Raw genomic sequence first — 288,358 nt, forward strand, 5'->3', positions numbered from 1 at the left:
TCTCTCTTAAAAACTTAATTTGTGGGGGGCTTGTGTGCGGGTACGACAGCGCAACTTTCGTAAAGTCGACTTTTGTAGTTTTTTTTTTAAATTTAAGGTTTTCGTTTCGATTCGATTCATCAAAATTGCAATTGTAAACTCTTTGAGAACACAAAACATATAAGGAAATAAACATTTGAACTATGAGCGCGCGCCTTTTCGTTTTTTTTTTTTCAACTTTTTTTTCGCTTCCAAAGAATGTTGACTCTTTTTTTTGGGGGGTTATTTTTTGAATGCTGTGTTTTACGTATTGCAATTTTCCTGTTTCTTTTTAAAATTACTTGTTTGTTCCAATCTTGATTTTTCTTACTGGATTATTAATGTTTTCTTTAATAATTTATATTCTGCTTGTATAAAATTCACATTCCTAGCTATTTTCGTTTTAAATCAAACAATTTGATTGTTTTTTTCTTTATCATAATGTGTAATTTTTAATAAGAATTTCTTACACTTTCCTCACCACGAACCAACTTTTTGCAGGTTAATTCCTAGGGGAAAATCATCGCGTCAGAAAAGAAATGTTTAAGAAACCCAATTTACGCTATACAATTTAACGTTTGTTTTTGTTTTTATTTTTGCAAGGACTGTGGTTCCTTTATCTCTTTTCTTTCTGCGTTTTTTCACACTTAATTATGGATGATTTCAAATGTGTGTGAATTGAGTAAGATTTCTTTGTTCGTTTTGTTAAAATTCTGAATAAATACTAGACCTTTGTTCCATTAAATTCGGATATGCGTTCATCTTCGGGGCGAGAAAAATAAACAATTTTCTCAATTTTCTTGTTCTTTTTCTTTTTGCTCGGGGGCTAAATTCATGTTTTGTTTGTTTTCTTCCGCCTTCAAAATTAATGCTGCATAAGTTTTACTTTTAAATACGCATTTTTTTTTGTTTTCATCTAAACTGAGGAAAATATATATGTACAAAAGAGATTCACACCTTTGCGACAAAGCGCGCCATTTTAGCAAATTCTTCAGCTGTCACAAAAAGAGGCGAAGAATTTGCCGCGCAGCGGCGCGCTCGTCTAAAACGAGTTTGGAAATTCGATTACTGACTTTTTACTGACAATCTTATTTGCTTAACGGAGATTTTGCTGCTTCTCCCACTTTTATTTTGTTTGTTTGTGTTTAAATATATTTGGTTGGTTTTGAGATCGTTTCTTTATTTGTTAATTTTTTTTGTTGTGTTAGCTTGTTCAAAGTGTTTTTTTTTTTTGTATAATCATGCAAATATTAAAGGGAAGGAGTTTTACTTTTTTTCATTCTAAAATCCTGTAACGTTTTGCTCTAATTGTGTTTTAATTTCAGCTCTCAGCAGGCTATGGAAACTAAAGTTTCTAAAATTTGAACGCAAACAAAAAGGTCAATCAAACCCTCCTGGTTTGCTGTGATGCTGTGCTAAAAGCCAAACCCATATTGGTGTAAAGGATCGCGACGTTTAAATTAATCATAAAATTTTATCTATTTTCCCACGACGGTTTTTACTACCAGCTAAATATTTGGCCATTTTCATCTTATTTGTGTAGGTTCGTGTGTGTTCAACTCGGGAATCTATTCACATTGTTTATCTATGTACAAAATAAGCTTCCCAAGAATATAAGTTTGCTGAATCTCCTCCACCCTTTTGTTTTTGATTTTCTGTTCGCGATTTGCCCACTTTTTTGATTATTTTAACTTTTATGCGAAAAAGTGTGTTTTTCTTTAAACTTTTTCGATGGAGACATTTATCGCTATTTATTCACCTATAAGTACGTTCATGTTATTATTTTCATCATCAATTGTGTGTGTGTGTTCGTGTTGGTTGAGTTCAAAATGGGGTAGAAGTAAATGCAATTTGAGGGGAAAACTTATCATGTTTCCCGTGGTTTTACAGCTAAAAACAGAAAAATATAGAAGGTTCTCGGGTCATCCCTATATAAAAAGTGTGTGTGTTTGTGTGTGTGTTTATTCGACTTAGAAGTTAGGCTAGCGGCTTAAAATCTACTAATTATTTTACCTTTCTCGTCAATATTATATTTAAAACTTGCTGTAACAGTCTTCTTATATTGATAGTTCAAAAGAAGGAAAAAAGAGTAAACTTAGCGGTTTGTAAGTTACGTAAAAACGAAGTATTTACAGGAAAATAATTGTTTTTTTTTGTAAGAAATATTTATAAACATGTACGTTTACAACTGAGGAAGTTGGATCGCAGTCAGACAGTTTTTCATTATTTACTTTCTATACACTTAAAAAGAATAGTACGAGCTTTCCTACACGCGGTAAAACATGGATAACAACTTAAAAAAGGTAGAAGAGTTGCGGGAAACATTCTTCTGTAATCACATTTTCGTCTGCAAACTGGCCACTTTCGCCACTTCTTGAAAGCTCGCGGAAGCGCGTTCAGACTTTACTCTGTTTTATTTTGTTTTTTTTATCTGTTATTGTTTACCTCTCTCTCATTCTTTGTTTTAGCTATTTTTGTTTTCGATTGCACTGACCTTGCCATTTTGTTTCCCGATCGCAGCATGCCGGGCGCGCCTCGTGTTTTGGTTCATAACCTGTCACCTGGCGCGCGCGCGCCTAATACTCCCACCGTTCACCTCCACCCTCCTCCATCAGTTCCGTCTTGACCTGGACCTCCTTCTCGGAGTTGTCACCACTGTTTTCCACCGTGGTCGCAGCCGCCGCCGCCGACTCGGAAGCGTCCTTTTCCGCACGACCCTCCTCCTCACCAGCCTCTCGCTGCTCCTCCCCCGATTGCCTCGAGTGCGTCGATCTGGCATCGTCCTGATCGTCGTGATCGCTGCCGGACGCAGCCGCTGCTACGGCCGCAGCCGCCGCCGCCATCGCCGCAACAAACCGTTGCTGCACCGATGGCACGTTGTCCGGCTGGAGCACGCACACGCCGTTGATGATGTCGGCGGCGTCCTTCTTTTCACCGCCTGGAATGTTGGATTTCTTGTCGTCGGCCTGCCAGTCCGGGTTGACCCACTGCGGCGCCGCCGGCTTCCTCCGGCTGATCCGCGACATGGCGTGCAGGCTCGCCAGCGAAAGGCCCGACACCGAGTGCTGGTCGTCCGTTCCGTCACCGCCCCGGTTGTCGTTCATCGATTCCGAGTCCGAAACGTGACTCTCCCCGTCGTGGTCACCGTCCTCTTCGTAATCCTCTTCGCCCTCTCGCTTCACCGACGACGGCATCGACAGGTCCAGCCCGCTCATCTGCTCGCTGACGGCTTTGTTGAGCGCGGCCAGGTCCACATCGCCGGGGATGAACCCTCGCCCGATGAGCGCCGCCAGGTTCGGGTTGGCGGCAAAGTATGGCGGGTACGGCAGCGGAACCCCACTCAGTCCCAGCCGCTCCTTCTGGATCTCCATCAACCGTTGGCTCAGCAGCACGCGGAACTGAACCGGATCGAACGGCGCTCCGGTTTGGTTCTCCCGCGAGGGAATCGGCTCCGAGGGCTGCCCGTGCGGGACCTGCTGCTTCAGTCGCATCCGGTGGTTGTGGAACCAGTTGGTGATGGTTCGCGTCGAAAGACCCAGCTCCGTCGCCAAAAACTCGATCGTCTGCACGTTCGGGTACGGATCCAGCGCAAACGCCAACCGCAACGCTTCCTTCTGCTCTTCGGAGAACAGCACGCGTTGTTTCTTGTTGGGAGGAGCCGCGGCCGATCCGACCGAGCCTGGTCCGGGTGAGTTTGAGTGGTAAAACTCGGACGTGTCGTTGCTGCTGGTGTCCGAGCTATTGTCTTGCGCTCCGGGGCCCGTTGACCTTCGCCGTTTGCTGGCTTCGCGTCGCTCGTTCTTGAGCATTTGCAGCCGCTCGACGTTGTTGGAATCGCTGAGCCACAGCTGCATCCGGATGAACGGTTCCCGGCCCTTGATGCTCAACATGTGCCAGGGTTTAGGCTTGGAGAGCAGTTCCGAGACGGATCCCTGCGAAAGACCGAGAACGGCTTCGCCGAAGATCTGTAAGAGATTGAGAGAAAGTTGGGTTAGTTTCTGATCGCATTCTGCCTGATTTGATGACATTTTTCTCGACTGGGTGTTGATTTACAAGAACGCAGCCCAAGTGTCAAAAAAGCACAACGTAAACGATTTGATCGCAGTTGGTCGTGCAAAAAGTTCTTGAAAGTCATTTTTTCAGTGATTAAGTCAAACTGGGTGAAAATTGCTGAAGTTTCCGGATTTTTAATCAAATTATCGTCGATTTAAAAGGTAAATGCGACAATTCCAGTTCATTTTGTGATTCGTTCTTGTTCGTCCAAATCTTGTTCTGTGTGAAAATTTCGTAGAATCAAAACCCAAAAAGAAAAAAAAAACCCTCACCTTCTGCCCGATGTTGTTCGCGAGCAGCGCCTCCTTGATCTTCGTCGTGATGACCTGGGTGTCCAGGTCCTGGGTGAGCGCCGCCATCTCGTACACGGTCGGCGAGATGTGCTGGTGCAGCGCTCCGCGCATCGAGTTCACCCCCGGCGGCGGTCCGGGCTGGCCGGACGAAGGCGGGGTGTGCTGCTGCTGCTGCTGCTGGGGCGAGTGGATACCCATCATGATGGAGGAGGACTTTTTGTCCGAGGGGGCACCTCCACCGCCTCCGTGGGGCGTTTGGAGCGTGATGGCGTGTTGCGGGGGAATTCCGGGCGGGGTTAGCAGCATCGTTTGCGGCGATGGTTGCTGCCGGCTGGATTGGGAGGTTTGACTGGGGACGGGGGATGGTTGGGAGGAGGGGGGTTGGCGAACGGCGGCTGCCGCTGCTGCCGCAGCGGCTTCTTGTTGGGCTTGATGCTGGGCAGCGGCGGCGGCTGCGAGTTGTTGTTGGTGGAGTTGCTGCTGGTGCTGTTGCATTTGCTGCGCTTGGGAAGTGGGTGGCATTTGCTGCATCTGGGACATTTGCAGCTGGAGGAGCGTCTTTTGGTCTTGCTGGAGCTTGTTGATGGAGTCGCTGAGCATCTTGGGCATCGGGGGCATGTTTTTGACCATCATGCCGGGGATTTGGGGCGTTCCGCTGTAGTTGCCGGTTCGCATGAGCTTTTCCGGCGCGATCTTGTACTGGCTGGCGACTAGCTTGTGCACGGCGTTGTCATCCTCGAGGAACATCTTCATGCGGATGAACGGTTCGCGGCCCTTTTGGGTCAGCATGTGCCAGGGTTTGGGCCGGGCGAGCAGGTCGCTCACGGATCCCTGGGACAGGCCGAGCACGGACTCGCCGAAGAGGCGTTGGCTGATGGAGTACTGGGAGAGGGATTCCTTGACCCGGCGCACAATGTCCTCGGTGTTTAGGCTGTTGTAGAGATCAAACTGTTGCTGAGTGATCGGAGGCAGGATGGCTTTGAGCGGTCGCTGCTGCGAAGAGTGGTGCGGCGTGACCGGAGGTTGCGTGATGAGCGAGTTGGTGATGGAGGCCATCCGCTGGAGCGGGCTGGCCGACACGGAGAACTCCTCGGACGGGGCGATCACCGGTGGCAGGATGCTGTTGCTGATGGGGCTCGGGGCGGACGAAGCCGTGGTGGTGGGAGTGCACGTGCCCGGTTCGGGTTTGGGCTTGACCATGCTGAACGCGCTGTGCTTCATGGCGTCGTCCACCTCCTTGTTTGCGGCGTCGATTTCGCTCTCGAGGTCGGTCATCGAGCCGTTCAGCTTGCCGCCGGCGGCAGCCATCTGCTTCTCCTTTGGGAGGGAGAGATCCTGAACGGAGCCGTTGAGTCCGGTCGGATGGTGAGGGGGTTGTTGCTGTTGAGCTGCGGCTTGTTGCTGCTGCTGCTGCTGTTGTTGTTGGTGTTGCTGGTGCAACGCCAGGAAGTTGGGCAGGTTGGAGATGTTTGGCATGCTGGGGATGCCGGCTCCAGCTGCGGCATTCTGCTGCAGCTTGGCCAGCTCGCGATGGTACGCCTCCAGCGCCATCCGGATGTTGTCGTCCTGGGCTGGGCGCTCCATGGGTGGCATGCCACCGCCGAGGAAGTGCGGGAAGAGGAAACTGAGGGAAGATTCGATTAGTATACGGGTCGAATAGGGTCCTTCAAAATAAACTTACTTTGGAAACTCGCGCGGACTCCTGATCAGCTTCGAAAACTCCTCCTGGTAGATCTTGGCGATCTTGTCCTGGGGGATGTCGTCGTTGTTGTCGCTGAACTTCTTCATCGCGGCCCGTCGGTTCAGGTAATCTTTGGCAAACGGCGACTGGACGTCCCGGCTGTGCGGCGACTTGGAGTCGTTATCACTGTGCTGGGAGTCGTCCAGCGAGTTGAGCTGCAGTTGCTGCTGCAGCTGGAGCTGCTGGTGCAGCTGCGGGTGCGGATGCGGGTGGTGCGGACCCGGCGGCGGGTCCCGCTTGATCATCGATTGGGCCTCCGAGAGAATGTGCTGGATTCGGTCGTCGTTCATGTCGGAGCCCTCGGGCCGGCCAAACGATGGCATTCCGGGTTCTTTACCTGTAATTAGTACATATCCGTCATAAAACAAAAAACGAGGCATCTCAGAACCGCAGTTCGGAGGGGGCGGTCAAAGATGGGGGGGGGGGGGCATGTCCTGAGGCGTGGAGTCGATTCAACGATGGGCGTCGTCGCTTTTATCTTTCTCCACTCTCTGGGTGCACATGCACACTTGGTCTCTCATTCGTCGGTGGCGCGGCACCAGAAATGGATAAAAACCACTACTTGAAATCTACATTTTATACGAGCAACGAGCATATCATCATCATCAAGCTCGTCGACTCGTCGTCGTTGTTGTCGAGCTTGGCAGATGAGGCATCGAAGGAGGCTGTGCGAAAGCGCGCCGCGCTGAAGAAAATAACAAAAAAAGAGAGCCCGACGATGTGCAATCTCAAGTCTCGATCTATATTTATATGTTTCAGCTTTTATAAAATTTATATAAAACGACTTTACATCTTTCTTTTTGCTTCTTTTGACTCGCCACCGCCCTCTCTGAGCGATGGCGGCGGGGACGCGCGCATAAAGGGCCCACAAACAAATGGCGTAGCACTTGGGCCCTCCATCATAGCAGGCCGCGACGAGAAGGGAGGGGGGTCCTCTTCCAGAAAAAAAAGATACAGAAAACCGTGCGGAACTAATTGGCATTTAAAGGGGCAACCACGGCGAGATGTCACACGGTGAAGGAGACACCTTTTGACAGTTGGGCGTAAAAATTGTAATAAAAATGTAAACAAACCACGTTTTCGTAATCGTTCGAATTGGGTACTAAAGCCCTATGTCAATTTTTATGTACAACGGTAAAAAACACGATTAAAAACCATTTCTGATCACTTTTTTTCATTTTAATGCAAAATTTTTTTTGACTAGACAACATTTTTTCGATGGATCAACTGTGGTCCCCTTGGAACGAGCTGTCAAGTAGGAGCTTTTCTGTCAAGAAGGACCGCGAGGTTTATTTTTCAAAATTGATTTAAAAATCCATTTTCAACTCTTTGTGGTCGTACAAAGAGTCATTGTACTCAGAAAAATAAGCTTTATCGCTGTAAACAATAATATCTGCAATCTAAGCTCCATTTTAGGACCCAATTGTTTACATACCAAGTTTACAAGAAATGTCAGTCGCCTTGATCGAAGAAGGCCACCGCCGGACAAGAAGACAAGTCGCCTTCGCGGAATCAATCAGCCTGCTGCGATAGAACCTCGAAATTTAGTCATTAGTGCACGCGACCCGACGAAATCTAGCGGATCACGCAACCCCCGTGCATCCGTCATTAACCGGTAGCCGGTTCAATCCCAGAAGCTGTCACGTAGGTTTTTTTTCTTCTGTTTGATTGGAAGTTTGCGTTTTTATCTGCTCGATATGGGCGCGAAAGAGGGGGGGATTTCTGAAGAATCGTTCGTGCGAGGACACGAGCAGAGAAAGAAGAAGTAAGATTCCGGTATTTCACAAGAAGTGAGGTTATGTTGAGTGGTGGTTTCCATTCAAAAGCGGTTGCGTTTTTTTGTTTGTTTTTGTTGCTGGAAATGATTGAAGGACAATCTCGAGCCGATTTTGGTTTTGGAGAGGGCCAGTGGCGTTGGGAAGAAGAAAGGGTGGGGGGACCCGATTGTGGGAGGAAGTAATTACTACAAATGTCTGTCATTTGTGGGATGCTCTTTTTTCCTCTCTCTCTCTATTCTTTTTGCTGGTCGCTTTGCTATTGATCCGTAACCGAATGGTTGAGCAGTGTGGGGTTCGGTTCCCATTGTTGGCTGTCAAGTTGGGTTCAAGTTGTGATCTGCTTGGCGTGGTTTTGTGACGATGCCTCGTTCAATTCTTTTGATTGATTGCGAGGGCCGGGGTTGTGCTTTTTTTGGTTCACGATGGAATGATGAAAATTGAGAATATTTTTGAGTGGACGCTCGATATTCTGCAAAATCTGCTCGACGCCGACCTAACTAGATCAGTTTTTCACTGGGTGAAAAAGTGACAGCTCTGTGTTTACAGGCGTGCACGCTAACGAGGATCTTGTCAATTTCATTTAAAATCTCGTAAAAGGTTGTAAACAACTAATTATATCCAAACGCCGCGAGTGTTTGTACTGCGAAGCAGTGCATTTATTTACCATCAATACAACCCGAGGGCGTTTGACAGATCCTTTTTTCGCCGTCTGTTCGCGGTTCAACGCGTCGTTTGCGGTAGAACTTTTTTTTCGCAAGGGGGTGTTCAATCAATTTCGACAGAGGGAAATGCCGAAACGCCTCCGGCGTCGATGTTTGGACACGTGGCGCAACTTGGCGCACCGTGATTCGATTCTAATTAACAAATCGTCAAATTCTTGAATCGAGGGGCGCACCACTCGGCGCCGAATTAGCCCGCCAATTGACAGCTCGTGCGGGCGCGAGCTTAATGAGACGCGTCCGGACGAATTTCGCTCCAAATTTCTCCGCGGAGCAGAGTGATATTTATAAAATCTAAATTTTAAACGCGCTCTCGCTGGAGGACCATTCCAAATTGACACTTCATTAAGTTTTATCGCGGGGTTCCGTTTGGTGCAGCGCGTTGCACTCTCTTCACGTACGCGAAATGTGATTATTACTAAATTATTTTTATGGCCCCGCCCTCGGCGCAAACCCGGGTCGGGGTCAGCCGCTGGGCTGCGCCAAGCGGCGCAGCGGTACGTCACTATTTATTCAAAATTTCAAATTTAGTGAAAACGAGGTGTCGGAGAGAACGCTCACCTATTAATAATGGGGTTTTTCGGGACGCGGGAAAGTAGCGGGCAATCATCATCATCACCAACGCCGCCGTCGCCGAGCTTTAATTATAGCGATGATGAAATAATTTAGAATTTTGTAATAATTAAAACTGATTTTCGGACCGCACACACACTCTGGGCGCGAGGGGGGCGCCTAATGGGTCGTATCGAATGTCGGTAGCAATTAAACGCCCCGTCGAAACTAGAGAGCGCCCGGGTGAGTGTCAACCTGGACATGGGCGCAAATTTGCCACTAATTAAAGAGGGAAAAATTAGTGGCGCACGATTTGGATGCAATTTGCGCGGAATGCGCTGGCTACTTAAGGAGGTATTACACTGCGGCTAACCTTAAAACGAGCACTTTTTGTGTTTAACAGTTTGTCTATCCGTCAAACTAGAATTGAGCAAACTGTCAAACAATAAAGTGTTTGTTTTGAAAATTTGATGTAGTGTAATACCTTCTTCAGTCCAACTTGATCAAAGTTGGCTGACAAATGTTAGATTGGTTGTCTTTATTGTCAAACAAAGCGCATAAAAAACGTAATAAATATCTTATTGGCATCGCGACAAATCCTTCAGGTTAATCCAACCAAAACGTTCCAGGGGGTGTGAGGAAACCGAATTAAATTTCTCCTCATTCTATTTATCATATTTATCCACTTTCTTTGATATTGCAATTTTCCTGGATTCTTTCCATTCCCTCGGTAAACCAAACCCCGAAGGGGGAAGGAGGCTGGGAATATTATTATTAATCTTGTACCGAGAGGCAGACTGTTTATTACCTTCGAAACTTTTCCACGCGGTGGTGGTAATGCACCTTTCACCCGGAAAAATCCCCGCGCCAAAGACACACAGCTCATATATGCTAATATTCGCCTTTCATCGGCAATAAAACCCCGGGGTCGGGGAAAAAATTTCGAGGCTCCTTCCAAAATCTAATAAAGGCGCAAGGCGTGTCGCAAGAGACAGGAAGTTATAAATATCGCGCAGGAATCCACCTACACACGTTATTTATTTTGTACTTTGGTTTTGCGGGCAACCCCCTGCCAATAATAGGGTCGCGAGATGTGTCACCCCCCTCGCGCGAACCAAAAATTGACGAAAATGAAATATTTCCAATATTTGCGAACCCCTCGTCGCAGACGAGGGGTCGGGCACACTTTATTGAAATGTAAACAACCTTTCTTTCACTGATAAATGTCGCGCAATCAATTATCATTACGGGACCAGGTTTTTGATCTCCAAAACTCCGTTTGGGCTATCTTTGATTTATGGAGTGTGCCAATGGCGCTAGTGTATGTCATATTTCAGCGCGCCGCCGTTTGACAGGTGAGCGGAGGGGAATGACACTCGCGCGTCAGTCGTTGACATCTCAGAAGGTCGATCTCGGCTTTAATTAGTGCGAAACCGGGAGTGCGCGTTGCGTGCGGCAGATTTCATCGAAATGTTATTAACCTATTCGGCGAGGCCGCCGAAAGAACATGTGTCAAGAAGCGCGCGGTTCGCGCGCAGATCGAGAAATTAATATCGAATTCTGCCCGTTGCGCCTGTCACGGGTAAACAAGCCGAGAAAACAGACTAAATCGAATGTATAAATATGTCGAGAATAATTAATTCGACTGCGACTGCAGTCGCAGTAGGCACTTGCTTTGACGTTCGACGTTCGACGGCTGTCAGTTTGGAGAAAGGGAGGGGGCCCGAGGGGGGCGACACTCTGAAGTGCAAGACGATGGATTCATCTCTTGGGGGAACAAAGAATCGGACTGGAAGCAGTCCAAGTTGACATCGGGGTGACAAATTTGAACGACTGACAGCTGTCAAACGTGCGAAAGCACGTGGAGTCGGAAGTCGACAAACAATTGGTTTCAAATGTAAACATCAGTTTGACAACTAGTCTCGAGAAGCAAGTGCCATTTTCGAATCCCGCGCTGACATTTTCGCCACTTGGCCAAATTATTTTCGATCTTTTATGTGATCTCCGCGCCCCACCGAACATCAAATGTCACTCTCGGGGCACTCCAATCTCTAAGGCAGCGTCGTCGTACGCCCATTACATTGAAGTCTATTATAAATTTTGTATCAATGTTATAAATAAATTCGCTCTCGTTCGAGCGCGCAAAAACGGTGCGCGTTCGAAATTTATGTCCTATGTGCAGAAGAAGCAAAATGTCACTCGAGGAGGTAGAGGAGGAGGAGGCTGGTGTGACATGTGAGTGTGTGCGATAAAAGTATTTACAATGGAATGTTTTCTTCTGACACTTGGAAGCTAGGGCAGGGTTAGGCCTGCGGGAAGGTGATGAGGGATCACATTCTGCGGCTTTGCTGCTGCGGTAGCAGCAGCAGCAGCAGCTAGTGCTACAAGCTAAGATCAAAGATTAAAAATCTGTCCTTTCACATTATTGCTGTTAATTAAAATGAGTTACATTTTCTTTTCTTGTAGATCGACGCGACGCGTCGCGGTGAAATGGCAAAAAGTAGCAAGCGCAGCTTGCCACGATCTGAACTTTTCCTATTTGTAGGACTTTCTTGCCAATTAATTTGTTTGCCAACAGGTTGCACACATGTCTGTAAGTGTGACCCCAAACCGAAATTCGAGCGAGTGACTGCTCCCTCGCGCAATGTTGTCATCGAACCCAATCTGACAGCTAGCGTCAATTAGGGCTGGAAAACGATCCGATTCCGTTACAGGACGTCATTAGTGGGCGGGCAGGGTTGCCAGACTGACGCTATTTAAATATGTCGGGCGAGGTCCGAAAGTCGTAAGGCTGAATAAATAAACAACAAATAAAACAATAATCGCGTGACAGCGAGCGATGAGAGTTGACCACTCTCGCTGGCCATAATTTGGCCTTGGAGTGGATTTTCGCCGATTTTTCCTTTTTTTCCTGCGGGTGGACAACGGAGTCACCTTTTGGAGCATTATCGGAAATCCCACAAGATGGCGCCCGGCGACGACGACGACGTCGCCGCCCCTAATTGGACCATTGTTTATTTTGACATGTGGCGTGGTGGCAATTTGATGGAATGATTAATACTGCGGGGACACGCCTTTTGTCGTCGGTCGACGCCGATTGTCTCGGCAGTGTAGCAGGCTCTGATTATCGATATGACTTTTTTTTCGCTTGTGGTGACCCACCCCCCGGTTTGACAGTTGGCCCAAGCAAATAATCATCGCAGTAGGCGAGACATCAAGTCGAGGTTCTACACTGCAGTACCATAAACCATAATTACGATAGCAAAAGGAAAGCGATAGCTGATTGGTCGTAAATCACGGGGAGGGACCTCACCGTTTGACGGGGGGCGGCGGGACGCCCGCAAAGAAATTGGGAATAATGAGCACAATAAACAGATTAATAACCATTTCCAGCGGTCCGACGTCGGCCCGATACGTGAGACAAACGACCGCGCAGCGGGTCGAACGTGGAGAAGTGTATTAATATGCAAATTGTTTTCGCTAAAAACCTATATCGCACAATTGCCTTCGCTGTAAGTCCACCTCGGAACCGTTTCCCTGCCCCGGGAAGCACTAAATTAAGTATTATTACACATTTATGGAAATTATTTATTACAACTGTTGTGGCGGTTCCAGTCGGCGAAGCCGAGTGAGTGCACTTTGTTCTGGATATCGAGTTCCGAGTTTTTTGTCGCGGAAAATTAATTTATTAACAAGCGGGTTCGAATCGAACTTCGTCACGCACCCTTCTAGTAGTGTGACGCCCCTCGATTTTGACAGGTCGGGCTAAACTGTCACCCCGGGTGTCATCTTCCGCTTCCGATCTGTGCAGTTGCACACTTTTCCGGCTTTACAATTACACGCTCACGGAAAAATGAAGATTTCCAGGTGGAAATCTTGGAAGAAACTTTTAATTAGCGTCCTCAGGCGAAAGGAAGTCCTACTGTTGCCGTCATTCCGGTTTCTTTCTCCTGGCAAGACCCAGATGCAACCGTAGAAGGACACCTCGATAGAGCAGGGTAGAAACAATTTCGAAATTGTTAAATTAAGCCCCGCTGCACAGAGTGCAGCTGTCAGTCGCCTTTCGCTTGACTTTCTCTCGACGCCCCGTCGAAATAATTACACATTAGAGTTGATCTTTAATCTAATTAATACATTCTTTGCACCGCCCAACTATGTGATTACAATTCGTATAAAATATGTCGCCGCGCGATTCTAAATTTAAGCCCTCACAGCGCGTTTTGTTTTCTTTTCCGCGCGCTCTCGCGAAATAACGTGCCGCACCCGTAAATAATGTCGAATAAAACAAACACCAGGCGGCTCCCCGTCTTCCTCTTCAAGAAATCGCTCCCCCGAGGACGATTTGGGCCTATGGCCAAAAACCCCGCATTGGTCACCGATAATTTAATCACAATGTGTGCAAACCGCAGTTGGCGTCGACGGCGTAAATGTCACTTTGACATTTGGCGAACCAACCTCGCGCGCGAATCTAAACAACCGTGACGACGCGCGACCAGAGGCAAACTAATTGGGTCGAATGGAATTGGGTGCCTTTTTTTGGCTTTCTTAACCCACCTCACCCTAGCTAGTTGGTGTGCTTGGTTTTTCTTTTTGTTTTGATTATGACAAAAAGAAAACAAAAGCAGAAACAGCGCCTCCTAACCCAGTGAAGGCGGAGGCCGCGGCCGGAAGCCGATTCGATGGTATTTAAAATAAATATATACATTTTTCTTCAGATTGGGAAATGAGTTGTCTATAAATTGTGCCCGCTGCGCGGCGTGGCTCGTAGCGAGCCGGAGTTTGAGTTTTCGTGGAATTTTTTTTCGTTAAATTTGCTAAGTGTCATGCCCCTTGTTTCTTTAAACTTTAATTTTTTTGTGAATTTGTATAGAAATCGCGTAGAACTTGTTAAGTGTCCTACCCCCTGTTTGACCATTCAGAAAAAATGAAGCAAGGGGGTAACCACTTGTAACAAATTCCGAATTTTAATTTTTGTAAATCAAAAGCTTCTTAAAAAAATTGTTAGGTGTAGTCCCCCTTGTTTGACAATAAAAAATAAAATTAAGTTAAGGGATTCAGAAACTTCAGCGTCAATAACAGAGCATTTTAGTTTTTTTTAAATAAAAAGCTATGTTTTTAATGATTTTAAAGAATTGCGTTTAATTCGTAAAATGTCTTCCCCCTTGTTTGACAGTTGAGAATTTTTGAAGCAAGGGGGTAACCACTAATGATTTTTTTGTTTCAACGGAGAAATTTTTAAAGTCAAATTCCGTAATATTTTCCGTGAAAAAATGCTTCTCAAAAAATTTCTCGGTGTCTCACCCCTTGTTTGACGTCTTAAAAAACAATTGAAGCAAGGGGGTGGCCATTTCTGAAACTTTCGTTTCAATAACAACGTATTTTTGTTTTTGGTCGAAGGCTCTGATTTTTTGTGAAAATTTTTCAAGAATCACGTAATATTCGTAAAGTGTCTTACCCCTTGTTTGACAGTTAAGAAATAATAAAGATAGGGGGTGGCCACTTCAAAATTTTCGTTTCAAAACAAAACAAAGCAGATTTTGAGGGGTCGCTCGGCGTTCGCCCGAGAACAAGGTGGCGTGGTGGGAGCAAAACTTTCAAAGTCATTTGATTTGAAGCAAAAATCAATTGCCTTCGTGTAGCGGCGCCCAATCGATTACCTAGTTTCTTCGGAAAATCACCCCCTCTCGAATATTTCTTTTTTTCCGGTTGCCTATTTTGCGCGAGTTCGGGTTAATGGGAGATTCTTTTGACAGGTTTTATTTTTATTCCAGTTCTGGTCGAGATTTATAGGCGAACGCTGTCCCAATCAAGGACGGCCGGATCGCAACCTCTGAGTGTAATGACGAAACCGCGAGGGGGTTGCCACTGAGTGAGCCATAATTACACTCTGTGTTTTTTGTTGGTGATGCCAACAATGCCATAAAAAATCGGAGACACTTCAAAGGCGAGATCCGAACCTTGGAGCAACGACGTCGACTTTAAACGGTTTATTTCGGTTTGATTTAGGCTAATGTCCGCGCGCGGCATCGTGACAATATAAAAATCATCATCGCGCGGACGCGGAACAAAAATGTCGCGTGGAGGTCACGCCGAAGATCGCCCACGCCACCCTCGGCTCCAGACCGCGCGATCACTTTCATTTTCATTATTTACTATTATTAAAAATGGCACCTCCGCGAGCAATAATCATCCTCGGTCGAAAACCACGCCGTGATTTACGGTGACACTTTGGAGTGTTGTCTTTTCATTCTAGTCAAATAAATGTTGAAATTTAATAACACCAGCGCCAGCTTGGACGGCGGCAGCCATCTTTGAACATTTTGACAGTTCCGAGGGGGCACCTGCTCCGGCGATCATCGCGCGGCCTACTATGCGTGGATGAAGAGTGATGATGGTTTCCAGAGGCGCACCGCGCGCAACAAAGAAAGAGGTTATGAGTAATTGGTCATAATTCGAGAGCCCTCCGGGGGCAAGGAACGATTTTTTTGTGTGTTGCGGCGGTGAGTTCGGGAACCGGTTCCCGGGAACCATTCAAGGGGAAAACAAATGTGGAATGATTAATCAGCGTATGAGAGCGCAAAAAAGGAAGCCGCAGGAGCTGGCGTGTGTGTGTGAGAGCGTACTCACCGGGGAATGAGTTTAATAAAAATCAAATAAATCCATTTTTGCCGAACGGCTGGGTTGCGTCAAAGAAGGGGGCGAAAGCCAAATTTTCATTGAACTCGAAAATTGTTTGATCACGAGTTGCTTCTTTCCCTTTTTTCGGGGGGAGGTGAATAATGCACGAAAAATTTAAATTTTTCCTCCAGAAATCAAAGCAATCGATGAGCAGCCCCCCGTCACGTACACGAGGGGTAGGACACTCGATGTCGAGCATTAACGTGCAATTAACTCTGCCGGACTGGAGCCAGACTAAACGGTTTAACCTCGTCCTCCTGCCGACAAGTCGGGCCAATATCTTGCTCCGAGAAAGGTCAGATGCCAAAGTGACCAACACTCCTACCCCTCCCCGTCAAATTCCGACTCAAAGAGGGATAGGAAACATCATCGTCATTATGAAAATGACACTGAAGAGTGGGGGCCCGTAACCTTGACTCCTGTGCCTGTGTTCTGAAAGTGACCAGTCCGGGGAAAAAGGAGCAACTTTTTAAACTGCCACCTCCGACCCGTGCCCTACCCCCCTTAAAAAGGGGAACCGTTGTCTGTGCGACTCAAGACATGTCTTTATCTGCCAGGGATCCCCACTGGGATTCGAGCGATAGTTTGGGTGAAAGGGTTAACCTGGCTACCGGGTCGTAAATTGCTCCGGATCCCCCCGTCCGGTAATTACACCGAACCCCCGCTCACTAGAAAAATTATCGAACGCAATTAATTTTGAATTATCGGAAGATAAATTTGCAACTTTTGCCGGAGATTTCCGAGTGTTTGGGCTTAAGAGGTTCAACTATTACCGCAATTAACGACCCCAAACAAAATGGAGTTGAGCTGTCAAATTGATCGACAAATTAAACTCGCCTCGCAGAGGCGCTGATCCGCCCTAATCGGATTAAACTAGTTTGACAGATGGCTCCGCTTATTTATCTATTCCTCCATCCCTACTAGTTTGCCAACCGAACTAAAAGGAGGGGGGAGGGGGGTTCAAAATGGCGAACCTTCAGCGATGGCCGCGCGATCAGCGAGATAAATGACGGAATCATGCAATTATTGTGTGATCTTGTCATGTTTTACTCTCTTTCGCTGCGCGTTTTGCTCTCTTTCTCCGGGTTGCTTTGTTCAATCGCCAAGAGTGGTATCTCCATTTGAATAAATGACATTTTAGCTCATTTTCCAGCTGGCAGCACTGGAAAGGTAATACTCTTGGGAATGGGTTTTATTCGCTCTTTTTTTTCATAGTTGGCTATTGTTCTCGCGATAGTTTCGATTGAACGTCGTGCGGTTGCTGTGGCAACTACCACCACGAGCTGTCAGTGTGTGCAAAACTGGCAACCTGTCAGAGCGGAGGGGTGGCCTGCCACCGGTCAGGGTTGCAGACAAGCAGCGCGCAAAAAAGAACATGACGAGAAGCGAGCAGTAATGATAGTAATCTGATTATGAAAATTTTCGCATTTTTCTTTCTGCTTTTAAAGTTCTGTTGCACCTTCGGTTTTAAGCACCCGGCAGACTATCGTGATGAACTCGTTCGCTGTGTTCCCAGCACATATTTCAGGAAAATTTACGTCTTTTTAAAAGTCTTCTCCGTTGCACAAAACGATTCCTGATTAACCAAAAAACCTAGGGGTGGGACACTCAAACTGTCAAATCCACTACCGATCTAGCAATCCGAGAGGAGTTGGGGGTCGCCCAAACTTTTTCCCGATTCTTTTCACCACCACACAAAACGGCGTCATTAAAATTCTGATACATTCGCATTAATTTTCTGCTTGTGAAAGCTTACACAAACACTGTAACCCCCTCGCGGGCGCGCCGGGGGTACGACAGTCTCGTCGTAGGAAAGAATAAAAATATTTACTAATCATTAAACGACTCGTTTGAGTTTTCCCGATTCAGCCCTTTTCTTGTACGGCGAGCTCACACTCTTTTTAAAAGTTAGTGTATTTCGTCAGGTGAAAAGGAGGGGGGGCGTTCCCCAAATTCCGTCTTAAACGATTCATTTGGCATTTTTCGAAAACGAGTGCGGTGGGGAATGATTTTGGAAAAATCAACCCCTTACCGAACATCTCCTACCCCTTGAAGTAATTAGATTCATCCCGAAACGTCAGAATTTGTTTACGTTTCGCATGACGTGTCATGTGTGGCGCGAGGGGTAGGACACCCCACACATTAATTGATGGCGCACGGCCTACTTGGTTCCTTAATTCTGGAAAAAGGAAAAGTTTTTAATCTTGCAGCGAACCAAGGGCGGCGTGAAATCAGCTTTTTTTCGAACACAGGAATGGGAGTTGAGCTCATTTTCATATGTAAACAGGGGCGTAGGGAGGGGGTGGGGGGCGAAAGAAAATGTTTGAGTTTTTATTCTCGAAACCGTTTCGGAGATGCGGAGAAGGGGTTACAAGTTTAATGAGCGGATTAGGGGTAATCGATTTTTTGTGCTTCTTATTTTCTTGAAGGGTGGGAGGGAGGGGGGGAGGAGGTTCTGAAAAAGTTGCCAAAGGATTCGGAACCAAAGTTCCGGAGCGTCTTGATTGCGCTATAAATTGCCTTTATCTATAATTTATTCAAGACAATAATTATCGCTCCTCCAGACGCGCAGCGCCGAGGGAGTAGACAGTGACGAGTAGCACATGTGAAAAGGTTTCGAGGAGGGGGGCGGGGGCGGTTTGCGGTTTCTTCCTTTGTTTTCCGTGAATAATAGATGAGTTTGATTGTAGTCTATGCTGAGCAGAGCGCACGAACATACACGGAGTAGGCTTTGGCTGGTGTGAATATTTAATCGAAGAAGGTGTGAAAATATGGCACTTTTCTTCGATTGAACAAAACGACTGATTAATTTGACAGTTCGGGGGCAGGTTGCCTGATTAAAAGCCAATTTATCAGCGATTCGGTACGAATAATTAATTCTGTTGGTAAGTTAATCCCATTACAAAAAAAGTTTTAATATTAACTAAGTATGTTTTTTCAATCGGTCGTTTTAATTCAACTTCTAACTCTTACATTCCAATAAAACAAATATATGAATAATTAATGTTCACTCCACATCGCTGTAAGAGTTTAAAATCACAAGTTCAATTAAGCGTTAAATCATTTATAACCCGAATTTCGCTAAAACACATAATTATTTAAAGAAAAATATATTTTTTGTACTCTTACAGTCGGTAGCATGAGTTTAATAGCTGACTTGTTAAAACTGTGTTTAATCAGCATTGCTTTCACCAGAGAAAATGGTTGGTTTAGTAATACTACAGTCGATTTAATCATGCACGGCTTCGTCGCGTTGTTTCTGCCGTGGTTTAAAATATGAAACCTATAAATCATGCATCTTTTACACTATACAGTCAAAAGTATACGTTTAATAATAAAAAACTAACTCTACTTGATTCGCCCGCAATACCTTTCGGGGTATATCCTAGGGTTCTACCTCTCCTACTAACATTGAGTCCAAAACCTCCCTACAAACATCTATACCACTAAGGTGACGTAGGGGTCCCTGCGCACTTTAGATAGGTGTTTACTAACATTCCTTCATTTCCCCGAGGATAGCTTGGACCCGGCGTGGACCCCCTTATGCCCTGGGCTGTATTACACACTCATCAAAAGATGAAGACATGGTATCTCCCGTGTTGGAGTATTGTTCCGGATGAGGGTCTAACACAACCAGACCAAACAGTGGGATAAGCGTTGTGGAGCCTTCCGGTGGTGGGGCGTCCTCCAAATGCTAATGCTAATGCTAATAATTAATTCTGTTGGTAAGTCGAAAATCCGATCTTTTTTTAAATTGACGTCCCACTCACTGTATCAAAGTGACATTTCTGGAAACAATGCCAAGGGGCAAGCCACTTGACTATATTTCAAGCCGCTCGATTGTTTGTCGCGCATACGCGCGGGAAAGGGAACCCAACGAGCTGGAACCGATTTTTATGATTAATCAAATACGACGTCAACGGCCCACCGCCGAGTCTCGGATTGATGGATTTCAACCTGACCATCATCCAATCCAAGTCGGCGTGGGAAACGAAAACAATGAAATTTTAATTATGAATCAATAGCGGTTCCGGCTGGAGGGGGGTTTGCGGAGCGTTTGCTGGGATTTTCCATTACGAAAAAAAAAGAGTCGGGCTAGATTCTCGATTTTGCCCCGGCAGTCAAGTGGCGTTCTTTTGTGCGAGCACCGGGATCAAAGTGGCGTAGCACTTCCGAACCCGACTTTTGCACTTGCTCGCTGCTCTCTGTGCAATCGCTGAAGTAGCTCGCAAGACTCACTCATTAGAGCCGGGTCTGTTTTTGCACTTTTGCGCCGGGAAGAAATCTGCCAATTTGGTGAAATTTTGATATTAATCTTTGCCAGCGCATCGTGTTTCGAGCACTGCAATTGAAGGTTCTTTGGCGAAAGATAAATATCAGAGAGGAACCCCTTCTCTTTCCGGTTTGATCTCCGGGGGCCAAACCCCCGAAACGGAAAGTGCAACGTTAGCGCTTAAAGTGTGCTCGTTTTTCTCGAAAAAGGCAAAAAAATAGGACGAAGTTTTCACCCGAAAAAAAAGAACGCGGCATCGCCTGCTACGACGATGCACACAAGCTACTTTGTACCGCGCGACTACTGCGATTCTCGAAGGTTCGTCTTCTTCCCGATAGATGGAGTATCACCAGCGCCCGAATCCCTGGCAGAAACTTTTTTAATAAAATATTATTTATGCTTCCGAGCGCGCATTTTCATCTCATTTCTCGAAACCGGGAGATGCAGCAATCTCCGCGCCTCTTCCCCCTGCGCCCCCAAATTGAGCTTCGAATATTAAAATCGTCTTTTGCAATAGTTGCCACCACCCCCCGCTCGCAAACCTCTTGACGTTTGCTTCACCTGCCATGCTCAATACTGCAGGTGATAAAGCTCGAAACGAAAAAAATTGTGAATTTTTAATTGCGCGAGGGGTAAGACACTCGCAAACTGCAACACAATTCGGGCGAGGTGGCCCCCTCGGGGCCCATTCCTAATGAAGATAATAATAAAAATTGTATAATAACAATACTCGGGACTGGTGCCCCGAAGGGCACCGAAGTCGGAGGGATGGCCGATTGGACGAATGAGAGACGAGAGTTTTTCTTTCTTTTTTTAGGGGGGGTTGAGGAGGGGCCCTAACGATCTTAAGCTTAGTTTGGACTAGCGATACCTAGATGGCGTTGTTTTGGCGAGCTGTCATCGAGGTATCGAGGTCCTAGTGGAGGGCTCAACTGGAAGCCCCGATGACTTACCTTTTTTCGGGATCAGCGACTTGAGCAGCAGGACGGCGTTCTCGTCGCAGGCCCAGGCGTGCATCTTCCGGTAGCTGTCGCGGCCCTTTTCGGTCAGCTTGTCCCACGGTTTGGGCTTCGAGAGCAGCTCGGAGACGGTGCCCTGGGACAGGCCGAGCACGTACTTGGCGAAGAGGCGCTGGCCGATGTTGTGCACCGACAGGAGCTCCCGGACGCGCCGCGAGATGTGCAGCGTGTCCAGGTTCTGGTTGGCGTACTTGTCCATGTTGTAGCGGAGCATTTCCTGCAGTTTGGCCTCCATGGGGTCACCCTTGGGGATGAGCGAGTCGCCGAGGCGGCCGACCATCGCGCCGGGCGGCAGCTGGAGGTCTTCGGCGAACCGGAAGTGACCGCGCTCCTGGAACTGGAACGGCAGACCCTGTATCAGGCTTGGGCCGGTGTTTGGCAGGGGTAGCAGGGTGTTGTTGTTGTCCTCCAGCGGGCTCTTGGACATCCGCATCGGGGTCAGGCCACCGCCGTTCATGAGCTCGTCGTGGCGGGAGCTCTCCTGCAGGATCGGTGTACTCGCACTCGAGGAGTTGTTATCATGGTGGGAGCTAGCCTTGTCCTGCTCGTGGTGAATCAGATCTGTGGGAGGTGGAGGAGGAGGATGATGGTTGTGGTTCATTAGTAACTGTTGCGAATGGTTGCGTGCGGCGGCGGCGACTGCTGCCGCGGCCAGGCCCGGTGGTGGAGGGGGTAGTTCCAGACCGTGCCGCCAGGTGCTGACAATCTCCTCACCCAGAAACGAGCCAAACTGTTCAACGTTTTGCAACGGAGGCGGAAGGAAGGAGCTGAGCTGGGCTAGGCTATTGCTACCGGAGATCACGTGGGCCGGAGGGCCCACCAGCGGACCAATGGCCGACGGTGACGGCGTCACGCTGGGCCTCCGACTCGAGACAAAGCTGTTGCTGATGCTGTTGATGTTGTTGTTGTTACTTGCAGCCGTTGTGCTGATTGCTGCGGGCGTGCTAATGCTAATGCTACTAGTGCTAACGGCGTTGCCATTACTGCTGCTGCCGCTGCTGTTGTTGACAGGCAGGAGGTCGTTACTAGCGTTACAAGCGTTAGCAGCGTGAGTGGGGATGGTGGTCGTGGCGGTGCTGCAGCTGCTCGTCGCTGCTGGCGACGAAGCGGGCTTCGGCTGGCCGCTCGACGGAGATCCTGTAACGAGGTAAGTTGGAGGAATGAGCTCCACGATCTTCCCTCGAACTCTCTTTGCTAGAGTGTGTATTGATGTTTGTGTAATGACAGTAAGTTTGAGCAAAAAGAAAACAACAACAGCTACCAGAAGAAGCAGAAGAAGAAGAAGCGCAGAAAACAAAACGATGTTAAACATGTTTATTTTCCCATGAAATCGAACTGAATAGAGTGAGCCCCAGCGGGAATAACAATAACAGAAGCCATAAATTTCAATAATTCCATCATCGACGGCGATGCAAGAAGTAAGTCGAGTCGTTGATGATCTAGGCAGGCAAACGCCCACGCATGAGGCCCTAACACATCAAGTAGGCGATGCCACCGTCTTCTTGGTGTAATTTGAATTCAATAAACTCCGCGGAAGACGTGATCGCGTTTGTTCCCACCGCGTCAAAGTGTGAAAAAAAGCCGAGGGGTCGTACACTTCAACGGCCGAAAAAACGCATCAAAGATAAGATTTTTAATTTTGATTTTAATTAAAAATTGCCCGCAAATCGATGCGGCTGGCGGGGTCAGGTCAGGGAAATCCGATTTTTTTCGGCAACGATTTTTTTTTGCTCGAAACAATCATCAGCTAGCCGTAAAATTTGATTTTATTATTATTGGAGTTTGGTTTCGGGGGGTCCGATCATGGTTGTAGAGAGGGGGGCGCGCGCGCGTGGGAGTTTTTCTGGGTTTAATTTAAAAGTTTTTATTTTTATGAATGTGAGAATGGATATGTGTGCGTGTATTTGTGTTACTGAAAGTGTGGGTGGGCGCGCGCGTGGGGAAAATCTGAAAACTAATAAAAATGATACTCCAGTTTTTGATGCCTAGGTGGAAGAGTGACGAAAGAGAACTACAATAGCTCAGCTTGGGAGTTTGAGAAACAAAAACGAGGTCAATCGTGCGATTGTCAAACTTTGACGAGGGGTAGGAAAGTAAGAGGGGGGCTCGAGAACAGTTTGGTTTTCCCAGCTTGGCCGGTAGAGGCGCGCGTCGCGCGTAAAAAGTGCAACTTCTCAACTCCGCACAGCTGTTCGGGATTGATCTGCGTGTGTTGGTGCGTTTGGCGCTCCACGCACAGAGTGTGGAAAGATACACGTCATTAACATGTAAACATAATTACGTCTAACGGCGCGCGGTTCCTCTTCTCAGCAAGAGAAAATTTATTGGCCGTTCGCGCGCGCTCGCAGTGCTGCCAACTGTGACTCGGACTGGACCTCCGACGCAGTTTGTTTACCGGCACGAGTCGTCCCATAAAAAAGAAACGAAAAGGCAGTCACTTAAACGGTTTGTTTGGAATTTTCTTCGCGTCCGAAAGTACATAAGTAATTTGTTATTCATATCCGAAGCGGCTCCGCAGGGCTGGCTGGCACACACAAGTAGATCAATACCGGGCCCGATTGAAGGCATTTATTTAACAGCTGTAAAAATTGTCGGCGCCATCCAAGTTGCACTTTTATTGCTGTCAGTGCGTTCTTTTCTTCACATTTTTGTAACGATATCGGGTTATCGTGCAGTGGGGTGACTTTGAACTCGTTTTAAATCTTATTTCAACGTAAAGATCTAGTTTTCTCGATTGATTTTACCCAAAAATTTCACAAGTTCCTTTAAAGGTGTATCTGTCACTAAAGGTAAACAAACGAGCAAGGGGTAGGACACTTAAACTAATGTTTAGATATCAAGACTAAAATTGTCTGTAAGGGGAAAAAATGTTTCAATTTAACAAATTCTTTTTATTTTGCTGCGAGAGTTTAGCTGTCATTCTAAGTAAACAAACTTGCAAGGGGTAGGACACTAAAAAAATTGTTAATTCTAAATGCTCAAAATATTTTTTTTAAGGGGAAGATTTTTTTTTTAATTTACCAAATTTGGGGTGTTATCTGTCATTCTATGTAAAAAAGCTTGCAAGGGGTAGGACAGTTAAAACATCGACTCAAAGTTTTCGCGATATTCTAAAAAAAATCAACCTGCCCAAAGTCACCCCGCTGCACGATCCCTTATCAAAAACAGAGTGTATTTGGATTGTCTGTGATTGTTTACACCCCTCCCCCACCATGCAAGTGTCAAAGCCACGCTTACCTTCGGAGTTGGACGACTTGATCGCCTCGGTTTGGGCCGCCAGGGCTTTGGTGCGTTCGAGCAGCAGTTCCTGGAACTGCTTCGAGTCGTGCGACGTGCTCAGGTCGACCGATCGGAGAATGCTGGAAAATTTAGGAAAAACGAAAATTAGAGGGTTGGCAACACTGTTTTTAAGGGAAGCAGGGGGGGACATCGTTTGACCTAGTGGCGAAACCCAAATTCGTTTGAAAATAGGGAAAAAAAAGCAAAATTGGAGGAACCCTTGCCGGAATTTTTGATGAATGCTGCGGAAGGGGATTTTCCCGCGGATGTTTCACATGCGTATGGTTTGGAGTTTTTTTTTTTTGAGAGAAGGGTAATTTTTTCCGCGATTGAGGGTGTTTTTTTCCGGAGTGGGAGTGAGGATTTTATGTTTGGCAACAGGCAGGAAAAAAACTACGTAACCGTTTGGCGGTGGTTCAACTTTACGATTTGGAATCACGGCGCCAACGGTCTTCTAATGAGATGCAAAAACGTGTCGGCCGTAAACGCAAACCCCGGGAATCGATAGACGATGTATACACTTACTTGTTTTCCTTCTTCAGATCGTCAAAGTCCTGCTGCTTCTCGATGCGAGATTCTAACCGCACGATGTGCTGCCGCTTCTCCTCGAGGCGGTCCTCTAGCCGCTGGATCTGCACGTTGTGCGACTCCTGGATGTTGGCGATGGCCGTCCGCAGGCGGGCCACTTCCTCGAACAGGGCCGATATCTGCCGGGGGGAGGAAAGCAAGGAATAAGCTTGATTAATTATCGTTGACATACTGTCATATTCGCTCTAAGTCCCTCTAACGTTGGCGCCAAAAGACGACCGAGAGGGTGGTTGCAGCAATTGACAGCGCACATACGCCCCGTTTGCACTCACATGCTGCACGTAGGACGCCACCTCGAAAATTAATTAATTTGCCCCGTCATGTCGTCTTATTGTAAATCTATTAAACACTTATAAATATATAAATTGTCTGTTTATTTGTGACTTTCTTGAACGTTTGCGAAGGTCGCCGTCCTACCCCCCCAAAAATCTCCACCAAGAAGAGCTGTCAAATCGGAATTCAAATCACAACCGACACCCCACTCCTTACCAATTTACTGAATCGAATGTCAGGAATGCTAAATAAATCTTCCCTCTCTTCCCAGGAGGAGTTTGTCGTCGTCTTCGTTCAATGACTTGGCTTTAGTTTCCTACCCCCCCACCCATCGTCACCGATCTTCTTCTGTAAATTGGCGTGTGTGCGTCTGATGACTACTGTAACTATTCATGTTTGAGTGAGAATGGCATCGGTAACAGATTCCCCGCTTCCGATTCGATTCTCCGATCTGTTTCATCAATTTTCCCAGCCGATGCACCCAAACGAGGAACATTTGATGGATTTCATCTCATCTAGTAGGCGTTTGACGTTTGGTTTGATTTTGTGAGGGGTAGGACAGTTAGCAAAACTGTTATTCAAGAAAAATAAAGAGCCACACTTTTGTCTAAAATCACTCAGATATCATAAATACAAGCAAAAACAACCACAAATTGCCAGTTGACGCTTGTGTTTACTTTTGCTAGGGGTAGGACAGTTAGCAAAAAAAGTATTCAGAGAAAAAAAAATAATTTACATTAGTGTCATGCAATTTCTGACGTTCAGATTACTTATGCAGTGGGTAGGAATGATTTTGATCAATATCGGTTATGTTTTCTTTTGCAAGGGGTAGGACAGTTAAATATTTGAAAATTCTAAAATCACTAATATTTCGGTCCTGCAAAACTAATGAAACTCATCATTTTTTTTTTTTGGTTGATTTAGTTTAAAATTTCCTAAATTCCCTTTTTTGGGTGCTCCGAAAAGGCGCACCCATCCGGGCTTGGGAAGGAGGCGATAAATCAAAATTCTAAATACGATACCGCAAATCCTTTCGCTCGAACTGCTTCGAGTGGTGGTGGTGGCATCAAATCGTCAGCCAGTCACCCCGGAATCGGAATGGCGTAAATTTCGTTTAAATCTTTGCTCATTTTCAGAACATCGACGACGACGACGACAAAGTCGTCTTCAACTATTCACAACTAGCTCGAGTTTTCCAGTCGGTAAGATGTATGATGAGAAATTAATATCTCCTTCCCCCTGAAACCCTGAAACCCCTGAAAGGGGGAAGGCAAAAGAACGAGGAAAACCTCTGTTTTCAGTCGAATTCCTTCAAATTGTGGAAAACAAAGCACCATCGATTTGCCTTCGCAGGAAAGTTGCGAGGGGTAGGACGGGGGGAAATAAGAATTTCACCGCAGTCTCCCAGGCTCAATCAAAGCGCTGTGCTTTTCCGAAGCCGGCTTGTTCCCATCTACACTCAATCAAAAGAAAGTTTCCTGTGTAAAAGTATTCCATTCTCGCAACAATTGGTCTTCCTATCCCCCTCCAAACTGACAGTTCAGGTGGGGGGATAGGAAACTAATTTCGACAATTTTCAACCCGAAATCAGACGAAACATAGAAAACTCATCAAATTTATTAATAACTGTCTTGATGCTCAACCTCCTTTTTATGCGAAAATTTCCGTGTGGGGGGTAGGACACCAAAGTGCGAGTTCTGCCAGGTGGGGGGGTAGGAAAATCGATGTTTGAGACGGGCAAAAAGCAACGCAGATTTTTTTTTGACAAATGACTATAATGGTAAAAGCGTGGAATTGTTCTCTTTTTCGGTGGTTCTAACAAAAACGACGAGGAGAACAAGCAAAATAATAGTAATCATGCGAAAGCATGGTGAATGGCGAAAAAAAGGCGAATATTTTTGGTAAAGTGCGCGCACGCCGGGGGGTAAGACACTGACCGGAGAGAGCTAATGACGACCGCAGTAATGGCCGGGACGGGACGGGGGTCATACAGAAAAAAAGGAGGACATAATTTTTCAATTTTGGGCGATCGTCCTTTTGGGCGGTACGCGAGGGGTAGGACACTCCGGCAACAATGGTCACTCTGTCGAGGAATCTACATATTCATAAATAGGGTATAGATTATTTTTTTGGTCCCTTTTTTGGTTGTTGCGCGAGTGAAAAAGTTTATTGTTCAAAACGTTGCGAGGGTTGCATACTTTTAGGCGAATTGTAGACTTATGTATCGACAGCGCAACCTGGTGGAGATTAATCGACTTGAAGTGCATACTTACAGGGGTAGAAAAAAATATAAATTCGAGGTTGTGCATCTGAATTAATCAGGGTAATGACACCGCGGGTTGAGCATCCGGAGTCGCGTCGTTAATGAGTGTGGATCAATTTCTATAGATTGGTGTGACACGCCTGGGGCGGGTAGAAAAATTATGACAAGTCGCGTTCGTCATTTCCCTGGCTGCCGTCGATGAATAGAATATGACGACGACGTCAGGGAATCGTTAAAATTCAAGTGGTGGCAAACTTTCAAGTGCTGTCTCTGCTTTTAATTACGACCTGGAACCCGGTTTTTCCGAGCGCCGCGTCTCTTCCGGTTCGAACGCAATTACATTACCGTGGTTGTAAATGTACAAATAAATAATATTTTTCAATATTTTTCCCTCGTGGTCGTCATCGTTGTCGTCGCGCTCGTTTGACGCCGAGTTTTTTCCCGGGCCGGGGAAAAAAAGGATGAGTGCTTGTCGTTGCCCGGAATCGGTCCCGTCACAAGTCGGGAGGTTGAGGTAACCACGAATTCGAGAATAATGTGATAGATAATCTTGATGATGCTGGCAGCGCGGTAGTGGCGGGACAGACATCATATTGTAGACCGAGCCTGGATACATGAAACAGAACGTAACGGTCGACCGATTCGAAATGGTAATACTCTAAGAGGTATATATCATTTTTCGGCGACCAGCATCTGTCCCGGGCACGAAAAAACCATCAAGACTCATCAAGTAATATCTCTCGAAGCGTCCCGTCCCAGCGTCGACGACCGACCCGGGGGTTGTATATTTATAAAATTTATATCTATTTACATACATCTAGGCGTTGGCGAGTCACTTTCCGAGGGATATGACACCGGAAGTGCGGACTTCCGAAGCCAAGCAAATTTCGGTCCAGCGAAAAAAAGAGACTGAAGGCGAAATCCCTCCAGAAAAGGATTATTTTTTTGCCCGCAAGTAGACTTCCCGCAAAGAGACCGGACCACATCACCCTTCCTCATGAATTATGACCGATACAACTGGTCTTTCTCGTCCTCTCTCGGTTGACGGTTCGCGTGCGCGCCCCCAGAACTCTGATCTGGATTAGAAACCTCAGGCTTACGTAACCGTCAAAGTCGAACTAAAAGGAATCCTGTGTCCTGCGACGTGTCGTGTCGTGTCCGGCAGGACGACACCGACCACCATTCGGCAATAGTAATGAAAATAAATCGACGCCGCAAAGCATCATTCTCCGGCGACACCGCGCCGTAGATTCATATTTACATTCGGCCCGGATCATAAATTAGTCAATATTTGGTTCACTCTCGCGAAAGAGTCGTCGCCGTCGTCGTCGTCGCCCACTCAATGATTAATCAAAAGTTACACTCTTCGCTAGGCGAAACGAGCGAACGAAAAAAGGTCGTCAAAGAGAAAGCAGTCATTTGACAAATAATGAAAAATTGACATTTCGCATGGCGGCGGTGGCGGTGCCCCCCCTGGATCGAATTCTCCCGCGCGCTCGCTACCCGCAATAATCATCATAATCGTAATAAATGGCATAAAAATTAGGTGTGGCGACCCCCTCGCGTCTCACCCCAAACCTGTCACATTGTATTTGTCATCATTTGTCATTGGGCGAGAGACGTCAAATAAAACCAAAATCCTCACACCCCAGAAGCGAAAAAAAGGTGCGGACCACTCGAATCGGTAATTAATATCGATTTTTTAGCGTTCAGCGCGAAAAATTGCCCTTTTTCAAGGCTACATGTGTTTGCTCTTCGTTAGAATCGCGCACGCTTTTAACCTAATAATCTCCAAATATTATTTCGAAAAACAAACCGAACAACTGTCCTACCCCCCGCGTCGCACCACAAACGTCAAACGAACTCATGGCCAACTCGCGAGACTGACCGGCGTCGTCGTCGACGACGATTTGAAAAACATCAAATTTATGTTACAATTTCATATCTTTCTCGTTCCACTCCAGAATAAAAAAAGAGCTTGTAAGGTTCGATTTCATACAGTAGAACAGTAGTGGTAAGGGAGCATAATCCAAACATCGCGTAAAATCCGGTCGTCGCCGGGATCGACATGATTTGAATAAAGATAAAGCAAGAAACCCGTTCTTTGGCGAGTGGACGCGAGGTTTTTTTTCGCCATTTTTTTTTTGTTATGGAGAAATTCTAGCGAAAAGAGACGTGTGTTCACACCACTGTTGGTTGAGAATGGCTTGGCTGAATTGATGTTCCACTTTTGATTTCGATTACGGACGTCACACTTGATATGGGGAAATGTTCTACCGGGGAGCGATTGAAGTTGTTCCGGAGTTCGGCGATGCGGGGTAAGTACAAGTGATAGTGGATAAGAGTAGAACGGTAAGTAATTTGTGTTTAACGTGAGTGAACGAGAAATAAATCAGTCTTGTAGTATGTTTTGGACACAAGTGTTTTGGAAAAGTGTCAATCTCTGCCAACATCTGTCAACTGTCAAACTTGAAATATTTCATCAAATCCTAAAAAAGATTCGATGATTTTTTTTCAAGTTCTGCGGTCACGCAAGCCCTTTTATCCTCGCGGGATCGCCGAAGCGAGCGCAATTGAAGGGACTTGGCCGTAATCCCACCAAATTTGGTGGGTGGACCGCGCGCGCGATCCTGGGAAAGGATGAAACACGATACGGCGAATATATATCATCTTTTTTACAACGGCAAACAAAAACCGACATGCAAATGGGATGGGTTCAACGCAAGGACGAGTAGCCAACAAAAAAAAAGTTGAAAATATATAAGTAATAATCATTAGAAAGGGAGGGTTTCTTCTATTGTCTTTTTTGTGCGATTTTTTGTTTTGTATGTATGTATGTATGTATGATCCCCATACCCGCAGGCAACTTGGTCCTGAAACACATGTGAGCGCTAGGTGAACAATTCGATCATCTTTTACTCCGTAATCTGTACACCCACGTGCATAAGTTTTTTTGCACGAATTTTAATGCTACAAATACCGGCGCATAAAATAAAATGGTTTCCCTCTTCCCTCCCCAAGCGCCGGAAATTTGTAGCGGGTGTAGGGACACTTTGCATAGACGCCCTTGCTCCCATCACGTCACTGAGGGTATGGAGCGACGAGAAATTAATAAGCATGCCCCCCCAGTCGAACCTTCATTAGAGAAGCAGGCAATCCACAACTCACAGCGAACGACCAAGGGAACACCCTACCGCGTATATAATATGGTTGGCGTAGTTGTCTTCAGTGAAATGTATGAATGTTAGAGTGGATGTAAGAGTTTTTTGAAAATAATAATGGAAAGCTCTCACCAAATAAATAATCCAAGGCTTAGGACATTTTGCGACATTCTCAAACTTGATGAAACTTGCGATCAGGTTGCCGAATTCTTGCACCACACGAACGACAGCAAGCGGCTTGACCTTAGAAGTTCCCGGGCGATGGCCATCACTCAGCACAGTCAATCAGTAAGCAATTGTTTGAACCCGTTGCAAATGTTGAAGCAAATTCTCGTCCACATCCAGCAGTATTTGAATGGCGTTGGTTCAGTAAGGACATTTCTGGTACACGGGGCTGGAACAACAGGAACGTATCATCGATGGCCACTTCGTAATTGCCGAAAAGGACACCTAAGTCTCCAAGTGATACAAATTTTACTCTTTTTAAGCGAAATTTAGGGACCAAAAAATGACAGAGGAAAAAAACGCGTCCGGTTGCGCGCACAGTTTACTTCGATCTCCTTTTGTGCGATTTTTTGTTTTGTGTATGGGAAAAAGGCGAATCCTTTTTTTCCTCCTCAACGCGAATGTGTGTTGTTTTCCGGCGAACAAAACACAGAAAAAAACGTGAAGTGCCTTCGTAAAGCATAAATTTATGCTCGCAGCATCAAACACACGTCGCGACGCGCCTGTCGGTATGCAAAAGTAAAAAAAAGGTTTGAGTCCCGGGATTTGAAAGGGGCGAGCTGCGCTGCGCCGCGCACCGCCTGGAGATAATATCTTAGATCCGTCATTGTGTCATATCAAGATCGGTGAAAAATTGCCTTCCCCGCAAACCCCCGTTCCGAGTGTCGCCGGTTGAAGCCGTTCCATTAGCGAAAATGCTCTCTGTGGCTTTCTTTATTCTTGCCAAGATGGAGCGCGCTCCGCAGGAGCGAATGAGAGGACTCATTATTGAAATGCATTTCCGTAATGGATTTATAGACGTTCGGTGAATGAAAATAGATAATAGCGATTTTTCTTGTTGTCTCTCGGCGAGGTTCGCCGACGTCGTTAAGTGATATGAAAATTATCCCTCTCTGCTTGGTCGAGGGGTGATTACGAAGGGAGAAAAGGCTAAGGGGTAGCTACCTTGCAGTCGTCATCGTCATCGCTCCCGCTGCTGTTGTTGTTGTTGTTGTTGTTGTTTACTTTTACGTTTGCCATGGAGTTTACTATACATACCTGCAAAAAAAAAGAGAGGGAGAGAGAAAACACATTTGTTAGATTTTTGGCTCGACTCGGTTGCATGCATGCAGGCGTTAGCCCAACTATAAATCATAATCAAATTATTTTTTGGGCAAAAAGGACCCCTCAATTAGGGGACCAGGAAACCGGTTATCCGATGCTCTGTGGAGTGTGTAATTTATGTAAAAGTCAGAACAATTTTTAAACCGAAATTAAATGTAACTGTCTTTGTGTCCGACACGGACACGTACGAACGGATTAGGGCGAACTTTTGCCGATCGAGGGTGGGAAATCTACTTCGGGTCTCCAAGCTGATTTGAGCGCCATCCCAGCGGAATTACATTACAAAATTATTTGAAATTATTTGATGTTGAAGTCATCTCAATCACGGACGTCAGAAATGATAAAACAAATCCATGTTCGAGTTGAATTTTGGAAGTGTTCAGTGTTCATCTCGATTATGGACGTCAAAGGTGATATACCAAATTCTTGTTTGACCCAAATTTTTGAAAAAGGTGAGTACAAGGGACTTCATTGTTAAGGGTAAGTACAAGTGTTTCATTTCTAAGGGGTAAGTACGAACTTTTTTTATAAATTTTGTCAATGATGTCAACTGTCAATTTTGTCAAATCGCTGTCAACTTTTCGAAAAGCGTCACAGCGCTTTTCTAAAATTTGACTTCGAAATGTCAAGAGCTTAGGTTAGTCAAGACGCGAACCCCAAACGTGTCTTGGCTAATTTTAGTTCAATTCACACCAATCAGATGGCGCTTTTCCAGATCCTCGAAGGGGGTCGCTCTTACTCAAATGAGAAATGGTCGTAAAAATCAAATGAAGCAAATGAGCGAAAAAATCTCCACCATAAATTCGTGTGCGGCTGAATTTAATTAGCCTGCAGTCGGTCCTTAATCGGGACCGACTCAAGTCTTTCTTTTCGTCCGTTTAATTTACCATTAAAATACAGTCGCTTTCGCTCGAAAAATCTCTGCAATGAAGTGTCCCCAGTCGCTCCATCCCCTGCGCGATTCGATAATAATCTCTAATCCAATAATCATTATCTTGGCGAAATTGGACTGCCCTCGTCGGAGGGAGGCCGGACCAGAGGACAATGTTTTTCCTTCGGCCAAGGATATAAACTTCGGCTTCGGTCACGCTCGACGTCCATCGACGTCCTTTCCGGAGGAAAAAAATCTCTTCCCGAGACTAGATATACATAAATTTCCTCTGATCTCGCTTCCTTTTTAGCCGATTTAAAAAATCGCTCAAGCTTGTCATTGAGATTGCCGTTTTGCAGGCTCGAAAAAAAACGGTTACTTAATTCACCATCAAAGCCATTCAATTAATTCCCCTGGACGAGCTCAAGAAAGAAAAAATAAGAACATTCAATTAGACCAACCGGGGCACATCCGTCACACCAGTAATCCCAATTACCGGAAAACGGTTCCTCACCATCGCCACCTCCCAAGCTAGCATGATTCAATCGAATTAATTTTTATGCTCCTTCGTAACCCACCCCAAAACAGAAAAAAAAAATCCTCATTATTTACACTCACTTTGGCGGCCTGCCCCGCGATCAAATTCCCTGCCCCCGCAAGGTAGGCAGCACGGAAGTCACGTCGTCAATCGAGAAGCAAGCTTGAAAAAACCCCAAGAAAGTAAACACTAGCGCTACTTCCTTCCCACTTTTAACGGTAAAACGAACCCCGAAAAAAAAAAACGCCGACTGTTACGACCTATCAATTCCCGGAAGAGGAGATCCTTGGTTCGCCCTGCGGGCGAAACAATAATAATGATATTAAGTGTCTTTAATTGTTTAATTAGAGCGGCGAAGCGAAGAAATTACGTCGCCGACGAAAAAATCCCCCGGCTCTATCGCTTTTCAATTAATATTCAAATTCGGCGGGGCGGCGACGCAAATTTTAACGGGCCGTATCGGGAAAAGTCGGGCGCGCGCTCCGGACGATTGGTAATCTGGGCTTGAAGGGGGTGGGTGAATTGATTTTTAACTTAATTATTGGGTTTTTTGGAAAATCGAACGCGTCACTTTGAAGTGAGAACGAAGTAGGCTTCGCAATAGCAAAGGTAGACCCGTTTGGCGAAGCGTTTGAAAATTGCGGGAATAGCTCAGTTGGTAAAGGCGCGCGTCCGATTTGACCCGGACGTCTGGGTTCGAACCCAGTCAGCGTCAGATTTTTTTTCAAAACCCAAATTTCTCCTTAATGAACCTTCAGGCAGCAGTCCATCAAGAGTTCCATTCATCACTTGGAAAAACATTATTCCAAGCGCTCCTCCCCCAACTTGACCAGTTTGATAGTTTTTCGGACGTCAGACGAACCCTTCAAAAATGAAAGATGATTTTGGGTGCTGGTCCATCCTTCCGGTCCGACCGAGCAACCTCAACCGTTCGTCGTCAATGTCGACTACCCCCACTCTCTCAAACTACTCACTTTGACGCAATCCACTCGCTTTCTGATTTATAATATTTAATAATAAAATAAATATCAAAAATGCAGAAAGGACCCTCTCCCCTTCAAGACACTTGTTCCGTTAGCGATGCAAGAGACGGGGTGAGCAATCGAGGAAAAATGTCACTCTCTCGGGTTTCGGCTGCTCCTTTGGCTGCCCGTCGCCGCCTCCTTCGATAAGTGACTAGTTGTGTCCATGGGATAGTGTGCGGAGCACACTGACAAACACACACACACACCCCAAAAAAAGGGAAATGAAAAGTGGAGGTTATGTTTTGGGACGTCATAATCAAAGTTGATTTTTGGAATACAAATTTCTCGGAATTTTGATTAAAAATATCCAGTGTTCGCTTGGGGTTTGCTATTTCTGCTGCTGCTCCCTCAAAGGTTTGAGGCGTTCCGTTGAAGGATGATAGTTGTCTGTGCCATTTTTCTCGCAGTCAATACTTGCGGGGGAGGTTGGGTGCCAAATTTTATGAATACAAAATTAATATCCTTCCGCTCCGAGAGATGACGTCGACCTCTCCCTCCTCCACCTTCTACGATTTCGAACGACAGAAAAAGATGCAAATTCCGAGCTGTTTTCGCACACACAGGAAACGGGTAAGGTGCAAAAATATCTTCGAGGCAAGTTTTCGGGGAGAATCGAATAAAATTATCCCTGTCCCTCCAACCAGCTTTTTTCGTCGCAAGCAGCTTAACCGACACACAATGTGAGGTAATTAATGCAATTACGGGTCGGGAAAAGTTCTACCTTTTACACGTCGTCGTCGTCGTCGTCGTCGGGAAAAAAGCGAAGAATGCCATGCCGATGCAAGTGTGAGAGTGAATTTGATTTTAATAAATTTTTAGCCGCTTTTTTGTGTGCTGCGGTTAATTCCGGTGGATTGGCAGGCTTTTCCAGGTGACACTGTTCACCGACACAATGGGTTTTCGAGGACTACTCGAGCATAAATATGAATATTAACTGACGGTTTGTGGGTTGCGAAAGAATTTTTGGGGTTCGCCTTCCCGATTACGGACGTCAGAGGTGATATACCTAATTTGTGGAGAAGGTTTTTTTTGAAGAGGTAAGTACAAGTGATTAGTTTGTAATTGTGTTGTAGCCAATTTTTTAAGAAGGTAAGTGCAAGTGATAACATTGTTATGGTATGTACCATCTGTCAATTCTGTCAACTATCAATATTGTCAAAACGACATTTCCAATAGCGCTATGTTCGACAAAGCGCTTCTAATATTGAAATCGAAAAGTCAACTCCGTCCAAGACTTGAATTAAGTTGATGTCTTCTCAATTACGGACTTCATAGGTGATATACCAAATCCGCATTGGTTATACATTTTGAAAAAGGTAAGTGCAAGTGTTTTTTTGACTTATTAATAAATGAAGTCTTCTAAATTACGGACTTCAGAGGTGATATATCAAATCCGTGTTGGAGCTTAATTTTGAAAAAAGGTAAGTACAAGTGATAATATTTGAAGTGTTCACTTTTAAATGGGTAAGTACAAAAAAATCTGTCAACTGTCAATTTTGTCAAATCGACTCAACATTTCAAATAACGCCAAGCGTGATTTGAAATGTAGTCGTCTAACATTCAACTCCGTTCAAGACTGTGTTGAAAGTTGCCAATCAATGCAAAGCCAACTCCATTTCCATAATAGGCAGTGTAATGCTTGGCTTAACCTGCAACAAACTTTCAATCAGTCTTGGGAGTCGGAATCGAACCCAGCCCCAATTCATTAAACATTCATAAAATTTCATCGTTCCATTTCATCTTCAACACCTCATCAACATCATCGTCGGTTCTAGAGCAGACACTTGAGATTAGGGCGCCCCCTCCCCCCTTTTCATCAGCCATTCAATCGAATTCAATAAATTAATTCAAGAGTATGTGATGTATCTGTTATAATTTATTAATAGAATTATTAAGTGAGTCGAGACCTCCTTTCCGCACACACACTGAAGTCGTCGTCTCCAGATAAGATTGGGAATGTGTGTAATTTCTCACTAACCCCCTCCCCCCCATCACGCTTGCCACCAAACTTATTGAAAGCCAGGAAATACTTCCGCTTCATGTATCGCACACACCAGTGAGAGTGGCTGCTTCCCTTGCTCGAATTCGGGAGCCGAGATAAGTGGTGGACCATATTCACCATGTTCAGCACAGCCGAAAATCGAACGCACTAGCTGGAAGACGACGACGTCGTCGTCTTGGAGCTTTTTGTTGTTAGAAATTCAAAGATAACACAATAAAATTGAATATTAATTGAATGATAAATAATACTCCAATTGCCGGTGAAGCTGCTGCCCGGGCTGGAAATTCTGTGGGAGCCTTTACAATTTGAATCTCAATACCGACCAAGCGAGAGCGGGTCTTTTCGGGGCACAGCACACAGTGCTGTGAGTTTGAATTGAAATGAATTACTAAACCAATTTATGAAATATATGCACAAACGTCCCTTTTCTGCACTCGCACAGTAGTGTGTGGCTGCCGTGAAAATAGTTCAACCCAGCGTCACTCGGTGTGAGTGTGCCGAGCGCGCTGGAGAATATGGAATTGAATACTAAATTGATCGTTTCCTTTTTTCGATAACTTGTTATATATTATTACACATATAAATTATGAGTGGCGAAGCCGGAGCTGGCTCATCTCTCGGGTCGTTCGCTCTGAACCGACGACGACACTGACTTCCCACTGAAGAGGGAGGGCTGTGCCACTGATGAAGCTCTGATGCAGATGATGAGAACGATGATATACAGTAACGGCTCACACACAGAGTCGTCGTATACGTGTAGTACGTATGGAGATTATCATTCAAACTGAATTGGTTCAGCGGCAGCACAGTCAGGCCATGGTGGGAAAATGCATTTATGTAAATTCGAATCCCGGGCCTCAGCAAACACCAACAGTTTGTGGAAAATTATGTCGCAATTCACTGACGGGGTTGGATGCACTTTTGAACTGAACGTAGCAATCTATCTCACGTATTGGTAATAAACTGCACAGTTTTGAAATCACTTTGAGCACGGTTTCCCGAACACGGACTTCAGCGTTGATATACCAAAGTTCATTTTTTTACACTCTTGATGTGGTTCCAGATCAACGGTAAGTACTAGTTGTGAGTTGCAGGTTCCCGATCACTTGGTAAGTACATTCTAGCTTTAACTGTCAATTCTGTCACTGTCACTAAAAAATATGTAGTTTGAGCACTAAGATCACTGTTCCCGAACACGGACTTCAACATCAATATACCAAAAATAACTTTTGGAAAACACTTGGACAGTTCCCTAACACGGACTTCAACATTGGTATACCAAAGTTATTATTTTACAAACTTGACGTAGTTCCAGATCAAACGGTAAGTACTCGTGGTGCGTGGCAGCGTTCCTGTTCACCTGGTTAGTACTATTCAGACTAAGCTGTCACTTTTGTCACTGTCACTATTTTTTAACACTCTAATGTGGTAGCTATAGATCACGGTTCACTAACACGGATTTCAACATCGATATACCAAAGTTAGTTTTTTGCATAACTTGATGTGGTTCCAGTTCAAACGGTAAGTACTTGTTGTGAGTTGCAGATTCCTGATCACTTGGTAAGTACATCTTAGGCTAAACTGTCACTTCTGTCACTGTCACTAATTCATAACGCTCTGGTCCATTTTCGAAAAAAAATGGAGCAGCTGTCCTTTATCTTCACTGATCACGCCACACACGCACACTGTCTTCTTTGTCCCACAATCACACTGAGTCATCTCGCAACGATTTCCATCGATCACCCATTTCCCATCAAAAGGACCACGAACAAAAAAAGTCCCCCTCGCATCCCAATCATCGCAGATGTATTCAAATTTTTCCGTTCCCTTCCACTAATGATACACACGTCAAAACCCTTTTCTCCAAAGATAATAAAAAGTGGCATTCAAATGAAAAATTGAATTCAAAGACTGCAGTAGGGCACACACAACAGACAGACACTGGAGAAGAAAAAAAAAACTCCAACCGGATGTCATAAATTATTGCACCGAACCGAATTCAGTACGGAACGCGGGAATCGTCATCGTCGTCGACGAAGTCGACGTCGCCCGAGAAGTGCACATATAAATCCAATAATAATGACAAAAACCGATCTACTGAACCTCGGCAGCAGCAGCAAAAAATCGCCTCATTTAAGAAACCGAAAAGGGGTTCGAGCGACTCCAAAGAAAATCACAAACCCCCGGCTCTGCAAGTGACAGAAGCACGCTCTGCGGAAAATGCGTAATGACGGGGGTCCCCAATGTTGGGTGCGACGCAGAGCGATGGGGGGAAAAACTGGAAAATGCATACAATAATTCATTTTCCAGTCGTGACGGCGTACTCCACGGTCTTGATACAGTTTTTCTTTTGCTGGATATAAAAAATCGTATCAAACGTGGTGAAGAGGGGGGAGCCCAAACAAATTCGCATCAAGTGCAGCATAATTCAGCGTAACTTGGAGGTTGGCTGCTACTGCACTCGTTTCGTTGCGTTGCGAAGAGGGTAATTGATTTATGTGCAATTTTAAAGTAACATAAATTATTTTCTTAAACAGTGCACAGTGCATGCTCGGGCGGTTCCAGGAATCGGCGCGCAGCAGTATCGCTCGTACCTCCATGACAAATTCTCGATCCCGGGCTCTCCACCGCAGCTTGCGTTTCTGGCCGCGTCGTGTAGATGGCGCTGTCCCGCACACACCCGACACGATCGTACGCGCGATCTCTCGCCAAGAATCGTTCGCGAGCGCGAACCCTTCGTCGTCTTCTTCGCAGACGAATCACTTATCAAAACACTTCTCTTCCTCCACCACTCTGCTTGTGTTCTGCACTCCACTGTTTCTTCACCGCTCCTTCTACACTGTTGTTGTCGTCGCGATGCCCACCATCGTCAAACGTACGAATTGCACTTGTTTTCTTCTTCACCACCACGCGCGCGCCTTCGTGCAACCATCTAGTTAGCCGGCACAGCTCTTTTTTTTTCGTTTCCACTTCTCGAATCCGCCGAACAAGAGACGAGCGCGTCGTGTGATCGCAGTAGGCGCAACCACTATCGTTACTGAGGAGCGCTGTTTATCTTCGATGCGTCAGAACCCTCCTGACTTCTGCTTCTGCCTTCTGCCTTCTCTCTCACTTGTCGGGGCTCTGTGTGTGTGTTTACACACTGACTGACTGTTGTGTTGCTGCGTTCTCTCAAACGGTGCGAGCGAGTTAGAATTATGCGGTGGGTCGAGAAGGGAAGAGAGAAGGTGCGCGCGGACGCGCACGCACACTTCCGCGCACCCCTCGCCACGTCAATCCCAGGAGATGTTTGAATTAGAGTGTGAGAGAGATCGAACTCGGTGGACGCGATTGCACGGCCTACTCGGAGGGCGACTGCGGTGGTATTGGTGGGTGAGGTGAGTGATTGAGGCGGCACTCACTCTCCCGGATTGCGTTTAGATCTATTGGCACCATTAGATCGGGGGCCCCTTCAATAAAACGACTATGGAACGGGAAGAGAGCGAGTGCGGTGGAGGGGATGAAGGCGAGTTCGTCCCTTTTTTTTCTTCTCGGAAGTTTATCGCCGTGTGTGCGTGTTTGTGAGTGTGCGGCCCCTGGTGGATCGTAAACCGGACCAGGATCGAGACGAATCAAAAATTAAGAGAAAGCAATAAAAAAAGCACAGTGCTGGCGGCTAGAATAAAATGGAGTTCGGGATTGTTCCGGGAAATTGCGATCGTTAACGCTAGATCGCCGTCATTGGTTCGAGAAGCTTCGAAGAAGTGCCGCGGAGCATTCCAGGGAAAGTTGATCGTTACCGCGGGGGAAGGTGTAGTAAAATTTAACAAGCGATCTCGTTAGGGAAGGTTTCCCGAACACGGACCTCAGCATCGAGGTATCGAAATTCGATGCTTGATGGTTTGAAGCGGTTCCAGCGTTCCGGAGTGTTTCAACTGGTAAGTACTTAGACAATTGGTAAGTACTGAGTAGTTTAAGCTGTCAACCTGTCAATCTGTCAAACTGTCAATCTGTCAAACTAGACTCATCTTGAGAGAGGTGCTGTGCATTTTTTTTTTCTATGAAAGACTTGCAAATAGCTTCCCGAACACGGACTTCAACATCGAGGTACCGAAATTCGATGCTCGCAACTTTGAAGTGGTTCCAGCGTTCCAGAGCGTTTCAACTCGTAAGTACTGAGTAGTTTAAGCTGTCAATCTGTCAAATAGTCATTCTGTCAAACTAGATTAAAATAGTCATCTTGAGAGGGGTGCTGTGCATTTTCTTTCAATCAAAGACTTGCACATTTCTTCCAAATCATTCGATGAAAAGTTGACAGATTAAGATGTCAATCTGTCAAATTAGGGCGATCCCGCTCATTGTTGTTTATCAGTGAAAGTTCGACCAGTCTAATGCACCGCCATAAATCACGGTCGATTCGAGAAATAATCACTGTTTGTCCCAATCGAGGCAGGCTCGAGTGCGCCATTAAAATATTTTAAACCACCTCGCGCTCGGATACTTTATACCTCGTGGACACGCGAACCCCGTACAAAATACGTAGCCCAAGAAGTTGTAAATTAATAAAGATCTCCTCGCCGGCGTCAGTTGATTAAAACACACACGAGGTGTACCTTTTAAAACAAAATCAACGCGCGAGATGGACAAAAGTGGCGAATATGTCACCGTTGATGAGGAGGGACAATAAAATTTATCATTTGAAAAACAATTATTCAGAGTTTTGTGCCCGCGAGAGAGAGAGGGCACTTTATCTCTAACGAAAGGCGATCGTAAAATCCGGAAAGATTACACAGCGAAACCTACTACGTGTCGCGGCGCGACCATAAACCTCGGGGATGGGTTATACCTACTAAAGTTGCAATAAATTTTTCTTAATCAATGTCATTGCACGCGGCTGCCTGCGGCAGCTAGATGAGGTCCAAGATGGCGGCGACTAATTAAACGCAATCACAGTGGTGTTGAAGAAGCGACTCTTTTTTTTCGTCAGTGTTTGTCTGCATAAGATCTGTATGTCACTTTTTTTTCGACGTAGTTTTATTTTCGGGGTAAGATCTTTTATGGTACGTTACACAACAATCGTCGTCATGATTTGAGCTCGATTTCACGAGAATTAAGCCACTCACACTGAAATGAAACTGCTGCTTACTTACTAACCTTTTTTTGTTTGGTTGGTTTTTTGATGAAGAGACGATGTCGTCTGAATAAATCAAAACGACTGTTTGACTGGCGAGGCAGAGCCCGTCGAGTCGACAAAGTCGACACACCACAATCTTCGAAATCACAAAACGTCGAGCTTCTTGGAAATGTAAACATGGGCACTTGCCGTGAGTATTATTACCTTTTTGTACTGTACCAAGCTGCTGTTGCTGGAGGGCAATTAAAATTATTACTCTATACCCCGCTAGATGAGGTACTATCGTTGGAGACAAGACGATGTTTTTGCCTGATGGACAAAAACAATGTGTGGAACGTTTTGCCAATCGGGCACTTGAGGCCGCTCAAGGATCCTTCCTCACGCTGCGCGTGAGTTGACAGATCTTGGGCGAGTAATTTAATAAGTGGATCGTTAAAATTCAATTAAATCTGGCTGAAAATGACCACGCGCACTAAGTGTCCGATGGCGCGACAATTAGCTGCGACGATTATGGCCTCCCGAATGATTCAGCAACTTCTCTATTACGGACTTCAACATCGAGGTACCTGAATAACTTGGCCGTTAATTTGAAGTGGTTCCAGCGTTGCAGAGCGTCTCAACCGGTAAGTACAAACTAGTTTTGAGCTGTCAACACTGTCAATTTGTCAATCTGTCAAAACCAAAAATAAGAAAAATCTCAAAATTTTGATTTATTCCAAAAAAGCAATCCCAACTCTCAAACGATTGAAGTCAGTCAAACGAAAAATAATCTGGCCCCGGGAAAAGTTTTTCCACGCGCGGGTATAGATTTCTATAATTTATTTTATAATTGATATGCAAATCCACAGCTCCGCAGCAGCTACAGCTTCAGCCAACTGTTCCGGGGGACTTTTCCGGAAGTCACCGCGTGGAAAACAATTGCGCTGGCTGGCTCGAACGACGAAGACGACGACGCCGGAAAAGTAATTTTCAATTCAATTCCTCTCCATCGGGAAAACGAAATGTTTCTGGATTCTCGCGGTCGCTCGCTCGTTGGTGTGGTAGACTTTCTTGTTCTGTGGAAAGGATGACCCGAAGAGGTCGATGTATCGAAGTTTGATTAGATTGGTGAAATTTGATGGGTTTTTGGTAAGGTCGATATAATAATTTCAAACATTCACTCAAATTTAAAATTAAAAGAAAAGAGCTCCCAAAAAAATGATGATTTTTTTTTAATTTTGTTTAATCCATTTTTTGTCAAATTAATTATTTGGTACTGAATTTGTACCTAACAATTATACAAAAATATTGGAAGGCTCTTGACAAATTTTTTTTCAAGGATCACTGCGGGTTCTAAAAAATGACGAATTTATGAATTTCAGCTAATTGGATATTTCAGTTGAAAAAAATTGTTGAAATTTTATGGGTCATTGTTAAGGTCAATTTATTTATTTTAAACATTCACTCAAACTAAAAATAAAGAGAAAGAGCACCCACTATTTTGTTTGACAAAAGTTTGTAAATTTAGTAATCCAGAGGTCACCGGTTCGAATCCCGGGGCGGACGCAAAAAATTCTAAGTGTAAATATAGGTATTCGATGCCCTCTCCCCGTGCCATACCTTCACACTTAGGAAACCCGGGAGGCGGAGTCTTGTCGCAAAAAGAACGATACACGCCTGTGGATTCGTTGACGAAACCGCATGGTTTAAGAGGGCCACATTATAAGGTGTTACGTCGATTCCGTTCCGTTTATTTTTTTAAAAGTATTTCAAGTATTTTAAATATTTTAAGTATTCGAAAATTCGATGAATAGAAATTTCGTCCAATGGAAAAATCGACAGACGATAATTTGCATGAACGAATCAGAAGTTTAATAATGAATAAATCAATTAGTTTCGTGACTTAATTCTTTCAAACATGAGCATACCATTGGACTATTTTGAAGATGAATCAAATTAATTTCTGTGTGTTCTCGCATTATTTTAAACCAGAGTAGTTCTTTATAAATAAGTTGAGTTTTAAAAATGTATTTCTATTGGTTTATGCCTTCTTTTAAACTTAAGAAGTCCTCAGAAAATTGTTTAAAAATGACCAGTAATTTATTTATATTCAACACGATCAATTTTAGAATTGTTTAGCTTTTATTGAGGCAGTTGATTTTTATTTATTTCTGTTAGTTTTGCATTCTTACGAAAGTGTGCTATAATTTGTAAATAAATAGGTTAAAAAAGTTCTGTGAATTTTTGCAGTTGCAGATATTGTTAAACATTAGAAGATCTTGAATTTGAATCTTTTTATTTTATGCATTCATTAGAAGATTACAGTTTCTTTTTTTTTAGATAAAAAAAATAAAAATAATAAAAATAATTCTGTAAGTTTTCTAAAAAAACATTTGTTTTCCAGCAACACAGTAAAAAGTAAATCATGGTAATATTAAACCTGGGAAGATACATCTTTTATGTCAGAAAAATGTGTAATTTCACCTCTGAAAATGTGTAATTCTACCACTTTTCTGGTATGATGTCACTTTTTCAGTAAAAATTGAGGCAAAATTACATCTTTATAGAGGTTGTTACAATGTTACTGTGGAAACAAGTAATTTTGAATTTTAATTATTGCATGTGGATAAGCAAGTGTATGCCATGTCTGGGTTTTTTTTTGTGTAAAGGTCCAATAAACCAAATTTCCAGTTTTTGCTTTTTGGGTGTATTTTGCAACGCGCTTTGAGTGTCTGGGGTATTAAAAAAACACGCCGAAACAAGTCGAAAAACTGAAAATCTGGTTTATTGGACCCTTTTTGGAAAAACAACTCGCTTGGGCAGAATTGTTTACATGTTTCATTTGAACATGGCCATGAAGGCGATTGTGTATATAAGTTTTTCATGAGTTATTTACATTAATTTTATAAATAATTCAGCTCAGTTCAGAATATGATTTTGCAGAATTTTAGCAGCCAAACAATTTTAGTTTATGGCAGTTATTGCCATAGAGGAATACAATGCTTCTTTTATGATTTTTAGAGCAATCAAAAATCGATATTTGCCAAATATTTTGCAAAAAAACAACAACAAAAAATAATCGATTTCCTTTTTTTTTGGCACAAAAATTAATTCAAAGCTTTTTTATGATTTTTTAAGGCACAAAAAAAACTTTTGGCGAAACGACTCGTTCACCGAATTGTCCATTCGTCAAAACGACTTTTGTCAAATATTTTGCAAAAAAAAAAACAAAACAAAACAGAATTATCGATTTCGGCGATACGAATTTCGGCAAATATGTTTCAAATAACAAAAAAAAAATGATTTGCCGTTTAAAAAAAATTCGGCGAAACGTCCCATTCGGCGAAATGTTTTCATTCGGCAAAGCGACTGTTGCTTAATTTTTTTTGTATATTTAGGCCGATGCAAATATTTTTAAAAGTTTTTGTCCCTCGGCTCTGGCCGGAGTCGAGGGGCCGGAGTCGAGGGGGGGGGGGGCAAAAAAATAAAAAAATATAAATATTAAAATAACATGTCATAGTTTCAACATTTGCATGGAAAAAGTGTTTTAAAATGTATTTTACACTAGTTCAGTTGTTTTGCAATAAAAGTTTTCAAAAAATGTAAAATTTGACGAAAACAAAAATTTTAGCGAAAAAAAAACTTTAGCGATAGTAGACATCGAAAATTTTCAAAAATTCAAAAGATTAAATCAACCCAAACATGCTAAAAATGATTCTAAACGCAGGGGAATTCATTTTAAATTGATTTTAACTAATTGCACTTAAATTTTCATAAAAATATTGAAGTTTTTTGAAAAAATATTTTTTTGCCCCCTGATTTTTCGAGCCAACATTGAGGGGGGGGGGGGGGACAAAAACTTTAAATAAAATTTGTACCAGCCTTAGCAAAAAAATATATACAGAGCTTTGCCCATGATTATTTCAGCAAAAAAAAATATTTTTTTTGATGAAACATCCTTCAGTGAAACGTCTCATTCAGCGAAACAACGTTTGGCGAAATGTCCATTCGGTGAAATGTCCAGTAGATTGAATTTTTATCAAGACTCCAAAATATCTTAAGTATTTTTTCCAGTATTTATTGTATTTTAATGCTATTTTAAATTTATAAAGTATTTCAAGAGAGCCGCAGCGTTTTTATTTTGATAAAATATAAAAAATGAGAAGATCAGAAAACTAGTTTAATTCATCAAAATTTCTAGCCAGATTTAGAAGAAAATAAGTAAAATATACAAATTTTATCAGTTTAAGAAGTTATTTAAAACTGCAAATACAATATTTTTTCTAGGAGTATTAACTTTTTTTTTGCAAATTTCGTAATCAATTGGGTTAATTTGATATTTGGATCAAAATATTCTTGATTTTTTATTTTTTTGAAAGAAATAATTGCGAGATTTTTTTTCTATTGAAGATAAGAAAACTGATTTTTGTATTATGTTGTGCTAATTTATAATTTACTTGCACAGAAAAAAAATCATGGTAATATTACATCTGGGAAGGGGTTATGTCAGAAAAAAGGTGTAATTTTACCACTGGAAATGTGTAATTTTACCACTTTTCTAGTGAAATGTCACTTTTTCAGTCTAAATTGAGGTAAAATTACATCATAAAAGAGGTAATATTCAACCTTCCAAAATTACAGCTTCCAAATTTACATTATTTTTTTCTGTGTGGATGAAGATGTAACCCGGATAAGTTATTGAAAAGCTTATTTGTAAATCCATATTGTTTTCATTTGTGTTACCTCCTCTAGATTTTTCATTTTCATTTCAATGGAGTCTCCGAAAGAAATTGATCATATCATAAATTTTAGTTATTTTGCTCAAAAATTGTAAATTTGAAAAACAACATTTTCGTGGCATTTTCTAATATTCATCCACTCTGAAATCATAACTCACATCAAACTCGAGAACGGGTTATCCCTTTCCCTGCTGTGTATCTCGAGAGAGAGATCGAGCAAGTACATTTAATTTTCTAATGAAAAATATAAACAAAAATATGTATGGATTTTGCGTTTCGTTCCGGCGAAAGCTTCGCGCGGAGGAGTGCGGTTTTCCCTCCTCATTCTCCCAACAGGGAAAACCGAGGAAAACCGGGGTTTCCACACACACACAGTTCCAGTGTTATCCCGCAGATATCGAAGCAACAAAATCTGCATATCTATGGATCTGAGTCGCTCCTCCTCGCAGTCGTCGTTAGAAGTTTGGGTGGAAAACTGGTTTTCCGCACTTCACAATCAGAACGGTTCCAATTTTTGAAATGCGGTATATGAAAACTCATTCATATATTTATTGTATAAAATAATCAAACGACAAACGCGCGATGTCTCGTACCCCCTTCTAGGTTGGTTGGTTGGAAGGTTGAATTTTCACAAAGCAGGGGGTGGTGTGAGGAAAATTGGAAATAATACCAAAACCGTGAGTGAGGACACATAAAAAAGAAGCATTCCAGCAAAAACAATGGGATAATATACAAATGAGGAAAAGTGCCGCAAAAGACGACGACGACGTGCAGGAGTGGAAAATATGACAAACAATCAAATACAAAATTTGAGCTCTCTGGAGAAGAGGCTTTTGTCTCATTTCATCCCTCGAAGGCATCAACCCTCAACCATTCTACACACACGTTAGGAGATGAAAACGCCGTCGTGGTTCGATTTTTAATCATTTTCCTTGTGTGTGAGGGCGACGACGACGACGACGACTGTTCCAGCGTGTCAGCGTTTGAAAAAAAGAGGGTAAGAGGTTATTATTCCCGAATTCAAATGAAAAATCAAACCCTCACCACCCACCCACTCTTTCCACCCGAGCGACGCAGAAAAGGGTTAATTTGTGGGGTTGTTTCTCTTGCTGTCTCCGAGAATTTTTAAGGGGTTGGAAAAAATCGACAGCGCCTTCCAGCACACACACACATGTGCGGGCTAAAATAACACACACGCACGCTTCAAAAGTCGTAATTCGAAATAATAAACATAAAAAGTCACTCACTCATTTCAATAATATCCCTTTTTTCGGCACAGGCGCCAGCGGCAAGCAAACCCTTTCTGCTTGCCCGGGAAATCCCTCCCCCCGCCCCCCACTTCCTCCGGAAAAAAGGCTCGCACTCGTTTTTATCTACAGACCGTACTCGCATGTGTGAGCAGAGGACACCCTCACACATCAAACCCACTTGGCCCAATTAATAACGGAGAAATTTGAATATATAATTCATGTCAGCCAAAAATTGATGGAAAATTTGGCTGATGGAAGCGAAATTTTTACCCGGAAAAGTCCCCCCCCCCCCCTCCAACCCAGCAACGCTTGACTGCACAGCCAAACGACGACTCAAGGATCACCTCAGCAGCGGAGCAGCTGCTGGGAGTGACAAAAGTCCTGCCTGTCATCCGACTACTCATCATCAGCCAAAAACGTCCTGGGCGCCACATTAGCTTCCAAAAGGACACACGCACGCACTCATGAGGAGTGACACACGTGGAAAGGAAGGAAGGATGCTTTTGGGATTCGTCATTGGAGCAGATCGATCGAAAATGCGGGACACGTTTCGGGTGTTTGATTATTAAAATTAAAGTTGGGTTGGATTTGAAATTATGTTCTTACATGATGTTTTTTTAATGAAAATTTGATCAACTTGATAAATTAGAACATTATATAACCAAAAAACAAAACAAACAATCTTTTTTTCAGATAAACGTTAAGTACTAGATATGTCCTTCGAATTTAAAACATTTTCAATTAAAAACATTTTTATAAAACCAACTACATAGAAATATCACACAGCAGTGTTGCCAGATCTTTAAAAAATCAAGTGTCCAGAATGGTCTTGTTAATACTATTAAACGGAATACAATGGGTTGTTTCAAAAAACGTTTGAATTATTGATGTCGAATAACCACTTTTTGGTTAACGTCACTTAAATGAAATAACCCGAGCAGACGGTAATAACTTGGGAATAACATTTTTTGATATTTGAAAATACTAGGCCAATAACATTTTATGTTATTTATAACAAGATTTGTTATTCGCCGTTATGATTTTTTTGTTATTGGATTGTTATTGAAATAACAGACAAATAACATTTTAAATTATTCTTCGAACAAATCTTCGTTATTATTTTTTGTTATTTTAACAACTAATCCGATCATCCTAATAACAGTTGGAGGTATTCTTCCATAACAAAAAATGTTATTCCCAAGTTGTTCTGGCTTTCAATCAATTTCAGACCAATAACAAATTTTGTTATGATAACATAAACTGTTATTGATATCTTATGCAAAAATGGATTTTGCAAGAATATTCCATAACACTTTCTGTTATTTTAACAGTATTTGTTATTGAAATGGCATGAATTTAGTTATTACCGTCTGTTCGGGAAAGAATAATATTTGAATTGCAGATTTGAGAAATAACAATATTTTGTTTTCTCTTTTTCGTCATTTTTTAGTTTTTGCGCGCGGTGCGTCAAATACACCAGATTTTTTTTTTCACTGTCTAGATTTTTTGAGCATCAAGTTTTTTTTTCCTTAAAATCCCAACAAATGGCCTTTCATTTGCGTCCAAGAGGGTAGAAAAGCGCGAAGTAATGATTATTCGAAATAGTGCTCTTTTCAAGTTGAACTGCTGCATAAATACGCTATTTTTTTACTCGATTATCCGAAGCCTCCATTATCCGAAGTTTCGATTATCCGAAGTTCGATTATCCGAAAGTTTGGGACTTCAGATAATCGAACCACGAACAAAAATTTGTTTTCGTATTTTTTTGTTTTCTTACTTTTAACAAGAAATTGGAGTTCTGCGTGGTTTAGAGTAGTTAAGGGGTCATAGTTGAGCGTAACAATAAAAAATAAGACATCGAAAAAAAAATCGAATCGTGAGATTATCCGAAGTTTTGAATCAAAACTTTTGATTATCCTAAGTGAAATTTTGCCAAAGCCTTCGGATAATCAAGTCTGGACTGTACTCTAATTTAATAAATATTTTTTTTTACATTTCGTGATAGTTTTGGCCAAAAACTGAAATTTTGACAACAAATGTAAATTTATTGTTGTTGTATAAAGTACTTTTATTTTTATAAGATAGAATTTTATATTTTGGAATGTAGAATTTTAAATGTTTTAAAATATTAAATGTAAAAATGTGCAAAAATCTAAAAAACATCGATTTAGAACTAATTTTTAAATTTAATCTATAGATATTGCAAATACTAACAAAATGACGTTTGAAAAGATTTTTTGAACATTTTAAGTTTTTTTTATCTAAAATTATTAATTTTCCATGAAAAACCCTGATTTTACATATTCAAATAACAAATTACAATTTTCAAACAATCTTTAAAAAAATCTTTTTGAAATGCTGTGCAAATTGAAAAAAAAACGATTCAATGTATTTGAAAAAAAAAATAAAAAACGTATTAAACGATTCAAAATAAAAAAAAAACACAACATTTAAATTTATGTGCAAAATTCAGTTTTTTACTAAATACCGATTTTAAAAACACTTTTTTTGATAATTTGCAATTGAAATTTCATACTTGGAATTTTAAAATGAGTTGTTCAACAGAAAAGTTCGTTTCTAAAAAACATAAAATTTACATAAAATTCCTTATTTTTGAATACTTAAATTTGTATATAATCCAATAAAGGTGCCAAACAAAATAAAATTTTGAAAAAAAATCACAATTTTTTATATTTTTTTAAAGTTCTTACATTTTTACAAACTACCGAATAAATATTGGGAGTGTTGCTCAACATAAAAAATTGAAAAGTATCTTCAAAGCAAGATTTCAAATTTAAAACTAGAAAAATTTCAATATTAGAAAAGCATTTTATTTATACTTTGCAATTAAGATATCGAACCAAGTGAAATTTTGAAAGCATTTTCTCAAATTTACAAAATGATTCTTTTTTCGTAAAATGACATGTTTTTAAGTATAAAACATACAAAATAATAATTATTTATTTGTTACAAATTCTAATTTATTTATGAAGTACCGTGGTCTTCGAAAATACTAAAATGTTCATATTTTTCATAACTGGGTACCGTCATCAGGGGTGATATTGGGTCTGGGGGGTGAGAGAGGGTCATACAAAAAAGCAGAAATTTATGTGACCCAATCTCATCACCAGACCCAATGTCGGTATCAAAAGACGCAAAATAAAAAAACACGAAATTGAAGATTTATGTGCTGAATTCCGATTTTTTGTTCCAAAATACCTTTAAAACAAAAGTTCTTGAAATGTTTTTTTACAAAATTATACTTTTAGGTTAAAAAAAATTAAAAAAAATATTGGAGTGAAGAGTGAACGAACCGAGATTATTTTCCGATTCAAGAAAAACTCTTTAAATTTTAAGCACGACCAAACTTCTGATTGATCCCCTTCGGACCAATTTCAACTCGCTATTGATTCACAATTTAAGCCAAAACTTTACCCAATAATCCATCAATCAAGAAGCGCGCTCAACCCTCCGCCCTCCGGTCACGAGCTCAAAACTTCTTTATCGTGATCGAAACCATGAAAAACTCTGTCCGTGTCTCGTCAAACATCAAACATTTTGCCGATATTTAATCAATATAATTACCGACTACGGGGACAAAGTTTTATCATGAAAGTCATCATCGGAGCACCAGGTCTGTCTTCGGCGGCGGCGTTCATTTCTTCAAGTTCCCCCCGAAAAAAGCAAGGGCGAAGCTAATTATAAATTCTATATTTGCCGGGGAAATTATCTTTTTCGATGTCGTGTTTTTCGGGGAAAATTTATGTCCCTGAGCGAACCCACCCTCTCCCTCCCCCCTTCTCATTGCTGTTTGCCGAAAGGATGAGCGGATCCTTTAATTCGTCGTCGTCGGCAGCTGGTTCTTGGTTCTGAGGGTGGAATGTTGCTCGAAAGATAAAAGCAGCAGCAGCATTAATCCCAATGTCATTGATTTCTGATGGTGCTCCGCAGCGCCGGAGTTTTTCACCCCCTCCGACTGTCGGAAAGGGTTATGGCGAGAAGAATTCCATCGGGAGGAGATGCAAATGTGGCAGCGCACCCCTTTCGACGTCGTCGATCAGCTCTTTTTAAATTTTGCTGTTGGTGCTGCTGGCTGCTGGCTGCTGTTCTTCGAGTGATGTACATAATATTTAATTTACGTTCCGTAATCCCATTCCATATGCAAAACAGACGAAATTTTCGGGAGGAAAGGGTTAAAAGAAGAAGCTCGATTCGATCCACCTAGTTGGGTGGAGAAACTGAGGGTGAGCTGCACTTTTGTCTTGAAATCACGAAATTCTCGAGGAATTTTAAAAGTTTTGGTTGTATTTATAACAGTTTTGCAAAATTAGCTAAATAACTCAAAATGTCTCATACGTAAAGTTTATTTGAAATCTTTTTTAGTTAATTAATTTTAGTTAAAATTAAGTAAAATATCCGAAAAATTATAGCTCAAGAAATGAAATTCACCAAAATTAATTAATCTAACGCTAATATTTTACCTAAAATATTTCTCACAAAAAAGTTAAACTGCAGCTATTTTGAGGCAAAAAATGGTGGGTAGAATGTTTTAATTTGTTTCCATCCAAAAATTACTCACGTTTTTTGCGTATTTCAAATTCATTTATATATTAACAAAAAATAACTCAATTTGGCAAAATATGGAGACTGGTTACTAACTCTCGTCGTTTGTTAAACTCTCTGCTGTATAAACTTTGTTTTTAAATTTTTGGTTAATTTTAAGGAGGTTATTTCGAGCAACCGTTGTTTCAAATACATCAAACTTTTCATTTTTTGTTGTTTGTTTTTTTTCTATTATAATTTTTGTATCATCCTCCAAAAAATTTGCCTTTTTCTTTATTGCGAATTCTTTTAATTATTTATTAACTTTTTTGATTCTTTAACTTTTTTATTTTTTTCATATTTAACAATTACTTTTTATTGTTTACTTTGTTTGACTTAAAATATTGGGAATATTAGTCAAATACACAACCAAAGTTGTTCCCTGAAATTTTTCAATACATTGGCGAAATTGCTTAAAACAAGTGAAATCATAAAACCTGTTTTTTTTTCTTTAAAAAATTAGAGGAGTTCTTTCCAATGCTTATTGAAGATCAAACATTGGTTGAAAAAAATGTTTCTTGTGAATTGTAGAGGTTTTATAAAAATAAAGCTATTTTTTCTTAAAATAACGATCCACCTAAACTGCTTAAAAATAAAAAATAAAAAAAATTAACTTAATAAGAATTATTTTCATCCTATTTTTTAACTTTGCCGAAAAATAACAAATTTTGAAGTACTATTTTTTGTGATGTTTTTTCAAAAATAATTTTTTCATGAGACAATTTTGAACTTGTTAAAAATGTATGCGAGAGTTTGATAAATAAATCGAAATTTTTACATTCACATTCTTTACTTTAAATTTAATCCGTTGCTTTTGTGTTTCACTTAATTGTGATTAGTGGAAGTTTAGGATATAGCAAATCACTTTGCACACTTATGTTGTCCTTAAAACAAAAGAGAAAATTGTTAATCCATTGCAATAAAACTGGCAATAGAGAAACCATGAATCGTGAAATGTTTTGAGATTAAGAGAGTTCTACCTAATACTTTATTAAAAATCTTACATTATTAAACAAAAAAATGACATTTGTTCAATGATTTTTACTCTTTTATTGAATGCAACTAAATCGATTTCAATCAGTTATCAGGTTAACTCATCAGAAATTGTATATTGAACTCAAATAAAAAGTTTTGCAATTTTTATTCTTCAAATCTAATCAGATTTGATTATTTTTATTTTTTTTAGATAAATCATCTTGATTTTAATTGCAATTCAATAGCCAATAGCGTGCAAAGTTCGTAAATTCAAGAACTAAAATAAATACTTTCAGCAAATGACTCATACAAGAGCCAAATTTTCATATTTTTTTTCAAATCACAAAAAATAATCAAATAAATTGAATTTTTGCCCCCTTCAAAATTTCTCAAAAAAGGGGGCAAGAAAAAAACTTATTGGGGTAATTCTCCGCCAACTCACACAGCAGTTGCCCCGACCCCTCTTCGATTTGCGTGAAACTTTGTCCTAAGGGGTAACTTTTGTCCCTGATCACGAATCCGAGGTCCGTTTTTTGATATCTCGTGAAGGAGGGGCGGTACGACCCCTTCCATTTTTGAACATGCGAAAAAAGAGGTGTTTTTCAATAATTTGCAGCCTGAAACGGTGATGAGATAGAAATTTGGTGTCAAAGGGACTTTTATGTAAAATTAGACGCCCGATTTGATGGCGTACTCAGAATTCCGAAAAAACGTATTTTTCATCGAAAAAAACACTAAAAAAGTTTTAAAAATTCTCCCATTTTCCGTAACTCGACTGTAAAAAATTTTGGAACATGTCATTTTATGGGAAATTTAATGTACTTTTCGAATCTACATTGTCCCAGAAGGGTCATTTTTTCATTTAGAACAAAATTTTTCATTTTAAAATTTCGTGTTTTTTCTAACTTTGCAGGGTTATTTTTTAGAGTGTAACAATGTTCTACAAAGTTGTAGAGCAGACAATTACAAAATTTTTGATATATATACATAAGGGGTTTGCTTATAAACATCACAAGTTATCACGATTTTACGAAAAAAAAGTTTTAAAAAAGTTGGTCGTCATCGATCATGGCCGTTCATGGTCACCCGCGACAGACACGGACGACGAAACAAAGTGAAACGCAAAAAGTAACTTTTTCAAAACTTTTTTTCGTAAAATCGCGATAACTTGTGATGTTTATAAGCAAACCCCTTATGTCTATATATCAAAATTTTTGTAATTGTCTGCTGTACAACTTTGTAGAACATTTGTTACACTCTAAAAAATAACCCTGCAAAGTTAGAAAAAACACGAAATTTTAAAATAAAAAATTTTGTTCTAAATGAAAAAATGACCCTTCTGGGACAATGTAGATTCGAAAAGTACATTAAATTTCCCATAAAATGACATGTTCCAAAATTTTTTACAGTCGAGTAACGGAAAATGGGAGAATTTTTAAAACTTTTTTAGTGTTTTTTCGATGAAAAATACGTTTTTTCGGAATTCTGAGTACGCCATCAAATCGGGCGTCTAATTTTACATAAAAGTCCCTTTGACACCAAATTTCTATCTCATCACCGTTTCAGGCTGCAAATTATTGAAAAACACCTGTTTTTTCGCATGTTCAAAAATGGAAGGGGTCGTACCGCCCCTCCGTCACGAGATATCAAAAAACGGACCTCGGATTCGTGATCAGGGACAAAAGTTACCCCTTAGGACAAAGTTTCACGCAAATCGAAGAGGGGTCGGGGCAACTTTTCCCGATTTCGTGTGAGTTGGTAGAGAATTACCCATTGACAAAATTGACTTTTCGTAGAAAAAAAATTAAAATCGATTGCAAACTATTCAAAATAATTTTGTAATGCTTTATTATGTTTTTTTTTAAATCAAATAAAGACTTTTTTAGATTTAAAAAAAATTATTGATATTTTGCCTTTTTTATGGTAGCATAATTATTAAGATGTTTAAAACATTTTTTGGTATTTTGACTTTATTTGTATTTTCTAAATTCATATGCAGCAGTTCCATGTGAAATAAAAAAAAATAATAATAATAATTAGACCCGTATTTTTTGTTTAGTCAATAGGACGACCTACGCCGTGCTAGGTTGGTTCGAAAAATTGCCATTTTCGTCAATTTTCACAAAAACCACCTTAAAAAAAAAAAAACAAACTAATGATAAGTTTCACTATCATGTTAGACAACGTCAAAACGACATTAGAAGTTTTCATAAGACTTTTTCTAATTTTAGCCTAGATTTTTGAAATTCCATTCATTTTTTTTTCTTGAAAGTCAAACATATCATATTTCATTTGCGCTCAAGACAGCAAAAATCAGTTATAACGGCGAGGAGTTAAAAAAATGGATTTTGTGAAAATCGCCCTTAAATTTTTTTCAGCTTTTAAAGTTATCGTCTAATTCTCGGGTGAGTTTTCAAAAAGCCGTAAGAGCCACTGTGACCTCTGACACTAATTTTCGTTTTTCTCGAAAATGAAACAAAATTTCATTTTTTTCAAGTATGGGGCACTTGAAGGACGTGTAGATGAACAATCTCGAGCATGATTGATATTGGTTTTTCATAAGTAGGTCGAATATCGATGCAAAAAGGACTTTGTTTACCAATGGCTCTTACGGCATTTTGAAAACTAATCCGAGAATTGAAAACAGCTCAAAATTCTATTTCTATGACTAAAAGTTTACATATTTATGTGGAAGATACTAAACATATGCAACTCAAAATGACTTCGATTCTTTATAGATTTCCATTTTATTATGTCAAAAATTCTCAAAATCCAATACCAGTCGATTTTTTTCAAACTCAAAAAAAGAAAGAAATCAAACAGCACTCTAACAAAACACAAATACATCGACTGCTGCAGCTCGGCTGTTCGTTCACTGCCTGCCATCGCAGAGAGACATAATTAAGTCCTTTTCATTCCAAAGTCGTCCTCGAAACGTTTCTTCAAGTGTCTGCCTTTTGGCTCGGCAACTCTTTCTGTGTTTGGCCTCCCCCCGAAAAATCGGCTCCAACAAAACAGAGAGACCGACACACCGACGAATGTTGCGAACGCAAATAAATACCCTCGGAAAAACAATGGAAAGAGATACATCTTTTGGCTTGCGTGTGAGGAGGGGGTGGCAGAGTCTCGTCGATAAATACACAATACACACACACACACACACCCTCACTCACGCAAAGCTAAAAAGCATACATAAATGCACACACACAGTCACTCACTCACATTTATTCAGAGGGAAGTGATGGAACACAGCAGCGAGGAAAAACCCGCATCATCTTTTGCCGAAAAATGAAAAATTTCCAAATTTACCAATATATTCCATCATCGTCGTCGTCGTCGTCGTCCTTTTTGTACGTTGTAAGCCAGAGGACTAAAAAGGGGAGAGTGGTTTGTGGGTGGGGGTGAGTTCCAACCCTTCATCTGTATGACAGTCCCGAACGAGGAATTATAAATCTAAATCCTAAATTAATGCTAGAGTGGAGCTGGCTGCTGCTGCTCATCGAGCTGGAAAGTGGCATTGGCGTAGGAGGGAGGGGGCGGTTGGACAAGGATCGGTTGAGATGGGCTGCTGCTGCTGGTTGGTGGTGGGTGGCTTTTGTCGATACAAACGACGACGACAAACACCCTGGGACAGAAGTGACGGTGATGTCAACCCTTTTTCCAGCGAGATCGAACCGTCTTCGGAGTCATCCATCTGGATCTCTCTGTGTGAGGATGTGGGTGAACCTGGTAGAAGGGGGTGGTGTTCTGTTTCGGGAGGAGTTGTGGGAATGTTTCTGTTTTTGGAGTGGATGCTGGGAAAGGGTTTGGGAAGAAGGAGGCTGGTTTTGAGTGACAATTGGTGCGTGTAGGGAAGTTTGATGGAAGATAATGATTTTTGGTGGAACATTTGTCGTATTGATTTCTGTGGACAGAGCTTTTAGGTAAATTGAAATAATAAAACTCTTAGGAATTGTTTCCTTGCGTTTCTTCTTTGATAACAAAATCTTTCAAAACTAAAATAGTTTTCTTTTCTTTGTTTAGACTAAGACAGTTTATATAATTTAAACTCAAGTATGATTTCAACGAAACCACATATCTAATGATCAGAATTTCGGAATGTTCTTAGATTATTTTTTCCATATTTCCTTCAACGAATTAAAAATCTGATGCAAATAACAAATTGTTGGAATATTATTTGCAAAAGCATAGCAACACTTGCTTTGTCGTAGATCAGAGGTTGTCTTTTCTTGATTCTCTATTACATATCAAAAATCTCAATTTCAAATTATCAAGAATTAATAATTTTAATTAATTGAATAATTATTTTTTGACAGTTTTATGATTTTAAAAAAAATCAGGTTATGAAATTCTTTTGCCATTCTTTTGCTATTTTTCTGCATTCATAAATATACCCATTTATAAAATAAACACGGTTTTTTGCGATAATTCAAAGATATAAGCACACAAATCATCACATTGTAAAAAAGTAAATGATATGCAAATCATAAAAAATGAGTATTTTTATATAGAAAATCTTAAGGAAATCTTTTCAAAATTCAATTTTTGTGATATCAATTGTTAAATATGAGCAATTCTCGCTGAAACCGTCCCACTAGATGCACATGTTCTCAAATCGTTACGGCAATGTTCTCATTCGATTCAGCGCACCAAAAAACCATTAAAACAACCTTCGAACCAATGAAAATGTCAGCCGTTAGCCACCTGTAAATAAAAACTTGTATTGAACTATGGATTTTTTCGAAAAAATGGCCTAATTTGGAGAAATGATATCTCCCAAAATACATTACCAAACATCAAAAAGTTATATATCGTTGGAAAGGTAATCGCGAGGGCTTTCTATCGCACTTTGAAAAACTTTTCAAAAATTATTTTTTCAAGGGAAATTTCAAGGGTTTTTGAGAAACTTACTCTTAATTTTGAATTTTGACCGTGTTCGCAACCACTTATCGTTACGCAACCATTTTCATTCGAAAGATGTATGTATGTATGTATGTATATGTATGTATGATCCCCATACCCGCAGGCAACTTGGTCCTGGAACACATGTGAGCGCTAGGTGAACAATTCGATCATCTTTTACTCCGTAATCTGTACACCCACGTGCATAAGTTTTTTTGCACGAATTTTAGTGCTACAAATACCGGCGCATAGATCAAAATGGGTTCCCTCTTCCCTCCCCAAGCGCCGGAAATTTGTAGCGGGTGTAGGGACACTTCGCATAGACGCCCTTGCTCCCATCACGTCACTGAGGGTATGGAGCGACGAGAAATTAATAAGCATGCCCCCTCAGTCGAACCTTCATTAGAGAAGCAGGCAATCCACAACTCACAGCGAACGACCAAAGGAACACCCTACCGCGTATTTAGTAAATTGGCGTAGTTGTCTTCATTGGAATGTATGAATGTTAGAATTGATGAAAGGGTTATTTGAAAAAAATAATGGAAAGCTCTCACCAAAAACACGAAATCTTCAAAAACAGCTTCACTCCCTCGTTCACTCCAATCGTTTCGCCACGTTCCACATGAATCTTTAGATTTCTTGAGTTCTTGTCTTGAATCTGCTTTGATCAGCAGAATTTCCGGCAGTAGACCTGATCCACCACGATATACAGCAAGCACCACACGACTTTGAAGTGCTTGGACGATGATCATCACCCCTACCTTTGTCAGTTATTCTTGATTGACGTTGTTGTCGGTAAGGATCAGCCATCAAACACGTCCCCAACGCCGTCCTGGATGTTATGTTGCAGGAACTTGACCCACAGGAACGCTTGAGTTAATGGCCACTTCGCAATTATTGTTCCTGCGGCCTGCCTTTCTTGTTCCGTTGTCGTAGGACCAAATTTCTCATGCTCCATCAAAAAAAAAAGCTTCCAAATTGGTTCCACCACTTCCACTGTAAATGACTGGCACCCGAGAAGTATCGAGATCTTCGTATTTTAACTTATTTCACTCATTTTAAAGAAAATTTAAAAATTATCTAGGGTCGAAAATGACAGCAAACGAAAAATGCGTCCGACCACAGGCACAGATTGCTTCGATCAACAAGATAAATGCAAATTCAACCATTTTCATTCGAAAGATTGGAAGATTTTGCATAAAATCAATTTGAGAAAAGTAGTGTAATGAAATAGTTTTCGTATAGTTATTAACGGATGAAAGAAATTGGTAAAATTTCAGTTAAAAATAACCAAAGCTCAGACTTCAGAAATGAGCCTAATTTACAGTCAAAACAAAGCAGGATTGTATTTGAGCCGAATGTACAGTCATATGAGGCAAATCTGGACATATAGGATGAATAGGGACAGCTATTTGAACAATACTTTCACTCATAAGATCATATTTTTAAATTATTTATGTAAAAACATACATATACAAACAAGTTTCTAAGTTATAAGCTTTTAAGTACTCTGAAAACTAATGTCCTTACTTAGACTCGATTCGCCACATTTCACTGAAGTAATATTTTATGTACAGAATTTTTTTTGGAAAGATCTGCTTTATTTGTATAACCTCAATCATGCACAAAAAAGTGCAAATTTGAAATCAATATTTTTTGATCAAGTTAAAATTTTATGGGGCTCTTGATACCATAAAAACAAGCAAAAAACTCGATTTTCGTCCAATTTGGACTACGCCCTTTCATTAGACACAAGTTAATTAACGATAAATTTACTTTAATTTGAGATTAAAAACTACCCCCAATTGAAACTTGAATGAAAAAATAACTAAAATTAAAACAAAACAAAAAATTAAAAATCCTTTACCCCACACACGGGGCAAAGCTACGCACTTATTTTTTAGGGTAATTGCCTGGTTCTCGACATAAAAGCAATTTGAGGTGAATTCTAGTACTACGTTTTGAAAGCAAGTGATAAGGAATCAAAAATATTTTATGGTCATCGGTGACAGAATGATTATCACTAGGTGCGTACCTTTGCCCCACTCTTCTCTATTCTATGTAAATTAAATTGGGATTCATTTAACTTTAATTTTAATTACTCTCAATATAAATACCAAATTTAAAATTTTCATTTGTGCAACATAAATACATTGAAAAAAGTTTTAATTGAAAAACAGACTACACTTATTAATTCCACGTCTAATTATCTTTCTAGTGAGTTCAGACTCGACATTGTACGGCGTGCGGTTTCAGAGATATCGCAGTTTGTCAATGAAGGTTTTAACATTGTTTGCAGAAAAGTGAAACTTTGGGGTGGTGTCAAATAAAAGGACCTAGTCCGATTTGGACGAAAATCGAGTTTTTTGCTTGTTTTTATGGTATCAACAGCTCCATAAAATTTTAACTTGATAAAAAAATATTGATTTCAAAATTGCACTTTTTTGTGCATGATTGAGGTTATACAAAAAAGGCAGATCTTCCGAAAACAAATTCTGTACATAAAATATTACTTCAGTGAAATGTGGCGAATCGAGTCTAAGTAAGGACATTAGTTTTCAGAGTATTCAAAAGCTTATAACTTAGAAACTTGTTTGTTTATGTATGTTTTTACATAAATAATTTAAAAATATGATCTTATGAGTGAAAGTATTGTTCAAATAGCTGTCCCTATTCATCCTATATGTCCAGATTTGCCTCATATGACTGTACATTCGGCTCAAATACAATCCTGCTTTGTTTTGACTGTAAATTAGGCTCATTTCTGAAGTCTGAGCTTTGGTTATTTTTAACTGAAATTTTACCAATTTCTTTCATCCGTTAATAACTATACGAAAACTATTTCATTACACTACTTTTCTCAAGTTGATTTTATGCAAAATCTTCCAATCTTTCGAATGAAAATGGTTGTGTAACGATAAGTGGTTGCGAACACGGTCAAAATTCAAAATTAAGAGTAAGTTTCTCAAAAACCCTTGAAATTTCCCTTGAAAAAATAATTTTTGAAAAGTTTTTCAAAGTGCGATAGAAAGCCCTCGCGATTACCTTTCCAACGATATATAACTTTTTGATGTTTGGTAATGTATTTTGGGAGATATCATTTCTCCAAATTAGGCCATTTTTTCGAAAAAATCCATAGTTCAATACAAGTTTTTATTTACAGGTGGCTAACGGCTGACATTTTCATTGGTTCGAAGGTTGTTTTAATAGTTTTTTGGTGCGCTGAATCGAATGAGAACATTGCCGTAACGATTTGAGAACATGTGCATCTAGTGGGACGGTTTCAGCGAGAATTGCTCATATTATAAAATAGGTGAGGAAGGCAAAAGTGTTTAAAGAAATTGATATTTGGTAAAAAAAACTGAACTTTGCACATTAATCTACAATTTAGGATTTGTTTACTATTTGCATTGTTTGATACAAATATTGCTTTATATTAGACATTTTTTCGTATTTTGTAAAAACTAATGTATCTAAAAAAATAAAAATATCAAAAAATTTAGAATTTTGATTTTGAATTTTGAAAATTTATTTTTATAAGTTTGAAAAAATTAACAAATGTACATAATGAAAAATTCATTTAAATAAAAAACCTGTATTTACATTTTTCAATTAAACTTTGCAGATTATTAAAAATATTGTGTTTTAAAAATTGTTTTTTTTTAAACATTACAAAATTTAAAAGAAATTTTTTTTTGCAAACGATGAAAAATTTATAAGGGATTTTCAAAACGTTACAGATTTTTTTGGGAAAAGTAAGTTAATCTTAAGATTTGTAAGAAAATTTCGGTATTTTCCAAAACATCATGTTTCATGAAAATTTTTGTATTTTGCACAGAAATTATTACATAACAAAATTAAACGATTTTTTTGATTATTTTAGCATTTTACAAAACATATTAAATCATTAAGTTTTTGCGAAAAAATAACTTGATTTTTTTTCCAAAAAAAAGGATTTTGTATAGTTTGATAACTTTTTCAGATAATTGATTGCTTACAGGAAAAAATCTAAGTCATCATAGTCCAAATCAGTTTACTGTAAGGCTATGTAATCCAATAAATAATAAATTAAAATTCTTAAGAGTAACTTCATAATACTCATAATTTTCCTGTAGTAAGCTGAACTCACAATCTTATTGAAAACCAGGAAATTTTTGTTTGAGCGAAAAAAATATTAACGGAAAAGTTTTATATTTTAAAAAAAATATATAAAAAATATTATTCCAAAAAAAACGAAATTTTGTGAAATTTCTTTATTTTGCTCAAAACCAATAATATTCCGGGTAATATTATCAATTAAACAAACAAATGTTAGAAATAAGCAATAATATTATCGTTCAACAAGGTTTTATTTTCTCAAGATTAAATCCAGTCAATACAATGAAAGAACTTTGCAATCGAAGCATGCGTCATTGTTGGAAATACCAAACTCGATCCTAGGTTATCAGTTTATTTGCCAGAGCTGCAAAACAACCCTGCGCAACATCGCGATTACTAACACAAGTGTCAACAATTAGGCTCAAATAAATGCAAATATCCAAGCGCACTCATCATTTCTGACTTTATCAACTGCGCTGGTCATCCTATCAAGTCAAATGATTTATGACAATTTTAAATAAGCTGTGCAAGGATTCGTGCCAAGGTCTTAAAATTTTAAGGTTAGATAGATTTTGAAAAATAAAAATTTTAGCTGAGATTTGCGGATTTTTTCATCATTTAAATTTGACATTAAAGTATCAACAAATTGAATAAAATGTATCGTACCTTATAATTTTAACCATCTTGAACCTCGCTCAAACTGCGACAATTAGCTCAATCCCCAATAAAGAAATAAATTCTGCACCATCTTCACCGAGCAGCTAAGCCAGCCAGTTTAAGTCAAATTTAAATATATCAATGTCGTCCTCGTGTTGACAGCCCCCATCCTTCCTTCAACCCTTAAAACAAAAAAAAAAAGCAAAAATCCGTCACGAAAAGCGAACTTCGATCAGGCAACAAAAAAAAAGTCAAAGGGACCAACAAAAAAATTAACTGTCTCAAAAATATGGATGGAAAAGTTTTGCCTTGTGCTAATTACCATTCTCTGCATGTCACTTCACCAAACGATGTCGCCGCCGACGACGAATGACTGGATTGCAAAAGTCACTGTGACAGCGGAAGGGGTAAGGAATAGGAAGGGAGTTGGGGCAGGGAAAACTTATCCTGCCGCGCGCAAAATTTTTGCCGGTTTCCCCTCATTTTCCGGCTGGGTTCGCTTTCGTCGCCAGTGGTGGGAAATTTGAGAAGAAAGATTAAGCGAAATTTGCTTCAGATTTTGACAAAAATATGCTTCTGTCAAAAAGCTTTATTCTTTTAAGCATCCTTTTGCTAAAGGTGCTCACCAAGGCTTCTTAATCAAAGGTAGGTTGTATTTTTAAGAGTAAGTTCGTGTAATTTTTTTTGATAAAATTTGCTTGCTAAATTTTTTTTTTTTTAAATATGTATCAAAATTTGCTGGTGATGAGAAACTTGATTCATTAAAGTTTCTTTTTTCTTACTCACCAAAGCTTCTAAATAAAAGGTAGGTTGAGTTTTGAAGAGACAATTAAATGTCAATAAAGTTATGACAAGTCTGATCTCAAATCTAATCGATCCTAACTGAATCAATTTCTCACAGCCTCCTTCAATTTCCCTTCTTCTTCTCATTGGCCAGCCCCACTTTTGCTAAGTTAATCGCAAGGATGATTCGTTGAGTTTGACCAATTTGCTCAGAAGGGGGTGATTAAACTGGTTGCGATTTTCGCAGCACCGATCTCGGCGCCGTCAAGCAGCTGTGGACACAGTGACAGGCCCCCCTCACTATTGAGTCAATCGAACAGATGCTTTTATGATTTTATGAATTTATGATTGATAATTCGTCGTCGGTCGAAATCGTCGGAGTGCCGCGCGCGCGAGCTTTGATTTCGTTTATCGAGCAAACATCGATAAATTGCACCGTTTTATGGTGGGCTGGCGCCACCACCGCCAAGGGGTTGTTGCTCCAAGCCTGGAGTTGGGGATAAACAGCGACAATTAGTCGATTATTACCTCGTTACAGTTACGGCTCGCGAGAGGTGGGCTTTTTATCGCCCTCCCAATCACAGCAGGCCGTGGCGGCACCAATTTTCTTATCACCGACTGCCGAGGTTGGTGTTGGTGAGGGAAGAAGGTGGGCAAGACTGTTTCTGATTTATTGTTTGTTAATTTGTACCTCATCTCACTGTCACTGGCAGTCCTGCTCCTCCTCCGTGGGCCAGAAGTGCCCGGGATGATAAGATGTTGTGGTGACAAATGCGCAATCAGCGCCATTATTAGTGGACAGAAAAAGTCACGCCAAGTGTGTGACAATTATGAAGCAATAAATTAATACCACATGATCAGAGCAGGCGTTGACGGCGCTCTGCGGTATTAATTTATGACAGCTCGGCACACAGTGCCGACATCTACCGCGTGTGCAGGTAAGTGAGGCTGGACGTCACGTGGAGGAGGTAGGTAATGACAAGCAGTTCTGTCAATCTGTCAACCAGTCAATCTGTCAAACTTCGATCCGTACTAACCAGTAGGCGGTTCGTCACCCTTCAAGGACAAATTTATGACATCGCAACGCCTACTCCGCGCTCCGTCATCTTGACACGTTGCAAATCCCGCTCGTAACACTACCAGCAAGAGGAAGAAGACGACGACGAGGAGTTATCACCGCGGTGTCATCTGCGCTCTTCCGGAGCGCGTAAGACCTACTTTTATCCCCGGCGTAATCCCATCGATTGCAGCGGCGAAGCCGCTTCTGCTCACCCAAACCGGAAACAATAGCCTGGAAGCCCAGCGCTGCGTCACTGGGACGATGGAAGAAAAACTCCCGAAAAACACGAGAATTAAATGTAGCGAATGATTGGATAATTTGATTGGAATTATTTATGTACGGAACAAGCTGAGAGAGAGAGGGGGAGGGGGACCCCCAAGTAGGCGAAGCCGACGAGGTGACAGTTCCCCACGGTTTGTGTTTGTCTTGGTCGGTGGAAAAATGTGGGGGGGGGCTCCAGAGAGGACTAAGACAATGGGCGCTCTCTCGCACTCGGATTCAGCCGCTCTGAACTGATACAATGAATAATTACGAAAAGGATATTAATTTGATTTATATCTTACGTCATGTTTCATTAAACACTTCAGCAGAGCTGCGCTCCGGAGCGTAATGGCGGTGGCGGGAGCTGAGCCAAAGAAAAGCGGAACGGGATTTGTTTCCTATTTTTTCCTTGAATTTTCATTACAATTGAATTAATTTTTGCGTACTGCTACTGCTAAGGCGTACAGTGCAACCTCGGTGGTGCGACACACTGCGTTTAAAATGACGAACTGTCACTTTAAGGTGGCATGCTGTCAGTTTTTGCTTCCACTCACGCTATCGAGGACGATAATATTTCGAGCAGTCATAGTCAAGCTGTATTCGTCTAGCACAGCAAAACCACATCGGCTCTAATGTCAAAAAAGGTAAATATTATGATAGGATTACCTACTAGACGAATATCATAGGTATGCGTCATCTTGGTTTGCATTAGTGTGAGTGCATCAATTTTTGCCACTAAAATCAAACCAATAACAAAAGTCAAAGAGACCGTCCCAGGAAAATCAATCGCGAGTATGTTTGTTTATGTTTTGGTTTTCTTGCCACGTTTCATTGATCTTTTGTTATTGTTTTGTTTTAATGGCACAGAGTGATGCACTTACTAAACTAATATGCTGCTGAAACTTTTCCGGCAACGAATGGCAACAAAATTGTAGCGGTTTTACGTTTGCCGGGAGAGTCGAAAAATGTCAACAAATCACTTTGTGCATGGAACAATAGGACTCACTTTTGATCCTACCCACGCTATCGAGTGAAAACCAAAACAAACCTTTGAAAGTGTGCGTGAGGGCTAGAAATTTGTGAGCTTCAGTCCGGAAGCCATCCCCTGCCTACTGCGTTATGTTTACCGCGAAAAGGATTCTAAGAACGAGTCACATTTCACAGAATCTACAGGGGAGGAAGGATGCGTGGACATATCGTTCCAAATTCGAAGTCAGAATATGCCAATTTCGAGGCAACTTTGTATAGAAGTTGTTGTGAGAATCGAAACCGAATCTTTTGAAGATCTGGACATCTGGACGATAAATCCTGAGATGTCGGACTTGGAAATGAAGTATTTTCAGGTGTGGAAGTTGTTGTTAGAGTAGGAGATTATTTTTAAGAAGACGTTAAAGACGGAAAAAATCAACCAGGATTAAAAAAGGACAGTTCGTATGTATTGTCGAACCACCGCAGTCCTACCGTACCCAGCGTGTAATGACATTGTGTGCAGAAGACTAAATTCGTCGTCTCGCACCATCTCGCAGGACGGGCACTACTCTAGTTTATAGAGGCGCTCAGGAGGAGGAAATCCTATTCCTTGGCGACGACGACGATGGCATCGTTCGCAGCATCCACGCAGATTGCGATGCTGTACAACCCGGGATAGACGATGAGATTTGCGCCGGATTAAAATTTCAAAACTGATGCAAGCTGGCTCGATGCTGGCACCAGAAATGACTTTGTGTTTCGAGACATTCCTCGAGCGCGCAGGAATGTGCAGCGGCGTGACCTTTTGCGAGTGAGGTTAAATTTTAAGCAAATTGTATATTGAAGGATGCTTTCGCACCGGATGCTGTCTCAAAACGGTGTTTGCAACAAACTCCGAGATCGAAGCAATCCGACAAGATTGAGAAATTCCACCGAGCTCCAGCTAATCAGCCTAACCCAATCATTTCACTTCCGTCGATTCCATTGAGCAGTCCCCTCCCCTTCAAAACACAATTAATCCGTCCATCCGTAAGAATACTCTCTTAATTTGCTAATTGAATTTGCCTTCAGATTAAATTAATTTACTCCGGGCGCGAACTCCGCGCTAGCGCGCGCTCCAAAAATTTCAAGTGTCCTACCCCTCGAAAATCGATACTTCACCACTTGGCGCCATTCGATCCGGTCAAAAATGTTTACATTGTTTCGGCGCCCAAACACATCCAAGGCCCACTTGTCAAAAGTTCAGAAACACACATGTGCTGTCAGTCAACGCCGCATTTCTTGGGCGCAAATCTTTCAATAGCGTTTCAAATCAAAGAAAACGCCGAAAAATGCCCGTAAAGAAAAGTTTGATTTCTTACTTCCTAACCCCACTTCCGGCAACAATGGAAGTTCTCCAACCCCGTTTGAGGGCGAATGACACACGGGCCGAAATTTACATGCGAGTTTTTCGGAACGCGCGCGAAAAGTTTTGACAATACGCAATACTCGCACATTAGGCGCCGCAAACTGACTTATGAATATTGAACCGGGCGATGAATGACAGATAGAGGTGAACGCGGGGGGAGGGCCGTTTGACATTGACAGCTCTCTGACGTTCGAATCTGAACGCGGCGCGCGAGGGATGTGTCAAAGTTGGCGAAAAGTTGGATTACAGCGTGCCCTTTGTTATGCTTATGTGACAGCTTGCTGCGATGCAAGTTTTCCGGGTAAGTTCCAATCAGCGTGTAAGCAAGTAAATTGAATATTTTCCTTGAAAGAAACCCAATTTGCAGACGAATCAAATTTCGCATCACATCCGATTAGAGGGGGGCAGATTTGTTTAATCATCCGTGTACGGAACACCTCCTCCTCCTCCAGCAATAAAGCCGGGAATTGCTTCGGAATGGCTCGCAATTTCTTGAAAATCGTTCAGCTGAAGCTTGATTTCGGGCCCCGAAGCGATGAACTCGCTTAATGATGTTGCTTCTCGGGAAGAGAACCGTCCGGGAATCGACGCAATCGATTGCGGATTAGCATTTCTTGGCCAGCAGTTGTAGAGGGGGAGCGGGCAAATTTTTAATTACCCCCTCTCGAGCAGGAGTTTGCCAAGACGGATCCCGAGGCCATCTCAGCGACGACGAAGACGTAATCGAAAGTAATCAAAATTCGAAATACGTTCCCCGCAAAGTTTTATCTAGTTTCTTCAAATACAAGCAAGCAAGAAGCCGCCCGGTACTTGCACTCGGAAATGGGTAGTGCTACACGATTCATCTCTTCCGGAGACTCGGCCAAATGTTTACGATTTTAATTCTATTTGCTCGTCAATTGCGGCCCCGGGCTTCGGAAGCACAGACAAGCGAATCAGATTTGTTGACCTTGAAGAAGATCAGAATCGAAACGTCAATCCAAAATACAACTGAGCGCTCGTGGACTACTTAGTTTGATCAAGGTAAACAATGCGCAAGGTGCGTAACTGTCAAATTACCCAAGCTACACGCCTAACCAAAGTTACCTACATTGTGAAATCTTTTAACCCGATGTTTTTAAATCTGTGCCCTTTCGGGCCGTTCGAAAAACTCAAAGAAATCAATAAATTTAATTAGATTCAATTTTGATGGGCCGAGGGGCGCGCCACTCGGCGGGGCGTATGTGCAATTCGAGCTCGGCAAAAGCTGTTTATTTTACGTTTTTAGTGAGACGATGTACGCACGTAATGGCGCTCGTAAAACGGTCAAGTAAGTTATGGAACCTGGCTCTCTTCATCATCAGCGTCCGGGGTTTTCGCAGTAGTTGAAGCGATTGATGTTTTAAGGTTTTTTGATTTCGGTGTAGTTCTCGTTAATCATTTATGACCCCCTCGGCTAGCGTTTTGTGGCGCTTGTTACTCCCCTCATCGGTCGGTAATGGGTCGGTTAATTGAATTTCAATTAAGATCGCGCTGGTTGAGATTTTTGGCAGAAATAACGGTAAATTTTTACTGATTTTACCGGAGCAAATCTTGTTCTTGAAACGTTGACTAAGAAAATAATCATTACTTCTCTTCTCTTACTTAGCGGATTGCAGTCTGGATTTCGCCATGTAGATAAGACAATTTTCCAGGACTAAATTTTCCTAGGAACTAATAATTGGGAATAAAACGGATTCCACCTTAACACCATGCACTTGGGACAAGGAAAATGATTTGGAAGACAGGACGAGCTGATGATCCACTTTTTAAAGGGGATAAGGGAAAATCTCCACGGTATCCCCCAAAAAAAGTTACGCTTGAAATTGGAAGGCTTCAAATTTAAAGAAAAAAAAACCTCAGAACAACGACCTTTTCCCCAAAACTACACCCAACATCTTGATCGCAACGGCTCACTACTTTCGGCCCACAATTCATCCACTCAGACAGTCTTACAACAAGCTTTACAGCCCGACCACGTGAGGTGATCAACCGGCCGCACTCGATTAAGCCGGCCGGTTCTTGGTCAACCGGAACAATCAGAACCCGCGGCGAAAGAATCGCTCATTACCGGCTGGCCGGTTTGATCAATAAAACTCCTATTAATCTATAACCATCGGTGCGTGGAGGAAGTAACGCGAGAGCTGCTCGTACACTGGAGAGTCCATTAAGGAAAGGGAGCTGCTCGCTACTTAAAGTTTTAATTTATTTGCACGATGAATCTATCGATGCGGAGATTCGATCAATTATCGCGGGGTGATTTGACAGTTGTAGTACAACGAAAAAAAACTGACGTGAGCGGGGTTTAAACCACGTTCGCGCGACAAAAGGTTGCGCGCCCTTACCAACTGAGCCGTGACCGCTGTTGGCAAACGTCTCGCTTCTTGGCGTCATTCGGGGCTCAAAACGAGGCTCGATTAATTTATACGTGCGTAGTAATGTTTATACCACATTGCGCGATACTGTTTCGGTACGCATTTGCGGCGGCGGCAGTTCTCGGAACAGCATTCCTGGCGTTCCCGGCGCCGGACCCTCCGGTTTGTGGGCAAAATTCATCGGATTAAATGAATTGTGAAGCATAAATCGAAGCGAAAGCGCCCTCCCTTGGTTGGTGAGGTATAATGGCGCGAAGGAATCTCTCTCCCGAGGAAAGAGGATGGTTCGTGGAGCGTGAAGTTCGCGCCGATGGTTATTGCTAAGGAGTAGGGTATTTTTAGAGGGGGTTTGGACTGACCAGCACACGTACGAAATGATGAGCAAAGATCGATCGGGTGCCCTCAAAAAAAAAGTAGAGGAGTAAAAAATAAAGCTTCTTACCTGAGGTAAAAAGAGCTGATCTATCAGAAAAGTCAGTCGAATGAATCGAAATAAAACGATCATCATCATCAACGTGATCATTCGAACATAATTCTGTAATGAGGCTTCCTCTTCGTTTTTTTCGCTGTTGTTCAACCTGTCCAAAGGGGGCAATAATTTATGCGCGCACTATCGAATGAAATTTAATTCTGATCGTGCGGTTTTCCCTTTACACTGACTGTGTCGCCGCGAGATACAATAGGGCAGGTAGACCCCTCGGATCCAGGGAAGACCAATTTCGACTCTGTGTGTATGTTCCGTAATAAAAACACATCCGACACGGTTCGTCAACTCATCTAAATGAGAATAATATGCTGGCGGTTTGCGTCGTTGTTGTCCCGTTTTGCCCCAAAACCGAACACGATCTCGTCGTCGTTGAGTTTTGAGTTGCAAATCATCGTATGATCGGGAAGGTTTGACGGGGAAACCGAGGGGGAAGTCACTTTCACACAGGAAGCTCTCTTTTTGAAGGCAGGGTTCCCATGAATTCAAAATTCTTCATTTTTTTTAAATTGAATTTCTTAAATAAATCTGGAGGAGTTGGCCATCTTGATTATTAAGACTCTTTGCTATAAGTTGTCACCAATACATCTTTATTTCAGGCGCGTCGTGATTATTTTAAGTTTTCTGTCAATATTTCACGAATATTATTTATAAACATTAACATCAATCGTAAAGTAATGTCAGAAAACCAACAAAAAAATCTACGACGCGTCGGAAATAAAGATGTATTGGTGACATCTTACACCAAAGATGCTAAATAATCAAGATGGCCAACCCCTAAAATCTTAAAACAACTGATCGGTAAAAATGCAAAGTAGGATGTAAAATGAAACATTTAACAACATTTCAAAACAGAATAAAATCAAATGACAGTTGCGTAGTTCAATGTAACGCCGCTCACAGCGCCGATGGCACCACTGTTTTAACGTTAGATTTTTTGCAAAGATTAAAAAATATAGAGGTTTATTCAAAATTGCTTAGTGGCCACCCTAAACCACCCCATGTTTGACACAGATTGCACCAGATATTCATACGTTCGAACATCGGGTGCATCAATCACATCTCGCACTACACCCAAATGACAAGAGAGAGAAAAAAAAGTGCGCAAACATGTGCCCCTCATCAAAATCGAACACATTTTTTCCTGCGTCTCTCTTTGTCTCTATCTCGTCAATGGTTCAAATTATATTGTTTCAACCGGTGGGGAATGACACGGATCCCGAAGGGGGAAACACAACACGACATTATTGAATAATACAAAGCAAATGTTGTAACAAAAAAAAAAAAAAACACCGGCAGCTCGATCGAGAACAACCGAAAACAAAAGCCCAAAATGACATGATGTGCGGTTTTTGATCTACCTGTTGTGTGCGTAAAACTGTGTGTGTGTGATGTGAACCAATGTGTGACGTTTCCAATGAATACGGAATAAGTGGCCCGGTTTGTGGTAATTTAAAATGCAGCAACAGTTCGAGACAGACACTCAAAATAGTATCAATAGGGGAGGGTGGTCAATTTTGAGGTTTGAAACTACAAGTCACATTATAAATCCTTGTCAAATTCAGCTCACCTGTCAAACATTTATAAGATTTTTATAACTTTTTTATAATAATCAAAATTTTAAATTTCATCAATCACAAAATCTCACAAAACCCCACACACACTCTCACAAACTTTTACACAGTCACACAAACCCACACACACTCAAACAAACTCTCACACACAATCTCACACTAACTCACACAAACATTGAGTCGTTTTGTGAGTTAGACCTGTCAAAAGGTTCAAGCCGAGGGGGTCGTCACTCTCGATATCCCCACTTTTTATATTTTGAAATGCAATTCAATTTGCAATTTTTTGGAAAAATATTTTTTTCAGCTTTAAAACAGATATTCAAATCAAAAAAAATCAACGACTCATAAAACATATGGATGATTTTGAGAACTCAATAAATAAAATTATCGTAAAATTTACACACAAACTCACACACATTCACACAAAATCACACACACTCGCACAAACCCACACATACTCACAAAACCGCACGAAAACTCACACAAATACTGATCTGATCTTTGTTAGAGTTAGACCTGTCAAAAGCATCATGCCGAGGGGGTCGTCACTCTCGATATTTTAACTTATTTTTAAAAATATTCTTAACTGTCATTTGAATTTGCACTATTTTCAAATAATTAAAAAAAACTAAAACACCAACACAAACTCACACGTACTGACTCAAGCCTTAAGTCAGTATTTTTTGAGTTGGACCTGTCAAAAGCTTCATGCCAGGTTCACTCTCGATATTTATATTCTTTTTTGATTTCATTAAAAGTTCACACACCAAGTCACATACACTCCTAAAAAAACCCACACAAACTCACACAAATACTGGTGATCTATGTAAGAGGTAGACCTGTCAAAAGCTTCATGCCGCGGGGGTAGTCACTATCATTATTTTCGATTTTTTTAAAAAATATTTTTTAAATATTTTTTAAATTTGCAGTTGTTCCAAATACATTAAAGGAGAAACCAGTAAACAAATTGACAACTCTCCCCTACCCCTAACCGATGACTCGGACTCATCCAACAGACGGGGGGCACCAGTTCGTCCGTATCGATATGCGGTCTTCGTCATATCGTCGGCTGTTGACTGACTGGTTGGCTTTTCACCACTATGTGTGTGTCGGGCCGGTTCAATTGTTGGCGAATTATGTATGTGTCAATGTTGCGCTTCCTTTCCAAACCCCCCCCCCCCCCCACTCTCTGGTGGTTCAGGGTATCGAATGATTTTGTTTCTGTTTTGTTGTTGTAACCGAGGGGTAGGGGGATGGGAAAATTGAGATTTTTTTTTCTTCTCTCCCCTCGACTGTTGGTCGAAGGGGAAAGGGACGATTGGCGAAATTGAATACCTGTAGCTTCCTCTATTGTCTATAGTTTCCGCACGTCGTTGTCGTCGAACAATCACCCAGCGCGCAACAAATGGCAAGCTATCGATGTCATTCACAACTGTGTTCTTTTGCACTTGACTCTGTTGTCACAATACACGACAATTCACGGCAAAGGACGTCTCGGATTTCCTTGGTCGGATGACGCAAACTGCCCTTTTTCAGTATCTCTCACACACAGGAAGGGGTAATTGCAAATTGGCGACCTTTTTTGTTGAGTTTTTTTTTTGTGAAAGAGTAGCAGAACTTCACGTGGCTCTACACGACCGGCGTCAGCAACGTTCGACCGGTTCCGCGCGCTATCAGTAACTAATAACCGATTCTAACAAAATTCATCATTTTTTTTCGGCTGGTTAACCGCGCGCGTCATGGCCAGTTCAAGTCCGCACCAGTACATACAGAGGGGTTGGTGAGGCGCGAAAAGTGGTGTAGAGCACAGAAAGTTCAAAACAAGTCGCGACTTTCCTTCTCTTTGATTGTACGAGGTTGGTGTTTTTTTGGTGGTTGTAGTAGATTGGTCAGTGTTCAATATGCGTACCAACGAAATTTCATTGATAGGTTCTTGGTGATACGATTCTTAACAAAGAATTTGACAAGAAAATAAAAAACGATCGGGAACGTCACAAACGTCACAGCGAGTCACGCACAAGCTCGAGCACTTTGCTCATAAATCGCGCAGCGATCGATCGAGCTCGTATTCACCATAGAATTGATAACCCAATAAAGTTAGAGTCGTAATTTTTGGTCTCTAATCAAATTCCCGATTGAAAAATGAATGACGATGAAGTCGTCGATCGATTTGGAGCGGTCTCAGGTCAAAGGCGCTTCAACCAAATTTGATTAGCGCGCCCCTCGATCGAATCTCGATCGAGGGCTGACGTCACGCACTCGACGTGAGGGGGTTATCATTCGAAACAGGAAGCCGCAACGTATTGAAATGATGTGCAACAATTAGAATTCGGTTGAGTTATTGCGTCTCAATTCTGGGTTGTAAAAAGATGCGGGCTCTTAAAAAGGCAGCTGCGCTGCCGAGGGATAAGACAGTCGCTGCGGCCGCCGCCATATTGGATCCATTACCGCTAATGACATCTTTCATTAAAAAATAATATTCAAAATTGCGATAATATATCAACTCTAATGGCGCTGCAGCGCCAGGAGTCGCGCGCGTCCTGTCAGCTTCAGCGGTGCTGGGGGTTCTTCATTGTTTACAGTGTACTTTTTATTCCATTTCTTCCGTGGAAAAAAGGGAAAAAGAGAGGAAAAAAACACACTCCGGCACGGCAATCTGCAACCACCCCAAATAACGGGCCGCAGCCGCCTCGAAATTAAAGGTATTATTTGAAAATCACCTGATATTGCCCTAAAGGTTTTCCCGACCCCCTCCGGAGGGACCCCTTTGTTTCCGGTTGGCGCCTGATGTTTCGACTTACCTGAAAGAGAGAGGAAAAAAAGAGAAAAAAAAATATTATTATCGCTCCACAAGGGGTAAGACACTTCGCGCGCGACGCGAAAATAGGAAGCAATTTTCCCGATTGCTTTTCGAAAAGGGAAAAACAAAACATGGTACACGTAGTAGGCAACCCGGCAATCCTCTCATTGGGACCAAGTGATTGAAAAGAAATTCTGCGACAAAAACAAAGCAGGCTCCGCCGCCGTAGGTGGCATAACCGTCTACCCTTTTCCCCCGCGAATCCGAACTTCATTCATTACCAATCTCTGAAATTTGAAAAGTGCACTTCTGGTGCCGCCTCGAGAGAGCTCGAATAGCAATTACAGCAAAACAACAACAACAACGTCAACCCCGCCATCTGTCAAAAGCGAGTGGCGGAACGTGCTCAGGAAGTGCATGGCCTACCACCTCACAGCAGTAGTGTGACAGTCTCGGAGGAGCCCTTAAAAATCTATGGAGAAAAATCAAAACAACAACAAGAAGAGGGCACACGCGCGCGCTGACAAGAAGAACTAGCGAAAATCAAGAGGTCTCAAGTGACAGGTGTCATCGCGCGCGCAAGGCGCGCACCGAGGGGTAGGACACAAACGTCATTGACTTTGTATTTCACGGAGCGCGCGCGCTCCGTATTGTGAATTGTGCATCGCCTGCTATTGTGTGCCGGTTTCGGAAAGAAGAAGCTCGCCGAGATGAAAGGGTTTTCCCTCTTCTGCTCGCTCGCACAAAAAGAAGAAGAGTTGGGATCTGTGCACGCAAGCGTGAAAATGTGAAGGCAAAAAAAAGAAACACAACACACGGCGTGAATGACACAATATCTGTCATCGTGTGTGCGCGCGCTCATCATCCAATTTGACGCGAGTGCTTCTCATTTCTTTTCAATAAAAATCAACCGCGTCACGCGGTTCAAGCGCCAGTAATCGTTAATTAGATGAGCCTTCTGTGAAAGGGAAAAAGTGACGTTCGCGGGCTCCTTCCGGAGCCATGTCCCTTCAAGATGGCCCCCACACAGTTTTAATTAAGGTACGGTTCTCTTTTCTACTTGGTTTTGTCGCAAATTTGCAACCGGGAAGTGCTGCTCCCCACCGTTGTGTCAGTCGAATTGAATTGAAAACCAAAGATCAACTCTCGCGGGCACAGTGAAAAGAGGCAGACCAATATCGGCGCCCACCACGCCAAACTGTAGATTTCGCGCTTTTTCTCCGTGCTGCGCGATGTTGTTTTTTTAATTACCGTTGGCCGTGTGAGAAGTGAGTGTGCGAATGGAATATCCTTTCGAGTGGGGGGGTTGGCGGCTGCATCCTTTGGCATTGAGGATGTCACGTTGGCGGTGTAGATTTTTTTTTTCGCAACCCATTCATTCGTACACACTTATTGAAATTTTACTGCATTCAGTTGTTTTGTTTTGGGAGATGTGAAGGTGGGGTACGGGGGAGAACGCTCGTTCAAATTAATTAATTAAGAAAAATCTGTTTTCTCGCGACGCTTGGCGAGGCTCTCTGAAAGTGTGAACAAAAGGTCCATAGGGCATGTGACGGGGGCGTGTGGAGAGTGCGTGAGTTTTGTGAATGAAAAGGATTTTTTCGTTGCTGAAGTAGCAACACTTGAACGATGTGTCAACACTTGAGGGAGTTGGTGTGATTGCGAGAAACATTGAGATTCTTGTGATTAACAACAAAATTTATGATACAAATTCAATTTCAAATAATAAAAAAAAATCCCATTAGTTAAATTAGAGTTTGAAAAAGATAAAAACAATGTAATTTTGAAAGAACCTGCCATCTTTTTCCATACAAGTCTCCATACAGGTTTCAGGGCTAGTCATACAAAATGGGCATGTGAGTGCTCAATCTGTTCCTTGAAAAGGGGTATTCCGATCGATTTGGTGTCTTCGGTAAAATAGCAATGAAAAAATAAATTACCAATGTACACTCTCATTTCACTTGTTTATGATTGTATGTTATACAAAGGACAATTCAGAAAAAATACACGGAAAAATTCAGTTTTTTATCACTTAAGTTGAATTTCCAAAACTTGTATTTTTTAATTTTTATTTTTACCGAAAAACCCCTGATACCGAAGTTTTTTAATTGAATTTTGGAAAAAAACATATATTGTCAAGCTAAATTTCGAAAATCATTTTTAAAAGCAAAATCATATTTGAAATCGAAATTGTCCTGACAAATTTCGATAAACAGCAACGTTCTTAGGTTATAGACGTTTTCAGCGTTTTTTTTTGAAAAATGTTCATTTTTTGCAATTTTAAAATAATTTATGAAGAAAACGCAAAAAAAAATGCTGACGTTGCTGACCGGTATGCTGGTTGTTGAGATACACAGCTACTTAATGTTTAAATTTTGTGAATTTTTTTTTCGCTGTGTCATATTTGGTTGATTTTCAATGTAAAAAGGTAAAATTTTAATGAAATTATCTGCTCTTTTATAAAAATATTATTTAAATTTAAAATTCAGCCCAACATTTGAAGATGCAAAGAAAGCTTTTAAGCCCTTTCAAAAGGTAACTCTTAATTTAAAACAAAACTTGTTTGAGGATGGCCGCAAAGGCAAGATTTTTACATTTTTTTGGATTGAGATAAATCCAGACTGACAGGTACTGGCAGCTTTTCTGTCGTAATACGGGTAAGTGATAAAGGCCAAATCGTATACTTTACATAATGTCATATCACTATGTTTTTAAAATGCCACTTATGTTACTTAGTCATAGCAGGGCAGTTTTGTCAGCAAGTTAGGCCGTTGCAAATGTTTACCCCCCCCACCCCCCCCCCCCCCACCCTTCAAATTTTTTTTTGCAGAAATTTTTTTTTGTCGATACTCAGGTACTTTTGAAACTAATGATTGCAAAACAACTGAGCAGGTGTAAAATGCATTTTTAAACACTTTGTTCATTCAAATGTTGAAACCATGGCCATGGCTCAATGTTTAAACTTTTTTACTTGACTTTGGTCAGAGTCGAGGGACATAAACTTCAAAAAATATTTGCAACGGCCATACGAAAAAAATTAAAAAAAAATTGAGAAATCATTGAAATCTGACAGGAAAAAATATTATCAATGAATTAGGATTATTTTAAATCGTTAAACATTTCTTTCTACAATATTCGTAAAATGGTCTTTAATTACCAAATATTTTGAAGGTTTTTAGTACCAATTTTTTTAAATATGTAAAGATCTAAACAATACATCAAATATTGAAAATTTAACCTTTTCTCTTCCTTGCATCATCCACCACATAATTCCCCGCCTGCAAACACAAGTATCAGTTCCACGGCCCCAGAATCATACCCTGGAGACCGCATTACCACCAACTCTTCCCTCTCCCCTATTTCAGGTCCCTTCAACGACCAAACCACAAACATTGTGCGCACGCGGTGATCAATGACTGTAAAACGGGTTGTTTTTTGCCTCCCCTCCCCCAAAAACCTTACGCTTCATCTTTCCTGGAGTGAAAACCCAGCAGCAAAAAAGTATTGTCCCCAGGAGAAACCAAACAACAACAACAACAACAGCAACTACACAGGAGATATGAATTATGCGTCCGATCCTTTTATGGTTTCGAAGTCGTCGTCGTCGTCCGCAAAAAAAAACAACACACAAACTCACAAAGCGGGAAAGGGTTACCTCCGCTTGCGTTAAATTATTAAAATTATTTAAAACAAATTACAATTAACGATCGGAGATGCTGCTAACCCGGCAATCCTTTCCGTTTATTTTACTTTTTTCGGGTTTTTCGGAAATTATCCCCCCGAAAATGACCCACCCAAAAATGTGCGTGTAATTTATATAAAAACAAGCGGAACGCAAAATAAATAAAAACGTACGACGACCACACCACACTCACGCACATAAAATTCGTCGTAACTTCCGCTTCCGACCCCCTACACAGCCCCAACCCCCACCCTATGGTGAGAGGAAATTTTTTAATTGAAGTCCCGAGATATGAAAATCCTCAGGCCAGGTCATTTATCTACGCACCCAACGCAGCCAACAATACATATATCCGATAAATATTTTATTATAATAAATTTCCTCACAGTCACTCCATCTCTCTCGCTGGCTCGCCTACCCTGAAGATTTTTATATTTTCTAAAATTGTTTCGCCAAACGAACGACCCTCACCTGTCAGTGTGAGCCTCCCCCCTCCCCACAGAACAAACCGGTAATTTAGCATTTTTCGAATGGTCATCACATATAATATGTATAAAATATGTACGCGCCATCGCTGCCGCCCAGAAGAACAGTCGAGGATTTTTCTATTTTTGCTTGATTCATAAATTTATTATTATATTCGACCACTTTGGACCACCCCCGCCCACCGAGAAACCCCCTCTCGGCACATTCACAAAAAGGTTTCTCCATTGTTGTTGTTACCGAGCTGGCCCCGAAAAATAATCCTTTCCTTGCATTCCATTTTGGTCATGCTGGAAAAACACACACACCGTCGTCGTCATTTCGCCAGCACAAAAGGAATATCGAAGCCGAGAAACAAATGAAAAATCATTTTTCCTCGCTGCGAAAATCTAAAACTCCTAATTCAGGTTTTCCCTTCGACCACACCACGCGCCGCCCTCCAGGGGCAAACCGAACCGGACTTGGGCGACGGATTCATAACATATATTATGTAAATTCAAGCGGGGGCTAACCCCACTGCCTCGAGCCAACCCAACCCAACCACCCTCTCGCACACACGTATGCAAATACGATAAAAAGTTTGAACTCTTTTTTTTTCTGGGTGGGAAATTCGAAGGGTCGCGCGGCTTTTCCGAACACATACGGAGAAAGTCAATCCATCAAAAGAGTAAGTAGTAAAAACGACCCGCCCACCCCCAGCCTCCCCCTCGGGCGAACCCGAGATAGTGTTCCGGCGAATCCTTGCTCGGGGGCTAATTGGGATCGGTGGTGGTGGTGCCGCGGTTGGACCCCTCTCGCTCTCTTGGTATTGTCCAAAACCTGGCAGGGAGGGGAAATTTTGACCTCGGTTTTTCGGGTCATTTTCAGATTGAAGTCCAAATTAGTCGCATTACTTCATCGGCTTCTTCGCCTTACATTTAGTTTTATTTGCACTACAAATTCTTTACTGTTAATTGTATTTAAAAAAAACTACATTCAGTTGTTAAACTAGTGATTTTAGAAGACTGTTTACGAAAAAATCTGTTAAATGTATTTTGGACCCAATAAAAGAAAACAGCTGTCAAACAAGCGTGCCCAGTCACGACGTTCTAGCAGAATTCTAGCAGAATTCTTATAGAGCTGGATATTCATAGAGCATTCTAGCAGAAATGTTCCACCGTTCTAGCAGGATTCTGACAGAACCAGTTCTGCTAGAATATTTCGTGACTGGGTGTGAGCATGTCGTTTTTTTTGGTGCGAAATTCACTTGTATTGGTTAACCTTCAGCTGCTCTATAGACCAGGCCTGCCCAACGTCCGGCCCGCGGGCCGGATCCGGCTCTTTAAGCCATTTCATCCGGCCCGCGACGGCTTTTCAAAATAATTCTATGACCGGCCCTTAAGGCTGTTCATAAAATATTAAATAAATTGATTGTCTGAGTTAAAAAAATAATCTTAAGATCACATTTTATAATATTATAACAACATTCTTCATGTTAGAATTTAATTCTTGTAATTTCTACATCGGTATTTCCAAACTAAAAAACTTTGCAAGAAAACAAAATGATTCATTTCGTAAAATTGTGAAATTTAAATTTCTTTCGGTTTTTACTGTGTTTACTTCAAATCGAAGTTTGTTTTCTATTTTCTATATTTTTAAATAAATAAGTAAGCAAAAGCTAATGAATTTTTCCAGAACAACTTTTCAGTGATAAAGTTTTTTTTAATGAAGCTTCAAAAGGCAAATTATTCATACTGAGAATAGATCGCGGCCAATATTTTAAAAATATAAAAATAATGTCTCAATGGGGCATGAAATTAGAGAGCAAAAATATATTTTTTCATAATCCTTGAAATTGGAAAATAACGAATTTAAAAATGATTTAATACATATTTTTTACACTTTTTAAATTTAGCTTGTGTTTAAAACCATTTTAAAATATTTGAAAAGGTGCACAAAAACGCAAAAAAGTTTGTTTTTTAAAAGGGATATATGAATCCAAATTTCGTTTGAATAAATTTTATCATGTCTCATTGATTTTTTATATCGTAGTGTTGAGGAAATTAAACATAAAAAGTTGCAACGACCATTGAAATTTGAATGTTTTTTTTAAATAAAAATTGCAATCGTTAAAAACAATAACTATACAATTTAAACAAACAAAAACTAAAATAACTCAAATCAACTCATTTTTGAATGCTATCCTTGTTTTCCATTCTTAAAATCAAGATTTAGGAATCTTATTTGCAACACTAGTTTTTTTTATTTATTTTCTTTAAAAGAACACAATAATAAAAATTGAACAAAAATGTGTTAACTTCTTCAACTTTTATCAAATATTAGTTCCGGCCCGCCACAGCTTCAGAAACATCAGATCTGGCCCGCAGGGCCAAAAGGTTGAGCACCCCTACTATAGACTTTTTAAAGATTTTTTATTTTCAGGATGTCATTTGGAATAACTTTGTTCAACAAAAAAAAGTTTATTGCCTTCTTCACCTTACTGAGGAAAGGCTCTAAAATCACTCGGAAGAGAACTTTTTAATTAGACCTCCTAGACCTACCTTCACTTGTAATTATCGACTCAGAATCACCAGCTGAGCAAATGTCTGTGTGTTTGGCTGTATGTAGACAAGTGTACCAAATCAATGTCACTGGAATATCTCGTCACAGGCTCAACCAATTTTGGCCGGAATGGTTTTAATCGACCCGTCTTAACGTCCCCTAAGTTGCTATTTAAATTCATGCAGTTTTATCATGTATTTAAAAAGTTATGTTTAAAAAACTGTTTTATATTAAATTAAAATTATGGTAAAAAGGGTGGTTTTTTCATGAAACCCTCACATATTATATATTTTTAGAAAGCATATGAGAAGATCTTTTAGGTGGAGTGAGAATTTTCAAGATCTGACTTACCTATCTTAAATTACAAGCAGTTTAAAAAATGGTCTGAATTCACATAACCTCAACTGGTCGGGTCTGATCGCCACGAAAAAGCCGTGTAGAGGGATGCCATTTTCCTCAAAGGCCGTGTCTGTATAATCTTGACAAAAAGTCTGTAGGTAGTCTGTTTTATTACTCATCACTTATATTTATTAGGTCCTCTTAGGTGCTGTGAACGTTAGGGGAGATCCTTAAACATGTGGACACTTTAGGCGAGTTGGAATCACTATAAATGAGAGGAAGGCACCAACCACCTAAAGGTGGATTAAGTAACTTTTTTTCAATATAGTTACTTACTTTGTTCAGTTTTTTTAAGAATCCAGAAAAATACATTTGAGTTTTCAGTAGACTTCTGTATTCACTAAATTTTGATGTTTTTTGAAAAAAAATATTATTATCTAATGGTTTATAGTAAAAAAATGATTTGATGCAACTGATTAGTAATTAACTTTAAATTAAATTCAAAATCATAACCACGAATAAATCGAATAATTTGCGAGAAAAAAAACTTTGCCAAACTCCTCTTTAGGGATTCAACAGTTTGATTTGCGAAAATACTCCAAAAAATATTTGACAAAATGTACGACAAAAGTCGAGCAACAGATATTAATAAAGGTCGAATGGACAATTGGTCGAATGTACAAAAGATTGAATGGATGAAACATCAAACAGATTAGCGTTCAAATGAGAAAAAATCGAATGAACAGAAGGTCGAATAGATAAAATGTCGAATGGACAATATTTTAAATAGGAAAAGGTCAAATGTAAAAAGGTCGAAAATATAAAAAGTCGGATGGATAAAATATTGAATGGATTAAATTTCGATCGGAAAAAAGTACCAATGGAAATATAATAAATGGAAAATCGAAAAATCTGCTCAGATCATTGATACTGTGAGATTCCAATCACTGGCCAAAGCTACCTGTACCTTATCTGCTTGAAATGCTGCTGCTAAAAAGCCGACCCCAACCCCTCGCCGTCCATCGCCCTCGTTGTAATAAAAAGGCTAATTATCTCGTCGTACCTATCGCCCTCTTCTCGCAAGCATCTCCAAATTTTCCGAGTACGATTCCTCGATGCCATAAAACATAAAGCACTCACACACATGGTTTCTGCTCGGTGAAGACTCCCGCAAAACCCCCGGCAGGCTTGGCTTTTTGAAATATTCTCCGCAGAACCCGTCTTTTTGATCTAGCAATCCATTGCCCGCCGTCGCCTGCTTCGTCCTTACTTCTCAGGACTCATATTTCCACCCTTGGACTGGCGAAATAAATATTTTCTCCGTATATATTTTTGACGAAAAACCAAAAAACCGGTAAAAATTTGGCCCACCCCTCTCTCGTTCACTTCCCGACTTCAAAAATATTCAAGCACTGATGATGATGATGCTAAAATATTAATTCCCGTCCAGGTACGGAGATATTACGACCTTTTTCGGCATGGTCCGGTACTCGCTTTCTAATCCTTTTTGCTGACCACCACACTCGTCGTAACCGTGTGCGGGTTGGTTGGCGGAAACCGTGGCTTTTTTCGGGGGGACAGGGGGTGGGGCAATAGATATAGATTCGGGATAACTGTGCGGTACGGTGAGCTGCTCCGGCAGTCCCTCTCTTCAAATGGAGAGGAATGACCGACCGCAGATAAGTTGAACATAGTTGAGTTGCTTTTTTTTGGGTATTTTGTAAGGGTTGTAAAATGCTGGAACGAGCCTTCAATAAATAAGATTCTAATCCAAGTATGCTAGAATTATAGTCATGGCTAGCTTCTATTGAGCACCACTAACCATATAAATGAAGAAATCAACTTTTTTGCACAATTTTAATTTGATATTTACGAATACTTAATCAAAATTTATCCAATTTGGTCAAGTTAGTAATTTATCAGGGGATAATTGCACTACTTACGCTACCAGATTGTTCAACGAAATTTACCTGGAATGAAAAAGAAAAGGAAAAAAGTTAGTTTTACATTGAACAAAACTATACAAACTGAATATAATATCAATGTCCATCACTCAGAAAAATCATCGTCTCTTTCTATTATTACATAAAGTATTATAAAGTGTCCAACCAAAGGAACAAACCCTCAGTTCCTTTGGCTCCAGTCAGCTTGGTCCGGCCAACCGTACAAAAGCCCCGGTGTACATTATTAACCTTCTCATCTGCTTGTTCTACAACGAGTCTAATGGTCTTCAACTCTTTTGCGAACAAACAAAACAAAAACAGACACACACACGTCTTCCCTCCTCATCTGCGCTGCATGACAGCCAACTAGTGTCATGACAATCAAAAAACGACAGGATATAAAACAAATCCCCGGTAGTGGGGACCCTGGTCCAACCAGCAGAATCCTGCTGGTTTTGAACTGCAACTATCCCCCTTTCCCCCTCTTGGCCACAAGATAGTTCTGACTGATCAATTGTTGGACACGAGAATCTTTTCTTTTGACTCACCCCTCGGAGGGTTCCGGAAGTTTGAGGACGGGGGGACACACATCTCTTTGATTAAGGGATTTCTGATAGTGTCCGTTCTTGCTCTTCTTTTCTCTTACAACCAGGTTTTTGTTGCTCCTCCGATTGGCAAATATTTGCAGCCCCCCTAAGCTGCTGTCATTCCGGGTTGTCCTGGAACTGTCCCGGGCTATCGAGTGAGAGGTAGAGCTTTGGTTTCGGCTGAAAGTGAAGCTTGGATCGGCAAAGCGGGGTGGGAGGTTATGATGTCTCCATATGCAAATGAAAGCGGTATCCTTCATTGAACAGTGTTGCCAGCGTCAGGGCAGAACCTGGAGGGCATCCCCCACACCCCTTCTTTGCTGGGGACACTTGATTGGGTGTTTGAAATGTGTGTTTTTGTTGTGTAATATGGGCAAATATGGTGCTGGGGGTCCTTCCCGACCGGTTATTGGAATCGAAATCCAGAGTGTCACAACGGCAGAGGAGGGAACAGGTCAGGAAACAAGATATGGTCAAGATTGAAACGGGCAGAGGGCCTGGAACCGACACTTGCCAGGGCGTTCGAAGGGAAGGGAAAGCAAACTTCTAATAAATATTGTTTCACTTTTTGGTTTCTGCCTGTTTGCGATTGTTCAAATATTGAACAATGGCTTATTCCCTTGGAGAGTGGCTGCTGAGCACACACTCTGGAACGGTCAGCTTTGGTTGATTTTGATGGGTGATTAAATTTGCGGTTTTTCGGTTTGGTTGTGCTTTTTTCTGAATCACCCCTCGCCTCTCTGTCACAGTTGTCTTTTAGTGGCTTCCGATACGAAGGTGATTATGGTTTCGGTGGTCGGACCAACTGAAGCTGACTGGGGCTCAAAATTGGCACCGGACATTGGGTTTCGTTGTAAATTTTGATTTACAAATTTTTATTTCGCACTGTCTCTGATATCGCACTGAAGTAATTGTATACAACCAATTTATCCTATTCACAGTAATTTGTAACTGAAATCCCCCGAAACAAACCTAACTTTCAAACGTCCCCCCCAAAAGAACATGTTTCCACCGCAGAATAATCCCGTAAATTACCTCCACCTCCACAAACGCGTGCGGTGGCCAAAAAACCAATCGTTCTGATCCCTCATCACGAAACCCGGCAAGTCGCAGGAGTTCCCGTATTCCCAAACCCCGGGAAAGCGCGCGCGTGTCGTTTCGCACATTTCACGCCTCACGTGAAAATTCCTCAAAAATCTCCCTCCCCACCTCTTGCGTTCTTACGCAACACCACATTAGCGTGTCTCGTCTAGTTTGTTGTTACTTTCGAAAGAGAGAAGGTAAGAGACGCGCAGTTGGTACAAGAACGCGACATAAATCAATCTTTAATCCCATTTTCCCCCCAAATTTAGATTCTAGTTGGAAGGTAACGTCATGATTCGAAATCCGGACACTTAGTACCATATTATTTTTGTTTTAGCTGGCAAAAAATCATGTAATAAGTTGGAAATGTAGAAATATCATCAGGATTTAGTATAAACAGTCAGTTTTAAGAGAATGCATGCAAAATATGTCTTTTCTAACAATTTTTCATCAGAATTTGAAAATTTAAATGACTTGTTGTGCTTCGAATCCCGGACACTGTTAAAAACTGATTCGAAATCCGGACACTTTTGCTTCGAATTCCGGACACTCGATTTTGCTTATGAATCGCACAAATTTGGACTGAATTGTTAGTGAATGGCATTCTTTAGGTCTCAAATAAGCTGTTAACATCAAAACAATCGATAGTTTATATAAAAAATGGCTAGAATTTAAGGAAATCAAAAACATAAATTTCTGCTTTGCCTTCCCGGTGCTTCGGATGCCTATGAAATATTTCCGTTGAAATGTTTCGCATTTTTGGTAAACTTATAATTTTATTTTATTTAATTGTGTTGGCATTACCTACAGCGTTCAAACAAACTTTAAATGAAAGTTGATGTTAGAATTTATCAAAAAACTCAGTTTTGACATTCATAATGCGAACTTATATCCAAATAATTGATAAAACAAGTTGAAGTGTCCGGGTTTCGAAGCGTCCGGGAATTCGAATCATGACGTTAGGTTGGTAGCAGATGAGAGAGAGCTGAACACCTACGCACAGCAAGAACCAACCTCGCAGCCTATCGATACCGTGTTTGTTTTCGCGCCCAAGTGACACCACTGAACGCAAGAATGGGGATAAATCACAATTCAGCAGCCATGAATCACAACACAAGGTTGATGCGCCTCACTCGAGATCACGACTCCCCCCTTGGTATGTGTGTATCAATAGCTGGGGAGTTCACATTCCAACTCTCTCCGGAGGCAACACACAAACCCAAGACAAATGGAGTCGAAACCGATACAAATTCTATATTTTTATTAGATTATTTTCGGGTTGGGATTTCACTCCAGGTCCAACTCGACGTGCAGTGAAAGTGACACGAGGAAAGAAGAGTTCTTTCTCGCTGGGCGAAATCGTTATTTATGGACCCTGAACAGAGAAGACTGCGTTGCAACTCTACCGAAACCGCACTCAACGCAGTGGTGTCGCTATTGATGAGAGGTAATGTGACAACAAATGCCTTTCTCTGTTTTGGGTTTTGCTCACTTTGAGCAAGACTTGGAGTGTGGATGACGAGGGGTTTGTCGATGGTAGTTTTGTTCGAAAAACTACTCTTCCTAAAAAATACTTAGAAATATTGACATTTGACAGATAACGACAGTGGTACTTACCTGACGATACCAGATTAAAATGCACAAAACACTGGTACTTACCTGAAGAAGACACACTTCAAGTTTTACGTTTCGTCAGTCGTAGGTATATCATTTCTGACGTCCGTAATAGAGAAGCGCAGCAGTGATTTGACGTCCGTAATAGAGGGAAGCAACAGAAATGTGAAGTGCATCTCTGTTAGGGAGGTTGAATCGTCTAGAACTAACCAGCTTCAGCGCTTAGGTCAATTTCAATAATTTTCCCTATCACGGACTTCAATTGTGATATACCAAATACCACGCTAGAGTGAACCGAAATGTGTTTCCCACAGGTAAGTACCTATGTTTCATGTATCAAATTCTTAATTTTTAAGTACATTTGGTAGATGAAGATGCATTTCCCAATCACGGACTTCAAATCTGATACACCAAAAACCAGTCCAGCGTTCTTCGAAGTGCATCTCCTCCAGGTAAGTACCAATGTGTTCCAAGCAGCAGTCCCCGCAATCCCCAGGTAAGTACCCCTGTCAAACTCTGTCAAACGCTGTCAACTGTCAGTCCAAGTGGACCACCCCTCGCCTACTGCCGCATGTTCACGCCGTGCACTTGCAGCCCCTGGCAGAGACGAATTAGGCTGAGCGCTAATAATCCGTTACGGAGTCTGGTGCTGCTCCAACGGGAGCGTCGTCTGGTGAAGAGGTTTTTCGCGGTTGCAACCCACTCCTGAGATGTGGAAGGAAAAACTCACAACACAACAAAAAGGAAACAAATGAATGCTCTTGTTTTTCCTCCCGCGCGAGGAGAGAGTAGGTGAGGCGCGGTTTTGCGTGTATTTTTAGAGACAGAAAATCTGTCCTCTCATCTATAATTTATTGCTGTTTTACATATTATTATTGTTTTTATTGCCCCAAGAGAGAGAGAGAGTCCCCCACACCCCGTTCGCTTAGTCAGACTGCAGCAGCGTGAAAGATCGAGTGTCGAAGACTTATCTCACTCGTTAGACGGAGGGTGAGGGAGAGGGTTCTCGAGACACTGCCAAACTGGTCAATTTGCAAAGGTCTGGAGTGTCTGTCTATGACTAAGTCAATTAAGGAGTGTGTTTATGGTCGTCTATGTGCGCAAATTGGAGTCTGCAGAACGCACACGTGGTTTTATGGACTGTTGCAAACATTTTTAGAGTGTAACCGATCGGGATCCGTCGGGGTTCGGCTTTAATTGCAATATTAATGATGTTGCCTCTAATCTGCCGCGGCAGCTGTTGTTTTGTGATTCTGTTGGCAGTGTAGCAAAATTTGTGGGACACACATTGTTCGGCTTTTCCCGGGGACACCAACCAACGTTCGCCGCCGATCTAGTGGCGATTTTTACGAGTGGGATTTTATTGGGCGGGTTTCGCTACAAGGCGAATAATTTGTCTTTCTGATTCTGTTACGATCGAATGGGTTTGCGAACTGTTCGGCGGGGTTATTTTTAACTGTAGATCATCGCGCTAATCTTGATCGCTCGTTGAAATTCGAATGATGTTGCGAGAGTCGAAATTACGCGAAAGTTTAAGTGATTTTTCCTGGGATCGTTAAGTTCATTTAAACGATCGATTTCACCCCAAACCCGCCGTCTAGACACACAACAGATTAATCCATAATGCACCATTCCGTCAGGCAGGCCTTAAAAACCCGCCAGCCCAAACAACGGTTCGATAAGTGCATTTGCAACACAAAACTTTGCCAAAGAGCCATTACCGAAAAAATTTACTGCCCGCGTCCGTGAAGAAACCAACGAACGAACGAAAAAAAAAAACGAGTACACATCAACCCATCACCCGTTCAACCGACTAAAACTACACCATAAACTATGGCGGGGCTTGTTCCGAAAAAAATATCTTTTATCAAATTAAATGATCTTCTTTTTTCGACCCCCCTCCCTCGCGCCAAAGTTTGGCAGTTTTCCACCCATCGGGTTAAAATTAACAATATTCAAATAGCGCGGCGGAGTGCGCGACTCCCCCTTCTCGACTGACTGAAAAACAAAAGCAAAAAAAAAAACACGACACGAGGTTTAGGCCAACAAATCAAACAATGTGCCGATTTTTCTTTTGCCACCCCCACCCCCGCAGACAGAGGCCGCCGCCGCATCAATTAATTCGTTGCATTTCGTGGAAAGTGCAGCCAAAAAACAAGGAAGAAGGGAAAACCGGCACCGAATTTGCACTCAAATACAAGAGGGGTAGGGTGACCCTCTTAAAATGATGTTTTAAGGGAATTACGACTAATTAGCTCTTCTATTACGGACTTCAACTTTGAGATACTAAACTTTGGAGGCAGTGTAAGTTTCGATAAAAGGTAAGTACTCAAAATTGTTACAAGTGTTGTGTGCAGTGTTTTGGAGGTAAGTACCAAACTCCAGGAAAGAAGTGAATAATTCCAAATTACCCAATTTCACGGAAATTTTATGGAACGTGAAAAATGTAAAATTACCTTAAAAAATAACATGTTGAATGTACAGAGAGCGTTTTCTATAATCGTCATCCTCACTGATTTTCAAATACTTTTTTTTTTAATTGGCACTGTCTTTTGTCAAAAAAGAATCTCAAAAAAGAATTAGTTGAAAAAATGCAAATCTTAATTTCATCATTTTAATGCAAACTGCCCATAATCATTAGGCTTTTTGGCAAATTTTAAAGGGAGCGACATGAACATCAATTATGTTTGAGACGGCCTAATTTCATTTGATACAAAAAAATAAAGCAATGTTTTTATAAACTCAGTAAACAATCTATTGAGACTTTTGACATTTTTTTTTATTTGAGTGATACATTGAATGTACTTTTCCTATATCAAATAAAACCCAAAGGACTTTTTGAAATTTTTGAACTTATAAAAAACGTAAAGATTTCGTTAGTTCAAATTATAAATCTGGTCGGACAAATAAAAGTTATTAAGTATAGATTTTCAAATTAAATTTTAAAAAATGATTTGCTTTAATTCTTTTTAATTCTTGTATCTGCAAGTGTTCAAATGGTAAATATAACATTTTTCAATTCAATATGTATTGATTTAAGAAAATCCTTGAATTTACAGAAATTTTGCGTGAATTACGGAATTTTACGAAGATTACGCTGTCCGAGAACCTGTGAACATCCATTAAGGGATCATTCATAAAGTATTGCATTCAATTTCTTGATCACGAACTTCAACTTTGATGTTCCAACAGTCTTTAATCTTTAAGATTTCTATTGATTTTTCGCGTATTCCGTGAAATTTACTCTTGGCCGTGAAATATGGTCAAAACCGTGAAATGGCGCGAAATTGGAAAAAAACTAATTAAAATTGATCCTCCAGTACATTTAAACTTTCATTTTACTACAATTTTTTCATGAATATTATAGATTTGTAGTTGAATAATTGTCTAGCCACATCAATATCAAAAGTCACAAAAACTAGCACAAATTTGCGTTTTTTTAAAGGTTCAATAAAAAAATTCAAAATTTTGTTTTTTGGGTGTTTTGAAACCGCTTGGATTCAGGAGTATTCTAAAACACAAAAAAGCTGAAAATTTAAAATTTTGTTTGCTGGGTCTTTTTTTTAACTCATAGATTGGAATTTAGTCTAAATTTGTTTTTAATTTTTGGAAATATTTCATTTTTGTTTGTTAAAAAATGGTTTAAAATTATCTTTTGAAAACCTTTTCGTAAGTTATGTTAGATTTAAAAAAAATGATATAATTTTTATTGAAGAGATCACTAAGTTTCACAAAATTTTGAATTTTCAGCATTGAGAAACGAGACAAAAAGTTTCCGAAGTATCGTCAGTTGAAAATTACAGGCTTATAAGGTGACACCTAGAAAAGAAAAAAACTAATTTGCATCGTTTTGAATTCTTTGAGAGGCTTTATCTCACAAACAAATTTTTCAAAATCTCAGAGAAAAAAATTTAGGACATTTCTCAGTTTTTCAAAAATATTTGTAATAGTCACCCCTTAGTGTTAAAATTTCCGAAAACTTTAACCTAACGGTACATTTTTTTCAAAATTTTTCTGTGTTTTTTCGGTTACATGTTTGATTTTGCTTTTAAAAATATTTATATATTTTTACCACATTTTCAATTATTTTTTTTACAAAAAATCATCACTCTGCACTATTGCTCAAAAGATGTATTTTCAATTCCTCTAAAACTCAAAAAAAATGAAAATAGTTAAGTTTAAAATTCTGATATTTTTTCCATGTACACATTTTTCCGAAAGTCTTAACCATAACCTTCAACCCTGTCCAAGACACCAAATCGATCAGAAAATTCCATCCCAAATTGCAGATTTTTATACGTTTACGTACCCAGTTGTTATGATCAGCCTGCAGATTGGTATTGAGACTTGTAAAGCAGGTATTAGACAATGACAAACAAACTCGCACCTTTTTATGTTTGACAGTTTGCAGGCTGACGTTTCTACAAACAAATGCAGGCAAACTGTCAAAAAGTGCCGGTTTGTTTGTTTGTTTGTCATAGTCCAATACCTGCTTGAGGAAAAACTAATGCTGCATTTTAGAAAAATCGATTTGCGAAATAGTAGAAAACTACTCAACTATCAAACTAATTGCTACAGTCACAACATTTGAGCTAAAACAGGATTGATACAATTCCTCTTCTTTTCAGGACTTCAGCAACTCTCAATTACGGACTTCAACTTTAAGGTACCTAATCCAAAAAGGACCAATCTTGGAGAAGGTAAGTACAATTTTTTAAGTGCAAAAATTAGGTAAAATTGTTGAATATAGTGCAAGTGGAATCATCAAGCTCCAGTAAATTGTGATTATAAGCAGAAAAAACTAAATCTCTAGCAAAAAGTGTCAATTTCGTTAGCTACCAATTTATAGCTAAATTAATGTTCATTCAATGGCTCTTCTATTACGGACTTCAGAACTTAGTAAATTAAAAGAAGTGAAAATTTGACTGCTCAATTATGGACTTCAACTTTGAGGTACCAAACCTGGAAGCCAGTGGGAAGGTCAAATCAAGGTAAGTACTCAAATATAATGCAAGTGTTGATTGCATTTCAGTTCAAACGGTAAGTACAAATCTCCTGAAAATCAATGATTACAAATAGTGAAAAGTGATTATGAATTCTGTCAATGTCACCCCTACCGTAAATACTACCACTAGTAACCCTACCCTGCACTTCGTGTTCTTATCCTAATGACATTAAAGCATGCCGCCCAAAAAAACGCAAGAAGTCACTCACAGACAATCAGAGCCCCGAGTTTTCGCTCGTCTCTTTCCCTTCCGGAGATTTCGTCCATCCCAAAACAACGCTTTCGAGCAGGGGGGCGTTTCTGCTACAAATTTGAGCTAATCGCTTTATGCGAGAGAGAGAGACACTCCGAGTCCATCAGCGCAGTACAAGGTGAAGGCGCGCTCGCCGCGCCGCGTACGAATTAATGTGAATTTTGAACTCGCCCGTTGATGCGTCCCGACTCGGATTTCAGACGAAACATTGTCGGTACTTTACAAAAATTGCGAATGCAATCGGTGCACGCGCTCCGGTCAAAGCAACCCGCGCGCCGACGACTCTATTGATTAATTGCTACGATTTGGCGATTAATGTGAGAAATTGGCGATTTTCGGCGCAGTTGGCTTTGATGTGCTGGAGACGCGTGGTGGTTCGCCAAAGCGGACTCTCCAAGGCTGACTTGATGTGTTGAGGAAAAGGAAGGAGGTAGACGGTCGGGGTAGGAAAAAAAAGGGAGCGCAAAACATAAAAATGAGCCGTTGCATGAGCTTTATTGCAGTTTTATTTTAATGCTTTCTGGGGTTATTTTTCGGGACTCGCGTTTTCTTCGCTATAGATCTGTATGAGATATGGGCCGTTTTAATTAAGAATTTGCAAATATATTTTTATATTAAACCGTGCCGATCCCGGGGGTAACCTCCCCGCACTGGAAAAAAATAAAGAGTACGGAGAAGTTGTGCAACGTGGAGGTGGGTGAGGTATCATCATGCAAATCTTTGTGTTCGGAATACTTTTTTTGCGAAACGGGGTAAGGAACTGCAGCGAGCGGAAACAAACGGAAACTGTTAATTACTTTCCACACAACATTAAAATAATGCTGCCACAGTTCGATGGGAGGGGAGGGACACTGACGCGGCAAACGGGTTTCAACTTTGGCAATAACATTAATTCAATGCAGACTGTTGATTTCGGTGGAAATTGATGGCTCGTCGGAGTGTAATTTGAATTAAAGAGTATTTACAATTTTGCAATCCGGATAAAACGAAAAACTATTTCGAATATTAACCCACTTTCACCACACTCGTGCAATAAATTACTCTTCCCTTGAAGGCAAATCCAAACCGCGCAAAAAAAATCCCAAAAATTGCGATATTAAAAATCTGTCTTTCCCACGCCCAGCCCACCACAGGCGCACACATTTCCGACCGGATATCAAGGAAAAACTATTTGCTCCGGTTCTAATTTTTCCAACGCCGCGAAAAAACCACGCGCGCACATTTTCCACACCCAATCAGAGCTCGTTGCCGGGGTCAGAAACCCGCGCGCTGCTTTAGCCAATGATTTATAAGCCAAATTTATGATTTATTCCGACTCCTCGTGATGCTCGTTTTTTTTTTCTCTCTCTTTCTGGGATTTGAATCCAAGCTCCCCCCGCCTCTCCGAAAAAGCGCATAAATTACGCGAGTGCATAGCTGCTGTTCTGGAAGGTGTAGGGTAGGAGGTATTAGCTTCGGACTAAGCATAGAGTTTCAAATCTTAAAAATTGGTTGAGTTTTTCAGGATATCTTCTAAATTAACATTAAGATGGTATGTGTGGGGGTATGCGGTCATTTAATTTAAACTTTTTTTGTTTAATTTTCCGGATAAATCATACAATTTATGGTCATATCTTCGAATGACCCTTATAATGGTAAGTGTGGGGGTATGCAGCGGTTTCAAGATTGGACTTTTCGCATTTTGTATTTTGATACACTCTCATAATATTTTGTTGAGTTATTTGAAAAAGGATTGAAATCTGTATGGTAAGTGTGGGGGTATGAAGGGATTCACCCGTAAAATACAAGCTTATCTTCACCTCAGTATTGTTGAACAATCTCCTCTAATTTTGTTGAGTTATTCAGTCCAAAACTCACTGAATATGACCATATTTACTAGCTTAACCATATGATGGTAAGTGTGGGGGTATGCAGTGATTTCCTGTTTGACCATTCAAAATCTTTCACTTTCATACAATCCAACAAAATTTAGCTGTTTTATTCAAAACCGCAGTGAAATCTTGCTCAGATCCTTCATATCTTCAGGATGGACATTTGTATGCTAAAAGTGGGGGTATGATGCGATTCACCCCCAAAATACAAGCTTAGCTTCACCTTAGTATTGTTGAACAATCTCCTGTAATTTTGTTGAGTTATTCAACCCAAAGCACACTGAATATAACCATATCTTCTAGCTTGCCTATATGATGGTAAGTGTGGGGGTATGCAGTGATTTCATGTCTGACCAGTCCTAATCCTGCATTTTCATACAATCCAACAAAATTTAGTTGTTTTATTCGAAAAACGCAGTGTAATCTTGTTGATTTCCTCCATACCTTCAAGATGAACACCTAACTGGTGAGTTCGGGGGTATGAAGGGATTCCCACGCAAATTTCGCTCATTTTACAAAACCCAAAAAAGGGCCAACCCCCCTCCAAACGAGCATCTCGTGTGTGTGGTGGGAAAAAAGGAGTGCAATCTCACCGAGCGCGTCCGAGCCCCAACACGTGGAACGGAAGAAAAATTCGTTGCGGTTTTCCGCGGGTTTTCCCGGGCAGGGTGCGATTTTTTTTTTGCTCGCGTGTGTCGGAATGGCCACAGCCTGGAGCGAGTGCATCAGCTGGAAGGTAATTTGGACGTGTCGAGGGAGAAGATTTTTTCTTCGGACTTGGGCTTGGCTTGCACCGTCATCATTAATGAATGAAAGTGTGGAGATTTTTTTTTTTTCGAGCGCTCTCTCCAGTGGGGTTTTCGGGGACGGGGACTGGAAGCACATGTTTTGCATCCTTGGTGATCTTTTTTTTTGGTGCGGTGGATTTATTCATTCGAGAGCGCTCGCGAATGCATCCAGCGGGAGATGAGCGACACAAGAAAACTGCTCAACGAAGCGGGTTTCCAAATGCGATATTTATATCCTTTATCCAAGCCATTAAATAAAATGTCCATAAAGATTTTTCGCTGGCTGCTGCTGGTGCTGCAGATTTTTTCCTCCACCATTCTTCCCAACCCACCAGAGTAAAAGATTCAAATCGAAATTAGCTCCGCTTTCCCGGCTTTTGACGGCTCGGGGCTCTAATTTTTTTAATTTCTTTTGCTGCAAGCGCGGCCAGTATATTGTGTTTTTTCGCGGAGATAAATCGGAAAATAAGAATCGTAAAAAATGTCCCTCGACGTCGTTGGGGTCCCGGGAAAATGTGCGTGACAGACGACGGAGTTGCCGTGCTCTAATGAGTCGTTTCTTGGGCCGCCGTACCGTTTGTCACCCATGTGCGATAACTTTGGCACCGCATGTGTGCTGCGGGGTGCATTTTTGTGTATTGTTGCGGAGATTGCGGAGGATATTTTTGCACTGATTTGTGACGTGAAGTTGGCACAGTTGGTAAATCATGTGCTTGAGAAATACTTTAAAACAAAATATTATGCGCATCTCTTTTCGATGACCATGGTTCTGGTAAGTCTTGGGGTATGAAACAATTGCTCTTAATTTTTAACAAATTTTACCTTTCTTCAGTTGAGGAAAATTTGATCAGAGCTAACAGAATATGGCCATCTCTTCTCGATTACTATCTTGCTGGTAAGTCTGGGGGTATACAAAAAACGCTTCTAATTTTCACACAAATTTTCTCTTTTGTAGGATGACTTCGGATGACTAAAACTGCTAAGAGATGTATAATGTATAATGTCATCTCTTCTAGATGACCATCTTACTGGTAAGTCTGGAAGTATGCATAGAAAACTTTAAATTTTTAGTCAAATTTTACTTTTTGTCAGATGACAAAAATCTGATCAGAGCTTGCAGAGTATGGTCATCTCCTTGTGGATGACCATCTTACTGGTAAGTCTTAGGGTATGCACCAATCACTCTGATTTTTGGTCAAATTTTGTTTTTGTCGGATGACGAACAACCACTCAGAATTTACTAAATATTGTAATCTCTTCTAGTTACTATCTTGCTAGTAAGTCTGGGGGTATGAAAAAATCGCTTCTAATTTTAACACAAATTTTATCTTTTTTAAGATGACTACAACTGCTCAAACCTTACTAAATATTGTCATCTCTTCTAGATGATCATCTTGGTGCTAAGTCCGGGGGTATGCACCGATTGCTCTAAATTTCTATCAAATTTTAACTTTTGTCAGATGACAAATAAATGATCAGAGCTTGCAGATTATAGTCATCTCCTCTGGATGACCATCTTGCTGGTAAGTCTTGGGGTATGCACCAATCACTCTGATTTTTGGTCAAATTTAGTTTTTGTCGGATGACGAACAACCACTCAGAATTTACTAAATATTGTGATCTCTTCTAGATTACTATCTTGCTAGTAAGTCTAGGGGTATGAAAAAATCGCTTCTAATTTTAACACAAATTTTATCTTTTTTAAGATGACTACAACTGCTCAAACCTTACTAAATATTGTCATCTCTTCTAGATGATCATCTTGGTGCAAAGTCTGGGGGTATGCACCGATTGCTCTAAATTTCTATCAAATTTTACCTTTTGTCAGATGACAAATAAATGATCAGAGCTTGCAGATTATAGTCATCTCTTCTGAATGACCATCTTGCTGGTTAAGTCTGGGGGTATGCACCGATCGTTCTGAATTTTGGTCAAATTTTTCGTTTCTTCGGATGACGAAAAACCACTTAAAATTTACTGAATATAGCCATCTCTTCTAGATTACTATCTTCTTGGTAAGTGTGAATGTATGCAAAAAATGCTTCTAATTTTCACACAAATTTTATCTCTTGTTGGATGACAAAAATTGCTCAGAGTTTCCATAATATGGTCATCTCTTCTGAATTACCATTTTGCTGGCAAGTCTGGGGGTATGCACGAATCGCTCTGAATTTTGTTCAAATTTTACCTTTAGAGAATGCCAAACAACCACTCAGAATCATCTGAATATGGTCATCTCTTCTGCATGACTATTTTGATGGTAAGTCTGGAGGTATGCAAAAAACGCTTCCAATTTTCATACAAATTTTGTCTTTCGAAAGATGCCTTTAGATTACAAAAACTGCTCAGAGCTTACTGAATATAGTCATCTCTCCTAGATGACCATCTTGCTGGTAAGTCTAAGGGTATGCACCGATCGTTCTGAATTTTGGTAATTCGGATCGGATGACGAACAACCACTCAGAATTTACTAAATATGGTTATCTCTTCTAGATTACTGTCTTCTTGGTAAGTGCGGAGGTATGCAAAAAATGTTTTTGGGTATAGAAAACTGCTCAGAGTTTACTGAATATAGTCATCTCTTCTGGATGACCATCTTGCTGGTAAGTCTGGAGGTATGCAGCAAATTGAAAAAAATGTAATTTTCTGTAATGTAATTTTTGTTTTAATGAAAAAATGTTGATAAAATTTAGTGAAAATAAAAATTTGATCATCTTTTCTTGCTAAATATGATGCTGGTAAGACTGGGGGTATGATTAAACAAAATTCTTAATTTAAGCTGATATGTTTCGATCGGCGTCGTTCTAAACGACGTCGCCAATGACTAATTCAAACTCATCATGGGTTTTGCTCAAAATCCATATGACGACTTCCACAAAACAGCCTGTCGCCACCGTCGATGACTAATTAGTCCCGGCGACCCCTTTTCCCTGGGAGCTGAACCGGCGCCACCAATCGCGCAAAATCAACCCAAAGCCCAATTCCAAATGTGTCATTTAATCCTGGCAACGCAATAAAACACGGCACGGCAACATGGGCCAAGGTGAAATGGCTGGAAATAAATCAAATTGCATGCAATTGGAAAGAAAATTATATTTCCGTCCCCCTCCCGCCCCTCCTTGGTTGGTTCAGTTTTAAAACACCACAAACTACTCGATAGCCGATTTAAAAGGCCTCTCTTTTGCATACACCCACGTGGGTTCGTACGCCAGGGCGCGCTCACATTCGCCGTTCGATAATTTATTCCTTATTATTATTAGGACCAAACGGCTTGTAGAACGCGGCAGCAAACGAGTGGTATTATTTGTTAATCACCTTCTACGACGACGACGACCCGCCAGCTGAGGCCACCCCTCCAACGGGATAGAACCACACACCAACTTGAGCCATGAAATTAAAGAAAACACAAAACGCCAACCACACCACCTCAACCACCCCCTGCTGATGCCACCGCTTCCCAAGAAAGAAACATTTGCATATAAATTTTCAACTTTTCTGATAAGAACTTTTTATTTTTATTACCTTTCATTTCTCCCGCTGAGGAGCTCCGGGAGCTCGTGTGCGCCGCGATTGAACCTCGAAAGTTCGAGCCTCGTTCATTTTTCTTCCACCCCGGTGGGCGATGACTTTTCCCTGGGTTCGATTTTTCCCCGAGAACCGACCGAGGCACGAAACATCAAAGCAGCCAAGAACACACGCTCCGACTGTATTTTATCAATAAAACAATTTTCACCCATATCATATGGTTGTTTACGAGCGTGGCAGCGCAGTAGGCCGCGAGCGCGAGTTTTAATTCGATCACACGGCGAATAAATTAAATCAAGCGGCAAAGTTTGTGCCGTGCCATCCAAGTCGGCGGCGACGACAAGTTGTCGTTGGAAAGAAAACGGGACCAGATTTTCATCAAGTCATCCATTAGCGAACGGTTTAAGTTGTTTGGAAAAATTCCACCCGCGCCCACCTTCCAAACCGCACCGCGGATGAATGCAAACAAATCGAGAAACAATTCCTTCCAGAAAACCACCACGTCAAGAAATGGTTTTCTCGGCTCGGCTCGGTGTGTGGGTAGTTGTTTGATTTTCTTTCTCGGTAAGCGATACGGTGAAGGCGAAAAACCCGGTTGGAAAAGTGCCACCACGGTACGGTGGGACTGTGGTGGTTTGACACTTTTGATTGAAAAAAATCGTTTTAATCCTGCTGAATAAGGTCATCTCTTCTAGATGGACACCTTGCTGGTAAGAGTGGGGGTATGCATCGAATTCATCTAAATTTGAGCTGAAACGCACGTGTTTAATCATGAAATTATCTTACGTAGAAATAGTAGTTAAAATCTGTAGTTTAAGATCATCTCTTGAAGCTTAACATGTTACTGGTAAGTGTGGGGGTATGCATCGATCATCACCAAAGTTTGGGCTTGAACCGAGTTTCTTGTAAGAAGAATCACCTAGTAGGTCATCTCTTAAAAATTATCACTTTTCTAGTAAGTGTGGGGGTATGAAGAAATTTCATCTGAATTTAAGCTGATACACTTGGGTATGCATATGAAATCATTTTCTAAGCAAACGAGCTTGTATGCTACAAATTATAGGTCATCTCTTTGAGCCCAACACTCAACAACGTGCAAGTGTGGGGGTATGCATCTGTTCCAGTTGAACATCTAACTGAAAAGTGTGGGGGTATGCATTTTGAGCATCTATTGATCTACGAAGAACTTTACTTCTCTTGTTTTATAATTTTCTTGTTCATTGTTTAGTATTTACATTTGCATCTTGTTTATGTTTGTTTCTGATAGTATTTGGCTTTCTTTACCACCTTCTATCATTACCATTTGCTTATCTAGTTTTGTTTAAAATGTTTTTACAGTCCATTTATCATTTCTTACCTTGTTTCTGACATTTTCTACTATAGATTATTATTAGGGTTAGTGAAATTTCACCATTTCGTGGACAGCGTGAAATCCATGAAATTTGGCTTTTACCGCGAAATCTCGTAAAATTTTATGTTTGTGTGAAACTGTAACGATTTTTCTCAACATAATTTATCAAACTTAAATAGAAATTAAAATTATTATATTAACTACTGTAGAATTTAAGCGAATGAATACCCTTATTTAATTACTAATATAGGGTTAGTGATTTTTTACGATTTCGCGGACGTCGTGAAATTCGTGAAATTTATCAATTTTTCAAATATTTTTTTTTATAGCATCATCAAAACAACATAATAAATATTTCATCCCTAAAGAATATTTAAGAAAATTTTATTTGTTTTCTATGATGAAGAATCTGGAGTTTTTTTTTTAAAAGGTCGAATAAACCAAATTTCCAGTTTTTGCTTCTTGGGTGTTTTCGAAACCGCCTTGAGTCAAAGGTATTAAAAAACACCCAAAAAGCAAAAACTGAAAAATTGGTTTATTGGACCTTTTCAAAAAAATCTCCAGATATTGCTCTGATTTCTCAGTTTTTTTTAATGAAACTAACTAAATTTAGTAATATTTTCATTCGCTGTAATAAAAATTTTACCGCTATTTTATTTGAAAGGTAAAGTTTTAAAACAAATTAAAAGAATCAAGGTATGTTTGATTCAAAATAAAATGATGAGTATTTTTTATCTTTGAAATCTCGTTTTAAAAAAAATTCAGAATTTTTCTGAGTCCTGCTAAATATTTAAATATGGATGATTCCTATGAAAGTTAAAAAAATACTACGTGTTTAGTTTTCTGTTCTTATTTTGAATAAAAATTTCGATTTTGGTACAAATTAAATTATATTTGCCTCATTTTGGCTGGTCTAGATTGTTAAATCATGCTTTGATATGAAATTTAATAAAAATATAAAATGATAAAACAGAATCAAATCAGAAAAAACTTTTTAGCTTAATTAATCGGAAAAGCAGTACAATAAATAAGAATACGCATGCCTTACATGTTGTTTCAAAATATCTATAGGAGGAAACTTTTTTGAAAATTTGAAGATTTTTTTGTGTCACATTCAAATTTAGTGAAGATTTTTTTTCGTTTATGAAAGAATAATTAATAATGAAGCATAAAAAGCAGTTTCTGTGATTTTAACGTTAGATTTTCAAAGTTATTTAAAAAAAATCACATTCCGCGAAATTTGCGTGAAATTTGGAGTTATAAAATTGAGGTCCCCGTTAAATTTGCAATTTTCGAGCGTGAAAAATCACTATGCCTAATTATTATCATTAATATTGTAAAAAAAAAATCTAAGAGACATACTCTGGTACACTATAAAAATTACTGCATATTTATTTTCACATAATATAGAAAAAAATGTATGAAACACAGCCAAAATCACATAACACTTCCAATCTTAGAATTTTCTGAAATTTTGTCAGTTCGTCTTTCCTTTTAAAGATCAAAAATTGATTGAAAATGGATTTTTGACGGCTTTTTAGATCAAAGCCCGTCTAGAGGCGGGGTTGGGTTGTAAAGGGTTAATTTGTACAGAAATAGTACTCAATTTCTACAAAATGAAGCCAGCTCTTCTAGATGAAGAACTAACTGGTAAGTGTGGGGGTATGCAACGATTTACATCAAAATTTGTGTTCTTACTCTGTATTTTACAAATAAAATTGTCTTATAGAGAAGAAGTCCTCAAATCCTGTAAAAATGGGTAGTAAGGGTAGTAAGAGTGGGGATATGAAGCAATTCCATTTAAAATTTTGCTGATATCCGTTAGTTAGTGGCAGTGCGTGGCCGAATGGCTACGCTGTCCGCTTTGTAAGCGGATGATTCTGGGTTCGATTCCCATCTGCTGCAACCTTCCATCGGATGAGGAAGTAAAATGTTGGTCCCGGCCTTGGTTGTCAGGTCGTTAAGTCATTCCAGGTGTAGGAGTTGTCTCCATGCCATAAGTACAAACAACACACCAAACCAAGCCTACTCCGGTGGAATCGCTGGCGGCGGTTGGACTCGCAATCCAAAGGTCGTCAGTTCAAACACTGGGGTGGAAGGTTCCTTGGAGTAAAAGAGGTTTGGGTGCTCTCCCCATTCAAGCCTTCGGACACCTAGGTTCGAGCAGAAACTTGCAATAGAGACCACAAAAGACCCGGGGGTCGTTAATGTGGATGGTTTGATTTTTGAGTTCACATGTGCATTTTGTAAAAAAGTGCTTCAATTCTACAGACTAAGGTCATCTTTGATAGCTTAACACTCTACTGGTAAGTGCGGAGGTATAGAGCGATCCTCCCCAAAATTTGAGCTCCAACATATTTTACTATTTTCTTCGTCTTATTAAGAAGTTGTGCAATTGATCTGCAGTAGAAGGTCATCTTCTTCCCTGCTTACTGGAAAATGTGGGAGTATGCAACGTTTTTAAGCTGAATTTGAGTTTATTCAAAAAACAGTGCATCAAATCTGTAGAAAAAAGTCATCTCTTCTAGATAACCCCTTACTGTTAAGTTTGGGGGTATGAAACGATCAAGTTTGATTATCAAATAGCAAAAGTGCATTGTTAACAAATTTAATAGTTAATTTAATAAATAGGAATTAAATCCTACAAAATAAACTCATCTCTTCTAGATTAACACTCTAATGGCAAGTGTGGAGGTATGAAGCGATCCACATTTAAATTTAAGTTAATAGACTTTTGATTATAAATGATATCACTTTCTGATGATACAGATACTGTTGTTATAATGCAAAAAAATATCTCTTCTAGATAAACTCCTTATTGGTAAGGGTGAAGGTATGCAGTAAAGCATATCTAAATTTAAGTTAAAACTCTTTTATTAATTTTTTTTTAAGGTCTGTGAAGGACATATCTTCTAGACCAACTCTCAACTGGTAAGTGCGAAGGTATGCAGCGTTCTTTACCTCATTTTAAGCTTATGAAAAACTGTCCAACCACCAGTGTTCTACCCTACCAACAGAACCCAAACCCCTCCTTGCCAAGCCGAGGTGGGCGCAGAACAACCGACAATCGCTATAAATATAGTGAAAGTATGTTTTGTTTTGACACTTTCGAAATTTAGACTATTCTTGCAGTAGTACGAACAGCCAGCCATCGTCGTCGTCGTCCGCTTCCACGCGATTCGATACCATCTTAAACGCATACCAGAGAGCGCAATAGGGTTGACCGGGGGGACACCCTATGGAGCACACGCTATCTTTCCGAAATCTCCCATGTGGCGAAGCCACCCTGCTTTTCCCGAAATTCACCCGGTGAGGGAGAGACCGTGTGTGTGTGGGGGGTTAAGGAATTTATGATCTCGATCTCCGTTGGAGTAAGGGTACGTATGTTTTTCCTTGTACGGAACGACGACGGCGACGCCGTCGTCTTGGGCTTAGTCCTGGTCTTAGTTGGCGTCGCCGCCACCAAAGACGCGAGTGTATGCAAATGGGTTTTCAATGTTTTATTGTTCCATTTGCAAATAAACGCGTGTAGTTTACCGTACACAACCTTGTTTGGAGAATGGAATTCGGAGTCTTTATCACTTCATCTTGGTGCCACGCGAGCGAGTTTGCGGGTTGCGGGGAAGGTGCCCTCTATTACGGACGTCAACATTGAAGGTTGAGCGTGCGATTTGGGAAAGAATGCAAGTGGAAGCTGTCAATCTGTCAAACTGTCAATCAAAGTAGCTCAGTTACACAATTTTACCTGTTTGTAAAATTGTGTCTGACGCTCGTCAATCTGTCAAACTTCAGTCACACAATTGTACCTGTTTGTACCGTTGTGTCTGAAGAACGAATCTTCTGTTGATCCGTCAGTTACACAATGGTTCTAGAGACCGCTGTGTCTGGCAACCCTTCCGGGGGTCATCGATCCAGTGCCAAATTCACCACCCCGTAATTGTGTAACTTTCTGCGGGCGCAAAACTTTCGGCCCCCCCGAAACTTGTTCCCTCTGTTGTAAATTAGTAGCAGAATCGAACCGAAAAAAAAGCATGCAGAAGCAACTCTTTCAACCGGGTCGGCAAAATTTACATGTTAATGCCGCGCAAGTTCCGTGTTCGGACTTTGGAAAAATTCACGCCAACTTGGATCGGGGAGCGCGAACGGGGGGTACTGCACCAAAAAAATAAATAACCAATATATCGCGTCGTCCCTCGGGCGCGGAGGCCGACCCAACTTGTGGCCAAACTTCCTTGTGTGTGCAAGGACTTCCCCGTTGCTCCAATGTGTGAACTCGGGGAGAAAATTAATGAAATAAATACACTGCAGCAGCAGGTTCAGCTGGTGTTCCCCCCGCCCGGTCTTCTTCGACTAATTTTTCGGGAGTTCTACCCCCCGGTCCAGAAGTTCGGAAGTGTTCCCAGGAGATGGGGTCGAGACCGTCGTAGCAGCAGCAGGGAAGAAGTTATGGATTGCAGTAAACATACACGGGGAATGTGGCACCAGGCAGGCAGGCAGCAGACGGCCAGTGTCTGGTGGCTTCTATTATTTATGGTGGCCACTGGGTAAGAACGGCTAGAGCTAGAGTAATGGTTCTCTTGGAGGTGTGATTCTTAGTTGGTTGTTTTTGGTGGGGGGTAGGACACGACACCACGAGGTTTTCTGTTTGGCGTCGAAACGATTGTCGATATCCGATCCGTTTAGTAGGCTGTGCCATAATTATAGCGATAAAATTCAATAGGCAATAACCTCGAAAGATCATTAATACCCAGTTCGACGGCAGTTAATACCCCGATGAAAATCAATACCGCAGCTATCAAACCGCAAGACTCGGGCATCAAATTTCCCGACTTTAAACCAATAAAATTCCCAAAACACTTGCCCAAAATTCCGCCAGAAACAGCGCATAACTTTTTATGGATCAATTTCGGATTTACGCCCCCCTCTGAAACGTCGTTATTGTTTTCGCCCTTTCACCAAACAAGCCCCAAAATCAATAGTAATCACCTCCCCGAAATCGTTCAAGATCCGTCCGGAAGGACGCCACCGGAAGGCGTGTTACTTTCTCACGTCAATAAATCCGACCTCGAGCAACAACAACACGAGCAAACAGCTTATAGAGTTATTAATTTTTTATGGCAAACCCGGCGCAGCCTACTTCGATCAGCCGGTTGTAAACAAGATAATCACCTATCAGAGTGGGTCGAATTCGAATTTTCCCCAACCCCAAACCGCAGTAGGCGCCGCCAGTATCGCTTCACGCCCTAACCTAACCTCTTTCTTTCCGAGACTTTTCTTCGTTTTTTTTTCTTCTTTCTCTTGGGGGGAGCAAATTTGGCAGGAAATTTGATACTGTTTATTTATTTTTCCTCCTTCGCTTCTTTTCCTTTTCCTGCGGGTGTGAAAATTCTACCGTCAACAAATCAAGTGGAAACTTTTTCACTTTTCCTTCGGAAACCAATAACAATAAAATCCTTTTTTTCAGCAGCCTTCGGCTGCTTAGGCCGCTTAGGAAAAAAGGAAAATAAACAGAAATTTTCCGTAAACATCCTGACCTGAAACTTTGACCTTTTGAAAAGTGCAGCGATGGGGGTGGGTAGGACGCTCCATCTTCCTTTGAACAACTTTTATTTACATCAAGGACCGAAAAAAGAATCTCTGCTCAATAGAGACAACTTTTTTTTCGAGGGGTCGAACAATTTATCGCTTTCGTACCCCCCGGTTTCTCGACAAACCGTCATTGTACGCACGACTGGTCACCATTTAATAGCGGGGGGAAAGGTGATTGGAAAATTGAGCTGAAAAGTGATCCCGAACCTGTTCGGAATATTTATTCTGACGCCTCCACCGGAAGACCGTCGCAAGACGTTCGATGCAAATGAGTTTCCTACCCCCCGACCAAAACGTCAAAGCGGCCGAGGGACCGGTCAGATTTTCAATTTTCCCAATGGCTGCTTTGATCCTCGCACTCGCAAGAAGTTGCCCGGGCGATAAATCAAAGCGAATCGAGGAGGCGCCCTAAACAAACAGAACCTGGGCGAGGGTGGGGCTGGCCAAGAAAGTCGTTGAAAAGGGCAACGTCGTCCAGAAGGAGCGAGGTCACTAAGTGGATTTGGGAGTGTATCTAGCTAATTCCTCAAGTGTTCAAGAGCAACCTGCCCTGAACTATGACTTTCTCCGGACCAAAGGAAGGGCAGAATCTTCCGGGGAGGAGGTGCGAAAAAGCAGGCTTGGGGCCTGCTCAAGGAGTCGAATCAACAAGCGATGTTTTTTCTGCTTCTTCCAAGAAGAAAAAGAAACCCTCGTCATTGATGATTTGACGTTTTTCCCTCTTTTTTTCTTTCTTTTTTAGGCTGGGAAAAAAGAGCAAAAGAACACCACAACAAACGATTCGATTTGTAGCGAAGGGCAGATTACTCAATAGGGGAAATATGCCCATTTTAAGCCTAATAAGCGGTCGTGTTTGAATGATGCTGGATAATCTGGATTGTTTCTTGAAATTCACTAAAACCAAGTACACCAACGAGTAGAGCAACTTTTTGTGAACATTTCTGTTTATTTTCACTTTTATTAAAAGTTATGCTATTCCTTTTACAAGCATTAAAAAAAAAATATTTCCCAAATGCATTCTAATCAGTCGAGTGCATTGGGCCACGCCCATTTTTCTATTTTCAGCTTAGTTCTTTTTTTCTTCCAGCGCTCTTTTGGGTCTGCTTAGTGCTGCCAAAATTGATGAAATTTTAAGCGAACACTCACGAAAAGTAGCATTTATAGAGAAATTCCCTGGCATCACTGGCTCACTCCAACAGGCGCTGCACCAGCATGTTGGTGGTGTTGGTTTTCTTCAGCCTTCGATTGGAATGGGTATTCAAAATTCAAACGTCAGATGACTTAGCGCGTTTGTTTTTTTGATGGCGCTTGCTAATTATTTACATGTTTCGGGATTATTTTTCAAGTGAGTGACTAAGTAACGGTCAAAAGAACATGTAGCCGGTAGTTGGAAGCAATTTTATATCTTAAGCGCTTTGAAATCGTTAGCGCAAGTGAAAAGATATTGATGGCGACTTTCGTTAAGCAGTTAACCTCTGATCTTGCGTGTGGATGTGTGTGCCACCAAAATGATGAGAAATAGTCTCGCAAAATAGAAATTATGATCAAAAGTGCATTTAATTTGATCTTTTTGGTCAGTAAATGGCATACATTTGCGTGCTTACTCGAGGCGGTGCTGTTGCTGGTAAGTTTATAGCCTGAATAGTATTTTTGGAGCTTTAATCGAGCATCAAACTCTCCATATGACGAAGATAGGTGTTTGATTAGAAAGGGTATATTTCCCCTATTTGGACGCGGCAAACAAAGCGATAAAAGAATCGGAAAGTAAGTTGTTTCGTACGCCTACTTGGATCCTCCCCCCCTCTCGGATGTTTTTTGGGGGAAGAAACGTCAATTGGGCGGTGAAAAACAGGGCTGGGAAGAAAGGAAAATCAACGCAGGGGTGGATTCTTTTTCCTTGTGCGAGGGATGGCACGTGGTAAGAAAAGCGAAATTCAATGAATTGTGGATAAATGACGTAATAAAAAAGCGATTGTATTGTGTTTGGAAACATTCGCCCCACCAACAGGCACTTTCCGTACTTTGTCGTTTATGTTTTTTTTTCTTCCTTTTCTCAGAACAAGGGATTTTCTCAGCAACATTTTTTTCTTCGAATTGAGGTGAAGAAAAAAACTCTTTTTTTTTCTTTGGGCGCTTCAAGGATAACAAAGAAAAGAAAAGTTTTCCATTATTTTTCAGTAAATATAAATCAAAAGCTTGTTTTTTTTGTACTGCACACAGTGTCTGTGTTCTTCGGCATCGATCCAGAGGAAGAAGAATCGCCGAAGGAGCTGTAAAAGTGCACGCGGAATGTCCTGCCCCCCTGACCGCCACGCCGAACATGGGATTTAATTAAAAAATGTGGTGAAATTAATCAAAAGGATTTTCCTTTTCGTTTTTTTAACTCGCTTGACCGGGTTCAAATGGGAAAACGAACAGTCGGTGTCGCGAAAATGGGAAAAGTTGGACGCTCTCTCGATAAGATCGGGGTTTTTTGTGGGTGGAACAAATCTTGGGGGATCCTGACAGATAGCCCGGAAAAAAACACGACAGGTAGCGTATCGACCTGAAGGTTGTCTTTTGTTCGATTTCAACGAGATTTTGACTAGAAGATTTGGAGTCAAATTTATTTCACGGAAAGAAACATGAATTAAAATTGACCGATCCACATTAGTTTGAAATTAAATAAGATTGAAATGCATTTTTAATTTCTCCAAAATTAATTGATTTGTTTTTTTTATTTCTGTCATTTTTGTCACTTTGTCATTTTTGTCATTTTTGTCATTTTTGTCATTTTTGTAATTTTTTGTTATTTTTGTCATTTTTGTCATTTTTGTCATTTTTGTCATTTTTGACATTTTAGTCATTTTTGTCATTTTGTTATTTTTGTCATTTTTGACAATTTTTTTTCGATTTTCAGCGAAGAGTTTAAGCCAAAACAAATATTTTTTCAACGGTTTTGAGATTTCCTTTTATCAACTCTAGTGAAATCTTCTTTCGTGGAAAAAATTTTGCTAGATAACGCCAAAAACAAACTGTCAAAATTGCAAGTTTCCTACCCCCCTGACTATGTTCAAAAGCACGTGTAGAGCATGTCGCCCACTTACCTCTCTATTTTTCGCCGACAGTTCCTCCGCCAGCGTTCTGGTCGTCCGGCTTTCGGTCTCCTTGGAGTCACCTTCCTTGGCCTCGACGTTACTACTGCTACTGCTGCTGTTATTCGACGTGCTGTTTGTGCTTTCGTTGGCGTTACTTGCGTTACAGTGCACGTTACTGCTGCCTTTGTCGTTACTGCTAGCCTGTTCGCTACCATCTAACCCACTTTCGTCCTTGTCGGGACTGGGACTGACCCTGCTGCAGCTGTCACTACTGCTTTTGTTGTTGTTGTTGCTGCTACTGTTGTTGTTGTTGTTGATGGTCAGCGCCTTGACCTCGCGCAGCAGGTCCAGCCGGGCATCGCCGTCCAGGCTGGCGGGCTTATCCGGGCTGCTGTCCATCAGCAGCTTCCCGCTGGTGCTGCCCGCCTCGGACAGGGGCGTCGTCGAGGGGGACGGCGGCGTAACGCCGTTCTGCTCCAGGACGGCGCTCATCAGCGGGGACGTGGCGTTGGCGGTGGCGGTGGTGGTGGTGCCGGCTGCGGCGTTCAACAACCCGTCCATGCTGGCGGCTGTGGTCGATAGTTTTTCCTTCTTTTCAGCTTGCTGAAAGGGAATGGAAGGGAAAAAAACCATTTTATTACAATTACTCAACTTTTAATCGCGCGTATGAGTTTTTTTTTGCTATTTGGTGAATAATTAACCCCCTCGGCCTTCAAATTTAGCGTGTAAATTGAATTTTTACGATTGTCTGTACGCCTGTACCGGCGTCGGGTAAACATAACCTACAAAACAAAGTAACCCGGGGTAAAAAACACGCAGCAATAATAAAGTTAAATCTGTGCCGTGCAGCGATGGAATAATCATCATCAAAAGAAAATCATTGGACGTTCATCAAGAGAAAAAATCCGAAGGGAGCTTGGCTCTCCTCTCTCGCGCACGAAAGATCGGTAGAATAAATCTAAAAAAATCATCATCTTGATTATTCGGCGGATCATCTTTATCACTACTACACTTGCAAGTGTAACGTCACACGTCGAAAAATGACCTGTCACATTTTGTAGATGGGCAATGTGTGTAAACAAAGTGAAATAAATACTTTTAAGTGGTGCTGACAAGGAAATTCACCAAAAATCATCAGCAGAATGATTTTCTTGGAGAAGTTCGGTAGCGATTTTCTTTTGCGTGATTTGCCTCCTCTCTCTTTCGCGGGTGAAGAAAGTTCGCAAGCGAAATTGATTTTTTTGCGATTATTCCATCCCTGGTGCCGTGGAAGGCTAATTAACCGATGATGATCTAATGCGTTTTTTTCGCAGCCTGCCACGATCCATTATCGCGCCGGCTAGGCTAGAGCAAATGGTCAATAAAAGCATTTTGATGGACACCTGCAAGATGGCGGCGGCCGCCGCTAAATGTGACATTTAACGAGAAAGAGATTTTGTCTTGAAATACGGTCACTCAAATTAAAAGCCGCCCAAATTGCATGACTCAGAGCGCGATGCAAACCCCAAACCGAAGCCGACGTTAATTGCGATTGACACCGTTTCCCCCGGCTAACGACTCACAAATGTTAGTCATTTTTCAGGCACCGTCAAAGGAAAAGCCGTAACTTTTCCGATCACCGCGCGCGCCCCCCTTCTCTCCAGTGCTCATAACTTTGACAACTTGTCACTGGTCCGAAATTCCGATCGCAATCGGATGCAGTTGCTGCTCCCCCGCCGCCACTTACGCGCTCGCTGGGAAATCGAAACTAATGGCTATAAATATTAGCTCTAGTGTAGCACTAGCCGAGAAGACGAAGCCGAGCAAGTGCATCACTTACGCACGCTCTGCTGCAGTGCCGAGTAACTTTTAAAACTAAATAAATAAACAGTTCCGAGCACCTCGGATCGAAGCAGCTTAATGATTCCTTCCTGCTGCTCCCCCGCCCGGTCATCGACCGGGCGGCCTGCTATGATCTGCCAATTTTCGACGCGTCGCGTCGCGAGCAGTGTGCGAAATATATTCTAATTAGCTAGATAAATACCGCCGACTTCTTTTTGGTCACTTTGTCACCCCGGCGATTGCCCGCCGACTTCGGGAGTCGCGGGAATGCATCGCGGGTTAAAATTAGAGCCGACTTGACGAATTCCCGAGCCACGACCGCGCGCTTGATTAATGCCGTAATTAATATTTTAATCCGCCGGCGTGTTGTCCGGAGGGGGCGCTACCTGTCAAATCAGCTGGCGCGGCGTTGTCGTGGCAACGCGCGTCCGTATACGTCATTGTGATTGACGGGTCGAGCGCGACAACAACAGAAATTGGAACGCCTACCTCGATGACGGACATTCGACAGCTGCTGAACGAAGGCGAGTTGGAGATGATTATTGTCTGTCAGAGGTTTGGGGACAGCTAACAATAGGTACATGTGGAGGGCTTAAGATAAGTGGTGTGTCGGATTGTTTTTGGCACAGGTTTGACAGCGCGGTGACAGATTGGCTCGGAGTGGGTGGGTTTGCGTGTATCGATGGGTGACAGTTGAACTGGATTGGGTGGTGGATTGCTTAACGAACTAATCAAAGACATTTTAAGTCAGTCGGAGTCAGAGTCGGAGTTGACAAATTCTGAGAAGCCGGAGTCACTTCACTTATTTACTGTTTTACTTCTGCTGCAAAAATTGCGTGTTGTTACTTCGATGGTTGAACGTGTACTGCGCTTTCTTCGATGATGTTTGACGTTCAACTGTCAGTTGACACGGTGGGCGCAGGGGCGCGCGCGTGGTTGGGTTTCCTCTTCGGCGAATAAGAAGAAATGAAGCCATTTTTAACTAAATAAGTATTACTGTTCAAAATAATGAGTTTGTTCATGTTCAGTCATTTTGACCAGCTGCGTGACATTATCGTCAGTGAACGATGGTGTCACACCACATTGACAACCAATCGGCCAGTAAGGCTCGTTGGGCTATAATTACATTCAAACGCATGCGCCCCTTTCGGATGCACAATTTTGGGGGGCGGATGCATCCCCTCCCCCTCGAATCCATAACCCCAATCCACCCCTGTCAATCGCCAATCGCCCATCTAACCCCCAGCCTTTTAACGAGTGCTGCTGCGACACAATCATATTTATCAACAATTATTGCCTCAATAAACTCGACCTCTCTCTCGCCATCTCTTTCCCGCGCTACGCGCGGTGTCAAATAACCAATCTCTCCGTCTCGTTCCCCCGCCGTCAGTTTATCTGGTCCGTCCCATTTCGCTGTGTTTATTAACCAAACCAGCAATTTAAAGAGGATATCCGTTCCCAGCTCCAGTTCCCGCTCCGCGGCCACAGCCGCGCATATTATCAATGTTTTTATTGCTATTTTATATAAATTTAACATCGCCACCAGCATCCACCAGTTGAACCCCCTTCTCCCTCGCTCCACCTCTGCCCTGACTTGTCAATTCCATTCGCGCTACATAAAAATTGAATTGAAATTGAAAATTATTACCATCGCTCATCGCGCGAACGCGCCTGCCCCCACCGGCTATAATCATCATTTCATTATGCAGCGTGCTGACCAGCCCAGCCGCCCCCACCTCCCTAGCTGTCACTTTCCCCTTGGTACGCCCCTGGACCTACAGCGACGCCAACTTGGACTCGCACCGTTTTTGTTTATAACAATTTCGATAAAAAGTGATTCGGAGAATCGTTACACGGTGTACCCCACCCCCTTCGGGGGGAGGGGTCGTCCGAAAACTCCGGACATTGCTGGTCGCATTTAAAAATAAATTTTATTTTATAGCGTTTCGACAATAATGGAAAATAGACTCACACAAAAGCGCACAGGCGTGATCATAACAGTTTTTGAGAAATTAAAAAAAAAACAAGCAAACACATGAGGGTTGGAGAAAGGTGGAGGGGGGCCGAGTGATTTTGAGTAATGCTTTTGCGGACATTTTTTATTTCGAGCCCGTGAGAACAATTAAAAAATTGCACCAATTCCGGTGCGGTAAGTGTTTCTCCGCCCGGGGAGGTTTGAATGATGTGTGTATTAAACAAATAATTACGCCATTAATTATCCAAATAATTGTTTGCCACTAAAAAACACACTCACACTCTCACGTACGGTTGTGAGGTTCGTGTTAAAAAGTCATTTTTCAATAGACAAAATGTGGCGGTGAGAGAGGTCTTGGGTGTTTGTTTTTTTTTTTTTGCAATCATAACATTTTTGGGCCCAGCTGGATTGATTTAAGGGATAATTTTCGGTTTTAATTAGTGCTGAATTTTAATGCAGAGGAATTTTAAATGATTTGGATTCTCTATAAGTAAAATTTAAAATATTATTAAAACACCCACACGAACGCAATGTCGCAGAAAATGTCATTCTGATTCTTCTACAACAAATAACAGCTTTTTGATCCATATATGCTCAAATCTCGCCTAACTATTTTGCCTTTGTGCAAATTTGACAGCGATCTGCAGCCTCCACTAATACACTAAAAGGCTGCTACGTATATTCTAGTCAGAAATTTACCAACACATTAAAAGAACACATGACAGCTGGGGATTTGTTTGCATCAGATTTGCTATCTCTTTCTAGCAAAAGTTTTTTGTCAGGCGACTTCTAGCTGTTTTTTGTTTACTGACCGCCCGATACGTCAGCCAACATATTTCGCAGAGCTGTGACAGCTCGAGCTCGATCATTGTTTGCATCAGGACACTGTTACGAGAAATTCGTAATTTTTGGGTTATTCTTTTTTTTCACTGGGCCAAGAAAGCCTTATACAGCTAATGCAGTAAAAATAGAAAAGTATTTTCTAGATTTCTACTTTTATCATAAGCTAAAAAAAATAATTATTCATTCATAATTCGAACGATTCACTAATTTATTTTATTCAAAAACTTCACCACAGAAGACAACTGTGCCGCCGTTTCGGATTCCCAGCCTTGAACTTATTGCCCCCTCTTTGCAGCGCCCACCAACCTCTCTCTCCTCGAGTTTAAGTTTGTTTGATCCGATTTCACGGACCAGCCTAATTCTTTCATCGCAGCCGCATTCATATGCAAAAATCCCTTTAGCCCGGGCCAAAATCTGTGAATCTGTGAAATTCCATCAATAGGGCGACGACGACGATGGCCTCTTCATTCACATTTCCGAAAAATTAATTCATCCAAACGATCGCAACACGGCTCGGTCGGTCGGCCCGGGGTATTATTTTCCCATCATTACCATATTTTTTTCCTTCCACAACCTCAGAAAAGAACCATCCATCCATCCCTAGCGAAGCAGTGAAGAAGGTTCGATTTTAGAAAAGACAGATATTTCTCACAGTCTCGAGAGAGAAAAAAAAACGACGTCGTCGTCGAAATTGTCGCTGTATGACGAACGAACTCAAAAGTGCCTCTTCTTCCGCATTTTTTACAATATGCATTGTGAAATCAAACAACAATAATAAGCGAGCACGACAAGAGAGCTGCGGAAAAAAGTTGTGCTCATTTGAATAATAAGATGATCTGCTTTGGCTCACTCACTCACTCACCGAGCGAACGAGAGCATCATCGCCGAAGAGTGAGCTGAGGGATGACAGAAGAAAAGGGCTCTCGCGCACACAATCGTTTGCTTATATTTTGTTTGTGTGTGATTTATGATTATGTAATTTAAGATGAACATTATTGAATTCAATTTCTGGAATAAATTTTTCAATTGCGTGTATCCCCACACACACACACACACACACAAATTTGAGCCATTCACACGTGTGATTTTGAGGGAGAAAAGGGAGAGAGAAAGGAAGGGGGAAAGGCAGCTTCCGCTCCAATTTTTGCCCAAACCCTGGGCCCACCAAGTCATCAACGGCTTAACGAACAAAACTTGTGTGGTGCCTCGGGGAAAGAAGGAAATCGGAATTCCCCCTGGTCGTCTGGTGGGTTTGGAAAAGAGGCGCGCACTTGCCCCCAGTATTATTCTGCTTAGACAGTGAGTAAAATGTGGCTGATCCATTATTTTTTTAGGGATTTTAAATTGTTTTAAAACTGTCATAAATTGTCATTTTGAAACCAAGCACAAAATTTAATGTATTTGTTAGGAATTTTATTCATTTTGTTCATTTTGTTAATTTTGTTAATTTTGTAAATTTTGTTAATTTTGTTAATTTTGTTAATTTTGTTAATTTTGTTAATTTTGTTAATTTTGTTAATTTTGTTAATTTTGCTAATTTTGTTAATTTTGTTAATTTTGTTAATTTTGTTAATTTTGTTAATTTTGTTAATTTTGTTAATTTTGTTAATTTTGCTAATTTTGTTAATTTTGTTAATTTTGTTAATTTTGTTAATTTTGTTAATTTAGTTAATTTTGTTAATTTTGTTAATTTTGTTTATTTGGTAATTTTGTTTATTTTGTTAATTTTGTTAATTTTGTTAATTTTGTTAATTTTGTTAATTTTGTTAATTTTGTTAATTTTGTTTATTTTGTCAATTTTGTTTATTTTGTTAATTTTGTTAATTTTGTTAATTTTGTTAATTTTGTTAATTTTGTTCATTTTGTTCATTTTGTTCATTTTGTTCATTTTGTTCATTTTGTTCATTTTGTTCATTTTGTTCATTTTGTTCATTTTGTTCATTTTGTTCATTTTGTTCATTTTGTTCATTTTGTTCATTTTGTTCAATTTGTTCATTTTGTTCATTTTGATCATTTTGTTCATTTTGGTAATTTTTTGTCTTTTTGGTAATTTTTATCATTTCAGTCATTTTGATCATTTCAGTCTATCTGGTTTTTTTTTTATCATTTTGTTTTTTTGTTATTTTCGAAAATGTTGGTAATTTTTAAAATGTTGTTAATTTTTGAAATTTTGATAATTTTGGTAATTTTTGACATTTTTGTAATTTTAATTGGAATATAATTGGAAATTCAAAATGGCATTACAAACAAAATGAAAAATGCCTGAAAATACACTATTCTGCACCCACTGTGCAATAATAACATTCAACAGCATTGCAAGCACTGAGGACGATCCAAAGAAAGAAAGAAGTGGGAAAAAAATGTGCCATTTCAATTCATGAATGAGCAACGAAATAAAAAATATTGATGACATATTCAAACCCAATCCCATTCAAACTCCTACACACGCAGCACTGCCTCAACCACTGAACAAAATCGAGAAAGAGACTGCAAAGAAGAGGTATTCAATTTCAGAGAACCGTACGGAATTAACCTCTTCGGGATGGCTTTACTTCTAGGGCAAGTACCTTTGCCGATTTTTTTACTCTCCCCCTCCTCACCACTTCGTGGTGAACACGGGGTAAAAATTCAAAGATCGCACAACGATTAGCACAGGTTACGCGCGCCAGGAATTCCGCTGCAGAGAGCACTTTTCTTCCCCCGGGGGACTATTTTCGACGATTCGTGCTCCCTACCTGTTTTGATCCTTTTTTTTTCGTTGCGGATACCTCTTTATTTCAATCCGGAAAGGATTCTCCTCGGCGATTGATATCTAGTCCTTTTCGTACGCCCCACCCTCGCCGATTTCCGCAGGTTTCGAGGTTTCTGTGGCTGTCGGGAAAAATTTCCTCGTTTTTTTACAAAATTGATCACTTCTTGTTGAACAAAACGCAGAGTTGGGGCCAGCAACGCTGGTTAATTAGCTAAAAAGCCGTGTATTTTGGGGTTCGAAATCAAAAAGATGAAATAATTGCAACCCTTTCGCCTCACTCGCTCACCCTTCTGCTCGGTTCAACCTCCCCGGAGATGAATGGAAAATTTTAATCAAATTTTTAACGGTGATAACCCCCCGCGGGTGATGGCAATCTGGCAGCTCCTTTCGGGATTATTTTTCCTCCCGGGGAAAAAAGAAAGGAACATACCGAACAGAGAAAAAAAAGAAGTATTGATGATGAGCATCTTGTAGAATTCGCTGTTCGACAACACAACAAACCCCCCGCTACAATTTTCCCGAAAAACACCAACCAAAAAAAAAAAGAGGAGGAAAAGGTTATCCAGCACAACGAGGAAATATTCCGATTCTGTGGTGGTGAAGAGTTGGGGCAGGGAAAAACATTCATCGAAAGTATTTTTCCACCGCCGAAGCGCGGAAGAAATGTTTGAAAAACCGGGAATCAAAGGATTTTTGCGAGAAATCAGGTACACCACGGATCGCGAGAGAACTTCCCCCTGGTACTCTTTAATTAGACCCAAGTGGAATGCCAAAGTGGTTTCGAGTGGTTTGGCTTCGGGAGAGAAAGATTTTTGTTCATTTTCGGTTCGATTGATGCGGTGGAGTGGAGGAAACATTGACAGTGCTCGTTGATGGAGTGAGAATTCGACTTGAATTAATTGTGAAAAAAATCGAAAAAATGAGGACAAGGAAAGAGATTTGGAAGACGGAAAATGTTGATGTTCCACTTTTTAAGAGGATAAGGGGAAAATCTCCACGGTATTCTTAATTAAGTTTCGTTTGGAGTTGGACTATTTTTGGCAAGGTATAAGGTATAAGATACGCTCTAAGCAAATCTGATGCAAATTACGCTTTCTCATAACTTCGTTGCCGGCCAATAATTTAAAAAGCTTTTTAAAAACAAATGACCGAGTTAGTCGATATCAAACAAGAACAGTCAGAGATGTTTTTTTTAATGCTCAAGTAGATCAAGTAGATCAACAGACCGACTCCCACCAACATTGTGAAGGGCTTTTCAGCTCTAAATCCCGAATGTTTGGCACTTTGAACGATTTCCATCCATTCATTGGCACAAGTGATTTCTGCGCAAAAAAAAAACCGGCTTCGATAAAGACATGTGCTCTTATGAATCCGAAAATCCACATTCCTGAAAGAACCCTTTCAGACACTCACTGAAGTATGATAATTCGCCCCGAAAAGCCATCATCGCTTCAGTAGTTTCGGTTCGTTCATTCGATTTTTTTTCCTCGCTCTGAACTGCACTCTTTCATTCAGAACCGCGCGGAACAGTCGAAACCGTTCTGCTGACCGTAAAACGGACCACCCCTCTAGGGCTGGAACCAATTACGGGATTCGCGGCGCGGATCCAATAAAAGTTTGCCCGTCTCCAATTTCTTGCCTGATGATTGCCTATTTCCGAAGGTAGCAGCCGTCATCGTGGCGATTCTTCAATTGCTCGCGATTTCAGGTAATTCAAGCCCGTGTGGACAACTTTATGGCAGGCTCTTATTGTGTTATTTTTTTGTTTTTATTGAATCCACTAAATTGAAAAATTATTGCATACACAAGCTGGCAAGCTGGTTTCAATTTGGACTTCCTGGAATATTCTTTTTTTTTGGGCAAATTCCGAAATGAAGCAATTCCGCGAGGGTCGAAACCGCGGATCAGATGTCTCTGCCTCACTCTTATTTGTCGAGTTTTGCCGAAAACCTTCAAGGAGACAGGCCCATCCGAAAATGATGATATTAAGTATCACCCGTATATTACAATTTAATTGATCATAAAAATAATCATAAATATCCCTGCGTGTTCGGGTGTGGAACCCTCAGCCCCGTCGAAAAGGATGCCAAAACTCTCGACATCGACGACGACAACGAGGACGTAAGTGCCTAAAGTAATAATGATGTTAGATATCGCACCGAAACTATTAAGCTCTGCCCCGAGAACCCCAGACACTGGTGGAATCCGGAAAGCGAAGGGAGACGCAAACACGCATCATTTCCCATCGAAACCGCTTCGATTCCATTAGAAGTTTCATTACATTCCATTTATTTCGAATATTAAGATGTTTTACTTGATAAAACTAGAGTCGACACGCACGCCGCCGCCAACGCCTCCCTCTGACCTCCTCAATGTGTGTTTATATGAATCTATAAATTTCAAACAGTAATAACTTGTATGAAGACTTATATCGGAGGGCTTTCCCGAACTCTGGAAGTATTACTATTAATGAGTAGGGCGACGAAGTCCCAGTCAGTCAGAATGGTGAGGGGGGGTAGGACAGTGAGAATTAAGCGCATCATCGTCGATGTTTTATGACTGTTTCATAAGCTCGTAAACGCGCGCGCGCGTCGCCACCATCGTTACATCAACTCAGAGGGGCCAGCATCCAGCAAAAACAGTCAAGGTGCTAAAATTATCACGAGCGACTTCCCTCAAGAGTTGAGATGATCGAAGCGATATTTATTGGCTGCGCTGTCCTACCCCTCCGAACTGACTAATTTGATGTGGCAAACGACACGTCAAATTTGACTGGTTTGGCACATTGACAGATTGACGGCTGGCGAGTGGCGCTCGGTACTGCAAAATTGCTGTCTGGACTTTAGACGTAGCATAGCATGGCATAGCATGGGTGTCTTCTAGGGTGCCCACACGGAGAAAAATGAGTTCCGAAAATCGTGAACAAGCGTTCCATGGTACCGTGCGAATAGAACACATTGTTCGTGGTTTCCAATTTCATGAACACATGTTCACGATTTTGTGAACTCATTTTTCTCCGTGGTGCTCCACGAAAATGGTTTTTGGGTTGTTTCAAGCATCTGTTTCAATGTTGAGCGAAATTGGTTATGATCCGAGCCTAAATTTGATAAAAAAATGTTACTTTTTAAAACGCAAATAAGTTTCCTGGATCGAGTGTTACAGCTTTGGCATGTTCGACAAAGTTGTAGTATATTAAATTTCCAATAAAAATCTCATTTTTGAGAGTATTTGGATGGAAGGTTACGCTGACAAAACCGTAAGAAAATTTGTTTTTTTATCACAATTTTTCGATTTTTTCCACATAAACTTCACCCTTGAGTATCAATGGGTAAATGTTGACCGATTTCGCTCATATTTAGCGCAGAGTCCTAAAATTGCTCAAGGAACAATATTCAGCTTGTGGAGCGAAGTTTTGAAAAAAAAGTGCCATATTCTGATCACCCTAGTGTGTACCCATTGTTGCTATTTCGTTAGTGATCAGAATCTTCAAGAACTGCTCCGTGGTCCTTATGATAATTTATATGATAATTTGGCATAAAAACTTAAACTAAGACAAAAAAACGATAATTTGGGTCAACTCTAAAGGCAGATTTGGATTCAGCGAACACAATTACATGGAAAAACAAGTAATTGAACATTTTTTTAAATTCGTTAGGGTGTTATACACTTCTCCCTTGATAATTAGACCATTTACAAATGCAGATATCATGAGTTTAAAGAAAAATAGATTATAGATTTATTTAGCGACTGTAGTGCTAGATCTCACCTTCTGAATGCATTGTGATAATATGTATGCTTAAATTTGCATATTTTTTTTTACCTTAAAATGGCTGTAAATTTTGACCATTTAGTCCGAATTGTCATGTCAAAAAATAAAAATGAACGAACATTCCTTTACTCTATAGCTTAACCCTGAATTGCTACGCAAAAAAAAATTGATTTTTGAAGACTCGCTCAGATGGCTGCTCTAAATTTGGTCGTAGAAGGCGTAGACCGCGAGATAAAATTTTGGTGTCTTGGACAATGTACACAGAAAAAAATCATGGTAATATTACATCTGAGAAGGGGTACATCTTTTATGTAAAAAAATGTGTAATTTTACCTCTGAAAATGTGCAATTTTACCGCTATTCTGGTGTAATGTCGCATTTTCAGTCTAAATCGAGGTAAAATTGCATCATAAAAGAGGTAATATTCAACCTTCCAAATTTAAAATATTTTTTACTGTGTAGTTTAAATTGGCAAGCCCAACAACTTGCTAGAAAATAAAAAAAAATCCGATAAATATTTCTGAAAAGATAGATTTCGAAAATCACCCTAATCGTGAACCACCCTAATTTTCAACCAAACCAAGAAATTTCTCTTAACAATTGCAACTCTTCCGAAGACACCAAAGCTTCAAAACATCACCGTTTGTCGGAAAATCAATTTTCCATTTAATTTTGCGATCTGGACCACTGTGCAGTGGTAAGATCACGGGTAAGTGGATAGGAATGTTAGTCCGATGATTGGGCAAAAAAAAAACTAAATTTCAAATGTCAAGCCCAATTTCCAAATTTTTAAGCAGACACTATCTCGAAATGCGGTATGCGGATTAAAATATAAAATTTTAAATGACCTTCGGTGAAAAATGAATATTTTACTTTTAAAAATGCTTCACTCAAGCTTATCTCGCAAAACAACCCAAAATTTCAAAAATGACGTGTCAAATTCCGCCTCTCGGCGCGCTTCATCAACTTCAAACGGCTGATCCGGAAGTCCCGGTTTCAATTAATCATATCTCGAACCAGAAGACGGCGACGCAGAAACACTTGGGTTTGTTGGTGCTCAACTTTCTTATCGGGACCGCCCGAGGCCAGAGAAACTTTCCTACCCCCTCTTTCTCAAACTCCGACACATGTGGATGCTGCTTAGCAGATCGAATTTCGACGTCGTGATTTTTCTCTCTGCCTTGTGAAAAACGCCCGACGATGACACTCTTCACAACTAGCTGAAAATTATAAATTAACCCCTTTCCACCGAGGAAAAGTCGGAAAAACTCCCTTTTCCCCTTCCAGAAACCTCCCACCCTCTCTAATTTCTATTCATTATCATATTTGATGAATTTACTCACATCTTGACATGTGTGTGTGTGTTTTTCGAGCGAGGGTGTGTCTATCTAATCAATGGAAAAATTCCACACACACCACCTCAAAAACACACACGTCTCCCACAAAGTTTTCTCTATAAAGCGACAAAATCATTATCTCGTCGAAATTGATGAGCTCGAGTTGCTCGAAAAGCTTCGCTTCGCGAAGATGATGAAGATGACAGGCGAGGGTGGGGGGTAGGAATGTGACATTCTTCCGAAACCTATTTATAAACAAACAAATGGTTTTGGCGGGATGTGCAAACGTCGCGGAGCGACGCAAGGGGGGTAAGTATGTGATAAGAATGTGCCACCACTACCACCACCCCAAAAAAGTTAAGAAAGGAAAATAATCATACCACATACGCCACGGGGAAAGCGCTTTTGACAGGGCATAATCAATCAATAGCGCCGCGCGAAGCGCGCGGGGGTAGGACACTGAAATTAAGTTTGCAAAGATTCACGTCATGAATATTTATGCCACACACACAGGATGTCTTGTCTTCTTGAGGGAGCTAATTCCACGTCACTGTCAGTATGTGGAGTGATTTTTCTTTTTCGTGAAGGGAACGGGGCGGAAGCCCCGAATCGAATTAATAAAAAGAAGCCCGTATGAAAATTAATTTAACGACGGCACAAGATTTTGTCAAGGACGCGAAGTGGATTGGAAAATGATTCTCCGGAAGCCACCGGATCGGAAAGAAATCGAAAGGTAAACTTTCCTACCCCCCGCCAAACTCGTGCCGTCGCTGACAAAATTCAATTAACTAATGAAGCCACTTTCCTACCCCTCGTGTTCGGCGCGCTGTCGCGCGCGTAGATAAACAGACTCGGCGAAAGGATTGTTCCCAGCCTACTCGGATAATCGAGCCAGCGATAACAATAAACACGTTTTTCGGGTAGGTTCACCTGCTCGAGTGTCCTACCCCTCGCTGGAATCGAACTGGAATTAGCATCTGCCGCCGGGGCTACAATTGCGATTTAATTGATTTCAGTTTCCTTTTCTCGAAGCCGACTCGACGGCTGGCACCGCCAGCATCCAGCATGTCTGGTAGCCGAAAACGGTGCTGAAGAGGTGGAGGGGGGAATGACACTTGCCGAGTCTCTCTAACTGTAAAATGATTTGTAAACATTACACGATAATTTCAAGCTAAACACCAGAAGCTCTGGCTGAAGACCCTTGAGAGAGGCCGCGGCGCTGCCAGTCGAAAAAAACGAGAACTCTTCCAATCACAAGAGGCTTGTTAGACGTTCGCTGGAGTGGTTGCCTGCACACAGAAACAGGTTCGAGTGTGATGAGGGCCGCGCACACAAACACACATGTGGGATCGTGTGAGCCGAAAAAAAAGAGTCCGAAAACCGAAGCGAAGATACGACGAGAAATTATGATTAAAATCCACTTTAAATATTAATGAAAAGAACCCATTGTTACGGACCGGAATCCAATTTTCCGCCGGCACCGCCGTCGTCCCCGATGGTCCGATATCGGGGCCCCAAAGAAATCACAACCCGTGGCCGCAACCTTCGACTCGCACACACAAAAGCAGATTTCGGAGACTCCGGCCACCTAAATTTGGAACGGAATCTTCATCACAAATTCATGGAAAACGCTGGAAGAGGTGCAAATATTTGCTTTCCATTAAAAAAATCCCAAACTTGGGCTGACTTCCTGGCCGAAAATCGCAGCAACCCGCCTTCGATTGCAGCGCCGTCGTCGCCGTCCTTTCAGCAGGTCCAGACCTACTTCGATGCTACGCACTTTGAGTTCTGTGCCATGAATATTTGAACAAGTGACGCATTCTGACCGACCAAAATCCTCCAGATTTCGTCCGAGCTGTTTGTCGAAACCCGCCTCTGTCAATCTGTCAACTGTCAATAAGGTATCAACGTCCTCCCCTCCACCACTCTTCGCGACCCGCTACACCGGAACAGATTAATCTGTCATGTCGTTTCCTACCCCCCCACTCAAAAGTTCAACCGCCCGCGAAATTCCGCGACCTGACGGAGATGTCAAGCCCTTGTTTACCTTCCCGGTCCTTGTAATTGATATCACTTTCTAATCTGCCTTATCATTATTGCTTCCTAGCGAGAGAGTCACCCCTCTGATTTTTTTTCTCCGGTGTCCTACCCCTCGTCGCTGCTTTGCAGCAGCCAAGGGAGCAAACCAATTTCCAATTTCCCCAAACGAAGCGAAAAAAAAAACGTAAAAGACGAACGCATTTATTCAAATTTTACAATCATTGTTGTCTGTTGCCATTACCGTCACCGCCGCTCTTCTTCGCGAAGCGAAGGCACGCGCGCGCTCATGTCAAAAAATAAAAGTTAAATTAAGGGCAACCCCGAGTCGAGTGTCCTACCCCTCACCTCGCTGTGCGTCGATTGTCGTACAAATAAATAAAAAATGAGCTGATAAGGACTGATTGCTTACTCTCTTCAGGGGGGAGGGAGCATGCCTTGACGTTGTCAGATCACCGCCGATGAATCGAAGAAGGCCTTTTGTCGTGACGACGACGTCGGAGATGACAAATAAGCGCGTGCTGGCAACCTTGGTTACCAGCAAGGGAGAGGGAGATCTGTGCGGCCAGATAAAGGAAAACAATTTTCGGGAATTAATCGAAATTGTTTTTTTTTCTCGTGCTTCTTCTGTCATTGCTACTCTACCCGGGGTGAACGTCGGCCCCATTGTTATAATTCGTGCGCGCCCAAGGTAGATCTGCGTGGGAAAATTGGCAGGTTACGTCAGGAATGATGATTACCTGAAGGTTCTCTTCGTCGGACTGCTTCTTTTTTGCTGGGGCGAGAGGGAACGGAAGTCGTCGACTAATTGAAGGTGGGGAGCGCAAGTGTACGAGTGGAAGAACTCTTGAACGTCAAATTTGGGTGAGTTCAGCTGAGCGTGTACAAAGATTTTTACAGGTTTACACTGTTAAATGAAATCATGACTGCGGAGTTGGAGTCGGAGTCAGTGGTGTCAGCACTTCTTGAGTACTTTCGAAGTCGGAGTCCGACCAATTAAGAAAATCTTGGGACGGAGTCGCTTAATCCTCGGAAGCTGGAGTTGGAGTCACAAGATTTTTAACAGTAGGAGTCGATCATGAAGTTACCAAGGTTTTTAACGATAAAATTATCGAGACTCGATAACTATAACGATAGTTTTATCGTTATCGTCATTTTCGATGCTGAATTTCCAATGCTTTTACTAAAAATATATTTTCAGGAAATCTGGTAAGTTTAAATGTAAAATATGCACTCAAAATGTTTAACATAATAGCGTATTTTTCGAAAGTTCTAAAATTTTCATGATTAACAGACGAAGCAAAATTTTGTACACATTAAAAGAGTTTTTTTTTGAAAATATAAAAAATACCGTTCTTAAATTTTCATGATTTGCAATAAGGGTATCAAACGAAGTGAAATTTTGTTTGCCTTTTCACATTAATAGAGTTTTTTTTGAATACTGCTAAAATTTTCACAAAATACTCAAATTTTCATAATTTGCAAAATGGGTATCAAACGAAGCGAAATTTTGTTTGATACCCATATTAAATTATGAAAATTTTAGTATTTTCGCAAAAATACGCTATTTTGTGAAATTTATAGTATTTTACAAAAATACTTTAATAATAAGAAAAATAATACAAAATTTCACTTCGTTTGATGCCCACATTTAAAATTATGAAAATTTGAGTATTTTCGAAATAAAATGGTATTCAGTATTAGTGAAAGCTTTGAAAATTTACCTTGATATGGTTGAATTTTTCTATTTTAGAAAGATTTTAAAAATTTGTTATCGCCTAATTTTAACAACTTTGTATGGGAGCTATTGTTAGAGTTGTAGTCGGCGAAGTCGAGTCTTTTTGAAAAGCGTTTGTTCGAGTCACTAAATCTTCAGAATCCGGAGTGGGAGATCAAGCCATAGAAAAAAAATGGACTTGACAGCCATATTTTAAACCAACTTTGAGCAAGTTCTGTTAATCGTGCACGGGTCTTTGACAGCTTTACACTGTTAAATGAAATTAGAACTGCGGAGTTGGAGTCGGATTCCGAATCGATCAATTTTGAGAAGCTGGAGTTGGAGTCGTCATTTTTTCAAAAGTCGGAGTCGAAGTCTGAGCAGCTCTGTCTCTTGTAGAGTCGATTTTAATGGAGTTTCGGAGTCACTAAATCTCCAAAAGTCGGAGTTGGAGACAAAGTCACAGGAAAAGATATTCACCTTGGCAGCGCTGATTCAAACTCTAATTTTGAGCAAGTTCAGCTAATCTTGTAGTCTTTGACAGTTTTACACAGTTAAGCGAAACCAGGGTTGCGGGATCAGAGCTGGAATCGAATTATGAGTAATGTTGATGAAGTAGAAGCCGGATCATTTGGAGAGCTGGAGTCGAAGTAGGATTCGCTAAATCAGCAAATTTGCAACAACTTCACAAGTTGGAGTCGATTTTTTTGGAAAGCTGGAGTCGGAGTCGAAGTAGCTAATTACTACTTTACTCAGAGTCTACTGAAACCACCCGACTCGGCAGCCCGACCTGGAACTTATTTTGAACAAAGCTACCAAATCGCTTCGCTAAGAGGCGGTGATTTTAGTGGATTGCAGACTGGATTTCGTGTTGATGCTCCACTTTTTATGAGGGTAAGGGAAATCTCCCAGGTTTTCCCCCAAACAAGTCTCGCTTCGTCTTAGACGATTTTTGGGTTGTTTTGAGCAAAGTTATCGAATCGTGCATGACATTTTTGACAGCTTTGCACTGTTATTTGAAACTACTTATTTTCAAGTTCATTTTACTCACTATGACCATTTTTCTGAATCGTTTCATACCTGAAATGAGAAAATGAAAAAAAAATGTGTTAAATCTGTAATCACAAACATGATTTATTCGACGTTTTTAAGATTTGTAATATCGCATTCATCCACCGAAATTTATGATTCGCTCCACCCTTCCCAGCTAATAAATCACAAATTATTGATCCCCCCTCGGCTATCTTCAACACTTTCCTTATCTCTCAACCTCCAAGATTCATTTCCTCGCGTTTTCCTCACCCCAAGAGGTGGGAGTCCCTCCCAATTTACAACCTTTTCTAATTTCAAATTACAATAACAGCTAAGCGCGAATGTCGGCTCCCGTGGGAGTTTCGGGGCGTCTTCCGCGACTAACATTCCTACCCCCCCCTCTGCCATCTTCAACGCCTTCTACGATTGATCAAAATTTATTGTTATTGTACTGATAAGCCGTTGCTGGCGCGGGGTTAATTTCGCGTTTTTCCTAACCTTAAAAAGAAACCCGCCGCCACCCTCAACCACAGGATTAAAAATTCAAATCGATGTTTGTAACTGCCTCTTTGTGCGTGCGTGGGTGTGTGAGTTTCGCATTATTTTTATGTTATTTTTCATGTTCCCGCAGGGTTGATACGCGCAACATGCGCGCGAATATTTTCAATTAATAATTGATGATGATACCGACAACAAAACGAGTGGGAGGGGGGTAGGAAGGGTATGCAAATTTTCCTCGCGGATTCTCATGTGGGTTTCGCGAATGCTCAATTTTGGGCGCACATACATAACTTTAAACAGGGAGGAGGGGGAAGAAATATTGAGCTGCCAAATCGAGCGCGGAGCGCGGCGAGGGGTAGGACACGAGGTTAATAAATAAAAATATGCTTCGCTGTGGATGATTTGACGTGAGGGGTAGGAAAGCAGTTTGATCTTTGATATCAATCACACGGGGAAAAATTGCGGGGAAACTCGCTTTAAGGATGTATAAATTTCAATTTTCGTCGAGTTCGAAGATCGATTTTTGTTTTCAACTGAAAAATTCCGCTGCCGCTGTCTGTTATTTGTGGATTTTTGGCCCGACTCCGGAAAAAGTTTTCAGCTCTGGGAAAGTTTTCATTTTTCAAAGCTCGAGCGGTGAAGCGGGGGGTTAAGGCAGAAAGAATCGAGTCAGAATCAAATTTATACACTGCTGCAGCAGAGTTGGGCAGCCTCGGTTTGGGGAAAAAGAAAAAGGGAAAACAGTTTTCCATATGTCGGCCATGTTTGTTTTTGCGCTTCACGTGTGTGTGTGTGTGCTTGAGTTATGAGAAATACCGGGTAAATCGAAACTCATCAAGAACCGAAACGTGGAAACCCCTTAGCTCATTTTTCCGAAGCGGAATTGCGGAGAAAAATAATTTTAATGTCTAATAATATTTGCATATTATTTATGACACCCCCTCGTGCATGATCTTCAATCTCACTCTGGCACACACCACGTGAGGGGGGTAAGACACGACGTCATCCTTTTTCCGAGCGCAGGAATGGGTCTCTCTGGTGGGGATACCGTAACGTATGTTATTCGATTAAATTTTTATGTTGCAATTTACATATTTTATGGATGCGGAAGAAAAGGATTTTTTACTACTCCAGCTTCTCTCTGATTACTCCGAACCGAACCGAGCTGTCAACGTCTCTACGATGGATCGCTCATCCGGGGTGAGGGGTAGGAACCCACAGATTAGACCCGGTCGGAATCACGTACAGATGACGTTTATTAATCGTAAAAATAATCCGGTACAATTTCGGGTTTGTTTTTATCTACCGCGAGACAGACAGAGAGAGCGATCCGTCTCGCCGCGGTGAGAACCCGCAGTTTATCGATTTTCCACAGTGTCCTACCCCTTTCGCGCTCGCCGATTTTTAATCTCGGCCGCAACAAAAGAAGATTTTCCAGTCGAGCGAGTCCATCGTCGTCATCGTCGATGCCGTCGCCGCCGTCATGACATCCAGACACAGGAAGAAGCTCTCTTGCTTCATTGATAAAATACTAATAAGCTTACCCCTTTTTAAGGGCGGTGTTCTACCCCCCGTTGGAACGGTGTTCTGACGGGGTGCATTGGGAGAAAATTTTACTGCTGATTTTTACAGCTTTGCAATTCATTTTTCAATTGATGCAAATATTTAAATGTTGCAATCCCACCTTTTTATGAAAACTTTAATAAGAAAGCTGTCAAAAAATCGAGTTGCCTACCCCTGCGTTAGTTCAATCATGTCAAATTATTATTTACATTTCGTTGTTTAATTACAACAAAACCATCTTTATCCTACCTTTTTGTAACAACCTTGCTGAGTTAGCTGCCAAAAAGTCGAGATTCCTACTCCTGCATAAGTCCAAACTAGTCGAATTGTTTCTTTTCGGAATTTCGTTGTTTGATTACATAAAAACCACCTTTATCCTACTTTTTTATATCATCCTGGCTGGGGAAGCTGTAAAAATGCGAAATTTCTATTCCTGCGTAAGTTCAATCAAATCAAATTGATTTTTTTTTGCATTTTGTTGTTTAATTGCAAATGAACAATCTCAATCCTACCTTTTTATGCAAACCTTGCTCAACAAGTTGTGAAAATACTACGTTCCTACCCCTGCGTGAATTCAAAACTATTCAACATGTGTTTTTTTGCATTGCATTGTTCAATTACAACAAAACCATCTTTATCCTACCTTTTTATATCAACCTTTCTGAGTTAGCTGTCAAAAAAGTAGAGTCTTTTATACCTGCGTAAGTTCAAACTCATCGACACATGTTTATTTTTTTGAATTTTATTGTTCAAACACAAAAAACCATCTCAGTCCTACCTTTTTGTGTCAAACCTGCTGAACAAACTGTCAAAAAATGAGTTTCCTACATATGCGTTTGTTCAAAACAAGTCAAAATAATTTTTTTACATTTCGTTTTTCATTTCCCACAAAAATATTGTAAATCCAACCCTTTCGAATATGAGTCCGGGTACTTAGCCGAATGGTTAAGCGATCTGCCTTTCAAGCAGACGATCAGGGATCGAATCCCGCCCGGTCACCTCGCCACTGATTTTTCGGTGGCAACTTGAACCCCCTGCTCCCTCTGGGAGCATCAGATACACGGTAATTAATTACCACACACACACACATGCCGCTCCCCCCACTACAACAACTAGCGGTGGGTGAGTGGGGAATGGACGGGAAGATGACCAACCAACCACACCGCAACGCGTGAAGGAAGGAAGGAAGACTCTTCCAACAAGACCCCCAGGAGATCATCAACATCCATCAAGACGAAGAACAATAGATCTCAGATCTATAAATAGACGCACGGCTCCGTGATGGCAAGGCCGATTGAGCCAGTTAGGGTATAGGTTAAGATAGAGGACAACCCTTTCGAATAAATCTAAAAGTCGAGTTTCCTACATTGTGCAGTTCATTGTTCAAAACAACAAAACTCTTAATCCTACCTCTATGAATCGACCTTTCTGAGCATACTGTAAAAAAATGTGTTTCTTATACCTATGTAAGTTCAAAACAAATGAAATTGTTTATTTTTTCATTTCATTGTTCATTTAAAACAAAATCATCATTATCCTACCTTTTTGTATTAACCTTGCTAAGAAAGTTGTCAAAAAGTCGAGTTTTGTACTCGTGGCCCACGAGTACAAATTCTTCAGCAACATTTTATTCCTACCATTTTGTATCAACCTTGCTAAGAAAGCTGTCAAAAAGTCGTGTTTTCCACTCCTTGTTGTGCACTTACACAATAAATCAATTGTTTATTTTTGCATTTCTTTGTTGACTTACAATAAAATCATCTTGAACCTACCTTTTTAAATCAACCTTGTTGTCAAATAGTCGAGTTTCGTCTCCTTGCGTGAGTTCAAACAAGTCAAATTGTTTTTTTGTTTCATTGTTCGCAGGATAATACAAAAAGGTAGAATTCAAAGACATTTTAATCCTACCTTTTTGTGTTATTCTGTAGAATAGTCTAATTCCTACCCCTGCATTCGTGCAAGACATGTCAGATTGTGTTCTAAGACTGTAAAAAATCTCATTTTGACCCACCGTGTCTCAAGCTCTTTCGCGTCAATGGTTTGACGATTCCTTTGAAAAGCAAAACCCGACCTACTACGATGATATCGAGATGATTTCCGAAAAATCGATTCCTACCCCCCAACCCGTTTCGAAACCGAAACTTGAAAGTCCAAAAATGTATAAATTTAATTAAATTTCAATAAAATTATACATCTAATTACGGGTATTGATACTCTCTCCCCCCAAAACAAGGACGAGTGTGGTGGGGGTCGGATCGTTGGCATCTGTTGTTATCAGCCGAAGCCGATCTAATTTACAGCTCGCAGTTTCCTACCCCCCACGCCATGCCACGCCAAGCAGTTTTCCCGACCCCGATGGCAATTCGATACTTCTCGTTTCAAAGTCGTGAGAAATGGTGCGTGAAAATGGATTCAAGTTTTAACACTTTCACACTGTTTTGTTTTTTTTCCGGGACGCGCGGAAGGTGGGGAATCAATTTATAGAATTTCAAATGATAAGACATTCGGATGGTAACGGAGCGTGGCAAAGAGTTTGCTTGAGGGGGGAGGGTAGGAAACTTTTGCGCTGGGCTATATATTGGCCGGGATCGGTTCCAGATGATATTTATTTCCATTTTTCGAATTTTACTCAAGGTGTCGGAGAAAGGGGTTGCGAAAATTGATTTTTAATTAAACTCTACAAGCTGATGACCATGGAGCGTGACGTCGTTTTCTTTCGACAAATTCGAATCCAGAGGGGAATAGGGCAATTAGAAGCCAGGAATAAAATATCTGCTCCACCTGCAGCAACATTAATTCTCGGCATCGAAACGTTCATCCCCTATGGATTTGGACCGGTTGTCGTAGTAACGACGATTTTTTCCTTACCCGGTCCGAACCCCTTAATCCGGTCGCTTTGAACTCTTTCCACTTCGGATGCCGGAATCGCTAATTAGCTGCCGGTCCTTTTCTCCATATATGCAACCGAAATGCTTCCAACATCCATCTCGAGAGAGATCCCCTCTTTTCCAGAACACATAAAAATGCTACACTTTATAAATACAAATTAGAGAACCAATGTGGGGCTTCGCCCCGCCGTCCGGAAAATCCTAAATTTTCCTCGAAAATCTCCAGATGGTGACCAGGAAGCCCGGTGCACTCGGAGCGCAAAAAGAATCCCAGGTTTCAATTTATCGCCGGACTTCTGGAGCGAGATTCTGTGTGTGTGCACCTTTTTTCGACCCACGTTTCGACCCAATGCGATAATGATGATGGTGATTAGGAAGACGACTTCCGACATATGACCTAAACCATTATCGCCATTATTTTGGCGTGTGTTTACTTAGGCCTAGCGAATCGATCGACGAGATATTTACATTTCGTCAGGACCAGACCCGGTCCTTTCTTCACTCAATTAAATATGTATTATTTGCGAGAGGCTGAAGTAGCGGGGGGTAGGACGGTTAGACTTTTTTCCATTGCGTTGTTTGTTTTGCCTGGTTTTTATTCCCGATTGTCGGGACGAGGAGTTTGGATACAGTTTGTTGCAGGAAATTAACGAAGATCAAACACAAGTCGCAACTTTTGGGGACGAGGGTGACTGTGCGTTCCGGGCTGGTAATTAGTCTTTGTTGTTACAATTTTCAAGTGGAACAGTCGGGATTTGTGACTTTTTTGCTTGCATTTTCGCAGGATTTGCGTGGAGTTGTTATTTTTGCGATTCACTTTTCAATTTCAGCTAAATACGTAATCCTACCTTTTTGTGTTTACCTTGCTCAATTTGCTGTCAAAAAATTTAGTTTCCTGCCTCTTGTTTAAAACAAGTCATTTTTATGGTGACTCATTGTTAAATTCTGATGAAAATATCGCATTCCTACCTTTTTGTACTAACCGTGTTGAACTAGTCAAAATATTCTAATTTTCTTTTCTACCCCTGCTTTTATTTAAAACTCGTAGAACTTTTTTCATTTAGCAACAAAAACAGCAAAATACGTAATCCTATCTTTTTGTATTTACCTTGATAAAATTGCAGTCGAAAATTTGAGTTTCCTAAGCTCGTATCCTTCCTTTTTGTATCAAACCTTGTTTAGCAATTGTCAAAAATGTCAAGTTTTCCTAAAAAAATGCTTAACAGTTTTTTTTGTTTTCTATTTTCAACTTCAACAAAGACAGCTTAATTCTACCTTTTTGTGCTTCCCTTACTACGTAAGCTGTCGAAAAAGACCGGTTTCCTACCCCTGCATAAAAAGGCAATATCTGTAAATCCAAACTTTGTTGAAAACTCGGACTATTTTTCATTTTGCAGCAACAACAGCAAAATACATAATCCTACCTTTTTCTGTTTACCTTGCTAAAATTGCTAAAATTGGATATTAGAGTTTTCTAACTCCTGTTCAAAACAAATCAAATTGTTTTTTGGTGATTTACTGTAAAATTATGATGAAATATTGCATTCCTACCTTTTTGTATTAATCTTGCTGAACTAGCTATCAAAAATGTGTAGTTTCCTACCCCTGCTCATTTGTAAACCATTAAAATTGCTATTTCTATAAATTATTTTTCATAATCTACAAAGATATCGTAATCCTACCTTTTTGTATCAAACCTTGTTAAGCAATTGTCAAAAATGTCTAGTTTCCTACCCATGCCTATGTTGAAAAATTGTAGAAGGGTAATTCTCTACCAACTCACACGAAATCGGGAAAAGTTGCCCCGACCCCGCTTCGATTTGTGTAAAACTTTGTCCTAAGGGGTAATTTTTGTCCCTGATCACGAATCCGAGGTCCGTTTTTTGATATCTCGTGACGGAGGAGCGGTACGACCCCTTCCATTTTTGAACATGTGAAAAAAGAGTTGTTTTTCAACAATTTGCAGCCTGAATAAGTGATGAGATAGAAATTTGGTGTCAAAGGGACTTTTATGTAAAATTGGACGACCGATTTGATAGCGTACTCAGAATTCCGAAAAAACGTATATTTCATCGAAAAAACACTAAAAAAGTTTTAAAAATTCTCCCATTTTCCGTTACTCGACTGTAAAAATTTTTGGAACATGTCATTTTATGGGAAATTTAATGTACTTTTCGAATCTACATTAACCCGGAAGGTAATTTTTTATTTAGAACAAAATGATTTATTTTAAAATTCCGTATTTTTTCTATCTTTGCAGGTTTATTTTTTAAAGTGTAACAATACAATGCTCAACACAGCTGTAGAGAAGACAATTACGAAAAAAATATTCATAAACATAAGGGATTTGCTTGTAAACATCACAAGTTTTCGCGATTTTACGAAAAAAAGAGAAAATATCGAGTTCCTACCTTTTTATATTAATCTTGCTGAACAATCTGCCAAAAATGTTTCCTACCCCTGCCCATGTTTAAAAACATTAAAACTGCTTTTTCTGTAAATCATTTTTCATCTTTTACGAAGATATCGTAATCCTACCTTTCTGTATAAAACCTTGTTTAGAAATTGTCAAAAATCTGGTCTGGTTTTCTACCTCTGCCTATGTAGAAGAATTGTTGAACTGTTTTCTTGTTTTTCATTTTTCAACTTCAACAAAGACAGCTTAATCCTACCTATTTGTGCTAACCTTAATACGCAAGCTGTCGAAAATAACTAGTTTCCTACCCCTGCATAAAAAGGCAGTATCTGTAAACGCACTTCAAAACGACTCATCTGATAGATGAATCATAAAAAAACTACTCGCTGTCCGTCTCAATTGAACAAACTGCATCCTAAAACCACCAAACGTCATCCATCATTTAGTGTCCTACCCCCCGAACGACTCACTCGACGCTCAATTACCGTTAACTAATCGCATCAAAAGCCACCCAATAAGCCGCCCTCGTACGGCCTCGTTTCCGTGGAAAAAAGTGCAACATTTGACCCCTCCCCCTGCCTCTTTCATTGCATAAAAATCCAATTACGGCCCGAAATGGCAAAACAAAGCCCAATTGCCCGAAATTAACCCCACCAAATTGATCGCCTCTCGTTCACACTCGAGCCATGCGATGCAACGATGCGCTTCTGCAGCCAAATGCAAACAAATTCAATAAGAGGACCATCCCCCCCGCCCCCTCCTTCGTCAGTGCGAAATGCTTGCAACAATCTACACTTTGGCATCCGATTTGCGAGGGGATTGCACCGAAAATCCAATTACACAACCGATGCATTTTGCACTTTTCCTAGCTCGGTGAGTCGCCCGCAAAAAAGTCAACACTTTTCGGCCAAGGCAGCATCCGTTATTGCATCCGGACAGGCAGATGCTATTCCCTCTTTCGACACTCTCCGTACGGATAGATCGTCCAAAACCGTATGCGAACGGTATCGTCCTAGCCATCATCACCGCGCTCAAGCTGTAAAAAGTGCAACCGGTTCCACCCCTGCACTTTTTTTTTAGTGCACAGCCCTGCAGCAACAGCCAACTACGACCGCGACTACGACAGGGTCGAAGCAATCAAAAAACGGTAAATTCCCACATATTGGTGCATACTAATTGCGGTCATTTTCACCCGAGAGTGATAACCTGATATTTCGCGGGCCCTCGGGGGCCCCGAGACTCCACCACCTCTGCTCTTCAGAGCCCGCGCGAAAAACGGAACGATTCCGGACTGTTTACCGTAAAATTGCGCCTGCAGTTGACTGCGAAAATCAACAGCTATCCAATTTTCGCCGGCACGACGACGACCACGACGAACCCGGTAGATTCCGACAGGAGGACCTGTAGCATTTTTTCTCTGCACGTTGCACCGCACCAGCTATCATCAGTCAATTCATATTCGCTTCCGGCGGTGGCCCACCCCTCGGTGGGCGCGCACCTACGCAAAAAATACACGGGCACGACCACGTGCATCGTACAAAGGTATCGACAGCGCGTCCTTTCGCCCACATATCGCCACACACCATCTAGTTGGCGGCGGCGTCGAAATGGTTGCAAAAAATCCAAGTTGGCGTGATTTTCGGGGCGCTGCATCGCGCAAGGATGTTAATACGTTTGTAAACAGTGTTGTTTCCTACCCCTCGCAAACTCGGGCTAGAGCATCCACTGAACTGGAATCCTTCTGCACGAGTCGAGTCGAACCAGCGCAGGAAGGACGATCCGGATCAACGACAGGCTTTTAGCGGGATCAATTTTTTTGCTGCAGCACAGTTTTATCTATGCTGTGATTTATTTCCATTTCGATTTTTCAATAGACTCGGGGAATCGTTTAGAAAAATCTGCACTCATCGTATAGACAACGGGATTTGCGGTTCTGGGAAGGATCGGCAAAAACGATTGCCACGATTGAAATTCAATGTTTTCGACTGCAGGGTCGTGTTGATTTGCGGGTGGCTGCAGCGCCAACGACTGAATCGATGAGATTAGGGAATGTAAACATTGAAGCTTAAAAACTGAACTTGATGGCACGGAGGAAAAATTTCAGCTTCAATCGTCTAAAATTGTTCTTCAAAAAGACCTCACAGATTCTATATCAGACTTCAGCAACGAATCCCATTCAAAGTTGTTGAAAATTAGCAAATCCTACTCTGACTTCCCAGAATTTGTCATCTCTGGCCCCAAGTCCTCAAAATAATCCAACTCCAATGACTCTGACTCCAGCCCTGGAAGAATGGTGAAATCGTTGATCTCACTTTTTCAGGAGGGGTAGGACACAAACAGCAGTTGGCTACTAAAATCTAACTATTGAAAAAAGAGTCAATTCTGTCGAAAATCTGATCTAAATCTGTCTAAATCTGACTGCACCGACTACGACTTTGTACAATTTTATCAAAAATTAGCCGACCTCAATCTCGCTTCTCAGAAGACCCGCTTCTAGATCGACTTCGAATCCTGCTTCAATTCCACAGTCCAATTCCATAGTAAAAACAAAAATCGAACCGAGTGCCAAGATACTTAAAGAAAGGTGAGAATATAATATACAATTTCAAGAGGGGTAGGAAACTTAAGAAATATTACAGCTAGCTTCACAAAAACTTACTAACGAAAAAAGAGTTGATTCTGTCTTAAAACCAAACCTGAATCTGTGATTTCCTTCCTACTTCGACTCTTTACGCTTCTGAGAGGGGTAGGAAACAAACAAAATTTAACAGCTAACTGCACAAATCTATCCAATGAAACTAGATTTTGATCTGCTAAATATTATTAAATTAAAAAGCTTTTTGATTGTTTTTCTTGTTTTCAAGGTTTTTAAAAATTGTAGGAATGGGAAAATACACCATTTTGAGAGGGATAGGACACAAATTTTTTTTACAGCTTCTCAGACCCTTTAAAACCCGGTTCGGATTCCAAATCCCTAGTCTAATTAAGGGTAAAATCAAGCACCAAGGTTCTTAAAGAATCAAGAAAACGTTGTGCAAAGCTCCGGTTACAACCCTTGGGCAAAACAAAAATCGAACCAAGTACCAAGATAAAGAAAAAGAGGTGAGAATATATAACGCAATTTCTAGAGGGGTAAGAAACTAAAGAAATATGGCAGTTAGCTGCACAAATCTGACTAACGAAAAAATAGCTGATTCTATCGAAAATATAAACTGAATTTGTCAAACGCCTTTGTTGACACCGACTCCGACTCTATACACTTCTGAGAGGTGTTGGAAACAAACAAAATTCAACAGCTAACTGCTCAAATCTATCTATCAAAACTAGATTTTGTTCTGCTGAATATTGTCGAATTAGAAAGCTTTTTGACTATTTTTTTCAATGTTTTTAAAGAATGGTAGGAATGGGAAATTACACCATTTTAGAGGGATAGGAAACGAGATTTTTTGACAGCTTTTCAGACCCTTCAAAAACTGATACTGATTCCGACTCCCTAGTCTAATCAAGGGTAAAATCAAGCACCAAGGTTCTTAAAGAATCAAGAAAACGTTGTACACTGTGTATTTCAGGAGGGGTAGGATACAAACGATTTTTGAAAGTTAAAATCTAATTTAAAAAAATACGATTCTTTCGAAAATTTTGCCTAAAATTATCGATCTATCTCCAACTTTCCAAAAAGTTCTGACTCTGACCATCATACAAAGTTATTGAAAATGAGCTTCCTCCAAACCTGACTCTGACTCAGGCTTCTCATAAGTTGTAAATTCTTATTTCAGCTCCTCAAAAATTGCCAATTTCGACTCTAGCTCCGGTTTCACAGCCTTTGTCAAAAGAAAGATCGAACGGAGTACCAAGATACTTCAAGAAACAATTTAAGGAGGGGTAGGAAACTAACGAAATTTGACAGCAAGCTGCACGCAGAAAAATAAGGCATATTTGAATCAACAAAACGTTTTGTTGATTTGAAAATTAAGATTTTTGTTGAATCAACGCTAAACGTCAAAGCAACTTTTTCAAAACAACAAAATATTTTTGTTGAATTGAGAAAATTAAGGTTTGATTCAACGCAAAATCGGCGTTGATTATTTTCAACAAAAAAATTGTTGAATCAAACCTCGTACAGGCTGATTCTACAAAATATTTTTCTGCGTGTGCTAAAATTTAAGCGACGAGCAAAGAGTAGATATTTTCAGCTGAGGTCAACTTCACAGCTTAGGCCATATGATGGATCGAGTCGAGTAACTGGATTTATTTTAACAATTTCAAAATTTCGGGAGTGGTAGGAAACGAACGAAGTTTGACAGCAGAAATCTAACTAATGAAAGTTGGGTAATTTGGTTCGAAACTTCAAAATTTTAACGCTTTTATTCATTTCTCACGGTTTATAGATAATGGTGGGAATGTGACAATACAGAATTCTTAAAAGGGTGGAACACTCGATTTTATTCATAGCTGCTCAAATTTAAGGCCCGACCTCGATTCCCACACAAAGTTGTCCTCAAAAAGTTCCAACTTCACCGACTCCGATTCTAGAATACCAAGATGCTTACAGATGGGTGAGAATATAAACACAATTTCAAGAGGGGTAGAAACTAACGAAATTTGACAACAATCTGCTAAATTTTGATTGACGAAAATAGAGTAGATATTGTTCTTCACAGCTTTGGCCATATGTGGGATCGACTCGAGTAACAGGATTTCTTTTGAAAAGGTGTGAATGCACTGATTTCAAAATTTCAGGAGAGTTAGGAAATTAACGAAGTTTGACAGCACAAATCTAGCTAAAGTAAGTCGATTGAACGAAAGTTCAAAGTTTGAACGCTTTTTACTCTTTTCTCAAGGTTTTTAGCGAATGATGGGAATGTAACAATTCACAATTCTAAAAGGGGTAGAAAACTCAAAATTTCAATAGGTGCTCAAATCTAAGACCTGACCTCGATTCCCACATAAAGTTGTTGAAAATAAGTTGATTCTGTTCTCAATTTATAAGAATTATTCGACTTCGACAGCAGCTCTTCAGAAAATTCCAACTTCACCGACTCCGAATGTAACAAGATGCTTAAAAAAAGGTGAGAATATGAAGACAATTTCAGGAGTGTCAGGATGCCAACAAAATTAATTAAACGATAATAGAGTCGGTTCTGTCAAAAATCGTTCAGTCAGAATGCTTTGCAAACTTTTACCAAGGTATTTAAATAATGATAAGAACGCATAACACAATTTCATTAGGGGTAGGACACGAACGACATTTGACTGCTGGCAGTGCGACTGATCTGCAGGTCTTTAAAAATATCGGGTAGAAGGATCGATTCGAGTATCAAGGTACTTAAGGAAAGGTGAGAATACTCAATTCCGGGAGGGGTAGGAAACGAACGAAATCTAACTAACGAAAATGGAGTTGATTATGTCGAAAATCGTCAGATTGCAATATTTTGTTCTCTTCTCTCAAGATTCTTAGAGAATAGTGGGAACGGAACGATACACAATTCTGCGAGAGGTAGGGAACTCAAAATTTTGACAGCTTCTAAAATCCAACTGCCGAAAACAGCTCCCATTCGTCGTAAGACTTCCATTCGTTGAAATCGACTGAAACAAGTTCCGCAAAACTTTGTCAAAACATTTCCCGGTGTGTGCCGTTCGAAAACTAAACAAAAAAGAACTCCAAATCTACAATGTTTTCACTCGTCTAAGCACATACACCGCCCCTGCACCCCCCTCAAATCTAGTCCAAAGCAAACACACACCTACAGTACTCCAAACTCAACAGATATTTATTTTTTGTCCGACGTGCAACATTGACAAAATCAAGCTGGTGCAAAAAGTGAGTCTGGCTTTCGGGAAAAAAGTACCCACAGCAGGTGATGCATCGATACCGTCCGGACTGTCTGTTTGTGCCAAAGAACCTGTGATTTTAGAGTGAAAGGCCATCGCCGAAGCGATGTGCCGCCGAGGGAGGGGTAGGACAGTTATGAAAAGTGTGGCTTATAAAGAGGACGAACGAGCGCCCTGATCCCTATCTTTTTATTTTCCAAGAGCTCGAACTCTTTCGGTCGGTGCGGAAAATATTGAATGTGGATCCGATTTGGATTCATGGAACGGAAGTTGGTAGCAAAAAATTGTGAAAGGGTTCTGGTTTTATGATGGAAAATGATAGGTTTCGGTTGGGGAAAATAACTTTGTTGACACAGCGGAAACTACTGGAACTGTGAAAAGGTTGGTAATAATTTATTAGATGAAACCGTCTGTCTGGTTGATTTAGCATAGGTGGTTCGATCTAGTGACCGGCGCGCTATGAAGCTCTTGACGGTTCTGTTGGTGGGGATTTTGACAGCTGCGCTGGCGGATCTTCGCTTCCCGCTGGTGGTTTTGGTTGTGCAGCATTCCAAGACGGATCCGACGTTCTCCAGCGAATCCTGTCGCGGAACTGCTCTCGATGACCACCGGATTCTGACGGTGGCTTCTTGCGTAGACCGTTGGTCGGAAGATGTGGAAGTCCTTATCGGTACATCTGTCTGTAAGGCACCGGATCAGCCGGTAGACCACGTTGTATTGCATCCGTTTTACAATCCGGATTTGAAGACGAAATCTACGGCAAATGTTGCAATTGTAGGTTTGACATCTACGAACTAGTCAATTTAAACTGATAACGATTCTTCTAGCTGTTCGTGAACGAGTCCCTACAGGTCGACGGAAGCTTTCAAGCACCAAATCTTCCCGGATCCAGCGAAAAGACCTCCGGATCAGCATTCCTAGACACCACTCCAGGCTGGCAGCAGGTTCCAATCCTCCAGGAGAACGTCTGCCGTTCTCAAACCTCCAACAACACAACCCTAGTCCCGTCGACCTGCAACATAACCCTCGGAAGCACCCTCCTTCAATCCGGCCTATCTCGAACCACCCTAATCGGAATGGTAACGTCCATCCCGGACCAGTGTCCGTCCCGCTGTCCCCTGGAGCTGACCAGCCTCGGATCTTTCTCCCACTGGGCAAACCACCCGAAACTCCGGCCTCCTCCTCCGTCGCGAGCTTCCGTCCAGCTGCCGGAAGTGCCCGCCTCAGTCATCTTCAGCTTCCTCAAACTGTTGGCCGTTATCGGATCGCTCGGCGGAGTGTCCTTTGTGTTTTGCTGTGTCATGTTTCTGATCTCTAGCTAATAAATTATCGCCCGAGCGCGAGTTCCCCGGGTAATCCACTGCCGGGCGGTACGTTTATCCGGTGTTGTTTGGCCACCGAGTGTGTACCGTTGGGATTTTTTCCTTGTATGTTTGGGAATTCGGGGGGTCGATTCACCTAGAGCTATGAGATCTCATCGTTTTTTCATTCAACTTCAGAAATCTTGGTCAGAACCGGCTGAAATGTGCCTTATTTTTGGATATTTACGATTTAAGGGGTAGGAAACAAACTGTTTTTGACAGTTCTGTTAAAATTTCTTTGTTTTGAGGGGTAGGAAACTACTGTTTTGACAGATCTGACTTTTTTTGTTTCTGTTTAATTGGCTTCAGATGTTACAAGCTGAAGCTATCTGTCAAAATAAACAGTGTCCTACCCCTCAATTTAACCAAACATCAACCCTTTCACCCGGAAGAACCGCACCGGTATCGGGAAACCATCGCGCGCCCAGTTCAAACAGGGGACCGATTTTTCCCAACCACCAGACCGCCACGTTGCGGTCAAAAGTCAGCTGAGCTGAAGGCAAAACAAAAATTTGCACACACTGTCCTTCCCCCCTCTGTCCAGAAAACGTGCAAACACCACCGCAGTAGGCCATCGTCGTCGTCGCGGTGTAAACATTTTCGCGAGGAAACTCTCCATGGCCTGCTACGTCGAGGGCGTATTTTTTTCTTGCCAGGACCATGTTTGATGATAATAACAGTAATAATAACGATAGATGACTCGGTGTACTGGCGCGTTTTCCGGGGGAGTTTTTCACTCACCCCCCGAAAAAGCAGGCGCGGGCACGACCATTTCCAGTTGTTTGTCTTTTTCCGGAGTACACGCGCGAACGTCAGCGAAAAATTTCTATGCGCTTCCACGGTCTCGCGTTATCGCGCAGCAAGTGGTTCACGAAATTTATCACCTGGCGTCTAGCCGACCCCAGGATCCAGCATCCGTCGACGACGACGACCTGCGTGTGTAAAATCAGTGTTTCATCAAATTTTACGCCTCAAAACCGAAAACGTAATTACGCGGCAATGACGACAAGTTTCCTACCCCCCACGCGCGCGACCTCCTCTCAACGCCACGTGTTGACCATCATTAGCGTTGCTCTTTTACGCAGGGGTCGTGCCCATGTCATTTGACTTGAACTCGTCATCGGGGATGAGCAACCGCGCGCGCTAAACTAGTAGTTCAATGAAGAAGAAAAAAAATAAGGGAGCGATCATAAATTAATTACCGGTGTTGATAACAGCTCAGCGCCATTAAATATTCAAAAGCGTGAAACTGCCGCACGTCCATCACCGATATTCGACCCCCCGGCCCCGACTGTTCAAGCGTCCCTTGACATTATCGAGAAGTCGAGGGGTAGGACTGGTCGAACGAAAAAACAACATCACCACTTTGTGGAAGGCGCTTTCTCCCGGGCCCCAGGAATAATTATCCTGTCTATCACTTTTTTTTTGCTCGCTGCCCTCGTGTAACACGATGACGCGCGATAGGCTACCGGTACGAGGGGTAGGAAACCGGGAATTCACCCCCGCGCGACCCACAAAACGACTGACGGATGGCAAGTTATTAATAGACACACGCGCGTTGACCTTATTTCCACACCAGATCATAGGCTCACGGTGGGCTGGAAGGACGGGGAAGGGGAAGCCTTCCGCTTAGTCATTTGAACGCGGAACATTCCTACCCCTCACTTATTGAGCAAAATTGCGACAAAGTAGCCTGGCGATTAACTTTTATGCTTCCGAATGATTTCCAGGCCTTTTTGCTCTCAGATCGAGAGAAAAATAATCTCAAATTGATAGCTAACTGTTTTGCTCTCAAATTCAGAGCAAAACAATCTCAAACCCTTTTTTGCGCTCAAAAAGAGAGCAAAACAATCTTATAATATTTTTGCTCTAAAATGGAGAGAAACACAACCTTTTTGCTTTGAAATGGAGAGAAATACAATCTCAAAACCTAGTTGCTCTCAAACGGAGAGCACACCATTTTGCTCTGAGCTTAAAAATCTCTAAATATTTTTGCTCTTAAATAAATAGCAAAACTATCTCAAACCCTTTTTGCACGCAAATAAAGAAATAAACAATTTCAAAACCATATTGCTGAAAAATGCAGAGTAAAAAAATGTCTCAGAAGGAACACGGTCAAAAAAAGTTGCGCAATCTTTTCATGGCCCCCCAAAAAAATGAAATTCTTGGGAGGAAAAAAAAGGAGTGAAAAACTCACAAATAAAAAAAAACAGGATACAAAATTCAAAAATGTTAGAATTCTATTACTTTTTTATTCAAAATTAATTAAGGCCGTTGCAAATATTTTTTGAAGTTTATGTCCCTCGACTCTGGTCGGGGTCGAGGGGGGGCAAAAAAATAAAAAAATATAAAAATTTAAATTACAAGCCATGGTCTCAACATTTGAATGAAAAAAGTGTTTTAAAATGTATTTTACACCTGCCCAGTTGTTTTGCAATCATAAGTGTTAAAAATATGCAAGTATTGAAGAGATTTTTTTTTGCAGAAAAAAAAACTTTTTGCGGTGCTGTTTATTGGATTTTCACAAAAATTGAAAATATTTTTGATCGATATCCGACATGTTAAATATGATTTTGAATGCAGGAAAATGCATTTCTAATTGTTTTCAGTTGGTTAGACTTCTATTTCCTTTGAAATTTTGAAGTTTTTTGAAAAAATATAAGTTTGGATCATATTTGCAGTCATAATTTGAGGCTATTAAAAATGTTGTGATTCGATTTGCTTGAGTAAAATTTTGGCAAGAACATTAATTTTTAATTTCTTAATTTTAAAAATTCTCGCGATTTAGCTTTTATTTATTGTTTGATTTTTGAAATTATTGGATTTTAGAATAATGTATTTAATTCAATAAATTAAGAATTTGCACTTTTGTTTTTGTAAATTTTAGAGCTTTAAATTTTAAAACTCTGTTTTTTTTAATTATTATTATCATGAATTTGAAATAGATATTTTGATTCTTGAATTTTTTAATTTTTTAAACTCGGATTTTGAATATTTTTTAAATCGGACAAATCGTCTTTATGTTTTTCGACGCACATGTTTTGAGCAAAATTGAAACATCGAAATTCTATTGTCAAGAGTGATTATAGAGTGCGAACTGCATTTATTTTTCTTCATGTCCCTAAACCTTTAAATACTCAAATTTCATTTTTTTTATTATTTTTAGTTTAACAATTTGTTTCATAGACTATTGGTTTTTCGAATCATTGAAATTCTAAATTTTAAAATTAATCTTGTCGAATTTTTAATTTTTGAATTATTTGTTTTTATTATCGGTTTCAGAAAAATTTAATCTCAATTCTTTTTTCTATCGAATTTTTTGAATTTAATATTGAATATAATAAATTATGTATTTGTATTGTATTTGTATTTTTGTGACTTTTAGAGTTTAAAAAAAATTAAAACTCTCGATTTATCAAAAGTTATTCCTGAATTTTGAATATTTTAATGCATGATATTTTTTGAAGTTTTTAACCTAAGATTTTTTTTAATTTTTTTGAAATCAAGTTCAAATTGTATTTATTTTTTCTTAATAAATTTTTATAGAGTGTAAACTGCATTAATAATTTTTTTTCATGTCCATAGATCTTGAGTTTTAAAATTTGTATATTTTTAAATTTTGGCATTTTTTCATATTTTTTTGGTTTTTCATTAGATTTATAAATTTAAAAATTGCTTTTTTTATTTGTATTTATAAATATTTTTTTTTCTACATGAATTTTGAATTTGCATTTTGTATTTGTGAATCTTAGAGTACTTGAATTCCAGATTTTTTAAAATATATTTTTCTTAAATTTTGAACATTTGATTCAAAATTTTTGAATTTCTGTATTTTAAATATTTTTGGAATCAAATAATCGGGTACGTATTGTATAATATTTTTCAAATCGCAATTTTTGACATCAATGAATACTTATCAAGAGAGAATATAGAGAGTAGTAATTCGAATCATAAAATTTATCAATTTTTGGGAAATTTCAATTTTTTTTTATTTTTCAAATTGATTGTTTTTTTTAAATAATGTATTAAGTTTTGAATTTTATAAATCTTGAATTAGCATTTTGTATTTGTGAATTTTAAAGTTTTTAAATTATAAAAATCAGATTTCTTTAAATATTCTATCTTGAATTTTTTAAATACTTTGAATCATGATTTTTTTGATTTTTTTAAATCTGGGGAATGTATTATTTTGGAAATCGAAAAATTGAGTTTTCTGTTTTTTTTTTCAAATTTCAAGTTTTGAGAAAAAAATATTTTTGTTGATTTTTTTGTCAAAAGAAAAGAATATAGCTTGAACTGCACTTTTTTTTCAAATGTCTAAATTGTTAAATTTTCAAGATTTTTTATTCTTTAACTTATTAGTTTTGCAATTTGTTTCTTTAATTTTTAATTTAACGAATTATTGAATTTCTAGATATTACAATTTTTGAAAATTAAAAAAAAATGAATTTGTAAATCTCTTAGTTTTTGAAGTTTGGATTTTTTGAATTCCGCTTCACAATTTTTGAATGTTTGTTTCTTAATTATAAAACAATTGAATTTAAAATAAAAATAAAAATATATTCACAAATTTTAAAATTATAGAATTTTTAAATTATAAATTTTCAAGTCTAAGAATTTTGAAATAATGTTTTTTTAAGTTTCAAGATTTTTTTAATATTCTTATATTTGCATTATGAGTTTCTAAATTTTGGTATTCTTAAATGTTTGAATTTTTATTTTTTTGCTAGAAGATTAAATAATAATTGACTATTCTGATGTTTAGCAATCAGTCTCTTTGATTTTCGGCACTCATAATTCTTCGTGTTCAGATTCAGCTTTATTAGGCTATTCTGGTTTTTCAATATTATTATATCGAATAAAAAAACCATACTAGCCTTAAACAAAGCGCAAAACAACTTTTTAAAGATCAATTTATTAAACAATATTCTGTTTTCAGTCAAATACAAAATTTTCTATTGGTTGTCAATCTCTAAAAACACATTTTTCTAGAATATTTCACGTCAAAAATTTCTTATGAGTGCATAACCCACTATTTATCAACTCCACCCCCGCGAGTCCTACCCCTCCACACTACAAGATAATCAATTAATGACCGTTGGAAAATCGCTCCGCAAACTCCTGCAGGAGGTCACGTAGTCGATGGGGAGGGGGTCGTTCGCAAATTACCCCCAACCCACCCAATGTTTCCACAACGGTAAAGGGCGCGCGAGTGTGCTTGCACACAATAATTAAAATTTTCTAGTAATTTTCCTCGCCCCTTCGAAGCGCGTTTGGGGTTGTTTGATAGAAAAATAAAAAATAATCACCATCGAGCGACCCCTCCTCTTTCCCCCACAAGGTGATTCCTCGAGGGGTAGGAAACTAAATTGATGACTGCGTTGTTTTTTGCGCTCGCTCGCTTCGCGAGCGGCGGGGGGTTCTAATTTCCATCGGAAAAATTATGATATCGAGAAAATGTAATAATCTTGAGGAACGAAAAAAAATGTTTCAATTTACCCTCCCTTTTTCTTCGCGTCTTCCTTCTTTTTTTATTCAAATCATTTTCTGGTATTATATGAGATCATAAAACAATATCGCCGTCGCAGCGCGACTTGAGCAAGGTGAGGCCTCGGTTTTCCCGCGAAGCGGATAGGGGGGAAAAGAATTTTTGATTAAATCTTCCGTGTTTTTCCGCGCCCCTCGCGATAAAAAAAACGCGCGGCGGAAAGATAAAGGAAACCGGGAAACCGCACCATTTCTTTGCTCCGGATTCGATCCGGGGTCGTCCCGTCTGCACGACTTCGTCGTAATGATAATAAAAATAATAAAATTTAATCATTGCGTCGAAGATCCGATGCTTTCACGCGAAAAGGTCGAAGTCCTCGAAAAACTGTCAATGTCGGCCGAATCGGAGATCTGTCAACGCAGTTGACGAATTCAATCTAGTTGGCCAGCGAACTCCTCACTCTCGCGCAAACGAGGCGATGCCTCGTTGATTGACAAGTAGGCGTTACCATGGCGCGGTGCGTGCAGCTGTCAAATTTCAGTTCATTGGAATTTCCGGAAGCGCGGCTCGACGACGACGTCGAAGACGATTCTAGAGAGCCGAAATTAAATTAATCGCGACTCGTCTTACCGGAGTGTGATCATCTTGGTTGAGCACGAAATTTATTTGTTATTCAAAACCGGCCGAACGGTGGACGGCGGCCCAGGGGGGTAGGACACCAGTTCAATGAGTCGTGAAGGAAGAGTGCGCTCTCGTGTGCCGCCGTAATGTGACAGGTAAATGCAAATTACGACTCCGACGAGACTTCCAAAATAAAAACCTTCGAGCATAAGCCGCGAAGAAGCGAACACAAGCGCGGAGAAAATTGAACTCGAATCCTACGCAAATTTTTCATGAATAGAAGATTGTGTTCGCTTCTTTGCTTCTTCTCTCGGCTGTCGCAGCCTACTGCCTCGGCCTGGCTGTGTGTAAATTAAATAAACAAATAACAATAAAACTAAAATTGATGTGAATGAAAGAAATATGAATGGAGAGAAGCGGGGACCTACAAATCAATGAGGCGATTTTCGCTCTTTCTTCTTACTTTATCCCGTTTGCGCCCGTTTATGTCCCGAACGGCAAAAGGACCGGAATAATGAGTTTGATTATGACCAAAGAGAACAACACTTTGTACCACGACGACGACGACGACTGTCAGTTTGGACCAGGGGGTAGGAAACGACGACGCGTTCAACTCCTCGACCAGCAATCATAATCGTATTTTTGCCCTGAACCCCGCCGCCGTCAACCACCCGACAAACGACAGTATTCCGTGATAGCAAATCCATGGCCTGCTGCTGTAGACGACTGCCTGACCGGTCATTATATTTTACAGTAGCCATCATTGTTGCACAGCCCCTCCGCGCGCGCGTCCACTTCTCGCCAGTGACCCCGTTGGCTGACCCCTCGGTCTCGAGCGCATATTATTTTCAGGAAGGAAATCGTCGTCGGCAACAATGATTGATAACATATCGAAATATTGCGTGTCCGGGCAACACTCGGCAAGCTCCGCAATCTAGCTGGCCAAACAAAGAACTTTTATCGCGTGGCGGGGTTGTCACAGGCCGTATTTTTGACGACGACCGCTCTGGTCAGAGATATTTTTTCGGTTCTTTTTTTCCCCAACTCGACTCGAGAAATTTTGTAAGCATAACCGAGCGACAACATATCTACAATGTTTCGCACTCGCAACGCCTACGGCGCGCGATAAACATTCCTACCCCTCGCGCGATGCGCAACTGTCAAACTCAAACCGTTGTTGGAGCAGGCAGGAGGTCGTGGGGTAAACCAGGTCAGTTTTCAGCGCCTGCTGCGAGCGCCATCAACCGTGTGCCACTGATTAATCATAATCACAACAATAGTGAAATGAATTAGAAAATCAAATACACGAGGTCCTGCCGTGACGGTTTTTTTCCCTTCTCTTCCACCTGTCAGAAGGAGTGGGGGTAATTCGCACACGTGAGTTCAATTGTGTGCTTTCCTACTATTAATGAGTGTGCGATTTATTATTTAAATTTAAATTAGTGCGCGCTGCCCCTCGCCGAATCGGCAGAACGGCAAATTTGCATGCGCAGGGGCTCGTTTTAATTACGCGATCAGCGCGAAACAATGGGCCCCGTCCGTCAAGTGGTTGACGAAATGACAGGACTGCGCTGGAAACCTGATACCCTGGGATGTGGGTGAACGCGCGCATCTGGACGTGCGCCGGAAGTGATTGGTTCGGTTCAAGATGTGCTGGCGTAATTTTGTGGGAAATTTGAATTATTTGTTTTTTTGGGAGATTGATGAAAATGAGTTGAGTTTTGACGTTTGTGATTGTTTGTTTGGCGCTGGAAACGATTTTTGAGAAGTGATCACTATTACGGACGTCAACTTTAAGGTATCAAAGTCATCAACTTCTAATCATTGACAGAATGCCAGATTCTCAGGTAAGTACAGGTGAAGAGTAGTGAAAAAGTATGAGCTGGTGAGTGAAATCGGTCAAACAAGTAATGATTGTTGACGATCGACAAATTTGACTGTTTTCAAATCTGTCCTTCCAACAACAAAAGATCGACAAATTTGATTTACTTCAAATTTGTCCTTCTGTCCATAAGATACTCATGGGATTCAAGTTGGCTGTTTCCAAATTTGAGAAAGATCGACAAATTTGTCTGTTTTCGAATCTGTTCTTCTACCATGAGAATCTTATGTAGTAGAACAACCATGTTGAAATCATTTTTGTTCTTTTCGCTCTAAGAATGTTTGTGATCCTTGTTTTTAAAATAATTTTAGGAAGTGATCTCAATTACGGACTTCAACATCAAGGTACCAAAGGCATCAACTTCAAATATTTGACAGTATTCCAGATTCTCGGGTAAGTACAAGTGAAGTGTAGTGAAAAAGTATGAGCTGGTAAGTAAAATCTGTCAATCAAGTAAACAAATGATTGTTGATGATCGACAAATTTGACTGTTTTCAAATCTGTCCTTCCAACAACAAAAGATCGACAAATTTGATTAATGAAATCTGTCCTTCTGCCATAGAATTCTCATGGGATTCAAAGTTGGCTGTTTCCAAATTTGAGCAGATCGACAAACTCGACTGTTTTTGAATCTGTCCTTCTACCATGAGAATCTTATGCGTTCAAGTTCAAAGCACTTTTCGCCCCAAAGAATTCCACTAACCAAATCAGATATTGTTATTCCACCTACTGCAATTTTCGGTTGCCTCCCTCCAAAATTACATAAAATCGAACCACAACTTCGCGACGCATCATCAATAAACCTACAATCGCGCCGTAAATCTTTCCGCAGCCTCAAAAAAAAAATCGACAAAAATTCAAATGAACCTCGATTGTTATGCCCTCGGTGCCGTGACAAAATTGATCGGCCACCTACGCAGCCAATTTGGCGCGACGCCGCTGCGCGGCACTTCCGCCAGAGACAACAATGCACGAACTTTCGCTCGGAATCGCATCTTCGATGCGGTGCGCTCGTAATTATAATTTATATATTTATTGTAACTAGTGTGCAGAAGCTGTGACTTTGACCTGTGCTTCAAGATATTCGGGGGTTGAGTGGGGGAACCCCGCAAGTTGGTGGCTTTCCGCGTCATCACTCCCCACCCGAAAATCGCAACATAAACATAATTTTCTGTATGTTTTCGATTAAGGGTCCCCGAGATCTGCTGCTCAAAAGTGCACACAGACCGAGAAGAGAGTTGAAATGACGCGTGTCTTTAATTTTTGGTGGTTGCCTCGAGAGATGAGATGTCTCAGAGTCGTCTCGCAATCATCATCGTCTTCTGGTGGTGGTTTCTGGCATCAACAGCGGTTGACTGCGACTCCGTCGCCGTCTCCGACGACTGCCAATGACACTTTCCCTGTGTCTGTCCGTCCGTCGGAAGATATCATCTTACCGGACCGGACCCCCTTCCGCACGGAAACTTTCCCGAACCCCAACACCCCTTCGGGGTGTTTATTAGTGCTTTTATTATTATTGCCACAAAATTGGTGTTTATTTAAATTTCATCCAAAAATGTGCGCGTATGGTTTTTAAAGAGTCCTCGCCGACGTCTGGCTCCGGCCGAATTAATTGGCCTTCAAAAAGTCGTTAAGAATTAGGCTGCCGCCGTCGGAGACACACAAAAGGGTTGCGCGCCGATGGTGGTGGTGGTGCTCCGAAAGGATACAACTTACTTCTTCCCAGAATCAGAACGCACAGACGTCGTCTTCTCCATTGAGAACGCGCGGCGCTCGGATGAGTCAGAGAGGAGCCTTTAAGGTCTTACCTGCGGGGTGGAAAAAAGAGAAACAAAAGAGAACATCATTAGTGTTGTGTGAGAGTGTATTTGTGTGGGTGGAAGGCTCGAGCTGGAGAGAACCCCGGAGATACTTTAGCGCGGTTGAATGAAAATGTAGCGGCAGAGCTTTTAAAGTGTGCTGTGTGAGCTTAAAGAGTCGTCGCCAAGTCGGAGATTATGATGGAATAATCGATATGAACTTGCGCTGGGAATTCTTGGGCTAGGTTTTAGGGTTGAAGCGAGTTCAGCTTTAAAGTTTCGTGGTTTGTTGATCTTTTTAGTTAGTTTTCAGTAGGACAGATTTGAAAACAGTCAAATTTGTCGATATCAACCCCAACTTTTTGTTAGCAGAAGGACAGATTTGAAAACAGTCAAGTTTGTCGATCTCAAGCTTTATTAATTGTTGGCAGTAGGACAGATTTGAAAACAGTCAAATTGGTTGATCTTTGTCAAACTTGAAAACAGTCAAATTTGACATTCAGTTGACAGATTTTACTTACCACACTCGACAACTTGTTCATCACTACACTACACTTGTACTTACCAGAAGATCTTCGAATGGTCTCAGTAACTGGCTCTTAATACCTTAGAGCTGAAGTCCGTAATAGAGAAGCATCCAGAAAAAAAATCAACACTCTTTTAACTACTAGAAAGTATGTGTTAGACAACGCACATCATTCAAAATTAACGTTCCCAAACACGGATTTCAACATCATGGTACTAATCGATTTTTTTTGGTTTGCTTCTCTATTACGGACTTTAGTTTTAAAGTAACTAATGGGGAAAACATTCACATAAGAAAGTTGATCTCACAGCTACTTTAGAATTGAAGTCCGTAATAGAGAAGCGAACCAAAAATGTTCAATCTGTACTGTTATTTTGATATCCGTGTCAGGGAACGTTTATTAAGGATGGTTTGTGCTGTCCCAACAAGACCTTGTTATGCAACGTGGTAACACGGTCGTGTTATACTTAATGAATGTTCCCTAACACGGACTTCAAAATTAAGGTATTGATTGAAACTTTTTGGTTTGCTTCTCTATTACGGACTTCAGTTGTAAAGTAGCTATGAGATCAACTTTCTTATGTGAATGTTTACCATTTTGTTACTTTAAAACTGAAGTCCGTAATAGAGAAGCAAACCAAAAAAAATCGATTAGTACCATAATTTTGAAGTCCGTGTTAGGGAATGTTAATTCACATGATTAGCGTTGTCTAAAACTAACTTTCTTACAGATTCTAGGGTGTTGATTGATTTTTTTGTTGTTTTTGCATCTCTATTACGGACGTCAGTTCTAAGGTATCAACAATAATTTCATTACACCAGTCTTAGATCTTCTGGTAAGTACAAGTATAGTGTAGTGATGAACGAGTTTTTTAGTTCGGTAAGTACAATCTGTCAACTAAACGTCAAACTTGACAGTTTTTAAGTTTGACAGCGATCGACAAATTTCACTGTTATCAAATCTGCCCTTGTGCTAACAATTGTTTTGCGTTTTAGATCGACAAATTTGACTGTTTTCAAATCTGTCCTTCTGTTAACAATTGTTTTGCGTTTAGATCGACAAATTTGGCTGTTTTTCAAATCTGTCCTTCTTAAACTACCCAAACAAAACCTACTTAACTTTCGACCTGTGCTCGATTGTCACTTCCATCGCGGTGGCGATTAGCGAGATCATTTCGGTCGAGAGCAAAACTCTTTAATAGCCCCCCCTTACGAAAAGTCGAGTTAAATTTCCCGAAACAACATCTGTTGAAGCTCGACCAGACTCTTGCTGATGGAAAAAGTGGCGAAAATTCCGTTTTTCCCAACAACAAAAAAGTTCAGCAACAGACGCGGAAGTGGAGCGCGCGTGGACTCCCTGCTGCTGCTACGACTCTCGGTGATGGAAAATCAATTTTTATTACCGCTAGGAGAGTTCACAAAAAGCTGCAGCAAGAACTCGACAGATACTACTGCTGAATGTGTGTGCGGTTGTGTACAACACAACCGCAAACAAGAAGACGACGACGACGAAGAAATCGGGCGGACATCAGGACATTCACGGAACGATGTGCCAGAAAGAGAGAGAGAAGGCAGGGTGAAACAAGCTTTTCTCTCCGGTGGGTAGAGTAGGTGGGTGGTGGGTGCAACGCCAGCACTCACTCAATCGAAAAAGGAAGCGAAAGAAGCTCGCCAGCAAAAAGGAAGTATGCGAAAAAAAAGCGGAGACGAAAATGTTTATAAACTTGTGCGAAGAGAGAGCGATAAAGCACACGAGAGAGAAACGGTTGGTTCTCGCTCTCTTCGGGATTTTTCTGCAAGCTCGTAAAATCGCTTCCACAAACATATAGATAAGCGATATTCGGAATTGTGTATTTCTCCGATTGTGTGACGACTACGACGGGGACTGCTGCTGCTGTTGCTGGCAGGGTCGAAGCTTTGAGGAAAATCGAAGCTGCCGCTGCAGAAGAAGAACCCACACACAGCAAGAGGGAGCTTTTTTCCGATTCGATTTCGCCATAGCCAAATCGAATCAAAGCGCACTCGCGCGACGACGACGTTCGTGTTGTATACAGGAGAACACCGGATGTAGTGCGCTTTTGGGTACGTGTGTGGCTGTGTATGTGTGCGCTTTCGCGCGCGTGCTGTATGTGTGATTTGCACAGGCCATCGTCAGAAGCAGAAGCATCTGGAGCTTCGATCTGCTGCAGGGCGGAGAAGAGCGAGATGCCGATTCGTTTGTGTGTAAATAACACTATAGATCGAGGACCAATCGATGCACAGCGGAGTGTGAGGATGAGAGTTTTCCGTTTTTTGCTGGGCTTTTTTTCTTTGCTTCCTTCGATTGAAGGTGGGTTGCGAGGGGGTGGGGGTTCCGAGGGGGGGACCACTACACAGAACCAGGGCCAGTATATGCGCGCGAGATGGGATAAAGTTGCACTTCTTGCGCTATGTACATATCGGAATTGGATTTCAACCATATCGCCATAGTAGCGGGTCTCGTTCCATCTCACTCTGAGGCGGCAGCTACTAAGGAAGACGATGCCCGCTGGATGCTGCGGGAAAGAAGTTTTTCCCTGGAGCTAGCTAGCTAGCCAGCTAATGGCGATCGGGAAATTGGATTAAAGTTGATGGCCCGCAGAGGAGAGGTTGAGCAGTGAGATATATTTCCACTTGGAGCTTTAAATTGAGTTGAGCTTGGAGATGCGAGAAGAGTTGGTGGTGCGGATAGATATTCCCAGGAAAGATTACCACTCGTTTGGAATGTCAATCAAATTGCGAATTCTGGTGGCGTCCAATTTGGCGCCGAGCACTCCGTGAACGTGATTTGTCCGTCTCGAACGACTTGGGACGGGATCTTTTTTCAATGACTTTTAAGCACTCGTATTTTTTCGCAGAACTTTAAACATTTTTCAAGATGTTGATAGTATTGTGGTTAAAATGCATTTTCCAACCAAGTTCAAGTAACTTGTTTACCCATTTCTACAAAAAATGATTAAAAACAACAATAGTCAGCAAGTGCACATCTCTATTACGGACGTCAAATTCAAGGTACCAATTGGTTCGCAGCCTAAAAACTGCTCAAATCTTTCGTAAGTGGTAAGTACTAGTGGATGAAACAGTGTGGGTTGATAAAGTGTAAAAGTACGATAGCTTCTCAATCACGGACTTCAAATCCAAGGTACCAAGTGGTTGAAATGGAAAAAGTTGCTAGAGTTTTTTTTATTCGCAGGTAAGTACCAGTGCTGAACAAGTGTGTAGAAGTGATTAAAAAGGAGCAGAATCTGTCAATCAAATGGCAAATTTGACTGTTTTCAAATTTGCCATTAAATCAGCTTAGTGCAATTAAGCTGCAATTAGATCGACAAATTTGGCTGTTTCCAAATCTGTCCTTCTGAAAAAAATCTTCACAATCTAAACTAATGGCAAATTTGACTGTTTGACCAAGCACAGATCAACAAATTTGACTGCTTTCAAATCTGTCCTGGAAAGCAATAAAAATACAAGCCGGAACTTGTCCCGCCCAATCGGCAATGGTCATTTCTCGGTCGATTTCGACGTTTCGATTGAGTCATAACAGTCGTCACGGCCGCGGGTCAATTTTCTCCTTACTTTTTTGTTCCGGCCACACAACGATGGCGCGATAACCATCGCTAGGTCCTTCCCCACCACCACCCTCGTGCATAACATTAGCGCGGAACCCCGCGCAAGACCGTTTAATTGGTCCCCCCCTCGCCAAACTTTCGTTTCAGCGTTCTCGCAACCTGCTCTCAACTCATTCTACGCTGGGAGCTTGGTTGTGGTTTGGTTGAAATTTCCTAGTGTAGAAATATTCATGCACCAGCTGACTACTAAGAGGTCGGCAAGGAGGTTGTGACCTCTTTAAATTTCGACGTTTCGATCTCAGTTTGAAAACCTCATCAGGGTCATTGAAATCAACTGGTGCAGCCAACTTGAACGAATTCTCGTACGACCTTTGATTTACGGCTAGAAATGGTGCAGAACAAAAGAATCCCATCAACTCGCGCAAAAAAAAGGTAGTCCCGCAAAGAACCGAACAACAGTTCCACCGCGCGCTCATAAAAATGACGACCGAGAGAGAGCGAGCACGAGCGAGCGACCGTGCGAACAAGAGGAAGCAACAACAAAAAAAAAAAGAGGCAAGCAAGACCAAAAACGAACGGTCCAATATCGATGTTAGAGAGGCGTTACCAATAAACGATACTGCTCCGCCTCACGTCGTCGGTATTGGGGGGAGGAGGGGGGGGGAACTCCCCAAGGTAACCCCCCCTTCCCCGTTGAGGGCAGCGGCCACATACAGTCACATGCTCTCAGAAGTCCACGCGCGCGGTGTGACGGGCACCAGCCAAAACGTATCGATATTTATTGTGTGTACAAACGTGCACACACACACACACGTTCGAACGTATCTGGGAGAGCGAAAAGAAGAACCTATATGTGTGATCGGGAACGACGACGATTAAGCTGCTCCGAGTGACGGAGACAGCAATGATAATCGTGTACTCAAGGGAAGGAAGCAAGAAGAAAAAAAGCCGAACAGATCGCGCGCAATAAAAAAATCACACCTTTTCTTGAGCGCTTTGGCCGCCAGTGCATCGTCGTAGTCGCAGCAGGCCGCGCGACAACTACGACGAGGAAACGATACGGCATAAAGTGTTCAAAAGGAACACAAAACAGAGTAGGCGAACACTCAAAGCACCAACACAGTGACGGGGTCCAGACACGTGGTAGTCGTGCGCTGCACAGCAGTGGGTCCTGATGAATCGACCAGAAAGGAGACCAAACCGACGACGACGGGGGGGTTACATATTTCATGCCGAGAGCTCTTCCCGATAGCCGATTTATATACAGAAAAGAGCAGAGACCTGCTGAAGGAAAGGCACTCAATCGCACACTCTCGTTCGACGACGACATCGACTTCCTCTTCGTGGCGATCCGATATCGCTGTGTACACATTCTTCTGAATCGCACACACAAATCGAGAGACGTCCAAACAATAATTGAGTCCCCCCCTTAGCACGCTCCCCCGTTCAGAATCCCACCAATACCATCGAAACCATTCGATTTCGGCCTTCTTTCTGGTGTGTGCAAAAACTCTCGCGTAAATAGCGCCGCACTGCATATGCTTCCGCACGGTGCAGCTCAAAGCATACACATGCAGTTCCCGACGACGACGACATACCAGCGCACACAAATCTCTCCTCTCGATGAGCGAGCGAGCGCAGCCTCGCGCTCGCTCTCTCTCGCAGGAGATCGAACGCGGTTCGATTCGCTCACCGCAGATTGCCGATTTGTGAGTGATTTCTCTCCGATCGGAACTCTCGCCTCAATCACAGCAGGCGACGGTGCTGGTGTTGGTGCGCGCCAGGGTGATAGGAAGCGGTGAGTGGAGAAAAGTTGGAGAGGAAGGAAAAAAACTGTTCCGCCGTTTCTTCCGTCTTCACTTGACAGAAGTGGGAGCAACAGCAACAACAACACGAGAAGGACAGTTTTTTTTTCGTGTTTTGAGTGCGATATCGCGTAGTGGAAAGTTGGTGTTGCGAGGTTTGTGGTGATCCTGGAAGCGGTTGAAGGGGCAAGCAGCAGTTCTGTCAATCTGTCAATTCTGTCAAACTCAGTCAATTTTGTCAATCTATTTGGGGTGTTTGGCTAGGGAGGATGCCGATCGTTTTTTCGGAACTACAAAGTTTCACAGCTTCCTAAATGGTCCATCCAAACCCGTTGATGTACACCTAGCTCAGCGAAACCTGTGCCTCCCGGCTATCGATCGGGAAGAAAGCGGAAGCAGCAGCAGCAAAAAAATCCGACATCGACAAGAAGAAGGTGGAGATTTCGGAAAAGCGCATATGTAGAGTTCCGCGCGAGCTTCCGGGGGACAGCCCCCCCTCAGGACACGTCGTTATGTGCACATACGGGATGGGAAAAGCGCGCCAGAGCGAGAGCGCACTAGCGAGGAGGCTGTGTGCCGGGATCGAACCCCGTCGACGACGTCGACTCACTTTTGTATTGATTTAGCTCTGTTGAACGACTTTTTCCCATGTACTTCTGGAGACTTCTTTTTTTGCTGCGAACAAACACACACACACACGCTTACACCGTCGTCTTCCTCTATCTCGTTTGTCATCCTATCGAGAACATGTGTGGGTGTGTGGGGGGAGACCACCCCCCCCCCTTCCTCCCCGCTTGCGCGGGAGCACATCTATGTGTAAGTTCTTAGGTGCGAGAGGGAGAAAAAAAAGAAAGAATCGGCAGAAAGCTTTCGAAGCAATAAAGAAAGAAAAATATGGATCGAAACGTGAGTATATGTGCGATTCAGAGAGGCATTGGAGGGGGGGGGGGGGTCCTCTTCCTGTTCCACATAGCACTGTGAGCGCCATCGGAAGCCGTTGTGATAAGGGAATCGAACTCGACTGTGACAGAAAAGAAGAGGAGGAAAACACGCTGAGCGTAACGAAGATGACGGAACGTGACGAGCTGTGTAATATCGAACGCAATTTCGTGTCTTACCCCTCGGCTCTTCGAGCTAAACGGGGGGCTCGTAAATGTGTATGGAAAAATAAAATTTATACGACGCTCCGTTCACGATACGTCGTTCTGATAAGACGACATTGGCTCCACCCTCATCGATTTCTTTTTATTTCATTTCGCCTTTTTTCCTATATTTCCCAATACATACAATCGTCGTCGTCGCAGCTTTTTTTGTTCGCTTCTGTCCTATCTCTCGTGCGCGCGAAGCAAGTGCAAGTCGCGCGTCAGAAATCTACGACAACGGGGGGGTAGGACACTACAGTCGACCGGGGGAGCGCGTCTTATATAACACTCTCCAATACTTCTCGGGTGATGGAAAGTGTTCTCCTGGTGCACATACACGAAGAAGAGAAGAGCCATCCATCCATCCTGGCGAGGAGCTTTTTTTTCGTGCTGCCTTTTTATTCTTTCTTTTTTTTTCGGGGTGGCTGCCTCCCCACAATGTACATAACGACGAACCCCTCGCTTTGGCCTGGAGCAGCTTGCAGCGCTGAGCTTCAAGTCCGGGCAAAATTATAGAAAAATGAAAGATTTTTATCATCGACAAGAAAATGGCAACAGTTCGAGAGCGCAATGAAATAAAAAAAAAAGACCGAAAATTTGTTCGTGTATTTGTGTCCTACCCCCCCTGGAACACCGCCCAATCCGGGAACCATTTTATATTTTCTACCTTCCAAATTTGGGGCTCCCCGGGCAAGAGCGAAATAAATTGGAAGGAAAAGCAATTTTTCATCCGATTGTCGTGAAAAATTGCGAATGTCCTACCCCTCGCCTGCAACAATCCGCCATTTTCATTTTTTTCCTGTTGTCACATTCTACTTCCTGCCAGTTGATAAAAAGACTGGTGATTTTGAGAGGTGAATTGAAAGGAAGAAAAAAGTATCCCAAAGTAGCTCTGCAGAACTTCAACTACGCGCTAGCGCGCTCAAAAAAAACCTTAAAATGAAGCACTCAATTTACACCCCTTTTCGCCGCAGAACCGTACCGCGCCCGGGATAGATGGGTTGTCATAAATTATGGGAGAACCCGGATCGCGCCGCGGCGACGAATGTTCCGTCACCTTAACTCTACCAATTTTTTTTCTCGCACTCACTTTTTCTCCATTAGCGCCAAGACTTGGTTTTTTTCTTCTCGGGACAAATAGACGGTAATATGAAACCGAAATTCCGGAAAATGCGCCGAACCCATATGGAACCAATTTGGACGAAAGGCTCTTGCGCAGCAAGGCCGGGTTGAGCCCATCTTCAATTATTTTATGATTTACGGAACGGAGCTCATTTGAATGGGATTCCATTACCAGGGGGGATGCCATAATCCTCTAATATTTATCGCCTTGACTTGGGCTTTACAGAGCGGGTTTGAAGGGAGAAAATAACTGTTGATTGTTTTTTTGGTGTCATACCCCTCGATAAATTAGACTGTCACTTAGATTCAATTGTGACACCCTTTTTGATGGAATCGACAAAATTTCAAATTTTGATGCTTCTAAACAACATTATTTACAGCAAATTAGCAAAAAGTTTATTTGTTTTTGTGTCATACCTCTCCAGAAATAAGACTGTCACCTTAAATTGAATTCTGACACTTTAACTCTGACACCTTTTTGGTGGAATCGACAAAACGCCAAATCTTGAAGCATCTGCACTGATTTTTTTTTTATATTAAAATATAAACAAAATAATTTTTTGAGTGTCCTACCCCTCAATAAAGGGACTGTCACGTAAACCTAATTCCGACATAATTTTGAAGAAATTGAATTTTGAAAAAAATGGATTCAAACACCCTTTAAGATGGAATCGAAAAAAAATTGATGCTTTAAATCTATTTTTTTACTGAAATTGAGCAAATGATGGATTTTTTTGTGTAATACCCCTTAGCAAATTAAGACCTGCACCTTTAATTGAATTCAGACACCTTAACTCTGACACCTTTTTGATGGAATCGACAAAACGCCAAATCATGAAGCATTTGCACTGATCTGCTCAACATAAACAGAGCATTTTTTTTTTTGAGTGTCCTACCCCTCAATAAATTAAACTGTCACTTAAATTCAATTTCGACATATTCTTTGATGAAATCGACAAAATGTCAAAACTGGAAATTTCTGCACTAGATTGTTTGGCAGAATCTTAACTTAAAGTTGATTTTATTATTGTGTCATAACTGTCACCTGAATTTAATTCTGATACCTAGGAGATGGAATCAACCACAAGTCAAATTTTAAAATTTTAGCAAAATCTGAACAATTAAAACTGTTACTGAACTGAATTCTGACTCATTTTTGCAGTAATCGACAAAGCGTCAAATCTTGAAATGTCTGTAGGAATCTCAACATGATATTTTGTGTCATACTCCTCCACAGTTGAGACTGTCACTTAAATTGAAATCTGACCTTTAATTGCCAGAATTGTCAAACCATTGATTTCTTGAAGATTGTACACTAGTTCGCTTAACAAAAACATTTTTTTGTGGTGTCATACCCCTCAAAAAATAGAACTGTCACTTAAATTCAATTTCGACATAATTTTGTTGAAACCGACAAAAGTTCAAATCTTGAAACTTCTGCACTTGATTATTTGACAGAATCTGAACATAAATAATATTTTCTATTCGTGTCATACCCCTCTGTCAGTTACTTTGAATTTTGATTCTATTTTAAAGGAATTGGCAAACGTCAAATGCTCAAACTTTTGCACTATTTGTTCAACAGATTCTGAACATAAAGTTGATTTGGGTTTTGTGTCATACCCCTACACAATTTAAAATGTCATTATACTGAATTTTGACAAGTCAAAATTGTCCAATTTCCGGGTAGTTATCATCGCTTTTCTGTACAGTTGTTTTCCTTGCCAAACTGGACAGAAAAACACTTTCAGCTGCAATTTTTGCTTGAAAAATAAATTTCGTTTGAAAATCGCTTTCTGGCCGGTACAAATAGTGAAAGACCTCTTTATAAATCCGCATTTTCACTAACTATTACAGTTCAAAAACCTGCCTTACCTTGTCTAATCGATATGCCGTGGAATTCTGACCATTTTTTACAGGAATCGACAAAACGTCGAATCCTCTAACTTTTCCAGATTTAAAAAAAATCGACTGATAGACTTGAACCAACCTCACATTTCTGTCCAAATTCCCCCAACAGGTGGTTGATCTCAACAGTCCTATCCCTCCCACTTGCCAACCAAGTCTTTAAGGCACTTTAATCCTTTCCCTCCCCCGTCAACAGGGTCCAAAAACCTCACGCAGCAAAAAAAAATCGATTTTGCCGAGCCTACGAGACAATGTTTGTAAACACAGAACCCGTCGCTCTCATCAAAAGATAACCTCATTAAATTCACAACGCCCCGGTTTTAGTTTGCTGGCGGGTAGGGGTAGGACACCAGACTCCGCCAGACCGAGGGGCGAGACGCTCCCACTCGCGCGAAAGTTTGTTGTGTAAAATTTCATATTTTTGATTCCCACTGTAATAATTAGGGCGACACACTGGAGTGGAGTGACAGCGGAGACCACGCGGTTGGGGGGTAGGAATCCTTTATCCTCGCCGGCTGGCCGGCGGTCCTCGACCGTCTAGTGGATGTCGGCGGAAATTTTTGCGGCTTCGCTCCTTCAACGTTGTCATCGAGTTTTTAATGGCGGGAAAATTTCCTTCATTAAAGCTGAACTTGAGACTTATTTGCGTTGGGACGAGCGCGCAGAGTGCGGCCATTAGTAGTGGCTTTTTCCGCCGCTTCGCGGCGACCGAGGAAATCCATTAACGCGCTCCCGAGAACCAATCTTGCGGCTGCACGGGGAGAGCAATAAAAAGAAATGGGAAACTATCGACAGGATAGAGATCGGGGCACTTGAGAGTGGCTCACACTAATGGAAAAAGTTCATAAATTTCTCCGAAGAACAAAAAACGACCAGCTTTAAGTGCATCCTGATGAAGATCCTTAAGAACTGTTCGGGCTCTGGCAATCGATTTCCGCGTCCCTTTCTACGGTGAAGGACATTCACGAAATTCATCAAAACAGTGTTGCCAGCTTTCAAAAGTTTTCAACCCACCACCGCTAAATTTCACCGAGGGGTAGGCAACTAACATTGCGGAGTCCGCCACGTGGCAACTTTAACTCTCAAATCGCGTTATCGCAGTTGGCGCTGGTGGCTTTGCTGGTGTGAAAAGCGAACCCCCCCTACCCTCCAACGATTCCGAGGAAAAGCGCGTGGAAAAACAATGCGGCGTAACCTGCTGGCATTGCTGCGGCGTGTTGAACATATTTGGATAGAGCGTTTGCGCCTCGGCCATTAAATTTTATCGCCTCCCTGACATTGTGAACTTTTCAGAACTCCGCGGAACGCGGAACGTAACCCCTTTTCGGTGTTCTCAATCGACGACCACAACATTGACAGCTGATCTGGGTTTTGCGGTGCTGCGTCCTACCCCTCGAAGCTCCGCTTCGAGTCGATGATCCAAGTAGCCTGTCAATCACGCTGAAGCCCACGGATAATTGGTATAATCGAAGCAGCCTTTGATCTTCGCTCTCGGCCTACTGCGCGTTCCAAACTGTTGCGCTTTCCGGGAACGCCACATGTTTTCGAAAAAAAACCAGGTCAGTTTGATCCTTTTTCTGTTTCACTTTCTAGCCCCGAATCCCGTTGTTTATCCTTGAGAAAGGATCACGTTGCGTCAAGTACCACTCGCCGGGTTTGTTTACCACCGGTTCTGTTCCCTTTTCTTCCTCCGAAACTGTTCAACGAACACGAAAAAAAGAACCGGTAATTGACCTTAATTTAATCTGTAGCTCAACCGCATGGGGAACCCGAACCGAGTTGAGCAGTGACTCAGGAAGGAAGTTCAATTCGTACGGGCATCATCAATTCAATAAATTCAATCAGAGCCAATTAACGGCCCTCGGGCCGTTTGAACGCCGTTTTTACGCTCGTTATTCGTGAAAACGAGCGTTCCACTGACCATTTGCCGACTTTCCTATCCCCCCACATTCTGTTTGACGGTGTTTACTTTCCTAACGAGTGAGTGTCAGTTCATTGTTTATGTTTGCGCGCGTCGCGCTTATTGAATGATTGATGAGCTGTCAATTGGCGGCGAAGCCGCGCTAGGGAGACCGTGTCACCTTCAGGTAAAAGTGACATCAACAAGTACGACTTTTTTTCAAGATATTCAAATCCCTTCTTGGCAGTGCACTTGTCGTGCAAACTTTTCCCATTAATTTAATTAATCCGCTGCTAATTATCTTGTCGCTTTTCTTAAGACGCACTGGAATTGAGCCAGCAAACGTCACAGTGACAGATCTTTAACCCTTCTCTGCGGAGCTTCCCCAGTTTTGAAAATGGCGTCCCGACCGTGACAAACCGGGATCGAGAAATAAATTAAATTAAACTCTTATTGATTTATGCGTAAATCCGTGTCAAAACAATTAGGAGCAATTTAACGGCGACACGGTAGGCTGTGCAAGGGAAGGGGCACGCCTGGAGTTTTTCACTTTCCTATCCCCCAACCAACGCCTACTCTGCCGCTTTCTTCGTCAAGTGTTGTTCCGGCATTTGAGGGCTAAGAAACAACACAAAATCACTTGGAATTAAATCATAATCAACCCTTTTGCCGGTTGCTCTCGGCTAGCCAGCCAGCCGTCGTCGAGGAGAAGGAGGAAACCATGTTTTGTCGAGACTAAGGCCTCACAAATAAACACTAGTTAAGCCCGGGCGGCGGCGGCCCAGCCGCCGGGAGGAACGGAGAACAAAAGATCCCGTACCCCGAGCTTCTTTTGTCCCCGGTAGACTTGAGAGGGGGGATAGGAAGGACCTACTACGGAGTACTACAGCTTCGCTGTCGTCGTCATCATCATCATTGTCGGGCTCATTCTACTACTGCTAGTAGAATCAGTAGCCTTTTGTTTTCGTCCACCCGCCTTCGGATGTCCTGCTGTGGTAGCCAAAAGTGAGAGTCCTACCCCCGTCGTCGCCAAGATGATGATCTTTTAAGTAGCCCTGACCTTTACGCCTTTGTTCTACTGCCCGCCGCCGCCGACGACGACCTTCTTCTTGAGCAAGCAGAACTTTTGTTGAATGACTCCCGGCCAGCCAGCCGGCAGTGTTTTAATGTTTGTATACATGTGTAACCGCCCTACCCCTCGACAGCGTCTTCAACGAGGGCGGCCGTCCGAAAATTTCCGAAGCGAAATTTATGACAATGCGGGTGGGGGGTAGGAAACTATTCCTTTGCCCGAAGGGTCAAATACTTTCACTTTTCTTCCGGACGTCGTCGACGACGACGACGTAGCAGGCCATGGGGATCAAAGCGTCCGAGGGGTAGGAAAGTATCACTTTAAGAACATCAGGCTGCGAACTTTGTGCACAAATGAGAAATTAATGAAGAATGTGTGTGTGTGGGCTGACCGGAAAAAGGTCAGTCTTTGAGTGTCCGTTTTTCGGAAGAAGACAGGGGTAAACATTCTTTCGGGAAACTATTCAAGAGCTTCTTTAAGAAAGCGTACCGAAGAATGTGATGAATGTAAATAGAGCCGGACTAAACATTGTATCCCTTGCGAGAGAAGGGGAGGGCAAACTCTGTCAAAAGATAAACATACACACACACACACACCGACACAGCCGGACAAGTCCCTTCGGGATAGTCAATTGTGGGACCGGCCGGATTCTGGAAGGAATCCAGCGCGGTTGACCGATATTTGCATAGGAATTTGATTAGGGCTTTCTCGGAGGAATTTTGGGATTTCCTACCCCTCGTGACGTCAAACCTCCGATTGCCGTGCCTAATTGGCAAAAGTGACAGCTCTTCGGCCGCAATGTAAACACGAAAAAAAAGAAGCAGCGATTCACCACTCTCATCATTTATCAATTAACGGCCACTTCACACTTGGCTGCACATTTTTCGCCGCCCGGCTGACAGTTGGCAACGCATCGACGGGCGGCATAGCCGCCGCCGAAGAAAGCGCATGAATGGAACCCACTAATAAAAACGAGAGCCCGGACTATTAATGAACGGAACCGATGCCAATTAAGGGACCCCCCGTCCCCCTCCCCCAATCCCCGGTCAAGCGTGCAAAGATGATTCATTTCCATACGCCCCGAACATATCGAGGCGGGCTATTTTTAAACAAAACAACAACAAAAAAAACAAGTCGACGCCGCCAGACGACGGCGGCGTGAATCGAACTCTTTGTGGTTGTCTTCTTTTTTATTGATCTTCTGGCGGCGGCGACCCCGTCCCGCTTCGACGACCACCGCGGGTGTTTGTGTTTTAATTCGGTTTGACACTTAATAAGTGGGAAAATTGCACAATAAACAAGAGCGCGGCGGCTACCGACTGTCACGATGGAGGAGGAGGAGGAAGAGCCAATAACACACAACAAAGCCCAGTGAGTGTGTGATGTATCATCATTAATCAGTGATTGCCGATTGTCAATTGTCATCGGCGGTGCGAAAAAAAAGAAGAAAAAAAAACAGAGGGGAGAATTGTTGTTTTTTGTCGTGTATTCGATTGCACAATAATGGTTCAATAATAGAGGCGAGAATAACAAAATAAAAAAAAAACACGAGGGACAGGAAGGCATTGATTATTTGCTGAGGGCGGCTCAATTGACAGCACCGCTAATGATTGGTTTCCTGTCCCTCGAGCGAGTGATGACAAACGGGCGGCTGAGATTGAGTTTGACAGGTCGCGTATGGTGGGAGGCGAGCAAGGGCGTCTGTGTGGTTTGCGATTTTTTTTGGTGGAGTTAAGCATCCTGATTACTTTTAGTCCCGGTGTTTTCATTGGTAAAGAATTCTAAACAATTTTGCCTTTGTTATCGATTTGAAGTAAATTAAAACAAGGGCGTCTGTGCGATTTTATGGAAATACTGGGATATAATGAAGCCTTCTTATTATATTTCATGATTTTGAAATTTTAATAAAATCAAATTAAATTTTCGTTAACAAAAGCATCGCTTTATTGATGATTTAAAGCAATTGAAACAAGGGCGTCTGTGTGGTTTCCAAATTTTGGTCTGAGTAAAGTATTATGATTACCACCTCACAGTTATTAATCTCAATTTTTCTTTGTTGCCGATTCAAACAAGCGCCTCTATGCGTTGTGTGATTGTGTGATGATTGATTAAGTTATGTACTATTCTCAGAAAGAACACGACCAAGAAAAGTTGCGCATTCTTTTGTTGGCAGACTCTTCGGAGAGCAAAATAAAAAAAATTGGTTTATTTAAAAATTCTAAATTTGAAATGAAAAAATCTAAAATTTTAAAAATTTAAAAGCAAATTCCAGAAATAAGGCCGAAGCAAATATTTAAAAAAGTTTGTTTCTCTCGACTTTAGCCGAGACAACGCCAGAAATTCAACATTTCTATGATTTTTTTGAAATGTGGGTGTATTTTACAAAAAAAAACTATCATTTGCTTCCAAAAAATGAAAGATTTGACGAAAAACTAAATTTCAGTGAACATAAAACTTTTCGCGGTACTGACAATGAAAATTCACTCAAATTCAAATTATTTTTGCAAACCGAGAACATGCTAAAAATGGAGGAATTTATTTTACAATGATTTCAGCTAAAGACATCTCCCTTTTTCATTGAATTTAAAAAGCATTTTCAAAAGAAAAAAAAACCTGCTGATGGTAGAGGGTAGGTTATTTTTGGGTGCAATAAAGTGTAAGCTTTCGCCTCAAAACTAGCTTGATTAGTTCTTGAAATCATTGTTTTAAGAATTTACAACCAACTTATATGTTTGTTGTCACTTTCATGCAATTGAAACAAGGGCGTCTGTTTATTTTTTTTAATAAAATGTTAGATTTCTTTAAAAAAACTGCTTATTTTGTTGCATCCGATGTTTAACATTGTTTAACTAAATTATCGCTGTGTTGTCGAATATAAGCTATTGAAGCAAGGGCGCCTGTGTGGTTCGCAAATTTTTGAGGTGGTGAATTCGTTTAATTTTTTATGGAAATTGTTGTTGGAGTCGGTGGAGTCAGAGTCGTTTCAGAAGCTACCCGACTCCAGAGTCCTGACTATAATTTTGTTGTTGATTTTTTGCAATTAAAACAAGGGCGTCTATGGGGAAGGTTTGTGATTTTTAATTTCTGTCTACATTTCAAGATATTGTGTATTTAATAAAAATCAGATATCGAAGAAATGTGTACTGAATTTCAAATGAAACCAGGGTGTTTTTGCGGTATGCATTATTTGAACTGAATAAAGCATTATGATAACTTTTATGGTTGAATGAATTCTCAAATCAGATTTTAAAGTATTTTCAACGAAATTATATCTTATAGATTTAAAGCAATTCAAACAAGGGCGTCTATATATATATATTAATTTTAAGAAACATTGTGTATTCTGAGTTTTTTCAAGTCCTGGTAAATTCGTTAAACCAGATTTTGAAGCATTTCCAACAAAATAATCTCTTTGTTGTCGATTTAAAGCAATTGAAATCGAGTTCGAAAGAGAAAAAAGCACAACCACCAGCTATCAGTTCGAAGAAATCTCCAGAGCGATCTTCTAATTGATGTGTTCTGTACTCTTAAGGGGGAGACTGCGGGCATTGTGTGTGCGTTTCCACACTCAAAAAGTGCCGAAAGCCTGGTGGTGGTGGGGAAAAAATACCACAACTGAGCGCAGTTCTCATGGGCAGCTGTCGAACGTAATTTTTTATCGATCAACGGCCTCGCGCGGCTAAGCCGCCACCGCCAGTGGGAAAAATCTTTCGCGTGACGGAATTTTCTCAGGGCAGGCGAAAAGAGAACTGCCTGCGCAAGAATTTCTACTTCTCTGCAGAGCTTCGCTCTGTCATAGTGATTAAGATTGAGAGGGCGAACGAGGGGGGCGCCGCTGCTGTTTCAAAATGAGCTAGATAAAACATAATAATGTTTCAATAATTTATGTGTATTACCATTGTGTGCTTATTATTTCGATTTTCCACTGCTTCCACGCTTGAAAAGCATTCTAGTTTTTTTTTATGGGGCGATCATTTCAAAACACACACACACATACTCAGAGGCGACGCGCGATGTGACGGATCGAAACGCTAGTTTTTTTTATTATTGTTTTTCCCATTAAGTGGCGTGCGGGCTTACTGGAGGAAAAATGGAACTAATTTTCCCATATTAAAAGTATGTATGCATTATAATTCACTTCGTTGAGCTACTGCTGCTGCAGTGGCTGTCGTCATACGCGAAGCGAAGGGGGGAGAGGGGCACCCCCCTTCACGACACCCATGGAGAGTCTCCGCCCCACGCGAGAAATAAATATTTTTTGATTGAATATGCATCAAATGTAATGATCTTCGTGCCAAGGGGCGATATAACCTCGAAGCTGCATCGTGGCGCGAATTTTGCACCCCCCTTTGAACTTGTACCCGCATGTAAACACACGTGGCCGATGGCCTCCCCTGCTGAAGAGTTCGAAGCTAATTTAGATTGCCGAAGAGATTAGCCGGAATCAATTAAAAATCTGTAATCCCAACCCAAAGGCCGCCCCTCTCTCCGGAGTCCGGAGATGAGACACTTTCGTGATTTATGCCTTTGTTTGCTTTTAATCTCCGAGCTTTGTCCGGACGACGAGTCTTGTGTTTTAGTTTGAAAAGGTTAATCAATCGATTGCAGCGGGGCGAACCCCTTTTGACAGGAGATGTCGTCGATTGTTTGCTCTGGAAGAGCCCTTCTTCGTCCGACCGAAGAAGCGCCCTCAACGCAGTAGGCCACCGCCGATAAGAATCTCTTTGAAGTTGACGGACAAGCTTGCACCCCTTTCGTTGAGCTGGTGCACTGCAACACATTATCCAAGTAGGCTCTGGAAAACTCGATGATGGATTAGCTGCGAACGGCCGACCCCTCGGTCGGGGCGGCTGATTAGCTGCCATGGAGGGGGCGGCTGCTGTCAATGTTTTCGAAATTATCGATAATTAACTTCCCGTTTACGCCTAGTTGAAGAACTTTTCCCATGTGTACGGATGTGCGGATCTAAATGAATTTTAATTAACAATCGGCAGAGTACGCGCGGAGTTCATTGATCGCACCCGCATCGTCGACCGCCCCTCGTAAAACTGGCTGCGTACTTGGACAGCGCGCGCCTTCGTAATTCAATTAAACGTTAATGATTTTTTGATATTTATTGAAAATAGCCGCGCCAGAGTCCGCGGCGAGACAGCTTTACGACCTGGAGAAGAATGCCTGAATTAATGGCCTTTTATCGGAGATCGCTGCGCTGCGTTACGTCTCTTTGTTGATGTTTTTTGACACCTAGGTGTCACATTGAACAGGGGGTATGACGCTGCATCCCGCTGGGAGTGTGGTCAGTCCGAGAGGAGTACCCCATTAAAAACCAATAAAAGATCGAAGCGCGGAGCGCGTTTGGACGGCCGGATCGCGTGATTTTTGTACATTTTTGACGGATGAGTTGCGACGGTTCGGTTCCAGTATCGAGAAAGGGAGAACGCACAAAGAATTCTTCGATGCTAATAGAAGGTCGTAAATATGGGCCCCCTCATATTTATTGGAAATAAATACAAGTTTCACTAGATTTTACGATCGCTACCGGGGGTAGCGACAACTATATTTTCGGGTTTTACGGCCCTTCGGGCCGTTCGACACGTGAAACATTCCTACCCCCCACTACCCGATCCAAACCTGTCAAACCGAATAAGCAATAAATCGATCGACGATATGTTTTAGTGGTGTTTTTTCGTGCGTTTATTTTTTTCGTGCGAGTTCAGGTTCAGCTTTGAAGATTCGTTTTACGAGCGCGCGAGCGCGCTTCTGAATCGCCCTGAAGTCGGTGCGTGATCCGACTTTCGGGGGGTAGGAATAAAGTGGAGCGATATTTTTAATATACAGACAGAGAGAGAGGTTCGGGAACGGTCTAATTTATAAATGTTGTCACCAGGCCTCTAGTGTCGGGCGACCTATTTCTGTGGCCCGAAATTGAGCAATAAATTTCCAAATTGAAAGCAGATGATATTGACAGTCAAGTGGATTAAGAGCGAGAATGTGCTATGGTAATATAGGAGCGCTCACGGCAGGGGACACCCAGGGAAGATCGAAGCACTAAATAACCAGCGCCGTTTTATGACTTATACGATGACGCCGGATATAGGGCAGCGTGGTTTCCTAACTTGCTGTAAACCTATGGGAGGGATACGGCAGGTTTGACAGGTGGTGACAGATTGATAGAATTGACAGGTTGACAGAAACTACACGGAAAAAGTTTATTTTCCAAAATCCTGAACAGTGTTCATGAAATTCATGAACACAATTCATGACTTCGCTAATTTTTTTTTTTCCTTGGACTACTCCAAGATCTACACGTGGTCGATCGACTCTGACGTCCGTGTTTGGGAAGCGTTCCAACGGAAATCCCTCGTATCGAGCCAAGATCACGTTCGGAATCGCTCAACCGACTCGCGATCGATATCAGTCACCTGCGGTCGAATTGATCGCCTTCGATAGTGCTGGGCGAAATAAATTTACGTTAATTAGTGCTTCAAAGCAACTCAGAAAGGGAAGACGTTTTCAGAGGGGGAAACTACACCTGTCGATTACGTTTCTCTCTGAGGGTTCTTCTTCAGCTTTGCTGATGCAGTTTGACGTTACTCCGTGTAACATGTGTACGGAATGCCGCTCCGCTTCGACACCCTTCCTCTCTGGAGTCGTCGACGCTCCGCTGCCGAGCTTGATTAGCGCCTTTTCCCCGGCAGATATGTGAGAATTCTTTCTGCGTACCAAACCATCCGTGCTGCCGCGTGTCTGTACATATGAGAAGCTGAAATACTTTCATCATAAAATTTAATGTTAATTATATGTATCTGTTCTGTGTTTCGGCGGAGAGCATCGCCGGATCTCCCTTAAAGCCGACACACGCTCGATGTCTCGTTAAAGGAGATGCGTGCTCCGGTGCCGTTCCCGGAGCTTCACCGATATATTTTTCTGTGTCATTGTCATTCCACGGAAAACCACCCCTCTGCAGCTCGACTCATCATCGTTTTCGTCATCTTTTGCGTTCCTCCTATATGGAACCACGTGTATTCTAGATGGATGTGGGGAAATGTGGCGGAATTTCATCTAGTCATAAAACTAAGAGCAACTACACTCCACTTCTCCGACGACCGGTGCGCTTAATGCAGTGGCGTCTTCTTCATCGTTGAGTTCCATCGTCATCGCTCTTCGACGGTAGCGCGCGCAGCGCCGATGTCATCAACTATTATTTCATTAAAATGAAAGTGAGATTTATCCAACACCACTCTTTGCCACACAAGCCAGCTTCTGCCTCATTTACTGGGACGCACACGGCAAACTTTTCCCGCCACATCGTCCTTCTCGAGTGTATGCTTTAATTTTCGGCACACAGAATCTCCTGTCGAAAGTGCGTTTCCTCATACCCAACTACGTTGTGGGAAAGTTTAAAGCCCCACTCGACTACGTCGAGGAAAACGTTAAAGTTCGATCCGGCGCCGGAAGTCACCTCAAAACTGTCACCGTCGTTGCCCACCCAAATATTGTTAGATTCTAATATGGAATAATAGCATTAGCACCATCCTCTTAACGTGTGGTCGTTTCGACACTTGTTAACATAACCTCAAACGCGCTCCTTGTGACACTAAATTATCGCGTGATTTCTCCTCCTCAAAAAAAAAAAAAAATTGGGCGTCCAGTTTGAAATGAAACAAGATCAACCCTCGAGTGGGTGTCGCGCAGACGAAACAAAAGTTTTGCCGGAATTTTGATTAGGATGATGGCGTTCTGGGAATTTTGGCCGGCGACGACGCCACTGGCGTCACGCGCAGCAAAACGGTGCTAATTGATTGCAAATTGGCCGCCGGCGGCTGTTTGACGCTCCGTGACACCGGAGTGTGGGAGGCGAAACAGTCGCTGCGCGACGGTTTTTGCCTTGTTTTGACAGATTGACAGTTTTCACAGCATCAGCAAACGTCACTAAGCTTCACTGACTTACCTTTACTTCACTTCACTGAAAAAAAACATCACCAGCATCACTCAACTTCACTGACTTACCTTACCTTCACTTCACTCAAACCACTTCACAGAAAAAAAAACACTTCAAACTGCATCGAATGCTCTTAGAGGTATATCAAATCTGACGTCCGTAATAGAGAACAGTTCTCACAACATCACAGAACATCACTTAGCTTCACTGAACTTACCTTAACTTAACTTCACTGAATAAAAAACACTTCAAATTTCCTTAAAGGTTGTTGAGGTATATCGATGTTGACGTCCGTGATAGAGATCTTCATAGCACCACAAAAAAAAAACACTTCAAATTTGACCAACTGCACTACGAGGTATACCAAATCAGACGTCCGTGATCGGGAACCGCTCCAAAAACGTGGCCGTCTACGGCGTCACTGTCCTACCCCCTTCTGTCAACCGCCATTTTTAATTCGTGCCCTTCGCGACTTGCCCAACCACCATTCGCACAGAGAAAAAAGTTGCCCATATTTTTCATATAAATTACGCGTTATTGTTCGAGCTGTCAAAAAGTGCTCTCTTTCGCGCTCTCTCTCTCACTCTTCGACGATCAACTATAATTTCTGGTTTTACATCCATATTGATTTAATTCGAGTAGCTGTTTGTGTAGAAAAATGCTCGTTTTTTTTTAAACAGAAGAGAAAAAAAACCGGTTTCCTCACCCAAATCATCATCATCTCGCTGCGCGAGGTTTGCGGTGGCAATTGGAAGTGTACGTGCGCGCAAAAAAAGAGGTCCATTCAAGAAAACCGGGAGGGAAATGAGTCCCAAGAAGAGGAAGAGCAACAAGATGAATAGCCCGACCATTAAGGGGCGCGCGAGAGAGCGAGATGGGTTGCGCAAATCGAAAAAACCAGAGCAGACCAAGGGGGCAGCTAGGGAAAAACTAGTTTTTTCTATAACATCAACTTCGATGGGTGATAAATAACCGAAGAACGAGATCCCTCGCCGGGAGTGAATGTCCTGAGCGGTGAACTCTACTGAACTGGGTGTGAGTTTGCGAGTTTGTGTGTGTATTACAGCCTGGATTAATAAAACATCATCATCTGTCGCACATGCATAAAAGCCAGAATAAAGGCACACTGTGAATAGTGAATGGCCGAGGGATTGAACGAAAAGGTTGGAAGAAGTTTCGAGATCAATCTTGTTTGAGGTTATGTCGGAACTAACCTTCTAAAAGGCTTTGAAAAGACTTCTTCTTAAACTGTCACAACTCTTTCAAGCTGAACTGACTAAAAATCCACAACTGATGCCAACCTTCGTTTCACGACCTCGACGCCAGATTATGATTCACACTCTGTGGCTCCTCGGAGATCCATGCGGAACGCGCGCCAATTGCCCCCAAGGAAGCCGGTGGAGATAGAAAAAAAAAGTTCGATAATTTATCATCTTTCATATTAGATTCCGCCCTTGCTCTCTCTTGTGTTGTGTGTGGCAGATGCGGCGATAGCCGCGACCGAGGGGTCCCCCAAACGGACAATGCTCGCGCGAACCAATAAATACGAATAAATGTTATAGATTTTTATCCTGCGACAGAAAAAAAGTCCCCTTTACTCACACGAGCACCATAGAGACATGTGATTGTCGACGTCTATTAAAGCAATCCCCTTTTGCCCGGAGGACGATTTTCACATATTATTTTCGAATAATCGTTTATTGGAAAAATATTGTCGAGCGCACACACCCTCTCGATTTTTTCTTCGCCACGACGCGCATCGAAACGGTCGTTAAGGATTTAAACCCCTCGCGCGTATTGACGGGCATGTTTGCGTCATAAATGTGACACAGAAATTAATTGATTTGTTTTTTTTTTTGTGATATTTTGACGTATCATAGGCGATAAGCTGCTTTATGAGACGGCAACGATTGATTTTGAGGCTGCAGGTGCGGATTTTAGCTGTCCTACCCCTCGATTTTTGTTTGACAGTTTAACTTGCTTCAAAATGTATAAAGTCGCTTTCCTACCCATCATAATAAGAAGTTGACAAACTGGTGATTATTTGAAATCTTTACAAATAAAGCCAGAAAGTTAGAATTAACCTGTCAGTCGATGAGTGTCCTACCCCTTGCCTGTAGCTAAAATATCAATAGTAAATTTTGTAACTTTACTCTCCGTTGAAAGTACCCATTTGGTAAGTAATCGGTCAAAAAAAATCAGGATTGAAAAATTCAAGAAATCAAAATTCAAAAATATGAAGTAATTAGAAACAAACACAAACTTCAAAACTCAGATATCAAACCATCAAAAATTCTTTAATAATTCAAGTCTCTTCATTTTTAAGAATTTTTAGAAAATCTCAAAACAATTAAAGTTTTCAGAATTTTAAATTTTTTAAGAATATTTAGAATTTTTAGAATTTCTGGAATTTTTAGATCTCTCAGAATTTTTTGATCTTTAAGAATTTTTAGAAGTTTTAGAATTTTCAGAATTTTTAGAATTTTTAGAATGTTTAGAATTTTTAAAAATTTTAGAATTTCTAGAATTTTTAAAATTTTTAGAATTTTTAAAATTTTTAGAATTTTTAGATTTTTTTTTAGAATTTTTAGAATTTTGAGAACTTTGAGAATTTTTAGAATTTTTAAAATATTCATTTTTTTTTAATTCTTAGAATTTTTAGAATTTTTTTTTTAATTTTTAAAATTTGATAAAATTTTTAAAATTTTTAGAATTTTCGAAATTTTTTAGAATTTTTAGAATTTTTAGAACTTTTAAAACTTTTAAAACTTTTAGAACTTTTAGAACTTTTAGAACTTTTAGAACTTTTTGAACTTTTTGAACTTTTAGAATTTCTAGAATTTTCAGAATTTTTAAAATTTTTAAAAATTTTAGAATTTTTAGAATTTTTAGAATTTTTAGAATTTTTAGAATTTTTAGAATTTTTAGAATTTTTAGAATTTTTAGAATTTTTAGAATTTTTAGAATTTTTAGAATTTTTAGAATTTTTAGAATTTTTAGAATTTTTAGAATTTTTAGAATTTTTAGAATTTTTAGAATTTTTAGAATTTTTAGAATTTTTAGAATTTTTAGAATTTTTAGAATTTTTAGAATTTTTAGAATTTTTAGAATTTTTAGAATTTTTAGAATTTTTAGAATTTTTAGAATTTTTAGAATTTTTAGAATTTTTAGAATTTTTAGAATTTTTAGAATTTTTAGAATTTTTAGAATTTTTAGAATTTTTAGAATTTTTAGAATTTTTAGAATTTTTAGAATTTTTAGAATTTTTAGAATTTTTAGAATTTTTAGAATTTTTAGAATTTTTAGAATTTTTAGAATTTTTAGATTTTTCAGAATTTTTAAAATTTTTAGAATTTTTAGAATTTTTAGAATTTTTAGAATTTTCAGAATTTTTAGAATTTTTAGAATTTTTAGAATTTTTAGAATTTTTAGAATTTTTAGAATTTTTAGAATTTTTAGAATTTTTAGAATTTTTAGAATTTTTAGAATTTTTAGAATTTTTAGAATTTTTAGAATTTTTAGAATTTTTAGAATTTTTAAAATTTTTAGAACTTTTAGAACTTGTAGAACTTTCACAATTTGTAGAACTTTTAGAACTTTAAGAACTTTTACTGCCCATGTTCGCATAAATGTCCCATATGCAAAAACAGCAAGCTAAGAAAAACGAATTTGAAGTTTGTCCCATACATACGTGTTACGTTTTCGCGAAAAAACTGGATTTCCTCCAGATTTCAAGAACAAAGTACTGGATGTTATAGGCTCTTTCGAAAGGGCACACAATTTTGAATCAAACTGCATCAATAACTCGAAATCGATGAAAATGCATATGGGACATTTATGCGATCAGGGGCAGTTTAGTACTTTTAGAACTTTTAGAACTTTTAGAACTTTTAGAATTTTTAGAATTTTTAGAATTTTTAGAATTTTTAGAATTTTTAGAATTTTTAGAATTTTTAGAATTTTTAGAATTTTTAGAATTATTAGAATTAAGACATTTTAGAATTTTTAAGAAATTTAAGATATTTTCAGAATTTTAAAGAATTTTCAAAGAATTTTTAGATTTTTTAGAATTTTTAGAATTTTGAAGAATTTAGATTTTTTTAAAGTTATAAGAATGTATAAGAATGTATGTAATAATTTTGAATTTTTTTTAAGAATTTTTTAGACTTTTGAAGGATTTTTAAGATTTTTAAAGAATTTTTAAGAATTAAAAAAAAATAAGAATTTATAACAATTTTAAATTTTTTTTAAGAATTTTGAAGAATTTTTGAGAAGATTTAAGAATTTTGAATAATTTTTAATTTTCTGATTGTTTTTATTTTTATACTGTTTTAAATGTGGTCGTTTAGTTTTTTTGAAACAAAAAAAATAATAACAGTTTAACAATTGAATGACAATGTAGAAATATAATCACACTACCCCTCAAAAATTGTAGTTTGTTATGTTGAAGCTAAAGTTAAATTTGTTAAACAATGAACAGTGTACAATGGTTCTAAATTCATAACATTTATAATTTTTAGATGATATCTGTCCTACCCCTTAGAAATATACAGTTTTGATGATCCAGTTTGTCAAGCTAGCCAAACTAAGATAGAAATAAGCTTTTTTTGTGATTTTGTTCAAAAACACTGTTATTTGTTGACACGGGGTAGGAAACTAAAAAAACCCTGCATGAAACTAACCATACCGTCACACCATCTCTATGTAACTCCATTCACATGTGATTGTTCTATCCCGATTGATTGATGTCTACCCGCCGCCACACCGCCGTTGGCGTGACGGAATGGCGCGATTGGTTGATTCTCGGCTTATCGCTCCGTTGGTATCTCTGGAAAACCCTGCCGCAACACTTCCGGGGGGGTAGGACGCAAAAACCAATCTTCCCGGCCCACTTTCAACCTATTTATAATTAATCATTATTTATTTATCCATTGATTGATGCACCTGCCGCTCGACTCGACTCTTGGCTTCGCCCAAGAAGCCACTTCCACGGTGGTGCAGCCAGGCATGCAATAGTGTCATTGCTGCGGAGCCAAGAGGGCCGGGGGTGTTCTGAAACGCAAATTATACACGCCAGGCAAAGAGCGAAGCTAGAGGGCCTTTTATCGCGATTATAAAATCTCACCTCGCATGACGTTGAGGCAATAATTACATCAATTTTCAATCTAATGTACTTTCGATTGGGAGAGAGGTGCTTCAACACGGTGTGGAGGGACCAAACAATTGCATAACCTCAAACTCTTTCCGAGGAGGGGGGTAGGAAGTTGTGCGTAAACGCATTTGCGAGCCCATTTTGAAAAACACTTGGCGCGCGCGGGCAAAAATTAATTATTCGACCGACCCGGCTTCGTGACAGATTCTAATCAATACTTTTCTATTTACAGTTGGGTGGTGGCGCCGCCTGGCGGCGCGGTGAGGAAATAACATGTGCTTGTCCCAAATGAGCCGCGCTCGGCGCGGCCTACTGTGAGAGCTACTCGGCTGAGTATGACGGATGGCTAAATGGAGATATATCACGCTATATCGGTGTGTGTGTGTGCTGCGTTTTAAAACATTTGCCACAGTGAGGCATGTTCAATGAGTTATTTATAAATAATTATCTGTAAACACGGTGGGTGTGAGTACGTGTGCGAGTGTGACGATTTCCGATGGATTATTCGCGATGATACACGCGTGTCTACCGGATTTCGAACAATCGTTCGCGCGAAAACAAACACCCGCGCGCGGTCCGTGTATGTGGAAGTGAAATTAACAGGTGTGTACGCGCAGATTTGCGCGATGACTTTCGACGGATAAATCAGCTGCAGCGTGACACGCGCGCGCGGTTTCATCGAAAACCCCCCGGGCGAACGTAGCGTTTCAGTTGCGAGGGGTAGGAAACTACGATCCGTAAACAACAAAAACGTACTTCACCACTAGCTCCCCGAGAGCAACTGTCATCAAGGAGCTAGTGGTGAAGTACGTTTTAGTTGTTTACGAAGCGTGGTTTCCTACCCCTCGCTAATGTAACGCTCGTTTGACAGTTGCTCTTGGGGAGCCGGTGGTGAAGTACTTTTTTGTTGTTTCGCATAGATGTTGGATGGAAATTAATCTCTTTGCGTCAAACAAAGGTTTGCAACCGGGAAAACAACTGTTTTGTTGCGGTGCAGCGGTCCCGAAAAGTGCAACTCAAGAGGAAACCGCTCTTGATGGGATTATCGCACGTCACGGCTCGTAATAAGTACCCTTCTGTAGCAAGCACACACACAGACCACTGAAATGCGCTGGGTTGATCCCGGTGCTAAACGTCGGCACCGCACCTATCAACGGCGGTAATGGATCCCGGTCATCTCGCCCGGAAGAGGACGGTGATTTTTTCCTGCCCGCAATTGACGCCGGGCATTTTTCCAAGTGAAGCACCGACCACAGGAAAATCTCTGCCCTGCGCTCGTTCTGCGGGGATATGTGCTGGCCATTCAAACGGTGGTTCAAACGAGCGAGGGTCGTCATCGTGCGTGTTGAGCGCACACCACGTGGTGGATGCCACCCCATTCCAGCGACCAGGAGTGCATTTTCACGCATTTGAATAATCATCGCAATAATGGCGTTTCGCCACCTCGCGGCGAACCTCTGCTCCGTCAATGAGTGTGTAAACATGGTACATACAAAGTGCCTCCAGTATAGTAGAACTCAGTGTCCTGACCGAGCCAACCAGCTGACTCCTGGCAACAGAAAAAAAAAACTTTTTCCCGCTTCTTTTAATAAATACATGTGATGGCAGAGGGCCTCGACACCGGTCTGGCCGATGCTCCACTTTCTCGATGCTTCCTGCTACTGCCGACCAGGACAGGATTATTATTACCCCTCGGAGGAGGGTGAAAACTGTGTCAAAGGCTATTATATCCATTAGAAAGTTGTGGTGGCGGTGGCGTTGGTGGTGGTGAGCACCCCTCGCACCGACGGCATTCCAAAGCCGAGAAACCCAGAAAATGGGCACTTGTTCTCAGCTGCTGTGGTTTTGCTGTTGCCTCTTGTTGCTGATTTCTGGGGGTGCGTAACATGTGCGTGTGCGAGAACCTTGGAACGAGAGGGGGAGTTGTTTGTGACGGCAAGTGTTTGTTTTGATTCTGGAGGGCTTGATTTGGAAAATTGAAAAATTTCACAAGTTGTAGCGCGACTGCCAGCTGACTTTGTTTACTTTTTGGATTGGATCAGTGGGTCAGGTTCTCGGCAGGAGGGTGAACTGTTTTGCTTCCTGATTGAACTTGTAATCGTTTGAAGAGTACTTAAAAGGTTGTAAAACGGGTGTTTTACGGCATGAGGTTCCCTAACACGGACGTCGGAATCGAAGTACCTCGTATATGAATCTTGTAGAGTTGATCCAGCGTTCCAGGGTCTTCAAGATAATGGTAAGTACGAAAAAAGAGTTATTGATTACATTAGCAGGACTGCGTTCCCTAACACTGTATCTTGTTGGTTTGAAGCAGCGTTTCAGTTGTTCCAATGTGATGGTAAGTGCTATAGAAATTAATTTATAAATCTGTCTGTAGAATTTTAAAAAGCGTGAGTGAATGAGAAATAAATCAATCTTGTAATATGCGTTGGCACGAATAGACCTACCAATTTGTCTATCAAGCAGACTGTTAATCTGTCCACGTCACTTTGACGCTATTTCTATAGATAAACTGTTAGGCTTCGCTTGCAAATTTGGTTTGCGATCCCTAACACGGACGTCGGAATCGAGGTACCCCGTCCATGAATCTTATTTTTTCGACAGTGTGTTCCAGAATCATCCAAGTTATGGTAAGTACAACCTAGGTTAAGCTGTCAATTCTGTCAACCTGTCAAATCTGTCACCTTGACGCTGAGCTGTCATCGCAGCCCAGGTCAGTTCCCAGCCACGTCTGTGAGAAATGACCTGCCACAGGGTGCTAAGCCAGCTCAGTGTGGTCAAGAAAAATCGAACACCATTCCACGACGACGACGACTCGAACCGTGCGGAATTCGCTACTGTCCGAGGGGTGAGCCGGGAAGGCCATCAAAACAGCTTAATCTATGATTTATCAGTGCGCTTTATTTATCTCATTAGAGGACGATAATGTTCATCTTCACTGTGTGGCCGTGCCGTCGTAATAAACCCATCATTACTCGTCCAATTTAGTTCGTGGTGGTGAGGAAAAAGTTTTTCCATCGCTGCGCGATGCGAGGGGATCTAATGAGCTTCCAGTCGAACTTGGATTCGCGTGGAACGAGAGAAAATCCTGCCTTATTTATGGGCTTAATAAATCTTTTTATTATTAATAAAAATATTACATTCGGACTTGCTCGGTGAAGTCGCAGGAAGGTCAATCGAGAACCACCATCATCAATAGCGCACCAATTTGTATGGGCCGGTACTGATTAGAAAATTGCCACTTCTGACGGAGCCGAGAGCTGCTGAGAGTGCGAGTAGCGATAGATTGGATGAGTGACGCCACATCCGCTTCCAATCAATGACAAACAGTTATTTTCTCATTGAACGAGCTCATCCGCGTGCAAGAGTGACAGTATAGCTGTGGTGAAAGGAGAGGGCCAGAGTATGATGATGATGATGATCACTCGGTTCGCTTTTTTTTGTGTGGGGAATCGTTCATCAAAGAGAGATTTTATAGATTTATCCGTGTTCGTGAAATCAGCCGGTATCAACCGCTCACGCTCACAACCGCAAATCAGCCGGACAAAAGTCCAACTGTGGCGTGTTAAATCAAGTCAATCAAGTGAATAAACACGGGCCTGATAAGCATCGCAACGCAGTAGCTGCCACCGCTCCGTACGATATCATTAGAGTCAATTCAGGCGGATTTGGAACGGCTTTCCGGAGGATTGATTGAATCTGGTTGACTCGTCAATTGCGCGCGTTCTCCCCCCTGGGTTATCCACCGTGGCGTGGGACCGTATAATAACAAACGCCACATGTTGTCCTTGCCTCAGAGGACGACGACGAAGATCTTCAATTTCAAGTGGTTTCGGTTCGTTGTCGTGCCCAGCTTGTGGTACGCGCAGGAGACAAAACACGTATCGATAATCCACCACTTGCGTCGCGCTGCACGCGATCCCGGGTCCCCTTCTTACTTGCGAAGACAGACGTACAAAAACTTTCCTCCGACATCGTAAGATTGTTTTTGTGCGTCTTGTGGTACTTTCTTCCAGCTTCCAGGGTTAATTCCACTTGGAAATTCTAGAAAAATTCTTTAAAAAAAGAAAAAGCATGCATTTCACAATCATGGACGACGAGGTCGAGGCACCTCCAAGATTATCTTTACTAAATGATCATTTTTGTCATTTTTGTTATTTTTGTAATTTTTGTAATTTTTGTAATTTTTGTATTTTTTGTAATTTTTGTAATTTTTGTAATTTTTGTAATTTTTGTCATTTTAGTCATTTTTGCCATTTTTGTCATTTTTGTCATTTTTGTCATTTTTGTGATTTTTGTGATTTTTGTAATTTTTGTGATTTTAGTAATTTTTGTCATTTTTGTTATTTTTGTCATTTTTGACAACTTCTACAATATTGTCAATTTTGTCTATTTTGTCAATTTTTACAATTCTGAAAATTTTGCTAATTTTGTCAATTTTGTAAATTTTGACAATTTTAACCTTTTTGACAATTTTTACAATTTTTACAATTTTGACAATTTTGACAATTTTGACAATTTTGACAATTTTGACAATTTGGACATTTTTGACATTTTTGACAATTTTGGCAATTTTGGCAATTTTGGCAATTTTGACAATTTTGACAATTTTGACAATTTTGACAATTTTGACAATTTTGACAATTTTGACAATTTTGACAATTTTAACAATTTTGACAATTTTGACAATTTTGACAATTTTGACATTTTTGGTAAGCAATCTTGGAATCCCAATCACGTTTAACGTCCGTGATTGGGATTCCAAGATTGCTTACCAAAAATGTCGAGGTACCTTTTTATTGAGTCTTGAAACAAGATGCAGCGTTCTCGATTACGGACTTCAACATCGAGGTACCGCGTTTTCAATGAAGCGAATCTTCAAGATGGTAAGTACAAACTCGGTCAAGCGTTTCCCAATCACGGACGTCAATATCGAGGTATCTCCTTGTTGCGTCTTGAGAGTTGATGCAGCGTTCCAGAATCTTCAAGCTGGGGTAAGTACAAACTAGTTAAAGCTGTCAATATTGTCAACCCCAAGCTTCAACCCTGTCTCGCAATCAGAACCGGCTTGAAATCCCTGTGTTTCTTGTCCCGTTGTCTCGGCGCGGGACTCCGCGCCCAAGGACGTCGAGGGTGGAGGTGGGAACCAAAACAAGTGAATCAAGCGAGTGGTGTCACAGTGCGAGAGCTCGCCCTGCTTATTCCGGAATCCGACACAACGGGTGGTGCATTATGGCTTTCTGGTCGAATGAATCGATTTCAAACTTTGTGTGGCGTGGTTCGGGAAGAATGTTGCCGTTTTTTTTTGGTTTGGGATTCTTCGAACTAGTCGAGCGCTCCGTTTCCAATTAATGTCAAATTTTCTTGATCTTCTCCAGAGCGACATGCGATCAGTCTCGTCAGTAATCATTTCTAAATGATTCCATTCTGACGGGGTTTTTTTCGTAATCATTCTCGCATTTCCGACCGAAAGAGTTTCGAGAAGGAGAACGAAGAGGAAAACACATCGGAAATGGTGATTTGATTCGTTTTTCGCTCTCTTCTCGTAGCAAGGGAGATCCAACCAGAAGCAGAACGCGGAAGTTTCAATTAAGACTAATGATCGCGACAAACCCCTTTTGATGATCGGAATGCGCAGCATTCGATCTTGGAGCACCACGTGGAATGCAGTTGTGCGCGACACTTCTGGTGAGAAAAGTATTTTTTTTCGTTCGAGATTAGTCCAATTTTATTGAGCGTCGAAGCCGCGAAGAAAACAAACGTCTTCGTGCTATAAATATCTCTCCACTCGCGGCGCGATGTCTTCTTCGTCGAAGACGACCATCGAGCAGTTCACTTTATTAGTGACAGGTTCTCTATTGTTCTGCGCGCCCCAAGTCCCGCGACTTGGCCGATCTCTAATAACAGGTGTAATCTCAATTTATTTATTTCATCTTTTATTACTTTCTGGGTCTCTTTCTCTGGCTAGCCGCGATCGCGACGACTAATGGTCCGACCAAGTCGACAAAGATCTTGCTACATCGACGACGACTCCCAGAAGTAGTGCCGGCGGCTGCGTTATTTATATTTATATCGGGAGCCGATTGTTGCTTGGGAAGGGACGGATCCCTTGGGGATCCGCCGCGAAGGCCACCTCGCGCCAAAGCCAGTCTCTCGCGAGACAATAAAATTCAATTTAACTCGCTTTTAAACAAATTTTGATCGCATTTTTACACTCGATTATAATCCACCGAGGAGAGCGTCTCGCGAGATCTTGCGGCGGCGGTGACAAACGATCTTCAGAGTCCGTCCTCTGTGAAGTATTTTCATCCGCGTTCGCGTCTTTCGTTGGCGATTCTTTATCGCAAATCGACCGTGGACCACCGGCAGCCGATTTGTCATCGCGCGCGTGAACACCGACTTATCGCGTACACACACCTCGTCGCAAGACCGCACACAGCGAAGACGCGAACCGTTGCGACACTCGATACCGATTTGCCTAATAGATTAATTATTTGTCAATTAAATCATAACGTATGGCATTTCCTAGAAAGAGCTAAGCCGGTTTTCCGGCTAAGCCTGGAAACCGTGCACATGCCGTGCAAGGTGATATTGATTTATACCGGCCCGAGCGAGACAGAACATCCGACAATTATGCATGTATTCGCGCTCACGAGCGCAGAAAAAAAAGCCCGGCTTGCTTCGTTCGAGCACGAGTTTGTTTATTTTTCCAAGTGCCGTGAATCTGTCGCTTGACACTCTCTCTCGCGGGCAGAGGATGCTCGGCCTGGTGTTAAATTACAAAATAATAAACATTATCGGGTGGGCAATTATTGATTAATTGCCGTGGCCGAGCGCTTAATTAGCGGTTCTGTGCGGTGTCGGATGAGTATCTCCTTCCGGAAGGGACTAGGGTGGAATCTGGAGGGTGTTCTCTATTACGGATTTCAGGGTTGAGGTATTAAAGCAGTTTCAACATAAATTGACTTGCGTTCCAGGGATTTGGTCGTTCTCAACTAAGGACTTCAACATCGAGGTACCCCGTTCTCAACACAGCTTACCTTCATGGCTGTAAGTACTAACTATGTTGAGCGTTTCTCAATCACGGACGTCAACATCAAGGTACCTCGTCGTTGATAATGTGATTTTTTAAGGTGGTAAGTACTTTAGGCTTAAGCGTGCAGCGTTCCAGAGATGTGATCAAGGTAAGTACAAACTAGGCTGTCACCCCCTGTCAATTCTGTCAAAGTGTCAACAAAGTGCCGTTGACATAGCTAACTTGCGTTCTTTAAGCTAGCTATGCACCACTTTAACACCTGTGCGCTGCCAATTCGCGTGCCCTTACGCACGCGTTTGACATTTCGCGCTCAGGTTCAAAAATCCAATTTCGCATCTGTCAGTGCGCGCGCCATCTATCGGCGAGCACACAATGTTGCACTTCTCTCCAATTAACACACCCAGTCCGGGACTTCTATTTTTGTGTTCAAATCGTGCACGGCACCGCGTTGCCACTTTGCGTGAAAGATTAATTAAGCAGAATTTATAATCGGCGGCGTCGGTTGTGTGAGCGTGTGTGAGTGCGAGCGCCGTCACACACAAACTCATAAATCGCGCGCTCGGGACGTGAGAAACAATACCGGTTTTGGGATGTGCGTGTGAGTCGCGGATCGATTTGACAGCTGGTTCGCTGTGATCGATCCGACCGTCTTTGAAGCAAGAGGGGGAATCTCTCCGAGCGCTCGCGCGCTAGTTTTTTGATATGTGATACATGGCAACCGAAAAATGCTAATCAACTCGGCATCTTCGAGAAAATGAAAGGGGGAAGAATTGATGCGAAAGAAGGTTAGCTCCCAGCGGGGTGACTAATAATTTCTCGATCATCTTGATGAACCCTTGTCTCGCGTTTTCCCGATCTCGAGCGCGCGCATGATTGACGGTGAAAGGCACGTTTCGTGGCTTGACAGCTGTTTGTTTACGTGAACTCGCGCGCGGAGCACCCCCACCAATTAATCGGGCAAGCCACCTTCATAAAAACCCCCGTTTGAGGTTCACGGTAACGTATGGTATTGCGGGTCGGGAAACCGCACCGAACGCTTAATTATTCATACGCAATGTTCGAGAATCGACGGGCGGCTTAGTTCGAGTGCCGTCGTCGACGACGTCGTTCTGCGATAAAGACATTAAAAACAAACATTCGTACATTTGTTTTTTATCTGGTTCGTCTTCGAGCACTGTTTTTTTTTTTTGTTGCCTCCCGTACACATTGAAGTTATGATTATGTGCGATATGCAAAGCAGTGAAAGAAGAACAGAAAAAATCGACCACGACCACGAATCCGGGTATCGGTTCTAGGAAGGCGATACCCCGAGACGACCTTTTTTTTTGCTGGTTTCAGTGTACGCAAATCAAAGATAAAGTACCCCATTGGGAGGCGCGCAATGTGTTGAACATTCATCGGGAAACACACACTCCAAGTATGTCATGAATATGTGATCAAAGCCAAGGGACCTCGCCCATGGCACACTTATCTGATTGCGAGAGTGTTTGCGGTTGCGTCTGGTTCTGGAAGGCGTTTGACGAGTGCCTTCTCGATTACGGACTTCAAAGTTGAGGTACCTCGTTTCGTTGAAGTGAATCTTTAAGGTGGTAAGTACAAACTAGGTTAAGGGTTTCCCAATCACGGACGTCAACATCGAGGTACCTCGTTCTAGATGAAGCAAATCTTCAAATTGGTAAGTACAAACTAGGTTAAGCATTTCCCAATCCCGGACGTCAACATCGAGGTACCTCGTTGTTGAGTCTTGGGAATTTGATGCAGCGTTCCAGAGTCTTGAAGAAGTGGTAAGTACAAACTAACTTAAGCTGTCAATTCTGTCAATCTGTCACCTCAGTCAATTCTGTCACCAGTGCGACGGAATGTGGCCGATTGCTATCGATTCACTTCGCACAGGGGTCATCGGCACCGCCGGCCACGCCCACACTTGTTAGCCCGTCCAGCGGCCAACTCCAAGGTAGTGGCTGCGGCGACGGTGTAACCTCGCATCGAGAGCTGTTATTATCTTCGTCCCATCAACGCGCGCCGCGAGAGCGGCGGTGACACCGCCCGAGAGTACCGAGGAATGTAATAACGAAAAATGCATTTAAATATTTTCAATTTATTTGAAAGCATATTTCAGCGATATTTTTTGCGGCGCTCTCTGGAGTAGTGTACGCGCTCGCTCGCTCTCACTTACGAACGATAATATTTACAATTTACTCGTTCAATTCCAATATTACAGAGCAGCATTCGTACTCCAACGATCTGTGTGCAGCTCTTGAAGGAGTTTGGGGTGGATGCATGTGACACTCGAAGAAGGAGCAACAACAACAAGAAGTAAGAACAAGAGCCGAGCGATGCTGTTGCTGGTAGAGCGCGGACAAACAGACAGACAAACGGACGGACAGACAGACGGATAGACAGGGACAGGGGAATTATAGATGTAGCTTTCAGCTGCATCCTCGTCGTCGTCGGTAGGAGCATGAAAGCGAACAGCAGCACCGTCGTGAGCTTGAAATTGCAAATTGTGTAAGGTTGAGAGTGTATGTGTGTGTCTGTAAAGACGAAAAGTGTGATTGCCATTCGGCGGAGCGCGTTGTTATGCTTTCTTGATGACTGGAAAACGGAAATTTCGGAGAAGGTTGAAGGGAGGGGGTGCCAAAAAAACTAAAATAATTTCTTTAAATTGTGTCTGATTCGGAAATTCTGCTGTCATGAATATGCAAAAACATACGGAGCATGCCGAAAGACAGTTGGACACGCTGGTGTCTCGAAGAGACACAAGTCTTGCACTCTCTGATGAAATCGTTTCTTTGTTTCGATCGATAGTTTGTTCTCACACCAGCGGATTTACGAAAAAAAAAAAAAAACAGAGCAGCAGCTCAAAACCAACGGTAACGAGTCATTGTTCGGCGATGGTTAAGTTCCAAAAAAAAAAAAATTAAACCAGACAAGCACGCTACCTTCAAGCACTTTGACCACTTAAGGTCGGCAGGTCCAAAAGGGAGACCTCAACGAATTTATTATTCGACCACACTAAAATTCAATAATTAAAATTCTCCCAGCGCGAGCGCGCGGGTGGCTTAATTAAAGTCATTGTTCCAGATATTAAATCACACTCGCGCGCCGCCCGAAAAAAAGCAAGATGGCGACCGCGGTCATAATTTGCTAAATTTATTTAAAACTACTTGAGCTTTTCCTTTTCGACTTGACGGACTTGACTGATTGCGGCGCGCCGCGCCGCGCGAGTGATGTGATTACGCTGAATTTAGATTAGTTCATTATCTATTGTTTGGCTGAGAAGGAGGGGGGAGGGGGTCGAGCAGGTGATTGAGTTGATGGTGGGCGACTTAAGTCGGGTCTGTGATTGCTTTTCGAAAGTGGCGGCGGTCAAAAAATCAACATAAATCAGGAAGAAACGGTTCATTCGGGTGATTGCACTTGAACGGGGGTGTCCCCTAAGAAGGGGGGGGGGGGGGGTTAATGCTCTTTAATACTCTGAAAAATGCAATGAAATTTAAGCTGGACTTTTTCCTGATACTCTACCGGTCAAAGCAAGTCATTTGTGCTCGTCAAGTGCGTCAATTGTGGTAGCAAGCACACATCGAATTTTCGCGGCTGTGCCGCGCAACAAGATTCAAAGACTATTGCTGAAATCTGTCCTTCTCTTTTATGCCGTTATTTTTCGCAATGTTCTAGTCGATAAAACTTTACATTTTCGCACACACCGCACACAATGGCCGCGGCTGATCATTTCGCTAATTTCATTGGCCAATAAAGTTGGTCCCCCGAGAAACAATGGCGGCCATGGGATCGCGCAAATATTTTTAGCACCCAGCCTGCTAGGTTCGCCAAGACGACGACGCGCAGCGCCGTTTCCAATCGGTCAAATTGGCCGCAACGACAACCTCCCCGAAATGAGCCGCTGCGCGGCGTGAAAAACAATTAAATCCGGACCAATCCACTTAAGCCGCCGCCGCCGAGGGCGGCAAGGGCCGCCTCGCACTCACTCTGTCACACTCCATTAGGACAAAATTCAATTAATGCAAAATAAATAAATACGACACGCCGCCGGCGCGGGAGAGGGAGATCGCACTTTCTGCGTGCAGGCGGCTCAACAAAATATAAATTGTCACAGCCGCGAAGCGGCTGGCAGCGACGCGCATCATAATTATCGCAAGATTGCAGCGGAGCGCGTTGTTGTTTTTGTGAAATTTACAATAAATTAAAAGATCAAAAACCACAGACTGCGCCGCTGCCGCGGCCGCCCCTTCCGCGGAGAAATGCAGCCGCCCGCCGCCACCACTGCACTGTCACAAAGTGGTTCGTAACTCGCTCGCGCGAGTGCACCACAGTGTGTACAATTTCTGTAATATTTATTTCGACACTAACGAGGTGAAAATATACATTCTAATAATAAAAGACTCGAATAATTATAATTTCTCTCGCAGCTTGCCGCGCAGCGGCGGCGTTCAAGAATCTTGCGGGCGAGGCGGCGCGGCGGCTAGTGTCTGTCTTTTTGACAGTTGTCGCGACGCGAGCGCCACGCTCGATTTACTTCTCGTGAGAGCGAGCGGCTTTCGGTGTGAGTGTGAGTGAGTGTGTGTTTTCACCCCTTTTTCGGAACCGCCGGGGCCGCCGATGAATAACATTGAAACATAGCCGCATTTTTGTACACGTGTTTGTAAACATTTTTTTCCGCTTCTTTTCGGAGCCGTCGAAGGCGGCTTGAGTGTGTTATTTCAGTGGAAACACGGTAGACGGGACGGATAACCGAGGAGGAGAAAAAAAAAAACTAAGGCACAGTAAGTATGTGCAAATGGTGATTATTGTAATTATTTTCATAGTATTTTGCCGTTTCTCACCACCTGATACTGACCCGTCGTCGATGTTTTTGGTTGGTGTGCAGCGCTGTTTACAGAGGGCCTCTCCGTGTGTGCTTAATTGTTTGAATATTTTGGAGCTTTTCCTGTGTTTGCACCAACTCTTTCCGGCTCTTTAAGGTGGTCAGGTTTGGTAAACACTGGCAAGTAGTTATCTGTCAATACTGTCAAAATTGTCACCTGTCAATACTGTCAACTGTCACCTCTGTCAACCATCACAAAGCGCGAAACTGTCCACCCGGCGGCCACCCGATAAGAATCCGTGCCGGCATGTTCGGTCGCACTCCGGTACAGCTGTTCTCCTTATCGCGACGAACGTTACCGTGCAATAATTATTCATAGTTCGAACTTGTTTTACATTTCGCTCAACCAATAAACTGCGAGCGTTTAGACGCCGCCGCACCACCACCTCCAGCCGCCCTCCTTCACGGAGCGGCGGCTGCAGGCACGCGTCACGCTTCAGCTCCACAACCAGAGTGTGTGAGTTTGTGTGTGTGTGTGTGTGTGTGCGGTTGCTGATCGTAATTTATTACAAATTGAATCTCGTGTACTAGCAGTTAGAAATATTATTTACGATCGACTGGATCGAGCGCCGTCCGGAATGGGCGGCGAAACCGGCATCGTAGTCGCCTATGGGCGGCTAGCCAAGTTCACCCCGTAAACACTCTCACAGACATGCAAGTTTCGAGGGAGAGTGTGTGAGATGAATTCTAATGAAAACTAATTAACTTGTCGATTGGTTTTAATTGCCTTTAATCGACGCGTCGCGTCGCGGCGGCTGGTTAACGTGGTTGACAGTTGGGGTGGCTAGCTTTTTCGGGGGCGGCGCCCCCTTTTTGGACCCACTGACAAATGGGCGACTATTTATTTGGTGTTTCGCGGCCGCTCTTTGACGTCGTCGAAGACACACTTCAATCACATCCTGGCCCAAGGTTTCGCTCTCCTCATCGCTTGGCAACGTGTTATTAAAATCGTATCAATTTCAATAATAAATAATGATGATTACCAATACCTCCAGATACACCATCGAGAGTCGAGTCAACTTCCATCTCACCGGGCAAGTCGGCCCAGAATGGTATCATTCATCGAACTTCCCGGTCGAATCCCCCGGAGCCCCGGAGTCGGAGTCGACGTCTTACGGAGGATGCAGATAATGATGATTAGTTTTTGCCTCCACCGCCGCCGTCGTACTCACCCTCTCCGAACTCCACAGTTTCACCCCGGGTAATTTTGAGTGATTTTTTGCGGCGGCGTCGTCGTCGTCCTCGTCCGGAGAACGCGCGCATTAAGGGGCGCACCGAGGAAAGAAATCAAAAGCATATCTTTGAAACAAATGTCGATAGATTAATCAATTTATGGTTGTGTTTTTTTTTTCGTCCGTCCGTATCTCTGGCAGAGACTCGCTTGCCAGCAATGCTACCCTCCTTGTCCGGGGCGTCACCGCCGCCGCCGCCGCCGCTCGGGGTTGAAGAAAGTCATTTAATCAGAGTCCCGGAGATTTTTCCTTCCCTCGAAACGAGAGTCCTGCCCGGAATGCACTGAATCCGAAGGGAAAAACATTTCCAGAACCGCAGGTTCATATTTATAAATCATTTAAGATAAATCTCGCACGCAGAACCAGACCGCGAGACTTCGCCGCCGAAGGCGGCATCGCGCAACCCCCCATACAAAATGGTCGATTACGCGAAATCGACGCAGAAGGCGTTGATCTTGCGCGATCGATGATCGGCGGCGGCCGCTGCCTCCTCCGTCGACTTTGTCGACTCTAACGAGATTTTGATTAGTTATTAATGGCGAGGGTTGCTTCGATCGCTGCGCGATCGCGCCGCGATTGCCACCGAAAATGAAGTGTCATTTGTGTTTCCAACCAAAATTGGTGTCATCAATTTCGTCGTCTTCCCGTCAGTTTCTGTGAATAACTTTTCGATCATCTATAATTACGATTTCCGGTTCGGAGTGGTTGTCTTCCTCTTCTCCTCCTTCTTCGAGTTTTGTCCAAGTTCAGCAAACAATTGAACGACAGCAACAAGTTCCCAAAACTAGTAGTCCGACCGCTCATTATGGTTTGAGGAAGAATTTAACTTGAAAAAAAAACGAACCAAACTGTCATCGTCATCAGTGTGTGAGATGAACCATGACGCTCGCCACTTGAGGTTGGTCACTTGTCCGCCAGACTCTTCGGACGACCTCCGAAAAAACAGTTGGATTCCCCTGCTGGATGCGTGTGTGTGTTCCTCCTTCTGCTCTTTCTTGAGTGCGTAAGTCTGCGGTTGAGCGCTTGAACAGTTTTCCCCCTTCTGAGGGAACCTTTGTAAAGGAGTTGACATTTCGATTCTGACCTTTTAAATTGTCTACCTTGATTGTTTTGGTCGATCGCTTGTTCTGGGCAAATTCTTGATACAGGTCGAAAAGCTCTACTGAAAAAAGTACTGATATCGAGAATCGATCCCTTGACCTATGACTTATGACGTTAGCGCCTCTACAGAGACATTTTTTCACGGAATTAGCATTAAATTTTTAATAACCAATATTTTTTAAACTGTCTGTTGTTGTTTGTAATGATTTTTTTGCAACATTTAGATTCTTTGACATATCAGCAGTATTTTTTGTAATCTTACTTTATCAAATAATATTATATTAGATTTTGGAATTTTGCCAAAAATCTTTTTTGCTTAAAAAAAAATGTTGAAGCAGGAATGTGGAGTCATAGTTGAGAGTCGGTATAAAAAAATCTAGAGAAGTTGGAGTTAAAGTCGGTGGAGTTAGAGTTTATGGAGGCCTTAAGTTGGAGTCGAATGAAAGTTAACAATTTTAATGCATTGTTTTGCGTAGAAATTATTAAGATTTTTTTTTACAATACCGGTCAACGGTTAATTTTGTTCTAAATGATTCAAATATTTAAAATCAGTCTCAAAAATAAATACCGTAAACTGGGGTGACTTTGATAGCCCGGAGTGACTTTGATAGGTTTTTCAAATGCCCGTCAAATTCATAGCCCCATCTTTTTGTCAATTTTGGGTATGTAAGCATTAAGGGATATCTTATTAACGAAAATTTATGCAAAAATGTGACTGTTATATTGGATGTATCAAAATAAGTGGCCAAATCAAATTTCAAATCTGTCACCCCGGGCTATCAATGTCACCCCAGTTTACGGTATAACTGTTTTAAAATTTTCAATTGCTTTGAGTTCTTCAAAAACTTAAACTAATCAGAATTTAAATATGAGCGTAGTGAATCCTTTTATTATTTTATATCCTTTATCTTATTTTTCCAAAAACTTAATCCTTTAATTCTTTTTATTTTTATTTATGAAATTTTCTTGGAAATTTTTGTGCAAATTAAAAATATGTAGTTAAAATGTTCAAAAGGAATTTCAAAGGTATAGCGCAGTATGAAGTATTTTTTTGCAATAATTTGTTATGATATTATGTTTTGTCTACAATAAATATTTCTTGTTGGTTTTTTTTCAGGCCATTAAAAAAAAATCCTCAGTTGTAATTGATACATTTTTAGAAAGGTCGTTCCAAAGTTAATTTCTTTCAAATTGATTCCGAAAAATCCTAATCACATTTTTACAGTTGTGCCATTGTCAGAAAAAAATCAACACATAAATAAATTTACAAAAAAAAAAATGGTTTAACGATTTTTTGTGTACACAAAATTAAAAAATATCAAAAAAAAATTTTATTTAAAAATGATTTTTTTTTTAAGAACAAAAGGTTATTGTCGAAAATTCGAATGGACAAAACATCAAAGATTATTAAAAGCATTTATCATTGATATTTTCGAAACAATTAGGGAATTTGATTTTGCCCCCTGAATATTCAAAAAAGAAATATTTGCAATGTCCTTATCATGAACCTATTTCTATAACTCACAAAAATATTATGACCATCAAAAAGAATTCAAAAAGTCTGACTTTTTTCTCTTTTTAAGGAACGGCTTGGGTTTGAAAGAATGTAAAAATGTTTCAAAAATATTCCAAACACCAAGAATAGTTTATTTTTAAAGAATGGATGAACTCACCATATATTTCTGCTTATGATTTAAAGAATGGAAAAACAAACAAAAATATTTGAACAAACAAGCATAGATTGTTTAAAAATTGTAAAACTCACCAATTTTTTTTTAAGTCAGACTTATCAAAATATTGTAATATTATAGAATGTTTTTTTTTTAAGATTTTAAGATCTTTTAATGAATGAAAAAAATAATAATAATCTAAATCTTAAATGTCGAATAATAGTTTGTTCTTTTTTTAAGAATAAATAAACACTCACAATATTAAAAAGATGACTTAAAAAAAAAACTGCCCATGTTTGAAAGAATGGGGAAGAAAACACAAAAAATACTACCCCCAGAAAAAAATAAATTGTTTTGCCTTCCTCACCTTATTGAGGAAAGGCTATAAAATCACTCGAAAACTGAACTTCTCAATAAGACCTCCTAGACCCACCTTCATGTATACCTATCGACTCAGATCAAATTCTGAGCAAATGTCTGTGTGTGTGGTGGGATGTTGATCAAAAAATTGTCACTCGATTATCTTGACATTGGCTGAATCGATTTTGGCCGTTTTGGCGTCATTCGATCCGTCTTGGGGTATCATAAGTCGCTATTAAAAATTATGCGGTTTAGTTAAGTACTTCAAAAGTTATGCTAAAAAAACGATTTTAACAAAAGTCCGGAAGATTGTAAAAAGGGTGGTTTTTGTGAGCAAACCCAGCATGTAATACATTTTTAGAAAGGTATTTAAAAGACCTTTCCAACGCGACCAATACATTAAAGATCTGACAACCATATCAAAAGTTATTAGCATTTAAGGGTTATTTATGTACTTTTTGGAAGCCGGATCTAAGATATCATGATGAAAACGTTGTCCGGATCTATCATGCAATCTGTAGTTGAATAGGTAATCAAAAGACCTTTCCAACGCGTCCAAAAAATTGAAAATCTGACAACCCTATCAAAAGTTATACGCAGAGACAACATCTTGAAATAATATTTGCATTAGCTAAGAAATTAAGCAAGAGATATTTGCAGTTAAACCTTACTGAAACAGAAGTCAAAATATAAAAATTTCTGAATAGTTAAACAAACCTTTTGAGAACAAGAGGAAAAATAATGAGAAAACTAAACTTAAGCTTAATTTTTGTCCCATTAGTTATAACAAAGAAAAACTCATCATTTCAAAACAAATTCTGGTATGACCTCTGATTTTTTGACAAAATAGTGAAATGACCTCTTCGAAATCGGTAAACCTTGTTGTAAAAGTGAATGACTCGTGCTGATAAACCTTTAGTGGAAATGCATTAACTTCTTGCAAAAGATTTGGATCTTATTTTTTTTAAGAGCAGTGAACTTAAATATTATCAACATCTAGCTAATATTTTTCGTTTGGCGTAACGGATTCCAAAATTTATTTAAATAAGCTTCAAAAGAAGCTGATTCAACTTAAAAGTTGTTATAACTTATAAATTTTAACATATATTTTTGTCAGGTGAAATGCCTTGGACGGTTGCTTTGAGTATTATGAAATTTCTTCGGCTCCATTTCCCTACCTTCCTTCCACCTCCCTAGTTTTCCCCCCATAACCCAGAACAAGTTCCTTCTTTTTCTCGACACGCACAAAAACGGGAGTGAGAGTGTCGGGTTATCCGGAACTTTAAACTCGAAATAAATTAACTACACGCAAAGTTTGTTTCCCTACAACTTTTTTTTGCTGTTGTTTCACTCCCTTCCCCGTTTTCGAAGTCTTGTTAGGATCGACGTGGTCATCATTACCTCATGTCCAGTCCGGTGGTGGTCTGTTCAACTAAGTTGCACCTAATGAGGACCCTCTCCTCCCCCCCGCTTTCGGTTTTTCTTCGGCAAGGCCTGCTACTTTAAATTCTGTCCTCGACCTTCGCACCCGCAATCGAAGCAGCCATTGAGCAATAGAGAGTACAACACACTTGATATGTGTGTACTGGAGTCACACTTACACACACATCGACACACCGACACATATTTGCATATTTCTTTGTTGCAAAAATATACAAATGAGTGTGTGTGTGCGGTGGGTGGCGTTTGGGGAAATAAGGGGGGGTTGGTAGGTAAAATTGCAACTCTGGAAAATTGTTAGCAATGTAACAATGATGAGACGTACTTACAGTAAAAAGAGGGAGGAGGGGCTGGGGTTGTAAGTTGGTTTGGTTCTGTTGAAGCTCGACCACCGAAGGTGTGCAGGAGGGGAAGGGGTTTGTTATGATTTCTGCAGAAATGTCTAGCTGACTTAGTAGTGTGTTGGGAAAATAAGAAAAGCAGACGGAGAAGAAGAAGAATCAGCGCGCAGCAGCGGCAGGAATTTTTGAACGCCATATCTACTATATAGAGCAGGTCGTCGGTCTGGCTGTTCGTTAGTGGGGGCTGCAGCAGCAATAGTCCAAGAGTTTATATTGTGATCATGGGCACCAAATTGGTACTGCATTTGAACAACAGTTATACCGGGGGATGCCATGCATACATGGTGTAGTTATTTCCATTGAAGCAAAAAATGCTAAATTATCTGTGTAGCTGAGCGATCTGGGCAAAATAACTTATATATTTTTTGTAGGGGTTTCCTGGCACATTTTTGTTTAAAACCTGCAATAGAAAAGCATGGACTTTTTTTAAATTACTAAAAACATAAATAAATTGATTGGTATGGGTGATTTTGTTATTCAATAATTAAAAAAAAATATTAAAGCCATATTTTACACTTTTACACTGTTTACAGATTATCCAAGGCAAATCTAACAATCCATTTGCAATAAATTTCTTTCTTACTTTACTAAAATCTATATTGAGAGAACTTAGAGGTTCTTTTTAGCAGATTTTATCAACTTTTGAGATGAGTTAGCCTTTCTTTTAACCGATGATGCAAAATTTTATGTCATTTCTAGGATTTCTTGAAGATGAATAATTCCGCTCAATTTTTTTCATCAAAACAGTTACAGTATAGCACTCATCATCATGTTTCACTGGCAATTCAATATTTAACTTTTTAATTCATTTTGTTTCCAGAGATTTTACTTCATCGTGTAACAATTAATAAAAATATTTTTGCTCTTCATATTTATAAGTTTAAATTATTTTTTTTCAAAATTATCTTATTTAGAGTAGGTTTCAAAAGGTCTTATCTGTGTAGGAAACATACAGCACACAGAATGTTTTGAACATTTTCTCTACAAATAAAAATAAAACAATTTATTAAACACAATTTATCAATAGTCTCTTTGTGCTACCGAAACATCAAACAATTTAATAAAAGTCTGTTTATCATGTAGTTTTTGTGATAACCAATGCCATGTAATGAAATAATTCCAATATTATTTGCGTAAGGCTAAAGCAATTTGTTGCTCCTTATTTGTCTTTTGTAATTTATTCAAATCAATTCAGTTTTATATGTTAACAATCAATCTACTCTTTTCTTTCTTTTTTTTTAAGTAGGAAGAACAAAAACGTGATGGCTGAAAATATACTTTTTTAAGGAAAAGACCAATAGAATTGATCGTTTATATCGTTTTTTATTCAAAGGCGACATTTCTGGTATTTTTCAAAATTTAAAGTTTTCTGATCACAGAACGGAAAAAGAAGTTGAACTTGAGTTAAAAATATATGTTTTTATGAATCCATTGACCTTTTGCAAATTTTTGACAGTAGCATAATTGTTATAATGTATAACATTTTGTCATACTTTTTGCTTTAAAATTTTGAAAATATGTTTTAATTTGAAAAAGATATACAAAATGGCATTTGGATAAAAAAAATCTTGTGAAATATTTTTTTCTATTGCACGAATAGGATTTCTCTTGCAAATAGAAAGTAAAAGAAATCCTACAAACATCAAAGCGATATGCTCTTTGATTATAATCCTTAATTTTCCAGTCAGTTTGTTGAAAAAAACTCCATTCAAGTTTTAAGGTATGTAAATATCTTTATTTTATTTTTCTGTTCCGGAATTATGCTTTTGTCTGAGTTTTTCTAAATTTTCCCATTTTATTTGAATATTTTATCTCCCCTCTTTGATTTTGCTAACCAATAAAAACAATCAAAATTAAACGCGATTGTGAAATAAAATGTCGTAAATGTTTCGACGGCAAATTACAAAATAATTCAAAGATTTTTTTGGTATTTTTATCAAATCTCATAACGTTTTCGACCGGAATATCATCATTCCTTAGTCTAAAATCATAGAAGTCAAAACTTCTGAAAACAATCTAAAATATTTGGATTTTTTTAAATCAAATTCAAATACGCAAGTCATTTTAAGCAACAAAAAATTTGGTTTCAATACTTAGATATTTGGGAAAACTAATGATTGCAAAACAACTAAACTGGTATAAAATTCTTTTTAAAATACTTTTTTTTTATTTCAATACTGAAACCATGGCTTGTCATTTCAGAGGGACATGAATTTTGAAAAAAATATAATTACCGGCATAAACTGTTTGATAAAAAAAATAACAATTGATGTTTTAACAAATTTTAATGAAAAATTATCACAAATTGCATAATTTGTTAAAGATTTGTAATATTCAATTGAGATTCACGTTTGCTTCAAGTTATCCGAAGCACAAAACAAGTACATATCCTTTTTGAATTTGTCTCGTGGAGTTTGGGAAAAAATAGTCCAGAAAAATAACTTTGATAGGAAAATGACGGAACCTTTTACAAATATATTACGGCTTATGTTCTAGTTTAGTAAACCCAAAAAGATTTTTTTAAATAAAAATACAAAGAAAACAAAACAATTAAAAAAACAAATAAGAGTTTGTCAGAAAGGTCTCAAAGAGCAAAATATATATCAAAACAAAGGGATCTTTCAAGAATCATGTTACAAAAAGTAATGTATTTGAAGACTCCTCCTCCCCCAATCTTCAATAAAATTTAAAATATTATCAGAGGTAGTGTAACACAGAACTTTGTGAACCCTCCTTCGTATATGTTACGTAATATATCAAGGAACCCAAACGGAATAATTGCATACAAAAGTACTTAAAATGACAATCCTAAAACGTAAGCAGATCTCCGTAGAATTTTTTTTTTCTGATCGAAAATATTTCCAAAATTCGAAAAAAACGAAAAAAAATACACATTCAATGTTTGACTAACTAAATTTAATTGAATAATTTACAAACTGATAAAAATTGCTAAATCTACCTCAAACGAGCAACATCCAAGCAATCTAACCCCAGACAAAACGCAAACGCAAATGCCGACGGAGTGTCGTTTCAGCAGCACTGCGTATTCGCGCAAGCCCAACCAAACCGGGTCTGCACGTGTACCAGCGCAGCGCTTGCTGTGACGGAATTTCAGTGCGTATTTTGACGTAAAAAAACTAAGTTTTTTTTTCAACCAGAAATCTTTGACGCATTCAACAATTGGGTCAACAGTTGTCAGCAGGCACTGTCAGTGCGTGTTGAAAAATTCACCACCACGCCGCAGAGCGGCATCATTATCGGAATCCCCCTAATAGCTTTCAAAAATAGGGTCGTCCTCTCAGCCAACCCCTTCGGAAAGCGGCGTCGTCCTCGAAGAGGACGAAAACAGCTGGAGAGGACTTTTTAATTATTAACACCAAACTCGCAGTCGGAGTGTCAAAATTTTGGGGGTCACGGTCAACTTCCGCGCGAGACTTACCTGTGCGAGATACTGCGCGAGGAAGTAGAGCTGCTTGTTCTGGAACACCCAATCCATGGACTGTACGGTGGGGAGGTCCATATCAGGTCCACCTCCCGTGCTCTGCGGTGCGGTTGGCTGCATTCGGTGGTCGGTGGGCACTTCCGGGGCACCGACGACCTCTGCCGACGACGTCGACGTCGAAGCGCCGCCCGGGGTCTTCGCCAGGGAGGCCGTGATCAAGCTGGCGGCGTCGCGTCTTCGCTGGGTTAATTGCTCACTCGAGTCAAACTGTGTTTTCAGCGTGTTTGGGTGTGTGTGTGCACAACAATGATTCTTCCTTTCTTCTCAGAATTTTTGGAGGGGTCATTCGCCGATATCGATCAGCAGCATCTTCTTTCTTCGCCGTCGAAACTGCATCTGCGGTCGATAAATTGGCTTTTTATTGCATTTTGACAGCTGTCATAAAATTGCACTTTTGTGTTGTGGTGGGTTTTGTTTTTGTTGTTTTCGATGATTTTACGACCACTGTGTGCCGTTTTGGGGTCATTAAATCACATCCACCTTTTCAGATCTTCGACTGCTTTGTTGTTGTTGTTTTTTTTTGGGGGGGTTCTGAACACTCTCGAGGTCAGAAATTAATTTCGCATTAGCTGTGAACAACGAACGCACAAATTTTTCCCACGAAGCGCAATACTTCTCTTCCTCACCATTGCGTGAGTGTGTCACGTTCGGAAATCTATTTTCGAGTTTTGTCACAATTTTTCTTCGCCCGTTCGGCAGCTTCCGAAGTCTCGGTCGACTGTGTGTGGGAGCGGGCACCGATCAGCCGGTGTGTCTTAATTAATTTTCATTAACGCTAAAATAAAAACATTTTTTTCTTGGTTTGTTGTTTTTTTTCTCTCGCTGTCAAACTCAAAAATCACACGCACCGTTACGCATCATTTGCTTGTCACAGATCGCAGTAGACCGTCATCGATCAGCCGTTACAGGCCTACTTCGGTCACTTGGACTGGCACTTTCTTCGCAATTTTTCCTCAAAATCATGAAATAAAAAACAAACAATAGCCGCAGCAAACACCTGCGCAGAATTTCTTTTCCTTCAACCATGCACAGGAATGTGCACAGGAGTGCGCGCGGATATTCCGGAATTTCCCCGGAACAAGTCACGGCCGGGTTCCAAGCGGATTCTCGACGACACGACCCTGAAACGCGCGCGTGCCGATTCCCGATTGGCAAGTTTTTGGCGAAACCCCGCTCGCGCTCACTCAAATCGCCTATCGAACCCCTATCAAAAAACGATGTTTTCTGGTATAATACCAGCAGTTGACTAATCCAATTCAATCATATTACACTGTTGGCGAGCGCGCGGTCTCTTTCTCGTCGACGACGGTTGTGTGTTTTTTGCCCGCTTGCTGATTCTGCCCCGCGCGCGCGAGCTCTACGGTTCCGAGTTCGAGCCTGGTCTTGGACGACACATCAGAGCAGGCCGAACGCGGCGACACACCACCGAACCAAAACAACTCACCAATACGCTCTCACGCGAGCGCGCGCTCGCTCTCTCGCTCTCTGTTTTTTTTGCACCGATATCCACAAGGGGTCTCAACCTGTGCACGGAAGACACTCAGCGTGTCGTCGTCGTGCATAAAGTGCACCAGAAAGTGCGATAGGCGCTCTCTCTCGAGGAGAGCGTTTGGGTGTAGGACGAAAAATGCTATACTTTTCGGACGAGGTCGGGCGCAAGCGAGAATGGTGGTTTATTTACCTTTTTTCGGGTGCCTCTTTCATTCCGCTTCCGAACGTCGATGGCGAAGGTTCCCTAGGAAGCGGTTCTCCGCTGGTGTACTGGGTAGGGGGAAAGAAACGGCGGAAGTGGCGATGAGAGTGCGTAATTTTTGTGCTTGGGTTGGCGAGTAGTGCGATAAACTTGTTTTGCGTGTTTTTCTTTTCAGTTTTTAGATGTGTTCGTAGGTATATTGTATATATTTCAAATGAGCTCACAAAAATTTAACATTTGTTAAGAGTCCAATCGGATGATTGACTCTTCCGATTTTTTACATTTGTGTTGAAATCAAACAAATTGTAAAGTGGGTCTCGTGGCGCAGGGGTAGCGGCTTCGGCTGCCGATCCCGATGATGCTATGAGACGCGGGTTCGATTCCCGCCTTATCCACTGAGCTTCTATCGGATGGTGAAGTAAAACGTCGGTCCCGGTTTCTCCTGTCTCGTCAGAGGCGCTGGAGCAGAAATCCCACGTTAGAGGAAGGCCATGCCCCGGGGGGCGTAGTGCCAATAGTTTCGTTTAGTTTTTTCGTAAACGGGGCAAAAAATATAGAAAATTAAAATTGCAATTATAAAATATGCAAATAAAAGGGTCAAAATGAACTTTATTTAAAAATCTCTTTGAAAGCACCCTATTTAAAAAAAAATCCGGCATTTTTTCTTATTAAGCAAAAAACCAGATTGAACTTGAGATTGATGATAAATTGGCTTACATGCAATCCAGTAAATGTGTCTTATATTCATTTTTTTAAACGCACGCGTTGGCAAGAACTTTAATCAAAATTTGTACCAGCTTAACACCTAAACTCCCAAGCTCGAGAAAAAGGGGGAGTTTCCATATAAATTCCCCCTTTTTCTCGAGCTTGACAGTTTAGATGTTAATCTTTGCGCGCGACAAAAACTTTAAATAAAATTTGTACCAGCTTAGTCAAAACTTTTCTCAATATTTCATCACCTTCCATCAAAAATCGAAACGAAAATTTTGTATTTGTGATTCGATTATCCGAAGAAAAGTTTTTTGAGGGCTTGAAATTTGACCCAACTTTGACCTGTTCCAGTGCCTATGCCTTTCCACTCTTAAAAACTTTTTCAAAACTTCAAAGGGCAAAAAATAGCTGAAAATAAAATCTTTCCAAGAAAATACATGTACAATAGGGTGGCTCGATATGCAGAACCGCTATTTTATGATCATTATTAGGCTTTCCGCAAAGCATTTCGTTGTTGAATGGGAAATGTATATTGATAGAAATATAAATATTGACATTATTTTGTAAATCGTTTTTTGCATTTGTCAAATACTTGATGCAAATATTTTTCAAAGTTTAAAAACGCTTTGAAACATGATGATGCTATCTAATCTTAAGTTTTTTTTTAATAGATACACCACGGGTGGTATAACTAGTGTAAAACACACCTTCACAATGTTACATCAGGTTTGAAAACGCTGACTCTTTCGACATAAACACTAAGACATTTAGATAATTTGCTCATTTATTGATTCTCGGATTATAAAATGCATAAAATTAATAAACAAAAATATAAATAAACCAATGTTGAAAACGAGTGAAGAAAAAGCTATTTGGTTATCTCTGTACCAAAAACATCAGAGAGTATAGCGACCGTCACTACAGCTTGTGAGATCTCTTCTAGTGTCTCGTGATTGCCAGCAATGACGTTTTCTCTCTATCTCTTCCTCCTATTTTCCTCGACGCTCTCACCGCTGAGTCTCTTTTTCTCTCAGAAAACTGTAATGAAAGAACGCGAGACCGCGATTAGGGTCCGACCGCGCTTGACGTCCCAGAAAACTGCGCTTGCAAAATTGGTTTTGTGACGGCTTTTGTGGTTGAACGTTGTTGCGGTAAGATGATCGTGAAAGCGGGAATGAGAGAGAAAAGGAGAATGTCAAATGCGAGTGTGTTAACACGAAAACGTGTTCGGCTATGTTCGGCGCTGAGAGTATCAATACGGAGAAAAGAGCAGTTGTATTTGTTGCATGAATATTCAGGCTGATATAAAACAATTGTATGTATAAATCATTTATGTAAAATCTTAAAACAAAAGTAATCCTACGTTCAGAAGGCTACAAAGTATATCCAATTTTATTTTGAAAATATTTTTCTCAAATTGAGGCCATCGCAAATTTTATTGCACTTTTTAAGTTCTTTTAAAAATAAAAAAAAATAAGTGAGTGCAGTAAATAATTATTAACCAATATTGAAATTTTCAATGAAAAAAAAAAAAAGGCGTATGAAATCTATTATAAATAATTCAGAATACAAACCAATTTCGATTATCCGAAGCCTCGATTACCCGAAGTTTCGATTATCCAAAGTTAGATTAACCGATTGTATGGGACTTCGGATAATCTATTATTTGTCGTGTTATTTTATTTTCTAATTTTTAACATCAAATTCGAGTTTGCGACTAAATTTTAGTTCAATTTGAATTGTTGATTTCCTGTGAAATTAAAAAATGCATTTTTCAATATTTTATAACCGCCATTTTGGCCGCCATCTTGGATAAAAAAATTCTAAGGAACTTTAGAACTTCAGTTTAGGAGCTCGACAAACAAAAATAAGACAACGACATTTTTTGTGATTCGATTATGCGATATTTTGAAAATCAGGCTTGAAATTTAATTTATGTTCAGAAACCAAAACATTGTCGAAAAGTATTACTTTTCGATCGATGATAAGTAGGCAATTTCTTCACTGAAGAATAATTTTAAAAGCAGTGATTTTCAAAACGGAATTGCAAGAATATTTATATTTTGTATGGCATTCGATTTCGAATATTTTCAACATTGTTAAAGTTAAATGTGTTTAAAGATTTACTTTTTTTAATCCTTTTGTAATTGTTCCAAAAAAAAGTTCAATTATTGGATTCTGAAGAACGATTTTAAAACTCAACTGTATTTGATTGCCAATCTCAACTCTATTACAAAACCAAGCACACTAAACTTCTGTTTCGCTTGGTACACACCCATCACTTTTAACTACCTTCCCATCATAGGGGGCAAACTCGAAGAAAAGGCATTTTCCCACCGATCTAAGCCACCAACAAAGTCCCCGTTTCGCGAGACGGCCTTCGAAAATAGCTTAATTTTCGCCCAATCCGCTTTTCGCCGAAAAGCCAAACGTTCACCCAACGATGCGCAGACAGGTTGTTAAATTTCTGGGATGTGGTGAGGTACCGCTACCCGAATTACGTTAGACACGTGAACTATGGCGCGCTGACCTCTGCGGTCAGGTTCCGTGTGGTCTTGGAAGCTGGAAAAGATGGGTTGATGCTGAACTGTTGGAGTTGGATGGAAGCAGTTATTCTTAAGATCGTGATGCGGGATGGCTGGGTTTGTACGGTTGCTACTGTTGATTTGCCTTATCAACGGACATCATCAGCTGGCTGATCCGGATCTGTTTGAAGGCGGAGGGTTGTACGGGTCACCGTTTGATCGATCCGGGTACGAGTCGGATGTGTTTGAGCTGCTTCCGTACGAGGATCGGTGAGTTGAAGGCTTTGTTTACTCTGTTAGGTGTTCAAATCCTGATCGATACTTCCAGATATCACCCAGTGGTGCGACCTCCTCGGGTCAAACTCGTCAAGAAGCCACCAGTGAAGGTCGCCCCTCCTCTAAATGCGATTCAAAAAGTGGTTCTGACCAAGCCACCCCATCCCGGAAGCTACTCGATGCCCTCCACAGCGGGAGCGGTCATCCTGGCACTGCTAGCCCAAGCCGTTGGAACCGTCTTCTTCATGATCTTGGCTAAGCTGCTGCTCGGAATGAAGGCAATGTTGGCGACCAATACGGCCACCCTCGCATTAGCTCTGTGGAGTCATTTGAAGAAGAAAATGAAGGTCCACCATACGAAGGTGAAGAAGATTAAACCACCCAAAGAACATCACAAGAAAAAGAAGAAAACTCCGGAAGTGAATTTGGTGCAGTTGAGTAAAAAGCAGTTGAAGAAGATTGTCAAGTTGCTGATGAAGAAAAAGAAGAAAGGTCACTGAAGGTTTAATAAAATTGTGGAAAAATGGTTAATTGTAAAACTAAAGGAGTAATAAAAAAAGAACAACTCAAAAAATGCAAAATTTAAATCTAATTTACGAATCAATTCTGCGGTAAACTTTACACAGTAGGCCTGGCCTGGCATTCTCTCCAGATTCCTTTCTAAAATAACGAGACATAGATTCATTTGTGTTGCTCTTTTTTAAGATCAAAAAATAGGTGAATTCGTAGAACCTCCAGCATTTCTCGCAGCAAATCCGACTTTGGCATTCAACGGTGCAATTCGCTGTAAAAACGGGCATACAACCGACCCCTCTAGCTCCGTGGTACACTAATTAGACAAACGGAATCATGAATGTTCCGTCTCAAATCATTAGCTCAATTCACCGGTCGTTCTTCATCCGCGCTCGTCCTCTCTCGCTGCTCGCTCCCCATCACCAAACTGCGCTTGATCCATTCTTTTGCTCGTCGTTCCGTTCCGGAACACTCACACAAAGTCATCCCGCTCTGGTGAGCTCCCCCATCCTCCCGCCCCAATAAAACTGTCCCCTCTTTGCTCCCCTTTCCCAACAACAACAACAACAACAAAAAAAACTCCATCCCTCACACACACGCGAAGTGATTTTTATTATTGATATCACTTTGCTCCCCCATGTCCCTCGCGCTCCGTCCTGCTCACGCTCCCGATCGGCTCCCATCGCACGCTCGCGCTCACTCATTTGCTCGTTCGCTCTCGCTCGCTCGCTCGCTGATGTGTTCGCCAATTCGTCTCCAAAGTTTGATTGATCACGTCGTTTAATTGTAGCGGCACACCAACACAATCCTAACCTGCCGCCCCTCCGATTGAGAGCCGGTTATCTGTGTGTGTGCGTGAGCGAGTGAGCGAGCGCCGCTCGCTCATTGATGCTCTTTCTCCTTGAATGAGTGACAAAATCATAAACATTGCGTCACTCAATGGGAGCTAGTATTGGTGAGCGACGCTCGGGCGAGAGCGCGCGGCGCTCACTTTGATCGGTTTCCCAAAAATCGGGAGAATTGGTTTTCCTTCATTCACTCGTTACCGCTCGCTCGTTCGTGTCATTGCTGCGAGGTTCCGCCGATACAGGAACAAAAAAAAAAGAAAGACCAGAACCGGCCCGCGTGTGAGGCCACAACTCATCACATGTATTGGTTCGGAATTGACACTTATACTAATAGAGTCGATTAGCCACGCCTTTTTCGATACTCTCCTCTCCTCCTCAGCGCGCGCGAGTCTCGCGCTCCGAATGATGATTTTTTTTTTCGTGTGTTGTTCCTTCTGTTTGATTCTTCTGTACTACCTTCCGTGGTGTGTACTTGCTTTTTGTTCTCACTCTGCTCGCGCTCGAGCTGATATTGTTCACCTTGACGTCGCCGCTCGCGTGTGTCATTCGCGCTCACACATGCATTGAACCGTTTTTTTTCTTGTTGTCGTCGTCGTCGTCGTCGACTAGATGCTGATGATGATTGCTGGCTACCGTTGTTGTTGTTGTAGTCGTTGCTTGGATGGGTTCTTTCGCTTGCTCGTTGCTTCCTCACCTGCTCGGTGGCTTGCGGAGTTGGATCGAAGACGGCGTTGCTTTCTTCGTTCGTTGCATTTGGACGTTGGCGAGTCGGTCAGGTCCAACGTCCTTTTCTTTTATTTTCATGTTTTTGTAGGGTGGGTAGGGGAAGAAAGGGATGCGTTGTGGTGAGGTTGGATAGCACTTTTATTTTGTTCTCCACTGCTCTTTTGGAGTACATATCTAGAGTTTTTATTGAAAAGGTCCTATAAGCTATTGTGTTTCATATGTTTATAGGACCTTATAAAAAAAAGTCTAGATATGGTCCGAAGAAGTGATAATTTGTTTGGCCTATAATATAATAATTTTCAGAACTTCTTGAATGTTCTTTGCCTGCTTCTATATATTTAGGGGAACTATACCCATTTTAATCACTCTAAGTCGTTCGACCAAAGTGCTGATAGGCCGATAAAAAATAGGTTGAAAAAGGGTATAGTTCCCCTATTATGTTATCAATAATATCAAAAAATGTATCTTACCTTTAACATAACTTATATCAAATATGTAGGTTGCAAAAAAAAAAAATCTAGAATTGTGATTATTTAATTGATAAATATTGATATAAATTTTTACAACATCGGTTTGTAAATTTTACATGCAATCAATAATCAGCATTCAACTTCCTTTATGTTTTTTTTTTAATTTGCAACCACAGGCTTCAAATACTCTCTTTCAAAAAAAAATCTGTCAACAAAAAAAAACTAATGAGCGACTTCAAACAACGATTTTTTTTTGCATTTTTGATTTAGTAAAGTTTGATGCAACTTTCAAAAGTGTATAAATAAGCTGTGGGGAGTTTCTGATCATTCAAATTGACCGATAAATTGTTGATTGTTCAAATTTGAATGAGATTTAAGTCTGTTTGACTGTTTACTGTTCAATTAAATTGATCAACTTTTTTTAGAGGCGATATTTTCAGAACGGTTTTTCATGATTGGATTTTTTCTAAGTTCCAATAAACCAAATTTTTATATTTTTCTTTTTGGATGTTTTGGAATACTCGATTATCCGAAGGCCTTAGAAAAATTTCACTTTGGATAATCGAATCTTCAGTTAATCGATTCTTAAAAACTCATGAAATTTAGTTATGTTTTTATTTTTTGCTCCTTCCTCGAACACGTCAGAGTTGAGAGACACAAAATTGAAATAAAATTTGTACAAACCTGCAAACAATTTGTCCAATATTTCCAAAAAAGTGTCCACGTGGTTTATGGACAAATAAACCAAAAATACAAAAAAATATATCAGGATTTTTAAGCGATTATTTGTGCGTTTTTGGGCAGAAGGCTTATAGCTTAAATGCGGTGTTTTTTTTTATAAATTCTTCAGAATTATAAGTTGTATAAAAGTGTATTCCAATTTTATATTTTTTTATGCAATTTAAACAAGTAAAATCGAAAAATAAAATTACCTTTTAGTTTCTTGAAAATTAAAGAAAGGCTAGAACAACCGATGTGTTAGTTGATAGAGCTTGACCCAAATTTGAGATATCTAAAATTTGACTTTTATTACTCACTAAACATTGTTTCGATCTTAACTACCTTCTCAAGGCAATATATTACTGCTTATTTTAAAGCTTATGTAAATTTAGAAAAATCCGTAGCCAGCTTTTCAGACTGATGAACTTGAAACAATGCGGTATATTTTTATGGCCGTTTGATGACTTCATTTTCAGCAATTCCTGAAGCAATCATAAATGCCATAAAATTTGGCATAACTCGACGTTTCCAGAAGAAATTTGTCCCTTTTCAAGTGGCTGCAAATCGCATCCGAATGATCGTCATTTGTCTCAATATCTCGTGTTTGAGGTCGTCGCGACATTTACAAACAAACGAAGGCAACACAAAAATTGCCTTAATCCTCCCACCATTGAATTCCTCGTCCCAGTAGCGCCATAATTTTCAGTTCATCACATATTTATAGCATGGCCGCCGGTGTGCACACCGTTTGTTTTTAACAGCTGAAAAGATCACCATTTTCATGATCGAAAAATGATAATCCTACATTGTTTATGGCGCGAAACCGACCAACAAAAAAAAAAACTGACCAAGAAGATATTAGCAGAGATTTTTCTTTCACTGCTTCTTTTGTTAAAGCTCGGAGGTTTATTTGTTGACTTAGTGCGAGACAGAGAGGGTTAACCGATTTTTCCGACCATTTTCACGGCGTTTTCGGACAACCGAGGGCAGCCTAATTTGCAATGCTATTAATTTCTGCGCGCCGCTTTTATTTATTTATGTAAACTCTTTCGACTCGGCCGGCTCGTCTCTCTGGTTGGCAATAAATTTGGGGGTCTTCGGCATGCAATCTTGACCACCTCCCTTTTCCCCTCCTCAGAAAAAAATAACACAAAAAAGTAACGCTTCAACAAAAGCGATACTTGGTGAAATATATGGAGCACAGAATTTTTTTATACTTTATTTATTCTGATGATTTGATATTCCGTAAAAAAAAGGTGGTGATCCCATAAACGAAATCAAAAACTTCAAACTGATTTTACGTGAACTTAGTCTGACAGGTCAAACATGCTCGCTGAAATCAAAAATCAGAATTAAAATTAGTACATCTCATTTAAATTCAAACTTGAATCGCTCAAATTCCAAACAAAAGTCTATCGCCGAGAAACGATCGTGCTTAGCTAAGAAATGGGAATTTTTAATTTTTGCAAACACCACACAAACAAAAACGCAGAACATTTTCTCGGAAAATAGATTCATAATTAGAGCACACTTAGCATCGTAATTTAGATTGGGCGCAGATTCGAGCCGCCAGTGACCGTTAATAGGTTTACAAATGAACATATTTAGTTAAGTCAGTGAACACAGTGGATTATGGGCACCGATTAGCAACGGGCCCCGCGGCATGGCGGCAAATGGTTGATGACCTGTGAGTTGCTCTCCTGAAGCACCCCGCTTTATGAACTGATTAGATTGGAATTTTAAGCACTGTTGTCGGAGAATTAATAAGCTAGATAAAAAGTAGGAAGATCGTTTGATTTATTCCTGACAAAACATTTATTTAAAATTAATGTATTCAAAATAATCAAAAATTTTGCAAATGCCTAATGTTTTTGTTTGCGTTTATTAACTTTTTTAGAACACGCTCAAACGGTGGAAAGAAATAAAAGTTAATATCAAAAAATATCTTTCAAGCATCCAACCTAGCAAATCGTTTAAGCCGGCACTTTCCCAACCAAACTCCATCATAAGTTCCGCAGTCCATCTGGTCCAGCAACGTTTTTTTCCAGCCTCGACGCTCAATTTTTTTCCTCTTCAAAGTGCAATAGCTCGAAAAAATTAGCACTCCCATTTCCCAATGAACTTTAAGATGGTTTGGGAACGGAGCTTGAGGGTGGAAAACGAGTGGCACTTTTCCACCCAACACACACAAGCACACACAAACCCATCACCCTATTCAAACAGCATCAAACTCGAATGCCAAAGAATGAACTGAACTGAACTGAGAGAGTAGAAAAAAAACGGAATCCCGGCACCAGCAGATAAAAGAAATAGCAAAATGAACTATTCTCGTGACTCTTCTTTCTGCTCTTGTTGCGTTTTCTGCAGGAGGTGAAAAAAAAGCTTTCAGGAAAAGTTCTCCCACCTCCCCCGCCTCTCTTTGATGTTTTTCGCGCGCAGCATCCCCCGTGCGCGCCTGGCTGAATTCCGATATCAACGAGCCCCGCTTCGGGATCGTCCCACGTGGACCACCTCCCCCGTCGAAGGTGGGAGAGCTTTCGTCCTTTGCGTTACAAAGTTCCAAAAAGGGATCCCACCCACTCACGTGAAGTGTGACGTAGGAGGGAAAACGGGCGCGCTAGGGAAGTGGAGAATTTAATACAAATTTAAATGATGTGAACAAAATACTAATGTAATACTTTACTCGTTTTCGCCGTGCCCTTGCGGCAGGGATGGTCAACATAGATTAATGGAATCAAATAAGATTTGCCTGTATTTTTAGGCCCAAAAGTTAAATACATATATTACTACTTTTAACATCACAATTCCTTTGAAAAATGACAAAATTGTCTTGATACTCAGAAAAAATTTGTGTTATATCAAATGAATGAATTTTTTGAAGTTTTTAGATAATTCTTTGTTGATACATATTTTCAAATAACTAAGTTGCAAAGTTCTAGAAAATAAACATATTTGAGCAATTCTGTACAAAATCGGCCGATTTCGACCACTATTTTTATTTGACCGCTATTTTCGCTATGACCGAAGAAGCCATTTTGTGTCATTGTTTTACCCATTCAAGGCTCCATACGATTTTGCCAGCTGTTCATATAAAAATGGTACGTAAACATTCGAAAATCCTTGCGAAAACCTGTATCTCTTGAAAGAATTTTCTGATCGGTTCGGTGTCTTCGGCAAAGTTGAAGGCATTAATTGACATTTTTTTTACAAAAATTTAAATTCTCAAAATCCTTTCAAATATTTTTTTTTGATTTATCTAAATATGATTCAGGGGATATAAAAAAAGCAACTCTTGAGAAAAAGAAAAGTATGGAACAAAATTGTCACCAAATTATAGTTTAAAATAAAATGATTTTTTTAATTTTTTTGGATCTAATGTAAAATCGAAAAGTTTATCTTGATACATTTAATGACTACGTCAAAAAAAAATTTTTTTAAAGATTTAATTGAATTAGTGTTTTATCAGAATTGAACAGTTCTGCTCCAGGGTGTAACATTTGCAATTCAAAGATTTGGAGAACTTTTCAACTGAGAGCAGCTCACAAGCCTTTGCAAGAATGGTACGTATTTCTAAGTTAAGTTTTTAAAAAAAGACTAGAGAGGAAGACAAAATCTTGAAATAAAATAAATTTGCATTTGCAACTGCTGCAAAAAATTGCAACATAAAAATGAATATCAATGAATATGTGATATTTATTTCTTAAGAAATGAACCAATGAACCAACGAAAGAAAAGAAAAATAAATTGAGATTAATTTGGAAATTTCTTTAAAATGTTTATCAAATCTTTATTCTTGTAGAAAACAAGCCAATTTTTTTGAATCATTTCACTCAAAAATTGCATTTTGAAGCAATGAATTTCCTTTAACTTATACTGTTCTATAATTTAAAAAATTGATTTCCGTTTATGAATTATACTTACTTCTTCAAAAACCCTGAGTTTTTTTTTATTTAAAATATTTTTTTGTTTGCTGAAGTTGTTAGACCAATTGTTCGACATTTAAACATATCTAAAATATTACCGGTTTAAGATTTGAAGTGTTTTTTAACAACTACTGAAGATGATGAGTCACCTCAAACTTGTTTTAAAGAAGGTATTTGATTAATGTGTCTTCAAATTCCTGACGAAATTCAAAACACTTATTTTATTATTGAATGGTACGTGTGGAGATGAGAATATATGAATGTTTTAATATTAAATAATTTATTCTGATTCTTTATTCTTATCTGGAAATAATTTCTCTAATAATCCTATGATCCACTATAAATATATTTTTTTATAATTCATTTTGTACAGATAATATGCAGGGATTTTTTCACTTGATGAAAAGTAAGTTTTATTTCGAAATTTTGAATATGGAATCAAAATAATATTTAGTTTCTATGTATTAAATATGTCAATTTAGAGGAAATACATTTTACGAATGTAACAATTGAGAGGAACTGTTCCGTCACTGTATAAACTTTGTTTTCGTGACAGATAATACCTTATTTAACTGATAATCATTTAAATCACACTTATTAATAATATAATATAATCATATAAATCACACTTATTAAATTAATTAAATTTCAGATTAATGTGCAAACCTTTTTTTATTTTTTTACTCCCAAGGTTTTTTAAACTAAGCCCAAAGAAATCTTACTTAGACTCCTCGTTACTCAAACTTAACTATTAAATATTTGACAAAATTGGTCTAATTGCAAACTCAATTATTAGGGCAAAAATTGCATAAAATAGTTACAAAATGTTTTAGCAAAATTCATTAAAGCATTTAATTAATAAATAAAAATATATTTTCATGCTCTAACCTAGGAATCACTGCTCACAATCCTCTCTGCTATCCCCAACCAGTTACATAGTATCCACCACCTCATCTACCGACCACCTACGAGCACTTCCCACCACCACCCCACCCACTGCGACTGTCAGCGCGTGCTGGTCCCGGGAAGTATCGGCGGAGAAGAGGTGAAACAAGTGGCATTTTTCCTCGTAACCTTTTTTTTCTTCTTTGCTCCGTTTCTCCCATTTCTTTTCACGAGTCTTCGTTCGAAAGCTGTCGAGAAGGATATCGTTTTTCCTTTTTCAAGTTTTAGCCGTGCAATGTTGGGCGAGTGGGAGGGATTGTATGGGCCACCCAACAACCACCCACCGGTTCGGAAAAAGAGAGGAAGCACAAGCATTTGGGGCTGACACGTGAGTAGTAGCGAAGGTGCATGTATTTTAGATGAAATCAGGAGGGGCAAGGGGGAGTTTGAGGAAAAGTTGGATGTATGAGATCCATTTCCCGATCTTGCTTTAGGTAGACTTGGTGTGGAAGAAGGTGCCTTATATGCACCGATCTGTGGAGGGAAGAGGGTGGAAGAAAAAGGGTTGATGGTAGAAGATGACACTGGGAGGAATAATAAATGATGAAAAAAGCTCTTTTTTCATCGGTGCAGATTTATGGGCGATGTGAGCCGGAGCTAGTGCATTAGATTGGGATCCGGTTCCGAACTGTGCAGAAAAAAGGACGGAAATTCAAATCCTTATTTCAGATGAAGATGCATGCTTCAGTTGTCAGTTTTTATCAAAAAGATCCAATTTATGCAATTTTTCCAGATTGAAGATACTTCATTGCAAAAATATCATACGATAGAGTCCAAAGTCATAAGTTATTTTTCAACATAAAATGATATGCAGCATGCCAGAAAAGCAAACTGCTGAAAAAAGATCCTTTCTGTTACGAGAAGCCGCAATATTTTCTTTATTGGCTTAAAAATCAATTTTAAACTTTTTGTTAATGTTAAACAACATGAATTGATGAATATTCATCGATTTGCATGAAACTTTGTCCTAAGGGGTAACTTTTGTCCCTGATCACGAATCCGAGGTCCGTTATTGATATCTCGTGACGAGGGGCTTCAATTTCTGAACATACGAAAATAGACATGTTTTTCAATTATTTGCAGCCTGAAATGGTGATGAAATGGACATTTGGTGTCAATGGGACATTTATGGCGTACTCAAAATTCCGAAAAAACATATTTTTCATTGAAAAAAAAACAACTAAAAATGTTTTAAAAACTTTATTGTGAAAAAAATTTGAAACGTGTCAATTTAAGGGAAATTTAATGTACTTTTCGAATCTTTATTAACCTAGAAGGGTTATTTCTTTATTTTGAATTTTTTTTTTCATTTTAAAATTTGATATTTTTTCTAACTTTGCAGGGTAATTTTTTTGATTGTAACAATGTTCTACAAAGTTGTAGAGTAGACAATTACAAAAATGTTGATATATAAACATTGTAACCATCACGTGATTTAACGAAAAATAGTTTAGAAAAAGTTACTTTTTGCGTTTCGTTATTTTTAGCTGACTTTCTGTGTCGATATTGAAGGGAAAGGAAGGATTTGGTTTTTCAAAATCGAGTTTTTGTAATGAAAAGTTATAAAACAATGGGTAATTCTATTTAAGATTGTAACTTTTTTTTGAATAGACCTAGTCATAACCTACTTTGCCCAAAATATCAAATCGATCTAAAGATCCTTTCTTACAGATGGCCCACACATTTGTAAAATAAATCAGGATTAATAAGGATTATTTTGCGAAATTCAAGAGAACTGCTCTTTACTAAAAAGTCCCAATATTTTTTTTATGTTTGGGACGATATTACTCAACTATTCCAAGTTTACACGTCCTTATCTGTGTTTTTTTACAATTTAATTGATAATGGTGTCGTTCTATAGTAGAACATGTGAAAAACAAGCAAAATAATTAAAGAGTGACTTTGACGGTGCACATCAACCAGAGCTTTTGCACCAAGATTTTTGTTATACAGCCATTCCACGTCAAACAGGAAGTCTCCAAATCAAAAGTGCTCCGATTTGGCTCAAATTTGGAGTGGAGGTTCTTTGGCCCAAATAATTAGACCCGTATTTTTTTGTTTGGTGATTAGGGTGGTTCTATCCGAAATAGGGTGGTCCAAAAAATTGCGTTTTTCGTCGATTTTCGCAAAAACCACATTTTTCAAAAAATCATATCTCCGGAACGGCTGAACCATTTTTGGAGCGCCACAATTCAAAAGAAAGGTTATTAGTTGAGCTTTTAATGAAAAATATGTTGAGGTCCAAAAAAACTTGCTGAATATTTGAAAAGGTCCTATGAAAATTTCATTTGCCGATTTCAAGGTTTCGGGACCAAAGAGCCCATGTCTGAAAATATTTTTCCCTGATTCCTTGTAATATTTTACATAACATATCAAAAAATTGCGAATATCCATTAACACGTTTCGGAGATATGATTTTTTCAACATAAAAACTGAGTTTTTCGACGCGCCGCGCGCAAAAACGGGAAAATGACGAAAACGGGTAAAAATCAACTTTTTTTCACTGAAACTGCGATAACATTAAAATTTCAGCGATGACCTATACATCGTAATTAAAAGACGCAACTTTTGATACCCAGACATGTATAGGTCAAAATGAAACAAGAAAAATAAAAAAAACAATAGATTTAAAGTTTTCGTAGAACGAAAGTTGCTAACAACATACGGGGAAAATTAGAATTTCAGAAAAAATGGGTAGTAGATGGTTAATGCTACTTAAAAATATTGCTTTGCTTTGCCAATAACGAAGTAGCAGCTACGGGTAGACACCAATGCTATGCTATGCTATGCTTAAAAAAATTGCTTTGCTTTGGCTACCCAAGTTCTCAAAAGTGTCTCATATGCTAACATGGAAAGTTTAAACTTTGTACAAATTGACTGTTAGATTAGGTAAGGTTAGATTGGTCTCTCTGTATACTTGATTTAGCTATAAAACAAACAATTGTCCAAATCTGATTTTTTTCTGAATTTTTTTCAACTGTTCTATGAGTTCTATTAAAAACGGCTGAAAGTGATCAAAATGACAACTCGAAAAAAAGGGAAACTAATCTTTTTTGAATATGCGAACAAAAAAAAAATCGCCAAAAAAAATATGTCACCAGTTCATCGCTCAGTCTCTGCCTCCGATAATGAGCTAACATCGTTAGAAAAACAACAAATGAACGCGCGATTGTTTCCCTCCTTGCGCATCAGGTGCCTCCTGAAGTCCTAACTCCAAACCTTCTAGCAGCAGAGCAGAGCTCAAAAGGACGCGACGTCCGGAGTAGCATATGTTCAAGCAGAAGGATGCCCGCCTCACTTGAATGTCTATAGATGAGAAGATGTTATTCTCGTCATCATCAGCGAGTTGCGGCGTTTGATTTTTGAATTTTTTTTTTCATTTGAGTAATTTTTCAATAATTTAGTTTTTTATCAGTTGACCGATTTAGTAATTTTCCTTGAATGATATTTAAAAAAAAAAAAATTTCTAATTTAAAATATTCGTCAGCTTAACACAACGTTAGTAATTTGCAGCAGGGGTCCTTCCTCTTGTCGAAAGCTCTCAAGGGAAAAACCTTTTCCCCCCACCACCTCTCTCCGGTGGGGTTCGTTCGTCGACAGCTTTCGTTCATTCGCGCTTACAGTTTTTAATTTGAAATTCTGTTAAATGTCGAGGATTCGTTCGTTCGTTTTTTTGTCGCAGCTTTTCCAGTTCATGTTCCTTTTTGGAGAAGACCAGCAGCCCTAGAACCGCCAATGCAGCGCGACGACGACGTTGACGATGTTGGCTCGAGCGGAGTTTTGCATTTTTATTGCAGAAAGAAAATTGATGGGAATATTCCTGATGATGGGTGGCGCGACGGATGTTCGGGAGGAAAAATCGTGAGTAGAAAAAAAAGTCATACAGGATGCACACACTGGCTGGGGCTGGGCTGACGTTGATGAGACCGGATCCTGTCAGCGAAGAATTCGACTGTGACTCCCAACACAGAGTCTGATATGGCAGCACAGAGAGAGCGAGGACAAACATGAAGTGCTCGTCTTCGTCGTCGATGCTCCTGAAGGCGAGCTCAGATAGGGGAAAAAAATAGCAAAACAAATGACGAACTGGAGGGCGAAAAAAAGCTCCACCAGAGAAAAAAAAAGCTCAACCTCCAATTCGCGCAGCATTCCGGAAAATGTCGATGCGATGGAAAATGGCTGGAAGAAAGTGCTTCGTGCATCGTCGAGTCCTCGAAAAAAAAAAAATTCGCCATTTGAATATAGTTTTGCAAACGTTCGCGCGCGCGCGCTTTCTGGTTGTTGTTGGTTGTTTGTCTAGATCAAAAGTATTTGCTTTTTTAAATTTGCAAGCACCAGCAAAAGCAACATGCACTAGTCTTTTGGTCCTTTCTATACCGACTATTGGGGACATATGCATTTGGTTAGCTGCTTTTTTGTCGAAACTTCCAACAGGAACAGGACCTCTTCACAAACATTCATTAAAAAGGGAAAATGGAAAATATTACGAAACGTTGACTCAATTTTGCTGACACAAATTGTCGGGAGGAATCATTCGAGATCGTTGGAGGTTTTGGATGCAGTTAAACTTTTTTATGTTTAGAGCTGTTTTATTTAACAATGGAGTTTGATTGATGTTGTTATCATATATTAAAATGAATAACTTAAGTTCACATTTTGATGAAAATTTCGTTAATTGATTTTTCTTTGAATTTTATGATTTAGATGGCCATGGACGAGTATGCATTCCGTAAGTAAAAAAAAACATTTTCCAACAGCCATACATAATGGACATTTTAATATTCAAAAATCTGTGTTTTTCTTATCACTTATTGGTGTTTTCGGCATAATTGTATCTTATTGTTTGGTATTTTTAACATTTTTTAATAATAGGTACTTTCTATAACTAAAAGTTAAATTCCTTAAATATTTATGTTTTGTTGATTTTTTGAGGTCTTTTTAAATATGTTTTAGGGGTTTTAAAAAGGTGTGCAAAATCTTGAGCAGGTCTTACAAATTTTAGAAAAAAATATGATTTTTGGACAATATTTATGCAAGATTGAAAAAAAAATCGTGATCAGAATTAATTTAAAATTTATGATAAAACCCACTGTTAAAGACAAAAAATCCCTTATAATGAAAAAGTGTTTGTCCACTTGTAGGTAAAAAATACCTTATATAAATGATGATCAAAAGTAGTAAATAGGCAAAATCGAATGTGATTAAATTTGCCTGAAATTGTCAATTAAGGACAAAAAACAATTAAAATTCATGTATGAATTTTAAAATACCGTAAACCGAGGTGACTCTATCAACGCAACCCCGGTTTACGTTTACGGTACCAGAAATTGAAAAAAATAATACAAGATGAGAATTCCGAGATCAGAACGTCCGGGAACATCAATATTTAAAAAAAGGGAAGTAAAGCGTCAAAATAATAACATTACTAATAATAGTTCTGCTCAAAAGAGAAATTATGCTCACTCTCACACACACCCTACTTTATTCAATCTCTATAAAACATTTTAGACAAGGGAAAAGGAGTTGGACTTGAAAAATATAAATAGGAGAAGTAAATCAGTTTTATCCAAACTGACAAGTTTCAAGAAAAAATACATTTAGAGGTTTTTTTTAATAAAAAGTTATTTTTTTACAATGCACCAGATCTAGCATCAACAAAATTTTTTCAATCATCTTGAGTCAAAAAAATTATGGCTTTAAATCGAACTTTTCATTGGAATAAGTTTCATGAATACGTTTTTTAACGTCTATTTTAATCTAACCATAAATATTACATTTTGGGATCACAGATAGGAAAAATTCGTAAAACTTCAGGAATTTCCTCTGAATTTCACTAGACTAGAATTTCAAATAAAATTCTAGCATTGCAAGGTTCGGAAACAACCGTGCAACATTAAAAAAAGTTTGAATTATTTAATTAAATTATCTTAATCTTTGAAAAGATTCCCATTAAATAGAAAATGGTAAAGTTCTTAGAAGATATTCTAAATTATTATCAAACATGTTCAAACAGATATCGACAAGCGTAAGATTTACTTTTTTTTACACAAACTCTTCTTTTAAAACCATCTATATGCGATAACTAAAAGCCTCTCCTCGATATTTTTCACACCATTCTCATTTCCCTTCAAAATTTCATCTCCAATTTAGCACCTAATCGCCACCGCCACCGACTTGCTAATTGCTATTGATTTCAAATTACATGCCGACAAACGATCCAGCTGTCGGCGTTCGCCTTTGACTTTCAAAGACTTAAGTCGGTCGGCCCAAAATTGGGACCCCAATTCGTTGCGTTGTTTGCCTAGTTTGTCCTAACCTTTGAACGAGCGCGATCAATCGACTTCTTTCTTTTGAGGAAAAAAAAAAAACTGTTCGAAGCAAGCAATTTTACAGTCAGCCGAATAAGATTTGTCAACACAACACGAAATGTATTCAGCTTGACTGGCGACTTCACACGCGGAAACAGAAACAGGTTGTTTTTCTTTTTTTTGCTGTAAATTTTGAGCCCTCCGAAAAACTGCTTTATTTACGCGCAAGAATTGTGTACTTTTCGTTGTTGACTTTTTCCGTCTTTCCTTGTTCCGCTATGAGCCGGCAGGTTGACTGCGTGGCCACCTTTCGACGTTTCGCACCTTGGTGCCGAAATGAATCCAATTAAAATTAGCATAAGTGCCCTTCTCGAGACTTCGAGACTTTTTTGTTCCCAGCAGCCCTGAATGCACTTTTTTGTTGTCAAATCTTGTCTTATTTGTGTCTGTTTCCGGTAAAACTCGGCTGGGCTGGGAACGTTTCCTTCGAGAGAAGCAGATGAAGACGATGAAAAAAGTCAGTGTTCCGAATCTAGGACATGTGGTTCCGGTCCATTTTCAAAGTCAGGGTTAGAACAGAAAACTTTTTTTTTATTATGATAATGATGTGCTAATGCCGCCACCACACCCACCAAGGGGGGATGTGAGACTGGTGGTGCGTTTGCAGTCATGTAACACGCTTTTCTCCTTCTAGAGTTGGTTTGTGTGTGCTTTGCTAGCCAGTTGGATGAAAGTGGGTGGTTTTGTTAGTACATAAAGCTTTAACTGTGACTTTGGGATGAAGATGGCAAGATTGGGAAGGGAAGACCAACCAGACACAGACCTACATTTGGTTTCGTTCTTGTCTGTCTTAGGAGTGAAGGCTTATGTACTTTTGGTTTACCATTTAAATTGTGCTTAAAGTCAGTCTTAATGTCTAGTAGCTCTTTAAGAGCGAGTCCACGAGCAAAGCATACCCATCTCGCATCGACCTCACCAATCTGCCTGAAATTTTCAGGAGTTGTTTGTACATATAAAACTAGCATCAGACCAAAATATGAGCACTCTAGGTCAACGGGAAGTGGGGCAAATCGGGACACAAAGTTTGAAGGTTCAAAAACGTCAAAAATCGTAAAAAGGTTGTAACTTGGGCAAAATTCAATTTAATTTCAAAATTCAAAATGCATCTGAAAGGGCTTAAAAAATGCTAGAAAATGCAGGGTAGAGCATCCCAATTGGTTGAATCTAAAGGGAGTTATTGGCATTTTAGTGAAAAAATAGCATAATTTTCAAACTCAAATAAAAAAGTGTTCCATCCAGATATCAACTCGGTTCGACCTGCAGCTTGTAGGGGACATCTGGGACTACCATCTGAGACTGAGAACGCTTTGGGTAAGGCAGTTTAACATATTAAATAGACACTTTTACTTTTAGTGAATTTTTTGGTTGGAAATTTTTGCTCTGGGGACCCCTTAGATCTCATTTTCTGATAATAATTTTATCATATTCGTGTTCCTGAGACAATTTCACAATAGAAACATGCATAACAATGTTTATTTTCATCCATTTTAACCCTTTAAAAAATAAAAGTAAAAAAAATGAGACGCTGCTTTTTTTCTGGTGTCATCTAGTATCCTTGGAAACGAACTTGAATTTCAATAAATGTGAATCGAAGATTTTTTTTAACTTTCATTTTTTAAAGGGTTAAAATGGATGAAAATAAACATTTTTATGCATGTTTCTATTGTGAAATTGTCTCAGGAACACGAATATGATAAAATTATTATCAGAAAATGAGATCTAAGGGGTCCCCAGAGCAAAAATTTCCAACCAAAAAATTCACTAAAAGTAAAAGTGTCTATTTGGTATGTTAGACTGCCTTACCCAAAGCGTTCTCAGTCTCAGATGGTAGTCCCAGATGTCCCCTACAAGCTGCAGGTCGAACCGAGTTGATATCTGGATGGAACACTTTTTTATTTGAGTTTTAAAATTGTGCTATTTTTTCACTAAAATGCCAATAACTCCCTTTAGATTCAACCAATTGGGATGCTCTATCCTGCATTTTGTAGCATTTTTTAAGCCCTTTCAGATGCATTTTGAATTTTGAAATCAAATTGAATTTTGCCCAAGTTACAGCCTTTTTACGATTTTTGACGTTTTTGAACCTTCAAACTTTGTGTCCCGATTTGCCCCACTTCCCGTTGACCTAGAGTGCTCATATTTTGGCCAGATGCTAGTTTTATATGTACAAACAACCCCTGAAAATTTCAAGCAGATTGGTGAGGTCCAAACGACGTCCCATACAAAGGGGTATGCCCTGTTCGTGGACTCGCTCTTAAGAAAACGGCATTATGCATGATATAATCTTAAAATGTTTCTTCTTTCACAAAAATGGCAAAAATGACAAAAATGTCAAAAATGACAAAAATGTCAAAAATGACAAAAATGACAAAAATGACAAAAATGACAAAAATGACAAAAATGACAAAAATGACAAAAATGACAAAAATGACAAAAATGACAAAAATGACAAAAATGACAAAAATGACAAAAATGACAAAAATGACAAAAATGACAAAAATGACAAAAATGACAAAAATGACAAAAATGACAAAAATGACAAAAATGACAAAAATGACAAAAATGACAAAAATGACAAAAATGACAAAAATGACAAAAATGACAAAAATGACAAAAATGACAAAAATGACAAAAATGACAAAAATGACAAAAATGACAAAAATGACAAAAATGACAAAAATGACAAAAATGACAAAAATGACAAAAATGACAAAAATGACAAAAATGACAAAAATGACAAAAATGACAAAAATGACAAAAATGACAAAAATGACAAAAATGACAAAAATGACAAAAATGACAAAAATGACAAAAATGACAAAAATGACAAAAATGACAAAAATGACAAAAATGACAAAAATGACAAAAATGACAAAAATGACAAAAATGACAAAAATGACAAAAATGACAAAAATGACTAAAATGACAAAAATGACAAAAATGACAAAAATGACAAAAATGACAAAAATGACAAAAATGACAAAAATGACAAAAATGACAAAAATGACAAAAATGACAAAAATGACAAAAATGACAAAAATGACAAAAATGACAAAAATGACAAAAATGACAAAAATGACAAAAATGACAAAAATGACAAAAATGACAAAAATGACAAAAATGACAAAAATGACAAAAATGACAAAAATGACAAAAATGACAAAAATTACAAAAATTACAAAAATGACAAAAATGACAAAAATGACAAAAATGACAAAAATGACAAAAATGACAAAAATGACAAAAATGACAAAAATGACAAAAATGACAAAAATGACAAAAATGAAAAAAATGACAAAAATGACAAATATGACAAAAATGACAAAAATGACAAAAATGACAAAAATGACCAATAAATAATAGATAAATAATAGTTTAATAACACTATTAGCAACTATTATTTCAGCTAAATATAACACTCAAATTAATCAAGCTCATATTCAAACACCGTTCAGCTTGCCTCGAATTGGGTGAATCAGACACTGAAGAATGTCTGAACCGCGGTCGCGGAAAATTGACGCTAGACTGTCTGCGTTGGCAAACAAAAGTCAACACTCACACTCAACCATCATGCATCATCAAATTGCAGTTCTGTCTGGCCACGCGGTTCAGTTGAGGTGCAACATTGTAATCCGAACTATGCTCTGTGCTGCTGATGTTCTCTCGAATGGAATCGCGCGAGTCGCGATCTCTATAGCGGGCCAAGAACTCCAAAGTTCACACCATGGGCACATAGCTAGGGTGGCGGCCTAATGCGATTTCCACCCACGCCCACGCCACGTGCACCCCCGCGAGTGAGAATTGGCAATCGCTTGCTTTGATTAATCGTGAGAATTTGTGAGCGGGTTTTCCACCGCATGGTTTGACGAAATTTGAATACACTTCCATCGAGATAATTTCAAACACAACAACAAACCGCGAAAAGTCCAACAACTGTCGTTGTTCGTCAAACATTGCCCCGGCTACATTGTAGCCCTCCCGTGGTAAAATTGATTACCATGCGCCTAATTAATCCCATTACCATTTCTCAAAAGTTGCTCGGCTTTGTGACCGTGCGTCCCTCGCTTCTAGTCTCCAATGTTTGACCTTTCATTCTGGCAACACTTGTATACTAGCCTGTCCCATTTTGAGGTCATGTCGAGGAATTTCAGGTGCTCACTTCTTAAATGATAGATTATGATGTTAGGAACAATGTTTTCTTAGACAAGAAAAAATAATAAAATACTTTCTCGCACCCCCTAGTCGATTTACTGAAAAAAGTCACTTTTTTGAACAAATTTTCTAAAATCGCTTGGAATCAATACAAAAACTGTTTCGATCAGGTGTGTATTATCTTCAAACGATAGGTTTTCGTCCATAGATTAAGATGCACTACCAATATTGGACCAAAATTTAAGTTTTTGGACTCTCCCAGGCGGATTTGTGTCGAAAAAATCGCATTTTTTCGAAACTTTTTTCAGAAATATTCATTTAATTTAGGGTAGCCTATTTTTCCCAGTGAAACCAATACATGCAGCTTATAGGAAATTTCATGGCGAACATTTTTCCCTCTAAGAAAATCCAATTTCGACACTCCAGAGCCGAGATATTTGAGTTTTAGTGAGGAAAAAAGTGCCAATTTTCAAAATTTCTCAGAATTCAGAAGCAAGGCCTACTAATTACACGATGTAGCAAGCATATGTCTCTAAGGTCAGGGTATGCTTTTTATAGTAATTTTGGCCGCTGAATCCGAATCTGAAATCAAATTTCGTGTAAACAGTGATGTTTTGGAGCTACACCCTTTTGGAATGTTATTTGCGTGTTTAAGAGGCAGTTTTTGTAAATATTGCTTGGTTTGTTCTAGAGGTCGTATCGAGGTGCTCCGATTTGGATGAAACTTTCAGCGTTTGTTTGTCTATACATGAGATGAACTCATGCCAAATATGAGCCCTCTACGACAAAGGGAAGTGGGGCAAAACGGGCATTGAAGTTTGAATTTTCCAAGGATTTCGAATATGACAAAATTGAGACTAAAAAGTGCCGCTATGGATGCCTACAGGACAATAACTAACGTTGTAAAATGTTTGTTATAGAAAAATCGAAAAACTATGAGAAAAACTGCGATGCAGGACCTGCATCTATAGCGGCATTTTTAGTCTCACTTTTGTCATATTCGAAATCCTCGGAAAATTCAAACTTCAATGCCAATCCTGGATGTCTATGGCTCATTTTGAAGTGCTTCAAAAGACCTTTTGAATGCATCTAAGAGAGTTGGAATTGATGAAGTTTTACTAAAATGCGAGCAATTTTAAGATTTTATATATTTTTTTAACCTCAAACTTCAATGCCCGTTTTACCCCACTTCCCTTTGTCGTAGAGGGCTCATATTTGGCATGAGTTCATCTCATGTATAGACAAACAAACGCTGAAAGTTTCATCCAAATCGGAGCACCTCGATACGACCTCTAGAACAAACCGAGCAATATTTACAAAAACTGCCTCTTAAACACGCAAATAACATTCCAAAAGGGTGTAGCTCCAAAACATCACTGTTTACACAAAATTTGATTTCAGATTCGGATTCAGCGGCCAAAATTACTATAAAAAAGCATACCCTCACCTTTGAGACATATGCTTGCTATATCGTGTAATTAGTAGGCCTTGCTTCTGAATTCTGAGAAATTTTGAAAATTGGCACTTTTTTCCTCACTAAAACTCAAATATCTCGGCTCTGGAGTGTCGAAATTGCATTTTCTCAGAGGGAAAAATGTTCGCCATGAAATTTCCTACAAGCTGCATCTATTAGTTTCACTGGGAAAAATAGGCTACCCTAAATTAAATGAACATTTCTGAAAAAAGTTTCGAAAAAATGCGATTTTTTCGACACAAATCCGCCTGAGAGAGTCCAAAAACTTAAATTTTGGTCCAATATTGATAGTGCATCTTAATCTATGGACAAAAACCTATCGTTTGAAGATAATACACACCTGATCGAAACTGTTTTTGTATTGATTCCAAGCGATTTTAGAAAATTTGTTCAAAAAAGTGACTTTTTTCAGTAAATCGACTAGGGGGTGCGAGAAAGTATTTTATTATTTTTTCTTGTCTAAGAAAACATTGTTCCTAACATCATAATCTATCATTTAAGAAGTGAGCACCTGAAATTCCTCGACATGACCTCAAAATGGGACAGGCTATTGTATACGCCTCATCATCGTTGATGTTTTTCACTTCTTTTTTTCTGTTGCTCTATGTTTTTATTTCATTTTGCTTCTTTTGCGAAAATCCGTAAACCATCCGTCACCGGCAGCGCCCCCCTTTGCGTCTCGACTTGTCTTGTGCCACGCACGTTTGGAAGGCCGTTCTGAAGAATCGTCGTTTTGATGCGTACGCGATGTCGCGCGTTGCCTTGGCGCAGTAGGCCTTGCAGAACTTTCTTCTGGACAGCGGAGTACGGCGCACTTGTAACGTTGCGCTGGACGATTGGCCAGGGCTGTTGAAGAAGATTTCAAAAAGATTTTCATGATACGGTTCCCACTGACTCTCATTTCACCGACCAACAAAATTGCTGAGCATTCCCAATTCGAGGTGAAGCATGAAGTTTGGGATTCTCGGACACAGTTCGCTTTTAATTTTTCAAAAAAAAAAAAAAAATAGATTTAGTTAACAGCCCTGGCTGGCCCGCGTCGCACTTAAATCAAAACAGAAAGTGTTGATATGTCCGCGGCCTGCGGGAAGACCCGAAATCGTTCTACGTTGCACGTGTTTTACTGCCATTACGTACGCATGGCGTGTTCTGATTTTTGGAGCGCCAACCAGGTTGTAAGGTCGACATTTTTTATTATTATTATTTTAAATTGTTCTCATTGCAAATTAATGTTTATTTTATTTGATGTAAAAGTATGAAAACATTCCGGAGATTCGATCTGCAAAAGTAATGAAAGTGTTTTGCTAAATTAAGCAGACAATCAATTGCTAATGCCTTCGCTTAAGATATGTAAATTATGTCCCACCGCATGTGCCACTCTCCGGGCCACTTGGCGAGTTCCATCAAAACGACGGATCGTAAAACGGTCATACACAGCCCAGTTTAATGCAACTTTTGTCGCCAGTCGGCGGCGGCGGCGCTATCTGTCTGCCAGTTGGTAGGACCACAAGACCAAGAGTCTGGTTCTATCGTACTCCCCGGTTGATTCCTAACTCCGCACCCGCCAGATATTTATACATTTTTAATACACGCTTAAATAAATGAATAATGGCTTTGCGATCATGAATGTCAACTAGCCAGAGTCGAAGCAGGCTTTTGCTTTCGAAACTATTTCCAAACAGCTGAGCTGCGATTGGGTGGGGGGACATTGGGGCAAGGTGGTTGTTGAAAAATTGTAATTAGAAACCCGGCACGTTACACGTTGGCAAGATTCCTCGACGGCGGCGGCGCGCAGAACGCCTCCTTGGTTCTCTGCTGTCACCTAACCTAGAAAAGTCTGACGTTTGGCCTGCTGCTGCTGCTGCGTTTGAAAGAAAGATCGGGTCCAATGCAAAACAAAATATCAAATTCTAGTTGAACTGGGCACATTTCTCAGATAGAGAGTCGCCGACGCCAAGAAAAGTGTACGCCACCACAGTGTAGCGATTTTAATTGATGCGTTCTAGCCTAGCCGACACTGGCAAAGTGTTGCAAAGTCTGGGTCTTTGGTTTGGTGACACACGCTAGAAAGTGGTTACTAAGAATTTCTCTAATTTCGACGCGACGATACCACACCCCGCGTGCCACTTGTACGCGGATTGTGACCAATCAAAATGCCCCGTAGTAATCTTGGCATGCTGAAGCAAGTTCAATACAAAGTTATAAAATTTCTGATAAATTTGTTTACTTTTTGTGAATCTCAGTATTTCTTACCATGATTCATACAACACTCGAAACCGTTACTTCAACGAGGCAGGTCAAGCTTCTTATAAAAATCCAATGTTACTGAAAATAACCTCGATCCGATCGCAAATGTTGTCATATGGCATGTTAGTTGGTTCAAAACCAGAAATCACCGCCAAAGACCGCGGTCACGTTCCGCTTTGATCTGTGCCGCCCATCAACCCGATGAAGAAGACCGCGACCACTTTTGGTCGCTCTACTAAAACTAAGTCATGTCCAATCCGGGCTGATGTGACTCCCCAGTGAAGTGACCTCATCAACGATTCCTGATCAATCACCGATCGCTTCTTCCGAATAAATTCGCATTTACTGCTTCGTTGACAAAAACTCTGGCTTTTCATTCAATGTTTGTTCAATTCTAGGAATTTAATGTGTCTCCTCGTTCGATTTGGAGCCGTCCTAATGCCATTCCGATGCGATTCTATATTTATTTAATTTATCGCACTTTTATAGCGTTTTTCGACCTCGTCAACGGGGAGGGAATTTCATTCAGCAAGCAAAAACTTGACTTCTTCTGCAGCTGCTCTCCAAATGTCCCCGCACAGTTGACCGGAAAACACGTTCCCAGCGCGCGCTCCGGTCCTGATCCGGGATGAACCAAACTGACGCCGGATACTTAAAATTCCGATCGCCAAACTCGCCGGGCCGAGCAATTTTCGACCACTGATTTTTACGACCAACGACACATGTTTGTTAGGAACACCTTTTGGGAGGGAGTTGTGAAATTGCTTCTCGAATTGCGAATAACTTAATCCGATCCCCAGCGAGACTTCCCCCCGTTCCGCTTGGCCACGGCGTGTTTTCTAGAACAACCTTTTCAGGAAAAAATAGTCATCGTTACTTTCAAATGTGTCTTACAGGAAATTTTCTCAGCTATCCAACGCTTCTAAGAGCGAAATGTTTCATCGGGAAATTTCTGAGATATCTGTATTTGAAGTTTTTTGTTTTAAATTCCTGTATTATTTATTGGAAAATTTATACAAACAGTTCAGAAAACTTATCAAATGATGTGTTTCATGTGTCATTTACTCATCAAAATGTGCAAAATAAGTCAAGAAACAACTTTGTAGAAGGTTGCAAACCGCTTAACATTTTGAAAATTTTGTTTTATCTGAGTTTTTGAATATATGGGATTTATTCAGAACTTAAAATCATAAAACCGTATTATTATTTTTTTTACAAGAATTATTAGATTATTACATATTCTTTGTTTTGGTTTGGGTTATTTTTGGTGTACAAATATCACGTGTCTGCCCTGTTTTAGCTAGTTCAACCAAAACTTTGGCAGGTTAGTGATTGGTGTTATTGAAATTTAATGAATAAATTTTTCTTCAGCAAACATTAACCAGGAGCATAAATACAAATATGTTTTAAAATCGAAAATATACTACATATTACTGTTGCAAGCTTCAAAAGTCTTATTTTCATGATTTTAAAATAAAGATGAAATTTTATAAAATGTTTACTGTTGAAAATGCACTTAAAAGTAGTAATAAAACTCGAGTCTTTCAACTCAGAATGCTGAAAACACCGTCACAAACTTTTTTTTTTGTTTGAACAAAAATTAAATATTATTTTAACAAAAAAAAAAAAAACAAACAGAAACTTCTTTTCCAAACTATTAGAACAAAAATCAAGGTATATATAAAAAAAATAAAAAAGATGAGATTTATAAGACTTCTAAAATATTGCTAATTCTTTGATCATTTAATACAAAAAAAAACTAAAACAATCATTTCATACTAATGAAAAGTATTTCTCCTAAAGCTTGCAACAGTAGTTTGCAGTTCAATTTCGAATATTAAACATGTTTTGAATCCATGCAACTGGTTGATGTTTGGTTAAGGAAATATGATAGTTATTCATAAAAATCTAGGTATACCCTATCAATCACAAACCTGCCAAAGTTTCGGTTGAACAAGCTAAATCAGAGCAGACCGGTGTTATTTGTACACAACAGTTATGTAATAATCTATTTGTTCTTGTAAAAATCATATTTAAATACGGTTTTATGATTTTTATTTCTGAATAAATCCCATATCTTCAAAAATCCGGTTAAAACTTCATTATTCTAATGTTTAGCGAATTGCAACCTTCTACAAAGTTGTTTCTTGTCTTATTTTGCACATTTTGATGAGTAAATGACACATGAAACACATCATTTGACAAGTTTCCTGGACTGTTATTTAAAAGTTTCCAATAAATGATTAAGGATTTTAAAACAAAAAGCTTAAAATAGAGATATCTCAGAAATTTCCCGATGAAACATTTCGCTCTTAGAAGCATTGGAAAGCTGAGAAAATTTCCTATAAGACACATTTGAAAGTAGCGATGACTATTTTTTCTCCTTAAGGTTGCCCAGAAAACACGCCGTGTGGCCTTTCCCCACCCGCGTGAAATATGGCGCTGTCACCAATTAAGCAAAACGATCGTGCGCGGCGAAATTTTTGTTTGTTTTTCGGTGGCAGAGTTGAATGGAAAATTGTCGTTGGACGTTTTAGAGAGAACCTCGTGTGTTTTATGTTTCCGCACTCTACATGATTGATTGGTTTTTGATTTCGATGGAGTTCTAACCGTGGGAACTTTTAACTGGCAGGAGTGAATCCGGTTAGTAAGGAAAGTACTAAGTTGATTTTTTGATTTTATCCAGAAATTTTGCTTTCCCGAGCAGACGGAAATAACTTCGGAATAACATTTTTTGATATTTGAAAATACTAGGTCAATAACAATTTGTGTTATTAAAAACATGATTTGTTATTCGCCTTTATATTTTTTTTGTTAATGGATTGTTATTGTAATAACAGACCAACAACATTTTTAGTAATTTTTCGAACAAATCTTTGTTATTATTTTTTGTTATTTTAACAACTAATCCGATCATCCCAGTAACAGTTGGAGGTATTCTTCCATAACAAAAAATGTTGTTCCAAAGTTGTTTTGGCTTTCAACCAACATCAGATCAAGAACAAATTTTGTTATGATAACATAAACTGTTATTTTACCCTTATGCAAAAATGGATATTTCAAGAAGATTCCATAACACTTTTTGTTATTTTAACAATATTTGTTATTGAAATGGCATGAAATGAAAAATGAAAATAATATACAAAATTCATTTCCATTTCACACTAAGTTGGATAAAGTTGTCACGACTTTACATTGATTTACGCAATATTTAGCCTTTGGAAGTAATTTTGGTTCCTGATCACAAATATGACAAATTAGACATCTCACGCGGTGAGGTGACACGGCCTCTCTTCAGTCAAGAGTCAAAACTAGTGCCAATATTTTTACTCAAATGTTAAAAATCGATAAATATGTTTTTTATGAGAAACATTTTATTAACTTTTCGACAAGGGTCCTGATTTTCAGTCCAAAGATTGGAAATTACTCATTTCATTGCAAATATTTTTTGAAGTTCATGTCGCTCCTCTTCAAAATCGGCCGGAAAAATTAGGAGGCAAAAAATATAAATTTTTAAGCATGAGCAAATTCAATGTACAGTACCGTAAACTGGGGTGACTTTGATAGCCCGGGGTGACTTTGATAGGTTTTTCAATTGCCCGTCAAATTAATATCTAAACATTTTTGAGAATTTTGAGTATGTAAGCATTAAGGGATAGCTTATTTTCGAACATATATGCAAAAATGTGACTGTTACATTGGATGTATCAAAATTAGTGGCCAAATTAAATTTCTATCAATGTCACCCCAGGCTATCAAAGTCACTCCAGTTTGAGGTATCGAAAAATGCTCCCTTTTAAACCAGTTTTTTTTAAACTAGTGATTGAAAAACAACTGTACTGCATTTTACAACACTTTTTTAATTCAAATGTTGATTCCATGGCCAGCAATTCAATTTTTTTGCAACGGCCTTAATGGTACAAAATTACAAGCATTTTATGACAAAAACGTTACTTATTCCACCCTTAGGTGGTTGGCGCCTTCCTCACATTTAAAGGCAAAAAGTAAGTAAATAACACTTAAGTGCTTATAACTTTTGATAGGGTTGTCAGATCTTCAATGTGCGATAGAAAGGTCTTTTGAATACCCATCCTACGATAGGTCGCATGAGAGATCCGGACAATGTTTCCATCAAAATATCTGAGATCCGGCTTCCAAAAAGTGCGTAAATAACTCTGAAATGCTTATAACTTTTGATAGGGTTGTCAGATCTTCAATGTTTTGGATGTGTTGGAAAGGTCTTTTGAATACCTATCCAATGATAGGTCGCATGAGAGATCCGGACAGCATTTTAATCAAAACATCTGAGATCCGGCCTCGAAAAAGTGTGTAAATAACAAATAAGTGCTTATAACTTTTGATAGGGTTGTCAGATCTTCAATGTTTAGGACGCGTTGGAAAGCTCTTTTGAATAACTATCCAACGATAGGTCGCATGAGAGATCCGGACAACGTTTTTATCAACATATCTGAGATTCAGCCTCCGAAGAGCGTATCTATAACACTTAAGTGTTTATAACTTTTGATAGATTTGTCACATCTTCAATGTCTTGAACGCGTAAGAAAGGTCTTTTGAATACCTTTCTGGAAATGTATAGCATGACGGGTTTTCTTACAAAAACCACCCTTTTTACAATCTTCCGGACTTTTGTTAAAATCGTTTTTAAGCATAACTTTTAAAGTACTTAACTAAACTGCATAATTTTTAATCGCGACTTATGGGACCTCAAGACAGATCGAATGACGCCAAAAAGGACAAAATCGGTTCAGCCAATGTCGAGATAATCGAGTGACAATTTTTTGATCAACATCCCACCACACACACAGACATTTGCTCAGAATTTGATTCTGAGTCGATAAGTATACATGAAAGTGGGTCTAGGAGGCCTAATTGATAGGATCATTTTTCGAGTGATTTTATAGCCTTTCCTCAGTAACGTGAGGAAGGCAAAAAACGCTATTTTTTAATTTCAATATCTTGAAAAAATGCGCCAGATCCAGCGTCGCCCAAGCTTAATTTTTATCAGCCCACAGAATTGGCCCAAGGCGTCCAGTTATCAATGTTTGGTCATATTTTGGGTTACGATATAAAATATTCTTACAAAACCATTGAAACTAAAAATATTTGTTGCTTTGAACTTTCTTGTAATAAAATGTCAACTTGTCTCGATTTATAGAAAACCACTGTTTTACAAGCAATTGAGTGTAAATTTTAACTGGAATTTAACCTTCTTTAAGAAGTTACATGCAAGTAAATGGACTAAATTTTGAAACACAGACAAACAGCCAAAAATCATCGTTTTTTTTCAAAAATTCTCAAGTCAATTATCTCTAGAGTCCATTTTTGAAATCAAGATCAAACTGGATAAACTTGATGCTTCTGAAGAAATTACCAGTGTATCACTAAAAAAAGTGCTTATAATTTATGAAAGGGTTGCCAGATTATCAATATTTTAGATTGGTTTTGTATTTTCAATGATCTTCTAAATATTTATAATTTTCTGAGGTTTCTTATAGTAACCAACATGTTAGAAAACATCCAGACTTATTTCGAGACCCTTTTTCTGACTTTTGAAGAACTTTAAGATTTTCAAAACATACCTGATCCAAACCGGATCGAATAACAAAAGCAAACTTAATTATTTATTTTTTTAATATGTATATTTTTTTAAACAAACCCTTTCATAAAAGGCTTTTGTCATTATCACTGGACTCACTAGATGTTTTTGTAATGTGTAGCTTGGTTTCCGTTACAGTCACCATAATTCAATACACAACAAAAATTATAGATTATCTCTGAATTGAAGTTGACTTTTTCAAACATTAGTTTACAGAGTTCAAAATCATTTGCAAGCAACCCAAACAAATTCAAAATATTCAGCGCTAAAATTCAGAAACTACTATTTATTTCAATATTTAAGAGATAGTTCGAAAGTCCAAACGTAATCAAATCCCGTTTGATCTAGTTGGTAAAATTGAATCACTTTACTACTAATTCTCGCTTTTCCTCAGTACTCAATCCCTTCAGATGTCTCATATCCCGGTAATTGGTCTTGTCGGATTGCCGCCCCGTTACTTTCGATAAGTTTGCTGCGGCCGCGCTGCTGCCTTTCTTCCCAACGTGAACGTGAGCTGATTCTTCAAAAAGTGCGATTGCACCACCTCGTCGTCGGCGTCACGTATCGTGTTCTAACAAAGTTGTAATCGATTACCAGCCGGTGATTAGTCGACGCGAAATGGCCTTTGATGTGGTGCCGCCGCCGCCGCCACACAGTTTGCGTCACCAGGGTTTTTGGAATCGGTTTTAATGTGGCTTGTTGGGGGGAAGGGTTGAGTAACCTATTTTAATGATTATATCATTATTTGCTGAAAATCTGCGTTATCTCTTGGAAGACAAACGCCCCATCTCGTCCTCGTTCATCAAGGTGGGTGCTGTTTCTACTGCTCAATCCATCATACATTTTTATCAGCCCTAAATAATCGCGTACACACGCGGGCGCAATAGAGATTTAGCTTCACGCCCAAGCCGTCAGATCTACGCTGAGCTGCAAGGTGCTCTAAAGTTCCAACAGTGACTAACTGGTTGTTGATTGCCACTTTATGAGTTTACCTCTGCTAACTAGCTGCCACCCTCAACTTTAGCACCCCCGAAGCTGGATTGGCTCACAATCACAATTACAATGAAGAACAACAACAGCAGCAGCAACACGATATAATGATGATGGCTGGTTGATTTCTTTAAGCTTCGCCACAAAACTGCAACAACTTCAAGACTCTCGACTCGACTGTTCCAAAATAAAAAAAAGAAAAGCTCAGACCCTCGAAGAGAAAAAAAAATCAGATCGTGGGAACAAACGCGTCAATGGAGTCGCGCGAGTTGAGGTACATTTGCTCAATTTTTGCATTGTTTCGAACTCCGACCTAACCACGTCACGGCAGCAGCAGCAAATGAACGACAACATCGGCTCAAGACACCGGCAATCATCCAAACTCGTTGCACTTGTTGTTAAGTCCCTTGGTTAGTCAATGGGAGGGTAGGGAGTGTAGGCGAGGAAAATGGATTTCTTCGAAAAATGAAGGAAAAGTGAAACAAACAGACTTAAAGACTTGTGGTGGCCCTTTGAGGGATGATTTTTTGAAAAACTTTAAAAACTTTAATTTAAAAAATGTATTCAAATATCCAAATTGATTACAAAATGCTTAAATATCTTCAAATCTTCAAATCTTCAAATCTTCAAATCTTCAAATCTTCAAATCTTCAAATCTTCAAATCTTCAAATCTTCAAATCTTTAAATCTTCAAATCTTCAAATCTTCAAATCTTCAAATCTTCAAATCTTCAAATCTTCAAATCTTCAAATCTTCAAATCTCAAATCTTCAAATCTTCAAATCTTCAAATCTTCAAATCTTCAAATCTTCAAATCTTCAAATCTTTAAATCTTCAAATCTTCAAATCTTCAAATCTTCAAATCTTCAAATCTTCAAATCTTCAAATCTTCAAATCTTCAAATCTTCAAATCTTCAAATCTTCAAATCTTCAAATCTTCAAATCTTCAAATCTTCAAATCTTCAAATCTTCAAATCTTCAAATCTACAAATCTTCAAATCTTCAAATCTTCAAATCTTCAAATCTTCAAATCTTCAAATCTTCAAATCTTCAAATCTTCAAATCATCAAATCTTCAAATCTTTAAATCTTCAAATCTTCAAATCTTCAAATCTTCAAATCTTCAAATCTTCAAATCTTCAAATCTTCAAATCTCAAATCTTCAAATCTTCAAATCTTCAAATCTTCAAATCTTCAAATCTTCAAATCTTCAAATCTTTAAATCTTCAAATCTTCAAATCTTCAAATCTTCAAATCTTCAAATCTTCAAATCTTCAAATCTTCAAATCTTCAAATCTTCAAATCTTTAAATCTTCAAATCTTCAAATCTTCAAATCTTCAAATCTTCAAATCTTCAAATCTTCAAATCTCAAATCTTCAAATCTTCAAATCTTCAAATCTTCAAATCTTCAAATCTTCAAATCATCAAATCTTCAAATCTTTAAATCTTCAAATCTTCAAATCTTCAAATCTTCAAATCTTCAAATCTTCAAATCTTCAAATCTTCAAATCTTCAAATCTTCAAATCTTCAAATCTTCAAATCTTCAAATCATCAAATCTTCAAATCTTTAAATCTTCAAATCTTCAAATCTTCAAATCTTCAAATCTTCAAATCTTCAAATCTTCAAATCTTCAAATCTTCAAATCTTCAAATCTTCAAATCTTCAAATCTTCAAATCTTCAAATCATCAAATCTTCAAATCTTTAAATCTTCAAATCTTCAAATCTTCAAATCTTCAAATCTTCAAATCTTCAAATCTTCAAATCTTCAAATCTTCAAATCTCAAATCTTCAAATCTTCAAATCTTCAAATCTTCAAATCTTCAAATCTTCAAATCTTCAAATCTTCAAATCTTCAAATCTTCAAATCTTCAAATCTTCAAATCTTCAAATCATCAAATCATCAAATCTTCAAATCTTCAAATCTTCAAATCTTCAAATCTTCAAATCTTCAAATCTTCAAATCTTCAAATCTTCAAATCTTCAAATCTTCAAATCTTCAAATCTTCAAATCTTCAAATCTTCAAATCTTCAAATCTTCAAATCTTCAAATCTTCAAATCTTCAAATCTTCAAATCTTCAAATCTTCAAATCTTCAAATCTTCAAATCTTCAAATCTTCAAATCTTCAAATCTTCAAATCTTCAAATCTTCAAATCTTCAAATCTTCAAATCTTCAAATCTTCAAATCTTCAAATCTTCAAATCTTCAAATCTTCAAATGTAAAATGTAAAATGTAAAATGTAAAATGTAAAATGTAAAATGTAAAATGTGAAATGTAAAATGTAAAATGTAAAATGTAAAATGTAAAATGTAAAATGTAAAATGTAAAATGTAAAATGTAAAATGTAAAATGTAAAATGTAAAATGTAAAATGTAAAATGTAAAATGTAAAATGTAAAATGTAAAATGTAAAATGTAAAATGTAAAATGTAAAATGTAAAATGTAAAATGTAAAATGTAAAATTTAAAATGTAAAATGTAAAATGTAAAATGTAAAATGTAAAATGTAAAATGTAAAATGTAAAATGTAAAATGTAAAATGTAAAATGTAAAATGTAAAATGTAAAATGTAAAATGTAAAATGTAAAATGTAAAATGTAAAATGTAAAATGTAAAATGTAAAATGTAAAATGTAAAATGTAAAATGTAAAATGTAAAATTTAAAAGGTAAAAAATTTTTTTGGACGATATCTTGAAATAAAATTTCTTAAGAAGGCCCAAAAGGGTTCCACTGCCCTTTGTCTCATGCCTCTTTTTTTCCTGCGCGCGCGCCACCAAATTGTTCCGCAATCGCACTCTGATTGTTGTACAGACTTCCCTCTCTCTCTCTCGCCCTCCCAAGTTTGATAGCACTGCGCAAAAAAGTTGTAAAAAAATGGTTAAGATAATGGCCGTTGATTTTGAACATGTTTGTGTCACCGCGTGTCTACACGATTATACCCAGCTACTCGTCGTCGTCGTCGTTGTCGTTACCATACACGACAAGAAGCTGCTGCTGCTGGTTGACTGGCTGGCTTAAGTAATGCAAACATGTAATTACTCACTACACACACTAGAGTTACAGTCAAGCTGGGAGGCGGAGGAGGAGACGCTTTGAACAATGACAATAAACCGTACCGCTGTGAGTTTGTGTGTGATTTCCTTAAGCTCACTTTTGCGCAACTCACTCAGCTCAAAGCCGCCCTCGCCACCCCGTTGGAGATGACAATTGCTTAAGTCAAGCATTGAGAAAATGTCCGCGGGATGATAACTGGATCCTTGGCCATCTGCTACTGCTGGCTGGCTGGTGATTGCTAAGTACAAGCCAAGGTAGCTCTCTAGTTGTAATCACTGCTATTGGCCCTGTTCCGTAAAGATATGTGGGATGTCGACGTGAGGGATGTATCATTTGAGCGGGATTGTTTAACAAGAGGGCGGTTGGAGCAGATCTGGTTGGAAATCGTTTTGTTTCTTGATAAGAAATCGTTTGTCCTACTTGCACTGACTAGATGTTGACGTAAAACAAATTACTCATAAGTGATCTAGATTTTTATTTTACAAAAAAAAAACTCAATCCACCTATGTGGTTAGAGCATGGGGCTCAAGAAGAAATTAGTAACAATTAGAATTATTAACTCTTTGAAATCGAGTGTGCAGAAATCTCGAAAATCAACTAAGATTTGGCCTCAAATTGCCTTTCTAACGATAGGTCTGGTGACAGATCCAGTCAAAATTAACATACTGCCCCTGATCGCATAAATGTCCCATATGCATTTTCATCGTTTTTGAGTTAATAATGCAGTTTTGTTAAAAAACGTATGATCTTTCAGAAAAGCCTATAACATCCAGTACTTTGTTCTAGAAATCAGGAGGAAATCCAGTTTTTTCGCGGAAACTTAACACGTAGCCTTATGTATGGGACAAACTTCAAATGCGTTTTTCTCAGCTTGCTGTTTTTGCATATGGGACATTTATGCGAACATGGGCAGCATACAGATAAGAGATTGTTTTAGATTTTCAAGCATAAATATTTTTGTTATTTTTTATTTGATCTATCCAAAAAGTTGCCTTCGATTTTTGCTCTACGCTATAATGTTGATGTTTCCTTCAACGCCAGATGTCATCGAACTGAATTATTAAACAGGACTTCAAAAATCAAAACTCACCCAATCACCCATCATCCTGCGCCGATTTCAAGTGCCTCAACACCCCGCACCATTCGAAAAAATTAATTGCTTTGTTTGTTTGAAATCGGATGATTTATTGGGCCCGATACTCGGGTTTAGCTGGCAGCAATTTAGCCGACTGCCGGTTAATAGCTTTTCTATGCAAATTATGCAACTTTGTAGCCTCCTCCTCTCTCCTCCACTCGCTCTCTCGGGAAAAACATTGCTAAATAGCAGAAGTAGATCGCTCCGGCAGGATTCAACTTGTTGGTTCTCGAGTAACTCAATACACTGCGTTATGGGTAGTACTGCTGAAAAAGGTATGGCAGTGGAAGGAGGACCTTTTGCTGCCATAAGTTGGGCTATAAAACGCACATAAATGAGGTCGCTTTCCAGGAGCAAATTATTAGCATAAATAATAATGGGCAGACTGGAGTGGATTGCTGAATGTGTAGGGATGCTCAAGTTGAGATTTCGTCTATTTGAAGTAATGTATGTAGAGGTAGCTCGAACATCCCCGAACCTCCTAGGCGAATCCCAAAACATGTTTTCCGCGAAACAAAGAACTAGTTTTCCGGATCGTTTCGTTTTTTGCACACTGGAAAGCGCGCCAGAGGCCATTGAGTGTCGTAGATTCCTCTCCGGAGGTCGGCGAAACGGACAGAACATCGGCGCGGTACATCGGTATCGATTACAGCCGGATATAAATTATCATTATCGGGGCCGTTTTTTCAATTTCTGAGAGTGCCACACACAGATTCCCGGCTTTGATTTATGTCCCGAGCGCGCTCACGCGAGTTTTGAAGTGAAGTTCTGCGCTGTGGATATGCAAATCAGGTCCCGCTGATTGAATTGGATCTGTTTCCCCTGCCGGAGGCTATGACTCTTGGAAAGGAAATGTTTTCAGCAGTTGGTGGGATTATTAACTCAACACATGTTTTACTTTTTTTGTTGTCGGTTCTTTCCGCGGGTCGACTTTTGATCTCGATTACGTGAAGTGCCCACCCCGGATGAGTTCGACAACGAACGGACTGTTGCTCATTTGAAAATGACATCCAAGACGATCACTCAAAAATTGGTTTAATTATTCGTTTATGAAGAGTAATTAAGTGCTAGGAGGCCCGGATTCGGCGGTGCCGAGCGGGGTCAGCCAGATGGCCAACCCAGAGTTAGCTTCGTGGACGCACCCCCGGTCAAAAATGGTCAAACATTCAAACAGAGTGAAATGTTCAATTAAATTTAATTAAACATTACAACGTAATTAGAAATTTGTCGTTTCCTTTCACCGACGACGTCTCTAGTTAACGAGGTCGCGCATTCTCCGAAAGCAGCATCACCCATATGAGTTGGGCTTAGTTTTATAGTGCCGAAAGTTGATACCAAATCGTGGCCCGGAGAGCACTCCTTAATCTGTACTAGGCAAACGAGTGATGATAGATATCGTGAATGGAAGCACCGGAGGGCACAATTAACTGAGAAATTTAGTGAAATTTGAATGTTATAAAACTTTTTATTTGATTTAGTTAAACAAAATGAAGAATTTGCTTGAATCTTTTACAATTTATTTTAATTCAAAGAAATAGATTTTTTTAATGTGAGATATTCGGTCGTTTTCACAATAATTTTTGACAACAAATGAGCCTCTTCAACTCAATCGTATACGTTTGAAAGTGTATTTTTTAATTGATCAATTGATTACGCATATGAATGACAATAGGAACGTTGATTTTGGCTCGGGTATTAATACGTTCCATTCTGTCTTCCCGAGCAGACGGAAATAACTTGGGAAGGTCAGTTTTTGATATTGTGAGAAGATCGAAACATGTTATTGGGATGATCGGATTAGTTGTTAAAATAACAAAAATCAATAACAAAAATTTGTTCGAAGAATAACTTAAACTGTTATTATGTTATTATTTCAATAACAAACCAATAGCACAGAAGGAATTATGAAGCAATAACAAGATTTGTTATTTTGTGTGGAGAGGTGGAGCAGCATAATAACAAAAAATGTTATTGAACTGGTTTGTCTCCATAACAAAAAAAGTTACGGTTTTGGTTTATTTGTAATTTGCAAATATACCTGCAGTTGCCATAACTCTTCTGTACTAGTCAGGGCTGCAGAGTCGGGTACCTCCAAGCGACTTTAATTCCATACTTTGAAGACAACTCCGACTCTGGATGCAGGATATGACGTCAACGATGACTTTAGCTCTCCAAAAATACCCGACTTCACAGATTCCGACTCCAAGTAAACGTTGCTGAAAATTTGCTGAATCCGATGCAGTCTCCGAGGTCTCACTCCAGCTCGAACTTCAACGTCAGCTCCGACTTCCTGGCTCTGTGAAAATAATAACAGTTTTTGTTATTCACACTTCAAAAATTCTCAATAAATAAATCAATTCCGTTAGGGAATATAACAAAATTTAAAAAAAAATGAACTCTCAAAAGTTAATTTTATCGGATTAATTTTAGCTTGAAACCCCATTTCATGGTGAAATAAATGACCCCGATGAAATTGGTCAAAATTATTTCATAGTTTTAGCCAATTTTAGTAAAATCCCTTAGGGGTATATCAAATAATTAAAAGAATCAGCTTTCAAAATTTCAATTTTTAAGAATAATTTAAGCTTAAGGACCCCATTTTATGGCCAAAATAATGACCATGACGAAATTGGTCAAAATTATTCCATAGTTCTAACCATTTTAAACAAAGTCCTTTAGGGGGTATATCAAAAAATGAAAAAAGTCAACTTTCAAAATTTCAACAATTCAGAATAATTTTAGCTTAAGGACCCCATTTCATGGCCAAAATAATGATCTCGACGAAATTTGTCAAAATTATCCCATAGTTCTAGCCAATTTTAGCCAATTTTTTTTTATTTTAGCAAGTTTAGCAAAGTCCCTTAGGGGGTATATCAAATAATTAAAAAAAGTCAACTTTCAAAATTTCAACTTTTCAGAATAATTTTAGCTTAAGGACCCCATTTCATGGCCAAAATAATGATCTCGACGAAATTTGTCAAAATTATCCCATAGTTCTAGCCAATTTTAGCAAAGTGCCTTAGGGAGTATATCAAATAATTAAAAAACAACTTTCAAAATTTCAACTTTTTAGAATAATTTCAGCTTAAGGACCCCATTTCATGGCCAAAATAATGACCCTGACGAAATTGGTCAAAATTATCCCATAGTTCTAGCCAATTTTAGCAAAGTCCCTTAGGGGGTATATTAAATAATTTAAAAATCAACTTTCAAAATGGCAACTTTTCAGAATAATTTTAGCTTAGGACCCCATTTCATGGCGAAAATAATGACCCCGACAAAATTGGTCAAAATTATCCCAAAGATCTAAACATATTTAACAAAAAAAAATAATAATAACAGATTGTGTTGTGGACACTTTTCCATTGGTGCGATTTATGGTAATTTTATTTCTAAGTCAATATACCGAACGAATAACAAATTTTGTTTTTAGGAGAGTTTTTGAAATGTATTCCTCTTATTAGCGTGTTATTAAACATTTTTAATATAATATCACTTCAATACCAAATTTTGTTATTTTATCAGAAACTGTTTTTTATTTTTTCTTCTTGAAGTTGAACTTCAGAATAAAATAATAACACTTTTTATTATTTTTACAGGATTTGTTATTGTAATATTATTAATTTTGTTATTACCGTCTGCCCGGGTTCCACGGTAAAGTTTTCCATTCTATGATAAATCTTCCTAGTCCCCATGCACTTGTTGTTTACGATTAAATTGAACCTGCCTCGTCCATTTACTTTATTATACCTTCAACAGCAAAATACCACGGTTATCAAATATTGTATATCAAATAGTTCAACTCCTCAACCCACCTCACCCCATCACAGCCTACAGTTTTAAGAAAAATCACAAAATCACTCAGATAAGAGAACCTCTACCGAAGGCATGGGGTGGGAGGTATTGTCTTACCTTTTTCCAAGTTGAGTCTACGGTCCGTATTTTGCTGTTCTTTTATCGTATCGCACTCTCTGTCAGCTTTTGTGCACCGGCTGAAATCTGACTTTTTTGATATGTGTTGTTTACTTTTCGTCTAAGTAACACACATTAATAATTCTCTGGTGCTCGGGGAAGGTAATATCACACCGGAATGCGGGGAAGCAGGGTGGTGGGGATGATGAGTTTAAGGTCTTCTCGAATGGTCTGTTGATTGCGCCATAGATATAGAGTAGACGCAGAAGCGAGGTTCAGTCACTTGATGATTAGGAAAAAGGTTGAAGAGATGAATGGTACGGTTTGTAATGTGGTGCTTTAATTTTAACTGATATCAGAAGATTGTTTGACGGTTTTGTGTTAACAGTAATGTAAACTTTTTTTTTTGATTGAAATAGGGGAAGCTTTTAGTTTAACGACCTTAATCGTTTCATCGCTTTACGTGGACAAATTTAAGATAACAAATGCAGCAATTATTTCTAAACACTTGGTCCAAGATCGTCGGTGCAGCATGTGGTGCAAAGCCAGACAACCGACCTAGCCATTGCTTCATGATTTATGCAGGTATAAATATTAATTAGCGCAAACATAACTCAATTAACTGCATTACCACGGCGAGATGCACGGATTGCATGCCGAGACCGTCATCATCGCAGTAGTCATCGAAAAGTGTGCGAATATTCTCGTCAAGTGAGGCCGGCTCAACAACATGATGCCAGGCCAAGCCAGCATCAACGTAGCATGTCATGAAGCAGTCAGACGTGGGCCAAAGTGCAAACATTGAGAGAGCTTTACTGTGGCAGTGGTTGCTTGGATTTGGGCTTTATGACTTTATGTTCATGTTCATGTTTTTACTGTTGTTATTGTAGTTCAAATAATAATTAGGCTTATAACATCAAGTTTGGTTGTTACATTATGAAAATAGAAAAAAGTTTCTAAACAATTTCAAACAACAAAAACAGTTTCCAACCAACTGTTACACGTCCAGCATAACATCGACACACCAAAAACGCTTTCTGAACAATATTGCTACTCAGTCGGCAACCATAAATCAATTTCCCACAAAACACATGCTACTCTTCCCAGAGGTCCACACAACACTCCAAGTGGAAAACTGGCACTAATTTCCTCCAGTTTGCTCTCCATTTATCGCTCGATTAATAGTGGACCCCCCAAGCCCACCCTCTCAAATCTAAACTTTGTACTAAACACGCGGTCCATTCCTCAAATATCGAACAAAAGCGCGGTGGTGGTGCAAAATTTGTCCACACGCGGCCCCCCACAAGCTGCTTGTCGGTCACACAATCCGCTAGTTTTGACACCCCGGACCCCCTTCCGTCAGCCCGGAGGTCCGAAAAACCGAAAAGTTAATAAATCATAAAACTCTATAAATATAAATGTTTGGAGCGCGCCCGCGAGTGAGCTTGCGAAGTGACCACCCACCCACCCACGCACACGTGCTTCGTAGAATTGTCACGTGGTACAGGTGCACCCTGCTGGTCTGGCAGGGTTAATTTCAAATGGCTCCATTTGAACCATAATAACAACCTCTTCAAAATTCACGGTACGGGGGTTCCACTGTGGACCAGCAACTTAATTTTGAATTGAAGGCAGGCGGCGTCGCGTCCGGAAACCAAGCGTGCCATGACCACCAAGTGCCCAACTACCGGCGCGCCGCCGCCTGCTTCGGGGTGTGATGGCCACGCGGTAATGACATAAATCGTGCGTCAAAATTTTGCGTAAACAACCATTTGTTTTGAGTGCGTTGAGTTTGAAGTGGTGAGGGAGGAGGGGTAGGGTGGCTAATCCTGCTGAATGAAGTAATTGTAGCGTGGTGGGCGTTTACAAATTTGGAGAAGAATTTGGTTTACATTTTATTGTAACTTAGCGATTCTTTGTGACTTCGGACAGCGCTTATTTTTTTTTTGTATTTGCTGCTGTTGTCCATATCTAAAGGCTTTTCAAATGTTCTAAAATCTTTTTCTTGAGGACGGCTTTTCTGATCGTGTCTTCGACAAAGTAGTAGGTGACTTAGGACTTCTCAGAATTCGACTATTCTCACAAATAATTAGATTGCGCAAAACACAATTAAATAAAAAAACTCATTTTTGGATCTGTTTCTGGTGACAAAAATGTCATCTTTTGAGCTATGGTACAAGTCAAAGACAAAGTCAAAATTCATTTGGCAGTGCTGCCATTTTATTCAATCAAAATTTTTAAAATCTATGGATAAAATATTTTGACTTTAAGGGTAAAATTCAGTTTTCAATTGCACACTACATGACATAAGTTTCGATATAGAGCACGATTTTTTTTACATGCAATAAAATAGTTTTTATTATTGATAACATCACTTTTTACCTGTAAAAGTTATGAACAAGTTTGATTACCTCTGCTATAAAGTTGCTTCAAAGACATTGATTTTTTTGTGATTCGAATAATCGAAGTGAAATTATTACGTAGACAAAGAAAAACACACATCTTTTTTTTGAAGTTTGTTTCTTTTTCTTTTTAAGGGCACTTATTATATAAATTTCGAAATTAATAACCCCAAGGGTCCTTATTGCTCGAAAAAGGCTCATTCACTCGCGTTCACAAATCGAACGCGACGGAAAACTGCTCTGACCGTTTCCTACCGTTTGTCACTTCCACACCAATCGCTACTGAATACTCTCTCTCTTTGCTCTCCTTCTCACCCCAATCGGGTAGTACTTCGCTATGTCGCTAAAAGTGGACTCGAAATAGTCTGCGATCGGCTTTGTTTTGATAATTTATTAAACTGCTTGAATTCAATATTATCAAAGACATCAAAGACACACTTGACAGCAAATTGTCGGCATACTGTGATAGTGCAGACCAAGTGAGCGCCTCGCTGGTATTTTGTTAGATTCTCTCCTCTCTGAACTGATTCGTTTGTGACTCGGGACGGAGTAGGCAAAGAAAATCGCCAAGTATTTGTTTCGCTGTGTGATACGATTGGCCAAGGCAATGACAGCTAGCTGATCGCGTTCGCTCGCGAATGGCAAAGATTTGTTCGGCGATGAGTGAGTTAGTGAGTTTTTTTACTATCAAACTGAAACACAAAGTTTCCTGAGGAAGAAAGTCGTAAAATGCCGAATAGTATAAATTTTATTAAATTTAGGTATTGAGTTCAGCTACTGTTTCAAACCATGTCAATTCTTTTTTGTCCACCTCTTCAAGTCTAACTGTTCCATACAAGTACTTTGTACGACATCTGCAACTGCTCGAGCAGCACACATCTTGGCAACAGTAACCTAACTGCATAAATTTTCCCATTGTGTTCGCTAATTGATATTTGCCAGGAATAAGCGATACGAAAATTTGCAATAAACGATTGAGACATATAATTTCGAGTCGAGCTCGCAGTTGAGTCGCATTTTCCCATCAGTATCGCTCTCTGGTGGTCCGTACACGAAGGAAACAATAGGCTTTCGGATTACTATATCTACATACTATCTACTGCACACATTATTGTGACTGAGAGTAGGCAAGAGCGGGACAGATAAACCGTAAACTTAATGATTATTAAACGTAATGCATTCGTTTCAGCAGCAGCAGCAGCAATGCTGTGACTTTGAGCTGAATTCGTGGAACACAACACACCGCACTATAGACTGTTGAATGATATGGTGAAACATTGGTGATTACTGAAAGCCCAGTGCCGGTGGATTTGCCATGGGAAATTTATTGAATTTTTGCCATTGTTTGCCAATGCGGATGTGGGTAAGATTTCGTTTTGTAAACTACTGATTTATTGCAGCTGTTGGATGGGTTGATGAATCGATTTTGCATGTTGTATAATGACGTAGATTCCCACATGGTGATTAGTATAAACTTCTAAAGGTACATTTGATCTCTTTCTGCTGCACTCTTTTCTGTCCCAAGTTAGTAATCATCCATACTAATCCTAGAATTTCGTTGAAAGGGTCTTTTCCGACAACATCCAAAAAGGAAGAAAAAACTTCTAACTATGGATAAGCTCGAGCACAGTCGACATATTTGTGAAACTAGAAAGAAATGGAGCAGGTATAGCAGAGAGAGAGAAAAAAAGAGGACAAGAAAAAAAAGCTCGAATAGTGATTAAAATACTGCAAATTGGAAGTGCAACAGCAGCAGCACCAGTGACGATGACGACAAACCATCAGAGATACTGGAGTGGGTGAGGACATGTCAGTTTTTGCCCAAGTTGTGAGCCGCCCCCTTCAACGGTTCAGACGACGGGAATGTCCAACACGAGTGTAAGAGATTCTTCAGACGAGTTTCATCTGCACCAAAGTCGAAGCGTATTTATTACAACCAACGTCATCAGGAAAAAAGGAAGAAAAAAGAATTCCAGCTTTTTTCTCGATCTCTCCAGCAGAACCAACTTTGGGGACCGTCCTCGAACGGAGCAACGGAGCTTTCATCATATACACATGAGAGGACTCGTGGTTTTTTTTTCTGCAAGTTGAACCGAAATGATTGAAATTTGCATTCATCAACGAGCATCACTGCGAGCCTGGCACACGGTGGAGAGGTCCTTGACGAGAAAAAGCTTGCGATAAATTTAAGGGTTAGAAGGAGGGGGCGTCCAAGGAAGGGAAAGTAATGAAACTTGTGTGTGTGTGTGTAAAGTTGGGTGGATTCTGGGTGAGGATTTCTTTTTCTCTCAGTTCGCTTTTCCCAGTATGTTTGATGTGTTATATCACTCATAGAGTCAGAGGGGAGGAAAGATGGACCACATGGACCGGATGGGGATTTTTCGATGAAGAGTGGAGCTTGGGATTATTGGATTGCTGGAACTGCTAGACAGGATGCAAAGTTGCATTAAAGATGGATTGTGAGGCACATTTTTTTCGCTTTGCGAAAGTCTGATGACACTTTTATATCAATTTTATTTTTTTTAATAATATGTTTATTCACACAGTTGTTTTGTGTTAAAAAGTAAATATCTACAGTTTTTCTTAAAAAGTCCAATTAACAAAAAAATCATTTTTTGCATTGCTTTTTTTCAGGTATTATTGGAACAGTAGGACTTGTCTCAAGATTTATATTTTTAAAACATGTAGGTATTAGGGTAGGCCACACAATGTCTTTGTACGATTTTCCCAAAAAAATCCATAGTCCTTAAAAAATAGCTACATGGAAAATTTTATTTTAAGTTAGATGAAAACTACTTCTTGAGGTACATTGAAAAATTCTCTACAATGGTTAGTTTAGTTCCATATACAGTCCAGCCTCGATTATCCGAAGGCCTCGGAAAAATTTCACTTCGGATAATCAAAACTTCGGAAAATCGAATCACGGAAAAAAAACTTCGCTGCCTATTTTTTTTGTCGAGCTTAAGTATACCCTCTAAACTTCGTTAAATAATTAAAAACTTTTCAATCCAAGATGGCAGACAATATGGCTGTGTTAAAATATTGAAAAAATGCATTTTATTTTGAACTCGAATTTGATGTTTGAAACAAGAAAAAAAATGGTTCGTGATTCGATTATCCGAAGTCCCATACAAACCTTCGGATAATCGAACTAGAGCGTCCATCCCGGGAATTTCGGGAAAAAATTCCCGGGATCTTTCCAAAACCAAGAATTCCCGAATCCCGGGATTTTTAGTAATTTGTCCCGGTAATTCTCGAAATTGAAAAAAAAAACAAATTTTATTTTGCAAATTTAGGTTGTGAAAATAAATGACAAGTTGAATATTTAGTAAAGAACAATTTTAAATTATTAAAATTTGTATTCGGTATTTATGTTGGTTTTCTTTAAAAGGTCCTATGAACAAAATTTAATTTTTTTTGGGTGTTTCTCAATATCTTTGACTCAAAGAGGCTTTTAAACACCCAACTAGCAAACATAAAGAATTTTGTTAATAGGACCTTAAAAAAACTCTAGATATCAATTGATTAAACTGGCTTATCAACTAATTTGGCTTATCAGGGATTATAGTTAAAATTTTAGTTTACAGATCAATAAAATGCCTAGTGCTTTAAATTTTATCAATTTATTTTATATTTATAAAAGAATGGGTATTATATTTACGTATATTTATGATTTTTAATTTGTGAAAAAAATATGCCATATTAAATTATTTTTCACCAATCACTTGAACCTTGGGCAAATCAAGACAAATATAATGAATTAATGAACAGAACAAAACAATTAGTACACCAATTTCTAAATTTATTACTTTAAAATCTCCTGTGCCTATTCAGACTGTAGTTCCGATTTTCCCAGTTGACAACATTATGTTATAGATAATTTGAAGAACATGTTTTATATGATACATCAATTTCAAAAATTATTAAAAATGTTACTTCGACTGATATCATTTTATTTTTTTCGCTTCTTGTTTTTTTTTGATATTTTTGAAGAAATTTTTCCTGCTTTTCTAGTAATTAAAAAAAAATATAATAAATATATTTATAAAATTGTAGTTCAGAACAAAAAAGATCAATTTTTAATTTATTTCAAGCTATTAAAAAACTGTCGTTCTAGTTTAGATTGAAATGTAGATTATCACCAAATAATATTATTGAGCTAATTCTATTATTGTAAGCTTTAAAAAAATAACAAATATAATGAAAACATAGATTTTATAACTGTTTCAAAAATTTCCCCGGAATTCCCGGAATTCAAAAAAATTTTTTCCCGTTTCCCGGGAAATTCAAAACCGGAGAAAATTGGACGCCCTAAATCGAACTTCGGATAATCGAGGCTTCGGGTAATCGAGTCTGAACCGTATTATTCAATTCGTGTTTTTTTATTTTACAAAATAAATAATTTAATTCACAACCTTCCAAAGTTCCAAGTAAGTAAGCATTAAATTTCATCCCGTTTTACGGGGACCTTATTGAAAAAAACTCCAGATATGATATCAAATGAAGAGTCATTTTATATAGAGTTTCACAACATGTACTTTTTCTTTTGCATAAACAAAATCACAAAATTACAAAATGATTTTGAGATATCATATAATCTTGTAACTTCATCACTTGTAATATATGAACTTGCAATGCATAATTACGGAGGGATTCAAAACCTTACTGTTTTTCTTTTATTCTCATTTTTTATTCTCATAAGCTTTTTCTCTCACACTTCTGTTGTAATTTTTTTTTCAGAAATTCAGAGGGTAAAAATACCAATTCGACCACTTTTAATTTAAATTTATTTAAAAAAAACTTTTTCAAACGACAATATTTCCGTTTTTGTGATTATGATAAAAAAATGCGATCCAGATCTAGAAATGCATAATTATCTGAAACCCTTCAAATTTTACCAAAATTCTTAACTTTTCAAACTGGTTCAATCTTGACATATTTATGTTTTAATTTTTCAGAAGATATTTTTCATATTTTAACTAAAATTTAATCTGAACCAATTAATATTAATTTCCTTTTCAACGATTATACTCAAAGTGGACCAAAATAAAAAAAGCGTGGTTAAAGTTGGAGACATTATTCGAATAACAGCGTCCAATTTCCCGTCCCGGGAAAAAAAATTTCCCGGGAATTCCCGGGATTTCCCAAAAAAAATATTTCCCGTTTCCCGGGAAATTTGTAAATTTCCCGGGAATTCCCGAAATTCAAGCGGAAGTATACATTTCTTAAATTGTTTGAACTTTTTTTGAAAATGCTCTTAAAAAGATAATAAATGAACAAACTGAACATGATTTTGTTAAATTAAATGTAGGTATTGTTTGGTTTATATATAATTAATCAGATTATCAGAATTTATGGCATCAGAATTATTTCTGATACATAAAATTAATTTTTAAGGCAACTGGGAATATATCTTGTTTAATGAGTATTAAATTATTACAATTAGGTAAGCTTTCAACAGATTGATGTAATTTAATCAAAACAATATTTACTCCTTACCTCCAAATTAAAATTGAGATTTTTTTTACGTTTTTGTTTACCATGATCAAATGAGATGAAAATCGAATTTTTGCAAAAAGAATTAATTCAATTGGTTGAATACCTAGTGCTAAAGAAATAACAATTTGAAGTAAGGAATTGCACTAGTTGCACTGGTGCAACTACAGGTGTTAGAGGGTTAAATGTGAAAAATAGAAGACTTGTTGTGGATTGATGTTAGTTTATCGTGTAATTTAAATTATGCAACATGATAATACAAAAACAAAAATCTTTGGTAAATTACTTTCTATTGTTTGTTCTTAAAAAATGCAAGAATATATTCAAAGCTTGCTCAAATATTTGAAAACATTGGGTTGTTTGGAGTAAAACCAACACTAAAAAGCAGCATATAATTTCTGCATGTTTTTTTTCTCATTTCAATAAACTGGTTACAGAGGCATGTTTAAAATTTCTCATCAAAAAATACCAAAATACAATTTCTTGTAGTTGAATGATTTTTTACATGCAGTCAAGCTGTTAATTGATCTTCACACTTATTTTAACCATTAATGTTGATGTCCTATACAATTTTGTTGCTTAACATAATTTAAAACCAAGACCATAACAATTTTCAATAAATTTAAAATTTCCCGGAAATTCCCAGGATTTCCCGTTTCCCGGGAAATTTGTAACCCCTGGAAATTGGACGCTCTAATTCTAATCCTGATTTTTTTTTCTAAAAAATCCCTAAAGCAAACTTCAAGAAAGAGACGTGCAATCAAGTAAAAATGTCTTGAATTTTTGTGAAATTTCACTGTACTGTACCACGGAAAGTTCGTTTTTGCAGAAAAAATAATCGTCAATATTTATTCAGAAATTTTGGAAACTTTGTCAATTGTAATATTCAGACAATGACTTGTCATTCCAGTTCCCATTTTTTGGCGTGTGGGTGGCCTCAAACTTCGGTCTAATTATAAAATTTTAAAATGATTTGAATCGGCCTTGTTGTTCTATATTAAATTCTCTTTTGGATATTATTTCATTATCATCGAATTATTGTTATTTTTAAATGAAATACTAACAAATTTAAAATTTTGGTTACAAAGTAAAAGAACATGCACAAGTTTTGTGACCTAGTTTGTTTAAAATTGATCTGCATTCAAAATGATCAATAACAGTTTTGCAAAATCTTATATTCTTTGTAGAACAGGAATGTCATTTGTGCAAAAAACTTTTGTAATTTTAGATCGTTAACATCGTTTTTATTTTCAACAACGAAGTTAGGCAAAAGATTTTTTTTATAATTAAAGAAATCATTAAAATCGTTACCGTAACATAAGTTTTGATGGAATACAGTTACGATAATTCCATCCAAATGGTTTAATTTCTCCAATCACCCTGCTCCAGTAGCACTCATAAGTGCAATCGTTACCGTCTTCCAAAGTGCTGTGAGCCTGTGTTTGGCAGTTTTATGCAAATGAGCCAATTCAAAGTGCCCCCTTCCGCGCGTATCGCGTGAGTGCTGCATATGAGTGTGGATTAAAAGTCTGGTCCCTGGAATCGACATCTGTTCGGTTCGGGTTCAATTCACCCTTGGCGAAGCTCCGAACCATCTGATGTTTCTGCTTTGGGCCACACGATACGCGGGAGATTGTCTTCGGAGATATCGATCACTTTTAATGTTTTTAATGCCGAACCGAACTTCTCAGAGGGGAAAGGAAGACGACGAGGTGTAATTAAAACACACAACCATTCGAGACCGGCTGACTGGTTCCAAGATGAGGTGTACCGATAGTGGATTGCTCTATAAAACGGAACCCCCCTCTTGATGTCTATACAAAATTTTTGAATTTCGCTGCATCGAAAAAGAAGGCTTTCGGCAAGGATAAGTGATCTATAATTGTATGCACCCCTCTCGGTTTTGTTTTGGAATGTTTTTTCATCTGGTCGGACAGCTTTTTATGTTTTTATCCGATCCTGTAGCAGTAGTGTGTGCTGATACCGAAAGTATGTAATTTCTCGAACATTTTCGATCGAACCCATTTTGAGTAGCTGCTGCGGACGCAAATTGGACACGAAACAGCATTCTTTGAAGCGTTCCCTTCCCTTCATATCACTCATTCATTCATCATGCAACCGAACTTAATCCGAGTCAACAACATTAGTTAGGAAAGAAAGGAAGAAAAAAAAAAAAAAACAGAAAGGAACCACCAACTCTTCTTGTTCAGCAGCAAACCGGACAAAACGGAAGTTGGCTTGAACCGTTTTTTTTTGTTTTGTCGTGAATCAACACTGATTCTTGAGGTGTCGACTGTTTTACTTCCTGTTTTCTCGCTCGACGCTTCTTGTTGACACTGCTGAGAATGTGTCATCGTTGCTTCAATCAATATTTCCCAAGTCAACAGAACGAAAAAAAAAAACATAAACATCTTTTACCTGAGGAGGTACCGGTTTGACTTCACTTTCGATAGAGTCAATATTTTTGTTCGACCGGGTTTGATGTTCGATGGAAGTGAGTGTCGATTGAGTACATTTTTTATATTTTAAAAGACTTTAAAATCTACACCAAAAAAAAAATAATTTTTTTTTCAAATATTCTGAACCGAAAAACTATGAAATTGAAGTTTTAGTTTTGAAAAATGCTAATATGTATATGCTGGAGGTCGTAGTTTTTTTTGTTTTAGAATTGTTCATGAGATTTTAGGTAGAGAATTTTTCTATAGCTGCTCAATCAATACGAATTATGTGATTCCCTCGTTTATTTTTTAAAATGTGACTATCAGGGAAATTTTCTCAATCTGATTTTTATGGCCAGAGAGCCATCTTATATAACATTGTCTCGCCTATATTTTAGAAACTATCCTTGCAAAAATGCCCTTAAAATGTTCGAAAACTCATATCTTAAGAATGAATTTTCTAATAGAAATGGTTGGCTTAAGGAAAGTTGTAGATTATTATTAGGTCTGTAAAGAAGTTCCAATTGTTTTATCAAATAGATTTTTTTGAAATTGTTATTTTCGAGAAAAAAACTGTTTTTCAATTTTTGTAATTAATGTTAGTGTTCGTGCTATTAATTTGATTTTTCTGTCATTGGAATAAAAAGTTGTGTTTGTCGATTCTTGAAAATATTTTTTCTTATTTTAGAATAAGTGAGGCCTTCCTGAGCAGGATATCGTTACAATATCGCTTTTAGTTTTTTTGAAAAAAAAAAAAAATAACAGCATTATCTGTTTTTTTATTGTGTAATTATGGATGTTTTTGGAAAACAATCAAATTGTTAATTTTTATTTTTTGATATTTGTAGACTTGGTCGAATTTTTAAAGAAATGGCAAAAAGTGTCCAGGGCATTTGTGGAAATACAATGTCCCACCCTCGAGGGTCCTGGAGCATCAAAACTTCTTAGCATGGTGCTCCCAACGATTCATTGCTCTAAAAAATCGGGAACGTGAGCGGGGGATCCCCTCGTTTCTTCCTCCTCTGTAGAGTTAGAACTGTATTGTTGTTTTATCATTTATGCTCAAATTCAATCCAATTCAAAGAATCATCTTTGCGGTAAACTTTACGCAGTTGGCCTGGCCGCTTTAACGTTTATGATGTTTCAATGCATTTTAATGCAATGGGGCACTGCAAATGTTAATAATGACCAGAAGATTCTTGACGTTTCTCCAGGATGCCCTCGAAAGACTGGCTGCGATAGGGTTAGATTAGATTAGATTAGGTAAAAAAATATTTAGATGGACTTAGAAAGTAAACATTAAATTTTCAGTTATATTTTTGTCATTTTAAATTTCAAAAATAAGTAGAATCATTAGTACAAAAACATTCGGAATTAAGTTTCTGAATTACTTATTTTGATTTTAGGTACTGAAATTTAACGGACGTCACTTCACGGGAAAATTTGTACAAAAAACACTAACTAACAAAAAATTTACCAATTTTGACCAAACTAAATAAAACCGCATTTAGCTTGGTAAAGTGTCCCATACGGTGCTATTGAATTGTTTGAAGTTCCGTTAAGTAGTTCAAAAGTTATGTGTTTCGCATATTTTCGAAAGTTGAAAAATGGCAGGAAATCGCACCAAATATCACCATGTTAAATATCGTTTGATAGGTAATCGAAAGACCTTTCCAACGAGTCCAACATTGACGATCTGGCAACCCTGTCTCAAGTTACGACCACTTGAGTGATATCTTTGTACTATTTTATTCCTAGCCCAAAAAAAAAATAGATGAAATTAATGTCCAAACACATCATATTACCCATTTTTGGTAAAGAGTGAGGAAGGCATCAACCACATAGGTGGATTTAGTTAGTTTTTCGAATAATAATTTATTTATTTTTAAAACCAGAGCAGCTGATTTTTATCTACAAGTTAGAAAAAAAGATTATTGAAGTAGCATAATTAAGGATAAAATTGAGCTTAATTTTGGCTTAACACTATTCCGGTGTCCCGAAGGTCTAGATCATGTCATTTATTTTTGCAGGTGATAGCTCTAATAGCTTTAAAATAACCAAAAAGAACATTGCCAAACCTTTTTTTTAAATCAGTTATATATGTGCAATATAATCACAATTGGAATTCAAAGGATTTAAAATACAATAAATGGACTATGAGCATTATTGCATTATGAAATAATTAGATTGATAATAGTGACGAATTTCAAATCTAATAACGCTGCGATGGAAAAAAAATATCAAAAATTTAATTCTCACACAAAAATGAGGCACTTGGTTTTTGTACTATGACATCGGGAACCATAAAATCTCATGCACCCTATTCAGGCAAGATCTTTGGCATTATGCAGCGAAATCAGCATCAAACACCAAACAAAAAAGGGTTGAACAATCGAAGACCATCATCGGCTTTACGTTGTCACCAATGAGTGCAAAAGAGAGAGAAAGAAGCTACCCCTTCTCGTCCGAAACTCGTTTTGCATAAATTAATCAATTGATATGGATTTGCTGTCCGATTCACTTACACTTACAGTCTGGCAACCCTTTCTTCATCGTTTCGCAGTAATATGGTATTGGTGACGCCACTGCGCTTTTCATCCAGCTTTAGAGATATTATTTGATCTAATAGGTATCAGAGATCGTAAAATTTGAATATCGTGAATGGGAATTGAGGAAGGGGCAGTTTTTTCCTTCAATCCTTTCCCGTTATTATTTGTCCACGTCCTCGTGTCCGCCGCGCGGCAGCTGAAAGTCCTGTGCAATTAATGCCCTCCTAAACCGGGGAAGTTTGGACGGCAGCTTTGCCCCTTCAAAAACCGAGGGGATTAGATTAATGGTGACAGAAATTCGTTTCGATACCGAAATCAATTATAATTTTTGTGTCGTCATAAATTTTACGACGCTGGTGGACTTCGGGGCTATTTGATATGGTCCAACGGCAGCTGGGACAGAGAGAGGGAGAGCGAGGATGGTCAACAACGCAAAAAATTACCCCGGGAACCGGAATCCGGAAGGGATTGAGCGTCTGAAGTAGGGAAAAAGGGTTGCAACGGCGTCAGCCGTCGTCGACAATGAAGAGGAAATGCTCGCCGGAAGCCGGACCAACTGTGACCGACTGGGCGAAATGTGAGTAGTTGTGAATGTGTGTGTTTGTGTTTTAAGAATGCTGGAGAGCTTAGCTAAACAAAAGGCCTAATGAGATGTCAATGCGAGGGAGAGTTTTTGCAAATAAGAGTGCACCCAATATGGAATTTCGCTGTTTCATTTGTTGACAAAAATGACAAAAATGACAAAAATGACAAAAATGACAAAAATGACAAAAATGACAAAAATGACAAAAATGACAAAAATGAAAAAAATGACAAAAATGACAAAAATGACAAAAATGACAAAAATGACAAAAATGACAAAAATGACAAAAATGACAAAAATGACAAAAATGACAAAAATGACAAAAATGACAAAAATGACAAAAATGACAAAAATGACAAAAATGACAAAAATGACAAAAATGACAAAAATGACAAAAATGACAAAAATGACAAAAATGACAAAAATGACAAAAATGACAAAAATGACAAAAATGACAAAAATGACAAAAATGACAAAAATGACAAAAATGACAAAAATGACAAAAATGACAAAAATGACAAAAATGACAAAAATGACAAAAATGAAAAAAATGACAAAAAATGACAAAAATGACAAAAAATGACAAAAAATTACAAAAATGACAAAAATGACAAAAATGACAAAAATGACAAAAATGACAAAAATGACAAAAATGACAAAAATGACAAAAATGACAAAAATGACAAAAATGACAAAAATGACAAAAATGACAAAAATGACAAAAATGACAAAAATGACAAAAATGACAAAAATGACAAAAATGACAAAAATGACAAAAATGACAAAAATGACAAAAATGACAAAAATGACAAAAATGACAAAAATGACAAAAATGACAAAAATGACAAAAATGACAAAAATGACAAAAATGACAAAAATGACAAAAATGACAAAAATGACAAAAATGACAAAAATGACAAAAATGACAAAAATGACAAAAATGACAAAAATGACAAAAATGACAAAAATGACAAAAATGACAAAAATGACAAAAATGACAAAAATGACAAAAATGACAAAAATGACAAAAATGACAAAAATGACAAAAATGACAAAAATGACAAAAATGACAAAAATGACAAAAATGACAAAAATGACAAAAATGACAAAAATGACAAAAATGACAAAAATGACAAAAATGACAAAAATGACAAAAATGACAAAAATGACAAAAATGACAAAACTGACAAAACTGACAAAAATGACAAAACTGACAAAAATGACAAAAATGACAAAAATGACAAAAATGACAAAAATGACAAAAATGACAAAAATGACAAAAATGACAAAAATGTCAAAAATGACAAAAATGACAAAAATGACAAAAATGACAAAAATGACAAAAATGACAAAAATGACAAAAATGACAAAAATGACAAAAATGACAAAAATGACAAAAATGACAAAAATGACAAAAATGACAAAAATGACAAAAATGACAAAACTGACAAAAATTATGCGATTACAATTCTAAACAAATTCTCTCATATTATTGTTTTCTTCGCTTGTTTACTTTGCCCTAGCACTTACTTTTTCACGTTCACCACAAAAGTGCACATGTGTGCACTTGGTTAGTGGGCCGGCTGGTGAAAGAGCAACAAAAAATTGCCCTTCCGCAAACAACCTTGTCCAAAGAACGCATCTACCATTTGTGTAGTGCCACAAAAAATCGGAATAAATTCTATGAGGGCTGAGGAGGGGGGAAGTGGGGTAGAATAGTGCTGCTGCAGCAAATTCAAGATGATTGAGTAAAGGTTGCCACTTTTTCTGTCAAAAGTTGCATTTTCAAGTTTAGTTCCTCACTTCCGACAAAAATAAGGAACTCAACTTGAAAACTCAATTTTTGACAGAAAGAGTTGCAACCTTCATTCGAACACCTTGCTTCCAAGTGTACCGTTTTCCGTCTTATTTGGTGACCATAGTTGTTGTCATTTTTTTTTTATTTCTACCAGCAAGTATTGCTAGTTGTGCAGAAAATGCAGGTCTCGGTCTCGGCAAACGCCCCACATGGGTGGCTGGCCCAAGAATGCTGGTGGAATCATTTTTCCGTTCATAATATGACCTAATTTGGGCACACGGCTTTTGTTGATGTTTTTGACGGAGCCGCCGCAGTGTTTTTGTTTACGTTTGGTGGGCAAAGTGTGACATCGTTTTTTTGCTGCAAATTTGCGCTCAATCGTGCGGAAGGTCCACCGCAGTCCATCACGAACCGGGTTGGAGCGAAATTAAAAACAAGAAGCTTTACAATCAAACATAAAATAAAACAGAAGCTAAGGTGGAATGTTTTGTTGTTGTTTATTTTTTCGCTAAATAAAACTGTTGATCGAGCAGTGTTGAGGGGGGCACTTACGGTGAAAAATTGATTATTCACACTTTCTGTGGACTATGTGCTGAAACAACTTGATTTGCCCTAGTTAAGCAAATTGGTTTCGAGTTGGACGGTTGTAGTAACCTTGAATAAAAAAAAATGATTTTGTCAATAATTTGAGCTTCCCAAGCAAGAAAACCATCTTTGCTGATTTTAATCAGTTTTGTTTTTTGGTATTTTATATGATATCATAAAATTGTTTGAAGCACCCTCATTAAAGAAATTTAAATTTAAAATTCAACAAATATTTTTATGATTTAAGAAATCTTTTTCTCCTGAACTGAAAAATTAAACAGTTTTAGTAAAACACCATTTGACCAACATGGCAAGAGATTTAAAAAGTCTTTTGTATTTTGTTGATTGTTTGAAGTGAAATTTTAACTGTTTTTTGCATGCCTTAAATTAAATTATTGATTTATTTTTCTGTAAAATAAAATTTGCATGAAATGACAAATTAAATTTGTATTATTAAAATATCTTTTCAAGTTTTTGCCATTTTTGATCATATTTTTGTGATTATGTTTCTCCTTTTCTGCTTCTTTCTTTAGAATCGTACTGCCCATCAACACATAATTGTCCCATCTAACTTCTTAATTTTCTTAATTGCTAGGATGAATTGTGCCCTTCTGATAATTTTTGGGGGCAAGATACAAAATAAATTTGGTTCAAAAATAAAAAAAATAAATAAATCAATTTGAGAAATTTTCTAAGCATATTGGAGTATTTTTAGAAAAGTTTATTTTTTAATTAGGCCGTTCCAAATATTTTTCAAAGTTTTTGTCACCCCCCTTCAAAGTTTGCCTGAATAATCAGGGGGCAAACAAATATTTTTTCGAAAAACTTCAAAATTTTAATGAAAATTAAAGTTTAATCAACTGAAAACAAGTTAAAATGCATTTTCTCACGTTTATAATTATATTTAGCATGTTTGAACTCCTTTGAAAATTTTTTAAATTTTCATGAAATACCATTGTTCAGTCCCAAGAAAAGTTTGTTTTTTTTGCGAAAAAAAAAATCGTCAATTCCTCGATATTTTCTAAATAAATGATTGGAAAGCAACTGTACGCCTGTAAAATGCATTTTAAAATACTTTTTTCATCCAAATGTTGAAACCTAGGCCTATAATTTCAATTTTTATATTTTTTTATTTTTTTGCACCCCACCCTCCCCCCACCCCCTTGACTTTGGTCAGAGCCGATGGACATAAACTTCAAAAAATATTTGCAACGTCCTTACTGTCAAATCATTATTTGACATCATATGGCTATGAATCCCTAAACATTGTAATTACTTTTGACAGTTGATATTGTATTTGTAAGGCTAGACATTTCATTCAAGGTCTCTTTTGTACTTTATCCAAAAGTCGAGTTTTTTTTAAAATAAAATTTGCTTTATTTTATCTCGCAGGATTGGATAATCTAATCACAATAATAAAATATTTTAGATTTTCTCAAAATTTCTCAAAAGTTTACGATTTATTCCACAAATCTATAAGGTCTTATAAGCTATTCTGTTTCATATGTTTATTAGGACCTTAAAAAAACTCTTGAAATGTTGTTTTATCAATCACAAATGCCACGAAATTTATTATAACTATTAATTGTTTTCACTCAAATGCCCCATCGAATAATTTCTCAAGCCGTCTATCAACAACTGTTTTAGATAAATTCAGTCGAATCATAAATTTATGCCTGTTTTTTCTTTTCATTATCAAGAATTTTGAAAAAAATGAAGAAATGGGGTGATGACAATTTGAATTAATTGTCAACATTGTTCCACTAAATTTTAACCTAAAATTTCTTGGAAATCACTAAAATAATCTTTTCACTTTTTGAGCGGCTTCGTTCCACAGGAAATGTCGTAAAAAACGTTCTTTTTCAGGGTGGGAGAGCATACAACGAATTACATTTTAACTTGAAGTTCAAAATGTATTTTATGTATTTTATTCTGTATGGGTAATTCTCCGCCAACTCACACAGCAGTTGCCCCGACCCCTCTTCGATTTGCGTGAAACTTTGTCCTAAGGGGTAACTTTTGTCCCTGATCACGAATCCGAGGTCCGTTTTTTGATATCTCGTGACGGAGGGGCGGTACGACCCCTTCCATTTTTGCACATGCGAAAAAAGAGGTGTTTTTCAATAATTTGCAGCCTGAAACGGTGATGAGATAGAAATTTGGTGTCAAAGGGACTTTTATGTAAAATTAGACGCCCGATTTGATGGCGTAATCAGAATTCCGAAAAAACGTATTTTTCATCGAAAAAAACACTAAAAAAGTTTTAAAAATTCTCCCATTTTCCGTTACTCGACTGTAAAAAATTTTGGAACATGTCATTTTATGGGAAATTTAATGTACTTTTCGAATCTACATTGTCCCAGAAGGGTCATTTTTTCATTTAGAACAAAATTTTTCATTTTAAAATTTCGTGTTTTTTCTAACTTTGCAGGGTTATTTTTTAGAGTGTAACAATGTTCTACAAAGTTGTAGAGCAGACAATTACAAAAATTTTGATATATATACATAAGGGGTTTGCTTATAAACATCACAAGTTATCACGATTTTACGAAAAAAAGTTTTAAAAAAGTTGGTCGTCATCGATCATGGCCGTTCATGGTCACCCGCGACAGACACGGACGACGAAACAAAGAGAAACGCAAAAAGTAACTTTTTCAAAACTTTTTTTCGTAAAATCGCGATAACTTGTGATGTTTATAAGCAAACCCCTTATGTCTATATATCAAAATTTTTGTAATTGTCTGCTCTACAACTTTGCAGAACATTGTTACACTCTAAAAAATAACCCTGCAAAGTTAGAAAAAACACGAAATTTTAAAATGAAAAATTTTGTTCTAAATGAAAAAATGACCCTTCTGGGACAATGTAGATTCGAAAAGTACATTAAATTTCCCATAAAATGACATGTTCCAAAATTTTTTACAGTCGAGTAACGGAAAATGGGAGAATTTTTAAAACTTTTTTATTGTTTTTTTCGATGAAAAATACGTTTTTTCGGAATTCTGAGTACGTCATCAAATCGGGCGTCTAATTTTACATAAAAGTCCCTTTGATGCCAAATTTCTATCTCATCACCGTTTCAGGCTGCAAATTATTGAAAAACACCTCTTTTTTCGCATGTTCAAAAATGGAAGGGGTCGTACCGCCCCTCCGTCACGAGATATCAAAAAACGGACCTCGGATTCGTGATCAGGGACAAAAGTTACCCCTTAGGACAAAGTTTCACGCAAATCGAAGAGGGGTCGGGGCAACTTTTCCCGATTTCGTGTGAGTTGGTAGAGAATTACCCGTATGTTTTTATGTTTTTTTTTTAAATATAAAACTTTTATTACAAATCGATTTTTGAATGGAAAATAAACAATGTTGAGGACTGTATCTCCAGTTCAAAAAATACGACACAACTACATGAACTAATCCAATGTTTTTATCCCAAATCCACCGATATGCAGAATGTGATTAATGGTCCTGCTCATAACTAAACTCAACTTTCTGACAGAAATGCAAAAATATCAATCTTTTTCCTGCACCAAACTTGTTTCTTTTACTTTGTCAAATTCAGACATTCACCACTTCGCGACTGCAACAAAGTGCTTCCCGAAAAAAAACACAATCAATTCGAAAACCATCAGAAATCCAAACACACATCATAATCATAACTTTTGGCAAACCACACACACACACCCATCATCAACTTAGAAGCGAAATTGCACGTTCTCGTCAAATTCAGTGATCGTAGCGCGAGAGAAAACACAATTTTTCATCCTTAATGATATGGTTTTCGAGCAGTTTGACAACCACCACCACCACCGGATTCTGCCTGCCTGCCTGCCAATCCATTAGTGTTATCAATTTCAATAGCGCAAATAAAAGGATGCTGGAATCCTTTTGCTTCGATTTCCGTACAATATGCTTTGCGCTTTCTCCTCTTCCAAATTTAACGTTGTTATGCGTTCCAAATGTGATGTGAAAGGGTGAGAAAAGTATGATAAATGGAAAAAAGTACATTGATGAAATTGATTCCGGCAACCCCCTTCGAGAACATCAAACCGAAATCCTCTCAAACTCTCAACAAATGATCGGGCCCGGAAGTGATGCGCGTCGATGTTTTTTTTTCGAAGGTTGTGGGAAAGATATTTAAATTTTTTTGGAAGCCGTCGACAGGGATCCCGAAAAAAGAACTATTGGAATTGTTATGCAGATGATGCCATAGGTGCTGCTTTTTTTTGTGTCTATTTGAACTGGATCGGATACTTCCGTGTTTGATGCGGCAGTGCGTGCGTGTGTGTGTGTGTCACGCAGCTTCCGAACGATGATTAATAGTGATGGGCGAGCAGCGATTGAATGGATTGGAAAATTTTTGTCCTGATGGTTCACACGGAATAGCTGAAGAGATGGAAGGTTACATAGGCTTAAATATAACAAATGAAATTAATTGATGAAAATTAGAGCGTCCAATTTCCCGGGGTTACTAAATTCCCGGGAAACGGGAAATTTTCAACAAATTTCCCGGGAAATCCCGGGAATTCCCGGGAAAATTTCAATTTAACGAAAATTATTCTGATAGTGTTTCTGATCAATCTTTTGCAATAAAATTGTATAGAACAGCAACTATAATGGTCAAAATGAGTGTGAGGATCAATTAATGGCTTGACTACTTGTGAAAAATCATGCAACTTTGAGAAAATATATAAACTTTCTAATTTTTATGCCGTCTTTCTTTTTTTTCAGATCAATGCTTAAAATTGCTTTGAAATTTTTCTCAGTGACCATAAAGTTAAAATGAAAAAAAAATCATGCAGAAATTTTGTTTGTCATGGCAAATAACTTATCTCAGAACAAGTATTTTCAACTTGTGAATAAATAATTAATCATTGAATTAACCTTAAAAATCTAATTTCTAGCACTTTTTAACATGAAACGCTATTTCATGAAATAACAACCCAAAGTTTTCAAATATTTGGAGCGTATTTTTGAAATATAGTTGCATTCTTTGGGTAAATTTAGTATGTAACGAAGTTATTTTTTAATGGTTTTTCATGGTTTTATGATATGATTTTAGTTATATGGTATTTAGCCTAATAAATTAACAAGATTAAAATAAGTTTGAGTATTTAAAAGTGGATGAAATTAAATGATATTTTTTTTCATATTTAACTCAAATGTTTCAAATGATATTACAAAAAAAACTAACTTAATCCACCTACATGGTTCGAGCCTTCCTCACTTATTTCCAACAATGGCTGATGTGATGGAATTGTAAAAACATTTCATCTATTTTTTAGATCCGGAATAAAAAAGAACATAAATATCACTTAAGTGGCCATACCTCGAGACAGGGTTACCAGATCTTCAATGTTTTGAACTCGTTGGGAAGGTTTTTTGATAATCCAAGCAACGATGGGTTGGATGGTGGATCCGGACATAACTTACATACATTTAAGTGAGATCCGGCTTCCAAAAAGTACATCAATATCACTTAAGTGACCATATCTCGAGACAGGCAGATCTTCAATGTTTTAGGCTCGTTGGAAAGGTCTTTTAATAACCTAACCAACGAGGGGTCGGATGGTGGATCCGGACATAGTTTACTTACATTTAAGTGAGATCCGGCTTCCAAAAAGTACATCAATATCACTTAAGTAGGCATATCTCGAGACAGGGTTGCCAGATCTTCAATGTTTTGGAATGGCTGGAAAGGTCTTTTAATAACTTAATCAACGATGGGTCGGATGGTGGATCCGGACATAGTTTACATACATTTAAGTGAGATCCGGCTTCCAAAAAGTACATCAATATTACTTAAGTGGACATATCTCGAGACAGGGTTGCCAGATCTTCAATGTTTTAGGCTCGTTGAAAAGGTCTTCTGATAACCTAACCAACGATGGGTTGGATGATGGACCCGGACATAGTTTACATACATTTAAGTGAGATCCAGATATATGTGAAAACACATTTTTATACATAACTTTTGAACTACTTATCAAAACTTCAATCTGTATAAAACTCGATCTATGGGACCCTAAACCAAGTCGACTGCAACAGGTTCGGGTCAAATCGGTTCAGCCAGTGCCGAGAAACGTGAGCTAGTTTGTTGGTCACATACATACATACACACACACATACACACAGACATTTGTTCAGTTTTCGATTCTGAGTCGATATGTATACATGAAGGTGGGTCTACGACGTTTTTATACAAAGTTCATTTTTAGAGCAGGATTATAGCCTTACCTCAGTGAGGAAGGCAAAACGTTCATTCCATAACAGCGTAATTTTTGTTGTCAAACATATAAGCAAACAATATTCCTAGTGGTGAATGGTTCAGAAATAAATATCATCTAAATTAAACCTTGACATGAAATTTACAGACAAGCTGATTAGTTTAATATGAACAGTAGATTGATATAAATAAAATCAAATCAAGTTCTCCAATTATTATTTTTTGTAAAATTTCAAAACATTTATTCCAAAAAGGTAGGAAAATGTATACTTCTGATTGTTTTTCGGGAATTCCCGGGAAATTCACAAATTTCCCGGGAAACGGGAAATATTTTTTTCCGGGAAATCCCGGGAATTCCCGGGACGGGAAATTGGACGCTCTAATGAAAATTGTTTGTTGTACTGTTGCTACGTTATTTTTTTTTTAATTTGCCATTTCTCAAAAAATATTGAATATCTGACAACCCTGTATCGAGTTATGACCAAAGGGTGCACAGCAATCAAAGAAGTTGTTGTCTTCTTATTCCAAAATTGTCAAACTTACGGACCCAATCCTGCAACAACCTGATTGTAAAAATAGTCAAACTTTGTTGTAAATAACTTTGAAGACAGTACTTGAGGGGATGAACAAAAAATCATATCGATAGTTCTCATAGTTTTGAAGATACTGAAATGGCTGTAACAAAAATCTTGGTGCAAAAGCTCTGGTTGATGTGTACCGTTAAGTGATATTTATGTACTTTTTTGAAGCTGGATCTCATCTAAATGTATATAAACTATGTCCGGATCCATGACCCAATGCATCGTTGCTTAGGTTATCGAAAGACCGAGTCCAAAAAATTATAGATCTGGCAACACTGTCTCGTGATATGACCACTTAAGTGACATTTATGTACTTTTTTAAGCCTGATTTCACTCAAATGTATGTGAACGATTTTCGAATCCATCATCCGACCCATCGTTGGTTTGGTTATCTAAAGACCTTCCAACGAGTCCAAAATATTAAAGATCTGGCATCCCTGTCTCGAGATATGACCACTTATGTGATATTTGTGAACTTTTTTATTAGAATCTAAAAAAATAGATGAAATTTGTTGGTAAAAAATTAGGAAGGCTTCAACCACATAGGTGGATCAAGTTAGTTTTTCGATGTTATTTTATTTTATGTTGATTATGTAAATTTACACATTTTTTCTAACACAATATCTGTCATTATTTCCAAATGTAATATTACAATAACTATCATGACTGTGCGGATTTGAAGAGAATTGTATCAAGTCACGAATCAACCTGCTATGCTGTAGATATTTCAAAGAGCTTTTGCTCTTTGCTGAGACTTATTGGGAACTGATTTTGCCAAATAAAATTAATTTATCTTCTGTTCGGCAAATTTAAAAAACGATTTGAACTTAAATAATTATTTATAAAAAAATCTATTTTTTTGTAATTTTATAAGATTGCCTTTTTTTGCTTTTCATTTTCCATCTTTGTTTATTAAACTTTTTTGATCATCCAAATTTATGGCTTTCTTCAAAGTTATATAGATCGTCTCAATCCTCCCTCACCCAATCCCTAATTGAACGGAAACCCTGCCCCACATCCAATTCCTCCAAGTTTACAACCTGGGAAAAGCTTCATTAGTCAACTCTGCGGCAATTTCGACCCTTAATTTCCCTCCAATCCACGCTTCTCCGGCCAAAAAGTCCGGCCACCGGGTAAAATGTAGCAATTTAGATAACCTTTACTACTTCGGAAGACAATCTCTCCGTTTTTCCGTTAGTTTATTTACGTTCGCCGGGTGCGGGTGCTCCAAATTTCGTCGTCAACGATTTCACCGCCACCACCACGTGGCAGGGCCGCCGCCCAATTGCTCATTACCAAATCTAAAAAAGAAGTGGTCCGGGAGGTTAGTATTTTTCTTTAATTTTCAAACCTGGACCGGCCGCACCACGCATAGATAAATCTAATTAAAAGTGTACCCTAATGGATTTCATAAAACAGACAAAAAAACTACACCGATGTCACATTTACGCAGGTAATTAAAATGACCGCCTCTTTTTCTCGGACGGGAGGGGGTTCGCGTATGACCCCAGATGGACCCCACCCCTTTGATTATGACCGGATGAATATTTCCGACCAACTTCAGTGAAAGAGAGGGACTCCATAAAACATCCCCTCGAAGAAATCAGCTAATGGGGGGCCCGTCGAAAGTCGAAAGTCGTCGCGTCGCCGCGGCTGCAATAATCCTAATGATGGTCGGTCGTAATTTTCGTTCCTAAGAAATAACCCTTTTGTCTTGGGGGCTCTCACAAGAAGAAGTAAACAGCCTATGATAATTTCATTTGCTCGCCTCAAATCATTAGCATTGATTTATTGACGGAGTGGATTAGAATTCGAGCGAAATTTCTCTTTCCCAAAAATATAAAAAAAAGGTTCCGTATTTTTCTGCACTTCACTAGATTGAATCATTTTAGTGCCATTTGCGTGCCGCACTCGTCTCGGTTCTAACTCTTGCGCTCTTTTGCATTTTGCGAAGAATCAGAAATCGGCAGAACAACCCCCACCGAAGATATCGTTCGAAGAAGAGGCACAGACAAGTGGACTTTTACTAAGAGGCAGACATATTCGATTGAGTAAATTATTATTAATGAAGACAAAATTGTGGTCTGTAGAGAGTTTTTTCTAAAACAAATTCTTTGATCAATTTTTCATTTTTTATCAATTTTTCTCTGAATGAGCCATTAAATTTTTTTATAAATTTTTATTTTTTTTATATATTTACATAATATTTGCCACGGTGTAATTCCTAGAAAAAACTTAAGGTAAAAAAAATCGGCAACTCTGATATTTGGCACCATGAAAGAAGGGATCTTTCCCGACATTTTGCGGAGTCCGACGAAATATTTCGTCGGGGGCAACTTTTTTTTTGAAGATTTTTTTCGATTTTATAGGATTTTTCTTCAGAAAAGTCGATAGGCAGGTTCATGTTCATATCCATCAAATTTCTTATGAGTGTGCCTCAAGAGACTCTAAATTACATATTTGACATCAAATCAAAAGTTTCCAACCCAAATTTACCAGATTTCTAGCTTTCTTTGAAATAACCCCAACATCCAAGCTGTAAACCTCAAAACGACCAAATAAAAATCTTTTCTTTGTACAATTTGTCATAAAAATACAGCAACAGATTGCCCGGATACAAATTGAAGCTTAAACCATTGCTAAACTTAGAGTATTTCATTTAAAGGCTATTTATTACCCAAAAGGTTCCCAAAAATATTTGTTCAATCCTCTGCCAAACAACATTGAAATATTTTAAAACATTTTCGAATCAATCACATTGTAGAGAACAATTTTCTGAACAATTCCCATATATAAGTATCAAATTTGGTTAACAATATAAGCAGATATATACCAAATTTCGTGAAATAAAAAGTGACTTTCTCCAAAATTTCTTGAATTTAATTCCCAATAAAACGATGAACACTGCATACTATAATATTTTGAAGGATGAAAACATATTGCTGAAACATAAAACTTATAAAATTTTGATGAAATTTATTGAAATTATTTTGTTAGAATCATTAAAAACTCAGTAGGCGCTGTTCATCGTTTGAATGGGAATTAAATCCAGAAATGTTGGAGAGAGTCACTTTTTATTTTACAAAATTGGGTATATCTCTGCTTATATATAAAAAAATAAAAAAAAATAACGGTGATCGAAAATCGTAAAAAAATTAAAAGATCAGAAAATTGATCAACAGTTTCCGAGAAATCGTCAGTTGAAATTAACTGGCTAATTAGGTGACACTTAAAGAACTTCATTTTCATCGATTAGAATTCTTTGTGAGGTTCAGAAACATATTGTCCGATTTTCAAAGCTCAAATTAATTATAGACAATTTTCTCAGCATTTCAAAAGTATTTTTTCAAAGGTGCTTTCGTTTCAAGAATTATTCTTAAATTGCAAAAAAAAAATAAAGAATAATTTACCCAAAAGTGGCTATAATTTGAGAAAATTAAAGGAAATTCTGTTTTGCTCTGAAAATTATTTTTTTTAAATATTTTTGTCCAGATTTTCGATATTTGATTTGATATGATGTGTTATTCAACAGGGCTACCTATGTAGCGGTTGCCTAAAATTACAGTGGCTCAAATTTTCGCTATTTAAAAAAAATACATTATTTTTTCAAACATTCAGATTTTTTACCGAATTCGGTAAAGTTTACCGAATTTTCAACTGCTGTCAACAGTTCGTTAAACTGAAAATTATCGAATTCAGTAAAAACTTACCGAAATTTGGTATTGAAGTACATTTTTGTTCATCCTACAACCGAAATCCAGTTAAATTTTATTCATTTTGACAGATGGTTTACTAATCTAAACTTTACCGATTTTTCAACTATAGAATTCAGTTAAAAAATCTAATTGTGTAAACTACCACTGCGTACTATGGCTCAAATGTCTTTTTTAGTCCCCTAAAACTTAAAGAAAATACAAAAATTAAAATAATACGTGATTTAGGAGTTTAACTTTTAGTGATAAAAAGTTAAATAATAATCGAATTTTTTTCCAAAAGGTCCAATACATTGCCTACAACTTTGCAGAAGATACCAAATCGATCAGAAAATCCCTTCTCAAGATACAGAATTTTAACGTTTACATACCCATTTTGTATGACCGAAAAATGAATGGCGACTTGCAAAATGATTGTTATTTACATAGGGTCAAAGTTACTTACAAATTTGGCAGCGGTCCATTCAAAAAAAAGTTTGTTGAAAATTCAAAAATCTGTAACTTTTGAAAGCATATTATGATCGATTTGGTGTCTTCGGCAAAGTTTTTGCTGTTTTTTTAAAATTACTTTCTGTTACTAAAAATTGAATTCCAAGAAAACATTATTTTTAATCTTTTTGATTTAAGGGATAAAAATGCTATCTTTACAGAAAATTCCAAAAAGGGCCTCAAATCTTTCACCAAGTTGTATGTAATGAAAAAAAATCTAAAAAAAAAGTTTTCACTCATTTTTTCAATGTTAAATCAATATTGCAATCAAAAAGTACTGAAGTGAAATTTTAAAATTAAAAGAAATAACTAACCAAAAGTGGCTTTAATTTGAGAATGGTACGCAAGGAATAGGATAATCGTTACCAAAAAGAATCAGCATGTGTAGAGCACTATTCTAAACAACTTGTTGAAGGAATTTTGTCAAAATATTGATAGCGACTCAAAATTTATATCATTGAACGAAAAATCATGGCAATGATGGAAGTCTTCACGTTAAATAAACATACTTAAGTACTTTGTGATCGCAAATTCTGCTTTGCTCTAATAATTTTTTTCTAATATTTTTGTCCAGATTTTCGATACATGATTTGATTTGATTTGATGTGTTATCCAACAAGGCCACAAAGATGACCTTTGCAGCGGTCGCTTAGAATTACAGTGGCTCAGATTTTCGATATTTAAAAAAAATTCAAACATTCATATCTATAACACACTTAATTTTTTTTAACGATTTCGGTAAAGTTTACCGAATTTTCAACTAAGTTAAGTTTTCACTATTTTTTTCAAAAAGTACTGAAGTGAAATTTAAATGAAGTGCACCGTTTACAAGTAGCCATTTTAAGTAACTTTTAGAAGCATTATTTCAAATTTTAAAAACAGTTGTTGCCATTTAAATGGTGGAGAAAACGCCCATCATTTTGCTCTTTTGAACTTTGGTGATACGACCCTTGGTTGTTGAGATATTACCATGCATAGATAAGAAAAATAAAAACCGGAAAATATGATTGTCTCAGTGTTGTATTTTTATTTAAACGAGCAGAAAGTTTCATAGGCAGACATGGGCACTATAATTAAAAATTGAAAATTGGGCCCGTATCAAAATTCACTGAATTACATTTAAAGATTAAGGCAAATTGAGGTAATTTTGGATTATTTTACGCGTTCCTCAAAACATAAAAAAGTGGATTTTGGAAATAATTAAAAAAATCAAGGATGACCTAATCAAACCTCCCGTGGAAATTTGTTCAAAATGGCTTGTTTGTGCACGGAGAAAAAATAATTCCCAAAATCGTGAACAAGCGTTCATGAAAATGGGAACCTCGAACAACGTGTTCAAATCCCATGGTACGATTTGAACACTTTGTTCGTGGTTCCCATTTTCATGAACGCTTGTTCACGATTTTTTCTCCGTGTGATACAAACCGTAAAATTAAGTCTTTTTGTCTGTGACCGAGCTTCTAGCGGGGGATGCGAGGTGAGGTTATTTGAATACGATATGAATTTCATCTCGGTTCGATCGTAAAAAAGGAGCGTGTATGAGTTAGTACTCGTATGACAAACGAAAAAAACGCAACTCAATCCTTATGCTTTTGTCTCCGTTTGTGTGTGTGCGGATTATATTAGAGAGAGAGAAATTTCTCCGAAGTCAATGTCGTGCCGCGGTCGAATCCGTTTTGGGAGGGTGGGGAGAGATATACTGTTGTAATTTGGTTGGAAAGTGATTGACAATTTTGTGATTGCTGATTCTATGATTTGGGTATTTTATAGTCCAGCAGTTCAACTGCTTGAATCTTGAATCTTGCAAAAATGCGATAAAGTTAAACATTTTATGAAGCAGCGACATTGAAAATGTTTTTTTTTGGGAATATCTTAATTTGACAGTTACTTCTTCTGTTTGAATTTGAGTTGAGTTGACCAGAACAAATTGTTTCATTTTGATACCAAACTGATGTGTTTGTCCCAAGTTGAAGCTTCACCGCCCAAATTAGGCTAAATATTCGTTGCTTTACAACACATAATTGATGGTTAGCAATGCTGCTGCTGGCGGTGGTTCGATGAACTTTTCAGGCACTATTAACTTCCTTCCCCGAGTGAGTAACGCGGGGAGATCCCATAATGATAATGTCGCATCGCAAAACTTCTTACCTCCGATATCGTTTGCACAATGCGTGTGTTAATAAATTGAAAATTATACTCGAAATGGAACAATAAAATGTCCAGTTGAGAAAACGGTTCGAAGCAGAATGTAATTATCATTATGATGGTTGATAACCGCGTTTTCTCGGGGTTTGGGGCCCGGTCATCGCCGCAGGGACCGAAACGAGGTCAACAAAGTAATCGAAGGTCCCGCGTCCAGAATGTCGTACGCGCGTCCGTCGTACATGTGAGCAGAAGAAGGAGGTTGGTGCTCAGCACCCCGTGACAACTGGCGATGACTTTTCGGCTTATCGTGGCCCCCGTCCCCGGAATTAATGGCCATGTCGCGCGCAGCGGACGAACCAAAGTCCTTCGACGAAATCGACCCCCGCGGCAGAGCGACAAAAAACGATAAAAAAGGACAATCAAGCGGAGTCGTTCTAAGCGAGTGAAGAAGTCCAAGTCACAAGACTGAGCGTGATTTCGCGTGAAAAGGGAACACAACACACACACACGTTCGTATTCTGGGGGTCGTTTTGATCGTACCGGCTCGATAACCAGAGTCAGAGTCGTCGTGGCCAATTCGTGGAAAACTGCTGTTTCGATTTCGGGGATGGATCCGATGGCAGAGTCAGTCAGTCGGTCGGGCGGTCTCTTTGGAGTTTCTGCAACCAATCATTTTCCTGTAGAGGACACTTTTGGGGGTGAGGGGGGAAGGCCGCCCATTTTGTTCGCTTTTTATCAAACCGTAATAAATATGGTTTTTATTTTCGACTCTCCTCGGCCAATTTGAGTGACACGCCGCGTGGACTTGCCTTAACTCTAGAGCAGCAAACGAAAAGAGCTTACGATACACAATCCGCGCAGTAGTTCTCCAAATACTCCCCTTTCAAAGGTTGCCCTGGCGAGGTTGACATCGACGACCACGGCGGAACAATATGTGGAAAAATATTGTATTATGTAGATCTTATGCTGATACGCGACGACGCAGCCCAGCGACGTTCCAGTTTTTATTAGCCTTTATTATTTCATTCTCATTTGCTCAGCTTTTTGATGTATTAATCATGATAAATAACTGTATGTATTACGACGACGACGACGACGACGCTAGTGACGACTCTGGAACCCGTCGAACCCCAGGAACCGACCGACCACCGCCACCAGTTCATGAACTTTGGATGAGGTTGACCTCGAGGGGCCAGCAAAGTGATATGTCATTGTTGAATGATTTTTCCTCGACTCGTGAGTGGTGGGTTTTCCGCGTGCGTGTGAACATTTGAGTTTTTTTTTTTAGTGGTGGGGGTTGATATCTCCTTCGCATCGTGTGTGTACTGACGGTTGACTTAAGGGTAAGGTGGACGTGTCCCTCGACGACCCGCTACCGTTATCGAGTTATTCAAAGTGGTTAAACGCGTCGTTAACCTTTTGTGTGAGTACGGGTTTTGTTTGGTTTCGTCTGAATTCTTGATATAGAATTGGGCTATTTTAAATTTTATTTCTTATAATAATAATTTATAACATCATTTGCAAAAAACAAAAAGCAAAAAGCAAAAAGCAAAAAGCAAAAAGCAAAAAGCAAAAAGCAAAAAGCAAAAAGCAAAAAGCAAAAAGCAAAAGCAAAAAGCAAAAAGCAAAAAGCAAAAAGCAAAAAGCAAAAAGCAAAAAGCAAAAAGCAAAAAGCAAAAAGCAAAAAGCAAAAAGCAAAAAGCAAAAAGCAAAAAGCAAAAAGCAAAAAGCAAAAAGCAAAAAGCAAAAAGCAAAAAGCAAAAAGCAAAAAGCAAAAAGCAAAAAGCAAAAAGCAAAAAGCAAAAAGCAAAAAGCAAAAAGCAAAAAGCAAAAAGCAAAAAGCAAAAAGCAAAAAGCAAAAAGCAAAAAGCAAAAAGCAAAAAGCAAAAAGCAAAAAGCAAAAAGCAAAAAGCAAAAAGCAAAAAGCAAAAAGCAAAAAGCAAAAAGCAAAAATCAGCTTCAAGTCAGATCCCATTTTTAATTTTCGTTTTTTTTTACTGATACACTAGCGGTCTGGCTGGAAAAACCCGGTTTAAGATCGACAGCAGTAATTCTACTAAGAATGCAGCACAACTCAGAATCCACCCCTTAATTGCCAAATTCCAAACAATTTTAAGATCATTCAGGTTAAACGGCTTCACCTGCACAATCAGTGTTTCATCGGCGTTTGGAAGTTTCCAATCATCACCAAAGTGGTGCAGCTCACCCTCGACAAACGCAGTGGCAATAACCTGAGCCGTTCGGAGCTGTTTGCGATTTGCAATAACTCCCAGAAGCGGTTGCCGGTGCGATCTGGCCCGCGATAGGCAGTACGGTTTCCCACCCATGAGGTAGGTCCTTTCCATGTTACGTGCGATATTGCAGCTTATTGGCAAACAAACGGGATCGTCTTGCTGGATCGCCGTTAAATAGTCCACTTCGTGCTTGAAGTTGAAATTTAATGTATTCAGGACGAAGTCCAGGGCCACCTTGCAACTGTTGTTGATCTGGTCCAGAGTTTCGTACTGCTGGTAGTAAAAGGGAGTAGCAATGAATGCCGTGATGAGCGATAAATATGTCGATCCAAAGATGAGCACGGCAAACATGAACATTTGCAGAATATTACGCTCAAATGAGGAACCTACGTGGAGATTTGGTGAAGAAAGGACACTTTGTAAGATTTCGAAGACGGTTCCGACGAGATCACGTGATGATCCAGAAAATCTCCACAAAAGAAATACAGTGAGTAGAGTTAGCAGAGCTAGCAAGAGCCACGTGAGTCCGTCGAATGGAAAAATCAAAACATATTCCAGCGGACGTTTGGCTTTGATTGGGACGAGGTAGCAGATCACGTGCTCGGTACGTTGCAGTGAAAAGATCCCCGCAGAATAGGCCGACACCGTGTCAAGCTGAACTGGGATTGGGCGTAGAATGGCGAGGTTGTAACGGTTCGCCATAGTCTCCCAAATGTGGTCAAACGCCCTGTGGGTAGCTTCCGCTGGGTAATACATGACCAATAGTAGATCATTGCGTTGGAACGGAGGGCGTCCAAAAATCTTGTACGTGGTTTTTGTATACATGATGTAGATGTGATGAAAATGTCTGCCATCATAGCCAAAATTTTGCTGAAGATTATTGACACGCACTAACACGAGTGCCTTGAAGTTTATCCAGGCGTATTCGAGTTGAGTTATCTGTTGAATAGTTAATCTTATTAACACTGGAACGCCCAACGCATGTCCTACTTACACGGACGCCCAAGCCTCCCAAAAAAGTTGGAACGGTAGCTTCAATTCGCTGGTTCTCGGGCATTACTCAATCAATCGGGACGATTCTTGTTTCCAGTGATTTGTAAGAATGTCTAGATGATCCTAAAATTTTGCAGAACTTGATTGGAACAAATCTGTAATTTCTGCGACCGAAAACATCGTTACACCTATTTTAAAACGACTGCCTCCGCGGAATTTTCGGCGATTTTTTTACACGCGAAAAAAAAAAGTTGGAACGATGTTTTTGATCGCAAAAATTACATATTTGATCAAATTAAGTTCTGCAAAGTTCTAGAATCATCTTGATTGGTTGAGTTATGCCCGAGAACCATTGAGTTGAAGTTACCGTTCCAACTTTTTTGGAGTCTTGGGCGTTGGAATGTTAAAAGAAAGCAATCATCTACAAATCTACTTACAACGTCATTGACTAAAATGATGCCACAATCGACATTGGGAATGCTCTTTTCAAACAGTAAACTCTCATTTCCAATTACCAAACTGCCAGAAACAGCTTTTACCAGGTCAGCAGCTAAATTTTCAACGTTTTTGTCCAAAGTGATCAGCACGGTTGCGTTCGAGTTGGGACAGTGCAGTTCCTTTGTATGAAGAACGTACGGGATCATCTTTGAAGGGAACTCCGGATTGTTCCAATATTCCTGAATAGCTGCCCATGCTGAGGACAGTAAAAGTGTCCTCACTATCAAATGCATTATTTTGCAATCTGAGTAACTCGATGGTTTACAATGAACTGAAAGTGTAATTTTAAAACCTTATTTTCAAGTGAATCATAAAAAGATATGCAAAGTCAATGGACCTCAGCTACACAGTAGTATTTAGTTAAATTAAGGGTATTGGTTCGGGAAACTAAAAGGATTTACATCAGGATTTGATACATTGTATGCAAATGTGAAATGCAATTAAACTATTCAATGTAACAGTCCAGACTCGATCATCTGAAGGCCTTGGCATAATTTCACCTCAGATAATGTAAATATTTTGCCTTCCTCACTGAGGTAAGGCTATAATCCTGCTCTAAAAATGAACTTCGTATAAAAACGTCGTAGACCCACCTTCATGTATACATATCGACTCAGAATCGAAAACTGAACAAATGTCTGTGTGTATGTGTGTGTGTATGTGTGTGTGTATGTGTGTGTGTATGTATGTATGTGACCAACAAACTAGCTCATGTTTCTCGGCACTGGCTGAACCGATTTGACCCGAACTTAATGCATTCGACTTGGTTTAGGGTCCCATAGATCGAGTTTTATACAGATTGAAGTTTCGATAAGTAGTTAAAAAGTTATGTATAAAAATGTGTTTTCACATATATTTGGATCTCACTTAACTGTATGTAAACTATGTCCGAATTCATCATCCGACACATAGTTGGTTAGGTTATCAAAAGACCTTTCCAACGAGTCTAAAACATTGAAGATCTGGCAACCCTGTCTCGAGATATGGCCACTTAAGTGATATTGATATACTTTTTTGAAGCCGGATCTCACTTAAATGTATGTAAACTATGTCCGGGTCCATCATCCGACCCATCGTTGGTTAGATTATCAAAATACCTTTCCAACGAGTCTAAAACATTGAAGATCTGGCAACCCTGTCTCGAGATATGGCCCCTTAAGTGATATTGATATACTTTTTTGAAGCCGGATCTCACTTAAATGTATGTAAACTATGTCCGGGTCCATCATCCGAACCATTGTTGATTAGATTATCAAAATACCTTTCCAACGAGTCTAAAACATTGAAGATCTGGCAACCCTGTCTCGAGATATGGCCACTTAAGTGATATTGATATACTTTTTTGAAGCCGGATCTCACTTAAATGTATGTAAACTATGTCCGGGTCCATCATCCGACCCATTGTTGGTTAGGTTATCAAAATACCTTTCCAACGAGTCTAAAACATTGAAGATCTGGCAACCCTGTCTCGAGATATGGCCACTTAAGTGATATCGATGTACTTTTTGGAAGCCGGATCTCACTTAAATGTATGTTATCTATGTCCGGGTCCATCATCCGACCCATTGTTGGTTAGTTTATCAAAATACCTTTCCAACGAGTCTAAAACATTGAAGATCTGGCAACCCTGTCTCGAGATATGGCCACTTAAGTGATATCGATGTACTTTTTTGAAGCCGGATCTCACTTAAATGTATGTTATCTATGTCCGGGTCCATCATCCGACCCATTGTTGGTTAGGTTATCAAAATACCTTTCCAACGAGTCTAAAACATTGAAGATCTGGCAACCCTGTCTCGAGATATGGCCACTTAAGTGATATCGATGTACTTTTTGGAAGCCGGATCTCACTTAAATGTATGTAAACTATGTCCGGGTTCATCATCCGACCCATTGTTGGTTAGGTTATCAAAATACCTTTCCAACGAGTCTAAAACATTGAAGATCTGGCAACCCTGTCTCGAGATATGGCCACTTAAGTGATATCGATGTACTTTTTGGAAGCCGGATCTCACTTAAATGTATGTTATCTATGTCCGGGTCCATCATCCGACCCATTGTTGGTTAGGTTATCAAAATACCTTTCCAACGAGTCTAAAACATTGAAGATCTGGCAACCCTGTCTCGAGATATGGCCACTTAAGTGATATCGATGTACTTTTTTGAAGCCGGATCTCACTTAAATGTATGTTATCTATGTCCGGGTCCATCATCCGACCCATTGTTGGTTAGTTTATCAAAATACCTTTCCAACGAGTCTAAAACATTGAAGATCTGGCAACCCTGTCTCGAGATATGGCCACTTAAGTGATATCGATGTACTTTTTGGAAGCCGGATCTCACTTAAATGTATGTTATCTATGTCCGGGTCCATCATCCGACCCATTGTTGGTTAGTTTATCAAAATACCTTTCCAACGAGTCTAAAACATTGAAGATCTGGCAACCCTGTCTCGAGATATGGCCACTTAAGTGATATCGATGTACTTTTTGGAAGCCGGATCTCACTTAAATGTATGTAAACTATGTCCGGGTTCATCATCCGACCCATTGTTGGTTAGGTTATCAAAATACCTTTCCAACGAGTCTAAAACATTGAAGATCTGGCAACCCTGTCTCGAGATATGGCCACTTAAGTGATATCGATGTACTTTTTGGAAGCCGGATCTCACTTAAATGTATGTTATCTATGTCCGGGTCCATCATCCGACCCATTGTTGGTTAGGTTATCAAAATACCTTTCCAACGAGTCTAAAACATTGAAGATCTGGCAACCCTGTCTCGAGATATGGCCACTTAAGTGATATCGATGTACTTTTTTGAAGCCGGATCTCACTTAAATGTATGTTATCTATGTCCGGGTCCATCATCCGACCCATTGTTGGTTAGTTTATCAAAATACCTTTCCAACGAGTCTAAAACATTGAAGATCTGGCAACCCTGTCTCGAGATATGGCCACTTAAGTGATATCGATGTACTTTTTGGAAGCCGGATCTCACTTAAATGTATGTTATCTATGTCCGGGTCCATCATCCGACCCATTGTTGGTTAGTTTATCAAAATACCTTTCCAACGAGTCTAAAACATTGAAGATCTGGCAACCCTGTCTCGAGATATGGCCACTTAAGTGATATCGATGTACTTTTTGGAAGCCGGATCTCACTTAAATGTATGTAAACTATGTCCGGGTTCATCATCCGACCCATTGTTGGTTAGGTTATCAAAATACCTTTCCAACGAGTCTAAAACATTGAAGATCTGGCAACCCTGTCTCGAGATATGGCCACTTAAGTGATATCGATGTACTTTTTGGAAGCCGGATCTAAAAAATAGATGAAACTTGTGTACAGCCATTGTTGTGAGGAAGGCTCCAACCACATAGGTGGATTAAGTTAGTTTTTTTTCGTTGTCTTACTTGTTATTGTTGAGCTTAAGTATTGCCCACTTAACAACTTTTAACTTATTTAGAAATTTCAAATCCGCAAATTTCATGTTGATATTGAAAAAATAAAATCAAAAAATACTAAAAGCATCGCATTTTGTTTAACATGATTTACAAAACGATTTCCAATATTTTTTTGCCTTCCTCACTGAGGTAAGGCTATAATCCTGCTCTAAAAATTAACTTTCTATTTAAAGCTCCTAGACCCACCTTCATGTATACATATCGACTCAGAATCGAAAACTGAACAAATGTCTGTGTGTGTGTATGTGTGTGTGTATGTGTGTGTGTATGTGTGTGTGTATGTGTGTGTGTATGTATGTATGTGACCAAAATTCTCACTGAGTTTTCTCAGCACTGGCTGAACCGATTTTGATCGAACCAGTTGCATTCGACTTGGTTTAGGGTCCCATACATCGCTATTGAATTGTTTGAAGTTTCGATAAGTAGTTCAAAAGTTATGTATAAAAATGTGTTTTCACAAATACCCGGATCTCACTTAAATGTATGTAAACTATGTCCGGATCCATCATCCGACCCATCGTTGGTTAGGTAATTGAAAGGCCTTTCCAATGAGTACAAAACATTGAAGATCTGGCAACCCTGTCTCGAGTTATGACCACTTAAGTGATATTTATGTACTTTTTTGAAGCCGGATCTCACTTAAATGTATGTAAACTATGTCCGGATCCATCATCTGACCCATCGTTGGTTAGGTAATTAAAATGCCTTTCCGATGAGTCCAAGACATTGAAGATCTGGCAACCCTGTCTCGAGTTATGACCACTTAAGTGATATTTATGTACTTTTTTGAAGCCGGATCTCACTTAAATGTATGTAAACTATGTCCGGATCCATCATCCGACCCATCGTTGGTTAGGTAATTGAAAGGCCTTTCCAAAGAGTCCAAAACATTGAAGATCTGGCAACCCTGTCTCGAGTTATGACCACATAAGTTATACATTGTGTTCTTTTTTTCTGGATCTAAAAAAATGATGACCCATTTTTGGTAAAAAGTGAGGAAGGCATCAACCACATTGGTGGATTAAGTTAGTTTTTTCTTTAAATATTGAGTTTGTACAACCAATGAAATCAAAATCCCGGTTTCAAAATATAAATGTCTCAACTCCTGGAAGCAGTTAGTACCGACTCCAATACCAAGGTGGGACAGTAACGGAGGGGAAGAAATTAAAAGGCCACCGGGGCGGCCGTGGGGAGAAATCACTTAAAAATTATTGTTTCTGTAGCAGTTTTAATGGCCGCGACTCTTGACCGACCAACACCGACAGCCTACTTTGATTCGCGGTGGACATTCATGCAGAACGCTTCTTGGCAGTTCCGTGACCCGGCCACGATCAGCAGAAGCAAATAATTACAACGGCCCCAACTACAAACAAGCACTGACCTGGGCGGCCCCGTGTTTCTTTCTTTCTTGCTTTTTATTTTCTGATGGGAATCGACCACAAGACGACAACCCCCAGGACGGACGGACGGAATCTTCTCACGGGACGCGGTCATGTGTGACAGTGTAATAATTTAGCTGGAAGACGACGAGATCATCTGCGGAAGGAGGGGGGTTCTACAGCGGGAGAGGGGGGATTGTCTTATGACGTGCAGTTTCTTCGCGTGGCCATCGGAAGAGAATTACGGCAGACTAGAGCACGATGGACAGTGGGTCAACGGTGGCAATTTCAGATCTAAAAATGTAGTTTTTAGGTAAAATTGCAGCTGTTTAGCGAATTTTCAAAATGTTTTTTAAAACACATTTTCGTGATTTTTCAAACCCACTGTGCACAACCATCGGAATCATGACCGAAAGGTAGTGTTTATGAATTCTGTTACATTTTTATAAATGCAATAACCGCCACCTTGCTTCCCCACCACCCCGCTGATGACCACCCTAGGACAGCGCGCTGCTGGACGTCCGGACCTCAAGAGACCGCTGATAACTGGGAAATGATTGTGGCCTTTGCCGGGAAAAAATAGCTCAGTGAGCAAAACAATAGCGGAGTCACTGGACTTTGATACCTGCGAGAGTTAAGCTAGGACAGCTAAATGCGAACACAGGTGGTAATTGAATGTAACTCTGGGCTGATCTTGGGGGGATGATTTTTGCGCTGGTTTTAGATCAAAAGAAAGCACTGAAATGCAGTTTGGGAAATGCAAACCACCGTGACAGGTTGGAAAGTTGAGGAAAATGAATGTCAAATGATATGGCTTGGGAAGACGGACTGGGAAGTAGGTTGACTAACAGCATGACTATTTAAATGGAAGTTTGTATCTGTGAACGAATCCACACACGTGTGCGTAAACTTCATTTTGCGTGCGTGATCGATCACTTCCACCGAGTTGGCAGATGATGAACGTTTCCTTTCAAATTTCTCGCCGTTTTCCGTTTAATCATTAGTGAAGACTGACAGACACAAACGCAAAACGCACCGCCGATCGGCTCGATTGATTAGACCTTGAGAGTGTATCACACACGCACTTTCTTCGCGCATCAGTTGATCTTCCTCAGGCCTTCGATCCTCTCTTTCAGTTACGCACTTCTTCAGAAGGTTCCAACTCATTTGAAGGCCAAATTAAGGGAAAAAAGTACTTCGACGACGTTCAACGACCAACGACTGCAACGACGTTCTCCTTTCGATACCTGCATAAATTAATAACACAAAGTCCTTTCGGAAAAAAAGAACTTCGTTCGTCATCCGGGTGATTAAGAAAAACTCCCGAAGGAACACCTTTTCCTCATACATTGTGTGTGTGTGTGTGTGCTTCCTATAAAATTTATTGTTATTAATTCTTGAACACTCACGTGTGCCCTTCTTCTTCTTCTTCGATTCAGTTTGGCGCGCACCCAACTCAGACGTGATCGGAAAGAGCGCATTCGGAATAAAATTAATAAACAATGAATTAAACACCTTTTTTCCGGACCTTCTTGTGTGGTGCATCGCAGTTGATTTGGGACCCCCTAACGATTCTGCTCACGCACCTTCATTAGGCCTCTCAAACGCACTATTTTGCTCGCACTTCCTGAATGAAAAAGAAGAAAAAAATGGCCCACAAACAAACAATTGGTGCAATTGTCCGACCCACTCAACAATGGCACACACACACAAAATTATGCTAAACAAGGTTGGCGAAATTTGATATTGATTGTTCGGGTTGAGGGTTAAAGAAAGAGGTCTCAAGACTGAAAAGGGCGCCACGTACCAAGTTTTGCGACAATCGACAACGACAGAAGAAATGCGTTACAATCGGTCTGGTTTGAGTTGAGAGAAAGAGAGGCTGGTTATGCAATTTGCTCTTTTTGCTGCGAACCCGCATCAGCAGTGTGCAATTGCAGTTTCTTTTGTGTTTATTTGTCATGTTGTTTAGAGTGCGGTTCTTTTTTATTTCCTTAGAAAGGGGCGCACATTTTTGAAGGATCTCTTACAATGTAAACGAAAAGATTGAGTGTTTGGGCTAGTAAGTATTTCCATATGAAAAGGGTTTAGAAGTTGCACAACATGGGTATTTAATAAAATATAGTTTTTCATATAAATCAAAAGTGATCGTAATTAAAAAGTAGTCAAAGAATTCTAAATGCGTGAATAAACTTCCCGTAAGATCTAAAATTCCTTGAAATATATTATTCCTCCTAATCCAATCAACAGAATTGAGCAACTTCATGATAATTACTCCAAAAAGTTGTCTTGCAAAAAGCCTAATGGAAAACCCTCTTTTTTTTTTTTTTTGGTTTTTTGAGTACTTTTTTGACAAATTCATTCAAAAGCTATTTAAATTTACTTTATAAAACATCACAAAATATTTTGGTTTTGCTTAAATTTTGCATAGTAATGGGCATTTCTGCAAACAAGCCAAACAATCATTGATTTAAGCCATTTTGCATAACTTGGGAAATGTTCATATCAAGTGCAATTTGTGCACCAAAATGAATCAGCATGTGCCGGTTGTCGCTAGAAGCCACTGAAAGATTTTTTGCATTTCAGAATTAATTTAATTTTGTGCAGCAGTCATTGACAATTGGTTGATAATCATTGATTAATAATGATTTTTATAACTTAACAAGGTATGAGAAAATCGTTTCTAAAAAGTATCAACACGATTTCCAGGGGACGATTTGGAATAACTTGTTGAAGAATTTTTTAAAAAAATATTGAAAGCGACGCTAAATTTATAATGTTGAGAGAAAAATCAAAGAAGTTTTCATCTTATCTGGAGAGTGGATTTTCCGATCAATTTGGTTTCTTTGGCCAAAATGAAATTTTCATTCAAATGTTGAGACCATGGCTTGTTAATTAAAATTTTATATATTTTGCCTTTCTTACTAAAGAAAGGTATAAGGTTTACTTTTGGCTCCGACGCCAAATCCAGCTTCGTTCCCAAATCATTTCTCGAGAAATATTCATTCGAAAAATCTGCAAAAAATCATGGACGATCGATTTTCGACGCCCGATCGATTGACAATGACAGAATTGGTCTATCTCCAATATCCGAATTTTGGCGCTTAATTTACTGTAGAGCACGCGTGACGTCCGTGTGTGGTAAAAAAGTGCTCAATTTTGTGGTAGGGGGTTTCTCAGAGCCCACATTATGGATTTAAGCTCTCTTGGGCACATTTGAAAGGGGATGTGCTGAACCTGAACCAGTTCCATACCAAATTTGAATTTATCCATTTTTTAAGGGGACTCGGAGTGTGTTTTCACCTGATCAGGCGGTTTTCAAATGAAAATTCGGTCGAAAATTAAAGTATTGAAATCGTTTATTTATACAAAAAAATGCATTTTTTGAGCCCTACATCCTCCCAAATTTTCATCCATGTCGGTAATGTGGTTCTTGATTTACAGCTTGAGGACTAATTCACTGTGAGGGGAAAAACCCCTAAAAAAGGTAAAAGCCAACTTTCACCAAATGCCAAAACTATTCCTTTGGCATTTTATCTATTTTTTTTCTCCATATCATAATCTAGACGATAATCGAGGTTCTGAAACAAATTTGACCTCGTTCAGATTTTAGAAAATTTCCATTTTTGCCTTTCTTACTAAAGAAAGGTATAGGGTTTTCTTCTGGCTCCGACGCCAAATCCAGCTTCGTTCCCAAATCATTTCTCGAGAAATATTCATTCGAAAAATCTGCAAAAAATCATGGACGATCGATTTTCGACGCCTCGTTGACAAGTTGACAAGTTGACAAGTTGACAAGTTGACAAGTTGACAAGTTGACAAGTTGAGCTTCACATGCAGACGCGAGCAATGCTGGCGCGTATAGAGTTTTGATACTAGATTACCCCCTTTTAGTGCAAGTTGCTTTATCGATTGCTCGTTCATCACACATCGCCTATCATGATTATCTATGCTAAGCTTAAGTGAACGCATACTAGACGCAAGCAGCTATTCGTTCTGAAGCCCCATGTTCATTCTTTTGCCTTTCTTTTTTGTTTTGCTCATTCTCTGGTCGATGTCTGAGTGAACGAATTTCTGTTGAGCGTCCAAGCTTCCCATGCGCCAGTTACAACGCACATCGCGGGTTTGGTTTTCTAGCTTCGGTACGAGCCTTTTTGTGTGTTAGTATTTTGGTTCATCATATCGGCTTGTCGGCAATGAACCTAGCGTGTGTTTGTCGTAGTGAAGTCCTCGAGCGCTCAGTCGCAGTATGCTTCCCAAACCCAAAAACGCCTAAATGCATACTACATCATTTTCTGGCTTGCTTATTGAAAGCTCACAATTTTGCCTGACGCCTAAATGTCAGTTTAGTGAATTCCAGCAGGCGTTTCAAAGCTTTCAAGAACATTTATGCGGTTTAACGTTCCATCGTTTACAACACGGCAAATTCTCGGGTGTTGAAAAACTTTCTGCCAGTCATTATGTAACCACTTTAACGCTCTGGAGCAAGACGGAATTATTTTGTTTTCTCGTTAATTCTTGATACTTTGAAAAGTGCAAAAAACATTCAGAGAATAAGAACAATTTAGCGATAGGCAGGCCCCCCCCACACTCCCCCCATCGACCTCGACCAGAGTCGAGGGACATAAACTTCAAAACATATTTGCAACGGCCTTATTAGAAAAGCTCGATTTTAACCATTTTTACTCTTTCATTTTTTTTTTTCAGATATGTTCTAGAGGACCAAAAGTTCCAGTGTATGGACGTTTATATTCCGGTCAATATTTGCAACTTGCGCGATATTTTGATTATGGGCATTGTTAGACAGTTATAACTTTTTTCAGTTAATATTTTTTTATTATTTTATTTTTTTTCTAATTTTTCAAATAGTGTCCACTTTTGTTCATCTTTGAAATAAATGTTTTTATACAGCCGAGAGATTTATTCTTATCTTTTTTGACACAGTTTATCCGACCTGTGGGAGCTCAGATATGGGTTTTCAATGAATTGAATTAGGAAATGTTTATATTTGTATTTGCTATCCTATAAATCCTCAATTATTAATGGACAATATCTTGGAAACTACTGATCCGATTTCCAATATTAAAAATGAAATCTATGTATTTTTTCCAAAATCATGACTTACATTTGTAAAAGGCAAAACAATAAACTTATTTTAAAAAGTTTTGAAAAAGTTACTTTTTGCGTTTCTCTTTGTTTCGTCGTCCGTGCCTGTCGCGGGTGATCATGAACGGCCATGATCAACGACGACCAACATTTTAAAACTTTTTTTTTCGTAAAATCGCAATAACTCGTGATGTTTATAAGCAAACCCCTTATGTCTATATATTTAAATTTCTGTAATTGTTTGCTCTACAATTTTGTAGAACATTGTAACACTCTAAAAAATAACCCTGCAAAATTAGAAAAAACACGAAATTTTAAAATGAAAAAAATTGTTCTGAATGAAAAAATGACCCTTCTGGGTCAATGTAGATTCGAAAAGTACATTAAATTTCCCATAAAATGACACGTTCCAAATTTTTAAAACTTTTTTAGTGTTTTTTTCGATGAAAAATATGTTTTTTTTCGGAATTCTGAGTACGCCATCAAATCGGGCGTCTAATTTTACATAATAGTCCCTTTGACACCAAATTTCTATCTCATCACCGTTTCAGGCTGCAAATTATTGAAAAACACCTCTTTTTTCGCATGTTCAAAAATGGAAGGGGTCGTACCGCCCCTCCGCCACGGACCTCGGAATCGTGATCAGGAACAAAAGTTACCCCATAGGATCAAGTTTCACGCAAATCGAAGAGGGGTCGGGGCAACTGCTGTGTGAGTTGGCGGAGAATTAATCAAATAGATTTTTAAAAATTCATAAAGGATCCTTTTTTTTGGATTCGTGTTTAGTTCTGTTGAGGTTTCAAACATTAATTTTGACAAACCAAAGCTTCTTAATGCTTCAACTATCGCAAGCTCACGACAAAAGGTTGATTAGCATCAGTTTGTTATTTATTTTGTTTTCTTAGATTGACTAATACAAAAAAGGCATGATGAAGTACACTTCAAAATATTTCCACGTAACCTCAATATTTCCCATTCCGCATTCATTCCACAAAACTTTTTAACATGATTTGTCACCCAAAACATTGCCCAACATCGCCCGCCAAAATTTTACCTAAAAAAAAGTAAATATCATTTTTATTGCGTGCCACTTTCGTTTTGGCGAACCGCACCGCGAACCTTTTGATCGCCGTGACGTGCGCGTCTTAAATTGCTCTTTGTTCTCTGCTCTCCATGGGGGTGCGGGGGAAGGTTGATCTGTGCACAAACTGACCTGCTGCTGCCAGTTGACCGGTGATGGACCACCAGATGGAAATTAAGATAAATTTCGATTGTTTAAAAGATGAGGAAAAAAAGTTTTAAACCCAAAACGTGTCCAACTTTCGAGAGGTGTAGTTATTTGTTTAAATTAATTGGAATGCAAAGCTAGGGGTGGCCCGCTTCTTTTTTGACTTGCTTTTTTTTCGACTTAAGGAGGGGGACGGTTTTTGCATTGAAAAGATAGCCGAATCTCGTTTACCGTTGAGATTTTCGACAAGGTGAGACGCCGTACAATTGTTCGGTTTTGATTTGTGGCTAATTGAGTCCGGAAAACAAAAAGACGCGACTGAATTTCAATTCTAATCACAACGCGTTGCGCGCAGAGAGATGACGAATGATGGCGCGTCTCGTCATCCCTTAAAAGGTGAGAAGATTTTGGCCAGCGGCAGAAGCAACAGAAGCAGCAGCTAGTTTGGGTCTGTTTTATTGTTTTATGATTTACGCAGCCTCGTCACTCACTGACACTCGCTCGCGGGGTGCTGTTTATGCAAACTGGGAAATCAACCTAGGAAAAAAGAAGAAATAGAAACAAAAAAAAATCAACAAGCAAACAAAAAAACCGCCATTGCGTCGTCGTCGTCATTCGCGTGTCTTGTTTATCTGTTCGCGATGGCCGTTCGTCAGTTTAGGTGTGTGTGTGTGTATGTGTAAATATTTTTATGGGTCTACTTACGCGATTTGGCAACCCCGTTAATGGAATTTTTATAGTTTATAAAACCTTTGGAACGAACTGGCCCCCTCTCCCTCCACTTCATTTGTCTTCGTCACCCTTGTTACATGGACGCAAAGTCACGTGTTTTTGAGAAATATTGTTTAATATTCAAATAATTTTCTTCACTCCCAACAAAAAAATTCCTGCTGTGTCCAATTTTTCGGGGTTTCAAAAATCCAGGGAAATTTGAAAATTATATAAAAAATAGTTAGATCTGATTGAATAAACAGTGAGTAAAAATCAATTCATACTCCACAACTAGGGCTAGTGATTTTTCACGGCAAAAAATGGAATTACGCGGCATGTCAATTTCAAAACATTGCAATTTGACGGCAATTTTACGGTTCTCTAAAATCTGCTCAAAATTATCTTAAAAAAGAGTAGTTTGGGAATAATTGAGTGCAGAAAAGTCACTGAACAAGTTAGCTGTCATTTTAGATACAAAATATAAGAATTTTGTGAAATTTTACAGAATTTCCCAACTCGAGAATTCAGAAATTTAATTTGCTTAATTATCTTTAAAAGCACAATCTGATCAATTACTTCAATAAACGTAGAATCAGTAATATTAAAGAAATACAAAATTTTGTTTGCTTCCAAGGCTTTTAGCAAAAGGGAAATTGGAGGTTTTAAAAAAGTTTAGGCAAATTTCTATTTGTAACAGTTTTTTCAACATTTGTTATTCATAATATCATAAAATTTTTAACAAAAATGCAAGGTGCTTGAAGAATATGTTACAACATGTATTGTGTTTCAAACCATATTGAATTAAAAAAAAGGTTTAATTATGATCAAAATATTCATTGTTTTCTCTGAGCAGTTCTCTAGGATTTCGGTCATTCGATTTTTTTTTGTATTTTTCAATCTGACTGAAACTTGTTTGGTGCCTTCGGTATGCCCAAAGAAGCCATTTTGCATCATTAGTTTGTCCATATAATTTTCCATATAAATTTGGCAGCTGTCCATACAAAAGTGATGTGTAAATATTCAAAAATCTGTATCTTTTGAAGGAATTTTTTGATCGATTTGGTGTCTTCGGCAAAGTTGTAGGTATGGATACGGACTACACTGGAAAAAATAATACACGGTAAAAAAAATTTGGTGATTTTTTTATTGAACTTTTTATCACTAAAACTTGATTTGCAAAAAAACACTATTTTTAATTTTTTTTTTGATATGTTTTAGAGGACATAAAATGCAAACTTTTCAGAAATTTTTTAGGTTGCGCAAAAAATCATTGACCGAGTTATGCATTTTTTAATCAATACTGATTTTTTCAAAAAATCGAAATTTTGGTCGCAAAATTTTTTTAACTTTATTTTTCGATGTAAAATTGAATTTGCAATCAAAAAGTACTTTAGTAAAATTTTGATAAAGTTTATCGTTTTCAATTTATAGCCATTTTTATGTAACTTTTTTCAAAATAGTCGCAGTTTTTCATTTTTAAAATTAGTGCACATGTTTGCCCACTTTTGAAAAAAATATTTTTGAAAAGCTGAGAAAATTCTCTATATTTTGCTTATTTGGACTTTGTTGATACGACCTTTAGTTGCTGAGATATTGCAATGCAGAGGTTTAAAAACAGGAAAATTGATGTTTTCTAAGTCTCACCCAAACAGCCCACCATTTTTCAATGTCGATATCTCAGCAACTAATGGTCCGATTTTCAATGTTAAAATATGAAACATTCGTGAAATTTTCCGATTTTTTCGAAAAAAATATTTTGAAAATTTTCAAATAAAGACTAACATTTCAAAAAGGCCAAACATTCAATATTACGACCTCACTAAAGTACTTTTTTATTCAAATTCAATTTTACATCGAAAAATGAAGTTGAAAAATTTTTGCGACCAAAATTTCGATTTTTTGAAAAAATCAGTATTGAATTAAAAAATCATAACTCGGTCAATGATTTTTTGCACAACCTGGAAATTTCTGAAAATTTGGCATTTTATGTCCTCTAAAACATATCAAAAAATAAAAAAAATTAAAAAGAGTGTTTTTTGTAAAAAGGAAAAAAAAAGCCATCAAAAAACCTATTTTTTTGACATTTTTATTTTTAAAACCGCTGTAACTTCACAAGGATAGGACTTAGGACAGTAGTCGATATGAAGACTTTTATGTAAAATTGTCTGGAGAATCGATTCCCATATTCGGATTTTGAAAATTTTGACGTTTAGAGCACTTTTCAAAAAAATAGTTTCAGTAAATGATTTTTGTATTTTTTTAGGTGAGTTGCTTCATCCTGCATTTTTTGTCAGTCTTTTTGTAACATCTTAAACTATTTTCACAAAAATTTTGAGCGAAAAAAAATCGTGGGCTCACCTTCAAATTTGACCTTTAAACAGAAAAATCAAAAATCTCATAAAAGTGGAGTGTGTTTTTCTTTCAGTGTATTTTTATCGAAAAGCCCGTCAAATTTCCTACAAGTTTGTTTTTGACCACTTTTTAATACGATGCAACGGCTTCAAAATACAGAAATATTTAAATTCCGAATTACAAAAATATTTAAAACAATTACGCCCTTCTCAAATGTCATTATCGAGTGGAACTGGCTCCATATACACAAAAATGGCTTATATATGCGAAGGATAACATGTCTACAAAGTTACATTGAAATCGGAGAGGGTCGGGTACAACCGATTCCCTATTTGGCATGGAATTGCTCTATAGAGACTGTAACTTCCGTGCATTTGTATCTTCAAGGTAGATATTGGATATTGAATATTACAAAGTTGTAAATCACTTGTCTGGCTTTTTTTTCAAGAATTGTTAGCATGCTTTTTTTTTGTTACTGTTTTCAAATATTTATATTTTAAATTGTAGAGTTTTTCAAACATGTGAAGCAAGTTTCTAAAAAAAAGATAAAAGATTCAAAAAGATACAAACATCGTAAGAAAAATTTGATTTTATTTTTTGTTAAAAATTAAATTAAACAATTTATAAAATTTTGTGTTGTCTTCCACAAAATAACAAAATAGATGTGACAAAATAGAAATAGTAAATCCAAAATAAATGTTTCAACACATTTAGCTATAGGATTTTTTCAGAAAATCAAACATTGACAATTTCTGTTTAGTATTTTTTTGATTCAAAATTCTAATTTACATTTAAAAAATAAAGCATTGATTTCAACCATTGCAAATGTTTAAATGAAAAAAAAATTGTGATAACTTAAGAATATAGTTGGACTTGTAAACGAAATTCAGTAAGACAGATAGGCTTATATGACAAGAATAGCTGTTAAGTTTCAAAAAGTGAAACATTTTCCTTCAATAAACACTTCGTGACAGTCACAATCGCTTCGATTGAGCGCTAAAATGTCTTTAAAAAAGGCTCTCTGCATTATAATCAAACAAATACAAAAGAAGGGAAAAACCCAAAAAAGAAGGCGTTAAGAACGGATAAGTCTCATGGAAATAAGAAGCGTTTTTGCCTCGAAAGCGAAAGCGTTTGGCGCATAAATTAATTTCTGAATTAATCGGAAGTCCTCCGAGGTCCTTCTGCCGCGCCACATGGCATGTAATGGAATCAATTGTTGGTTGTTTATCCGTTCCGAGGTGGCCCCTTGCTGCTGCTGGCTGTTGCGTGAGAAAAGGTAGACAAATGGGCAAATAAAAGGACACCTTTTTTGTGTGTGTGACACAGCCAGACTAGTTTCCCACCTTTCGTTTGCGCTATTTCTTCCGATTTTATTTGTATTAAAATTCAATCTCTAATTTGCATATATCCATTCGAAGGGCCCCGTTTTCAGGGTGCCCG

At 39.5% G+C, this 288,358-nt stretch overlaps 3 protein-coding genes across 8 annotated transcripts; 2 read left to right on the forward strand and 1 right to left on the reverse strand.

Moving 5' to 3' along the window:
- Positions 1–362: 362 nt before the first annotated feature.
- LOC120416167 (homeobox protein cut) lies at positions 363–199,020 on the reverse strand. 6 transcript variants are annotated; one of them, XM_052711180.1, is made up of 10 exons: positions 197,583–199,020; positions 108,241–108,834; positions 31,859–31,951; positions 24,929–25,110; positions 24,362–24,483; positions 21,839–22,261; positions 21,059–21,685; positions 6,046–6,442; positions 4,344–5,988; positions 363–3,983 (listed from the first exon to the last, which is right to left on the reverse strand). In XM_052711180.1, the coding sequence occupies exons 1-10, from the start codon at positions 197,703–197,705 to the stop codon at positions 2,595–2,597; spliced, it is 5,595 nt and encodes a 1,864-aa protein (XP_052567140.1). In that variant the 5' UTR covers positions 197,706–199,020; the 3' UTR covers positions 363–2,594. The 6 variants fall into 6 exon arrangements, with proteins under 6 accessions (XP_052567140.1, XP_052567139.1, XP_052567138.1 ...); XM_052711179.1 differs by having other exon boundaries at positions 6,046–6,436; positions 21,059–22,261; XM_052711178.1 differs by having other exon boundaries at positions 21,059–22,261.
- Positions 139,159–140,093, forward strand: LOC120416168 (uncharacterized). Its single transcript, XM_039577853.2, has 2 exons — positions 139,159–139,488; positions 139,542–140,093. The coding sequence occupies exons 1-2, from the start codon at positions 139,174–139,176 to the stop codon at positions 140,034–140,036; spliced, it is 810 nt and encodes a 269-aa protein (XP_039433787.1). The 5' UTR covers positions 139,159–139,173; the 3' UTR covers positions 140,037–140,093.
- A 3,409-nt stretch (positions 199,021–202,429) lies between the features above and the next one.
- Positions 202,430–203,350, forward strand: LOC120416137 (uncharacterized). Its single transcript, XM_039577811.1, has 2 exons — positions 202,430–202,844; positions 202,903–203,350. Exons 1-2 carry the CDS (start codon positions 202,684–202,686, stop codon positions 203,348–203,350), a joined length of 609 nt encoding a protein of 202 aa, XP_039433745.1. The 5' UTR covers positions 202,430–202,683.
- The last annotated feature ends 85,008 nt before the right edge of the window (positions 203,351–288,358 follow it).

Source organism: Culex pipiens, chromosome 3 (assembly GCF_016801865.2).
Source record: "Culex pipiens pallens isolate TS chromosome 3, TS_CPP_V2, whole genome shotgun sequence".
Taxonomy (NCBI): Eukaryota; Metazoa; Arthropoda; class Insecta; order Diptera; family Culicidae; genus Culex; species Culex pipiens.

Coding starts and splice junctions, on each gene's coding strand:
- LOC120416137 (XM_039577811.1), top strand. CDS start 202,684: ATGGCTGGGTTTGTACGGTTGCTACTGTTGATTTGCCTTATCAACGGA. Junction 202,845..202,902: donor CTGCTTCCGTACGAGGATCG/GTGAGTTGAAGG, acceptor CGATACTTCCAG/ATATCACCCAGTGGTGCGAC.
- LOC120416167 (XM_052711178.1), bottom strand. CDS start 197,705: ATGCAGCCAACCGCACCGCAGAGCACGGGAGGTGGACCTGATATGGAC. Junction 108,835..197,582: donor TCGCGCAGTATCTCGCACAG/GTAAGTCTCGCG, acceptor ATTCCCTTTCAG/CAAGCTGAAAAGAAGGAAAA. Junction 3,984..4,343: donor CGAACAACATCGGGCAGAAG/GTGAGGGTTTTT, acceptor AATCTCTTACAG/ATCTTCGGCGAAGCCGTTCT.
- LOC120416168 (XM_039577853.2), top strand. CDS start 139,174: ATGAAGCTCTTGACGGTTCTGTTGGTGGGGATTTTGACAGCTGCGCTG. Junction 139,489..139,541: donor CTACGGCAAATGTTGCAATT/GTAGGTTTGACA, acceptor CGATTCTTCTAG/CTGTTCGTGAACGAGTCCCT.